Source organism: Rhipicephalus microplus, chromosome 9 (assembly GCF_043290135.1).
Source record: "Rhipicephalus microplus isolate Deutch F79 chromosome 9, USDA_Rmic, whole genome shotgun sequence".
NCBI classification, from domain to species: domain Eukaryota; kingdom Metazoa; phylum Arthropoda; class Arachnida; order Ixodida; family Ixodidae; genus Rhipicephalus; species Rhipicephalus microplus.
The window spans coordinates 69,983,526-70,271,883 of NC_134708.1; the positions used below are offsets into that span (position 1 = coordinate 69,983,526).

Sequence of the window (288,358 nt, forward strand, 5' to 3'; positions counted from 1 at the left end):
TTTGATTAAAAGGACCTTTTACAGTTATCACTTCATGGTTGACATACAACCTTTTAAAAAGTTAGTACCACAAGAAGTGTGTTTTGGAGCTTTCGATATGTACACAGATAAAGGTGCATGCAGCAACATTATTCTTGCACCTATTCATGAAGTATATTATCGAGCTGTATGGTACTTGTTTACGCACAAGAGTACTTTTATTTTACAATTGGGAATTACCTAAACTTGAACTGCATCAGAATCTTTATACACCAAAGCAATCCTGACATCCATTATGTAAAAGACTGGTTCAACATGCATTACACTACCCTAGCTAGTAAGAATTCTTTCTTCTGATATTTTCAATATAATCATCAGTCAAAAGTACATTAAACGACATTCATGATGAAACGAAAATCTGCAGTGCTGCTCCACGGTTAATCATAAATAACCAACTAGCAGGGAATCTGTTCCAGTGTAAAATTTTGACATACAGTGATTGGCCATACACTTGCTAAATCAACCGGCCACATCTATAGGATTTTGCTGGAAAAATAACTTTGTTGCCATTGCTTGGTGATAAAAAGTATGTCTGGAAATTTATTTTCAGGGTCTTATACACGCACGAAACAATACTATTGCATGGTACCTCGTAGTAGTTTCCTTTCGACAAATTTCACCCCCGCACAGCGGTACACTCCCGCAGATGATTTAATTATGTGAATGTGTCTGCATTTCTCGAACATTGAAATGTGGTTGTTAGCTGCAGGCGAGTGGCTCTAGTTCGTTACACATGGAATAAAGTACCACGGGAGAAAGGAAGAGAGCACAATGGATCGGAATACAAATAGGGATTGTCAATATTCTTGTTGATCTCTGGAAAAAATTATAATAAAGCTAGGCAGGTGAAGTAATGCATGGCATAGATCATCTATGGTTAGCGAAAGCAACAGAATAGATATGAGGGGATGGAAAGCTCAGCTGAGGGCACCTGAGTTGGGTAGAGGGAAGACGACGCAAAGTTTGCAGAAATAAAACAGAATTAACTCGCACAAGACCAAGTAAACTGGACAATCTATATATATATATATATATATATATATATATATATATATATATATATAGCGAGAGAGAATCCATGTCTTCAACACAGAAACAAGACACTTTCTAGCAAGACAACAGAAAACAGCAGCAAACACTAATTATAACAATGCACGTTAGGTGTGAATATGTGTGCGAAGGTAGCAAAGTGCTGCTGCTACCAAAACATGGATCGCAACGGGAGAAGAATGTTCAGGCTGATCATTTTACGCTTGTGACATTACAGCTCTTCCTTACACAGTTGTGCTCCTATCACACAGGCAACAACGCTCTTTAGACATCTCTTGAGTCGTGCGAGACAACAAACAACTTTGTCGTCTGCAAACTTTGTACGAAATCAAGCGCTCACCTCAATCGTGTGGTCTTGCCATAATCATATAGGCACACAGACCTTACGCTCAATCTACGTAGCTCCTTCTATGGCGGGGCCCCACTGCTGCTTGTGCTTTCAGTGTGAGCGATTATCGTCTTTATTCATTGTTGCTATGACACTACTGTTTAAACTTATACTAACTTCATGTCAAGATGCTCTGCATGAATATCACTAGGAGCAGCATGTACCGGAACGCACAACCATAAACATGTAAAAAGTTGAATGTATGAAGGAACAAATCCAACATGGCAGTGCTTCGGCTTTTCTCTACTTGCGGTGATGTACTTGCAAGTATAGTAGCTGCACTCAAAAGCGAAAGTAGTTTTTCGAATAGAACATAGCACTCTTGAATAAAATGAGCAACTGAACAATTTGGATGTTGCTTAAAGAAGCACTGACACAAAAATTTCGTATCTTGTTGACATTTTTTTTTTTCAACAAGTAGCTTATGACCCACTTATCATGGCTGAAAACATCGCTTGCATGAATGCGCGAGTGTTATTTATTTAGAGACGTTTTTAGAGTGCCCATTTTCAGCTTCGGTTTCATAGAGCTCGGCAGGATAAGTTTGGGGACACGATAAACACAGCTGGAGACATGACCCCGCAAAACTGTGACGTGGGCGCCGCGCATAAAAGCGTGCGAGAGCGCACGGGGCCTACGTCACGGCAGAGCCAGCATACGCAAAGCCGCTGGCATGGAAAAAGAAATCAAGGGTAGCGCGCACAGCTTGCGCGCACGAGCAACCAGGCCACACGAACTCGTAACATAGGCTTGTTTACATTGCCCCTGCGTTGATGTCGACGTTGCGAGGGGCTTCGAAGCATTTCACTCAGTTGCACGGCGTGCACTTAAGATTTAATTTTAAATATGTTCTAGGCTATATTTGCTCCTTTGTAGATGGTCTGTATGTCTCCGCATAAACCTATCTCGCTCACTAGCTTGCATCCAAACTTTTGCATCGGTGCTCCTTTAAGGTTCTCAAGTTGACGAGAAGAGACCAGTGGGTCAAGGAACAAATGGACGTTAACAATATTATAGTTGAATTTAAGAAGAAGAAATGGACATGGGCTGGGAACGTAGGCAGGATAACCGCTGGTCATAAAGTGTAACTGACTTGACTCCCAGAGAAGGCATATGCACGAGGGGGGAGACAAAGTTAGGTGAGCTGTTGAGGTTAGAAAGTTTGGGGTATAAAGTGGCAGCAGCACGCACAGGACCGAGTCGACTGGCAGAACATGGGAGAGGCCTTTGTCCTGCAGTGGGCGTAGTCAGGCTGATGATGATGATGTTGACTGTAGGGAAAACTTGTCTGCAGTTTTAGTAAACGCCGGCTACTAAAGACGAGAGCGGTCCATTCTGTCGTCGATGAAGATGGTCAAACTCCTTCTCATGAGAAGCTCAAACTTGCTTTGAGGAAAGGCGATTTTGTGACACTGATTGCATGATCATAAATAAACATAAAGGAGCTATGATGTTAAAGGCCACATGAAAATAGAAAGGCGGTCAATGGACCCAAGGGAAGGCACACGAATTGCCCAACGCAACACGAGGTGCCTTCAAATGACACAAGCACCAATCCATGACCTCTGCAGATGAAACGAGCAACCAAAGAGTTGTCCACTTCAAAGGGAACCACAGCAACGAGAGGGAATTCCATGAAAGCTGTGGAGGGTTAAGCTGCCACAAGCAGACAAGAGGGAGCCTTACACCAAGCTGTCTAGTGAACAACCAACCCCACGGCTTCATTCGCAACCAAACACATAGAGAGGAAAGCAGCAGTGCCCACTAACGGCACGGGCACACATTGCAAAAGCAGCCATGTGTGCAGTCCAGGGGTGTTGGATCACCCGTTCCAAGCGTAATGTCACACACCCTTCTTTATGTGCTTTATGTTACCGGTACATTGCACATGTGGATACTGCTTGCACAATCAACACCAAAATGTCAGAGCCTTCTAGACAGTTTTTGGATAATCCGTTCGGCTTGAGCGCGTTAACGTGAATAGCTGAGTTTATTTTGGAGACAATACGATAATCAGTGACAACGCTAGAATGTTTGATCCCGAGTATACAAATGCGGATGCATGTTGTCGTGCATCGGATTATCGATGGCCAGGGCTCTGTTTACAGCTATCATTGTACAGTGTGCTCTGCCGCAATTCAACTTTCGGTTTTCGGCCACAAGTTCGGCCATATTGCCAGACTTAGCGGCATGTTTACGCTTCGCACCATTGAATTTGTTTGGGTGATTGATGGTGTCTAAGCATTTGCGGCCAGTGAACTATTAAGTGCCATTGCCTCTGAACCAACTTCCATTTGTGAACTGTACTTGGGGTATGCGACAAAAACAGGATGGAGACGAGGGGAAGTGTGTTTCTCTCTCCCTAAGCAAGTTTGTCACATGACTCAATTGAACAATGAAAGAATTGACTGGTAATTTGTACAAAGGTGATTCTTTTGTGCAACCTACACAAAGACAATAAAAATCTGTAATGCAGCCGAGAAAACATGTGGACCAAGCATGAGAGGCTGTCGAGAGATGAAGACAACAATTAACAGAGTTATCAACCATGAAAAAAAAAAAGAAAGGGATTCAGATAATCTATTCAAAAGTTCAAGCTGGAAGGCATTCCGAGCTCAATGAAGGATACTGTTGCGCAAGAAAACTGAGGCTTTGACATATTGGTGATGCTCTGAGATAGCAGGAGATACGTCCTGTTTCCCTTCCTATGACCTGTGCCATCAAACTGTTCCTAATCAAGGACATACAAAGAGGCAACATGCTTAGCTTTCTAGTGCAAATACCGAAAATACTGCCTGTTTGTATAATCTATTATGCACTTGCCTAGGTTTCTCTACGTGAATATAAATGGACCTTCATCTGCCGGGAGTACTGCAGTAATGTAGCACTGTGTTGCAATGACTTCATTTTCATTAAATTTTGTGCTCGAAAAAATGACGAAGTCACACCCTTTTTGCACTCCTGTGAGCCCTGGCAGAGACCAGTTTTCAGTTGAGGTACGGAAGGGTGCGCGACATAATCATCCAAATCTACAGCATGCCCTCGGAGTCATCTTCAAGATGGAGGAGTTCACAGGCACCCACGTGACGAGGACATGAAACGACTGAGACTTATCTCCAATGCCGTATTATGCTAAGAGAGGGCGTTTCTGATACACAATAAAGGCAATTTCATATGCAATAACCTGAAACATTTGGATGCTATATTTAATTTAGCACAAAAACTGAGTGCATCACATGCTCTCTTTGATGATGTTGTCAATACCTAACATAACACATTATTGCATCCTAAGATATGAGAGTTCACTCCAAATGTCTTTTTTTTTTGCTTGTTCCAAAGTGTTTTTGTGAAATGTAGTCACATACAGAGAGCCTCTAGGACCAATATGAAGAAAAGTTTTTTTGAATAAACTATTATAAAACTCTTCAGAAATTAAGTCATTGTTGATGTTAACTTCACAGTGAGGCAGGAAGTGTCAAATTCGAATGGTTAAGATGAGCTCCTCTATTTGATTTTCATCACTGTGAACCACTGAATATGAGCAGCAACTTCCACAATGAGCCCCAACACAGCTGGCCGTGCCAGCATAAAAACACAAACGCTTTCCATGGTTCATTAATGGCCACGCCAGAAGGAGAACAAAAAACCACACGCACCTTGCGAGACACAAGGTCCCGCTCGCTCGACAACACGCATCAAGCAGCAGCACAGCAAAAGCCACAAACGCGCGCACAGTGTCACAAGACAGACCTGTGAACACCCGCAGCGGCTGGTAGGAGTCTGTGGACCAGAGGCGGGCCGTCCGGTCGTGGCCGGACGAGGCGAAGTAGTAGCCGTGCGGGCTGAACCGCACGTCCCAGACGGGGAAGCAGTGACCCCGGTAGCAGACCACGTTTGTCCACGTCAACAGGCTCCACAACCGGATGGTGGAGTCCTCCGACGAGGACAGCAGGAACAAATGGTCTGGGCTAAAGCTCACCGCCGTCACGGGGCCGCTGTGGCCCAGCAGGTGGCGCACGTCGACGCCGCTGCGGTCGTCCATCATCCGGTAAAGGACGTCCTCGGCGTCCTTGTCGATGGTCTCGAGCTCGTGCGCAGACTTCATGCCCTTGAGCTTGTGCGGGGTCAGGGTCCACACCCTAATGGAGGAGTCGCCGAAGCCAGCGGCCAGTAAGGTGCTGTCCTCGGAGATTTCGGCCACTGTGACGCCCCGGTACGAGTTGAGGAAGGTGTAGAAGCAGATGGAGGGAAGACTTTCGGGTCCAAGTCTTACCCTCTTCAGGGCCTCCTTCATGGCGCTCACCTTGTCCATCTTGTCGGCGTCGCGAAGCTCGGGCAGCGGGATCCGGCTATTGGGCGGCGCGTTGGGGTCGTTGCGTGCCTTCTTAGAGAGCAGCGTGTCTTTCTTTGGCTTCTTTTTCTTTGGCTTGTCACCTCCCTCGCCGTCCCCGCCTTCGTCGTCCTCGTCCAGCGGTATCGTCAGCTCGGGCTCCTTGAGGAGGCCGTAGTAGACCTTGACCTTGTTCGCCTGACGCGCCGCTTCGCCCAGGAAGGCGCCCGCCGTCGCGTCCAACTGCGCCTTGGCCCGTGCGATCCCTTCGTACACGTCCAGGTAGAGGTGCTCCTGGACGATGTTCTGCAGCACCGAGTTTTTCTTGTCCTGCAGGTATCGCTTGAGAAAGTTGTACGTGTCGCGAGACATGCGCACCGTGAACTGACCCGACCTGAAGTTGTCCATGAATTCGTTGCCCTTCATGTGATCCTTCTTGGTGAGGCAGCCGAGCCGCTTGACGTCCTCCTGGTAGTACTCCTCCTGCTCGGGCCCGAACCGCTCCATGAACTTGAGCGCCTGCCGTTCGTGCTCGTTGTAGACCAGCTCCAGGTACATGTGCACGAAGGCCGGGTACAGGACCATGGCCAGCTCGTGACGGTACGAATCGAGCGATGCCTCCACGAACCGTTTGAAACTGGTGTAGCTGTCCTCGTAGATGTCGGGATCACCCTCGCTCTTGTAAGTCGAGAGGACGCTGGTGACGTCGGAGCCGGTGGCGGGGGCCGCCGCCGAGTCATCCTGCAGGTCGTTGAGGAGCTTGGCCTCCTTGCGCAGGATCAGCTCGGTCTCCTGGAGCTTGTTCTTCTTGAGAAACTTGAGCACGGCGAGCAGCGAGCTCTTGTCGAGCCCGCTGAACGGATCATCGCCGTCCTCATCCTCTTTGTCGTTCGACACGGAGTTGGTCGTGCTCGTAGTCGTCGTCGTAACAGCGGCCGACGGTGCCGAAGCCGGTGCGGCAGCGGCATCGCCGTTGTTGAGCACGACGACCATCGAACCGTCGGCCGATGGCTCCGCCATTTTGAGCGACGCCGACTGGCGCTCGCGGCGGGCGCAGGGATTCCAGACGAACACGCGGGTGCCGAAAACGCATTACACTCAATTAGGTCTTAAAACCTGACTTAAACGTAATTTATCAGTGATAACGCTATAAATAACATTTAGTTACTGCAAGGTGCCTTCTCATTGTCATAAAAAACGCAAAAAAAAAATGCTTTCGCAAACGTCGCAAGTTGCGCAAAGAGAACGCCATCTACTAATCTAGCTTACCACAACTTATTATGCTTATTTTCTCAAGTAGTTTTGTTATGTCGTGTTAAATATAAAGTATTTTAATACTAAAAAAATACGCAAAAATGTTTTTGAACACACTCTGGTGGTAGTTTTGGTTATTTCAACGTGTAGGTAAAGGAAGACGTCGAAATAACACTGGCGGTTGGTTCTTCGCGCCAAATTTGCATGATTGCATCGTTCTGGTCCCGAAGTGTCAGTGGCATTTTGTAAGTAATGACTTCGTTGTCGCTAGTTGCATGCTAAATTAGATTGCTAAAATCTTAAGTTTATGTTGCGTTACACCACCATCATGACTGCAAGCCGGCCTGGCGAGTGTGTCGTTTGTTTTTGCAAAGGAAACTCCAGCAAGTCGTTTCGCTTTACAAGAGTTTTGAACTTGTTGAAAGTACGATTAATCCTTCGCGAACGTGAAGAAGCTTGTGTTCACTGTCAGGTATAAAACTTGTCTTATTCAGGACTACTTATAAACACCTGATAATGGCAAGTCCCGCTTTATAAACGTTGGCTTCAGCAAAACATTTCCGGTGCGTCTACCTCGCATCTTAAGTGTTGTGATTCAACGAAAGGTTAGCTACCGCGACGTACCTTGTTCGGCAACCTTTCATTACTTTAAACCTACATCTTGCGCTAAACTTTTTCCTTATTTATTTATTTTTAAATATAGAGGTCAAACGACGCGAGATGCCGTACTGTAGTGCTCCGGGTATTTCGACCACCCACGGTCTTTAAAGTGCACTTAAATCTGAGCACTCGGGTCTCAAGCATTTTGACCTCCACATAAAATGCTACCGCTGCTGCCGAGATTCGATCCCGCTACCTTTGGGTCAGTAGTCGGGGTACCATAATAGACCATTTTCCGGCAATCCCAGAGCCCCCCGCGGGCGCGCAAAGCACTATGGGTGAAGTGTGTACGTCGATACTGGTCAAGCCACTGGTCAAGTGGTCAAGCGCGCTGGCTGTTTTCTGTCGCCCGCTGCTGGTTGGTGCCGTGGGAGCACCAAACGAAAAAAAAAAATGAAAGGCATCCCCACACGTTGACTATTATTCCGTCCAAAATACTATACATGTCTGAACACACCTGACGCATGAAATACGAAATGAATGATGCAGTCAGTGTCGCTACAACCAAGCGGACGTGCACAGGATGTAGTAGTTAGCGGAATGCGAATAAATGATGAAGTGCCGATACATGCTGTCAAAGCGTGCCATCGTGAGCAATGGAAGCTAGAACATTGAATTCATAATTATTCAGTGATTACTTGTTACTAAGTTGAACAATTAATTAATTGTTCGTGATGGGGTGTAGCCAAACTGCAGAGAGGTTCTACAGTATTCAAGTACAAAGATTATTGTTTTATTTCACAAGTCACATGCTTTACAAAGAAGTGAGAACATTCCAAACACGTTTAAACAAAAGGGAATGGGACTAGAATGCATTTGTGAGGTTCTTTGCTCTGATAATTTGCAGTTTCTTGGTGCATGCTTTAAAGTTTCACTGTGGGTTCACCGAAAGTGGTGTTTTAATCTTGCGTCGGTGCAATATTCAAATATTGTTACATGAGGAATTGTGTTGTCATGCTACGCATGGGATCCGGAAAAAAAAAAAAACTTGCTCACATGGGATGAGTAGTAGTTTTCAGCTGCAGATCGATCGCTTCAAAGAGGCCAGAATCCTGCATTTTGTTGCATCAGTTTGCGAAAATTGGTTCACATGGCAAAGAAAGATAAATATTGACGTACTTCACCCGTGAATAATGAAGGGGGGGGGGGGGGGGGAGGGTTGGGTTGGGTTTGCTACCTCAAATGAGAATTGTCGCATTTGTTCCCTGTGCACAAGAGATCCAAGGGTCGGCAGTGAGGTCTACTGCGGTGCAACAGTGGCAACGATGCTCGGCTGCTGACCCGTAGGTCTCGTGTTCGATCCCTCCCTGCCATGGCAGTCACGTTTCGGTGGAGGCGATATGGTAGAAGCTCGTGTACTGTGCGATGTCGGTGCATGTTACAGAACACCAGATGGTCCGGAGCCCTCAACTATGATTTGAGACATTGGAATGCCAGATGTTATTAGTATTACTACTCTGCTGTAACTCAACGAAAAATCGATCAGACTTATGTCAGTTGTTTCGCCAGTTGTTGTGCAGTAGGCAAGCACAAATTTCTCTCTCTCTTTTTTTTTTTCGCCCACATCGGCTACCCTGGTCGATGTGTTAATACGCGCGCCAGCGAGCATCAGAATTCATTTAATGGAGTCGTCTTATCTCGCCCCGCTATGTCAGACATGCAAATGTGATTCAGTCTTCGAAACCACAGCAGTTTTGTACCATCAACCTCATCGGACAAATTGAGAAATTGCGCAAGCATATCACGTCACAAATAACGACACAATTTGTGCAAGTTGACCTTCGCGGTTGTTACAAGACAAGTAATTCGAATGTATTAATCGAATGTAAACAGGTCGTTGTTTGACTTTTTGTGCCTCTTTATAACACGCACGCTGCACCCCCATTTTTGTCAATTTTTTGTTTCATGCGTCTAACTTTCAGTTGTAAGGGAGCACTAGGTGGTGCGTGTATTCCCGGGCTTTCATTTCCTGCTTTTTTTTTTTCCTTAAGTATTATTTCAAATAGTGTCAATGCAGGTTAGTATACATTTATCGTCATTACATATATGGTGTGAGCAACGTGCACACTGTTGTTTGAATGGGTTTTATTTTATTAAATGCCGACTGTACTTCCTACAGTACTCTTCAAAAATTGGAACCTCAAATTCTACTCGTTGACAACAACAACAAACATTGGTTATCAATGCATCGGCAAATCTAAGACCACTGGTGTGCTTCATTGGCTACCGAGTTGTCTCTTCTTTTTGTTTCATTCTTTGCCGTAGAGCACTGGTATAGAGAAAAACAAAAGGGTGACGTTTATGAGCTGCTCAACAGATCCTACACTGAGTGAAACAACCAACGGAACTAGTCGAGAGGCCCTCACAGCTAAACACTGCTGTTCGTGATTGAATAACGCAGCACTATGTTGCACCTTGCCAAATTCACGGTGTCTAAAAAGTCCTGGAACAGCACAAGCGCAAAGGTAAAGCGTGAGGCCCGAGCACTCGTCGCGGTGGCTGCTCCGGCGTACCAACTTATACCGTGAGCGCTTGCGCGCCCGTTGGTGGTGCTGGTGTGCTTGAAAATGGTCTATTCCTAGACCACCGTGGCATGCCTTCCTTGTATGGATAGCTTCAAAATTAGATTCATTTGCATTAACCTCTCACAGATTTGATGAAATGCATAAGAGTATGATCTTGACTGTGCTGCTTTAGAGAAAAGAGCACCTGTGGTACATTGTTAAAATCATTTTCGTCCTTATTTAGTGCTGTATAAATGTCTTAACTGGTGTCATAAATGTGTTTGGGGTACATAGTGTCGGTAATTTTATGTTTATAACCCACTATATTAATATAAGGCTCATCATAGGGGAGGTCTAAGGATAATTTCGACCAGCTGGTGTTGTTTAACGTGCACTTCAAGCATTTTGCCCCTATCAAAATGTGACCACTGTAGGCAAGATTAAACCCATGACCCCTGGGTCAGCAGCCGAACACCGTAATCGCTGTACACTGCCATCCTTTGTAAAAGGGAACACTTGAGCATGTAGCCTGCGCTCTCCATCCTTTATAAATGGGAACACATGAGCATGTAGCCTGTGCTCTGTGGCTGCCTACTGATCAATCAACAGACAGCTTAAAAAGTCATGTTCGCTTTTGCCGACATCACCTGCTTCGAGACTCAAGCGGCAACGTAATTTAGCAGCGCTGGTCCAACGAACGTGACTCGCTATTTTAACTGTCAATCGATGACACCGACTGCCGATCTGCTTCCTCTAGCCGTGAGGCGATGCTGCTGCAGCCAGCCGCCTCCGAGTGCAGGCCGCATGCTTGCGTGTTCCCTTCCATAAGAGACGACAGTGCACCATTGAGATCTATTGTCACGTTGCTGAGATTCACACGTGAGAGTTCAAAAAACAGCCGCGGCCACGGCTGTAAAGAGCAGGCGAGCAACCAGTTTTCGGTCTGCAGGGCGACACCTTGTGACAGTTTCGGGCTTTGATGTGGTCAGCCTGACTACTAGGCCATGTATGCTCCTGACACACCATGTCAGAGCTCGAAACTGCCTCAAGGGGTCGCACAGCAATAACCGGCTGCTTGCGCGCTCTGCACAAACATGGTCGTGGTGGTACACTTGTTTGCCTGCATCAGCAAGATCTCAGTGAAAATCAGGAGTAGGACTGCTGATTTCTTGGCTGATGATTACTATTCCTCTCTGGAATGATGCATGGCTTCTTTAAGACTGTAATAATGACTGTCATAGATCTTCACTGTTCAAGTAACCTCAACACTTCCTTGAAGTGCTCTGAGCTAGCGACTTATGTCAGTGCGAAATTAGCCCGGTGAATAACCAAATTGAAATGATGGGCTGCTGAGCTGGTTGTTAATCATTCGTTCTGAAAGAAGTTAAAGTAAGCAAATATGAGCAGTTATTTCGTGACAAATTTGTTTGTTGAACCAAAGTGGAGTGTTAGAAACCATTGCATTGGGTCCGTCATGAAGTCTATGCCAGCCTGTGTGCTAGAGATTTCAAAAGAAGTTTAGCACAGTATCTCACTGTATTCAAAAAGATATCGGCTACCCCAATTTATTTGTGTAGGTTTGCTACTAGTTAGTTTTAGCTTTGAAAAACTTTGAAGGACAAAAGGGAACGGCATTTATCAATGATGCCGTCTTGATCTGCTGTATAACAAAACCAATTATTGTGCATACTTAAGGCTTTACATATTGCCTAAGTGCAGTAATCACATGAATGAACATCAGTCAAACAAACAAACTAACTAATATGTTGTACAAACTTTTTAAAATCCCTCACCAGGTGCCATTGGATGCAATACTAACGCATTTCAGTTTAACAAAACTATTGCAAAGCATGTTTCAGTTATACTAACATATTTTTTAACACAATCCAATGGCTTTCTTGTCATATTAATGAGAAATTGTTTGAAAGACTGGTTATAGACAGCACTTTGTGTTTTGGGGACTATGTCACCTGTGACTATCGCAGTGACACATCTGTCACTCTGTCTATAGAAGGAATCGTAGCGAGTGTCCTATACGCCAGGAAGAAGAGGAGAAAGAAGTAACCTTTTTTAGAGGAAGTACCAAGCGTTTCAGCTACAGAAGCACTGATGTGCTTTGAAAAAGTGAAGTCCTTCCCCACAACCAAGCCTGAGCACTCATCAACCGGGCTTAACGCAACCTGTCTTGGGTAGTCTCTCTGGAAAACAACGTGTAGCATATCTTAGCCGAAAGAAGGCACTCGAATTGTTTTACATAGAAAAACTAGTCTGTTAGGCAGAAGTGCAGAATAGCCAAAACCACTTCTGACATCGCTGCCAAAGCAGCATTCTCCTAACGCCTGGGTCAAATATTTGCCTTCTACGTGCTGTTGGGAGCCTAGACTTTCACATTGAAATCTAGCTGTTGTTTTTTTGAACCTTACTGAAACTCTTGCCATATTTTTGTCTTCCTGTTCTGCAAGAGTACATAAGTGCATTAGCTTCTGGGCCTGCTACTGTAAGCTTGCTTGTTTGGACTACACTCAAACCTCATTATAACAAAGTAGCATCTTACAAAAAAAGTAAGTTTGTTGTATCCGAAAACTTGTTATAAAGGTTTATTTGTCATAATGGTTATTCCCTTGTACCTCGTTGTGCTACTGTCAGTATAACTATATTCATTGCAAAGCTACTTTTATTTGTTTATTTGTTAGGTTTATTTGTCATAATGGTTATTCCCTTGTACCTCGTGCTACTGTCAGTATGACTATATTCATTGCAAAGCTATTTTTATTTACTTTTTATAACTGATATTTCATTATATCCGGATTCGTTATATCGAGGTTTGAGTGTATTTGGTTGGGGAATGACCATTTGTGACAAATTCAGTTATCATTACTGACAATGAATGCTTGGCAAGAGAGGGAGTAAAAAGACGTCTTTAATTGCCGTAAGAATTTGTTGAAGAATCAGTATTCTTAATCTGTGTAATGTCTGGTGGAAGAGGGCCTGTCCTGGGGATGACAGTTTAGCATAGCATCCTGGGATGTGAGCTGTCATGAAAAAAGACCCAGGTAGAAATGTGCAACTGGAAGTTCAATTGGTTTCTACAGGGAACATCTGGTATTAGCTGGTCCCAGTTGGGAACTAACTGGTCCCAGTTGATTCCAGTTGCAACTGGTTCCGGTTAGCGGAACATGAGAAGCTAGCAAAGAATAAACTATGTGAACATTTCACTGAGCTGGTTGGTTCAGAACATGTACTTGACCTAGTTTGTCCTTAGTGGCTTTAAAAATGCATGCTAAGCTGAAACAAAAAGAACACAAAACTGACAACATAGAATAAGAGACTGGTTGGCAAGTCGGTTTATCGTGATCATTAAAAAAGAGAAAGCAATATAATGCGAGACACGATGAAAAAGGCCACTGGACATGCACATGTGCTGTGGCTTCTTAGTCTTGCTTTGCGCTAATTTGTGTTCTATTTAATCATTTTGACAACATGAAGAACGTGTTGTTTATGCTGTCATCTGAATGTGGGTTTTGTTCCTGCTTGATTTATGCCTTTCTTTAGTATCGATGATGCCTCGCCAATAGTTGGTTTTGGCACATAAGGAGTGTGCACATGGTTCTAGACCAATAGTTACAGCAGCTTAGTGTGAAAGCTTGGGCATGTTGGTAAAACATCAGGAGAAACACAGTGCAATAAAAGATAGGGACAAAGGAAGGTGACGCACAATGCTATGTGTGTGTTGCCTTTCTTTGCACTGTGTTCCTTGCAGCACTTACAGCATTGGGCTGCTGTGCTGAAAGGTGCAGATTCAGTTTCTCCATCGGTTGCACATTTTTTGTAATTACGTGAGGTCTGAAGTTTAATGAGTTAAAATGTAAGTACACTCACACCTTGATATAACAAACCCAGATATAACAAAATGTTAGTTATAACGAAGTAAATTAAGAATAGCCTTGCAATAGATATAGTGTCAGGAATATACCTCTATGACGAAGTTGGATACAATGAATTTATTTTGCTGCAAGATGCACTTTTGTTATAGCGAGGCTTCAGTGTAGTATATCTCTCTCAAAATGCCTGGAATCAGGGTTGCCAGGTTTGTCTACAATGTACCAAAATGGCTACTTTTTTTTGCCCTGTGGTGGCAGAAAAGTCTTGGCTATTTCCTAGCTACTTTATTCTTTTCTTGAGTGAAACTGAATTATAATTATCTAGTGACATCGCTGTTGTTGACTTTCAAGTATGAAGTGACCAAACGTGGCACCAATGTGTGTTTTGGCGCTTACGTTACACAAAGAAGGACCATTGGATGCGTGGCTGAAACTTGGAGAAAAACTGTTGTATAGGACCTCATTTTGTAGACCACCTGTTCATGACCGTGACATCAAATTGCAAGTGCACTAGACAATTTAAAGTGCTCCATATCCAGCAAGCCTCGCATTCATCCTCTTTGGAAATGAGATATCCGATGAACCGTCTGTACTCATTTTTATTATCATTATGAGGCTTGTACTTTAAGTCATTTTCGGAGAAGGCACGGAGTACGCGTGAAAGTAGTGTTATTTCCGCAGCAGAATGAGAAATTTTGTCATCCTGCACGATATAACTGCTGAGGGCAACATGTGCTTTATTACGTCGAGTTATGATATTGAGACATATCCACCGGAAGGTTATCTATTAAGTCATTCAATTAAACACTTTAATAAAGCATGCTGTAAGTCTTTCATATATGCGTGGCTACTTTAGGTTACTTTTGTTGCGCTTGTCTCAAGTTGGTTAGTTTGTAGCTATTTTTCAAGTTTCTTGGCTATTTTAGGCCTTTTTGACCTGGCAACCTTACCTGGAATGAGACACAGAGAATGCCTACCTGGAAAGCCACTTTCACTATCACCGCCTTTTCTGACTGATAGTGGCAGAGCAGCTGGTAGGTAGGTTGGAAAGAAATCAGACGTGAACTGGCAACTAAAATAAGACTTCTTTTTAATGTACACATTTGGAAAAAAAGAAGGTATATTTACACATGCTGCTGCACAAACACAAAAAGGCATTACATGGACACGCGCATGACGATGAAAAATGTTACGGCAAGGCACAAAGCCAGTGTGAATTTTTTCTGGCTTTCTTGAGCGACGGCGGCAGGTTTCAGGGCTGGCATTATTTTTGTGAGCAGAACGTGCCATGTAAAAGGAATATATGATCACTTTTTCTTTTCCAGTAAACATTCATTTGTCGCCATCAATTAAAGCAGCTATTTTAAAACTTTCAAATCGACTAATATACACAGCTAATAATTAGCAAAATGGACATCTGTGTGCACAAGAGGAACTGAACAGCTTGGAACAATGCAAAAAAAAAAGATAACAGAAATGATTTTTTTTTCTACATTCTTCAAAGGTGCTTCTTCTGTTCTATAGAACACTATAAGGGCCTCAAATGTGAAACGTATTATTGACTCAGCTTTCTGCACGAACACTGTGACACTGTCGATGTAATCGTCTTTGCGACACATTGAATGTATTATTTTTGTAGTGTTTTGTTTTTCATTGCTTATTACACCTTTCATAATCAGCTGAAAGTCTTTTTATAATGCTCTCTCACAACATGCACAAAATGTGAGAAACGTTTCAATAGAATGGTTCTGTTGTAGTTTCCTTCAAGCTTCAAACATTCACAACCTTAGACAAAGATAGGGTCATCGTTGTGGAAAGTGTTAGTAAAAAATAGCGTTGAACGTAGCGCTGTTTCACCAGCACCGTGCAACAAGTCATGGCACATTGTGACACAATTATCAATTGACATCAGACACGCACAACAGAAAATATATATATATACGTAGATATAAAACTCTCTTTTTTTGTCCCAAAGATTTCTCAAACAGCAGCCATTAACTCAAGCGCATATATCGGGATGAGAGTAATTAGATGGTTTGTCTCACTGCCAGTCGAAAGCTGAACGAGCAAGAATGTATGAAAATATGTCTTCAAGGTTGCTCACATAACGCTGCACATTGTGGTAATTAAGTTGAGGGATGTTTGGACGTGAAGATTGAAAAGCCTGACACTCGGCAAACTCCTATGCAAAAAAATCAACAGTACTGGAATGAACTGATGGATTGTCACAGATTAAAAATTTTTTTGTAACTTTTGCTTGAATTTGGTTGTATTTAGGTATACTTGGGCTCAGTGCATCAGTTGCGTATGAGACTGAATGTGTTTCCAACATGAGCAGGCTAATTGAGCTTTGTGCATGTAAGTGAATCGTAGAAGGATAAGGAACCAAAATTCATAGGATGTTCTCATTTTGACTCGTGCATTAGAAATAATCAAACCCAGGTTTTCCCTGCAATCGGAGCGTGGTTCTTCGAAAATATTTTGTAGTTTGCAAACACTTCAATTGCATACAGTTAGCTTCAGGGTCGCCTTAGGGCACACCTTGTTGGCCTTCTTAGTGATGTCACGCAGTATATTCATATGGAACGTGCTTGGGATGGGGATGCTGAAGCCAAACTTCTTTTAGCATTTCTTTTTGTCTCTTTTTGTACTACGCTGTGTCAATTTCACTCCCATTACCCTCATGGCTTTTCAGTTTTTTATTGGTCACCTATCACTATGCATGTACAAGCCAGTTTAACTTGTGCTCATTTTGCGGACCCATGCATCACTGTATTACTCATAAACGAAATCCTCGGCATGATGTGCAGCGCCCTTAATGCGGCTCAAATCACCCTCAACGTTATATGATTCTGTTGGAATTAGATGCATTTACATTTTTTAAATAGGCCATACAGTGGAGTGAAACGACTTCTTTTGTAGCTAGTTCTTTTTTTTTTCAACACAAAAGATACAAGTATAGTATGTCCATTTCAAATATATGTGTATATGTAATGAAGAAATTGTCAGAGAGCTTTGGGAACAGCTAAGGCACATCAGAGCTGTGCGTATGCCCTACAGTAAGAAAGATTGTTGATCGATTCTTTTTACGCACCTTTTGAAATGCCTTAGCAGAGTTATAACTGTGAAAGAGGATGCAGGATGTGCAAGAGCTTGATGGTTAACAAAATAAAATGTGTCATTTGGAAGGAATCTCACATGCACGCTAAATAAATTAATGGAGGACTGCGTTGCTTTCGAAGGCAAATCATGGAATGTCGTCATCTGCGTTTAGTTTTCTACGCTGCCATTTTTATGAAATTTTGACGGCATGGCGATAATGACGAGAAAAGCTGCAGTTGCCCGAGAAACAGTTTAAAAAAATACAATCTATGCGAGAAAAAAAGTAGTCTTGTAAGGATGAGCGGCGCAAACTCTACATGAAGCGTTGAGCGAGGACTAGGTGTTTCGAAAAATATGAACAACGCAACGATGTAAAGGCAGGGGCGGAGCTTTGTGTGCTGCCTTGTACGGTGGAACGAGCAAATGTGTGGTTTGTACAGCACTTGACTTCATTTCACTTCGGACGGTGACCACACAAACGTGATGCAGGCTTTGAACAATGTTACAGTCTGTGTTACTTTGCATTTTGATGAATAGGCACTTTGCTTACGCCTTCTCTGTCTTGCAGACTTCAAACTCTCCTTACTTCACTTTTTATTTGCAGCTAATATACTACAGCTGCCGCGTTATAGAGGAAAAGTAGTTCGTTTTCTTGTTAGCACACATTTTCTCCTTCATTGTACATGTATGTAGAACTTGGATGCTCTCGTAAAAAGTAGTCATCTGCAGTTATTCTAACTTCAGGCATGAATCATTGTTGTATAACAATTGTTACTTTTTGGAAGTATGAGGAACGTAACATGGTGTACTGATCGCCATGCTGGAATTAATATCTCGGAGGCAGTTCCGCTTGGCAACGTTTGCCAATGAATATTTTAACAGTGTGAAAGTGTTTATAGGTGGATTACCCTGTGGCCCAAGAAAGTGATCTCGATTACTTTTGAACTTTTCACTTATTATTTTGCTCTATTTATGTCTTGAAAAGTAGTGTCAAGAGCATCTTATATTATAGAAAAAAAAAAGTTAACAACATTCATAACAAGGAGACAAAACAGCTTTTCCTTACTACAGAGCGCTGCACATTCTGATTTGTATTTGCAAGGCAAATGCGTAAAGTATAACAAGGGGCACAGAGTTTAGTTTTTGGCTTTCTAGATGTTCATCCAAGAACTTAGTTGAAGGCGCAGAACACAGGAATGAAAAATATCTGGCTCTTACCAAGACTGTTTGTGTAAAGCCTGCATCATTAGTCATTAAGTAATATAGCATTTCACTTTGAAGCAGTCGGAAGTAGCGATTTCACGAGCTGCCACACATATAGGAGCTGTCCACAATCGTGTCAACTCTTTAAAAAAAAATGCTAATAGTATTAAAAAACTAAACAAGATTCACTCGGAAGCACAATAAAAATGCACACGTCAGTCATTTTGCATTGTCCAACGGAAGGAAGCGATCATATCCTGGAGTTGTAGTGTCCGTTGGAGAGATGGGATCCCGGACCGTTCCGGTGGAGCGGCTCTTTGCTGGAGTGATGCGAGTAGCGGCTGTTGGGCCTGGAGTGGACGATCGTGTAGTGGTCGCTCCCATTGCTTACTGACCGGGCGGAGTTAAGGGTGGAGCCGCCCGAGGTATAGCCCGGTTTGTTGAGCGATGTCCGCGATCCGTACTGGGAGCTCGGCACCCAGCTTCCCTTGTAGGGGTCGTAGTCCTCCATCTCGGATGGTTCCTTCTCTTCGACCTAGTCATCGAGGAAGGTACAGAGCTGTAGCTTATCACAAAATGTAGGAACATGTTTTCTGACGCATGAGCACTGATTGACACTTTATATTATTCCAAGCACTTCTGGTTTCCCGAATAATCAGAAAAAGCCGCGTAAAAGGTAATGCTGGTGCAAAATGAATGGGTCTGGTTTTAGGTAAGAGTTGCAATGTATACATACAATAATATAGCATAAATTTGCTTAATATGATGGCCATATAGCCATCAGAATAGTTAATGAATATTAGCCTAATGAGTTCAATAAAGGAGCTAAAAGTTACCTCTCAAGCAGCTGGTACACTAGCAGCACCTGACGTAGCAGATGTCATCTGTATTATGGTGAAAATAACAGTGCAAAAGACGACAGACTAATACACGGAGACAAACAAACGCTGATTTTAGTGCTAGTTTGTTGCTGTGTGTTAGTTAGTTCATCGCCTTTTGTGCTGTTATTTTCACGATCACAAATAACCAACTAGCCCGAGTCAGCACCATTGTGGAGTTCATCCGCGTGCTTATTTTCAACATGGCCTCCGAGATTAGAGCTCTAGCAGCGCAACAAAACACCACAAGTTTACTTCAGGAATTCCCCAGGGCACACGAAGACAAACGTGCGAGTGCAACTTCCAGGCTTCTGTGCCTGAGATTACAGTTTCGAATAATATTTTTGTTTTGTAAACAGTATTTCATGACTCGATTGTTATAGCGCGAGCTTGGAACAACAAAAAAAAAGACAAGAACGCGAGTGCTAACTTCTACCTGAGTTTATTGGGCAGAGCGCAAAAACACATATAAGAGACAATTTTGATGAAGTTTCATTTTTAAAATGTATTTAATGTACAGGACAGCTTCTGACAGTGCCTAACCCAGTGTCTGGCTGTGTACTTTACAATACCGCAGTCTATTAGTACTGGTTCACCATACGGTAAGTAAAAAAACACCGTACTGTTGTGGTTTACTTGCAGCTTTCTTAAAAACATGTTCGCTGCCTGTGGTAATGTGATGAACTTATCTAAGTGACATTTAATAGGGATCTTGCTCACTACATGCCAACCACAACCGTACCATATTTATCTATTTACCATCTACTGAAACGGCACTACTAGAAGACCCTATTACCTATGTGTGTGTTTGTGTTATATAAAACTGATGAAGAACTTCTCATGGGTGTTGAAGTTTGAAGGGCGTGGATGTCGTGCACACGGACTATATGATGGTTTGAATGACGTGCGCTTGGTAAAAAAAAATGACGGAAAACACATGTGCTCAAATCGTCAACAAAGGTGTTGATGGCGTGAGCTTCATGGACCATATGATGGTTCGAACAACATGTGCATCTTGTAAAACAAAGAACTTCACATGAGTGTTGGCGGTTTGAACTACGTAGACTAGCTCGCACAATAATCCTGTTGGCAAGCGCAAATGGCCGTCCTTAACCACCTCGACACATACCTCTGTCTTCGTGCATGTGCAGGTTAACGAGGAGCAGAGGAAGATGTTGACGATGAGCATGACGAGCAGCAGGATGGCCAGGCAGATGCAGAGGCCGATGAGCCACGGAAAGCGCCACTCCGTGCACTCCCGCAGGGGTGCTGACACTGCGAAGGCAGAAACAAAAAAGGAGGTATCACATACCTGGCATGCTTTTTAGAAGTTCATCATGGAATGCATGGGCTTTTGGGGGCTCTTTATGGTTAATCCAGTAAGACCAATACACTTTGAGCAATATCTCACGTTGGGTACCTTTTTTTTTTTAAGTGACACTCGGTTTGTTTAGCCTGCTTAGATGTTATATTGAAATACTTGATTTCGTTCTTATGGGAAATAAATGTTGGTCATTCGTGATAAAGTGAAAGAGGAAAAGTTTTAATGTTTTGCCTAGATGCCTTTCGAGTGTGGCTTCTGAATAACTGTCAGTGAATTTGCCAACTTTTCTCATACTAATTTTCACCGATACTCCGTTACAGCAAAAGTGATGTTATAACACATTGGTCTGAGCATTTTCCAGTAATTAATCCTAATTGAACAGCAATACCGTAAAGCGCATTTATCTCGGAGTCAACAATGTTTTGTTTTTACGTAAGTAGAATATCCCAGGCCTAAATTAGAGTGAATTTTAGCTGTTGGTTACATTCGTTTCGAGTAAACGTGAATTACACTTTTGATACGGCTCGCAGAAAGCGGCTATCTGAACTGCTCATTGAACGAGGCAGTGTCTTCGGCGAAGTGGTCATACGAAAGTGGTCATAGTCTTCGCAACACACAAAAAAATATAATGTCTATGTCTTCGCAACACACAAAAAAATATAATGCCCAAATGAAAGCATGTTTATCAAGCAGGAGGTTTTTCAACCGGCGCTGAATGTATCTAGCTCTGTCTTCGCCAATAGTCGGCACAACGTGCAAAAGCAAGTTCTGTGTGCAAATGTGTACAAAGTGCCTTAAAGCACTGACTTTCATGCTCGAACCACGTTTACATGTTGCTAGCACTGATTTTCCTCCATTTAACTAGCAGCCATCGAAATGCTGTTGTTGGAAATGGAAAAAAATCAAAGAGGAGGGCAAGGGTAGGTCACGTGGGAGAACAGTTTGCTTGTTCAAATACGAGATCAATAGCCTCCATGTCCTCCCTGGACTGGTTTTCATGTCGGTCCTATCTGTTAGAGTGGTTACTATAGGCAGGTTTGTATGCAGAAATTTTTTCCAGGGTGGGGGGCACTTTCTTGATCCTAAGTGGGGACAGGGCAGGCAGATGGCCATTTCACACTATGTATGCATGGCGAAAAAAAAAAAATTTGGGAGGGGGGAAGGGGGCAAGGGCCTGGAGTGCCACCCCCTAGCTACACTACGGAGTTTGTTTCATGACCGGATGAAAATTCAGGATTATGGATGAAAATTACAGATGAAAATTCAGGATTAATTTTCTTTGGACTTAAATCGAGCGATTGTGAAAACTCTCCGCCAAGACAATAGCTCAGCGTAATGTATATTTTTTCTATTCATGCTCTCTCGAAACGAAGTACTCTTTCTTTTTTTTTAAATAGCACAATCTTATGCCCGCATGTTGCACGACTGTGCTTTTTCCTGCATGCTTCCTAAGTATTGCTGATTTGTTGTGAGAACACAATGTTACATGATAAGTACTGTCTGTAGCAACAATTTCGGGCTCATGAGCAACAGAAAAGAAAAATTTCAGAACATTTCTGCACACACATTAGTGCAGTTAGAGAAATGAGGAATATCAAAAAATAATAGGTCTGTCAAAAATATTGCTCACTTTGTTCTTATTGAGCAGTATGCCTAGCCACAGGTTGCTCGCATTTTTGGGTGTATCCAGTACTTGCTTCTACAAACATGACCGTTGTAGTCAGAGTATGGCAATTAAGAAAGAATCGGCAAGTTCCTAACAATGTGTTCAGTGAGAGCATCTAGGCAAAGTTTTACGTTATGTGCATACATGGTGGATGTCTGAATGGTTGTGGTTTGTGAACTTTTCCGTAGAGGCAATATCTTAAGTCCATGAGGATTCATCAAATAGCCTAATTAACCATATAGTTTCACGCTTGTCGGCTACTTCATGACAACTGTTATGCAAAAGATGAGTAGCCCACATCACACATAGGCATCAACCTGTCCCTAAATACTTTTGATTGAAAAAAATAATTGTTTACTTTATGACTATTCATTCTCTTCTACACTGTGGATACTCGAAATATTCAGAAGTCCTTGTTGTTTTTATTGCATATACAAATGTAACTGGATTTTTTTCCTGGATATATACTTAAAACTTGTATGTATGCTAATATTGATGTTACTGCTGCCATGCAAGGGCGTTCAGGCGCATTCAAACTGTATGGTGCAGCTTTTCGCCTGACGGAACCCCGACAATTTCATTTGGAAAATAAAAACCTTTCCGATTCTGGTTGCGATTGCTTCCACTGCTCAGGGTAGCAGTGTCGATGCATATGAATATTGACAGAGGAATATGGCCGGCTTTATAAACAGTTGCGAAAAGTATAGGCATGCTCAGAATAATTTGGAACGCTGAACACGCAACCGCTCACTGGCGGAGGGAACCAGCGGATAAATACAGGCAAGGTCTGTGCATGCACTGTCTACCTAGCGAGCAAGTTTATCTCCCTATAGTGCATCTAGATTAGCGTTGCCTTGCTTCGTAAAAGTAGCGCTGGTTGCTCTGCAGGGATACGGCAACAATGACTGCACAGACAGGGTCCTGTAGCATACCACGCACCGTAATTCATGTATACGAAGATTTCACGATTCCTTCCAGCGCGTTCTCGCGTTATCTGCATTAATTCTGGGAGACTACGTGCGAGTACGGCGGCCTGGCTACAATGTCAACACTGCCGTATTGGAACCGCGCTAGTCTGTTTTGCATTTGAGGACACTTTGTATTATTACGTGACCATCCTCCTTACAGGTGTGTCTGCGATAGTGCTAATGAAACATTTTATTTAAAAAAATAAATAAGATGGCATGCTTGTCAAACCAAATTTCATGCAGAGGGACTTATTTCATGCATAATTTAATAAGCTTTGTATGGCTCTGGAGTTTTTTATTTGCGCACCACATTTCGTGGTTTGCACATAACTTGTGCATCAGTCAGTTACAGAATTTAGGGGCTTGGTAATGAGCATTTTTACATTTCGATCACGTGTCATTGTTTGTTTCCACAGGAATTCATTATCTTCTCAACTGAGGTCATATAGAACTGTAGTAAATGGTAGTGTGTCTAAGCTAAATGCAAAATATATAGCATCATATTACATATATATCTTTAACTGGAAAAAGACTCGATTTTTTTTCGTACAAAACAAAGAAATGAGACCTAACTACGTTTCGCCGATACTCTCGTGGTTTTATCACACGAGAACGCCACCCTTGGCCAGTGTTAGTCACTGTCACTGTCCACAAGTAATCTGATGAAACCATGAATACAGCCCAATGTAACAAAGGAAGAAAAAACATAGAAGCTCATGAACATGCATGCACAACGACGTATGCTCCAACGTGATGCATGTGCACGCACACTTTGTCACAGACACCGAATGCCCAGCCCCCCTTTATCAAAGCACTAAGAGGCACCTAGTGCTACTTGTTTTGTCTCAATGGAATGCAAATATAGGTGCACTGGGGAGCAGTGCCTGCTTTCTAGAGAGACCTCACACACGCAGACAGTCTTGCTACTTATCTGCGGGCACGCTTTGACAGCGAGCGGTCGCGTGTTCGGCGTTCCGAATTATTTTAAGAGGGCCTTTACATAAATATATATCTGCTACTGTTCGCATGCCCAGGTATTATACTGCTACATCCAAGTGCTGTTAGTATTAGTAAAATCCATCATAGCAAAACTGTTGTGAAATTTATACATTCGTTAACCCTATCAGCTGTGCCTGAAAAGAATACCATGTGCTTCTTAGGCGATTAAGAGCTTCCTGTAGCAATGGTGTTTTGTCCTGTGGCAGATGGTGTTGCTATCCTTCATGTCGGCATTTCGTTTAGTTGTGCTCTCTGCCGTGTGCAGCGTACTTTCACTTATGTTGAGCACAAACATGCAAACATTGTACGTGAACGTGAAGCAGTCAACTACACATAGTTTCGATGGCAATTCCGATTCTACATAAATGAAATTTGCAGTGCTGAAATGCACAAAAGGAAAACATTTGTATATATCTTCCCAGTGATCGTGTAATAAACAGGCACTTATAGTTTGCACAGCATAAAATTGACAGTGATTATATGTGTTCGGAAGGCTGTAAACTCATAGGCAAAGCTGTTGATTGAAAGGTAGTTTGACTTAGTTGGTGTTGTGGTATTGACGATGGTAACGTCCTGAAAGCGCAGCATGTACTAGGGTAGACTTAGGGACGGAAACGCTTGTCACTTATTCGTCCTATGTCATCCTATAGTGCTTTACCCTTGTTAACAATACTATTAAGGCACTAGTGAACACAATCAGAAGCAGTTTAACTATTATGCTCATTGCTTCAAAACGAGCTGCTTGCAAAATGGGCTGCGCTGCTGTGGTGTTGGCTTCTCCACTAAGCTCTGAAGTTTTCTGTGGCAGCATTCAGGGAATGGCGGTTGGAGTGGTACATGGAAAATGGATGCGCAGCTCAGGTTCTCATTGAGAACCTAAGCGATAGTTGCATTATGGATGAATTTCCACCTTGTCGAGATTCTATGGAGTATACTCAAACCACAATATAATGAATACAGATACAACGAAATATCGGTTATAACGAAGTAAATGAAAAATAGTCATAGCAGATTCAGTGTTAGGAATAAACTAAACTTTATAACGAATTTTCGTATATAAGGAACTCATTTTCTTGTAAGGTACAACTTTGTTGGAATGAGGTTTGAGTGTATTTGTTGTGCATATCGTGTTCCGACTTGGGCAGTGTGTGACGTGCACTGCACAACAAGTCTGAAAGCTGCAAGCTGATTCAGTGAGCAGAAGAAGGCACAGCCATTGTTCTTCTCTCATATGGCTTGCGAGTGTTCGCCGTAGATGCTTTTGGCAATGAGAAACGGTGTGTTTGCACACTGCTATACTCACTTGAGCTCTCCCCAGGCTCCACCACAAAGACAGATGTCGAAGCCATCAACTGCACGGCAGAATCGCTGTCTTTGATTTGAGGAAGCGACTTGATACCTCCACCATCCGGCGACGCCCCGCAACTGGACTGCATTGCATGAGAAAATGTGTGTGTGTTATTTGCTGTGCACATACAGCTGTACACAATCGCACCTTTCTTTTTTACCCACCGGCATATTGGGAAAAAAAATAACAAGGCAAAAACACTAATTATCTTGGAACAGTATAAAGTTGGGCTGGTAAGTATAAAACATGAAATAGGGCTTTACCATACCTAAGCATGGAGAGATAAGCTTTGTGCTTACCATCTTTTGCTTCCCCTGTGCTCTCTTTCATTTAATACGCAGTCAGTGGTGCTTCATTATTCTCTTTTCCTGTATTTGTGTTTGCATGCCCACCCTCTTTGATGATGTACAGTACTCTCAAATTCAAATGCAACATCAAAGTTTCTGAAACAACGATTTGTATGCACAATCGGTTTAGATAACCACGTTGTGCCTTGACGAATTTGGTCTTAAGATAATCTCGGCACTGATCTACGTGTTTGTGTCGAAATTACGCCAATATGACCCAAACTCAAGATGGTGAACATGAAAGTATGCCCGTCACTTGGTCCCAAATTGTTCTGTTTCAATACATGAGCACCGCGTTGAAACATGCCATTTTTTTTTTCTTTTTAGTTTAGGGACTGCTATGAGCAACTGCTGGTGATAACGGCATAATCATGCTGAAAAAGCAGCCGCTCAAGATGATGCTGGCTCTAAATGTAAGTGTTCAGGTCAAAGTCCACCGATATGACGGGAACTGCAGACGCTACGAATAAAAGTATGGGCAAACTTACGGTAGCCCTAACCTTGAGTTTTTATGTTTCAGCTCATGCGTACTGTGTCAGTTTTATTTCCCCACCTAATCAAGTTATGTAATTTATGTGGCATAATAAAGCACCAAATAATACATAGAAAAGCCTTATTGTCAATCATTTCTTTGATGTCTACTACCCAGTCGCGACATATGTGTGACAACTGCACAACCAAGAAATTATTGGTGGACCAAGGTGCGGTTTCTCAGTAGGGAAGATCTATTGACTAACTCGGTGATCCTCAGGTTACCCATCACAAAACTGTCACATGACAGGCGAGAGGGCTGGTCAAACCCTGGAAGGGAGCATGGGAATTTTTTTTTGAATGGAGTGCTAGCGCAGTACACGTTCACTAAATGTGATCACCGCAGCCTTCACTACAAATGAACGAGCTTGCATGGGAGGTGTAAAGACGAGCTTAGGCCCGTTTTCTGGCCCTTTAAGTTGGCAAGCGATCTTACCTTTTTATTGGTCCTTTCAGTTAATCCACCATTTTCTGTGCATGTGCGTTTGTTGTGCGCCGTTTGGTATAGAATTTTCTGATGTGTTTGTGGTTTTGTGAGTTCTAGGTGCCAGTTAGCATTTCAGCTGACTGAGAGTGAGATATCTCGGTCGGGAATTAGCCGAAGTGGTGCAAATCGCTAACATGGGGACTTGAATTCTGCTTTTACATCCATTTGTGTGTTTTGGGGCGTCATTGAGAAGTTCACATATTGTATGTCCAGTAATGGCTTGGTCAAAAGATTTGCGGAAACAGATCTTGAAGGTCATGCTCTCACGTGTGCTGCTGGCGCTGCAAAGTCATGTCACCTGAATCGAGGGCTGCGTGTGGTAGTACAAAGGCTGTTGTCACAGCCTTGGCAGTGGATTTCGGGGAGGAGGGGGGTCACGACAATTCAGCACAGTCCAGAGAGTCTACAGAATACAAGCTGTGGGTGTTTCACACGACTGACTTGTCATCAAAGGAGAATGTATGCAAAACTATGTTGAAACATGTGCACACTAGATTCTAATGTAATCTTTGTGGTTGACTCGCTCGCTGGATTTCATGCCGACCGTTTGTACCCTCGCGATCTCCGACATCAGCGTAGCTCTGGCCGACTGGGCTGGTCCTACGTCATCTCCTGACACCGATCTTCGACGACAGCGTAGCTCTGGCGTACTGGACTTGCCCTACGCCATCTCCTGACGCTGACAAAAGCTCTCATCAGTGGTGCCCCGTCTTCGGACTCCTGCAACCGCGTCCATCTTTCCTGTCTTCTCCTTACTTCCGTCATTCGCTGTCCCTGCGCCTTGCTCTCTCCTTTCTCTCTCTCTATCTCTTTACCTGTTAATCCTATCGTTTTGATTCCTTCTATACACCCACCCCTCATGAGCTACTGTTGAGGCATCCCCCCCCCCCCCGAGAGACAGTTACGGGGCTTACTTCCCTCTTTTTTTCAATTAAAATCACTTCCCCCTAATGTAACCTTTGTCATCACAACTTAAGTCATTGACATACGCCCACATTGGTGGCTAGACTCGACTCCTTTAGAAAGAGTCTAAAAAAACTGCTGAGACAGTGTCCCACTTTTGCAACTAACATTAGATGACTGAAAAAAAACAAACCAACCTGCAACTCTGGCCACCTCCCATAATCTGAGATGCAAGTTGCTCCACATCTCTCCAAAAAAAAAAAAATGGGCACACTGTGTACTACATTATGTGTAGCTATGATACTTTTGCCATTTCAACTAAATGTCGGTTGGGCACTTAGCCTTAAGAATTATTCGCCTGTAAAATTGAGCTAGTGCCTATGCATCTTCAATCAATCAATCCATTGATCAATTAATTAATTAATCAGTTTTATTCCTCTTCACACTTCACGCTGCACTAGTTAAAGCCCTCTATCAGCATCTCGCTGTGGTCAGCTGATGTGGCCCAGGAACAAGGCTAAACTTGTCTACGATTGCTTGCTGGGAAACTTCCCTCTGTTGTGAAAACCACTTTCTTTGGGGACCTGGGTCCTCCATCCAGGCATTCTGGCGGGTGTTCGGTACTTGCTTTGGTGTGAACAGGTGGTTTTCATTAAAAAAACTCTGTGAATCTCTTGACATGCGCACATCACATTGAGAGAAACTATTGCTAGTGTTTGCAAAATGCACTGATTTGTGTACTTATTAAAAGATACTCTAATAATTTGTGCACTTATTAAAGGATTTTGCACTACTTCTGTATGCAGTTCGCAAATCTAAATTTGCACGACTGCAAATGTTTTGTAAGTAATTTTGAATGACGCTTGCAGCAGTTTTTGAAAATCACACTGACAAACCTTAAAATATGGAACAAAGGTCATTTATAACTGAGAATACTATTGGTGCAAATTGAAGGAGGACCCATGCCACAAAAGAACAGGACCAAAACTGTCCTGTCATGAATTGGTACAACCTAGCTCAAACCAGAATTCTGCTAGAAGGTCATTTGTAATTATTTATCAATTGAAAGTTGGATGTGTGTGTGCTCTTGCTTTTGTATTAAGCACCTAGCAGTTCCTGATGGAACTATCGTCAGTTCTCGCAGGAACTATCGGAGCATACAGTACGAACTTTCTTTCACAGTGACTCTAGTTTGCTATAAACATCTCTGTTATCTCATTACGCACCACGGTAGTTTAGCACAAGGGTGTGGGCTGGACTTCATTCACTGGTAGGTTATTATTGGTTATTATTTTTTTAGGGGCAAATTGCCAGAATGCCGATCTACTTAGATTTAGGTGTTTGTTAAAGAATCCCAGGTGGTCTAAGTTAATCGAGAATCCTCCACTGCAGCATACCGCTTGGTGTTACATCTTCGTTTTGCCATGTAAAACACCAGAATTTTAATTTAACTCTAAAATCAATGGCTCCTTCTTTCACTGTGTTCATCTGTTTGTACAAGAACTGAAATAAGTGCATTCCTCACCACTGGACATAGAGATGACTGGCAGAGAACGATGTCGCACTGGATGTTGATTTTGTTGCTTCCTGGAAACCGGAATGTTGACGACACCGTTGCGTCTGCCGTGTCCGACGTCTCATTGTACTTGAATGCCGACAGGAATGTGGTTTTGGGACACCTGAAAGAGAATGGTGTCTGAGATTATTTGACATAGTTGCTGCATGTGTGGTGAAAAAAAAACAACACATTTTTGTTTTGATGCTGAGCATGAGATCACCATTTGTTCTCAACAGACGCCACTTCGATTCTGGTAGACATAAGTGCCTTATAATAAAATGTTGTATGACGCATGTGACTCCACACTGCTCAGATGTGTCGTTTAAGATTTTGCAACAAAGTCACACCTGTCCGACACTGGCTTCATGAGATGCTCTGTATGTTATGAGAGTATATTTTCTACCATTTGATACTGGCACAACACATCTTATATTTGCTTTGTCATGCGTGTATCAAGTAATTCGTTGTGTACATGTTTATTATACTGACCATCAGCTTATTAGTGTAATATAGAAGAACTTGTCATCCTTGATGCATAAACATTTTTCTTTACAACCTTATTTTTTCCATACTACAACTGTAGCTGTAGAAACCACGAAGAGATCAATTATAATGTCACTGATAGATCAAATATACTGTCACTGATAGCTGACTTTTCAATCGAATATAGGTGATATTCTTCTGGCACTTTATGTCCATGAGCAAAAGAAAAAACCCAGTTACTACGTCTCAGCCGAAATGACTCTCCTTGGGAAAATATAGCTGACGTTATCATAGGCACGCAGTCATCTAAGATAAGATGGGGGTTGTGAAAGTTGTGCCCCATATATTGACTGAATAGGGGGGGGGGGCACTGCGATAAACCTTTGCCCCCCACCCTTTAAGGGAAACCTTGCACATTCCTACAGATGTAATCAGTTGGATATAGTCATATACGTACATAAAAAATATTAATTTTTCCTAGGTCTTTGTGGCATACTTAGAGAGAACTGAAGAAAGGTTATTTGCTCTGTGTTCCTTTTATTAAAGGCCCCACATTATCACCTGTTGTGTAAACAGGCCACACAAGCAGAAAGAAAATAGCACTATAAGCAGCCCTTGTAGACATCAGTGATCAAGTGGTTTTGCTTTTCCCAGTTGCCAAACCTGTTTGTTTCATACTGGATTTAACCCAGTACCAACTAATCTGCTTGTCTGTTTTGTTTTACAAGTTAAGATGGCAAATCAGAATCATAACCGCCAGCAAAGGACATGATGTCTAAAATGTGTTGCACATATTTTAAAATGTTTCATGTGAAACTTGTAAACCAAGTTTATCATTCTGTGCAAGTTCACATGACAAAATAAGTCATAACACAGGCACCCGTGTGTTTACCGCTATGCTAATACTGTAGGTCTTTATGATTAATTGTTTTTCGGAGTATATATATTTACTCATTGCTCTCTTGTTTCTTGGTTTATAAATGCACTGCACTTTCGTATCGTTCTATCTTCTCCGCTGTTAAGTTACTGCGTGGTGTCAATGTTTCTACACTCCAAAAAACTTTGTGAATTCTATATGATAAGCTTGGCCAGCTGCTGTACCTTTCATTACTTTTATACTGTGTATATAAAGAACATGTTGAAAGCATATTCTGGCATGCATAACTAATCAAGAAATAATGGGGGAGATGGTACAGTAATTATATTCTATTATGAATACAGCAAAACAGCCTGCATTTTTTGTAAAGGCTGAACTGCTAGTTTGATTAATGTAATGTATAATTTACTAACCCGTTGGCATCGATGAGCTCCTCTTCGCTGGTATTGGATGCAAAACTGAAGCACGACCTGACGACAATTCCACCAGTTTCTGAAAAGTTGATAAAATATAGAGGTATATGAGATTAATTAAGTATTGCTAGTAAGTGGAGCTGCATATATCACGATATGGAATCAATGTCACCATTCCCCTCCATAATACCCGTGGCTCAGAAGCATTTATTGAAGCAGGCAAAGAAGCCTTGCCGCGGTGGTCTAGTGGCTAAGGTACTCGGCTGGTGACCCTTAGAGAGCGGGATCAAATCCCTGTTGCGGCGGCTGCATTTTCGATGAAGGCAAAAATGCTGTAGGCCTGTGTACTCAGAGTTGGGTGCACTTTAAAGAGCCTCAGATGGTCAAAATTTCCGGTGTTCTCCACCACAGCGTCTCTCATAATCATATGGTGGTTTGTAATTATGATGTTTACAGTCATTTATACAATCATAAAATGGTGTGATAAAAATGCAAGGAACAGAATAAGAATTTACCTATTTAGGCAACACTTTTTTTTTAAAAGTACGCAGTGCCAGGACGTAGTATTATTGCGGCAGTGCGAGGATTTATCTTCATATTGGGTTGACATGTTGCACAGACACGTTAATGCTAGTGCGTACTTACCACCTGGGCCGTGCGCACTTGCCCTTAGCGTGTAGTGGTGTCCCATCACAAGCTCGTGCACTCTCTTCTGTTCCTCCAGGAATCCAAGGGAAACCCTGTACAGCTCGTTCCTAAAAAAAATATGGGATGGGCTTTTAATACATGCTGGTGCTGCGCAAGTCTGGTAGCATTGAATAGTAGCATGTACACTGAAACCTCATTATAACAAAGTTGCATATTGCAAGAAAATAAGTTCGTTATATCAGAAAATTCGATATAAAGGTTATTACTGGCACTGTATATATTGCAAGACCCTTTTTTATTACTTCAATATAACTGATATTTCGTTATATTGAGGTTTCAGTGTATATGAAAATATGGTGATTTAAGTGCGTGAACATGAACGTGACATTAACTATCCAAATTTAGTGTTGACTCTTGCATTTTAGTGTGGTTTTCTCATTTATTTGTGAACAATATAATTAGTACTTAGTGTATTTAGGTTGGTGATACTTGCAGCAGCATCAAGCAATCCAATGCACCTGCTTGCTCTCTGTTCAGGTGTACCGTTGGCTTTAGCGATTATGTGCAAAAGATACATTATTTTAAATAAAGTTTTTTAACACTAGCACTGTGTAATATTTTTGGTCGGTTTTTTATGTCTTTGCATGATAATACTTCTTTGACATTGCAGTTAAAAGGTGTGCTTGTGAATGGTCAGTGAAATCAATTTTGCTTTTGTGGCACATGTACAAAAAAGTTTTGTTGCATGACCATGGCATATTCGTCAGGGCTAACAATGACGCGTTGTGGTTAACTTTTAAGGTTACACCTTAAGGTTAACTAAAAAAAATTGGTACAGGATTCATGCCAATAGATATTTCAGTCTCCTGCTGTGTGAGATTGCTAATCAAGTTCTCTATTTAAACTGAAGACATGGAAAAGCCACCTGAGTTATGCATGGCATTATTGTAGCCATCACAGTGTTAGTAGAATGTGTTAGCACCTTTGTTTTACGGTGCGTCATTGCAGAAAATCCTTATTCTAGGCGAATAGTAGTTGCACAACTGTTCAGGGGACAGGCAGCCTTAACATCTCACCTCGTAGCATATACACTCAAAGCTCATTATAACACAGTTGCATGTTACACCAAAATAAGCTTGTTATATCCAAAATTTGTTATAAAGGTTTATTTTTAACGCAAAATCTATTGAAAGACTATTTTTCATTTACTTCATTATAACGAATATTTAATTGTATCGGGGTTCGAGTGTACATATGTTGAGAATGGTATTTGGAATCGAGCTGATTGAGTGCGGGTGGTGACAAAATGAAAGGATATCTGCATGCTTCAGTTAGACTTCGTCTCATTCCTGTAACACTCGCTATTAAAGCTGACATGTAAAATATATGGCATGTAAAAACCTTCCAGCATTTAAAAATTTAACACAGTCATGCTCTGCCACAGGGCCTTACTCAGAAATGTTTTTCGAAGAGTGTTTGTGTGAGGAATGGGAAACTTTGGTGAATGATGGCCGCTGTGAAAGTGTAAATATTTTAGTATCAGGCAAAATGTTAAGGCATGAAAAACAATTTTTTTGGAGGGGGGGTGGAACTTCAACTTGTCCCTAGTTACGGCCCTGCTCTACAAATAATGTCTGTTTTGGTAATGATGCCAAAAGGTGTTTAGCCACACAAGTCTTGACTGAAAGTCACTTAATTATAAAAATATAATTATCACGACTATTGTGATTCAGACGACTAAACTCAGTATCCCTGTTCAGTTATTTTGGAGGGTCTTAGTGTGAAAATTCGATTTGTTAGCATGGATATGCTTTGACGTTACACAAGAGAGCTAAATAAGCATCTAAAACTGGGAAAATCTGCCAATGTTGAGTTTTGTTAGTCACAGTATTGGTATGGTGTTAAAACTGAACATTCTTGTTGCCCAGCTTCAGCCCTTATCTGCTGAATGGCTCAAAGGCTGGTTCTTGTGTAACAAAGGTTACATCAGGTGATTTTATGGATAGCTGGAAACAAATTAATTATCAAAGACTGAAATGCATGTTACGTTGGGACCATCAGACTATATCGTACCTGGCATTTCTGAAGTTGTTCTTGCCGCATGTGATGACGTAAGATTTGTCATCCGAGAGCTCCAGGGCCTTGTGCACACGAATGGAGATGGCAACTGAACGCTCCTCTGTGCCTTGCTGTAATAAAATGAACATTAAACACTTAACTTGGGGCAACTATAGTTGACCACATTTAGCTCAAACATATATATTCTTACAGTGGTTACATTCATTCATGAATAATCATCAGCAGTAGCATGGCCATGTTTTGTAATGGAAAGCATGCTCATTTACTCCTTGTGCGTCTTTGTGCATACATATACATATGCAGCATTAAAAAACTTTTTTTTATGGGTATGGGCAAAGTCGTCCAACCCCTTCTCCTGACAGCACCAGTTGTAGTCTTTTGGGTAAAGGGCGTAAATACAATGACAGGGTTATTGAATGCCATATGTAATGTTGTATGGCCCTCCACGGTCTATCTTGCGTGCTCTCAGGTAGGTAGCACAATTAGGCTGAAATTATTCACGAATATTATGCCCCTCAGCCACCATACCTGTTTCAGCCAACATTATCTGTCATGTAGCCAACTATGGCTGACGTACAAAATTTAGCATGGCCATGTTTTGTAATGGAAAGCATGCTCATTTACTCCTTGTGCATCTTTGTGCATACATATACATATGCAGCATTAAAAAACTTTTTTTTATGGGTATGGGCAAAGTCGTCAAACCCCTTCTCCTGACAGCACCAGTTGTAGTCTTTTGGGTAAAGGGCGTAAATACAATGACAGGGTTATTGAATGCCATATGTAATGTTGTATGGCCCTCCACGGTCTATCTTGCGTGCTCTCAGGTAGGTAGCACAATTAGGCTGAAATTATTCACGAATATTATGCCCCTCAGCCACCATACCTGTTTCAGCCAACATTATCTGTCATGTAGCCAACTATGGCTGACGTACAAAATTTAGCATGGCCATGTTTTGTAATGGAAAGCATGCTCATTTACTCCTTGTGCATCTTTGTGCATACATATACATATGCAGCATTAAAAAACTTTTTTTTATGGGTATGGGCAAAGTCGTCAAACCCCTTCTCCTGACAGCACCAGTTGTAGTCTTTTGGGTAAAGGGCGTAAATACAATGACAGGGTTATTGAATGCCATATGTAATGTTGTATGGCCCTCCACGGTCTATCTTGCGTGCTCTCAGGTAGGTAGCACAATTAGGCTGAAATTATTCACGAATATTATGCCCCTCAGCCACCATACCTGTTTCAGCCAACATTATCTGTCATGTAGCCAACTATGGCTGACGTACAAAATTTAGGCAACACTTGCTTATTACCTTAACTAGGATGGTTCGAGCCACCCTACCCTAACGTGTGCTGTTTTGGACACAGTCAAATTCGCCATCTTGTCAACTCTCATTGGCCCAGAGGGAATGGCCTCCTTGAGTGATTTAAAAATGCCGTCATTGCAAAATTTGACATAAAGGTGGGATTTGCGCCGCTCCTCTGTTATGGTTATATGCTAGTCTATGTGAAAGGAGGATACAATTCAACCGTTCACAGTAGAGAGGCTGGATGCGCTAACGATGTGCTCCCGCCCGTATTATTCTCTAAGCCTAGTTTGATCTGTTACATCCCAAAGCCCGCATTTTCGAGATTAAAAAAAAGCTCGGAACTGCACACCTCTGACTTGTAATGTGCCACTACGGGCAAGCAGCGCTGGCTGGAGCCATCGCATGCAGTCACGCGGGAAAACGCCGAATGCGCGGGAGCCCCGGTGAGTCACGACTCTTCCTTCACCGTGACACTGAAAGCAGCGGCCATGATGCCCTCCGCCTCTGCCCCCCCCCCCCCCCCCCCTACAACCACCACGGCCTGTGCCAAGGACGCGAGCACGGACGGTGTCGTTTCGGATATCGAATACACACACAGTTATTCGTGGTTTGGTTTCGTGAGCGTGTGCCTTCATCCCACCACGTCTTTGCGCGCTAGACGGCAGGTGTTTTGCCGATATGTGTGAGCGTGCCGCTGCATATGCGATATCAGGGGGCCTCGAGCGCTTCTAAGAGTCCCCCATCGTTGACCGATCGGAGCTTCGCGGCATCTAGCTGCGTGCCAAGAAGCGTTCGCAAGGTGTTGAAGTTACCAGGGTCGAAGCCAGTTTGTTCAGGGGCGAAACTCCTCTTAATCTAACCTCGTCATGCGTCACGCGTAACCAAAAGAAGAGACGAGAAAGAAAAGAATGCAGTATCTCCCGAACAGTATAACAGACGGCGCTGCCTCATAGAAGTATACATACAAACTGCAGTTGAGTGAGGATATTCTAGATGGCGCTGTATCGCTACTCTCCGATTGGCTGCTGCGCGGGCTGTGCCGGGTACGCGAAGAACGAGTGCCTCTCTCAGTCTCCTAGATAGTCGCCATACGTGGCGGATCGTTGGTGGGGCATGGACGAAGCAGAGCGGTGGCCGCGTTGAACACGCTTGCCCTCGGTTTTCTTGGCTCGCGTCTCGTCGGTGTTACCCGCACGCCGTCTGCATTTTGGAACGTGATCGGGCGCATGCACGGACGGACGGACGCTTCGCCCCACTCATTATTCACTCTGAATATTCTGTGATTTCAGGGGGGGGGGGGGGGGAGTTCAACCATACTTTATGTTCGTGCGTGCATTTGTATGTGTGCGTGTATGTATACGCAAGCAAAAGTTGTAAAATTCAGGAGGGTGTGCAGCCACCCCCCGATCCCTTGTCAACAAACTGGCAGTTACCCAACACCCTGGGGTTCAAGGTATTGCATAGGGAATTAGAGTAGCGGAAAATGTTTGAGTTTTGCATGTATTTATACATGCAAAACGGAAAAAAATTTACAAAATACAAACGCACGCACGAACTTACAGAAACACACCCACAGGTCGCGGGGTTTAATCCCGGCCGCGTCGGTACCTCCGCTGATTGGCTGGAGCTGGCGAGCAGCGCACCTCTTGTTTTTTGACGGCACACAGCCTTCACAACTCTCGACACAGATGAGAAAGATGATATGTGTTTCTCGACAACGAATATGCTGCTACCAGAGATCCGCTTTTGGACGCACATCTCCGAGGCCGTGCATGGACTCTAGTGACGTTAGCCATTGAATTAGGTTTAATGCGGTGGCCCGCCTGACGCCCCTGAAAGGTCGGTACGATTTCCCTGCATCGGTCTTCAAACATCTCAACACGTTCATACACACGTCCAGAGTCTCCAGACTTGTCAAGTTTGTTTAAGGGTTCTGTACCTCTACATTCAGTCCATTTAGTTTCTTTTTGCGGTTAAGTGCGCCAACGTGGTCAAGGGCACCATGTCTTCGCGACTCACCTTTTTTTTTTTTTTGCCTAAAACGCGCTTCGAGGAGAAAATGCTTTGAGGCTGTGCGCTTAGATTTAGGTGCATGTACGTTAAAGAACTCCAGGTGGTCAAAATTTCCGGAGCTTTCGACTATATATACGGCGTCCCTTATAACCATATCGTTAGTTTGGGAGTGTGGCAGCTTGGGCTAGTTGGCATGGCATGACGATAGTTATAGCGCGAGAACAAAACGACGACACAGAGACAAGAAGGACTCGAAAGACACGAGCGCTAACTTCCAACTGAGTTTATTGCGCAGAGCACGAAAATATATAGAGCAGACAGTAACCATGTGATAAAAACCATATGGCACAAAGAGTAGAACATGAGTAAGGTAAAAAACTAAGACAAAAACAAAAGCACAGAGAAACGGCAAAGGAAAATCTATAAGAAAACGAAGCAGAAAAGTAAAGATAACTACTTGCGCGCACCGAAACCTTCGAGGAACCTGAGTTCCTTCTCGGACAGAGCCACGGAGGGCTTGCTAATACAAGGCACCTGTTCGCGTGCCATCTGCGCGGCCTCGACAATGACTCGGGTGCGCTCATCTCTGTGCTTGTAAAGCATTGCTGTGTCCTTGAAAAGGGGCACACAATTGCACCCAGTGCAGCGCTGAGCAAGAAAACCATCGTTCCCGTTTCCAACATTGTTAGCGCGTTCTCTCAGCCGGTCGTTCTGACATAACAAGCACCACATGAAAGGGGGGTCCTATAAACAACTTCCCGGGAGCAGGCCGCATACCTGTTTCTATGTTGAACTCTGCATTCCGTTGATGACTGCGTTTTACATCTATCTATCTATCTATCTATCTATCTATCTATCTATCTATCTATCTATCTATCTATCTATCTATCTATCTATCTATCTATCTATCTATCTATCTATCTACCTATCTATCTATCTATCTATCTATCTATCTGTCTATCTATCTATCTATCTATCTATCTATCTATCTATCTATCTGCCCCGCCCCGGTGGTCTAGTGGCTAAGGTACTCGGCTGCTGACCCGCAGGTCGCGGGTTCGATTCCCGGCTGCGGCGGCTGCATTTCCGATGGAGGCGGAAATGTTGTAGGCCCGTGTGCTCAGATTTGGGTGCACGTTTAAGAACCCCAGGTGGTCGAAATTTCCGGAGCCCTCCACTACGGCGTCTCTCATAATCATATGGTGGTTTTGGGACGTTAAACCCCACAAATCTATCTATCTATCTATCTATCTATCTATCTATCTATCTATCTATCTATCTATCTATCTATCTACCTATCTACCTACCTATCTATCTATCTATCTATCTATCTATCTATCTATCTATCTATCTATCTATCTATCTATCTATCTATCTATCTATGTATCTATCTATCTATCTATCTATCTATCTATCTATCTATCTATCTATCTATCTATTTAGCCGCCTACGACTTTTAGTTCTCATGGCCGTTTCGTTAATGGTATCAATACCAAATTCGGTATGGCATAACATGACTGTACGACGAGCATAATTGACTTGTCATAACATGAATATCATGATATCTATGTCATAAATGTCACGATTTACATTTCAGGGTCTTGTTTCTCTTGCGGTGGTTTTGTTCACATGATATCTTGCAAAACTTGTATGGTATGACATGACTGCATGGCGAACACAAGTGACATACCCTAACGCGGAAATCATGACATGCATGTAATGCAAGTCATGAGTCATGACTACATGCCACGCTCATGATGCGCTCGCAGCCGTCTCGCTAGCTTCACATATACCAAATTTGGTATTACGGGAAGTGAATGAACGACGAAGGGATGTGACTGGTGCAAACATGATAATCATGTGATGCGTATCATGTAACAACATGACTACATGCTACGCTCATGATGCTCTCCCCGCCGTTTTGCTAGCTTCACATGTACCAAATTCAGTATTACGTGATGCAAACGGACGACATATGTAAATGGCCGCCGCGGTGGTCTAGTGGCTAAGGTACTAGGCTGCTGACCCGCAGGGCGCGGGTTCGATTCCCGGCTGCGGCGGCTGCATTTCCGATGGAGGCGGAAATGTTGTAGGCCCGTGTGCTCAGATTTGGGTGCACGTTAAAGAACCCCAGGTGGTCTAAATTTCCGGAGGCCTCCACTACGGCGTCTCTCATAATCATATAGTGGTTTTGGGACGTTAAACCCCACATATCAAAAACATATGTAAATGACATGCCCAAACATAATAATAATGACATGCGTTTCATGTAACAACATGACTACATGCTGCACTCATGATGCGCTCGGGGCCATTTCGCTAGATTCACATATGCCAAATTGGTATTACGACACGTGAATTGATGACGAAGGTATGTGATTGGTGCAAACATGATAAACATGGGATGCGTGTAATGTAAGAACATGGCTACATGCCACATTCAAGGCGCCAATACACTTAGACGTGACCCGGTGCGCGTGTGCTCCAGCGTTCGTTTCGTCGCGTTATGCCGGTGATGCCACGCCAGGTGCCGATCTGCCTGGCATATACTCGCAGGCACGCGCCGCACTGCGTTGCTTTGACGCATGCGCGTTTGAGCACGCCCGGCGTCCCCCCGTCACTAAGCTAGGTAGACGTGGTGCATTCTGGGTAACGTCGTTGGCGCGAAATGCAGCATGTCGCATTTCGCGCTGTTTGCCGCCGGGCCGCGTAACAGACGCTGGTCGCGTCTGGCGTCAGACTATATAGTGTTCGCGTTTTGCTAACGTAGCGTCGCTGCGCCCAGTGTGCGCGCGTCAACGTTTTGTCGCAGTATATTGGGCCCTTCATGATGCTCTCCCCGCCGTTTCGCTATATAGCTTCACATATACCAAGTTTGGTATTATGGCACGTGAATGGACGACGAATGTATGTGACTGGTGCAAACATGATAATCATGAGATGCGTGTCGTGTAACAACACGACCACATGTCACACTTATGATGCGCTTGCGGTCGTTTCTCTAGCTTCACATATGCCAATTTTGGTATTGCATGACGTCAATAGACTAATTCTACCGGACTTACGTCACAAAAATGCGGTGGCGCTGCCTTGGTAGGCAAAAGACGCTCTGCCTACCGTGGTTTCTGCTGGGTTTTCAATGGTGAATGTGGTGTTATCAGTCAAGCAACGAGACAAAAAAAAAAAAAAAAAACGGTATGCTGACGAACTGCATCGCCGTCGGATGTGAGTAGCGTCTCACAACTTAGTTTTGTTTGTTGGCGCACATCGCAGCTCTCATCGCTTATGGCGGAAGTTACGTGTGGACGCTGCTATAGTTTTACCCATAATGACGACATTGGCCTACCTTCATGTGTTTACAAACATGGAATGGGTCCATAGACGATGAAGTTAAATGACACGTCCGAACTTCCGGTGTTTACAAACATGGAATGGGTCTATAGACGATGAAGTTAAATGACACGTTCGAACTTGATAATCTTGATATGCGTGTCATGTAAAACATGACATGCGTGTCATATAAAACCGCACGACATGGTACGCTCATAGCACGCTCGCGGACGTTTCGCTACCTCCACATGTACCAAGTTTCGTATCATGTGGCGTGAATAAATGATGAAGGTAAATGACACGACCAAACATGATAATCATGAGAAGGAAGTCATGCACGGCATAATTTACCTCCTCTCGTAACGTTGAGCTGATTTTAAACTGACGTATGAACCTTCCTCTTTCGTGCTTCGCATATCATCGATTCCCACTGTACGTGGGATCTGCCAGTTTTTTCGACACGACTCCATGGCCTGCTTGAGCAAGGTCTTCCCGCTTATTGCAACTCGGACAGCTTATTGCTCGCCCATTTAGAGTAAATTGTACTCTAAATCGCCGATTACCTTTTCTTAACTAACGTTCTGTTCAAACGTTACTGACGTCCTCTGTCTGTAAGAGTAAAATTTTCTAAACGCAGATCCGAAGCCTTACGTATCCCATTATTCACGAAAATTTACCGCGCGTGATGTCATCACGACTGATGAAAAAAAAAATGGTCATGTGCAGTGACGTCACATATTGCAAAATTTGCGAAGTCATCACGCGACGTCTCTTGGTGAAAGGTAGGGTGATACCGAAGGCAGTGCTGAACCGGGTGAGGTGCGAAAAGTTTGCAAAAGCCCGCGATCCTGGAGGCGATGCAAAATCACGTTAAAAGTTGGCTGAAAGCTCTTGGAAGGAAAGGGGAGGATTATTACAGTCGTCGACAATCTTAACTCCAACGCTCCGCACCGTGTACCGAAATGGTTTGATTAAGGCCAGCGCCGCGTAACTTCGAGTTATGATGCCGAGAGAGGTGAAGAGGAATACCGGAAGGTTAACCAGATATTAGCATCCGGTTTGCTACCGAACACTGGGGTGGGGAAATAGCGGAAAAAAATGCATGTGCATGCAGAAGAAAACACACACACATACATGATGCCAAAATGTTAACAATGCATGCCGACATACAGTAGAAGCATACCGAAGTTTTCAGTTGTTATGTTCGAAAGAATACCCAGCGCTTCCAGGCTGGCGTCAGTCGAAGCATACCAGTTCACTCTGTGGAGCGTACTAGTTAAGTTTGCTGACGATTGTACATCCACTGAGAGGAAAAGAAAGTTTTGTCTCTCACTTCGTCTTAGGTGAATTCATAAGGAAATCGGCGAGTTTTAAGAAAGATATGCTCAGACGTCCAAGTGAATCCGTTTCAGACTTGGACGTTCGCAGTACATCACTAATTTCGGATGCATCGAATTTCGATTTTAGAGCCCAGTGCGGTCGTTCAAGTTATTATGAATAAGTTTTGCTTAGTAACAAACGTCGTCGTCCGGCAGTTTTCACGCTCGAACCTTGCAGAGATAATGCTCTTTAAAACAATAATAATGTTGACGATGAAGGTACGCTGGTGTACAAATAAGAAGTCCCTATAGTACATACAGTATACCTGGGACAGGCAACTTGACCTTCCATTTAGACACGTATAAAGAATAGGTCATCCATGTTACTTTTTTTTTTTCGCGCCCTTTTGACAGACGTCCGCGAAATGCGTGCAACCTTCGGGTGTCACGAATAGCGCGGGGGCGAGTGCGTGTAAATATGTGTAACGAGCCGCATTTACAAAGCAAGCGGAGCCGCCTCGCTCGTCTGAGAGAACACGGGTTGGCGCGAGCGGGTATAGTACGAGCCGATCTACTGCACGCAACTCGCCGCCGAAGGTCAGACACTCCTGCCGTATTTTCAGGCGTATAGGCACAGGCGCGCGCAGGGTTTCTATTGAGGGCGGGGGTCGGGGAATGCGAAGCCAATATACGAGGCTGATTTTGCGCCCCTCCTCCCGATTTGCAGTGCCCCCTCCTTTTTACTCAATGTACAGCGCTGACTTTGCGCCCCCCTTTAGGTGACCCGGGGGGGGGGGGGGGGGGCAACCCCGTGCACACGCCTATGCTTATGAGTGCGACTTCAGAAAGCTCACAAGGGTTCATCATTCGTTGACCTTAGGTGACTCGAAGGCAATATGCATTGTCCACGAGTGTTGAAGATTGGGCGAGTTGGTTCATCGTACTTGAACTGGTATAGCGCATTACGGGGAAGAAGAAACGGCCGAGCAGACCGACACAAGAGGACAGAGCGCACAAGAGGACAGAGCGCAAGAGATAGCGCTCTGTCCTCTTGTGTCGGTCTGCTCGGCCGTTTCTTCTTCCCCGCAATGCGCTATACCAGTTCAAGTCATATGCATTGTCTTTTTCTTGTCATAGCCATTCGAGTGCACTGATACCTCAGCCACCGAAAGCTTTCTGCACTGCCTCCGGAATCAGAGGCAGTGCAGTTGTAGCATACCGGGCCAGTGCCCCAAACCACCCCTACTGCATTTTATTTATTTTTTCTCACCATGGCATGTTTAGCCAGAAATGACACTCGTCCACAATGTCCGCCAGACCGCGATTCCAAATCAAAGTGCTGCTACCCCACCCCTCCCCCCACCCACAGAAAGAAATAGTCTGCTTGAGCCTCTACCCTGCCCCTTCCACTGGGTGAGTCGCAGTGGCCTCAAAAATGGAGCAGGGACGTGTTTCTAACAAGGACTGCCATTGGTCTCCGGCTCCAACTGTGGCAGGTGGGGGGAGGTAAAAGCGGGAAGTAAATTGTTATTGAAATGCAACATCAGGGAGCTGCTGCTGCTATTAACTTAAAAACCTGCATGACTAAACCTTGCGTGCGCATTGAATAATGACGGAACGGACCCCCGACTGAGTTAACATATAAGGCTAGCTTGGCGCCTCCCTTGATTAAGAAGGGGGAAGGGACGCGGGTCCTGCACACCCATATGATCGTCGCATATTTTTTTGTGCAGTGATGCGTCAGTTTATTTAACTACAGCAAATCTCCCGATTATATCTCCCGCTTCAGCATCATCATTATCATCGGCCTGACTACGCTCACTTAGGGGCAAAGGCGTCTTCCATGCTCCGCCAATCAACCCGGTCCAGCGCTTGCTGCTGCCTCGTTGTACCCGCAAACTTCCTAATCTAATCTGCCTTGCTAACGTCCTGCCTATACCTCTCGCACGTTTGCCTTGTCTTGGATTCCAGGCATATAATGACCGGCGGGTATCCTGCCTACGCGCTACGTTCCCGGTCCATCTTCATTTTCTTCTTGCATCCACTTACGTGCCGGCATATACGGTATACACGCAGCCGAAAGCGCGTAGCTTCTTCTTTTTCTTCACTCCAGTCGATCTCCGGTGACCGTCACAGAGGCGCGACCTCGAGCCGTACAAGAGGTACCTGTCCGTTTCGACGCACGACATCGTGTTCGAATAAAAAGGCCGCATTTATACGCACTTGGCCGTGCGGACACTATAGCGTCCTCCCTCGTCGAGTGACCCTGCAAGGGGGCCTGACTGGCTGACTGACAGCGCAGACCTGGGCCGCCGTTCTTCGAGGTCGAAGCGACGTGCGTGGATGTGCCTCGACCTGTGCGTGCACCGAGGCGCCGTTGCGACACCCTGGTTACAATCAGCGTGGTCACGTTTTGCTGGTTAGCACGTCATCCACCGCTGTAGCTGTCGTCCACTGTAGCCCTTCGCTGCTCAGCGTCGATTAAATCAGCGCGATGGCCGCAGTGCGATGTTCGGAGTCCGACGCCTGTGCGTTGTAGAAAGCTTCTGGAAGTTAGAATTCTGATTACGTTGCTGAATTGGGTCCATGAATTCATTCTATTTCTACAAAGTTCACGTACTCAAGGCTCTTAAATGCGAATAGCATTTATTTATCTGGGACGAAAAGTTTCTGATGTGTGGACCATGACCTCCGCGATCAGTACCTTCAGCAGTACGCCCCGATGCAACTGATCGCAGAGGCCACAGGTGTGTGCTAATTGACCGGCTTGTGTGACGTCACACACACGAGGGACGTGAGCGAAGTACGTAAACATAAGTGAGAATACTGAAAGTAGGGCGAGTTTGTACTGATTGATGGCTACTTTTCGCGCAACATGCACACGGATCACAAGAAACACCACAGGTGCAACGGACAGCACGGGAGGATGGGGTTGAACAGATTCTATAGTTTTGTTTCGTAGGTGTTCAGGACCACCGTCGGGAGGGTTAGTTGGTCTCGAATATGAAAGTGCACTTTGTTGTTTTCAATAAATCACTTGTGAGTTTGCGCCCGCGTTGTATGTTCTCGTACGTACATGTGTATGTCGCGCAAAAAAAAAAAAAGCCATGAAACATAAGTGAACGTGTTCTGACGGTCATATTTTAACCCTGGGCCTCCAGGGCTGAAGCACGATGTTCCAACACGTCTATACGCCAAAAGCACATGGCTCGTCATGTGATGTAGGACGCCCCACGTAGAAGCCCTTGCGTTCGGACGCTTGGCGCATTGTCCTCAACGCTGACGGGACCTGTTAAAAACGCGCGCCCGACGTGATACGATACACGCCCTGCAATATCACGCGTAGTCCTGTAATTTTTCTACAGCCACGTCCGTTCAATGATCTTGGCAACGTTGAAGACTATAACAATGCCCCGCGAGTGCACGACTTTACGAGACAAGTAATTGATTCGAGAGTATACCACTCAAAAACCCACACAAAAGATCACTATAAAATCTTCGGCCGTTTAGATTGAAAAAAGGAAAAAAGAAAGAACACGTTTTATTAGCAAGCAGCGCGTCCGCACTCATTTGGTCTCGCGAATTCTGTGCAGTGCGCGTAAAGCTGACAAGATGTGGGTCCCGTAAACCAAACCGGAACAGCATGCTTATCGGCATGCTTATCGACTTCTGCGTTACAACTGCACGGGGACATTTGAAAAATAGGATGTACGGCGTACAATAACCCCGATTTATAAAACATTATGGCTCTTTTTTTTTCTGATTGGCTGACTGGAGTCGTGAGTATATCGCTCCATGTTGCGCGGAGTTAATCGTCATATCGACTGTTTTACGGAGTGGTATCCGCCACCATATGGGGCTGTGAACCTTTGTGTTTGGCATCTTTAACTATCAAACAACTTGTTTTACGGTAGACGCATACGCATGAAAATCGTTGTGTTAGTGGATACGGTTCTTCATGACCTTATTATTAGAAAGCATCGCTGTGCGCGCGTTTCCGTTTTTTTTTTTGCGCACATGAAGGCTCCCTACGCAATATAATTCATGTCGCTATGTGCTACAACAAGAAAACATCAGCTTAACAGCCGAAGACGACGGCGCGCTGATGTCTTAGGTAAATATTGCCTACGCTGCGGGAACTCCGCGTCCTCCGGATTTTCGCCAGTAGAGCATATAACAAAAAAAAAACTGTGACTGCTTTCCAACCCCTGCAGGATTTTCAGAGTAAGAATGAAACCATTCTTAATAAACTGTCTGTGACTTACAAACCTCTTTACCTTACGTATGTAGATAAGCTTGTAAGAGAGCCTCTCATAACGTAACGAATGCATTCCGAAAAGGTATCTTACACTTCAGCTTCGCGGAAGTGTTACACGCATGCTTGCTTCACAGAGTGCGGTGCGTGACGCTGGCATCGGTCCATGTGCACTTTCAAATAAGGCGCGGCTTCAGTCTCGCTGATCGGATCTCCCGATATACACACTTACATGCTTGCTGACTCAAAGGTCAGCGCTGCTACAGTCACCTCTGTATTTATACATACACTTCTCTTTACATGTGCACATATATATTTGCTTCCTTTTTTTACGCCCGGGACTAAGAAGCTCGCGGCAAGAATTATAATTTAAAATGACAAGTAGACTGATATGTCGTGTTGCTGAATGTGGGGATTGCACCATGTAGATATGTCGTGGTCAGGCGTCAGACACTTACATCTGTCAGAGAATGGGAGTCTAGCGTATGCGAATTAAATTCGAATAAATTTAATTTGAGGACCGTTTATATATATATATATCGTGTCTTTATACTAGTAGTTGCCTAGCAGCGTGCGAGAGATCTCACGGCTCTGCTTCGCAAACAGGCAACTTTGAAAGTAAGGCTCGAATATGTGGTTGCTAGTTATTTTTTATTTTCCTTTTTTTTCTTGACTGGAAGCAGGGGCGAAAATGCAGCTGGATAGTTTATCGCTTGTCGAAATACCGAAGTGGGGGAATGCAGAGTGACAAGTGAACGGGGAAAAAAAAGTCCGGAAATGTCGGCGCATATCTCAGCAGGTTGCACACGTCATACATAGCGAACAACTGTGATCGATTGCTTTATCGCCTACCAGCCTATCTTTACTTTCTGCCGAAAGCAACTCTCGTCATGTACGATAAGTAGATCACCTGGTGTACACAGCTTACACGTTCGGCTTAAGTTCGGCTTATGCCGCGTTGGTGGAAGGAAGTACAAACACTATGCCTCCAGTCGGCAATGATTCTATGAAGTGCAGTAGCTCAACAACCCTATTGCTGCTGCGGTCGACTATTGGGATTACTGCGATACTTCCGGGATTACTACGATATAAGGCTAGCTGGGCTTGGCCGCGCACCTGGCGCGAAGATTAAATCATTTATTTTACGCAACCGCCAACAGGGTGGGCCGCACTCATTGCGCTATGCATCCTCAAAGCGAATCTCCTAACTAGCTTATACCCAACGCAAACCACGTTCTCGTTGGCAGTGGTTACGCAATGCGCCTCACGCGTTTTTACGATCTCGGCATTTTCACGTTACGTACGCGTGCACCCGCGTCGGGTCGGACGTCCTTCGGGCGCACGTTCCACGGCGCACGCGTTGCCGTTTGTCTCGTTTATTGTTATTTTTGTTCCCGCGCAAACTGATGAGTGACGGCCTTTGTTTTTCTTCGCACTCCAGACGGTTTCTCGCTGTTATTTCCCTCCCCCCCCCCCATTTCCCTGTGATTCGCCTTAGCGTATGTCAGCAGTCGTTCCGTCTATCGGAGAAAAGCAAGGAATGACGGGAAAACAGAAAAGGCGGAGAAGTAATCTTACGAAGAAAACAAACAGGTCAATGTGTGCCACGGGGACGCCGAGGGTGCCCAATGTGCGTGCGCGTTAGCTTCGCACACTCGTGACTGGGCTTTCGTTTAGGGGCGTAAGAAAGCAAAGGTCCTAGTGGTGCGGGTAAATGAAAGAGAAAATAGAACAACGACAACAACAGCAACAACAAATCGGCCGAGAAGTATAAGCGAGAGAGCGTGCACCGTCAGAGAAGCCGTCCAGCGTAACGTGTGTCGAAAACAATGAAGAGGGACGCCGCCGGCACAGCGGCGGAGGAAAGAAAATGGCCGCCGGTGGCCACGGGTCTCGCTCCTTTCGTCCTCCTCTCCACTCGGGTCACGCCGCGGAGCCAAAGCCAGAAGCGAGCAACCCGAGTGTATTGAAGGGTACGGACAGTTCTCCCTTCCCTACGCGGCGCGACCGTTTGCGCCTAGGAGGGTCCGCACTTCGTGCAAGGCCGCAGGGCAAGGCTTGGCACTCGCTTTAGCGCGTTCTCCTGCGCCAACGGCAGCGCCACTTTTGTTCCACGGCGCGTTTTCCATCGCCGCGCGTTCACACACGCGCTCGTCTGCGCACTGCGTGGTGCTATTCCTGCCGTTCTTTTGTTCGGCGCACCGTTTTTACGTCTCCGCCGGAGAACAACGCCCATCTCAACGACGATGACTAGCGAGCGACGGGTTTCGTTTCGTAACGGGACCGCTTTGAACTCCCGCTTTTTCGGAGCACCCGGAAAGGCAGCTCGAACGGGTGCTTGATTGTATCTCTTCCTGTAACGGTTCCCACACGTTCTAGCTGCTTAGCCCCCTCTCACTCCGAGACTCTGTGTATGTGCTTGCTCCGCCGCAAACATGCAGGCGCTGCACCGTGCTCAATACCGGGCTGCAGAAATTAGGCGCCTTCTTCCTCTTCTAACCAATACCACCACCAAACGTGATTTTATGCGTTGCACTTGAGAGCTGGATCTTTCAGCGTGAACTTCAGAAGGAAGCATACTTGGACGTGTTGGTGTAGTTACATGTACCGCCGAAACCATAACGCGAGAATAACGAATAAATGAGAAGGTGAATGCAGGACAAGCTACTTAACACTTGTCCCCCTTACGCTGTGATTTCACACCGTGAAACTCTGCATTGATGGATATCTCCCTTGAAACTACTGCTCTCGCGACCGTACAAGCGTTCTGTTTGTGCGAAGCAACCACCCTCGTTTCGCTATCACAATCTATTAAAGGACCATGCTAACACTGTCGCTTTTCCAGTGAACGTATTTAATGTCTTCATGAGCTCGAGCGTTAGAGGTTGTTTTGTTTCAGTTTTTCGGTATGAGGAAAGCCATGCACCTTTCTTTCAGTGTGCATATTGATGCTGTTCATTTTACTCACGGCTACTCAGCTGATGCAAGCTGCGCAACATTTGATTCCTGACCGTTCAAACAGCGAAACCTGATTGCATGTCTACTTTTGACCACAAATAAATGAATAAATAAATAATTTTAACCACCTTGCCTTGAAGCGCACATCTGAGTTTCTTATTAGAAACCAGCCCGAAACCAGTGCCCGTAACAGAGCGAAACCGTTGAACTCGCCGATGTAATCTTGACTGCTACGTTTTTAAACCGTCTATTTCTCAGTGAAAGCGGGAGGCACGGTAACAGGAAAGAAACAAAGCACACGCGAAATTTGTAGTGTAATTAAAATCCAGTTGTTGTCTAAAAATGGCTGTTCGTGTTAACTTTAGTGATGGTACTTTCGATGAGCAGGTGATCCGTCACCACCGCTCGTCCGCTATCCCATCGCTATACACCTGCATCACGGAAAAACAGAGAGAAAGAGTTTACCTGTGATGAGAGGTACACTTATACCTCTGGGCTCGAGTGCGATGGGTCGTGTGTGATTAATGAGCGTGCGCCCGCACCGTCTTGATTGGTTTACGCGTCAGAAAAGATAAAAAAAAAAAAAGAACGAAAATGCTGAACCGCGAGCAGCCCTCGCTCACTAAATTTCATCGCGCCGTGTTGGAACATACGTAAAACCTGCGCCTTGCCACTCCCTCTCTGCTTTGTAGAGGCAGTGTGCAGCTTAATCGCGACGCTTCTCTACGTGATAGCATCTCGGCGATGCATCTCCAGGTTTTAATTATCGTACCGCGGCGGCTCCATTACAGGAATCGCAAAATAATAAAGGCCACACTACGTGAAAAGAAATAAGATAGCAAGGTGCAGTCAGCAGGATGCGGTATATATTACGAGGAAAGTTCGTGATGCGAGAGATGTATACTGTGGCGAGCAAAGTTGAAATTACGTACAATGAGCTGGTGCTAAATGAAAAAAAAAATATTCTGCCTTAAATATCTTTGGTGATATTGTCGCCTCCGTGGATTCTGAGAGGCACCACCAATGCCCGCCAGTTTGTAATGAATGTGTTCGCAGTGATCCTTAGACCTTCCTCCGAATGAAGGACCTGCTGCACAGTAATATTCACTTGTCTATTAAGTTCTCAGAAGCTGCTATTACTACCTTCGGACTTGAAGAATAACTATATGGTCAGTCGAGTGGGCCCGCGACGCAGCAGAGAGACTTGGCCTTCCTGTATACCTAAGTGGGAGTGGCCCGCAACGTGCTAGAGCGCGTTCTGAGGGACCACAATAAAGTTTATTGATTCATTCATCCATCAATTGAGTTCCGCGCTTTTAAAATTTAGTGTACGGTGCTGTATATCCTCATTCACGTGGCTATAGGCCACTACGGACAATGAGCGCACGGAATTTCGTGCAGTATGCGTTTTATGTGGGAACGAGAAGTGTTGAGCGGAATCCCTATTTCAAAGAGACCGAGACTATGACAAACGAGGGAAACTTTTATGCTTCCCCTTCGCTACAGTAGGAAACCGGACGAATTTCTCCCGGTTTAAGTCGCCGTGTTTCAATGACTCTATCTACGCCCACTGTGGGCGAAATCGCTATTCTCAGGGTTGCCCTACATAAGGTCATCCGAGCCACAAACTGTTTTATATCTAGAATAAGCATATGGGCTTTTTTGTTGTATAGGAGCCACGTGTTGCCACAACCATGTGATGTCTGTCATTAAGCTCCTGTGTGCATGCATGCTACCGTTACGGAAAGCTAGAAAGCGGAGTAGACTGTTTTAAATAGAAACTAAAGAGTAACGATGACTTGATCTATATTGACAAACTGCACTCTGAGAACTCTAATGTCATAAGTTTCACTATTATAAGTGCATTAGTAGCGGAGGAAATCAAGGTTTGAAGTTTCATTCTTGAATTTCGCGCCAAAATCTTCGCACGTGACTTAAGAAATTTCAAAATACATTTGTAATGTTTTCGTGCAATTGGCTCGATGAAACTTTCTGAAACTTCAAATGCTAAGTCATCCAGGGATTGCAATGTATTCGTTTTTACCGATTGGAAGCTACGTAGGGCTCAGTGGACGCCTTCTAGACTTTCTCACGTCACGGTGTTTGGTGCGGGAATCTCACGGTGGTGGCGTCGTCACTCGCATTTTCTTTTCGCGCATATTCTCTCCACTAAGCCTATATTGTCGCGGTACGAGTAGTGTTTTCGGGATTGTGGAATTGTACTTTACTAATATGCGAAAAGAAAAACGTTTTACTGTTTAGTGTCTTTCAAATATCCTAATCCTGTAGGATAGTGTACAGCGTATATAGCAACGACAGCAGTACAACTACTGCTGCACTGAAACGCCATGTCGTGTCCTTCCGGGCAATTAGTTCAGTGGACAGGTGTACATACCTTTCTCCTGACTCCGCAGTAGAGTGCGTCATCTTGTGTCGGGAACAGGGAGATCCTTAGCGACGTGTTGCGGCCCCCCGTGCCGTAGGCGATGCAGGGACTCCGGCGCAGCTCCTTGACGATGCCCCGGGGGTCGCTGGTGTCCCTGGTGTGCAGGATGCCGTTGAAGGGCTCCTCGGTCAGCACCGAGATAGTCATGAAGCCCTTGTCGCAGTTTGCGGTCACTGCGCCATGAGAGAGAGAAAAATGAAAGCTTCGCCTGCTCCTAGTGCGTATCCTGCTCCTAGTGCGTACTTTAGACGCCTAATGCATGGAACCTGTTCGAAATCGCTATGCATTCATTACGTGGCAATAGGATGTAAAGGTGGGCTAGTTATTATTTCACAATTGTCCAGTGAACTGGAAGAGCGGGAGGAACACGGAGCAAAGGGGAGGCTGTGTGTCTCCTCTTTGCTTGGTGTGTGTGTTCCTCCAGCGCTCCCTATTGGCCGAACAATTATTCATTACGTGGCCCTAAGGGAGTAGCCGTTGTAGCGTGTGTGCCTTTTGTAGTGGGTTACCGGCTTTAAACCACGAAGTTATTACGATAATCACATGTTCTGACGCCCGATGACAATGGGCGCTTATACCATGTATTATTTCTTCCATATTTCATGCTGTATTGTGAAGCATGTATATACAGGACGCGTGTATTTGCGAAGCATGTGTTACTTTCACTGCATTTCCAGGCAGAAGAAGTCCTTTTCACTGTATTCACGAGGAGGCGCATGGCCGTGCGTAGAACATCCTCTTGCTACGCAAACGACGTGAGTGCAATACCCTTTTTGACCCAGGATAGTTGGTTCACGCATAAGATGATGAGTTTCTCGCTCACTACCAACGACGCCGACCGCGACGCCGGAATTTCTGCCGAACGAGCGCTTTAACGCTATCGCGTTTATGCGCGCCTGGCTGTGCTAGAGATTGGTTTACTTATTAAACCATTCGATGCCTCATAAAACGCGCAAATCGACCACAGGCGTCGGCTTCAGCACGAGTGATGTGATAAATCATGGCACGATGATTTAACGACACCGCCATGATGGCGCACATTGTCGAATCGGTGACGTCGACATAACGTCACATCACACAATAACGTAGTCACGCGACATGGTTGCTCGGTGAAAGGTCGCTCGATCACGAAGGCAGTGCAAAACCAGGTGAAGGTGCACAGAGCTTGCAATGCCTCCGATCTTGGAGGCAATGCTAAACCACTTGAAAGGTGGAAACATTTCGGAAAGGGTAGTGAAGGGGTCAGTACATCGATTCAGAAGGAAAACAAGATAATTGATAATCTCTTCCAGTCGTCTTTGGCGAATCCGTAAGAGACTGTGAGTTATTATTAGTTGATTGATTGATTGAATGATTTGTGAAACATTGGCTCTTACACTCATAAGTTAATTCATCTACCAGGTATGTTAGTGTGGCGTCATTATTGGTAGTGTAGTTGCGTCCATATTACCATTGCGACTTTACATATTATTGTGACTGCAACTCAGTATTATCCTTGCACGTATATTTTTATATTGGATATTTTGTCACAAACTATGCATAAAAGCGTAGACAAATACGTGTGCGTAACTATGGCACTTCTCTCTGGAACGGGAGTGATTTTCTTGGTCACTCAACTTCCTGACCACCTTCGCAGTGCGAAAATATTTTCGCCATGTGATTTGTTATACCACAGTGAACCTACTCTCTTTGTCACTACGGTCACAAAACTATGACGTGCAACGCTGCACAGCTCCCACATGATGGACCAATTCGAACTCTCCTGCACCGAGTAGGAGGGCCAGCTAAGGCCGCCGGACTTATTTAAGGAATGTAAGGATCACCCTCTATAGAACGGAGAAAATTACAACGCCTGCTGTCGTGTCGATAGTTTACTCTCTCCTTCTCTACCACAATGTCTCTCTTTCGGAAGAAACTGGGCTGGGGCAGGTCCTTACACCTTTCGAAACCTCAACCAGCACATCAAGGAAGGCATGGACACAAGTGACGCAGCTTGGCTCACGTTGTTGAAGTCGCGGTGTCATGTGGATTCACAGTACAAATCAGCAAACATTGAACACTCGATATAGGACTGGAATTTGTGAAAAAAGGAGGCAGTATATTGTGCTTCAATCGTTACTAGATACACTTCGCGTATTCGTCGGCTAGCTGTGATCACCTCGCGCTTAGTCTGTACAGCAGACGCTGAAAGTTATACGTCCAGTATATTCAAGCTTTCAACAGAAACCATGACCTCATTATACACGGCGGAACGTGATACGGCTTGAGCTCCTGTGTCCAGTGCTAAGGAACGCAGAAGTGCTGTTTAAGCTCCCACGAATGTTTTGTATGCTCTATTCTTCCTATGTCCTCATCTTTCAATGACTTAATCTCTTTCACCCAGTGCAGGATAGCAAAGCGGACGTGCGTATAGTTGATCTTCGTGCCCTTTTCTTCCTCTTCCCCCTTCTTTCCAGAGTGCACCCGTAGACTTTCTGAAGCTTGGACTTATTGCCTAAAAAGAACGCTCACTATTGGCTATATCTATATATAAATTTCTAACTTATGTCAAAATATCTCATCTCAACGAGCACATTAAATTCTCGTTCATCCTGCGTAATTCTGAGAAGTGTGCACCGATACCTTCGAAACATCGAACAGGAACAAGACCTCGACTGCTGCGTGCGTCACATTCTAAAGGCTGTCAAGACAAGGGCCTTAATTGAATCATGAAACGCGTACAGCGACCGTTGCTGGTCATGTGATCACAGATAGCGTCATGGTGATGTCGTCACATTATATGATTGATTGATATGTGGAGTTTAACGTCCCAAAGCCAGCATATGAATATGAGAGACGCCGTAGTGGAGGGCTCCGGAGGTTTTGATCACCTGGGGTTCTTTAACGTGCACCCAAATCTGAGCACATGTGCCTACAACATTTCCGCCTCCACCGGAAATGCAGCCGCCGCAGCCAGGATTCGAACACGCGACCTGCGGGTCAGCAGCCGAGTACCTTAGCCACTAGATCACCGCGACGGGGTTTTCCTATAGTTTTTATGTGCAGTGTAATAATTTTGACATAAATGGAAATGAAACTGGACAAAATGACATTGGGAAGAAAACTAAACGACCACTGCTGTAGATCAAATCTGATAAGCATTAGATGCGTTGTCCGAATGTTGTTAGTTACCTATCGGCGTCGAAGTTGATTATTCGCCACTTTGATCTGTAATAATTAACAATATACGGGTTTTTACGACCCAGCACCGTGATATGATTGTGAGAGACACTAGTGCAAGGGTCCGGAAATTTCGACCACTGGTCTACTTGAACGTGCTCTGAAATTTATATCAGTTCATCCCATGAATACTACACCGAGTTTAAAACCAAAAAGTGGGGTCACCTATACTGTTTTGCTCTTAGGGTTGTGGCTAACATAGAAAATGAGCCGCTGATTCATTTCTTTTTTTTTTCGTTATTACCGAGGTTCTGTATTTCTTAGTTCTAACGCATGACAGGCGTTTCACTATATGTTAGCTCTTACACGTGCACCAGAGGTTATCTTCTTTCGACTCTTGCGCAAAACATTGCATTTCACGTAGAGCCGGTTGGAATTGTTATATAAATTCAATGCTGCACTCCGTACAGTGTTTTAACGCGATAGCGTTAGAGAGCTCGTGTCGCAGAAGTTTTGCCGTCGGCGTCGGCACCGTTGGTTGTGAGCAAAAAAATTGTCTGTGAACGAAAAACGGAGAAAGAAGCAAATAAAATAAAGAATAAATTTTCGGTCCCATTGAGGATCGTACCCAGGCTGTTCGCCTGGCAAGCAGGTGTCCAACAATAAAGCCACATGTTACTTGCAGTTGCCTAGGAAAAAAGGACACTACATAAATACTATGTAGTGGAAGCAGTCTCCTTAACGCATTTTGTTCGACAGGTGTCACGACGAAAACGAGCCCATACGACGATTTGTAGGCCATTTGGGAGGCAGCACTATCCCGGCCGAAAAAGGCCGGGATAGTGCTGCCACCGCCGCTAAAAACACACAGGAACTTTCAAAAAAAGCTCTAAAAATGAACAACTATGTCCATCAAGTGGAAAACATATCATGCCTTTCCAGAGGCGTTGATCAAGCAAACAGCAAACGCTAGATAATGTGCTGCTATCTGTGAGGCATTATGAGACTCTTTATGGCCTCCGAAATAGTGTCACAGTTCTGTCTTTACTTTTCCTTTTCGCATTCCTTTGTTACCTAAACTGCGAGCGCCTATTCATCGATAAAATATTTCAACAATAAATAAATAAACAAATACATTAATAAAAAGCGAGAAAAAAGCCGATCTACGGGAAAATACGAAAAAACAAATGTCCCCCCCCCCCCCCTTACGTCGCAGCGACATATTTTACGGGCGTAACACAAAATAAGAAAAGTCCGATTTAGTATAAATTCTTCGGCCTGCAAGCCATTCTCAACCATAACGTTTCGATCATATATGCAGGAAGGTATTTTAGGAATGGTCATAATCAATACATATATCTGTATCTCCTGCAGTGTCGATTCCGCAGAATGATCGAGCATGGTTGTCGCATGGAAGTATAGTGATCTAACAGATTTGCGGTCGCTGCAGAATAAGAATCTACACGGGTTTCTAAAACACGTCTATCGATTTCCCCTCGAAACGTGCCTTTCTTGCCGCTGACTATATAACGAGGCCTAGTTTCCGGGAAAGAAATGACCCACTCCTTCACTATGGGGTAGTTAAAGTAAAAAAGAAAGATAGAAAACGAAAGAAATGGATGTAGGAAAGCGTGCCGATGAATCTACAAGCCTCGAGCGCTTTCGTCCAGAGCACACATAATACTCCGCGTTAAACGAGTCGGCGATCCCTATCACCGCTTGATCTATATAGACGTATTAGCAGGGTATCCGCAGCACGCGGTTTCGCCAACAAGTCAAGCGCCACACACGGCGTTTTCTTTTGTTTAGTTTTTTCGGCTTTCGTATCACTTTTCGTACTCACACTGAATACCGTATTAACGCAAATTTAGTCGCTCCACATTTGAGAGAGTAAGACCGGCAGCATGCACGCCTTGAATTGTAATCGCCTTATATTAGTATAGGGAAAATAACTAGTTAATTATTTAGTTAATCTATCTTACACTAGGAAAGAAGATGCAATTTGACTCCCGGATATTAGAATAATTGATAGCGGAAGCGCTTAGTTAATGGCGAAAAACGCTTGCAAATGAATGCAATATGCTCATAATGCATGCCCAGCATGCTTTTTTTGCGTGTATTTGTTTTAATAAAAAAAATAAGAAGAAAACCCTTGACGTTGGTGCTCAAATGCGGCATGTCGAACAATCTTCGAATATGGTAGTGTCTCCTGCAAAATAAACCTCTGCAGCAATGTGCAGTTAAATGACTGCTATTTGTTCACTCGGGAATTATGTAGACACTGCGTTTCAAACCGCTAAAAAACATAAAAAAAATGTGGTGCGCCATGCACCCCCGTATAGTTCATGTGCGCGTTTGTACGCACCATCGCTGACGTGGATTTCGTTCTGAATTCGATTCCTGATAACTAAAGTGATCGTACAGATGTCACGTTGAAACGGGCATTGCATACAACCATACAGAGCGGTGTGGAGATTCTCGAATGCGTCAGTTTCGCAGCTGAACAGAAAGTTATGCTATCTACTAGCCCACAAGTTCACCGTTCAATATAATTGTGGTCAATTTAAACTCTTTAAAATACTTCAACTAGAAGACTTGCAATGAGCAAGTCGTCTAAACACGCACTCTAAACATGATTTTAAGGATAATCGTATGTCCACTATTTTGTTCTCTCTGCCTTTACATCCTAACCACGTGTTGACAGAACTCCACTGGCGCAATATCAAAGAATACGAGAGGTTTTTACAGAGTCATTCATTTTCGTCATCGCAACAGCTGACTACTACTCACATGACGACTTTGTGGTCGCGAGGAGGTCTTTCAGCGCTCTTTGTCCGACTGTCGTCGTACAGAGAGACGATCGTATCGTCACTGTGTTATAGCTCGTCTCGAACTGTTATTGGAGTCGCGTATATATTTGAATGCTGGTCCGAAAAGTCGCCGTGGCAGAAGGTGGGTGACCGTCTTTAAACCAAGAAGTCATTATTATAATCACATGTTATTACGCCCGCTGGGAATGAACGCTTGTACCACGCATTATTACAGCAATATTTCATGTTGCATTGTGAAGCATGTATAAAGCACACGTGTTTCTGTAAAACGAGAAAGCTACTTTGACTGCATTTCCGAGCAGAAGTTCTTTTCGCTCTATTCACAAGCAGTGGGGTGACGATTGTTTTCTCTGCAATAAGCCGGAGACAATCGAACATGTTTTTTTTTTTTGTCTGCTGGGATGCGGTATTTTTTTGGCACGTTATTCAACGGACTTAAAAAAAAAGATCTGCCGCTTGATGTTTACGCCATCAGATTTGTCCCAGTCACAAATAAAGAAGGGGTACCATTCGACCTACTCATGTTACTGGGCCTGCATAGTATATATGACAATCTAGAATGGCGCTACGTCTCGCAGATGTTAATGCACATCCGGTGAGACAGTACTTCTATCAATCTATTTGTTCATTCGTGTAAATGAAGAAGGGGTACCAATCGACTTAGTTATGTTAATGGGCCTGCACGGTATATATGGCAATCTAGAATGGCAGTACGTCACGCAGATGTTAATGCATGTCTGGTTTGACAGTGCTCATATCAATCTATTTCTTCATTCGTGGAAACGCAAAAGGGTCAACAAGTTGTGCCCGAATGGTTTCATCAAGTAGAAAGCCTTCTACACTTCAAGGAATTAAAAAGAAGCTTATGAACTCTGCCATTGGTTCACCTTTTCTCTTTTGTTCATGTTTGTCCTTTGTTTGGTGTATATTTGTTCGTGAATGTTGTATGTACATATGCAATAAAGAAAGAAAGAAGACACGTGGCCTTGTGACAGAATATCCACTTGCCGCGCAAACTACCCGGGTTCCTCTCAGACCCAAACAACCCTGGTTCGGTCCCTTTTCTGTCTCAGGATTTTTTTTTGTCATTTGTTTTATTTGCATCGTTCTCGATTTTTCGGTCCCGCATAAGATGACGTTTTTTTTTTTTTGTGGATAAGCAACGACGCCGACGCTGCAATTCCCGCGAAACGAGCTTTCTAACGCTATCGCGTCAATAAATAAATAAATAAATAAATAAATAAATAAATAAATAAATAAATAAATAAATAAATAAATAAATAAATAAATAAACCCGATCAAGTGGCTATAGTCTGGTTTAAAGTTCGTTGTGGTACACAAGTGATGTTTTACTACGATATAGGCTGCCGTGTTGCTGCTGACCGACCGTAATCTTACGGCTGTGCTGCATGTTTCTCTGTCTGCACATTCTTTCAAGCTGCCCCGTTGCCTAGTTTAGGATAGCGAACTACCGTATTTTCCCGTCTGGTTAAGCTTGCCGCCTTTTATCTTTTTCAACGCTTCATTCTTTCTTCATAAACATAACTAGCGTTGCTTCTCGGTGACCTCTTAAAGTTGCGTTAACACGGTATACCTATTCCCCGTCACTTCCTCTTTCAAGGACGCGTCTCTGAAAATCGCCTACGTAAAACGCGCAGGCAAAAGGTACACACAGTTGCGAGGCGGTGTCGGCTCATACCAAGCCGGGGAGAGAGTGTTAATTTAAAGGCGATCGCAACTACTCCCTCCCCATCTCCTTAAGTTTCCTCTCCCCACGCACTCGCCCAGCCTCCAGACACTCCATACAGATCGGCCCAGTCGGCGCGCCGCCAAATTACACGCCGCGCTTTTCGCCTCCGCTACCCCGGAGGCATTTTCCGCGTATAATGGACGAGAACAGCCGGAATACATCCACGCCTAAATTAGGCACAGTCATCATCTATAGCCGGGCATTCCTTTTCTTTCTAGGCCACCATTACCGCCGTCCTACCCCACCTTTCTTTCTTTCTTTCTTTCTCTCTCTCTTTCTTTCTTTCTTTCTTTCTTTCTTTAATATCAAAGCGCATTTCCTGCTCAACGTACATGCCTTTATAAAATTTGCGGAGGGGCGCTCTTTTGTGTTTTTTTCTTCTTCTTTATTTTGGTCTCCTATACTTCGGCGCGATTCAATGAGAGCGCACACAAGCGTGTCAGCCCATACAGGGTACCTTTCCGTAGCTGGGCCCCCCATTTCAAGGTCGCTGGGTGGTTCGCTTCTGGGAGTTGCCCGTTGCGCCACTGCTTTCATGCGCGCGAGCAGCTCGCAATTCGAGATACACATTCGCCAGAGACGTGGAAAAAGTTCTGTAAACGCGCGATTTTTTTGCATTTTGCATGTAACGGACTCTTTTGTAATCTTTGTCAAATAATGACGTCTTGATTATTTCCCGCTAGGACTCCAGGAATCTTGATTGGCATACCCTCCTTTTTTTGGTTTGGTAATTTCCTAGGCTTCAACGACCTGCCCCTTGTGATCTGTATGCTTGACGAGAACAGATCTGCCTTCAAAGTGAGCCGTGCACTTAATCGACAACTAGCAATTCCGCACGCGCTTGGGAGAACTTATTCTTCTAAAATAAATAAACAAAGAATGAAATAAAAGCGAACTGCTTATCTGCCTCGCAAGCTGAGCCGCTAAAGCACCGGACGCTTATTGTCCCGTGCGACGGAGGTTTGACTCCCGGCGGAATAATTTTTTTCTTGTTTCTCTTTCTCATTTGGTAGTGATAATTTTATCGACGTCACATCCGTGACGGAAGTACGTCATTAGTCTTGGTCGAGCCCGGCATAAAACACTTTCGTGCTAAACAGGGAGAAGTTTGCACAAGCCGTGTACACAGCGATGCTGGTTGGTCTTAAGGGTGTAACGTGGCCTTCTCGGCTCAGTCTTGGAGTAGACAGAGTAGAACCGCACCGCAGCCTGTCGGAGAAGCTGCGAAAATGTCAAGACCCCAGCGCCAGAAACTAACGTGCGAACCTGGTCGTCGCAGCCCGGGCCTTTCGTTGCCGAGAAACTCGGTGTGGCGCTGGCGCGGACTGTCTACGTCGGTTGACGCGGCTGATAAGCAGCGGTGCGGAGGGATTTTTTCGCGAACACCCGCTGTTATACCAAATTCTGTGAGAGCTTCGATCTTAATAAAACATTACAAGAGTTTTGCGGCTCACCTGTTGGCGAGAATTCAGCGACTTCCTCCTGCTTGGTCTGGCTCTGAAAATAAACAGGAAAGAGCTTTTGTTGTAGATGTAGTTTGTATGCACTGTAATCCACTTAGAACGACAACGTTAGTCAGCCACATTGGTGAAATTCAATATGACGTTGGTCTGCTTAAGACAATAGATTTATAAATGACGAGGGAAGTCTGCCTATCGGCGCATTTCACGAATGACTTGATATGTAACAACGTGCCGTGAGTTTGGAAAATATAACTTGAAGATATAACATCGTTTATTTAATTAATAATTATTAATTAACAGTAATTTTGCCCTAAGTGTAAAACTGCTCATTAGAGAGGGGAGGGCCATGCTACCAACCGAAACACAAAGCACGTTTCCTACAAAATAAAAAATGACACTTTAACAATTCCCAGAAATATAATACAAACTATATTACAAAACTACACATCAAATGTCTAAACGAAAATAATGTAGTGATAAGTAGGTAGGTAAGCAACTTTATTGATTCACGAAGTGGTAGGGATTATGCTGATAATTCATGTTCACTAACTAAGGCAAAGAAAAAAAATATTATATATTTATTTACTATAAAACCACGCGATTCAACAGCGCCAAACATATTTTTTTTCTCAAAAAGAAGAATAAAATAAATACTTGAAGTGTGATCTTACAGGGGGATAGCGGTCGCTGATTGTGGTATTAGAATCCACTGGAATGTGGTCCTTGGAGTGAATCATTTGATCTAACTCATAAACCGCAGTTACTATTCCGCCAACTAGAAGTAGGCAGTTTATCCTCAGATAAGCTGCAGTTGTCTCTCGCATTCGCGTTCGGGTGTTACGCAACTGTTTCCAGTGCGTGTGCATACGGCAGGTCTCGAAAATGACTGCACGAGAAGCAGCGAATGAGTTTGTTCTGCTGGGCAGCAATTACAAGACGGCTTGCTTCTTTGTGCAGACGAGCTGACGCTCCCTTCTACACAAGGAGCGTTTTCGACCAAGGAGGCTCTTGGTTTCAACGTACCAGCACAACGGAGTGAGTGTAATTTCACGGTGCACTGATGTAACTTCATAGGGCGAAAGCCTTAGGTCCTCATCAAACGCTGACATTGACAGTCGCTGGTGTCAACACTGGTGATACAAACAAAAAAATGTGACATGATGACATCACCGCAAACGTCATCATCATATATAATAATGATGTGTGGTGTTTGACATCCCATAACCACTATATGATTATAAAGTACGCCGTAGTGGAAGGTTCCGAAAATTTAAAACCACTGGTATTCTTCAACGCGCACTGATATCTCACAGTACACGTGCCTGCAGCGTTTCACCTCCACCGAAATGTGACCACCGCGAAAGTTATCGAACCCACGACCTGCAGCAGGTCAGCAGCTGCGCACCGCAACCGCTACACCAGCGTGGCGGACCATTAACGCCATCATCACGCATGACAAAAGTTTGTGACGTCGTCATGATATCGCTATAAAGGTATAATGATGTCACAGCGAGACGTTACACACCGTCATCATACGACATGTTCGTTTGGGAAAACCTTCGGAGGGGGGTTAGGGGACTTTTTGGGCGTGTCATTTCACTCCGTCAGTATACTGTAACGCGCGGTCGCACACCTCGACAGCGACGCACTCATTGGCTGCGGACGACAACGACTGTAGCGACGATGTGGGCCAGACCCGGTAATTGGGTCGGGCCCGGATGCAACCCGCTCGACGTCGTCTTAGAGCCCGCACTAAAGAGAGTGCAACGAGCACACCCTCCCACCGTCGCACTTTCTCGAGAGTGTGAGTGCTATAGGGCCAAACCTCATAAGCGCGAAAATGCACGCGACAGCGACGAGCGACGAAACAGGGCGCTCGCGCGACGTGTCGCGTGCTCGTTTTCGCGCGATCGCTCGGTTCTCCAGATTTGGAAACCGTCGCTCATCGCCCGGAAGTGCTGGGCTCAAGCAGCCAATAGCGAAAAACCGGAAAAAGACAAAGACTACATAGGTGCACGTGACCCTGCCCGAGTCACGTATGCGCAACAAGAAATAACGCAATGTTTATTACGCGTGCGCATATAAAAAATGCTGCAAGGCAATAATAAACACTTTCCGTTTCATTACACAACAATATATCTTATTTTTAAATTGGAAACCGCTCGCTACGCGGTTTTATTGGTGCGAGTAGACGGCCTCATGCCAGCAACAGTGGAATTCGCTCGCCGAAGCCGTCGCGTGAATGAGGTTTGCCTGCGCTAGCGACTGATCGCGCGAAGACGATCTACGTCGCGTCGCTCGTCGCGTGCATTTTCGCGCTTATGAGGTTTGGCCCTTACTCTCGGCCGGTACGTTGAACTACTCTCTTCGGAGAACATGCTTTCACGACGATCGCTGGCGTCGGACGCCGCGTTTCCCGCGCGCGTAGAAGCAGGAGTCGCTGACAAGCGTGAGCCAGCGCGCGCGCCGGAACGAGCACGGCGGTAATAACCGGCGGAATTTAGTTCGACGCCCGCAGTGCGACCCCGCCAGCGCGCCTTTTGTTTTCCGCGTGCACGACGCGCTGATTAATTGCGTCCGAGAGGCCCAGATTTCTCGTTTGACGAGAGCATGACCGTGCATTCTGGAACAGGAAACAGGAGCACTTTTATGGTTAACGAGAAAGGTGTTATAGAACGTGGGTATAAGTCGGCGTGCTGATCACAAGATGATCCACGGCTATCTCTTTAGAGAACTTGACAGAAATTGTTAAAAGTACTAATTAGGCTGGATAAGCAGCCACTATCACAACCGAAGATCTAACGAACGCGTGACATGATCACCGTAGAATAAACAAAGTACCAGTGGAACAAGGGATTTCAGAAAAAAATTGGCAGCATATCCACGGAGTGAATGATAGAGAGTGTGGCGAAGCATTCGTCTGTCCATTCGTTCTTGCTTCCGTCCGTCCATGCATCCGTATGTGTGACCACCCATGCATCCATCCGCCCATCCGTGCGTGCGCCTGTTCGTGCGTCCATCCATTATTCCGTTATTATTATTATTCCGTTATCCATTATTCCGTTATTATTATTATTATCTGTCTGTGTGTTCGTTCGTCCATCTATTCAAAACTTCAAGTACCACCATCTCGCATCTTTTCATCATATATTCCACATAGAGAAGCACCGCTATCCAGCGGACATTCCAAGGACTAAACGAGAGGTGGCACACGCACGCTTTCTTACGGCTTGCGCTTCGGGTCTACTTCCCACCTTTAACCACCTCGAGTTCATGGTATATACTAGTTCACTGTATTCATGGCACTGTGGCCCAATGCTCGCTAAACCTTTCTAAAACCAAGGAGGTTACGCCCAGCGAGTATAACTAGCAACCTTTTCCTGTCAGATAGTGCTCAATGTACACACCAATGGCTGCTAATGGGAAATGAGAGACACTGAGAATTCGGCTTTTACTTTCTTACGGCTTGCGCTTCATATCTACTTCCCACCTTTAACCACCTCGAGTTCATGGTATATACTAGTTCATTGTATTCATGGCACTGCGGCTCAACGCTCGCTAAACCTTTCTCAAACTAAGGAGGTTACACCCAGCGAGTATAACGTAGCAACCCTTTCTTGTCAAATAGTGTTCAATGTACATACCGATGGCTGCTAATGGGGATCGCAGTGTGCGCGTTAACTAATAGCCGAATGCTCCTGTCTCTCATTCCCCATTGGCAGCCATTGGCATGTACATTGAACACAATTTTTTTATTGTTCAACAACGCACAGAAGAAATCTCTCACCGGCACCACCTTGGAGGTCAAAATGTTATACTTGTTACACAATACAACGGCTACGAGGGACGAACGGGTGCCGTTATAAAAAGCTTCTCCCCTAATAAGGAAAGGAAGGATTAAAAATAATCGCTGGCGGCTAGTGACGTGGTATGCCATGGTGTTAATACATAAGCGAAACTTAATTGCTTTCTTGGTTTGCTCCACCAACGCAGCGCGGGACATTGACATGGTGCAACTCCTCGGGATGTGCTATACAATATACAACTTCGCTACTACAGCTTCCCCGCCGAGTAGTAGCACACCGCGCAATAACACATCGCTGCACATGCGCATCGCCATTTCAGCTATGGCACCGTGTATTAGCACATCGGTACACTCGGACATCGCTATACTATGTAGCGCCACCGCCGTGTATTATCACATCACTGCCGCGCATATTGTTATCACAGCAACACCGCCGCCTATTAGCACATCGGTACACACGCATATCGCTACAGCAGCGCCAACACCGGTGGCGCCTTAGCGCGCGCAACACGGTTGTCGTTACCCGGCCTTCTCCTGTTTTAAAGGGCTCCGTAATAAATGGCTGGCATATTTTGTTGCTCGTACTTCGTCTCCGCCCCGTTTTCATTCCGTACTCGAAAGACCTTCAACCATCAATGAATCTACCTACATCCCGGTCACGCTGTTAACAACGCTATCGCTTTTGTTATTAATTTTTTATTTTGTTGTTTGAGCTCACGCGCTCTTTTTAATCGCTTGTGACACGCTTCGAGACGTTGTTATACATGGCCACTCGGCGGCGGCATGTAGGAACGCGGCCGGCCTGAATGAATTACCGAATCAAAAGAAGGAACAAAAAGGAATAAACGAATATAGATAAGCGACGTAGGTGGTAATAAGTGGCCGCTTTGCTCGTGACGTTGCTAGCGCTTTGTTCCCCTTCGGGGATAATTACGAGAGAGACGGATACAAATGGCGACAATGGCCCGGCTTAGTCTATATTTTTTTTTTCTATACGGCACCATACAGTAGCTTTCGCTCCGTACACTTTGTTCTTTTTTTCCCCCTTTGCGTGGCGTTTTCGTGACGGAACTGTCACAATCACTCATGCCCGGTTACGAGGGTTGTAAGAATACTCCGCCTCCTTAGGCAAGTGCCAAGTGGGCTGTGATTGAGTGACCTCTTCTTAACCGGGACAGTTGTAACGTTCTTTTCTTTCTTTCTTTCTTTCTTTCTTTCTTTCTTTCTTTCTTTCTTTCTTTCTTTCTTTCTTTCTTTCTTTCTTTCTTTCTTTCTTTCTTTCTTTCTTTCTTTCTTTCTTTCTTTCTTTCTTTCTTTCTTTCTTTATTTCCTTCTTCATTCTTTCCTTCCTTCTTTCTTTCTTTCTTTCTTTCTTTCTTTCTTTCTTTCTTTCTTTCTTATAGAATGGTGGAGTTGCGAGTTTCGTAAGGCTGATGCACACGTTTCCTTAAGGAACCAACGTACTTAGCACGAAATATTTAATTAATCTATTTATTAAAAGTGAGACCCATATATGTTTCACCAGAAGCAAAAATTGACCATCGGCGTCAACACGAGTAAGGCGTGAAAGTCATCACGAGGTAACGTCCCCGTGACGTCACACACTACCAAAATTTGCGACCTCGTTGAGCTTGTCCGAGTGTGCTCTTTTCTTTCGTCCTTGCTTTTCTGCGCGCAGAGGCGTGAAATTACGAACTCATTACGAGTAGGCCGAACAGCAGTTTCGCCTCAGGTCTTCATGACGTCATAGCGTGCCGTCATTGCTTGGTCAAAGATGGACCGATCCCGATGGCAACGCATTGATTGATATGTGGGGTTTGACGTCCCAAAACCACCAGATGATTATGAGAGACGCCATAGTGGAGGGCTCCGGGAATTTAGACCACCTGGGGTTGTTTAACGTGTACCAAAATGTGAGCACACGGGCCTACAGCAGTGTCTCCTGCATCGAAAATGCAGCGCCGCAGCTGGGACTCGATCCCGCGACCTGCGGGTCAGCAGCTGAACAACTTAGCCACTATACCACCACGGTGGGGCCTGATGGCAGCGCAAGATCAATTTATGCGCAGAAAGCTTTCGGATTAGGGGTGGAATAATATAGGTTTTCTAAGCCTTAGTTGATTTTTTTTTGACGTCCCTGGGATGCTCCTTATATATAACGCCTCACACAATGGGTGTTCAGGCCGAGTGACATGGCCGCATTATAATTTACAACGCGTATAGTTTACACATTCATGATGTTAATTATGAAATTATAGATGTAACCGAATTCGGGGCAAAGCAATCAGTATTTGTTGATTGATTGATATGTGGTGTTTAACGTCCCAAAACCACCATATGATTACGAGAGACGCCGCAATGGAGGTATCTGGAGATTGCGAGCACCTGGGGTTCTTTAACGTGCACCCTAATCTGAGCACCCGGGCCTACAACATTTCCGCCTCCATCGGAAATGCAGCCGCCGCAGCCGGGATTCGATCCCGCTACCTGCGGGTCAGGAGCCGAGTACCTTAGCCACTAGACCACCGCGGCGGGGCGATCAGTATTTGTTGTTTAAACCTGAGTCTACTGGTTAAGTTAAAAATTCGATTGATAATTACAAGTATAGTAGCAAGAGAAAATAATGAAATAGTGATTAACCTCTATGTAATTAGTTGTGGTCGTCCCAATAGCCTAATTAGTCGATCGTGAAACACTAGCGAAATTTGTCGTCGCTAATGTTAGTGCATATTAAAAGATACAATTATTTTTACTTGCTGCAGTTGTATTTCAAGAAAAATATTTTGAACCGCAACGTATCGATTTTTTTCAACATGCCTATGTATCATTACTCTAGAAAAAAAAAATGGCTTTTATACATGTTTCAAGTTCAGTGATAACTTTACACGTTATTTAGGATCAGATATTGCAAGTCGGAAAATTTCAACACAATTAAATGTTCATTTTTTATAGAAAGAAGGGTACAGTCTCAGAATTCGTGGCAGGTGTTCTCAAACATATCAATCGAGGTTTTAATATTGACAACAGCGTAGTGTTGCGACAGTGCGAAAATATTTAACGTACATACATACGATGTGTACTTTGTACGTTGTAAGCATGTATACTGCATACAATGTCCATCGCTGTCACCCGAAACAGAACTCTTCATAGGAAAACTCTATAACCATGGTGACGTACCTTGTTTAAAAAAAAAAAAACGCGCGTTTGAAGACAATGATACAATACGGCGATGTACTGACAGATGAGTGGGTCCTTCTGGTGTTACGGTACATGATCTTGGGGCGCATATTTCATATCAAGAAGCCTTTGAGATTGCATTTCGGCAACTCCGTATGCACATGATGTGTCTGCCTTCTGGGCCAAGTTATATGAAGTACGATAACGATATGTGGGGTTTAACGTCCCACGACCACCATATGATTATGAGAGACGCCGTAGTGGAGGGCTCCGGAAATTTCGACCACCTGAGGTTCTTTAACGTGCACCCATATTTGAGCACACGGACCTACAACATTTCCGCCTCCATCGGAAATGCAGCCGCCGCTGCCGGGATACCATCCCGCGTCCTGCGGGACAAGTTATGTGAAGTATAAGCATCAGTACAAAGTTTACGACGGGTTGCTACTGCTTGTTCAACTTACGCTGCTACTGTGGTGCTTTTTCCACGCAGGAATGGTAATTTTTTTCCTCTGCACTGTTCAACTCTTTAGGAATAAGGGTAAACTTTGCCGTCAATTACGGCTAAGTATACTGTATTCGCTTGGTATGCCGGGTCATTGCTTGTGGATCTTTCGGGTTTGATTCGATTTGCTACTGCATGCCAGCCTCTCTGCCTTTAACAGATTCAATTATATCTATGAGTATGTACTGCACGTATCTCTATATAGCTGATGTCTGTAAAATCATCGCATAGCTCAGACTCCGACGGCGCACGCTATCTGCATTATTATCCGTTTTCTCGTGTTTTTTTTTTTTGTATTTCGATATCGTCGGTGCTTGGGTGCAATGACCGACTTCCAGTACGTTCCAACAGCCAACGTTGACACACTCGAATGAAGCCGATGACGCATGATGGCGGGTGAAAAATGAGCCGTGTTGGTCCACGTGCATTAGTACTTCGCCAGCTCCGTTATCTCGCTCTGTACGCATTTCTTCTTACCCTTAAAAATAGTTCAACGTGGTTCGTGGTAAGAGCGCATTCAGAAGCGGCACTTAACAAAAAAAAAAAAGAAAAAACCTTTAAAGCAGCAATTCTCATATGTACGCTTATGATGCCTCCATATTTAGATTAAAGGAAAACCGAAGTGCCAGCGTGCGCCTCCACAAATACACAAATATGTACACGCGCGCCGCGTCATTTGCGCCCGATAGAATATGGGGAAAACATTAGGAATGCATTATACCACGAAGACACGATGGCTGTGGCCGCGCTCTTTTTTTCGAAGAGCTGTGCGTACGCGAAAGGAGAAACCGCGATTTTTTTCCCGGTCAGAAATCACGAACGTGCCGGTTACGTTCTTTTACTTTCTCCTCCCGAGGTGCTTTCATTTTTTTTTTCTGTTTTGAAAGCCCGCATGCTGGTGGCGAACGGACGCTCTAAAGTGTTACGCCACGACTTTCTTTCTTTCTTTCTTTCTTTCTTTCTTTCTTTCTTTCTTTCTTTCTTTCTTTCTTTCTTTCTTTCTTTCTTTCTTTCTTCGTTTCTTTCTTTGTTTTCTTTGCTTTCTTTGCATTCATCGCGACAGCGTAGCCTGATACGTATTCAAGGTAACTCCTGCGTAGAGCGATGCAGAGCAATCGTGACGAGGTGCTGTGCGCTATACACAAGGAAGCAGGCATTCTAGAATACAACTTGGCCGTGGAGAGTGTGTGGTGCAGGCACACATTGTTGGAGCTCATTTGCTTGCCTGAGTGAGTGAGTGAGTGAGTGAGAGAATGAGGGCGAGATAGTCAGTCAGTCATTCAAGGGAGCCATGGAGCGTGGAGCAATGGTCCTTCGTCGCAGTAACAGCGCGCAGTGCGGCAAATGCTACCGTATGTGGTCTGGACAGCCGATGAGAACGAGCTGGTTATAGCGGCTAGCGTTTATTGTGCTCTGTTCGTGATAAACTGCTGACCCCGAAGTCGCGTGTTCGATTCCTGCCGTGGTGGTCGCTCACTTCGATGGAGGCGAAACGCTTGTGGTCCGAGTTTACACTGTGAGACGTCAGGGCGTGGTGAAGAACACCAGTTTGTCTCAATTTTCAGAGCCCTCCACTACGGCGTGGTTCATATCATATCGTAGGTTAGGCGCGTAAAACTCCAGATAATATTGCCATAAAAGCTTGCGTTGCGCCGAATGTCACATCTGATGTATACGCTAGACAATGGGAAAGCGTTAGAAAGTGCGGTCAGTATTTTTTTTATATTCGCTGAATCTACTGTCATCTTCTTCATCTTCTTCATCTTCATCTTCTTCATCTTCATTTTTTCATCTTTAACTTCATCATCTTCATCTTCTTCTTCATCTACTGCACCATGCAGTGTTGTGTTCGCACAAGTCGCCAGTTTTAAATCGGATGAGGACTCTTGCTTCGTTGTCGGTCGCCATTATATTCGCCAACTAGCCGCTGTAGCTTACCGAATGATACTGATCTCATAACAGAAAGCTCTTCTCGGTGGACTTGACGCATATAAGACTGGTTGATTGATACCGTTACCCGTTCGCTTAACAGCAACGGAAATAAAACGTTTCTCAAAGTACAATGAATATGTGTTCTTGGTTTCTCCCTACTTAACTAAACAAAATCAGTTGTCTAGACACTCAATGTGATTGTGCACATACGGAAAGCTTGACAGCTTCGTGTAAATTGCACCAAATTATGAGTTTGATGCCCCAAGGCAACATACGACCAGCTGTGAAAGCTCCCTTGGTCTATAGGCTACAGACTATAAAGCGGATATCTTGAATATGTGAAGTGCTCACGGCATGAAGCGCAATATGAAGCTTTCTTCGATTATTTTAACATAAATATACTTTATTATTGCGCAGAACGTTTCAGATCTTTAAATAGTCGGGTAGCACAGAGCGCACTGACTCCTTTCTAAAACGTTTTGCGCCCTGGGAATGTACATTTCTTTAAAAAAGCAATACCAACCAGCCCGAGTAGTTACTCTTCTTTTTCTTCGATTATAACGACTTGTCTGCGCAATTACTAGATATGACCACGTCGTATCCTGGAGAATTCGTCTATGAAGATAACGTCCACCCTAATCTACGTGTGCGAGTTGAAATTACGCCATTATGACCGGTGCTGAAAACGGTGAAAATGAAACTATGCGCGTGATTTAGCCCTAAAGTATCCAATTTAAACACATGTGTATATTGTACATGTAAAGCCATACGTATGTTCTTAATTTGTTTGTCCCTTTTCACCAACGACGCTTTTCTTTCAACCCGCTTGCCACGGCCGCAATCTACAAACCTACGATAAGCTACGATCGTGGCATGATGTTAACATAGCTAAGGCTAACCAAGAAATTTAAAAGCTTAACAAACAACGTTGACGAATCTAACAAAAAGCATGTTTCGAAAATGTTGTTAGTGATTTAGAGTACTTGGTACTCTACTGTGGGAGAGCAAAAATCCGTCCACGGTGGGGCTCACATTTCACCATCACTCTGTGGTTTTGGTCCATTTAAAAAAAAAAGTGGTTATGGATTTGCGTACTTGATACTCGACTATGAGAGAACTTAAAGCCGTCCCAAAGGCCTCACAACGGTAGCCCAATGTCTTGTGTTTTGCTGGAAAAAGTTTTACACTATGCACAGAAAAAGAAGGTTTCATAACATTCCAGTATTAAGGGCACATACACTTCGGCACATCTATGAACCATGACAAGCACCACGACGTGTTTAGGAAAAGGGGTTAACGATTTTGAGTACCTGCTACTCTACTATGAGAGAGCATAGAGCCGTCCCGTGGGCGTCACACCAGATGAGGCCCTGTTCACGAAAATTTGGGCCTGGTCATCGCAAGCCACGAAGAACCTGCTTTAACTTTCACCGAGGAATAGGTCCGTATAGCTTTGGCATCACTGTTTTAAGAGAATTTCATTTCCAGATACGACTGACATAGCTTATGTGTACACAGAAAGGTGGGGGAGGGGGGGGGTTAGAAAAACGAGGTAACGATTTAGAGCACAGGGTACTCTACTATGGGAGAGCTTAAAGCCGTCCCCAGACAAAAGGTTCACAGCATTAGGCTTCTGCAAAACAATAATCAAGAGCCCAGTATGGATATGAAAAGTTACTTTCATTCGAATTGCTGAGGAAATCCGGGGAATTCGGTGTACGCAAGTTGAACAAGTGTTACAAATCTTTGATTTCTACGTGTCTACACTAATTGTTCCTTCACACCGCAACCTTAACACTCTCTGAATCATTCACCAGTAACACCTTCTCGCCTTTTATTAACGGGGCACGAGCGAGACGCACACAACGATACGCGTCAATGTGAAGTCGGATAAAAGGCACAAACCACGTCACAGTTCTCAATCGTTTCAACATGCGTGCGGGGGCCCACAGCTCCTTTAGATGCATCGGCATCCGCTCCACATGCCTAGACGCGAGGCAGGTTGGCGTTCACGTATTGACCTGCCGCGGAATGCGCAGCTAACCGCTCCACTGCACGGAACTGGTCAGACGGGCGCCTGGAATCGCGCATGCTCGTGTGTACGCGTTGCGTGTCAATGAACGGGTGTATTGTGTGCATGCTCTCGTTTCCTTTTCGTGAAAGCGCGAGGAGAGGAGTGCTGTGTGTGTGAGGAGCATGCGGGGATATGTTCTTAAAATTCTGGTAGTCAAGCCGTTGCTGAAAAGAAAGCAGAAAAAAAAGGCAAGAAGAAAGAAGGAAAAAAATTGGCCCTGTATCTGCATGTTACTCTGCAAATGTCGTCGAAAAACGATAGTCTTGCATGTGGAGAGAGTGAACAAAACATTTATTTGATGTTCTGCGCCAGAAAATCGGTGAATGGTATTCCGGAGGCGCTGTGTTACAGTGCCTCGAGCGTGCAGCGGAGGCGAACGAGCGCATCAGGTCACGTCACACGTGAGACATGAGTGCCAACTGGCAGTTTTCTTGGAAAACGTTGCGTGTTCGAGACGGGCATGCGCGCCCGTCTGAGAGGTGATTAGGTGTAGAACGCAAGGCGGTGGGTAGGTGCCACCACCGTGTCGTCTTAGCAAAGCGCTGGAAACACTCGATTTTTCGTGCAAGCGTTGCATGGTCAGCGCAGCGTGACAAATGCTACGGTCCTTAGAATTGCTTATGTATGCCTTTTGTTGTAAAAGACCCACACGCGGATAATATACGTGTTGTGTTGTTGCCTCAGATATGCGCAATAATTGCTTTTTAATCAACAATCGCACAAGTATGGACGCTGAATTTTGAGCAACATTGGTGGGCGCTGCAGATGGGGTCGGCCGTTTGGGGTAATGGCTGGTGCAGTTTAAAGTACCCGGTACCGTTAAGGGTGAACAAACAGACAAATGTACAGACAGGCAGACCAAAAATTTTGCGTCGAAGGTCCCCAAGACAGACTATCGTCTTTAAAAAAATGAAGCTTTAATTCGCTGGGTTTTTTTATGGGGAAAAAATTTAGGGGCGGAGCTCCTTAGGCCGTGGGTTGTACGTCCCGTGTCGTCGTCGTAGTAGTCACCTCCACGGCCGCCTGGATCGGGCGCGTGATGCAGACGGCCGTGCCACCTCTCTTTTAGTCTTTACAATGTCCGCTAGATGGCGAGGCTTGTATATGGTAAATATATGATGAAAATATGCGACACGGCAGTACTTGGAGTGTTCACTAGATGGACGCGTGGATGGACGCGTGGATGGACGTATGCAAGGACGAACGCACAGACGATTTGCCCCACTCCTAATTGACTCCGTGGATATGCTGTGATTTTTTTTGTTTCTGCATCATTTTTGTCTGCCAAGCGTGCATAGTTTAATGGATGACAGCTCGCACCAATTGGCTTGTTTTCCATGGGGAATTGAATTCTTTCTTCGCCGAGGAAGAGGAGAGACGCTCGGAGCAGTAGGACGCACTGTACATCGTCTCCCGAGCCTTTCGGCATTTTCGCTGCGACGCGTGCTTACTGACCAATAATTTATGTATGAGTGGGTGCATGAGGTTATTGGGAACGCGCGGATATCACTCTCTGCACTGGATTTATCAAGATTCTCCCAGGAGCATCTGCTGACCCGACCAACGCCGCTCGCCGCCCTGAGCCTAGCTGGCTCAGCGCGCGTCCGGCTCCTTGCCTAAGCCTGGTGCAGCGTCTCACGCTACTCACATCGTCGTGCCCAGCCGCCCACCGGAATGGAGTGCGTCGTAGAAGGTCATACCATCTCTGAAGAGGAGTGGTCCGACGATTCCTGGCAATCGCCCGGCTATCGTGCCCAGGAACGACGCCGACGGGAACTTCAAAACCAAGGCAAGCCCGTTCTTCAACCGTGTACGTCGGAGAATGCCCGCGCCGCTGTGCCGGAACGCCAACCCCAGGTCAAGTCACGTCCGCCTCGGTTACGTCGGCGGGCACCACTCCCCCGATTGCCGCAAGACTCCATTCATATAGTAGGACGTCCAAGAACGCCCATCGACTTGACGAAAGTGCCGCCGTGGCAATTGCACGACGCCCTGCTCAAGGCAGCTTCACTGCCAGATCAGCCACCAGCAAGTCGGGATCGCCTTCGGACGCACCCCACCAATAATACCTTTACCTTGAGCGTGATCGACTCGCAACGCGCCCAAGCCTACCTTCGAGTGAAGTCGATTACCATCGGCGCTGCTACTATCGAGCTCCATGTCTACGCCCCCCCTCCAGACGACGCCATACGAGGCATCATGTTCCATGCATAAGATGACTTCTCAGACGAAGAGATTTTGGCAGACCTACAAGCCAGCAACCCCACCATTCCTATCGTGAGTGGAAGACGCTTGGGCCAAACTAGGCACGTCGTGGTTGCACTAATGACGCCAAACCTTCCAAAGTGGATATTCTACCACGGAACCGACATCAGGCTGTACCCGTTCTACAACAGGGTGGAATCGTGTTTTAACTGCCGCAAGGTTGGTCACCGCACGGATGTTTGCCCGATGCCACGTAAGCAGCGATGCCGCCGTTGCGGAGAGGAACACCCCACACCAGGACAGGGCGAAACACCCGCATGCACGCCACGCTGCATCGTCTGCAATGGTGCACACAACACCGGCAGCTCAAACTGCAAGTATCGCTTTATCAAGAAGGCGCCACCCACCCCGCAATCGAAGCAAGAAGCGCAAGAACCTTCGTCGAACATCCATCGCAACCCATCTCACAGTGGCTCCTCCAGCAGACGCTCACCATCATCTCGAGACCATTCTGCATCTTTCCCACCACTCGGGAACAGCAGCAACCAGCAGCAGCGCCGAGAGAGCAGGTCCCCATCCCACACCCGGCGCTCAGGGTCTCGTTCAGCTAAACGACGTGGCAGCAGGTGTCGATCCCACAGCAGGCGCCCGAGGTCACGCTCAGCCCAACGACGAGACAGCAGGCCCTCATCTCACTCAAGGTCCAAATCAGCCAGGCGCAGCCCATCGGTGTCTCGTTCATCCAGTCGAGGTCCCGGAGAAGCGTCCAAGTCGGTGGCCTGGCAGCGGGGCGCCCCGGCATCACTACTATTTTCCGATTCACAGGTGAGGGAGTTGGCAAAGGAGAATTCTGCCCTTAAGGCTCAAATCTCGGCCCAGCAGTCCCAGATAGCTAAATTGACTAGCTACATCCAGTCTCTAGAAGCCAAAATAGATAGAGCACTCAGTATCGACAAACAAACTACACCCACATCATCCGAAACACAAGACGCACATCCGAACCCCCTGGCACCAAACCCGGCGTTATCGCCAGTTCCTCAACTTCAGAACGCTAATAAACGCAAGGCAGCTACACCCACAGCTTCACTCCACGCAGACGCCGACATCACTACAAAAGTAACGACGGCATTCACGGCAGCCATCTCAACGCTGAAATCCGATCTGAACGCTGAAATAGAAACGCGCTTTAATGCGATCCACCAAACCATCCGGGAAACAACCACCTCATTCGCCGTGTTAAAGAGCTCGACCGAAGCTGCACTGGCCGACTTCAGTGTGCAGTTGGCCATCCACCGCACACCATCCAATAGCCGGCAAACACCGGCCCCTACGCCAATAACATAGTCATGGCGGCTCTCCACACGCTCACCGTCTGGCAGTGGAACTGCAGGAGCTTCCGCAATAAGAAGGGCCATCTGCAGCAACATATCCAGCATATTCAAAACCATGCACCAAATGGGGAATGTTCGCCGGACATCATAGTTTTACAAGAAACGAACACTGCCGCTCAACTGCCCGGATACGCATCATATAATCAGAAAATAGACATATCCGCGAGCGCACAATGCCACACTGCCATCTTAGTACACAAGAATGTCACAGCCATTCAACATGAAATTGAGGGTACGAGTATTCATCACACACTGGTGGAAATTATACCAAAAAGACGAGGAGACAAGCCACTCTTCATTTTAAATATATACAGCCCTCCAAGAGATACAGCTGCGGATCTACCTTACATCTTTCGGAAAGCAACAAATCTGGCGAAGGATGCAAAGCTGCTCGTACTAGGCGATTTTAACGCAAAACATCCCGAATGGGGATACCCGAAATCCAACCCCAAGGGTCGCCGATTATGGAGCATCATACACGACCTAGGTTTCAGTATCCTCAATGATCCGGAGCAATCGACGCGAATCGGGAACAGCGTATGTCGAGATACTACCCCAGACCTCTCCCTTTGCAAAAACACGGAGGGTGCCCGTTGGCAAAACACAGGTCACACCGTAGGAAGTGACCATTTCATTCTAGCGGTAACCATTGAGTTAACCACAAGCAATGTAAAAAAACGAGCCACAGCTCGCATTACAGACTGGGATAAATTCCGCCAACTGCGCAAAGAAACGGCACCCGATTCGGTATTGGACTTGAACGAATGGATACTTTCTTTGAGTCGAGATGTGGACGCTACAACATACCAAGCAGACGTAACTCCGGAACAGCCATCAACAGATTCACGCCTTCTACATATGTGGGAGGCGCATGAAAGCCTCATGCGTAGGTGGCGGCGCCAACGTCACAACACAAGGCTCCGCCGCCGCATCTCGAGGCTCGAACGTGAATTAGAAGCCCACACCGCTGTGCTAACACGCCAACAGTGGGGCCAACTTTGCGGCAGCCTCAATGGCCAGATGGGCTGCAAGAAAACGTGGCATCTTCTGCGACACCTGCTGGACCCTGGTAGCTCCAAGTCGGCCGCACGCAAACAGCTCGCGCGAATTGTCCATCAATACCCGGGCACCAACGAAGAGCTGCTGGAGGAGCTCATCACCCGCTACATCAACACATCTCAGAAACAGAACAGCACAGAGCAGTTGCCTGAATACACTGGAACAGCCAACGAACAGTTGGACGCCGACATTTCGGAAAGTGAGGTTTGCATAGCGCTACATAAACTGCGTACAACATCGGCACCCGGTCCTGACGGGGTGACAAATAAGACGCTGCGCAACCTCGATCCAAAGTCGGTAGGGGCCATTACTGAATATATGAATGAGTGCTGGAGGTCCGGCCATTTGCCATCAGAATGGAAACACGCAAGGGTCGCGTTTATACCGAAACCGGGCAAGAAACTCGACCTGGAGAATCTTCGTCCAATCTCGTTGACCTCCTGCCTGGGCAAACTAATGGAGCATGTTGTCCTCTGTCGCTTGCAAAATTTCGCGGAAGAGCACCGCCTACTTCCCCCCACAATGCTGGGCTTCAGGGCCCATCTATCCACTCAGGATGCGCTCATCCAGTTGCATCACGATCTCCTACGACCTGAGAGTGGCACTAGTACCAAGGCTTTGCTCGGTCTGGACCTTCACAAAGCATTTGACAACGTGAAGCATAGTGCCATTTTAGGCAGTCTGTCCGAACTACGATCCGGGGAACGCATATTTAACTACGTCCGTGCTTTCTTATCTAATCGAACGGTTGAACTCTCAGTGGGTGACCTTCGTTCTAAGCTCATCACACTCGGTGATCGCGGCACCCCGCAGGGAGCTGTTTTGTCCCCTTTCCTTTTCAACCTCGCTATGAGGTCACTACCTCCCAAACTTGACACGATACCCGGCTTGCGATACACCCTCTACGCAGATGACATCACGCTCTGGACGACGGTGGGATCCGATGGTCAAATCGAGGAGACTCTTCAAAGAGCAACCGACGTAGTCGTTCAGCACGTGTCAGAAGCGGGTTTGGAGTGTTCCCAGAGCAAATCGGAGCTACTATTACTGCGACCTCCAGATCGCCGCAAAATTAAGACTCCACTTCCTAGTATTAACGTGTATGTCAATGACACGCCAATTAAGCAGGTGGCCCACATGAGAGTACTCGGACTCATTGTGCAAACAAACCACCACAACAACATTACGCTAGACCGTCTCACCGTAACCGTGAACCAGACGGCCCATCTTATATCTCGAGTGAGCGCTCGCAATCGAGGCATGAAGGAGAAAGAACTGCTACAGATAATTCAAGCCTTCGTTTTGTCGCGCTTCACGTACGCCCTCCCTTATTTGCACCTCCTTCAATCTGAGCGAGCCCAACTAAATCGGCTCTTACGCAAAGCGTATAAGGTGGCATTGGGTCTCCCCCGAAACACATCGACAGAGCACCTCCTCAGTCTTGGGCTGCATAACACCTTAGAAGAACTTCTTGAAGCGCATCTTACGGCGCAAATTCACCGATTACAGGGAAGCAGGACGGGGCGTTGGATCCTTGCTAACATTGACCATGTGGTATCTCCTACGGGTAACGATCCGGCTGTCATCCCCCCCAACATCAGAAAGAAATTCCTCATAAAACCACTGCCAAAGAACATGTTGGCCAGCCATCACGACGGTAGAAGGAAAGCGAGGGCCAAATTCTTGCAAAAAACGTACGCGTCCAACCCAACCGTTGCGTACGTTGACGCCGCCCAATACCGAGAGTTTACTAAAGCATATGCAATAAGCGTAATCACTCTCCCCGGCAACAACGCCAATTCACCTCAAATTAAAGCGGCTGCTTCTGTCCGTGTGCTTAATACGACAGAAGCTGAGGAAGCGGCGATAGCGCTAGCAGCAGCATCCGGATTCACCACTATACTCAGTGACTCAAAGGCTGCTATATCCAACTTCGCACGTGGCATTGTGGCCCCCACAACTCTGCGTTTACTATTGCCCAGTCTCCTTACAGATGCTGAGGAAGACGCACTATCCTCCATTGCGCTGGTATGGGTGCCGGCTCACGCGGGGAACCCAGGGAACGAGGCGGCCCACCTATATGCTCGAGGATTCGTCAGCCGAGCGGTGGTACCCGCCTCTGATTTGGAAAACCCTGGTGAAGCCTTGACATCCTACCATGACATCACACAATATTACCGTCTTTCGAGGCAGACAAAACCACCCCCGCACCATAAGCTAACTAAGCGCCAGGAGGTTATCTGGCGCCGCTTGCAAACACATTCATTTCCGTGCCCATACATTTATGCACGTATATACCCCGACTCGATTGATCCGCATTGCTCGCATTGTGGCTCAATAGCCACACTTAATCACATTCTCTGGGCCTGCAGGGAAGATCCCCCCTCTCTCGATCTCCTAGCCGCTCCCTCGCCAGAGGGGTGGGAGGCAGTTCTGACCTCCACCAGCCTGGCCGTTCAGCTCCAGGCCGTACAAAGGGCAGAGGAGGTGGCCATCAGGTTCAGCCTGGCGGGTCACCTACCTCCTTAAGTCTGACGACAATAAAGTTGTGTTCTCTCTCTCTCTCTCCATGGGGAATTGTTGCCACAGTGTGTAGGCACGTTATCTGTATAATCTCTCGCTCAAATATGTAAAAGAGCGTTTTAGTAACGCCTGACAGAAGTTAGTACGTTACACACATTGCAGGATATATATATATATATATATATATATATATATATATATATATATATATATATATATATATATATATATATATATATATATATATATATATATATATATATATATATATATATATATTATACCTTGTTCAATTCCAATCGCGTCATTTAGCAGGGCATTCGACTAAGTCATCATCATCATCATCATCAGCCTGACTACGTCCACTGCAGGACAAAGGCCTCTCCCATGTTCCGCCAGTTAACCCGGTCCTGTGCTTGCTGCTTCCAATTTATACCCGCAAACTTCTTAATCTCATCTGCCCACCTAACCTTCTGTCTCCCCCTAACCCGCTTCCCTTCTCTGGGAATCCAGTCAGTTACCCTTAATGACCAGCGGTTATCCTGTCTACGCGCTACATGCCCTGCCCATGTCCATTTCTTCTTCTTGATTTCAGCTATGATATCCTTAACCCCCGTTTGTTCCCTAATCCACTCTGCTCTCTTCTTGTCTCTTAAGGTTACACCTACCATTTTTCTTTCCATTGCTCGCTGCGTCGTCCTCAATTTAAGCTGAACCCTCTTTGTAAGTCTCCAGGTTTCTGCTCCGTAGCTAAGTACCGGCAAGATACAGCTGTTATATACCTTCCTCTTGAGGGATAGTGGCAATCTACCTGTCATAATTTGAGAGTGCTTGCCGAATGTGCTCCACCCCATTCTTATTCTTCTAGTTACTTCAATCTCGTGGTTCGGCTCTGCGGTTATTACCTGCCCTAAGTAGACATAGTCTTTTACAACTTCAAGTGCACTATTACCTATCTCGAAGCACTGCTCTTTGCCGAGGTTGTTGTACATTACTTTCGTTTTCTGCAGATTAATTTTAAGACCCACTTTTCTGCTCTCCTTGTCTAACTCCGTAATCATGAGTTGCAATTCGTCCCCCGAGTTACTCAGCAATGCAATGTCATCGGCGAAGCGCAGGTTACTAAGGTATTCTCCATTGACTCTTATCCCTTACTGTTCCCATTCTAGGCTTCTGAAAACCTCCTGTAAGCACGCGGTAAACAGCATTGGGGAAATTGTGTCCCCCTGCCTTACACCCTTCTTGATTGGTATTCTGTTGCTTTCTCTATGAAGCACTATGGTAGCAGTTGATCCCCTGTAGATTTCTTCCAGAATGTTTATATATACTTCATCTACGCCCTGATTCCGCAGTGTTTGCATGACGGCTGATATTTCTACTGAATCAAACGCCTTCTCGTAATCTATGAAGGCTATGTATAGTGGTTGGTTATACTCTGAGCATTTCTCTATTACCTGATTGATAGTATGAATGTGGTCAATTGTTGAGTAGCCTGTTCGAAATCCTGCTTGTTCCTTTGGTTGATTGAATTCTAATGTTTTCTTTACTCTGTTAGCAATTACCTTTGTAAATAGCTTGTATACTACAGAGAGCAAGCTGATCGGCCTGTAATTCTTCAAGTCCTTGTCATCTCCTTTCTTATGTATTAAGATGATGTTAGCGTTCTTCCAAGACTCTGGTACTCTTCCCGCCAGGAGACACCTCGTAAACAGGGTGGCTAGTTTTTCTAACACAATCTGTCCTCCATCTTTCAGCAGATCTGATGTTACCTGATCCTCACCAGCAGCTTTGCCCCTTTGCATGCTCTCCAAAGCTTTTCTGACTTCTTCTATTATTACTGGTGGGGTGTAATCTGGGTTACTGCTAGTTCTTATAGTATTAAGGTCGTGGTTGTCTTGGCTACTGTACAGATCCCTGTAAAACTCCTCCGCTATCTTAACTATCCTATCCATATTGGTAGTTATTTTGCCTTCTTTGTCCCTTAGTGCATACATCCGACTTTTGCCTATCCCAAGTTTTCTCTTCAATGCTTTGACACTTCCTCCGTTTTTCAGAGCGTGTTCAATTCTCTCCATGTTATACCTTCTTACATCGCATACTTTACGTCTATTAATCAACTTCGAAAGCTCTGCCAGTTCTATTTTGTCTGTTGTACTTGACACTTTCATGATTTGACGCTTCTTAATTAGGTTCTTCGTTTCCTGTGAAGTAGAAATATATCGACTAAGTAGAAATATCTTAAATACTGGATAGGGCTTATTCCACACAGGAACAAGAAAGAAGGAATATTGCAGCACAGGACAAGCGTTTTGGCGTGTTTTTTCTTGGATACGTGTGAATTATGGGCTATTCAATATTTAAGGCTTCATGTACCAACTAGCCCAGCAAGAAACTTTTGCCTATAGGCTCGAGTGCGTTGAGATAGATGAAAATGACAGGTCAGGTTTCGAAAGTGGCATTAAAACCAAGATTTCGGCTGGTGTGCGCTGTTCACCCCTGAGAGGTGGTTACGATAATAACTGTCATTGTTTGACAACCCAAAAACCACGATATGATTATGGGAGATTTCGTAGTGAAGGGTTATGGAAAGTTTGACTTTCGACCGCTCGGGGTTCTTTAACGCGCACCGAAAACTACAAGCACTTGCACGGGAGGGGGGGGGGGGGGGCTCGGGCATTTTTGGTGCTAATCGAAAATGCGGCCGCCCCGGCTGATGTTTAATGTCGCGACCGGCAATCGAGCTCCATAACTGCTATAGACCACCGCGGTGGCTTTACAGGCCAGTGTAGCCTGCGGGCTGTTGACAACGTGGTCCAGCATCGACGACTGGCTGAAGTCTGTTCATTGGGACAGTCATTGTGTAGTAACAATTTGATCGCTATCGAAGGAGCACCCAGTCTACTGAAACGTTCTGTATGTCATTCCAATACCCCCCCCCCCCCCTATGCTCCCGTAAGGTTCTTAATTAAGAAAAGTATATGGATACCATAAGCTATTATATGGAAATATATGCACAGCATACAGAACGTTTCAGTAGGGGAGAGAAGGACGCGGGTTCGATTCTAGGCCTCGACAGGCGTATTTTGATGGGGGCGAAATAGAAAGAACACCTATTTTCTTAGAATTAGGTCAACGCTAAACAACCGTGGTGATAGAAACTATAAGGCGGAGCCCCTCGTATACGACGTGCCTCGTATTCTGATCGTGATTTCGGCTCGTAAAAACCCAGCAATTAATAATCTAATTGGCGATGACTCTAATGACGCAGCAATATCATTGTCATCGTTCCACTGGTACTCAGTGGCTGATCTAGAGGGCAGCGGTAAAGCCAATTGACCCGCAATCAGGCAAGATAAATATAGAGCCACATATCTTATCAGGCTCACGAGTTGGTTGTGCGAGATCAGTCAATCACGTAGCCTTTAGTTCGATTGGGAGAACACGTGTACGCAGATTTACGAGGTTACAGATACGTGTTCTCCTAGTACGCTTGGAATTCTATACGGGACGGGTCAATGTGTCATGACAAACGCTTTGTTTACGACACCTACTACTGCAGCAGCTCCGTAGAGCTCCACGTGTAGCTGCCACAGTTCACCTGTTCTTTCGTGCGACGACCGTCTTTCGTTTTTATGTGCTCACTCACGTACGAGCGTGCGTACGTAAACACGGGAAGAATAGATTGCACAGCTGGCCGACTGACCGGGCATCTCGTTCACCTTGCCGCCGCCGTCGAAGGCTGGCGCGCTCCTCGGTATGACGACCACAACGTTCGGCCTTCAGCCGTCCTTTCCGAGTAACTCTCTCTATTCTCTTCCGACAGCTGCGCACCCTTCGATCGCTGAGTGTCAACAACGTTTCCCGAACGCGGCAACCAACGCTGTAAGACAGCACGAGAGAAGAGACACATACACTGCAGCGCAGTGTCTGCGCGTTCTCATCCGTCTTTAACACCGATTGCCTTCATCGTGAAGCAGCTAGTCAGAGGCTAACTACATCTACATCGTGAAAATCAAAGCAAGAAATAAGGACAAAGAAAGGACCATACGCACACAGTGCAGGCTATCAACTTAGTTTTATTCTTGAAGAAAAACCCTTTCTTTTTTTCGTACTCAGAAAGTTTCAAATAAAAAAAATGAAACAGGACAGTGCGCTCTGTCTTATTTCAGTTTTTTTTTTCCTGAAACGCTTTTTTATATACATCAAAAACAAAAGTTTCTTTGAAAAATGCAGTACCAACTAGCCCGAGTAGCTACCCTGTTGAGTTTTATTGAAAGCACATGCACCCACGGGCTAACAGTTTCACCCTCAGGATCTAAGCTGCAAGAAACAAGTTTCATTTAGTGATTAGAGCTCAGAAAGTGTAATTCAGTAGCATGCAACATGATGGACGACGTCACTGGGCCTGTTTTATCATACCCGTTAATTATTGTGAAAAAAATTTGTTAAATTTCCCGTGCAACTTCTATTTTATTGTTTTGAGCACCATAGCTTCTGATGAGACATGCCAAGCGAGGCTGTCTATTATATTGTATGCCACATAATTAGATATACTGAGCGACAAACGAAACCCATTTCTTGCATTTTTAGAACCTGACCGTGTGACATTTTGCAAAAGAACGTCTTCGCGTGTTGTTCAGTAAGACGTGGTCGATAGTCGGCACTGTGTACATGTTATTCTTTTTACAGTGATGCTGACCGTAGTCGACCAGCAATCCAGTACTCGAACAGCAAACTCATCTGTAACTCGGTCTTCCTGCGAATCTTCCCCGAACGTCGCTGGGCTTAAACTACATGATCAGTCAATAGTTACCATAATCAGCCATCAGCTGTTTCATTCCGCTCTAGTTTACGCCTTATTGTAAACGAAATGCGACGACTACTCACCAATATGCTTCTGACAGGAACATCATCAATAAAGTAAATAAAGAACGGAAATCTGAAGTTCGCTGTCAAGAAGTGAGGACAATTAAACTCCAGGACCTCGTAAACTTTATACGTGTGACGCGGGTATACGCAGTTTTTTTTTTCTTCTCCTTCGACAGTGCAGTTTAGCAACTTTCAAAACGCACCACATGCGCTACATCACATTGGGTCATCACCTCCCCGATCACCAACTGCGCCAAATGATTGCACGTGTAAGCCATGACAGCATCGCGGAATTGGCGTCCGCTGCTCCATAAGCTCGAGAATTCTTCTCAGTCTTTAGCGCATACTTTTCTTCTCCTTTCTTTTTTCGAAACCAGCAAGTTCACCGGGTCACCGCTTGTCGTATACACGCCAACCTTAATCCCCCGCTCTACAAAGTCTAACAGACAAAGGGGCAGGGGGTTGGAGGGATTGGGCCGTTCTCTCAACATATAAGTAAAACGAAACAAGAAGCACGTCGGTTGAACGATCGGCAGAGGGCGTGACATTCTAAACCGCTTTCCCTTTACGCTCGTACGTACAGCAATGCAAGAACAACAAGACGAAAGTATCGGAAGACCTCGGACGATACGTAGACACGAGCAGGCGTAACAAGGAAGTCCACGTCGTCCACCGGCAACAGTCTCTTTAGGGAACCTGTCCCACTTGACACGTGTTGCCGAGCGCCTCGGTACATGTGCTCCGGATTTACTTAGGCTCGCGGAAGCGATTGCGCTAGCGTGTCTCGAGTGACAGTCTAGACGGGCTACCCAGCGCGAAGACGTGTGTCTACGCCGCAGCTTACGGAGCCTCTCGAATTTACCCGGCTCGTATACGGTGTTTCATGACCCGGTCCGGGACGTTTCTCCTGTACTACGTGCCCGCTTAGATCGTCGACTAAACGCCCACCTTATCCATCATAAGATGGATGGAGGGAGGGTGTATATTGGGTGTAGGAAGGGGAGTGATGAAAGAGTAAGCGGCGATGCACTACATGTGTGCATCTGTATATGCCATCTCACGTGGATACATCATCCGTCTTCCCATGCTTCTTATTTATTTTGCGGATAAGCTGTCTTAGACTACCCAGTACTGCCACGTTGTTGTCGTAGTAGTAGTAGTAGTAGTAGTGGCAGTGGTAGTAGTAAAAGTAGTCGTCGTAATAGTAGTAGCATGCAGCATTGTGGTCGTCGTCACGCTAGTCACTAGACCAGAGGGGCGAGTAAGAAGCTGATTATCATGATGATGAGTTATGATGATGACGATTATGCATGTGATCTCTCCGGCCAATCACATGCATTAGTCGTGTGTGTGTGTGTGTGTGTGTGTGTGTGTGTGTGTGTGTGTGTGTTTGGAAGCACCGGGCCTGTATATGGAGCCAGGTGCAGTTATTATGTATATGACTCCATATTCATTAACTCTGTACAGGAGCCATGTATGGTAACTACAGCTGAGAGAAAGAAGAAACTGGACGCACGTCTTCGCACCGGAACCTTTGTCAAACAAATGTAGTCGTGCGTGTACGCGTGTGGGCGCACACTTCTACTTCGCAAAAGTATCAACAAACGCCCCAAAAAGAACCGAGATAACCCAGCAACTGCATCCACCCCACTCCCCCTTCCTTTCGCTCGACGGATACGGCAAAACGAATTTCACGGTTCCGTCGACCGCTTGACCCGGTTCTCGTATGAGAGTTTCACGAGGAGGAGGCCTAGGGACGCGAGGTGCCGTTCCGTCTATCGACTCGCTCGATCAGCTTTCCGGTGTGTTGGCTTCCTTTTTGTCTCTGCACGGCTCTCTCTACTAAGCCGTTCGAGCCGCTCGGCACGCGCGTTTCGACAAGGAAAGAAAGAGAGCAAGAGAGAGAAAGAGGGAGAGAGAGACAACGACGCAGGTGAGACGCGACGAAGGAGCAAGCGTTTGCATGCGAAAGCACAAGAGCCGAGCGTCCCGTTATCTCCCTTTTTTTTTCTTGTCTCTTATTTCTCTCCTGCTCTTTCTTTCCTATACTATGTTTCGTACGGAGCGCACTGCTTGTTAAGGCAAAAGCTAAGACACTCGCGACACCACTCCCTGCGTCAACTCTCCAGTATTGGCTACCGTGATACTGGTGATACCCCGTACATCCTTTGTTTTCTTCAATGGGTTCCGGTCGCCTGTTTGTCCCGGAGATATATGCAAAACTATTCTTTTTTTTTTTCTCATCTCTCGAAGATGGTAAACAGTTCCCGGTGTACGCGCAGCTAGGATTCTGCCGTCCCTTTATCGAACTGATGATGACTCGTGGCGATAGCGCTTTAGTGTAGTCGGAAGTTACCCGGGTCCAAGCGCTTTCTTCTCAATTCTTTCTTTTCTTTTTGAAAAGCGTAGAGCTCGGTCCAAGTCTTCCTCGATTCAATTTTGACCCACTACCCATTATATGGACCGGTTTTCTACGTGGTATTCATTTGTCAGCTCTATGCCCTTCTGGTTAGTGGCACGTGCACGGACAGGTGCGCGATTATCTTTCCGTTCCTATCTTTGCGCTAATACTTACTTCCTGTTCCGCAGAACCGTCGTTTCCTAAGGACAGTTATGCTGTCTTCAGGACTGTATCCGAGACAGGCTCGTGCAATTTGCCTTTTCCCGTCACGACGCGTGTGACTGGAACCTGTTGCGAGGCTCCCGGCTCAGCGCCCCGCGTTTCCAAGCGTGGAAGGATGAACGAGCGAACAGCACCTCTTGATGATAATTAAAGTACTGCGCTACAATTACTGCGAAAAACAAAGTCAGCGAGGGGTCACGAAACCAAGTGGACACTAAACAAGAGCCTCCCTAACTTCGTATGTCGCAGCAACTGTAGCGCAGTATTTCAATCATGCAAAACCATCTAGCCCAATATCTTACTTCGATTGATATGTGAGGTTTAACGTCCAAAAACTACCATAAGATTATTAGAAAACGCCGTAGTAGAGGGCTCCGGAAATTTTGACCACCTGGAGTTTTCTACCGTGCACCCAAATCTGAGCACACGAGCTTACAGCATTTTCGTCTCAATCGAAAATGCAGCCGCCGCAGCCAGGATTCGATCCCGCGACCAATATCTCACTTTGCTAACATTTCGATGAGTTTGGGAACGATGATACAACTACACAGCTAACCATGTGGTTGGCTATGTGGTTGGGTCGATGACACTTCGGATCGCGTGCGCACATGTTTGGAAAGCTCGAAAAACCCCCCAAGTTTACCCTGGATATGTTTGTGATGGTTTGTAGCACGCTTTATTCTCAGTGGACGCCAGGAGCCACTGTAATTCAAGTGATACGATAAAAAAAAGCATGCAACAGACTCGGAAAGACGACGAATAATACGAGGAATGAAATTGGACGACTTCGTTAGAGTGAAAGTGTCATATATCCTCCTTCAGTGTTGATCAACTTGCGGATAAGTTCTACGGGATGCCTAGGTGACGGAAGAGATGACTGAGCACCATTCGATTGCAGCACGAAGCTCCAAGGAAATTCTTCCAGATTTTTCAGGAAGGAAGGCTTCTGGTTGAATAGGAATTCGTCCCAACCCGGGGATTGAATCCAGAACCAATGCCTATCCGAAGGCCGTTGCTCTACCAATTGAGCTAAGTAGAATTCTAACTATCGGCAGTCGCTGGTCAGCTCGTTTCATCGAGATGGAACTGCTGTTTTGCGTTGTGTTGTAAGGGAGAAAAAAGAGAGAGAATAAGGATGAAAGGAAGGCAGGGAAGTTAACCATGGCTGAGCCTGGTAGGTTACCTTGCACTGGGGAGGAGACAAGGGGAATAAAAGTTAGAGAAGGAGAGAAATGCATAAGCGTAACATTCTAATATAGCTTCACTTATGTTCACATACATTCGCTAAGGTGTGGTTATTCTCGGAGGGCTGACTACTCGTAACTCCTTTTTTCCTTCATCTAGGAAGGATAGCCAAGGATATCGGAGTACGCTCTTTCAAGGATATCGGAAGACGCATGCCGGCGGTGGTGGCTCTGCCAAGCGATCTTACGACACCGGTTCTGATTACATAGTCAGAATACTGCGGCTTCGTCTGTTCGAATAACTTGAAAAACTCGTGTCACATTATTTAGGCATGTCTGCGTCAAAGTTACGCCGCGATCGTCGCCCTCCTGCACGCATGAGAGCCCTCGGCATGCTGCGCAGACATGCATGGTTGCAGAACCACATCCATTGCTCGCTTTGCGACGAGCTTTTGGCGCATGCGAGACGTGCACCCACGCGTGTCGGCGTCTGCATGAGTGCGCCACGATCCGAAGCGCGGCAAATTTACAGGTTTGTGGAATGCAGCCGCACGAATGCGATCAAGCCTCCTTATCGTTACCTTGTACGTGCTGGTGTGGCATGGAAACGCAGGTTGCGTACCTCTTAGCTCGCTTATTCGCCGGAGTGACATTAGGATGAGGAATAGAAAGAACCACGAAGTCACGATGCTAAGCTAAAAAGCGAACACCCTTATCTGTAAAAGGCAGCTCCACATTTGCAAACGTTGTGGTCACTGCATTTCTGAGCACGGGTAAATTTTAACAATCATATAGTCGCTGACAAAGGTGAACAAAAACTACATAAAGACTCTAGCTCCCCTTTCCGCTCTCTTATATTAGAAAAAAAAATATAAGGAACTCGACAGTAAAAAAAGTACATTGGCGAGTTCAGTCGCAGTACGGATCACCAAAAGTTTCGCCATCCGGTCTAATGCGATGCTACATTAACTATGAACAGACACTCGATCGTTTCATTGTAGTCCGCTTTATGGGGCATAAAGTGGACGAAAGGGTGACCGCCTCCGTATGTAGCTCAGCGGTATATACGCATCGGGCGATGCTTGTTCGAAGGTCGCAGGTTCGGTGCCTGCCCACAGCGAGTTATGTTTTCGTCCACTTTTCTTTCTTCACATTTGCATTACAACTGTTTCTAAAAACATCCCCTGTACTTTCTTTGGCCTCATTGTCTGTTGGTTTTCACTAATATTATGCACTCGAATGCAACGCAAATCTTTTTCCCAGATTTTTTTTTCTACTGAAAGTCTCGACCCTCGCGTTGCATTCGTGGTCGCATTACAGTCGAGTAAACACGGCAGCCCATCCTGCAGTTATCACGCGCTATTCGCAATTTCGTCGTTTCCATTATGGGTCACTTGAGCTAATCTTTTGTTCAGAGCCATGTGTGCCGTTTACCGCCATTCCTGACGCGCAGCAGCTCTCGATTAAAATTTTTCATTTTTATTGTTGATCCGTGTAAACGCTGCAGCGATTGTCGAACGAAATCCGACGGAACTCGTTCGCCAAATGATGCCATTTTGCCTCGCATTCTCCCGGTGTAGCCGGTATACGGTGCTTGGCGGCTGACCCAAAGGTCATGGGGTCGATCTCGGGGGTGGCGGCCGCATATGGATGTACGCGAAGTGCTAGAAGGCCGTGTCTTGTGCGATGTCCTAATATCACTAAATAGTCCACGTTTCCGAAGCCCTCCATGGCTGATAGTAGAAGTCTTATTATTATTATTATTATTATTATTATTATTATTATTATTATTATTATTATTATTATTATTATTATTATTATTATTTCATCCCGCTCTTCTTTCTTTTCTGTTCACTTCTAACATCACCGAAGCTGTATGTTGCGCAAACGTGACGGTATGCCTAGTTGTCCCGTTTTTTCGCGCGAACGCCCTCGCCATCTCGCACAGCGGACCGCGCCTCCTCTGGGAAAAGAATGGACGAAGGAGACCCGGCTATACCTTCGTACACGACAGCCGAGCCGAACTCTTTCGCGAGCCGCGGTATTTTGCCATTCATGCCGCGCGCGCTCGGCAATTTCGCGCACCGTCGACTCCGTAACGTGGGCCGCGCCATTGGCTCTTTGAGTTGGTCGTATAATCGCGCGCCGATAACTCGCAGTTCTCGCACTGTCTGTAGCCTGCGCCACGAGTATTGTCGAGGCGGAGGGTCACCCGAACACTATGCACCTAGGCAGCGTGGTCGATAGGGGTTTTAGTGCTTCTCGAACGGTTCTTATTTTTTTTTCTTATCGCCTTTCTCGCGTTTCATTCATTTCTGTTGCGTCTCTTTCTATGCGTGTTCTCGATGTATGAATATTTCTATTTATTTTTTCGCTCGGTCGCCTGGCCGAGGTATTATTTGAAGAAATAAAAAAAACAATGCAGAACTTTTACATCAACTCAGGGCTGCCGAGAGGGCCCACTCGTCTACACTCGGCCTACACGTACCGATGTTGGAGCGGCCCGCTGCTCTACCTCCGCGAGGTAGTGTTCCTCAGGACCTCGATAAAGTTCTGTGCCTGTCCGGGGACATCAGAAAAACATAACGTGGCGATTGACTTGGTTTTGCCCCACATATTCACGTTCAGGTGGTACACGGCACGGTGATACAGAAGTTACCGCCACACAGATACTGTGCGGTTATGGATACAGTGATTCTGATACTAAATACACGAGTTTGACGTCACACTCAGTATCACTTCATAAGGTTGATTGATAAATATGTGGGGTTTTAACTTCCCAAAACCACTATATGATTATAAGAGACGCCGTAGTGGAGGGCTCCGGAAATTTCGACCACCTGGGGTTCTTTAACGTGCACCCAAATCTGAGCACACGGGCCTACAACATTTCCGCCTCCATCGGAATCACTTCATAAGGTTAGGCTGAGCAATTGAAAAAAAAAAAAACGAGATACACCATAGGGAAGGGCTTCAGAAATCACCTGCACTAAGATCAGTGATCAGTCACCTGCACTAAGATCACAAAGTATACATGGAGTCTTGGGCATTTCGCCTCGCGAAACGCTACCACTACGACTGAGATCGTACTCGCGACCTTCGGATCTGTAGCGGAGCGCCGTAACAACTGACCTACCGAGACGACCTCCTCTTCAAATAATAATCATACGACGTTGACAGCAAGTGAAATAACATTTTCGAAAAATTATTTCACTGTCCAAATCCATTTAGAATATTACTTTTGTGACCATTTACAAAAAGACCTCTAAATACGCTATTCGTAACTAGTACAGTGCTTGACGAGTTTGATAATTAATTACACCAAGTTAGATGTCACCAAGTTAGATGTCAATTAATTACACCACAAGTCATATGCCATTAACGAAAAAAAGTTCGCATAGCTTGCACTATAGGCGCAGAGACAAAGAGAGAGCGGAGCTGACGGGCAGCTCCGTATCACTGGTGCCGATTCTGAAAGAAGTGCGGTGCTTGGTGGCATTTGTTGTTTCTATTTAGTTTTCCCTCGTGCCATCTTTCTTAATTACTCTCTCTCTCTTTCCTTTCTGTTATAAAGACGACAGTTTTTTAAGATACTTGAAGGCAGAAATTGTAGTCTGTCTGTCTGTGTGTTTGTCACACATAAAGATTCAACCACCCAGCCAAAGTTTAAGAACTTCCTGAACGCTCAGCCATCTTGAACTGGTGGATGCGCTCATACTTGTGAGCATTGTGGATCAAAACACAAATAATAAGCGCATGTGCGGCGCAGCATCACTACAAAAGTATTAGGTTGCGTGTTACTTTACTAGAAAATACATATATACGCAATTCTAAAGATCTAAGTGTTTCTTAGGCTGCGCTTAAAATGCAATGCTACGCACGCAAAGAAGGCCGGTAGAACATTGTCGCATTTCGACGACCTTTGCTGCCAAGCACGCAGACACGCGATCATTTTTTCCTGTTTTTTTATTTTATTTTTATTTTTTTCTCGTTTTTTTCTATTTTTTATCTTTGTTTCCTTTTTTTCTTAGCTCTCCTTTTGATTTTTTCTCATTCTGTATCCCATTCTTCCTATTTTGTCTTTCTCATTCCCTAAATACTATGCTTTACTCTTTCCCATGCTCCTTACCTTAATTCTTCCTCCACATAATTTTCATTTCACCCCCTTTCTAAATTTAATATACAATACTATGCTATGCACTATTAGCAGTCTGAAGACAGCAAGACTGATGTTAAGCTTCCACGATCAACGCAAAACATCTTCAAGGCACAAATAATTGAAGTACGCGGGATACTATATGAACGTTCTAATGACGCTCTACTCTTATTTCCTGTGTTTCATTTATGTGTAAAACATTATGTGTAGAAAAAATATAGTTTTCACAGTTTAAAGAACGCTGTCAAGTTGTTATCAATTTACAATCTTTGACTCTAAATGAAAACGTCACCCTAAACTGACAGTTTGTGCGCAGTTTGGGAGGCCATATTATTGCCCATATTCTCATGCGCTAGCATTGCGTGTCGCGCGTTTGCACTGTCGCATTTCTTTTTTAATTATACTTCATGTACAACTTCAATTTGCAAAAATAACGCATCGGCTAGTCAGTGATCTCATAATACTTTGCTCTGCAAGCAACAGTTCGTTATCTCGCCCGACCACTGTTTTAATGCCAAATGCAAACCTCTTGAATACTCGGTTAGTCTAAAACAAAATTTAATTATGTTTGCATATTCTTTTAAAGAATAGGTACCTGCGAAAAGGTGCATAATCTACAAGAATTGTATTGTTACAAAATTATTTCCTGTTTATTGAGGGTGCAAAAACACTTGCACGCCACTGGAAATTAATTGGCGGTTTGAATGCTTGTGGCAGTTTGTTCAAGGTTGCTTACGTTAACCGTCTTTATCACGGGGAGCGTGGTTGTGCCGATGATCGTTAAGTGAGGCCGATCTTGCTGACACCGTGCAACAACACACGCGCGCCGCGCTAGTCATTGGCGTTGGTGCAATTTTTGAACCCCGTGGAGGGGTGGTCATGTGAAAATAAGAGAATTGCTTCAGGTACACGGAGGTTTATTTAAAGCAGGTAATCAATGTTAAATTGCAATGGCAGATCGCGAGCGCTGGGCCGCATTGCGAATGGAGCGCGCAGATCCGAGCGGGATTGCTCTCGCCAAATCGGCGATTGGAACGCGCGCCTCCCGACGGGAGCTCTTGGTGAACGGAAATCTAGCGAGGGAGCACGAGAGGGTGCGAGGGAGTGCAAAGCGTTTTCCGGACATCCATCGGTGATTGGATCAAAGGCGGGCGCACAAGATACGCCACTTGAACTTCCGGTCGAATCCGCCGATTTCGGCGGAGCAAGGAGTCTTGCTCCACGGAGCAATCCGTGATCTGAGGTGCCTCTCAATCTGCCATTGGGACACACCATTCACGCTCCCAGCCGCCATGGGAATGTGATTGCTCCGCTCAGAGCAGAAAAACCTGATTTGGATCTGCCATTAAAATTCAACATAAAACGTGACTACGACATGTTTTCACATGTTGTGTGTGTAGACCCGCTCACTGTTTACAACCACAGGCCCTTGGCCCCTTGATGACATCTGGTTTAGTCCCACCAATGTGTCTTAATAGCATCGGCTGACAACAAGAGCTTTAGAAAATAGCCCACTCATTTTACAGTTTCCTTCCCTTATTTGGGAAAATATATTCAGATAACTGTTAATTTGAGCTACATAAAAATGATAAAATATTCCCTTGTACTTTACTCACGGTCCTTTTGTGTTAGAAACAAAAGATACACTTTCTTTACCGTTGAAAAGAACTTGGAAACGTGCTGTCAGTTGTGACGTTAGGAGCTGGTAAATGAGGTGACCAAAGTTTTTTTTTTTTTTTTGGTACAACGCTTGCAACTTTTAAACCATCTATACGACTCCATATTCGGTGCAGGTCGTAACACGTGATTACAAATGCTTGACTGCGTTTTCCGCGGCATCATTCTGTGGTTATACACTCTGACCTCTAAGCTTACAGTAGCGCTAAATAAAATGGCTACCATAGAAAATAGCGGTCAATTTTTTTTAAATGAAACGATATCAAAACGACGAAAATGTCCCGCCTAGATACGCGAGATTATCGAAGCGATTATTGACGCGAACTTAAACAAAAAACAAAAACACATTTTGGTTATCAGTTTTGTTTTTCTGATGATACCATTTCCTTCCCGACCAGATGAGTTTTAGTCCTATTCGCCATTTCACGTGATACGGTGACCACAAACCAGGCAATTGTGTAATCTGCACGTGTTAGATATGCACTTCTTACCAGATAGAAGCAGACATGTATATATATATACTCAGCGCAGAGTAAGTCAATGAAAGACCTGGGGTGCGGCTTCACTGGCGACCACAGCGGGTAACGTGATCGCTCACCAGAGCATGATTGGAGTGCAGTACTTGGTCACTACCTGCCACATGAACACAGATCCGCCCAGCACAAAGCTCACCATAGCCCTCTAGCACAGCAGCTGCAAAGCTGCCTCTGAGCACAACGCGTCGTGGAACCGCGGTACAGTCGCAGGGAGGCTCCCCGACGCGCTGAGCTCGGAGGCAGCTTTGTAGCTGCTGTGACAGTTGTCACGTGATCAAAGGGGGCGGCGGCGAGCTTCGGGCTAGGCGAAACCTGCGCTCCGCGACGGCGCTACCAGCGCCTCGGTATGTCGACGGCGCCTACCGCTGTTTACGAAAATGGAATAGTTATGTATATCGGACAAATCGGCGCGCGTGCTTGGGAACGAAGCAGAAGATGAAGAAGAGAATGAACAGGATGAAGACAGCGCGTATCGTTTCAACAAATTCTATTATTTCTCTCCCCCCCCCCTTTTTCTTTTCTTTTTTTTACATTGTGCCAAATTAATTTCACAGTCAAAACACAGTAATCATATTCCCCTAACCTAGAAAATCTATAGGTATTGACTTGCATTAACCACCGGCTTCTTGGCCAATCCCCCTTAGTGGGTGAGAGCCACAAAAGAAAGGAACAAGCAAGCAAGCAAGCAAGTATCGTTTCACGATGATGATGTTTTTATGCTTCCGACAGACAAATCGCGATGAGCTTAAACCGTTTTGCTGCTAAAATAATTGGTGGCTGCTCTGCACAAGTCCGTAGGGTGTCCCTAACACATGTTACTAATGACCACATGCACTACATATATACACTAATCATAATATGGACAATATACACGATGATATATGTACAGAATTTACAAGACTGTGAAGAGAAATTTATTGTCACGAACAGTGAACATCAATTACAATCCAACGGAACATGGCGATAGAACACTACATCCACTGACACACGAAAAATTTTTACAAAATAATAGGTTTACATATGTACCGGAACACAACATACACAGATACACAAGACTTGTTACAAAAGCATATGTTTACATATGTACAATACATGGTAAACGAAGAACACACAAATAAAATGTAAAGATCTATATGTTAGGTATTTACATAGTATCTACAAGGTATTTGTGCGAGTACTAAACAAACATGAACCTGTAGTCAAAACCAGGCAGGCCTGAAAACAAGTTTTACACGTCTCTCGAAGACGAACACAAAAGGGCAGGACCAGTGTCGAAGGAATTCCTCCTCACCCAGAAAGACAGTTTCTCTGACACACACACAAAAAAAGGGGGGGGGGGGCAGATCTCACGTACAGTGAGATATGCGAAGCACGAATAAGAAAGGTTGAGAAGTCACTTTAAAATCAGCACAACGTTACGAGGTGGAGGTAATTAAACAAGCCGTACATGACTTCCGTGTCATGATTATCATGTTTGGAAGGAAGGAAGGAAGGAAAATAGAGAGAAAAGAAAGGCAGGGAGGTTAACCAGCCTATAGGCAACCGGTTTGCTACCCTGCGCATGGGAGAGGGATGGGAGATGAAAGAGAGCAGAGAGGGAAGAGAGAAACAGCACATTCGGCAGCACACGCGCGCACACTAAGTCATAGTCCAGTCTAGTCTTTCGCGGTGTGTGACATTGCTAATCATGTTTGGATGTGTCGTTTACCTTCGCCATCTATTCCCGTCACTTGATACCAAATTTAATATCTGTGGAGCTACTGAAACGGCCGCGAGCACGCTATTAGCGTGATATGTTGTCATGTTCTTACATGACACGCGTGCCAGGATTATCATGTTTACATCAGTCATATATTTCGTCATCCATTGACGTCACGTAACACCAAATTTGGTACATGTGGAGCTAGCAAAACGGCCGTGAGGGCATCATAAAGGGCCCAATATACTCCAACGTGGCGTTGACGCGCTCGCACGCTGGACGCAGCGACGCTACGTTAGTAAAACGCGAGCACTCTATGGTCTGACGCCAGGTGCTACGAGCGTCCGTCGGCCCAGCCTGATGGCAACCGGCGCGAAATTCGCGCCGATGCGTTACCCAGACCACACTGCATCTCCCTCTTTTCGTGACGGAGGGACGCCGGACGCGTTGAGACGCGCATGCGTCAAAGCAACGCAGCGCGGCGCGCGCCTGCGAGTATACGGCAGGAGCGGCGCCTGGCGTCGCAACGCCGGCGTGGCGCGACGATATGAACGCCGGCGAGCACGCGCACCGAAACGTCGAAATATATTGGCGCCTTGACTGTGGCATGTAGTCTTGTTCTCACATGACACGCATTTCATGATAGGCATAGGCGGTATGTCACAGTTTGTCCGCATGGCCGAACATGACATCTCTTCGAAATGCGCCAAAAATTGGGATCGATCACGCGTAGGAAGCGGCTGCGAAGGTGGTGTCTGCGTGGTCGTAAGACAGATTATTGTGACTGGCCAAAACACGATTGCCTTGCAGACTGTTTAGAACAAGTGGTTAACGATTTACAGTACTTGGCACTGTTCTATGGGAGAGCTGAAAGCCATCCCACGTGCTCATCATGTGTTTAGAAAAGAAGTTGTCAACGATTTAGAGTACGAGGTACTCTACTATGGGAGAGCAGAAAGCCGTCCCGTACTGCTGTTAGCCGCAATCGGGGGGGGGGGGGGGATTGGAAAAAGGGGGTAACGACATAGAGAAAGAAGAAGACAAGAGCGGACACTCCGCGAAACCTGGCCTCAGGAAGTGCGTCACGACTACGTAACGAACTAGTGCTCCCACCACACGTCAGAGGGCGCAAGCGCAAAAAAAAACACAGTTATAATCAATGCAACAGAATTGTTTTCACAAATTAATAATTACACGCCCAAATTTGGTATGTTCTTTATACATAAAAACGATTTATTCAACACACCTTACGCGATTATTTTTCTTCAGCCGTACTGTCATAAACACCATCTATCCAGCGACAAGCCCATGCATGACTGACAGCGAGACGCTTTCGTCGCTTTCGTCAACGTCGGCTGCGTCGGCGTTTTCAAGCGTGAGATAACAGGTGAGGCACGTTTTCAAGCGAAGCTTGTTGAATGACATGTTGTTGGTCTTGTTGGGTCATTTTTTCAGAAAACGGTTACGCCTGCGCGAAAAAGACACCATGCAACAAACATAGAAAGATGCACACACACACGTTGCGCTTCGTGTGTGCGAGTTTGTTTCTTACGTGGCGTGTCATTCACGCAGTTGTAACCTTTTTCTGAAGCTTGTAAGGACTGGGAGGTTCGCTAAAAAGAAAGTTTGTGGCTCTATGCGGCGGTTAGACGGGAACATTGTGCAACGTATGCAGTATAGAAAAGGCGGCACGGCGTCAAGCCGAGGCGACGCGTGCTGCGTCTGCCACGGACGCGAGCGTCTGTGCGCTGAGCATAGCTGGGCAGCTAGGTCGTAGGCTCGGTGCAAAATATTGAGAAGCGTTTGTTGGGCCTCGCATGCTTCACGACGCATTTCCCGAAGGCTCGGAACACGAATAATTCTTGGTGTGCCGGAGGCAAATCTGGACTAGCCAAGTGGCCATCATCTTCGTTTCTTCGCTAGCCTTGTGCCACTAGTGCAAGCTGCCCACAAATTTTTTTGACGTTTCCAATATAATTTTACCGCACAAATTTCAACTACGATTTTTCTTCCCAATGTACTGCTGATACTGCGTACGCACGAAGGTGTTCTAATGTTCCCAGGCCGCGATACCATTGCATTACAAGGGATAGCGGCCTGGAAACTTCTGAAGATCTTTGTTCGTGGTCTTGACGTATATCTTTGTAAGTCAGAGTTTTATGGGTCAGAGATGTATCACTGGTTTTGTATTGTGCATCGATTAGCTAATCATTCAAAGGGGTTTGCTGGTACACTTATGACGTGCACATATCTTTTTTGTAATTTGACAGCGAAGCATCCACTTACTAACATTTTCAGACCGCGCTGACGCCATGCCGTCCGGCGGTCCAAGCTACGGCAGCTACTGCTGTGTATCGTGGTGCTTCAACAATGGCAGAACCCACAAGAAGCCTGGGACGAGTTTCTTCCGCGTACCACGGGACGGCAGGTGTGTTAAAGCTTTTGTATGGTTTGCATGTCTGTAGGCTTACTGTTCGTACTTGCTAAGTGAGGGTAACAATAAAAAATCACTATTCAAGCACTTCCCCTTTCAGCTGATAGTTCATTGCCAATGCAGGATGAAAGCATGGATGCAGTATGCTGGACGCGATGATCTCCTGAGTAAGCCGGCCAGCCTATTGTACGCAACGTACAGGGTTTGTAGCGACCATTTTACTGCTCAAAGTTTCATGGACCCTGGGCACACAAGGCTTACAAGAATGGCTGTTCCCAGTGTGCAACCAGCTGCACCATGTAAGTGATTGACTGAAACTCAAATATGTGCAATAGCAGCCACTTGTATTGAATCAGTGGCGACAGTTAACCGTGAAGATCTCTGTAGCCGATAGAGAAACCTCACTACAGAAGTAACACTTGGAAAGTCTTAAGTTCTGTGAATTGTGGGCTATTACCTTCCTAACAGCAGCTTTACATTTCTGTCATTTTTTGATGCTCTGGACCTGCGCAACTTGTTTTGAAAGACTTTAAAGGGCTATTTCACGTTATCTTCAAGCCTGAGTGCACATGTACGTATACCTTTCATCAGTGAAAGCTGCCACTGTTGATAATTCCAAAAATCACAAATTACTTGTTTCCTAGTTGGTGCCGTCTCTTTTCTTCCACGTTCGACCAATTTATGCGTTTGAAAGAGCTGTTTAAGCTTCCCCATGCTACAAGCTTTGTAACTTGTACCAACTGCACATATATGCAGGTTCTCTGAGCGTCGCTTCAAGTAGTGACTGTGACATGGCTGCAGAAGCTGCACTGCAAGGTGCGGATGAGCTTCAGTTTGTGTTATTATAAGCCTCTTACTGACACATTGTCGTAATTTCATCTCTTCAGGACCTGCGGTAGAGGCTTCAGAAAGCGGCTCCCACACATTGAGGTGCCCCGATGAACAGGGTGCGTTCAGTGTCGCGATTTCTTTTTTTTTTTACCCAAATTGACTGTTGACCAAACCTCTGCAGGTGGCAGCTCCCTTGTAGCTGGTGAAAGAATTTCTGATGATTTCGTCTTGCCGGAGAAAACCTTAACCAGTCGTTCAGCTGTCACAAAAGGAACTTGTGTGGCCGGTAAGTTGTATGTTCACTTCAACACCAGAGTGGATTGATATAGAGACTTCCGCAGGCCGCTCGCAAGATTGTTCCGACAGCGTTGTCCGAGGCACTGAACAAGCTTCACAAGACCCTCCAGAAGACGTCTCCGCCAACAGCTCCACGCCTGAGTGCCTTAGAGAAAATGGTGACTATGCTTTTATTGCAGCAGTTTTTAATGTGCTATTTTATGTTTAGGACATTCTGAGGAAACTATCCTCAAAAGGACACTACGTGTGCACTTACAAAATGTAAGGGTGGGCTCTCAGTGATTTTCATTTTTTTTGTGCATTGTCAACATTGTGAATGGTTTGTTTTTAGGTAGTGGAATCGAAAACTTTGTACCACAGAAAGTTTCAGACCTTGGGTCTGAAAGAGCGAGGAAAGTGCTCGTATGGGATTAGTTGTTCTTCGCTTTTACATCAATTTTTTTGTTTATTGCAGTGCGTTCCTGTGTGCCAGCGACAATGTCTCCATCAATGAAGTACAAGCAAACCATTAAACATCTGCAAGCCAAAGTAGCAGCACAGCGGAAAACTATCAAAAGACTGCAGAGACAGCCTCACCAAGCACCGTCATCGACTACGAAGGCCCTTGAAGTTATCCGACCGCACGTCACCGAGGAGGTTTTTAAACTTCTTTCTGCACATGTTCGCTTGAGGCCCAAATGCAAGGGCAAGCGGTTTCCCGTGTGGTTCAAGAAATTCGCTCTTCACTTAAACTTCCGAGGTCCGCGAGCATACCGATTTCTGGCTCCGTATTTTTCTTTGCCCTCCCGGCGTTCATTAAGGAGGTGGCTAGCTAATGTAAAGATGACTCCAGGCATAATTCCAGGAATCCTTTCTTCCATTGCAACAAATACTCAAGCTTGGAATGAACGGGACCGAGTGTGCGCTTTAGTTTTCGACGAAATAGCACTCAAAAAGAATTTGTACTATGATGCTTCAAGAGACGTTGTCCAGGGTTTTACAGATGATGGCACTCATCGCACTTCAACCATCGCTGATCGAGCACTGGTTTTTCTTCTTGTTGGTGTTTCGAGAAAGTGGGTTCAACCGGTTGCTTTTACTATAGGGCACACATCAACACCATCATCTGTTATGCATAACTTGCTGGTGTCACTCATTTTGGAGCTTAGGAGCATTAATATTGCAGTGAAAGCAGTCATTTGTGACCAGGGCAGTTCAAATGTAAGTCTCGCTAACCAACTAAAAGTGACTGTAGCAAAGCCTTTTTTTGAAGTTAATGGTGAGCGGGTATATTACATTTTTGATGTTCCGCATTTAATTAAAACAACGCGCAATAATGTCCAAGCACACAAGTTATACATTGGGGATGACATCGTTAACTGGTCGCACATTGTAAGCCTTTACCAATCCTCACATGAGTTGCGGTTGCGATTGGCTCCAAAGTTGACTGAACGGCACGTTCATCAGAAACCTTTTTCTAATATGAAGGTCAGCAGAGCAACTCAGGTCTTCAGTGCATCAGTTTCGATTGCTATCACGGCAATGGTGTATGCGAAGGTGCTGCCTGCCTCGGCCATCACTACAGCTCAATTTTGTGATCGTATGGACAGGATTTTCGATGCCTTGAACAGCTCAAGTAAAAAAAGAACTTCGCAAAAGCTGCGGCATGCAATCATGAAAAATGATTCAGAGCTGATTGACTTCCTCCGAGGCCAGCTTCCCTGGATTGCATCATGGCAGTTTGTTGGCAGACGTCAACCACAAACCATCGTAGGTTGGCAAATTACAATTCAGGCAATTTGTCAACTATGGGACGACCTCTCCAAAAATTACAATTTTGAATACCTGTTAACACGCAGGCTTCAACAGGATCCTCTGGAGAACATATTTGGCCACATTAGGCAAAAACAGGGTTGCAACACCAACCCCAATGTAGCACAATTTATTTGTGGCCTGAAGCACATCTGCATAAGAAAACTCTTCAAGCTGTCAGAATACGGAAATGTCGAGGATGATGAATGTGACCTCCTCCAGGAACAGCTGTCGCCATTCTCCCTCACCAGTGCGTCTCTTGTGGATAATGAGGAGTGTGCACAGCCACAGCCTGACGACTTTCCCGCTCTAGACGATCTCTCTGAACTTGCGACAAACATTCACTCCCATATTATCGATGACTCCGCTGCATATTATGTAGCTGGTTTTCTCATCAAACACTTCCTTCGGAATGCATGTGACGGTTGCAGTTGCCCACAGTTACTGAAAGACGACAGTGAGACGCTTAAGGGTACCCACCAGTATTTCACAATGCTCAAAGCATACCACGTCCCCAGCAAACTTTTTGGGAATCTCACTGTGCCATCAGAAGCAGCTTTTGCATACGTACAACAACTTGAATCTCGCTTTCTTGCCATAATTGAGGCCACTGCACATCACCTGAAAGTGTGCGATGTTTTGTATCACCATCTGTCAAGTGTTGGCGATTTTCATTTCTGCTCTGCTGGGTGTCGCGCTAAGTTTCTGAAAATGTTTTACCGGGTTCGTTTATGTTGGCATGTGCGTTTTGTGAACCGAAACTTAGACAGGGTTAGGTTCCAGTCTTCAATCTCGGGCATGCAGCTTGACAAGTTCAAAGGTTAGCAATTAGCGGCGGGTTTACACTAAAGTATTGGAGTTGAGCCGAATCCTGCAATAGCTTTGTTATGTTATTACTTCGTTACAGCAGACTTCATTATGGTCTTATATGCTTATATTCAGTTCAACTGGACTAACCACTCCTTCGTTGCATTCATTGTTTTGGTTACCCGCTATGAGGAGTACAAACACTGTGTATTCGCTCGAAGTGATTTGCATAACCTTAAAAAGAATGTTGGGCATCCTGTCTGTATTTTTTGTAGCAAATACGGGCGAACTGTACACTTTACTGTGGGTCGCTTGGTCACTGTGTATGCTTTATCTCTCCAGCTCAAGTAATATATCGATAACAAAACCGCTTGTTGAAATGTCTTCGAGCGGGTAAGGAACACAGTATGAAGTGGGCACGGTTCATGTTATCACGCTTTTCGTATTTTAGCTTCTCATCAACCTCCTCATCTTGCCCATCAAAATTTTCAAAAGAATACCCAAACTTGTAGTGTTTGATGGGGCTGCGGACGCTGCCATTTTATTTTTATATAGCTTGTGAGTGATAACGTACGATGTAGAGCCTTTGTGAAAAATAATGAGCCAAAGTGGTTTCCTTCTGCTATTTATTAGCCCTGTAATACCGCTCTCGTAGCACCAATTAAAGTCCACAATTCTGGATAAAGTGATGACTACAATCTATTTTAGCTCGCAAGCGTCACAGCAACACCCAAACGCAAATCACTTGGGATCTTAAGTTTTTGATGAAGGCGACGCATAACAAAAGCCACAAGACCTGCCAGTGTTGTAGCATAAAGTTTGTCTTTCACGTAGTGAGCAAGCTGCAAAGCCCTACCTTTCTGAGGACAAGCAGGCATCAAGTCTGCTTTTTTTCATTTTGGACTAGCTGTTCTTAAGCACAGCCAGCACACTGCACCTTTGCCTTTCTGTTATATTGTGTCGTGTGGTTTCTGTGCGCTCTTTTTTTCTATGCATTATTTCAGTTAAGCCCAGGCGTGATTCGCGACTTCATTGCTGTGTGTAACCCCTTCAGGCGCAGCGTCCACATTTGTGGACGCCAACTTCACAGCTCAATATCTCGAAATTTACTTTGAATCTCGCGCGCAACCAGTGCTCTCTCTATCACTACATGTTGCTGCAGCGACCCGTGGCGCCATCTGCCGCAGCTGACACAAAATAACTACAAAAACAACTCTCAAAGATGGACGCCTCCACGTTTTACGGCGGCGCACGTAAGTGGCTCTCACTTTTCAAGCCCTTGCTATGTTTCATTCGAGGTGGCATGAAATTATGCACTTGTCAGTAAGAGCTAAGAGATACCTCATGCCAATAAACAAGACTTTTGCAACTAGAAACTATTTATAACGTCAAAAAGGGTGCGTAAAATACCGCGTCCACGATCGTGGACATTGCGCCTTAGTGCTGCCTTTGTTGCAGGGCAGCCATTTCGCACCGTGTGCGCAGATATGATGGTTATGTGTGATTTTTTGTCTCCAGGACTTGAAGATCATGCTTCAAAACGTCAGAAAGTTGATGATGCGACAGCAGAAGAAATCCTCATGAGAATATCAAATGGAGATATCTCAGATGGCGACTTTTCAGATGACGAATTGGAAGCAGAAAATGAAGAAAACATAGTAAGTTTGCTCGAGATTGTGAGACATTATTTTGTGTTCTCGGGAAACATATGGCACCAAACTGTCTAAAGGTACTTTGACCCTAATTTACGCTGTTTGTTTCAGCCTGCCAATGGTCAGGTGACCGCATCCACGACCACAGCTGCACTGCCTGCACGACCAGACGCCACGGTCAGCTCGAACGCACCTGCGGCATCTACGAAGGCTGAGTTCAAATGGGTGAAGAAAGATTTTGCTCCAAGTGATGTTGACTGCCACTACAATCCTGAAGTAGCCTCGACATGCCAGCAGCCACTTGTGTATTTTAGCAAGTATTTCACCGAACAGATATTTGAAGACCTTGCTGAATTCACAAACAGGTATGTCCTGCAAAGAGACGGTGCCGTATTAGCCACTACAAAAGAAGAGATCAAAATATTTTTTGGAATGCTCATGCTGATGGGTGTTCTGAAATACCCACGCGTCAGAATGTATTGGCAAACTGCAACGAGGATTCCCGCAATAGCCGATTCGATGGGCGTGAAGCGATTCTTCAAAATCAGAGGCGCTCTCCACATAAGCGACGCTAATGAAGAACGGGACCCGAACAGCCAAGACAAATTTTGGAAAGTTAGGCCGTTGCTAGAAGCTGTCAGAAGCCGCTGCTTACAGCTTGTTCCCTTGGAACAGAATAGCATCGATGAACAGATGGTGCCGTTCACAGGACGCATTGCTGCAAAGCAATTTGTGAAAGGAAAACCGAACCCAGAAGGCGTGAAGGTTTTTGTACGCTGCAGTTTTGACGGTCTTGCACATGACTTTGAGTTTTACCAAGGGAAGGGAACGGGAGTGAGCAAAGAACATGCACATCTTGGCCTTGGTGGCTCCGTCGTAATGCGCCTTGTTGAAAGCCTCCCGAAGGCACAGAACATCAAGTGCTACATGGACAATTATTTTACGTCCGTGAAGCTCTTTCTTGAGTTAAAAAAGATCGGCATTTTGGCTAGTGGCACAATTAGGGGAAACCGCTTGGCAGGATGCGTCATGAAAACAGACAAGGAAATGAAGAAAGAAGGACGGGGAAGCTATGATGAGCGGGTTTCCCAGAACGACGAAGTTGTCCTTGTTCGTTGGCAAGACAACGGGACCGTCAACATGGCTTCTACCCACCTTGGAGTTGGAAATATTGGCACCGTGAGAAGATGGAGCGAATCCCAAAAGGTCCACGTTGACATTGACTGTCCAGAGGTAGTCCTGGACTACAACAAATACATGGGTGGAGTAGACAAACTAGACTTCATCATGTCCCTCTACCCAATGCGGACGCGAACGAAAAAGTGGCCTGTGAGAGTGATTTCCCATTTTGCATCTTTTGCGCTCTCCAACAGTTGGCTTGAATACTTAAGGGATGCCAATAAAGCAGGGCTACTAAGAAAAGAGACACTGGACATGATGGCGTTCCAAACAGACGTCGCGAATTGCCTGCTGAACAGCAATAAGCCACAAAAGAAGCGTGGACGTCCGAGCAATGACAACTCCCGAACAGTGAAAAAGAAGGTACCCAATGCTTCACCACTACCAGTCAGCACTGTTCGCTATGATGGGATTAATCATTGGCCGCAGCAAGTAAACATGGCTAACGCACAACGCTGCCGGAGAGAGGAATGCACATCCAAAAGCCGTGTCCGCTGCAGGAAATGCAACATTTTCCTTTGTCTGACATCTCAGAACGACTGTTTTTATTTGTTTCATACCAAATAGACTCTTTCTGATTATTTTTGCGGAAAAGACTTCCTAAGCAGTGTTCCTGCAATGATTATTTGCGAGCCTCCGAAATAAAAGCGTTTGTTTTCTTCTTCTCCACCGTTCATGGGTATTGCAACAAGGAAAGCGAGATGTAAAATATGTATTTACTAGAGCCTATACAACAGGCAGTATGGCGAAAAACCCACGCACAAGCCATGGCGCACCTTCGTCGTCTTCCTTTCCCTGCGTCTTCGTGCGCGCGCTTGGGTAACGGTCACGTGACAATATGACTGCTTTGAGGCGCAATGTCCACATATGTGGACGCCATTGAAAAATTGAACCAATGAATTTTTTTCTGAATTTCTTGTGGATTCCTTCTTTAATAGCGTTATGTATTCATAATCTGAACAAAATTTTTTTTTCGCTACGTCAGATTTAATTCGCGCCTGAAGGGGATATGTCACTTCTTCCTTCTTCATCAGCATTGTGCGCTATGTTTTTGCCATAGATCCTTAGTTACCCACTGGCCCGGTGTGTCATACTTCACCAGTTTCTCGGCTTCTGCCAACTCTAGCGATGTGTGCGTTGTCTGTGTTCTCTATGTATTTGTTACAATATTTGTTACAATTTATTTGTAAGGCGAGATGCATTTGTTGTCTACCTTTGTCATATTGTGCTTTTTATATTCTCATACTCTACCTTGCCTTTGAATAAAACATTGCGGATGCTCTGTTTCTTTGACTGATATATACATTGATCACTTGTTCCAAAAGAAAAACACAAGCGCGATGAATAAAACGATAGTGAATTATCATTACCTGCATCTCTTTTTTTTATAACTTAATCAAAATAAAAATTACGTCACGACCGATTCGCACGAACCACTGAACAAAACAAAACAGGGAATCGCTAAATCAAAACGACCTACAAAAACTATCCATTTGGGCGATGAATAGTGGTCTGAAATTATGAACTTACGACATAGCCAAACGTCGGTTATGCAAAGTAATTCAAAAGTTGCGCCAGTGAAACCGAAACCGGAAGCGCAAGCCACTTGCTCTCATCAACCACTAGGTGTGCTAGAGTCGATTGGGCCGCTGGGGTCTACGGGAGTGTCCACTCTTCACCTTTTTTATTTCTCTATGGTAACGATTTAGAGTACAGGGTACTCTACTATGGGAGAGCTTAAAGCCGTCCCGTGGATACAAAGAGCTACATGGCGTAGGTGAGAAACGGTATTTGTAGGATATGCGGCAGTTACGTAAAGCGAACGGATGTCCATATAAAAAAAGCCATCCTTCTTGCGCAAGCTTGCTTGGGTGTTACGTGCAAAGCGAAATGTGTCAATACTTGAACTTTACTTCTCCGAGGTGAAATTCACCACGATTTGCTGCGATACAAATATGTTTTAATTCAATTTCGTTATTCAAAGGAATTGTGTAAAAAAAAATTTTGGCAGATCCCACGTACCTGGGTATCGTCGGTAAGCGAAGCATGCGGACGGAAGGGGACCGTGTTGCAATTTCCTATTGAGCGACACGTCATGAAATGACGCTAAATGTATGTACAAATGTTGCACGCACAGACATATATTGAAGAGTTGCAGATGTTTATATAACCAGTTGTTTGCACTTGCGCAATGATGTCAAGTGGAACATGCGTATTATCAACATCAGAAGCTGATATGAAGCGCTGATGCTCGCCAAGATGCTTGTACTGGACACTGCTACGTAAATCAACTTCAGCGCATGGCAACTAAGCACAATTGGCGTTAGCCTGACGAGACGGCCGTATCGAAGGCGTACGTATGTAATGTTTATAAAATTGGGTAGGCAGCACTGCAACCACTATTGATGTTTCACGAAGGTTAGCGTGTATTTGAAAAGTAGTCCCGAGACCTGGCGTATAGCTCTGTGGTAGAATGCTTGACTGCCACGCACAATGCTTGGGTTCAATTCCTGCTGAGACCCTGAGATATATTATTTGGATTCGTCTGGGGGTCAACACTGCCTATGTGAGGTTTTCTTAACACTCACATTTATTCTGTGCCTTCGCTGGGTCGACGCTACCGATGTTGGGTATTGCTTAACGCTCACGCGTTAAAGTTGCCCCAACGTGTTCTCGTAGTTCCTGCGTAGATACTAAGTGTCAGTCACCTGTGGCACATATCCGCATACCAGTGGCACATACCCACCCATGGGTATGTGCCACTGTCTGGCGGGGAGGGTTTGACGACGTACGCGACGTGATTGTGACATTATTCTGTCTTGACTAGCGCGTGCATATTCGTCAAATCTTCTTACCCTCGCATGCTAATTTTGGTTCACGCCAAGTTAAGGGGGTGACCACGAAAGCACCCCAACGTAAGCGGCTAAATAAATAGATAGATAGATACGCTCAAAGTCATCGATAAGAAATGCGTCGCTTTCAAAAAATGGGAATCGAGTCATCACGCTACAGACGTCGTGTCGATTCCTATGTAACTACAATTTTTTTCATTCGTTATTTCATTACCTCTCGCTATTGTTAAGATTAAGGAGTAAAGACAAACATTGTCTTGGTTGATATTGGTAAAATTCACTCTCAAAGCTCCAATGTCACAAGGTTCAATATCTTAAGTACATTTTTAGCGGAGAAAGTCAAGGTTGAAGTTTCATTTTTAAAAGTGCGTGTCAAAATCTCCTCGCGCGGATTTGAAAATTTAACGATGTAATTTTTTTTCAAATTTTCGTGACGTTGGCTTGATGAAATTTTTGGAACCTTCTTACGCTAGGCGTATGGCACTTACAGACGACATTGTACTTCGTTTATATCAATTAGGAGCTGTGTAGGACCTACTAGACGCCTTCTAAATCTACGACGTCTTGGTGTTGACAACGGAAATCTATGGGTGGTGTCTCCATCCGCGTTTTCTAGCTTACCAAGCATCGTCTCTTAGTAAGAGTGTTCTTTTTTTTTTTTGGGGGGGGGGGGGAGTGGGGATTGTGAAACTGTACTGTACGCGAGAAATTGTTTTGCTCTTTAGTGTTCCCTCTCTCGCAGCTCTCAGTTTGCAGTGCTGTTATAAAGTGGTGTGTTCGGGACAACAGCCGGATACACGTTTAGAATTACGGTCCGCGGCATTCAGTTTCAGAATAAGATTTTTTTATTTCCATAAATTAAAGTTATAGCAATTCAGTATATGGAAGAGGAAGTCCCGAAGTCGGATACTGAATAGGGACCTCCTGTAGATGGTGCACACAGAGAAAGTTGAATTTTGCATCGACAGGAAGGAAGAAAAATTACAACATGCATTTTGAGAGCGGTGGTTATAAAAAATTCATATACAATGTCCTCCTCAAAAGCGGATGCCCAGCACTGGACATGTACGCACTCATAAGCTGGAGTGACTTTTGCCGAGGGGAGAGTCTATTTCCGCCTCAACAGCTCGGGGTCACATGACCCCAAGTTAGAACGTCACATATGACGTCATTGGTAACGTGATCGGCTTCTAGTGGCTACGTATTGTCAAGCGACTTTGAGGTCACGTGACAAAAAAAAAGGCGGGTGGCAGAGGCACGCGGGGGATTCGCGTTTTGTTGCCATCATTAAGCTTCCATGCTGCTTGCCCTGGCGGATTAAAGAGCCCGGCAGTGAAGCCCACGTAATCGAAGTCACTCGTAGGTGAATACCGAGTGCGGTGGAGGGAAGTGCCAAGTGTGTTGTGTGAGGGAGCCTACAGCAAGAGACGGTCATGTGGGCTCCCTGGTAATGTGGCGGCAAGCATACCTATAGAAACATGAATGCTAGCTGGCATTGCTGATACGGCTGTTAGCGTCATATGCTTTATACATCGAAGGAATCTAGTGAAGTCACAGCGCGGAGTACTCCCGATGATCATTTGGCTGAGCCTCGCAGCGTTACACAGATGGCTGCTTCTCATTCTTCTGAACTAGTAAACAGCGGGCTGTCGCCAACCTACAGAGGTCAAGAAACTTGTCTAGAGCGCCGGAATGGCACGCTCCAGAACTCTCTGGCGCCATTTATACCGATATCTAGTTGTTGAGAGCCCACACTTAAGCATTTACCCGAGCAGGTTTGCATGCGAGAATTTGGGCTCTTTGAAAGCAGTAGTCACAAAAAAAAAAAAAAAAACGTCGTCGGTGCAGTCCAGAGCACGCCTTTTCGATGTTTTAGACTTTGTGCTGACCATTGACCTGTACTGTACTGCAATAGTACGGTGCTACGCTACGTACCCGCAGGTCAACACATCTCTGGTCCATGCCTTGGTGACGACTCTGGTCCATGCCTAGGTGATCCGAAGGTCACGGCATTTTCTATGGAGGCGAATATGTTTGAGACTCGTGCGCTGAGATTTATATGCACATCAATATTATTCTTCAGTCGAATTGCGACGCGGTATGAATTGGTGCAACACGGAAGAAAACGGGGTATCTTTGAGCAATGGAGCAAACTATAGTTCAGCCATCAAGTTAACGATACGTAGCGTGAATGACGACCACATGACCAGATCATGACACGCCGAGACGACGTCTTAAATCGAAACTGTTGGCATTAGACCGCAGACCGTTTAGCATCAAGAAACTTCTGGGCCCGTGGCCAACTGTAGTTTTACAGACGCACGCTTTAAGAGCATTAACACGTTCCTTGCAAGACAGCGGAATTGCTGAAACGTACTAAGAAATAACGAGCTTTCATTTGTATAACAGATGTCGTACTTATTATGCGCGGTATCATATGGCACCCATCATAATCATATGTGTGTGCTGAAGTGAATGACGTGTCGACTGTTATGTACACATGAGCGAATACATCTCCATAAGGACCAGACATGTGCTCTGCTGTTTGGTGCTGGTTAGATCGAATATCAACAAGGGACATTATCAGAGACTTCATTCGTTGACTTTCGAACATTTCCTTATCGTTGTGTTGTGATATGTGCGTATGAGTGTGTTTTTGCATATGTGTGCCCGAGTGTTCTATTTTCCGTGCACTGCATTGTATGTTTTACTTTAAGATACGTGTTCAACTTTCACTCAAGGGCTAAGGAGTAGCCGGCGCCATACTTGTGCGCCAACATCTCCTTATATATCATATAAATAAAAAAATGTATAAAATGACCTCTAGACAAGAGGTAGTCAGTTTTACCGATGACGTGATATGTGACGTTTAACTTGGCTTGCGTGACCCAGAGCTGTCGAGCTGCAAATAGACCCTCCCCCTTTGCCAAGTGCACGAGCGGAACCATGCCCTTAGTCGCCGCGGAGGGGATCGGCTGCGGCGCTTCAGCCGTGCGGACGGGGCCTCTGTAGACTTTTTAAATTCCATGAGACTTATTCATTCATTGGATGAATTGCTTTTTCTCTCTCTCTCTCTCTCCATACCCTCGTCCAGACCTTTTGTCTCTCCTTTCATGAATAAAAAAAGTCGGCAGATGCGACGTATACCGCGTGAATTGATGGCATGCGAAACATGCGTATAGGGAAGGTGATTGTTCTGTAATTTTTTGTTGTTAAGATACGAATTGTGGCTAGCATACATGCAGATGTATGTGTTTCCTTCTATACTAATTTTGGTTTACCCCAGGTTAAGGCGTCGATCACGAGAGCACCCAGACCTAGGCGGATAGATAGATAGATAGATAGATAGATAGATAGATAGATAGATAGATAGATAGATAGATAGATAGATAGATAGATAGATAGATAGATAGATAGATAGATAGATAGATAGATAGATAGATTCTCTTCGATTTCGTTTCCTCTTGTGTTCACGTTTTGCAGGGGTACCCAGATACCACTCAGACGATGAGTGACCAAGAAGCCCATCTCCCCATCCGTGGAGTTCAGTAACTGTATGTTAAGCTACAGGTCGTGGGATCTAATCTCGGCCCCGGCGGTCGCATTTCGAAGGAGGCAGCATGCTACAGGCCCGCGACCTCCGATTAAGGTGCCCGTAAAAAAAACTCCAGGTGGTAGAAATTTTCGGAACCCTGCACTACGGCCTTCCTCATAACGTTATCGCGGTTTGGGGACGAAAACACCATCTATCAAGGTGAAATACTCATATGCCTGATTAAATGCGGTAACTTACCATCGGCGTCGGCACGATTGATGCGAAATATCATCCTGACGTGATGATATCGCCATATGACGTCACACATAATGAAACTTGTGATGTAATCGTGATGTCAAATATATGTGATGTCAAACGATGGCGCGATCACGTGACATCCTCGCTTGGTCAAAGGTGTACCGATCATGGAGACAACGTAAAAACCAGGTGAAGTGCAGAAAGTTCGCAAAACTTCCGATACTCGGGGAAAAGCAAATCCAGGTTAAGTAAAGAAAGCTTTCCGAAGGTGAAGTGGGAAGATCCATAGAATCGGTTGGGTTTCGCTTTCGAGTCGTCGTATAGGCGATTGCATACGGCTATCGTTCGCCACTACAACATACGTGTCTCTTAATAACTATTTTCATTTTCTAACACCGATCTTCGCAAAGACTGACACTTCCGTACTCTTTTTTTTTCCTCAGAAGATAGCTGCATGATCGGAATAAACTAATTGAAGCCCATGACTGTACACCCATGACTTGTATGCGATTCTACTACAATATATTGGTCTGTCACGATTTCCTTAGAATTATAATATGATCAAGTTGTTTCATTGTTCCGATTTTTTTTTCACCCTAGCTCTCCACATTAAATCTAAAAAATTTGTGTGAAAAGTGCTTTTCAACATTGTTTCATTGTGTTATTGTGTGTGTCGTGTATACATTGCTAAGCCTTGCTTGAACGTCTTGATGGTATATGGTATTTTATGGCGCAAGAGCCACCTTGCTTGCAGTTGTTGTCATAAAAAATGGGACCCTTCGAGATTTTTCGATCCACAGCTACAGGATTTCTCCACTATCACATCGCAATTCAGCATTCGCGCGCGCACTTACGCACACCAATCCTTTCATTATGGCGGACCACCGGACTGCCGGCGCTGAACTCGGCGAGAAAGGAACGCCGACCCGTTGCACTCGTATACACATACACTCGGGTAGGAGTGCTACGCACGCATGCAGGCCACCTGGACGCGAGGAGGGGGAGGTGAGCGCGCTTTCGCTTGACCAACGCTGCACGACGACGGTGCGCCGCCGGCAACGCGGCGTGGCGTCGACGAGAAAGGGCGGCCCCTTCTTTTGTTTCCGGCATCGCTGTTGTGTTAGGGCCTCAGCGAGCGACCCAATTTCCGCTCCCTCCGCTCTCCCCCTCCGCTCTGTCTCTGCAGCGCCGGCGCGGAATCCCGTTCATCGTTCTCCGACCTCTCCTCCTTCTCCTCTTCCCTCTCAGCTTCTGCCGTACGTTTCATCTAGACGTCGCACGCCTTCGCCCCTTTTGTTCCGACGGGCAGCAGTCGGATAACCCGTGTATTCGGTGCCACCTCGAGAACCGACGTCGGCACTGGAGACGCTGTTGTTCCGACGGGCGTTGCTGCGTCTTCCTCCCCTTTCGACATCCTTCTGTCTGCATATTTCACTTTATTATCTGGGGGTTTCACGTCCAAAAACCATGCACGACTTGATAATGAGCGACGGTGTAATGGGGGGCTCCGGAAATCTCAACCGCCTGGTGTTCTTTAACGTGCACTGACATCGCGCAAATACACAGGATCCTCTATCATTTTGCCCCCGTGGAAACGCGACCCCCATGACCGGGATTCGATCCCGCGACCTTCGGGTCAGCTGCCGAGCACCCTAATCACTACAGACCACAAGGGCGGACCCACGTACTTCACATTTGTCAGAAACGCTGGGAAATGCATTCGTTAATTCCACTGGACCGCCACATCGCTGTGGTCTAGTGGCTAAGGTACTCGGCTGCTGACCCGCAGTTCGCGGGATCGAATCACGGCTGCGGCGGCTGCATTTTCGATGGAGGCGAAAATGCTGTAGGCCCGTGTGCTCAGATTTGGGCACACGTTAAAGAATTCCAGTTGGTCAAAATTTCCGGAGCCCTCAACTACGGCGTCGCTCGTAATCATAAGGTGGTTTTGGGACGTTAAACCCCACATATCAATCAATCACTCAATCAATCAATCAATCAATCAATCAATCAATCAATCCTACAGGACGAAGGGTGTTCGTCGTCGTGGCTGGCCTCGTACACCTATTCATCGCAATCCATTTGTAATCGATAATACAGGGCTCATAGCCATCTTTAGCCACACTTTGTGCTTTATATATATATATATATATATATATATATATATATATATATATATATATATATATATATATATATATATATATATATATATATATATCAACACCTCTCACACTCTTTAACAATTTTTCGCGTATTATCCTTGCAGGCAAGGTATATTCTCGTTCCGCTCATGCGCGGATTTGACCTTCTCCGCCCTGTGCTCTCTCACCTCGTGGGGCCAAGTCTGTCGGATACGAGGCGACGCACGCGAGTAACGGCCCATTGTGCAGCTACGAAGAATGTACCGCAGTTGTTCGCATAAAAGCACCACATACATCTCACCCTAGAGCGGCCCGGTAAAGGTAAATGGAGTTGCACTAACGCATACATTTCAACCGGACCATATTGAGTAGCAGTTTATACCGTCGCTAAATGTGTTAGTCGAGTCGGTATATGGCGTGTGCGTCGTGAAAAGCAACTATTTTTGGGCGTGCGCAATCGTGAGCAACACATCTTGCAGATCAATAACGTCGCATCGGTGACACGCAGCCCGCCAGTAATACTGTTTTGAATACCAACTCTGTGTTCTCTTTTATATTGGGCATGTCAATTTGTTATATATCTCTTCTTTATGACGCGTAAATTATGAGGATGATCATTCTCTAATGACATTTCTGGTAGCGAAGACTAATCTTTTATTCTTTCGTAACACAAAGTCACAAAGAAAATCTATGTAAATTTCTCGCAGAGACAGGTACTTAGTAGACAAAGAATTCTTCCCCACTTGGGAGTCAGACGTTTCTCAAAGGCAGTCGCCCTGCCATCTAACTTAGCTAGTTTTTTTTTTAATTTTCAGGTGGCGAGGCAAAGCACGTTCTTGCTGGCGCGCATATATTTTCCTATAATTACGCTAGAGGGAACTTTGGCACTCGTTTCTATGGAAGCTGCAACGTACGGCGCTTTGGCGAGCGTGGGAATGACGGCAAGGGCACGGATCAGCCTTATCTCCATAATTTCGGCTTCGGTTGGGTTCGCGTCACTTGAAGCTGTTTCGTCACGAAACGAAAATCAGCAAATGTTCAGCCGTTTCGCTTCGCCACGTTAATTTTTTGGGCTTACCACTGTTGCGAACCGGCGGACCGATCCCGCCGAAGCCACCACTGTTGCGAAAGGCGGCGACGCCAACACGGCCCCGATGGCGCCACTGCTTCCAACTCCGCCGGGAAGGTCACCAGCCGTTTGGTAGCGTATGTTTATCAGCTCGCGACTGCTTCTGCGCAGAGCTGATAAGACGAGCGGACGAGACGACGGTGAGTTAAACAAGGTTTATGTACAGCATATATACAGAGGCGTTACAATTTCGGCACTGGGGCCGACAGAGACTCGAAGAGCCGAACTCTCCTCTCTAACACATAGGTCAGCCTTTCGCCTAAGACCGCTGACTCACACACATGTCGGCCCTCCGACATGGGGACTCCTCTCTCTAGGACTGCCGATCGCTACGCGCCGCAGGGCTTCTTTTATTTGCACCGGGTCCAACCAAAGTGTCCAATCAGAAGCGCCGCGGGTCGTCTGAGCAGATTCCGCCAATGGGGGGTCGCCGCGCCATGCGTCAGACCACCAGGCACGAGAACGCCGGCTCGCTGTCACGTGCGCCGATGACTCAATGCACGTGGGCGAGAGAGGCGCCGCGCGTGTTCACGCCGTTGAGATGTTCGCGTCGGGCAGACGGCGGGCTGGCCTTGACCCAGATTGCCTTTTTCAGAGGCACGGTCGTTTGACGAGGACTCGCTGGCATAACAGCACCCCCGCCGCCAGACAATGCACCGGAAAGACGAGCTGCTTCCACGGGGCTCGGATGTCAGGTGCGCTCGTTCGCCTGGTCCCTCCAGGTTCGCCTCCAGGGCCATGGGGAGAATACAGCTCCAGACTGTTCCGGGAACACATCCCATTTTGACGACGGATCCCAGCCCCACTGGCTTGTCGCCACAACTTGCTGACCAGCTTCACTCGTCTCTTCTGACCATCTTCGGTTTCAGCACTTGTCGATGGTTCTGCAACTTGCCAAGAACGGATCGACAACAGACAACACACGACACACGCAAGTGCCTTCGGTCACCCGACAGAACACCAGACAAAGTATAGTACAACATATACCTATCTACGTGTTTATCGGAATTTTGTTCCCTCTACATCAAGAGGCACATGTGGGACACAAGACTCTTAAAATGACAACTCAATTTTTTTTCCCACGTACAACAACGTAACGAATTAGAATACCACAAAGTTGGCCCCTTTGAGATCACTCTGAACGAGAGCGCTCAGCCCAGGTCGTGATGAGGTCAAAATTTTGCCCCGAATCGCCAGCCAGAAACCGAAAGGCTGAGAAGTTACTAGCTGGAACGCTCTGCTCAATGCACCTGCATTAGCGTTTACCTTTCCCCCTTTTTTTTTTTAGCGAACGTCAAAGTTGCGCTGTGGAGCAACATGCTCCACTTCAGTAACCGGCCACTTTTAGGCGACGATACCTATGCGGCACCAAGAGCGGCTCACACTTTCGACGTTGCACAGGGGAACAACGATACGGCTTGCTACTGATTGACTCCTCACCGCTTAGCTCGATATCGTGTTCGATCACCGTCGTGTCTCCGGGACGGTCCGACAACACATACCCAAACTCGGAGACAATCTTTCTCAGGTCCTCTTTCTCAGGTCCTCCTTCACTTAAGCTAGGCTCTAGGTTTATCTGCTCCCGGATTACTTTCGATCCCCCTTCGATCACCTCACTAGAACTCAAATTTTCTGCTTCCTCTTCCTCTGAAGCCTTCAACAGCTGATTTACGACCGCTTGATGTTGAACATTGGGTTTCATCAAGTTGTAAATTTTGTTCTGCCGCCTTCCTACTTGCACTTCATAAGTTGTATCGCAAGGCTTCGATAATACTTTGGCGGGCCCTTCCCAATCAACCTCAAGCTTGTTCCTTTTGGATGGCTGCAGCCGCATTACCTGATTATCAACTTCAAAAGCGCGCTTCTTCCCCGATTTCTCGTAGTGCTCCTTCGACAGCACTTTTGCCGCGTTTTTCTGGCTTTCCACGAGCGCTTCAATCGAGAGATCCTCACTCTGCCCTCGAATGAGCGTCTCTCGATCAACTCTCGGCAGCTCGCTCCAACTTTCCGCTACAGGCGAGAGCGTTGCATCCCTCTCGCTCTGACTCAATGGCGCCACGTCGTCTCCCCCAGCGCATACCGCGCCGGCCGCTCCCGCGACGGGCCGCTCGCGTGACTGCTCACATGACTCATGCGGAAAATTTCCTTTTTGGGGTTCCGTCGACCCGCCGACAAGGTCACTTGAGAGTTCACCGCATGGAACCAAGTCAAGCTTCCGCGAAAGCTTTCGCGCTTGCGATCGCGTGAGAGCCATGCACGCTAAGTTGGGGAAGAACGATTTGCCCTGCTCTTTGAGAAGCTGCTCTGAGTTGTTGGAGAATAGATAAGGAAAACGATCATTTAGCGCGGCAGACACAGCTGCTTCGGTGCGAAGCTTACCGAACGGGCCTTCAATGACAACGGTGGCGATTGGTAAGCGAACACTCTGCTCCTCGGCGACTTGCCTGATCCACGCGCATTCTCCTGTGAAGTCATCGGGAGACACCAATGAAGGATGGACAACGTCCATGGTTGCCGCTGAGTCTCTAAGTGCTCGGCACGTTTTCTCATTGACCCTAATTTCTTGGAGATACGGCTCCAGCAACCGCATGTTTTTTTCTGATTCTCGGATCGTTGCGAAGGCAAACTTTTCCTGACAGTTTCTCGCGATGTGCCCTTCCTTTTTACAGTTGTAGCAGATTAGCTGCTTCCGTTTGTTTTCCGATTCAAATGCCTGTGTGGTAGAAACCTCACTCGATCTCTCCGCTTCTGTTTGCCCTTCCCCTACACTGTCCTTCGTAAGAGACGGGTCCTTTTTGAAATTACGGTGCGGAACGGGTTTCCGTTGATCAGGTTTCCTTGAAAAGCCCTCTTTTCTCTCATCTTTTTCAACGCGCACTGCCCTGCTGTGCAACTTTCGGCGAGTATAATACTCCTCAGCTAACTCTGCTGCCTTGTTTAGCTGTACTTCACTAAGTCTGTCCTGCAGCCAAAGTCTGACATTATCCTCGATGCAGCGGTAGAACTGCTCCAGTGCAACGCATTCCACCACTTTATCGCGATCATCATAAACACCTTCGCCCTTGAGCCATTCAATTAAATCGGCTTTAAGACGAAACGCGAAGTCAACGTGTGACTCATTCCCCTTTTCAGCATACCGGAACCTTTGCCTGAAAGCCTCGGGTGACAACTTATAACGTCTCAAGAGCACTTCCTTAACCTCGTCATAGCTCTCAAACGCTTCCCTAGACAAGCAAGTTAATGCGTCGGACACTTCGCCGGGAAGAAGAGCTAACAGGTTCTGCGCCCAAAGAGACCGCTCCAAAGCGTTTCGCTCACAGACGTGTTCAAACTTGACGAGATACTTCGCCATGTCCTCGCCTACTACGAACGGTGGCAGTTGGTCCCGAATTCTAAAACCGCTGACCTGACTCGTCGGAGAAGCTACGCTAGGCGCCTGCGAACACTGTAGGATTGCCAATTCTAGTCGTTTCAACTCTAGGCGCTCTTGTCTCTCGGCCTCCTCGCGCTCGCGACGTTCGCGCCTTTCAGCTTCTTCACGTTCGCGAGCTTCTCGCCTTTCTTCACGTTCTTGAGCTTCGCGCCTTTCTTCACGTTCGCGAGCTTCGCGCCTTTCAGCCTCCTCACGTTCGCGAGCTTCTACTTCTCGCCTTTCAACCTCCTCACGGCGTGCTTTGATATCCACCCAGGCCTCATCGACTTCCTCAGCCGACACTCCCTCATCCTTCATGATCTCAAGGATCGCTTGCTTTCGTTTCGCACGGCCCAAAGTAATGCCGAGTTCCTCACAAATTTCGATGAGTTCCTTCACTTTAAGGTTCTCCATCGTTCACACTAGCCTCTTGCTGTTTGCCCCTGTTAAGAATCTACTTGCCGTACCCACTATAAGCCTACTAGCAAGACGCGCAAGCAATTTTTCACACTCCCGTGTTTACCCCCTCCGCATTAACTTTGGTTTCAAAGCGCTTCGACTTGGCTTGAAACGATCAAAGCTCACTTCAATGCTTCACACAGCCCTTCTCTAAACTACTACAACCTGAGCTAGAGTAGTCTGGTGAACTGAGGGGAAAACATCAGGCACTCACCGCATCGATGTCGCTGACGCCGGCCGATCCCGCAGCTGCCAACCACTGTTGCGAACCGGCGGACCGATCCCGCCGAAGCCACCACTGTTGCGAAAGGCGGCGACGCCAACACGGCCCCGATGGCGCCACTGCTTCCAACTCCGCCGGGAAGGTCACCAGCCGTTTGGTAGCGTATGTTTATCAGCTCGCGACTGCTTCTGCGCAGAGCTGATAAGACGAGCGGACGAGACGACGGTGAGTTAAACAAGGTTTATGTACAGCATATATACAGAGGCGTTACAATTTCGGCACTGGGGCCGACAGAGACTCGAAGAGCCGAACTCTCCTCTCTAACACATAGGTCAGCCTTTCGCCTAAGACCGCTGACTCACACACATGTCGGCCCTCCGACATGGGGACTCCTCTCTCTAGGACTGCCGATCGCGACGCGCCGCAGGGCTTCTTTTATTTGCACCGGGTCCAACCAAAGTGTCCAATCAGAAGCGCCGCGGGTCGTCTGAGCAGATTCCGCCAATGGGGGGTCGCCGCGCCATGCGTCAGACCACCAGGCACGAGAACGCCGGCTCGCTGTCACGTGCGCCGATGACTCAATGCACGTGGGCGAGAGAGGCGCCGCGCGTGTTCACGCCGTTGAGATGTTCGCGTCGGGCAGACGGCGGGCTGGCCTTGACCCAGATTGCCTTTTTCAGAGGCACGGTCGTTTGACGAGGACTCGCTGGCATAACACCACTTTGAATTGGGTGCCGAAGTTCAAAATGGTTGGTTCTTTTCTTCGAAACAAAACCGAAACACAGCAATAGACCAAGCCACAAGTGCGACTCGAAGCTTGCAAGTACGAAGACTACGCAAGCCCGCGTACTACTCATCATTCCCATGGTCGTCGAGCGATCGCAGCGCCAGAGTGCCCTTTACTTAATTTTAGGAAACTCTACATGGTGGCGCGCTTGGCCTCATTAACTTCCTTTGCACACGCCACTGTGCACCTCGCGATAGAGCGAAAAAACAAGTGTGGGTCCTATACGCAGGCAAATGCGGTATGCGCGACCCATGGCCGGCGGAAGGTTTATGTATCCCTGTCTCGCCCGGTGGTGTTTATTTTACCTTGTTTTTTTTTTCTTTCCTTTAGATTCGTCCTTTGTCACACAACGACGACTACGGACACACGCCCTTGCGGACGCAGCGCCAGTGCAGTGATACTTCGAAGAAACGATAAACGAAGAATGCCCAGATCTATCTAGATCGGTAGAATGACACTTGGGAAATAGGTTGCACTGCTCACACTCGGCAGTCTACCGAATAAAAAGAAAAAAAAAGAAGGTGGGGCACCTTTGTTTGGAAAGACAAAAGAAGCGATTGTATAAATTGTGTTATTTGGCGTTTCCTACCGCATTTGCTCTTGTTTGAAGCTGTAATCTGTTGAAATCAGGCTACGCTATAATAGCAACGGACGCGAAAACCTATTTATTACTGCATTTGGTTTTTGCAGTACTGCACCATGTCACGTACATCGCTATGAGTAAAGAAAGATTAATCGTGGCGCTGCCAAAGTGGACGTCTACCTTAGGTGTTGAAAATCACCCCTACAATAGCATGCCTACACGTACGAAAGCACAGAAAGGCGCGGGGGGGGGGGGGGGGTCAAAAGTTCCATGGCCAGTATTTCATGCATTTCAAGGGAAGCACGGCCTGAGACATTTTGACCAGGACTACGTGCACAAGTCTTCCTCTTCAGCAGCATGCTATACTTGCTTCGATGCTTCCCGATTTGCGCCACTCAAGCCTGTGTCTGGATGCGTTGTTGTTGTTAGACACAACAACAAACTTTTTCGACATATACAGTATATCGTACGCTTCATAAATCAAAAACACAGTGAGGTCAACAACAATGGATTGGTGCTCGGCTTCTGAGCCGAAGGTCGTGGGTTCGTTATCGGCCACGAAGGCCACGACGGTCGCAGTGAACCATGCACCGAATGATGTCAGTGGACGCTAAAAAACGCCAAACGGTCGAAAATTAATTTTCCGGGGCCCTTCGTTATGACATCACTCATTACGATGCCCTTGCTTTGGGGCCTTCTCATAATCATATAGTGGTTTTGGGACGTTAAACCCCACATATCAATCTTGCTTTGGGGCCGCCATTTTATTACACTCATTTTCTCGGATGCAGTTATTTAAAAAAAAACAAATAAAAGGAAGCACGGTAAGGTGTTCCCTTCAACGGTCATTGTTTTGCCCGTCCTTGAACGATGGAGCACCGCCACGTGAAAATAAACCGCACCCCTTTCCCCGCGTAATGGATTTTGAGCTCCGCTGCCTAAACGTCACCCCGGTTTTCTTGCGGTGCTCGTAAAAGCGAAAACGGAATGTCCGTCAAGGTTGCCTCCGCCTAGCGTGCCTGGTCTCTTGTTCCTTCGTCTTTGTTCAATGTTTGTTTTCTCCGGGTCGTAAAAACAGAACGAACCACCCCCTCCCTTAGTCTTGAACACGCTCGTCGTGCTTTCAGGCTCAAGTCCGGGAACTGCAGCGCCGCGCGACATTAAAAGTCCGTATACGTGCCGAGAGTGCCGTGTGCAAAGTTGCTGCTCCGCGTGAAAACTGCAGGGACTGTACTTTCCCAGAAAACCGGGGTGTGGCGTTGCGACCGTACTCGGGTCACTCTCTCATTTAAATACATTCTCATGAGCATAGGCGTGCGAAAAACAAAGGGAAAAGGGCGGTCGCCTGGTCCTTATTTGAAATGCACGGTGATGACCACGCAGCTTCTTAACGATAACAGCATCCGATGAAGCTTGGTGTTGCACTTTAGCAACTGCTCCCTTACTACTTCTACCCCTGAAAGCAGGGGCCAGAAATATGCCGCTGCGGGGAGCCTGTTATTGCTTTGTTTGCATTTTGTCCTCCACGGCAATTAATTAAAGCTTGTTTGCTTTCGGACTCAACCAGCTCAAGGTTGCTGATGAAGGTGAATCTTGACTCCCCCCCCCCTCCCCGACCTAGTGGAGATCTAAGCTGCGCGCGCATATACTAGCGTATCTCTGATGGTTTCGTTTTGTCATTTCGATTTTACGAATGTACTACCAATTTCGCTTTCGGTCTTTAGGCAGAAAACAGAAATTTCGGGCTAGCAAGAATACATAAAAAAAACAGCATTCTCACCGTCATTCTCTTGTAAAACGGCAGAAGAGGAGACGGAGATAACTACATCCGTTGTAAGGACGTCGCGGGCACGGACTATATCACGAGGGGCAAACACACAGTTAACAGAATATTAACCAGAACTAACAGACAATGATGGCAAGGAAAGCGTAGGGTACGTTATTAAAAGTAATCATTACGTAAATGTGAACAAAGAAAAGTGCACAAAAAGATAGCTTTCCGCCGGCAGGATCCGAACCTGCGACCTTCGACTAAGGCGTCCGATGCTCCACCAACTGAGCTACCACGGCGGCAATCCCCACATCCACTTTATGGGGTATATATGTGCATATAACGTGGGAGTGTTAGTCAGCGCCCGCCTGCTGCATTACGGCGAGTGTGGAACTCTTTTTTTTAACCTGTTGCTGTCACGTAGTGCCTGCGAGCTGGCAGCTGACAAATAATCCCTCGCATAGCAGCTGAAGGTATCTAGTCTGCCAGAACGAGGCACTCGCAAGTTATCTAGGTGAGAAGTTGTCGTTTCGTCCACTTTTCTTCCCTCGTATTTAAACTACAATCACTTCTAAAGACATCCGCTATGTCTTCCTTGGTATCCTTGTCCGTTAGTCCTGATTATTACTATGTCTAACGAAGAAAACGAGCTCTCAAGTTTACGCCAACGTTAAGCCAATGAGTACACCAGAGCCCATGAACACCAAAGTCTGATTGTAAACGACCAGACATCTAAGACAAGGATTAGGGTCGCCACCAATTTTTTTTCCTCTTCCATTCCCTTTCGCCAGTGATAACCGTTGCAGCTGTTGTATAGCTAGCTGTTCGTGGCATACCAGTTCGTGGCATACCAGTTCGTGGCATACCAGTAATAAGTTTTCTCCAAGCATGAGCAGGCACACTTTGGAATGCCGCAGACACGCCCACTTTTGGCCTTGCTGAGTCGCTGGCAGAGCATTCGCTCATATCGGCTTTCGTATTCAGCGAGCCACTCTCATATTCGAGACATGCAGAAGCGAACTGAGTGGAAACAAGATACACGCCGTCCTGCAGGATAATCCGCTCGCCGCATTCGTTTTCTGGCGCAGCGGCCATTGTCTTGTAGTCACATGATGTAAACGGCTCGCTGGCCATTATGACGGCTGACTTTGGAACGGTATACGCGAAAGGTGTCACGCGTGAGGTATATAGTTGTTTCTTTCGCATGAATGGCTTTCGTGAATTAGGACTGGCATTGCCTTAGGCACTTCGTATTAACATGTACGCGAAAAGTGAGCCCCTTTGGTGTGCGTAAAGTATGGCTGTATCGATAACGGTTGCTGCGCAAGAGAGTATACACCGTATACTATATATATATATATATATATATATATATATATATATATATATATATATATATATATATGTACAGAATGGAAGTGGATCGCCGTGTTACCGGCAGTGCACGGGATTACCGCGTACTGTGCCGTGTGCTGTACAGGATTACCGGATTGGTGTGACAGGGATTGAAGTACAAGGGAATAGAAAGAGAGTTCTTGAATGATTGCTGGAGAGGTTTCGTTGGCGGTGTGCTTAGCATGGTGTTGTACCTGGGTATGATGAAGAGCGCAGTGATACACATGATACGTCACAGTGTATGACGTGCCATCGGTCGAAACGTGGACTCTAGCGACATACCCCATTCAACGGATTTTTTTTTCCATCGAGAGGGCAGTATTTGGATCACACCGAACGTGTGTCACCAAGAAAGTTCGAAAACGGCGCTTGTTGCATGAAATGCCCAGCCAGCGTTTATCTCTGCTCCTACATAATCTCACAGCTTTAGAGGCAACTGTGTTTGACGATTGTTGAGTCCTCACATTACCGGTCTAGATGGAGATCAGATATATAGGTTGTGCTTTGTGTTCCCGTGCGTTAGCGGGAACTTTATATTAGTCATTCAGCCTTGACACTTAAAGTAGTCGACATTTAGTCGAATCCTGTTCTGGACGTGTACATTCGTACCTATTAAGTCCACGTGTCATGCGGCACTCGAAGTTACGATTTTAAGCGCTCATGCAATCATATTGGCGTTCTGAGTCAGTTCAGACATAATGCGGTTCGTGTCAAATGCCACACAAGGCTCAAAGGATCATCTATCTTTTCTAAGGCATAGATATCCGGGGCAGCTCTGCAGGGCTGTGTGCTGAACCAGTAGCATGCAACTCACAATGCGCAGTTTTTTTTCCTCAGTATGTAGGAACCATAGGGTGGCAAAAAAAACAAACAACAACAATGAAGTGAAACTCACTCAGACTCCGCCAATAAAGATATATTGCGTTTCGGACTCACTCTGACTCAGACTCATGGCTTGATACGAGTTTCATTGAGTCAACTCATGGGTGATTTCTAGGGATAATAAAAAGAAAGAAAGAAAAAAGAAAGGAAAGAAAGAAATAAAGAAAGAAAGAAGGAAAGAAAGAAATAAAGAAAGAAAGAAGGAAAGAAAGAAATAAAGAAAGAAAGGAAGAAAGAAATCAGACAAATGGACAAGCTGCATCGCGAGCTACAGACGCTAACGCCCTCCTATGTTTTCCACGTCGGGTGCGTCCTCCTTACGTCGTCGGAAAGTTGCCGAATGATCTTAATTACAGGTTCCCGCGAGTACATTTCTTTCGTGTACTATAGGTCCATGTACGCCAGTTCTCACACTTGTGGCGAACTCGAGCACAAGTCGGCGAAGGAGTCGGGCTTCAGACACGGGAAATTCGACATGCATGGGAATCGGCCTGAGTGCCTGTGTATGTGTGTGTTCGTGCATGTGTGTTTATATCAGGTGCGCGCGTGTGCATTTGTCTGTACGCATGTAAGCGTGAATGAGTATGTACGCGCGCGCACGTGTGTGTGCACGCATATGTATGTAAAGGCATATATGCGTGCCCATCCCAAGAAGGTTCAAGAAAATAAAATTGCTGGAGTTGAAGCTCCCGCAATGCTCTGCCAGCAGTAGATTGATATGTGCACGTCCCAAAACCACCATATGATTATGAGAGACGCCGTAGTGGAGGGCTCCAGAAATTTCAACCACCTGGGGTTCTTTAACGTGCACCGAAATCTGAGCACACTGGCCTACAACATTTCCGCCTCCATCGGAGATGAAGCCGCCGCAGCCAGGATTCGAACCCGCGACCTGTGGGTCAGCAACCGAGCACCTTAGCCACTAGACCACCGTGGCGGGGCGTGCCAGCAGTAGTGAAGCTAGCTTTTGCTCTCCGAAAATCTCAGAAACATGCTATTTTCCGGTGGTTTTCACTTAGAGATTAGGCGGCTTTGATTTGTCAATTCTAAATTAAAAGCTACGTCAATTCTAAATTAAAAGATTGTTGGTCTCGAAGAAGTAATCCGCCGAGACTGGTATCGGTTACTTAATTTTGAACAAAAATTGCCTTGCATTCGAGGCTTACTAAAGAAAACTAGTAACACTAGGACGCACTTTGAGCACTATATTACCCGAAAAAGTTGCCATGTTAAACATGTAGGCCGTGCGACAAAGAGGCTCCTTCTCAATCGGCGAATGTCAACAGCTTGTCATGCCGCTAGTAAGATGGCTGCCGTAGCCGCCATCGTACGATTAAAATGACTTCCCTCGTGGGCAAGAATCATATAAAGCTCAACACAAAGAGTATTTCGCTTTAAAACACGAGAAAAAAACGAGTGAATGAAAGAAACAAACAGCAGAAGAGAACGAAGTACTGCATAGAGTAACGGTACTGTGTGAAGAAAACTGCAGGAGTATCTGCCTCACCTTTCTTTTATCGTTTTCGTGTTTTAATCCATTTCACAATGTACGAACTAGCCTCGATTCAACGCCTTGCTATACGGACACCACTTTCCATGGCGCCACAATGCGTGAACTAGCGCAAGCGTGCATACAATCCCATTTCGCTCTGTCTATACACTGCTATATGGACTGGTGGTAATGGTTATCGCGCGAGGCTTAACTGGCGCGGATTGTGAGGAAGAAAAGCCCCGCACTGCGCATGACTCCCGCACGACCTTATACGAATCCGAGCAGTCGTGCGAGACAGTGTGTACGCCGTCGTTGATCGTGCGTGCGCGCGTGGCTGCTGCGACGAAAGGCGTTGCGCAATGGATCGTTACCGGCAATGACGACGCAGGCAGCGGCACGGCCAATGGGAGAACGGGGCCGCCGACTCTCGATCCGCATCACTACCACGTTATGAGACGGTGCGGAACTGCGCTGGGTTGTCACAACGGTGCTGACCTTGATAACCCGGTGCGCTCTATGAGTAACTAATTGAGTGTTCACTTCAGTTTTCAACACTCATGTTGTCTGTCGCTGATTGATTTAAGGGGTTTTGAACAGGCAGCATCGTCGAATCATTTTAAGGGGAAAGCCTCGTACCCAATGGTGTGCTAAGGGTTCCGCTTCAATGGGAGAGAGAGAAGGCGAGAGTTCGTCGTAGTCGTCGTAGCGCCCCCTCCCTATATTACGACATTGCCCCCCCCCCCCCCCCCGAGTTTCAGCGCCTCGTCACCCTATTATGTCAAAGTGTGGGGATGGTAATCCCGTCCCTCCCCCTCCTAATTGACAATAGGGGGCAGTCGCCCCCCTATAGCCTCCCCCTCCATGCGCACGCGCATACTTACATATACGCCACACCAAAAGCGAAAACTGAACGTCGCCGGCGTCCGTACGAACATGAATTATGTAAGAAATCTGCGTGCAGGGATGTCACATATAGAGTCATCATTACATCACGGATCGCCTAAATGTGTGGCGTCATTATTGCGTGACGTCACGTTTTGATGTCATCAAATGACGTCGTTTAGTCAAAGGGCCGATCCAGGAGGCATTGCAAGATAGCTGTGAGGTACAGAAAGGTCTGCAGTGTTTGCGATGCTGGGTAAAATACAAAATCAAATGCGGTACAGATAGCTTGGGTGCAGCGCTGCTGTGGTCGGGGGTCATTGCATCGACTTCTGAGAAGCAAAAAAAAAAAAAGAATGCTTTGGCTTTCGAGACATCTAAGGAGAATACATAAGAGACGAAATGAGTTTTTGTAAGTGCTGTTGAAGGAACCGTACTACGTGCCACTAAGAGGCAGAAAGAGTGTTTCACACTCACCAGAATGGCAAAAGGTGGCGCTGACTGATGCTCCAACGTTTAAATGCACATATATCGGGGGAGTGACCGTCACTGTAGCTGAGTGGAAGAGCATCGGACACACTATTCGAAGGTCGCAGGTTTGGATCGTGCCGGTGGCAAGTTATCTTTTCGTCGACACTTCTATCTTCACATTTACGGCTCCACCACGTTGGTCTAGTGACTAAAGTACTCGGCTGTTGAACCGCAGGTCGCGGGATCGAATCTCGGCTGCGGCGGCCGCATTTCCGATGGAGGCAGAAAGACTATAAAGGCCCGTGTGCTCAGATTTGGGTGCACGTTAAAGAACCCCAGGTGGTCGACATTTCTGGAGCCCTCCACTACGGCGTCTCTCATAATCATATCGTAGTTTCGAGACGTTAAACCCCATATATCAATAATAAATTACCTTTACAATTACGTTAAAATTACTTCCAATAATATCCCCCATAGTTGTCCAGGCAGCATTGTCCGTTAGTTCTCCTTAATATTGAAGTAAACTGTCTTTCGAAACAACGTTCGTACAGAAATATGGCGACCCGTTGTGGTGGCTCTGCCAACTCGGGGCTGACTATGAGCAAAGCAGAGTAGCCGGAATCAAAGGGGTCAACACCTCCTTCTTCCAAGCTTTCCCATGTTTACGCCTGTGAAATCAGCAGTTAGCCAAAAAGAACATATAGGAGAAGTTCGACAGTTAGTTAGCTTTGGTATTCTGCAGCCTGCGAGCGAGTACGGCTCAGTGCCAATCCGATTATCTTGAAACGTAATAATTAGCTGCCGTCTTTTAAAACTTGATGAAAGCGGACAACGTTGTCCGTCGGACACATTTGAATGTTTCCCATATAGAACGAACTGCGAAAGGGAGTCCGCACCTGTTTCGGTGTATGGGGCATACGTCTGAACCAAATATGGAGTGCTTAGAGGGGCGTAGCGAATTTGTTCCGCCCTCGCCGAAGCGTGCTGTAGTCATGACTGAGGCTCGTGAACTCTAGGGAGGTCGTGACACGACCTCTGAAGAGTGTTTCCGTTTTTCTAAAGAAACGAGCTAAAAAGGCCGCAAAACTGGAAAGTGAGAAGCACTTTCTTTAAGCACGCCTTACACAGCTCGCTGCACGCGGGCTTTGTTCGCTGGATTGGCGCTTCTAAACTTCAAGCTTATCGCTGCGTCCCCAACCGAAGTAGCCGGTAATATTTTTTTTTCATTTTTTTTTTCAGTTAGTCCAACCTCGCTGATTCTTCCGTCATCCTGGAATGACCGTGCAAAACAAGACTGCTGCATTCAGAGGATAAAATGCTGGGTGCGTTCACTTGTAACATCGCGTGAACACAAGTCGTACACTATCCCTTCCCTCCTTCGCCTTTCTTCAAAGCGCGCGCACACACACACACACACACACACACACACACACACACACACACACACACACACACACACACACACACACACACACACACACACACACACACACACACACACACACACACACTTCTTTCTCTTGTTCAGATTTTATGACTCTCCTCTATTTTGTGTGCACTTTCTTCAGTGACTTTTTTTTTCTTTCCCGAAGACAAAACGCCAGTGTCCGAAGACATTTTTGTTTTTTTGTTTCTTCTCCTTCTGGCCACTATTTACGACGCTGACCACTGGGAAGTCATGTGCCGCCGTTCATCTCGTCGCCTTTTCAAGAAAAGAAAGGAACCGTGACGTATACACACCGTTGCCGGAGCACGTTAACGCGTGCTCTGAGGATGTGTGCGAGATCGGCCCCGGCGTGTGCCTCGTAGGAACCGGAAGTGCGCGTTTGATGCGCCTTTTATACCACCTTAGCCTCTCACAGCGCACGCTCGTGCGGTTCTCGTGGATGTGCCTTTTTTTAGGTATTTAACGTGCACAACGTGATTTCGCGCCACTCGTATTGTTGGCGCCGTCGCTTTCACGGCTGGGTCGAGTCGTCTCGCAGGCCTCTGTTGACAGGGGCACGAGAGTTCGCGCCTTGCGAAACTCGCTAGACAGGTGTGCCCGAGCGTTTCGCCTTTGTGAACGTGCGCTCTTCTCCCGTAGAGGACGCGGCGCTATGCGATCATGTGCGCAAGCTTGCGTTTGAATTCGAGTTAGTTTACAACTTGGAAAACTCGCAGGGTCGATTGTACATCCTCCTAAGACGACACCGAGGAGGAGGAGGAGGAGGAATGAACATTTATCGAAACGGCATACTAAGGTTTCCGTGGGTGGAGCCCTTATTCCAGGGCCCCACTTGCCAGAGCGGCTCGCTCGGCTTGGTCCAAGGTTGCCCTCTGGTTTCCCAGGTCCTGCCGGGTGAATCGCACCTCCCACGACCTTTTAGATTCGTTTCGTGTGATGAGAGGTGAGTTACCCTCTGCTGGTCTTTGTTGGCAAGTCCAAGTGATGTGCTGGAGTGTCGCTGTGTCACCGCACCAAGGGCAGCGGTCAGCAAATTGGGATGGCCGGATTTTGCTAAGTGTGTGAATGTTGGGATATGTGTTCGTCTGTATTCGTCTCCGATCCCTGGATTGCCAGCGGGTCAGTTCACGGCGGGTTGGCACCATCGTCTGCCGGGCCAGTCTTTGGCTCCAAAGGATATCTCGCGGGAGCTTAGGTGTGAAGTAATCCGCCCAGGTCGGCATGTCCGCGGCTGGGAAAGTTAATGCTCGAGCTATGCGGTCTGCGCGTTCGTTTCCTCCTACACTTTCGTGGGCAGGGCACCGTGAGATGCCGTGGTCATCTTAGAGGTTGGATGAGGAGAAAACCATCTTCATTTAGGGTCGCGGCACTGCAATGTCCCTCCGTCCATAAACCACCGCCACGCATCTACTACAGCAGATGTAGCACCGATGCATGTGAACTAACCGAAACATCTGGGAACTACAAAAATGCTTATCAAAAGGAAGTTAACCAGATTGAACAAAAGGCAACAACACCGTAAAAACACCGTCATTTAGCCACCCATTCATAAAAGCATATGACAGAACAAAAGGCTGACAACAATAAAATGAAAGACTTATAAACCAGAACAAAATAGGAGGCCACGATTCATGAGTCATGATTCGCGCCATTATCGGGGTCTGATTGTGAATATGCATTTCCGTCTGCATCTTCTGGTTTAATCATCTCGATGTCACGGATGTCTTGTCTTTGTTGTACAATTATTGCATTGTACGTCACTGCATACGCAATGAGTTCTATTCGCTGTATGTAACAGCTTGCATTGTACATACGCAATGATCTCCATTGTCAATTTTTCTGTGTGCACATAAGCTGTGTAAGACATATCCAGAAATAAAATTCTCTTAAACGTGGCGCCGGTTTTCCTATTTAGTCGGCCATGTATCTTCGTATTTTAGGTATTTTATACAACCACTACGGCATTTGCAAATATGTTTGGTTAAACGCTCTCGAAGATGTAAGACTGAAAATTCAGGATGCAGGGGATTTCGACTTCCCGCTTCTTGAGCGGAGGTACGTTGCGCAGACTGTATTTTGCGGTCGCATTTGGTACCTTTATCACGTCGTGCAACCACCTTTACGTATCGTGCGATCACTGCAGTCTGCTTTGTGTTTTTTTTTTTTTTTTGGTCAGGCGGCACTGAGTTGGTCTCTCGTGCGGCGCTGGGCAGCAGCGTTCTCAGGGAGGCTTTGCTTTCCCTTCGTTGTCCATACGCTGTCGGCTGCTGGCACTGCGCTTCCTTTTGCGCCTAGTGCAATGCGAGGAATCTCCCGCACGAACGCTTGCATATTACTTTCTGGGTACTCACCTTCGGCATTTGATGCCTAATGTGCACCTTAACAGGGGGCCGCAGTCAATAGCACTTCCTGCGTTTTATGCAACAACTGTTGCATTTTTTCGCCATGTCAAGTCGAGCTGTCCTGGCATAGATGTTTTGAACAACCACATGATTGAGACAACTGCTGCTTTGTTGCTTCCGTTGGTCCCCCCAGCCCGCCGTGCACGGCGGGCTGGGGGGACCACTCTAAGCCAAAACGGAGCAACAGGGGTATAGGGGTTGCTCCTTTCAGGGAGCAATTGCATTGCCACTCCCATTACTCTCCTAAAAGGAGTAACTGCAGAGGGAGGAACCGTTGCTCTCCTTTCAGTTCCTCCTTCGGGGGATGAACAGTTACTCCCTCCAGTTCCTCCCTGCAGACCAACAGTTACTCCCACCAGTTGCTCCCTGCCGACCAACCCTTACTCCCACCAGTTGCTCTTCTAAGAGCAACAGTTACTCTTTACCGTTCCTCCCACGTGTTTGCAGTTACTCTCTGAAAACCAACCGCACATGCTTCCAGTTACTCCTTGGGGAAACGAGTATTTATCTCGAGTATGCTTGTCACACGCTTAACACATGGCGAGAGCTCCTTGGAAGAGCACTGCTTGGGTGCTTCTAACACAAAAAGTGGACAATATTGAAAGGAAAATAAATGCTTTATTGTTCTTTTTATGAGGCGACGTGTGACCACACGTAAAAGTAGACTTCGCCACACCACAGCCAGCACTAAACAAACACCATAATACATCAAAGGTTTTCTGCGTCATCCGTGGAAAAACAATCTTGAATTTCTAGCATAGGGCAGTCTGTGTCATCATTGGTGAGAGAAGGGCAACTTCTCCAATTCTGAAGAACTCAAGTTTCGCAGCTGGTGTTTCCATCAGGCTAGCGCAGCAGAACGTCACCGCAGGCATATGTGAAGCATCTCATTGCTGCAAGAAAAAAAATAGAAGTGTGAGGTTAAACATGCCAGGATCAATTCATAACAATGAGTCACACACACTGAAGCAGCGCTTACATTCTAGGATGTCTACTGCAAAACGAAATGTGAAAAAAAGGAAGGTTCGGCCAAACGTTACTTGGCAAGCCATATAAATGCTGATGTGGTAGACGCTCTTCACATGATGTCTCGGAGAGCAATATTCTGGAAGAAAATGTGCAGCACCTCAACAAGGCATATTTGTAGCAGTTAAAGATACCCTTAGGTTCAGTTAACTTGTTTCCTATACACAGCTGAGTTACATTTCTATGAGCCCAGTCACCAATGGGCATTCTAAATGAGGTCATGTGTGTGGCAAATAACACGTACTGTCCGCTCATGTTAAAATACTTATTTAGCTCGTGCACATAGTTGCTCTCGATTCTACTGTTCTATCATACGCTGCTGCGTCTTGAATTGTGCAATACCTGTAGGCACAAGCCAAGCTAGCAAAGCCTGCTTGAAAGCAACCATTTGCAGAGGCTACATGATAATCTTCAGTATATTTCTTTGTACCTGACGCAAACGGCTGGACAAAACTATAGACAAATAAATGTAGACCATGCTACCTTCAAAAAATGCTTTAAATTTAGAAAACTAGGGTGCATTTGTTCACTCGGTTGACGAGTCACAGCCACGAGATATGTAAACGAAGCAATATATCTTACGGCATGCACAGATATTCTGATTCTTTGTTTGACAGTGTCACAGATAGCTTGCCAATACATATATATTTGAGAGCAACAAGATGTGAAGCTTTTATTAGTTCAACGTCTTGTTGGTTCACAGCCAAACAGGTTACTGCTTGTTAGACAAATTGGAATAAGCACACCATGGTTTCCAAAAAAAAAAAAGCATTATTAGAAGTTAGCTCCTGGTGTGAATGTCTGCCTATTTATTTTGTACTGCCTTCTACATGTGCCACAAAGACATTTGTTCAGGATGTGCTACCAGTCAAGCCAAGATCGCATACTTGGTCAATGTGATGGAAATACAAACATTAGAAACACTGCCACCTCTAGTAAGAGCATAACACTTCAGTATCTTGGACTAGCAAAGAGGTGCACAAGAAAGTTAAGCCCACTCTTGCGGAACTTCGCGAATATTTCAGAGTGGGGGAGGTCAACATGCTGTGGCACTTTTAAAACCACGAAACATCTGCAGAAAACAGGGTAAAGGCAAGTCAAGAAACGCTGTTATGAAGGCCTGCGCATGGACAGCTTTGTGAATCTAGGCCCAAGTGTTATGCTTTGTGCAAGCCAAAATCCATGTAAATAGGGAAAGCATACTTTTAGGAGTACCAGCGTAAACAAATCTTGGCAGTTGGCTTTTTAGTACAAACAGCAATCCCTGCAATGAAAACACAAACATTTTATCTTAACGGTAACAGTGTGAGCACACACACGGGCCAGCGGAGCCATGTCGAATTGTCAGTGCCAGTGTAACCATGTGGCATGATGAACTATTCTCTGGCCAACACATGCACAGTTTGCCCCTAAAAAGCGATGCTTTCATATACGTAGTACAAAAAGTCTGCACTTACCAAAATTCACTTGCTTTCTGTACTTTAGCATCGTTGTGAGCATCTTTATCTGCAGTATAACCAAATTTGTGTCATATCCCTGAAAAAAAAGTAAAAGACATGCATCAAATATTGTTTCATTTGGTAGCAGTGAAGTCAGGTTAAGAACAGCCAAGTGGGAATCAGCCGAATTATGTGCATGCGGCAAATCCCAAACGGCGTTATTGAGGTTGTCGAAATTTTCGTCGATTGGTATTAACGTCGATATGCGACTTCAACGGCATGCCAAGTTTTCACAGCGCATAAAGATTTCATGATGCAGAATAATGACAGCGCTAACGAGAACATACAGCATTTATGGTTGTCTTTTACAATATTCAGTTTTGCTAAGGTTTTACATCACTAAAGAAATCTGAAAGATTTGGGTCATTCCTCCTCCAATTGTTCTGTCAATATGTAAACTGCTCGCTTGATGGTGCGCTTATAAAATAGTACGTTCAGCGCAGAGGTGAAGCAAGTGACGCAGTGATGTGGGCAGATTTTTTTTTTTTTTTTTTTAGGCGTGCGGGGAGGGGGGGGGGGGGTCCGCTTATCTGAATAGGCCGGGCAAGCGAATATGGTCGTCAATTTGGGCTCCCTACGCCCGGCCTAAAAAAGTTCTGTGCGCAACCGCCTGGCTATGCCAGTGAAGTGATGCGACAATGATTTGTTCACTTACTGATTTACATACACTTTACATCTCTAAAAAATGCGGCCCAAGGCTCCAACACTCAGCTGTTAACATTACATAAAGGCAATGGTAGAAAAGTGCCAGTATGAATGCAGCTACAACCCCACCCCAATGTTTTTTCAAGCGAGGTAGTGTTGCGGAAATGAACTTTTAACTGCAAAAGTACACTGGCACTGCAGTGGTGACAGGGGAAGCAAGAGGGTATGCAGGCGGTAATAGAGGTAATTTAGTCCGATACGGCTAGCAATGGATACGGTGAATAAGAGCAAATCATTTCTCTTTCAATAGCGCAACCACTCAACAATGTATTGTAAGAGCATTAAATGTTGCTGGAAATGCCACTCACCTGCACGCTGATGCATGCTCGGTCCTTTGTCCGACGAGCGAACAGGCTTGCAGATAGCTGAAGACGTGTTTACGATGTGTTTGTTCCACCCAGCAGCAAAATCCACAACTACTTCGCGCTCCATAAATATAAATATACACTAACCTTCATCACGAATAAGCAGAAACGCAAATCTGCGGCACATACACACGATCAAAACATAGCTCACAAGCTCGCCCGTCCATGTGCTCGCCAACCACAGACCATATGAAAATGAGTAAGTAGTGCGAACGGGAACCTAGTTGCGCCGAAAAAAAAAAAAAACGTCCAGCAGTGACAGGCGTCAGCGCAATAATTTCAGTGTGTTCTCCTAATACAATTATAAAAAAAACTGAGGTACACTAAAACTCATAAATAAATATAAAAAGTTGAGTGTAATTTTTATTTAGTGCTAGTCAACATAAACACTGAATAAAAATTACTTTGTAACTTACATCGTTCGCTACACCAGCGCCACTTTTGTCGTGCGGGCGCAGATGGCGCAGATTTGTCATTCTGCCCTCAAACTACACGGTGAAGCGTGCTACTAAGTGTGTGGCTGATGAGAAGCGCGTCTGGGTCCGCTTTTTTTTTTTTTTCTTCTCCGATATATCTGGGCGGGAGGGGGGGGGGGCTCCTTATGCACGTGTTTCGGTGCTTGATCGACTTTGACGCCCTTACTTCGCGGACGAACGGCGTGTCTAGGCTTTTTTTATCGTTGTTTTGCACGTGTTTCGGCATTCGGTCCGCTTTGACGTGCCAACTCTCCATTCTGCTGCTGCGTGTGTTAGGTATTTGCCGTACTGTATTCTCAGGCCTTCTGTGTTCAGCCAGCGCTGCTATTTTATTATCTACGGATGCTAAAATAAATCACTGTTTTGGCTTGGTGAAGTTTGGCACACAGAACAAACAATAATCTGGCCCATAAATATCAATGTGGGCGGCATGCATATTTGTGTGCGGTGTCCTGCCGGGGAGTAACCGTTGCGCGACGAGAGCATTTACAGCGGTTCCTCCTTCCGTTGCTCCCTTACAAACTTAAGATGAATACAGTTGCTCCCCCATTCTCGAACAAGTCGGCCATCTTGTTCCGCTTGGTCTTTTCGGAGAGTAACAGTCGGTCTGAAGGAGTAAAAACAGCCGTTGCTCCCATTTTGGCCATTTTTGGCTTAGAGTGTGCTTGCTCTAGACGGGTGTCTTGGAGCACGTTAACGGCTTCTTTTCTGCCTGGACATCTTCGGGACTTCATGTGGCGCCTAGGATTGGGTGTCCTTCGCACTCTCGACCGTCTCGAAAGGTGGAGAATCGTCCAGTCAGCAACATGTCCGAACAGCTCCCTTCGGGAAACAAATCAGCATTTTCTGAGGCATTGTGTCATTTCTCGCGTTTTTTGGAAAGCCACACATGCCGGATTTCGCTGCCTCAGAGTAAATCGTTCGTTTTTTCTGGGCGTTGTTCGTGAGGCCGCTTCGCTTGTCTTCTCATTGTTGCCGGCGCTTTCTGCCTCTGGCGCAACCGCTGCGAGGCGGTTGCAGCGGGCCGCCGCCGCCACGCACTCTACCCGATACTAGAGCGATTGTACTCGAGCTGCTCCCTGTTTTATCGGAGGAGCTTTTCTTCCTCGGTGAAGAGGAATTTCTTCGGCACTGGTCTCGCCCTTTTGTGTCGGTCTGTGACGGACGAGTGAAACTTGTCTTTCGGCGGGCCTGGTATTGGTAGGCTGATGGGTCGACGCGCCGGCAAAAATGGCCTGCCAACATGTAACTATGCAAATGTACATATTCATGTTTCATTTGTGTTTGTTGTTTACCTTGAAATATTTTTTGTGGTTGTGTTTGTGTGAACCATCGAATTTACATGCTATTTCAACGTCATCTCATATCCATGTTCATGTAATTGACGTCTGCTTTGTCATCATCATCGAGTATGTCTAAGAAGGAAATGTTCTGTTGAGTGTTATTGAAGTTTCTGACAATAAAATTTTCTAAACACACACACTTGTCGGGACGACTATGTGCTCTCCCATTGTAGGGTGCTATGTACTCTGAATCGTTAAACATTTATTCTAACACATGGTTGCCTGGCCCTTGGCTCGTGATTTTGCTGCTGATGTTAGTTTGCACTTATTCTTGGTTAACCGGCGGTGGCGCACCGTCCTAGAGGAGGTGCCTCTGTGTGGCTCACGCCTTCTTGCAGTGTTGGGATATACATGCGGAGTATATACCTCCGGACAGACGTCCTTTGCCCAGACGGGGGTCCAATTGGCTTGTACTTGCAACTTCCGTAAAGTGGCTGCTTCACTGCGTTGTAGGTCTCGGTGACGTGGTGGGTAGAGGAGTATGCTTGTTGTGTACCACTGCAGAACGTCGGCGTAGGTTGTGATGGAATACTCTTCATCGTCGTCATCGGGTCGTTCCGGCTCCGAGGATTGTGTTGACGAAAACCCGCGGCTAGTTAGAGCGTGCGCCTCCGTATCGGCCTCCTCGTTGTGGTTCGCACCCGCGTCCAGCTCCCCAGCGTGCGGAGGGAGCCACTTGACGGTAACGTTGGTTTTCGGTGTTACTATCGTTGAACATACTCTTGCGGTGCACTCCATGGACGTTGATTGTAGCAGAATTGACTATTGCCGCCTTCGAGTCGCTGAGAACCGCGCGGCAATCCTAGATCTCCAGTGCCAGTGCGATTCCGAATTCCTCGGGTAGCGTGATCGACTTGCACCGTATGCTTTCCGACGTTGTGAGTACTCCGGTGTCTGCTGCGATGACTGCTGCTGCACGTCTTTGGCCACCGCCTGGTAACCAATAAGCAATGCCAACTACCATCAGCAGCAAAATCATGAGCCAAGAGCCAGGCAACCAAAGAGACGTGGTCCAAAACGTGCTCGGCATCCTGGAACGCCAGCGGCCGAAAGCGGTGCTCCGCATGAGTTTGACGCGAGTCGGTTGCTGCTCCGGGACGTCCGAGCTCGCTAGAGTCTCGCTTTAATTCCCCTACCTCTTCCCCCTTTATGCCGAATTGACAATAGAGTACTAAACAAAGATTAACCTACCAATACCAGGCAGGCCTGAAAACAAGCCTTACACGTCTCTCACAGACGAACACAAAACGGCAGGACCAGTGTCGAAGGAATTCCTCCTCACCGAGAAAGAAGAGTTCCTCCGACAACACAGATAGTCTTTCTTTGTACAGTCGCTCCAAAATCGGGAAGAGCGCACGGCGGCGACGACCTGCTGCAACAGCTGCACAACGGTTACGCCAAAGACAGTAGGCACCAGCAACAATAAGAAGGCAAGCAAAGCAGCCTCCGTTATCCGTTATCACTTTGCTGCGGTGAAGTGGTAAAGACTACATCAGCGCTGTACCGTACAGAAACGCGGGTGTGCACAAATGAGTCTTCACCAAGTGCGCTGGTGACACGTGTACTTGTATGAGCCCTTTTGCATGAATTCATGTTACCTCGTTTGTGAACTTGCCGGCGATCAGTGAATTCCGATGTTGCGATCTGTTCTTTTATCGTGGTTATTGGGCGACTCGTCATTTCACGTTGCCGCGTTTCGTTGTTGTCCGTGTATGCATGCATTACCGGGATTGTTGCATGCAACAACTGGTGGGTTCCGCTGCTACCAAACGTTAGCTGCTGCACATGTGGATCGCAGCCAGGTAATGAGTAAAGAAGCAGTTCGCATGGAGCATTGCGCCATGCCATAGAAGATTGATTGATTTGTGGGGTTTAACGTCCCAAAACCACCATATGATTATGAGAGACGCCGTAGTGGAGGGCTCCGGAAATTTTGACCACCTGGGGTTCTTTAACGTGCACCCAAATCTGAGTACACGGGCCTACAACATTTCCGCCTCCATCGGAAATGCAGCCGCCGCAGCCGGGAATCGAACCCGCGACCTGCGGGTCAGCAGCCGAGTACCTTAGCCACTAGACCACCGTGGCGGGGCTAGAAGAATGAAAGAAAGACAGAAAGAAGGAGAAGAAATAAATAAATAAGCATAGATAGATAGATAGATAGATAGATAGATAGATAGATAGATAGATAGATAGATAGATAGATAGATAGATAGATAGATAGATAGATAGATAGATAGATAGATAGATAGATAGATAGATAGACAGACAGATAGATAGATAGATAGATAGATAGATAGATAGATAGATAGATAGATAGATAGATAGATAGATAGATAGATAGATAGATAGAAAAAGCAGTACGTCAGTTACTTGCACTGTAAGAATCGTTTGCCGCCATTTTCCCGATCGGGCAGGGTCCCCTGAATTATTAGAAATTTCACTTCGCTGCATGACTTCCCGTGCAGTTTGCCGCACGTCGGCACGGAAGCTTTGTCAAACCCGGAGACCGCTACAGCAATCTCTGCGCGCATATATAGAGGGAACAATACGTTGTATAGAGGTCACTCCTAAGTGATATGGTTATCGCTTCTGCCTCCTTACAACGAAGGAAAATGGCTTTACAGAGACAGAGGAATCGGAGTGGCCTGTCTGTTAAGAAAGCCCCTTAGACATTCAAACGAAGGCGAGTGGTGATAAGTTACTGCCTTGTGTACTCATTTCTTCCTTTCCCCTTCTTTTCCTAACGAGAATGCTCATTGTTATCCGACCAGAACTGTGTTACGAGACAGTTGAGTTACGGCAATGCCGTTATTACGATGTGTACGCATGAAAACGCAGGAACGAAAACATACCATCACCAAGTAGTTATCGATACAGAGTCACCGCAGATGAAACAGAAAACGCTTTTGCGGTCCTCTACAACAACAAAAAAAGGGAATGACATATGCCTGCTTGAACCTAACAGGTAGTGTCTTCTGTGGAAGCTATTGTCTCAACAATTCGAAAAATTGGTGTCAGCGTGCCTCCTCGGTTCAGTGGAGCATGCTAAGAAGCCCGGGAGATCGCTTATCAGGGAGGCTGCCGGCCCGTGCTTTCATTGTTATGGCAGTCGCAATGTTGCTGAATGAACGAAAAACAGAACAAAAAAGAAAAGAAAACAATACAAACAGAAGCAAGATCGAGAAGATCTCTGAGAAAAGCGGATGGGGCTGTAGTGCTAAGTAGCGTTTTGGCGTTGTTAGCTATTTGAGGGCAAGTGGAGGAGGAGGAGTGGATGGTTACTGGAATGCTTTCAGGTCGAATAAACAAATCACATAGAGGTCCACAATGCCGCGCGAGCTTTAAACAATAATAATAATAATATAATAAAAAACAAAGTGGTAACTTGTCATCTCTAAGAAAGGTTATACAAAAACAAAAATAGAGGACGGCGGTGCGGAGAGCCTTTTGATCCTGGACGCATATCTCTTCTCGCAGAACCAGGACGTTCCTCTCAAGTAGCCCGCGGTTAACCACGCTCACTTGTTTTCTCGTTTCTCGGCGCTTTTGGCTAGCTAAACGAGCTACTTGAGAAGGTTCTTTTGTGAAGCTGTTATAGTATACGGCCGCTGCAAAGACGGGAGGCTCGTTGAGAATGTAGAGCGAAAGCCCCCTCGCGAACAAAGGAGCCGTGCGAGCATATATGCATGCGCCACTGACGCGACGCCGGTCGCGAACGTGGCTTGGGATTGAGAGTATGCGCATAGCAAGGAAGGACTGACGGTGGCCGAAATGCGGAGGGGTCTTGTTTTGATTTTCCGAGCGCTGACCATCTGTGGGCTTTTTACACCCCTTAGACTCGGCAACTCATGTTGTAACTTATAGGCCCTAATTAAGCAGTGGAAATTTTTTTTATTGTTTCTTATTTAGGTATCCTTCTTTTCCGGCGTTGCAGATTAAGAACGAAACGGGATGAGGTATTAAGTTTTCATCCATCAAGAGTATGCGGCCGCAAACCGCGTTGAAGTAGGATAATACGTAACAAAACAGTAACCCAATGAACGAAGTCAATTATAAAATATACGCCCTGTATGATTTCATTGTCTACTTTGTTCACTGGTGCTCGCATGTGGTTTGTTATAGTGAGTGCATGGAATGGGTGTTGCGTAAAATCGGTGGTTGTCGCGTGAAATGCATGCAAAACATTTCACTGGACTTCATTTGTGCCGTTACTTTGACGTTGTGATGCGTAAGCATTTCACGTTTGTGGCATGTACTTTCTCACTTATACTGCCACTTTAGTAATTATTAACCTCACTGACCAATAAAGCACTGGTCACGTCAGTGCATATTTACTTGCCAGGTGGGAGGGCGGGGGGGGGGGGGGATTGTATGCATCAAAGGTATGAAGGGTGTATATGGTATGTATATAGTGCCTCTGATTAGTTTTCTTTTCTTCTTATATTTTTGTGTTTGTGTGTTTATCTTTTAAATTTCTGTCATGAAGCTGGGATAGCTGGCTCTAACGTAGCCCATCTTCCCTTATTTTGCCAATTATAAATAGAAAACTGAAAAAAAGCATCAATATAAAGTTAACTGTGAAGCCGGATTTATTCCAACTAGACGCAGTGAAGAGCAAAGTCCACGCGAACCCCAACGAAGGAGAATGACAAAAACAAATTCTAAAGTAAAGCCATCGAAGACAAGGCGAGAGTATGTACTTTCGCCGAGACATTATTTGTGCGGGTTTTCTGACGCTGTCGATTCGTGCTTTCTTGCATGGATTGCGTTTACGAGCTGCACGTGAAAAAAAAAAAAAAAGCGTTCCACGTAACTCACAGGGTTACGACGGGCATAGCGTGCTTATAACTACGCCCTCTACGTGCACGCAATCACGCTGGGGACAACATTCAAACCCGTTTCTGCCATGCACAAAAAAGAAGTCACGGTTCATTCGCTATGTTTACACACCTCCTGTCCCAAGATCGTGTCCTCGACTCGCCATCCTCGTTCCGAATCGCGTTTGATCTTCCCACGCCCCCCTCTCCATCTTCCACTACTTGCGCATGCGCAACCGACTTCAGCATCCGTTCCGAACACTCGCCCAGCTAGCAAGAAGGGGTGTGTCTCTGGTGTCGACGTCTCCCGAGCACTGCCGGACCATCGCGAGACGACGCCGTAAATCGGTCGAGTCCTAACCGTTAAGGAAACAACCCAACGACCACCGGTCTCCTATAACCGTTCTTTCCATCTTGCCTTCTCTCCTTTTATTTCTTCTCAGACTATTAGTTTCGGTTTGGCGTCATTGCTTCCGTTGTTTCCCTCCCCCTGAAACGAGACAGTTGAACTTGGGACGAGCCCCTTCCCCCTCCTCTTCCAGCATCCTCCCCGTTGTTCAAAGGGGGATGGGCAATCCCAGACGCAGGTTTTAGAAAGAACGACGAGGAGGATGTCGAAACGAGCGCTAGCTCGACGCCGAAGAGAAAGGGGTTTTTTTTTTTCGCCGACCTATTCTTCATCTTCCTCTTCCATACAGCGACGGTTTCGCACGTCCTGCGGCAGCGCCGTGTGACCCCTGTTCTCCATCGGGCCACCTCTTCTCTTAATTTACGACTGTGCCGGAACGCGTCTGGATTCAAGCCGTAGCTGCGTACATGGCGGCAGCGCCGACGTCTGGTGTCATATCGTCGCGGGCGCATGTGCATACGACAGTGAGAAACGGCGCTTTATACCTCGCGTCAAAATCCTCCCTCCCTCCCCCCCCCTCTAGGGGTGGCGCGAGGTCACTGACACCTGCGGTCGACTTGCCAGGAGCCAGACGTCGCGCTGCGGCGAGGAGCGACGCAGGCAGGTGGGAATGAAGGAGGAAGCAGAGTGCACGCTAAAGAAAACAAAGCAAAAAGAATGCAAGAGAGAAAAGAGTTGCATGGCGCGGCTGTGAAAAGGCTCTCTATGAGGCCATTGTGGTCAAGCCACCGGTCTGACTGGACAGCGGCCGCGCAAGGGCGTAAAGAGACCTGCCAAAAAGAAATAATAAAAACGTTCGGTGCAGTACATTTTGCGGCTCTCTCCTCCCGTTTCCTCGACTTTGTGGCCCGCGTTTTTTTTTTTTTTTTTGCGTGCGCGTAGACCAGGTCTTGTGCACGCGTGCAGCGAAGCAGACGCTCAACAGTTGCGTGCAGTTACGTGCGTACTTATACAGTTACGCCCCGCACATTCAGCGAGCGTGCCGCACACGTGAAGAGTCCCACGTGTACACCTGGTCCACTCCTCGTGCGACACGCGCGACAGTTGCGTGCAGTTGTGCGCTTGTAGTTATGCCCACACATTCAACGCGCACGTGAACACTCGTTCCCACGTTGCGTGACAAGCGAACGCGTGTGCTCCGGCGGAAACTGTCGCGGCTAGTTCCGTGTATTTATACGTGTATACTTCATGCTGCGTGCAAATTGTTGTGTTGCAGGAAAAAAAAGAAGAAAATAAATAAATACGCGAAGCGCTTTCATTTCGACAACCCGGAGGTGAGCGCGGAAGTAAATTGGCAGTCAGCAGTGAGACAATTAACGCCGTGGTAGCTGTTGTGATGGTCACCTTCTTTATAACAGTCTCGAACGAAGCCACACTTTCTACCTCGGTGCCGACGGATGTTTTGGCGGAAGAGCGACGCACTTCGCGAACGTCCAACATGTTTTATTCCGTTATCCGTCTTGACTGTTACCTTTCTTTATTTTTGCGAAGGGGATAATGGGCTGTGACGTCATATCTGTGACGGAAATACGTGATTAAAGTCTTGGTAGACTCTGGCATAAAGCACATGCGTGCTAAAAAAAAAAAACATGCTACGAAGACAGTGATGTTCCACCAGGGACGGGGGTGGCGAGCACAGTGTAGCTGGAGTGTTCTTACATGTATTGCAGAATAGCGGCTAGATGGGCGACTTGGTTTGGCTTCCCATTGATGCATTAAGAGCACGCGGTAACGAATGCCCAGGACAATACAGCGACTTGACATTGGCTTTCCTGTCACAGAGCATGTCCTCTATTCATATTGTCCTTTGTGTTCGTCACCACGCTGCCAAAATACATCAGTATTGTCCCATGCAATTTACCCACTCAAATGTTTCCGTAGTCTTGCGTTTGTGAAGGAGGTGTCGCCGAAGGAGATGTCATTGTCAACATCCCGTCTGTCATTCATGCGGCAAGAAAAAAAAAGGTAGCATATCCACGAAGTCAATGATGGAGAGTGGGGCGAAGCATTCGTCCGTCCATTCGTTCTTGCTTCCGTCCGTCCATGCGTCCGTCTGTGTGACCGTCCATGCGTCTGTTCGTGCGTCCGTCCCTGCGTTCGTCCATGTAGCCGCCCCTGCGTCCGTTCATGCATCTGTCTGTGTGTCCGTTCGTCCATCTAGTCAACACTCCAAGTACCACCATCTCGCATCTTTTCATCATATATTCCCCATATAAAAGCACCGCCATTCAGCGGAAATTCCAAAGACCAAACGAGAGGTGGCACATGCACACTTTCTTACGGCTTGCGCTTCGGGTCTACTTCCCACCTTGGACCACCTCGAGTTCATGGTATATACTAGTTCACTGTATTCATGGCACTGCGGCCCAACGCTCGCTAAACCTTTCTCAAACCAAGGAGGTTACGCCCAGTGAGTATAACGTAGCCACCTTTTTCTGTCAGATAGTGCTAAATGTACATGCCAATGGCTGCTAATAGGAAATGAGAGACAGGAGAATTCGACTTTTACTTTCTTACGGCTTGCACTTCGTATCTACTTCCCACCTTTAACCACCTCGAGTTCATTCATTGTATATACTAGTTCATTGTATTCATGCATCGCTGCGGCTCAACGCTCGCTAAACCTTTCTAAAACTAAGGAGGTAACACCCAGCGAGTATAACGTAGCAACCCTTTCTTGTCAGATAGTGCTCAATGTGCATGCCAATGACTGCTAATGGGGATCGCAGCGTGCGCGTTAACCAAAAGCCGAAAGCTCCTGTCTTTCATTCCCCCTTAGCAGCCATTGGCATGTACATTGAGCACTATCTTTTATTGTTCAACAACGCACAGAAGAAATCTCTCACCGGCACCACCTTGGAGATCAAAATGTTATACCAGTTACACACAACAACGACTACGAGGGACGAACGGGTGGCGCTATAAAAAGCTTCGCCCCTAAAAAAAAAGAAAAAAAACATCAGTAGAATGCTCGCCGATTGAAACACAAAATATTTATGGTTAGTCCTTCATCCACGCATATTCTATTTCTGCGTCTAGAGTTCACGTTGTGTTGGTGTGGTTTTGGCTGCATGGGACACATATCAGAACCAACGTTACATTTAGAGGCTACATTTTTAGCGACGTGACAGGGTTCACTCGAGCAATTGTTCATCACGATAAAAAAGATCACGGATGATTACGGTACTGCCTAACGCGAGTTCTGAGCTCAGCTTCGTGTTGCGGCAACGGCGACTGTGTGTTTTGGCTGTCCGCAGTTGTAGCAGTATTACATTCGTTACATATAGCCACAGGAACTGCCAGCGATTGAGTGCCACGTGCACCACTCCGAGCACTGCCGGCGACACGGACCAAGTGAAACGCCGAGAGCCCCGTTACGGCAAGCGAAGCCAGCCGCAGTGTACGTGCCAGCCCTGAAAGCGGGCGAACTCCGACCGGGGTGGCCAGCGCGCGAGACGGAGGAATAAAGCGAGGTTATAGGCCGGTGGCTCCGGATGTCGACAGACTCCGCGTTTGCTCTCTTTCGTCCTCGTTCACACTCTCACGCCCTTGTTCGCTCTACCGGTTGCACCGACGCCAGATTAAAAAAAAAAAAAAAAAAAAAAACTCCAGTACTTCCACGGAGTGGATGATGATGAGGTGAGGCGAAGCTCCGGAAGTTTTTCGGTGATAGCGTGAATCCTCCGAAAACCTCGCCGCTTCCGACTCTCTCATTCCGGGCTCCGCTTCTCGTTGATCCCGTTTCGCAGCAGCTTCCTTGGGAAGAACCGTATCGAGATCCGCATCTCGTTGCGAAAGTTTCGCGGCGGCGTCCTTGGCGCGCACCGTCTCGGAATCCACGCGGCGCTGTGCTCGCGATCCGACACGTACGGCGACGATCCAGGAAAAATGAGAGATAACGGGCGTGCCGGCGCCGCCCTGCGCAGCCCCGCGCAGCAGCCAATCGGAGAGGATGGATGGATGGATGGATATGGCTGTACCCTTTAGATGGGGTGGTGGCTAGCGCCACCAAGCCGTAATACTTAATGAACTAAAAACTATATTTATTTTTTTCCCTTAAAAAGTGAGGTTGAGGATTCGTACTTTGCAGTGAAGGGTTTAATTTTCCCTCGTGCCTTGACTTTTGCCACCAGTCAGATAACCTCCTTCTAGTTAATTCTACCCGCTTAAAGTCTATTTTGCCCTCCCTGTCCCTAAACCCCAGAGCTTTGAAGTACTCTGCGCCATCATCCTGGACTATAGGGTGAATCCCTTTACAGAACATTATCAAGCATTCGACAGTTTCTTCTTCCTCTCCACACGCACTGCATACCGTGTCTACCCCTTCGTATTTGGCCCGATATGTCTTGGTTCGCAGTACTCCCATCCTGGCCTCAAACAGTAGAGAACTACCCTGAGTATTATCATAGATCCTTTCCTTGGCAATTTCCTCTTTAAAAGTTCGATAGATCTCTAGTGTGGACTTCTTAATCATGCCAATTCTCCACATGTGGTCTCAGCTTCCTTCACCTTCTTCTTAACCGATAATTCTTTTTGGTTTGGCCCCCTGCTGTTTTATAAATATTTACTAGTCAATGTTCTGGTTCGCTTCCTCCATTTTGTATCGACATTCTTCATGTACAAGTAGCTGAAAACCTTCCTTGCCCAACGCTCCTCTCCAAATTCTTTCAATCGCTTTTCAAATTTTATCTTGCTGCTAGCTTCCCTGCCTTCAAATGATGTCCATCCCATATCACCTTGTACTACCTGATTTGGTGTATTCCCGTGAGCTCCTAAGGCAAGCCTACCTATTCCCCGTTGTTTATTTCTAATCTTGCTTGAACTTCTGATCTCATGCACAAGACTGCATTGTCGAACGTCAGACCAGGAACCATTACCCCTTTCCATATTCCTCTCACAACATCAGACCTATTGTAATTCCACAGTGCCCTGTTTTTCATTACCGCTGCATTCCTGTTACCTTTAGTCGTAACGTATGTTTCGTGTTCCCTTAGGTATTCGGCCCCTTTGCTTATCCATACGCCCAGATATTTGTATTTATCTGTTATCTCTAGCGTGACCTCCTGTATTTTAAGCTCACTACCTTCATTGTCATTAAAAATCATGACTGCTGATTTTTCCTCACTGAATCTGAAATCTAACCTATCTTCCTCATTACCGCAGATGTCCACCAATCTCTGCAAATCTTTCTTGATGGCACTATATCATCTGCGTACATCAATGATGGTAGTGCCTGTTCAATGAGTTTTCCTTGTTTGACGAAAGAGAGGTTGAAGCCCAGTCCACTTTTCTCTAATTTGGCCTCTAATCCTTGTAGGTACATCATAAATAATAAGGGTGACAGAGGACACCCCTGCCTAAGCCCCCGTTTTACCTCTGCAGACTTGGATACCTGTTTTTCCCACTTTATAATTACCTTGTCACCTTTATAGATATCCTTTAAAAGATTAGTCACTACATCTTCCACGCCTAGTGTGCCCAGTATTCCCCACAATTGCTCTTGAACCACGCTATCGTACGCTCCCTTGATATCTAAAAATGCTAGCCACAGGGGCCTGTGTTCCTTTTCTGCTATTTTGATGCACTGCGTCAGTGAGAACAGATTGTCTTCCAACCTCCTGTATTTCCGAAACCCATTCTGCAGTTCCCCCAGCACCCCCTCATCCTCTGTCCATCACGCAATTCGCATTGTATCACGCAATTCGCATTGTGTGACGCCTGCTTGATCATTTGGTGTTATAAAAGGCTCTATTATTCATATGGACGCGATTCCTTTCCCGACATCAAGCCTGCCTAAGGTCAGTCTTGAAATGAGTTCCAAGCACCAGCGTGGCTGAGCGGTAGAATACTGGGCTGGCAACCAGCGGTCCCGGGATTGAATCCCATTGTGTACATTGGTGTATTCACTGTGAAACATGGACACAATAAGCACATTGGTGTGCATGCAATTGTGTAAGAATGCCAAGCGGGTTCCAGTTATTCATAATCCGTGTGAAAAGGGCCCTTAAGTGAGTCGATAAGTACTTGGGACTCGCTCACTGGATTTCGTGCTGACCGGTTGTGCCCTCGCGATCTCTGACGTCAGCGTAGCTCTGGCCGACTGTGCTCGCCCTACGCCATCTCCTGACACCGACAAGAGCTCTCGTCGAGTGGTGCACCGTCCTAGGACTCCTGCGACCGTGTCCATCTTTCCTATCTTCTCTTTACTTCCGTCGCTCGCTGTCCCTGCGCCTCGCTCTCTCCTTCTTCTCTCTATATATACCTTTTAATACTATGCTTTTAATCCCTCCCTACCCCCATCCCTTGTGAGCTACTGTTTAGGTGTCGCACTCTGATGCAGACAGTTACGGGGCTCACTTTTCTCTTCTTTTTCCTTTAAGAACCACATAAGCAGTTGGACACCTATAAAACATGTACGGCAGGTTCTGTGGGGCGGAAGTGATGTGAGTGAGGTGGATGTGTTTTGTGACCTCCCTCTACAAAACGACCATGTAATGTTGTCATGCTTTTTTATTACTCCAGTGATTAGTTTTGTGAACAGCAAAGCGCGAGCATACGGCAATCAAGAGGTTGTTCGATGAGTCCTAACGATTTTTTTAGCAACGTCATGGCGGTCGCCCAAAATGGCGAAATCCGCAGATTTATTATTACTGATTCAAATTTTCTATTTTTCTGCTATTGTTCGTATTCACTAATGTGGGTAGTAAGTGTACTCCTAGGTTTACCATTGTACGTAGACAATGTTACGCGTATTTGTTTCGGACAACGTTAAAACTTAATATAGGGAGCTTTGTAGTCCTTGAAATTCAGACGTGTAATGTTTTCTGCTGTTGACTTTCTCTCGATGCTATTGCTTTGTGACAGGGTAATGATAATTGTACATTCCATTTGGCTTTATATTCGGTTCGTTGCTTTGTTAATTTTCTATCGCGACTAATACGGTCGCCGAAGTTGTTAATACCCATTCACTGCAATGAACGGTGTGCTCCCAGCGAGAACTTTTGCCGTGAGACTGATCGGTAACAGCGAAACAAATATGACAGTATGCTAGTCACGGTAATTAAAAACATACGAGATGGATAAAAATGATATAAACAACTAATATAGGTAGTAATGTGTATACGTTCGCTCTGTACGTATTGTTACGTGGTCGTGACTGTTAAAGACGCTGAATCCCAAGCGTTGAAAGTCGTTCTGTTTATTGGGCAAAGCTGTGCCTCGCAAGGCAAGCGTGCCTAGCAAGGTTGCGCCAAGTGAAGCAAGTTTAAAGAATTGATTGGATAGATTCACACATAAAATATGCAAAACCTTGTATTGTTGACAGACCCCCAAGTATAGTCGCTCTCCCGCAAGACGTGGACAGTCCATGGCTGCACCGCACCAGCGCATGTGCGATCATCGCAGACGACTTACGAATGAACAAAAAAAAATTGCAGCATATCCACGGAGTGAATGATGATGAGTGGGGCGAAGCATCCGTCAGTCCGTCCGCGCTTCTGTACATCCGTTCGTTCTTGCTTGCGCCCGTCCGACTATCCATCCGTCCGTGCGTCTGTCCGTGCGTCCGTTCGTGCGTCAAGCAGACAGACTGGCGACCAACGGACGCGGCGGAAGATACACGGTTTGCCGATAAAACCTTTCGAAGCTTTGCCCCACTCATCATCATTCACTCCGTGGATACGCTGTGAGGTGGTTACTACATGTATTTATATGTACAGGTGACGACCGACCCACGCCTTCAGGAGCTTTGCCCCTAAAACAGACGAAAGGATAAGTAGTTGGGGGGGGGGGGGGGTTGTATCTCCTTGAGAGAGACGCAATAGTTACGCACCACCACGCACCTCACACAGTCGAGTGCGTCGCCGGTGTGCATTGGAAGGGCGCCACGATGCATGCGGTGGCGGCTGTAGATTTCGTCCCACGCCTTGCTGCCTTTCTGGGTCGCCACTGCAACGCACGCAAGACACCGTATACGCTGTGGAGAAGGGGACGCCTCTTACTGTTCCTTTCCCTCTCGTGCTGAGATCAACAAGTGCGCTGCACAGGGAGTCGGAAGTGGGCAGCCGATGCCGGACGTGGTGTGCACAGTTTTTAGAGTGTAATTTAGCATAGCCTTGGTTTCCTAATACCTATACGGGCTGTCACGATAGCGCGTGCACGGTGCTTACCCCGTAGTCACTGATTATTCGTCGCCAATGAATTTTCGGCAAAGTGCTCGTTGACGTATGAATATATCTCTAATGGTGCAGCTGTAGTAGAAGTGAAAGTGAAAAACAGCTTTCTGACAGAACAACAGAAGGAACGATCGCAACTCTTGGGGGGGGGGGGGGGTTGTGATTAGAGGAAGGAAAAGACGCTTAATTTCTGCAGCCCCTTAGGGAGCAACTCTGACGGGGCGAAAGCGCGCGCTGTGCGAGTGCCTCTCTCTCTTTGTGTGCGTGTGTGTGTGAGTGAGTGAGTGTGTGTGTGTGCACGCGTTACGTGCGCATCCAGTATCCGACATCAGAGAAAAAAGCAAACACAGAACGACGTCGCAAATGCCGTGTGCTAAGTACGCACGTTATAATACGACAACACCTGGAACACAACATGTATACCGGTACGTACAGGTGTAGCTCATGCAGACGCTCACACACAGTGCATTAATCTTGCCACTTGACCATTGTTGTAGAAGCACGATTCGCACTGAACGTAGATTGGCCTGCGTGAAGTGATTTAGCGCAGAGTTTCGCTAGACAGAACAAGAACAAGAATAACACACACAGCCGTGCTTTCATCTTGTCCAGTCTAGCAAAAATCTTCGCTAAATCACTTCAATTGTGTCGAGCCAACAACGCCAGAAGTCATCCCATGTTAAAGTAGATATGCCCTAAGCATAATATCTGGGGTTTCGCGCCTTAAAACCACCATATGATTATGAGAGACGCCGTAGTGGAGGGCTCCGGAAATTTAGACAACCCGGAGGAGGTAGAGAAGAGAAAGGCAGAAGGTCAACCAGGCGAGCGTCCGACTTGCTATCCTACGCCGGGGAAATGGGATTGAGGGATGAGAAGAGAGAGATCGAAAGAAGACAACATAAAACATAGGTAAGCTTAAACTAGACTGCCGCGTTGACGATAGTAATGAACACACAACTTCAGGCGTACCACGTTCCACCGTAGGTCGTTGGTTCATGGTGCCTACTAAAGGTTTGCAAGCACTCTACGTAGAACGTCCGGTATACCTGTTGTACGTCCTCAGTGTGTAGGGATTTCAACCAGCCGACAAATACAGTGAAGTGTGTCGAGCAGTTATTGAAGAACTATTGGGATAGGTTTGTGTTCCGGCGATGTGGAGGTGCGCTGTGAATCAGCATGTCGCTGCGACTTCGTCAACGGGGGCCAAACTGTGTCAGTTGTGTCCATGGTGGTCTTCTTGGTGTCGACCATCACTGATCAATGTGACTGCGGCTTTAGCAATGTAGACTAAGTGGAATCTGCAGAAACCATGCTTAGGTTAGGTTATGTTAGGTTAGGTTATATTAGGTTAGGTTAGGTTATGTCAAGGAGAAAGTGAAGCAGGGCGTTGAATGGGTGCTGCGGATGCAGAAACATTGAATTTCTCCGACGAACTTCGGCGCTTTTTGACAGTTGCGGTGGCCTTGCGATGCGATGTATGGTCTCTGGCCATTTCCCTCAATACAGCTATCTCTTTTTTGATTTCCGGGCAATCTTCTGAGGAAGCTTCGTGGGATCCATTGCAATTGGAACACTTGAGAACAGTGGCTTTACAAGTGGCCGCGGAACGGATTTCAGCATAGCGAGAACATACTATAGCTTGCCTTCGCATACGGTTTTCACGTGAACGCGGTTCATGTATTTGAGACATTGCAGCGGCTTCGGCACAAACGGTCTTGCAGAGTGTTGAAAGTGTCCCACCTTTACGTGTGAAGGTAGAGAGTCAATTGCCTCTAAAATTTATTTTCACGCAGCGTGAGGTACCCAAACGAGCAACCTTGACGATGACACTTGCTTCATTAGCTGGCTTGACCAGGCCATTCAAGTCCGAGTTGGGAACTGCAGCGTCAACGTCGTAGATCACACTGGTGACGAAGTTGGAGCTCATCGGTGTGTAAGAGCAGACGTTGATACCTCCCACCTCTGCGACGTTGCGTAGAACGTTCATTGCGGCACCATGTGAAACATCAATCGCCATGACAATCTTACGCGGGAATTCCTTAACGTTCATTGACATCGATCGCACAGTACACGGGCTTCTACCATTTCGCCTACATCGATATGCGACTGCCGCGGCTGCATGGATCGAACCCCCGACCTTTGGGTTAGCAGCCGAGTAGCCATCGTTCCGCCGAGAAGGACAGCCGTTAGTCTGTGCGCGTTTCAATGTCGTTATCACTTCAATGACGTTACCATCCAGTGACATTATCACTTCGCAACTTCGTCGCAAACTAGATGATTACGGCTTCGCAAACTGTTGACCTTTTGCATTGCAGCAGCAATTGGCCAGTAATAACCATCAACTTGAAGGGAATCAATAAGCAGTGCCAGCGCTTTCTTTAATCATCACTGCTTCTCTCACTAAAGGACCACTCGGAGCGTTGCTCGTGAGGTTGGAAAAGGTGCTGCTTTCCAATTAATGTCCTTCTTGTCTCTTTGTCATCGTTCTGTTCTCACGCTATAACTAGCGTCATATCGTCAAGTGCCATCCACTCCCGAGTGTCCACTCCACTCCGAGATGGTTGTAATGCCGGACAGTTTTTTCATTAGTAAGTAAATCGGACTAGCTCCAAGGGGATTCAAATGTTTATTTTTTTTTTACTTATATGCACTGCTGTGCATGCTGTAGCGTCGTCGGGGTAGATTGGGTGGGATGACCAAGATCAGGCAGGTCATGAAAGCAGGACGTCCATTTAGGAAACTTGAAAAAAAGGATTTATTTGCATTCAAAGAAAAGTTAACTGGTCATCGTTGTTCCCCCTTCTGCGCCCGCCGTCTCCTCCGTCCTTTTTATCCCTCTCGTTGCCGCCCCTCTCCCTCTATCTCGGTCCATCAGTCCACTTCACGAAAGGCAGGGGCGGCCCGCAGTAAGAGGGGGGGATCAAGGGGGTGAATCGTCCACCCGGAACCCGACTTCCCCTCAGCTCTATGCTCAGTTGTTCCGGGTGGACCCATCCCTCCAAGAAGCAGCGACGAATCTTTCGTTCCCCGAAACCGCCGCCGCATTCCGCAGGGCCCAGCCGTGGCGCCAGCGCACCGTCCCGCGACACAATGGTCAGCCTCAACAGTCGCTGCGTTCGCGGAACTGAGTGGCGGCGACATCGCGCTCGCCTCGAAGACGTCACTGGCAGCGGGACGCAACAGACTCCTCCGCCGCCGAAAGACTCGACTCGAGGGTGGCCAACTGTCGGGTCACCTGAAGCGTCGAGACGACATGTGCAAACACTCGGCCTCTCTGGGCCTCAGCACTCGCATCACCAATAACCCTGTTCCAGGGATACACAACACAAGCACACACACTCTGGTCGGCGTGCCCGAGCGACACGCCCACCGGACGCCAAAACTGCCATAATTTTACCCCATGATTGCCCTCTCTTTCTTTCTTTTTTTTTTTTGTGGTGGTCAGCCCTTGGAAAAAAATCTAAATGCCGTGACCTCAGCCGCGATAGAAACACATCAGTAAAAAAAGAAACAGCAACAAGAAAATCAGTGTTCGACTCTAAAATCCACGGCTCAGTCCATCGGCGTTCTTATTCTGGTTCCCCTTTCTATATTTGACCTCGAAGTTATACTCCTGTAGTATGAGGCTCCATCTCAACAGCCTCCCGTTTTTATTGGACATTTGCTTCAGCCATGAAAGCGGGCAGTGGTCAGTCTCGACCGTGAATTTTGTGCCTTGAATATAGCATCCTAGTTTTTGAATGGCCCACACAATGGACAAACATTCTTTCTCCGAGGCACTGAAAGCCTCTTCTCGGGGAGTCAGCTTCCGACTGAGATAGAGCACCGGATGCTCTTCACCTCCCTCGTTAAGTTGGGCCAAGACGACACCTAGACCTCGGTTGCTGGCGTCGCATTGGAGAATGAATTCTCGGCTAAAGTCTGGCGCGACAAGCACGGGCCGAGAAGACAAAGCTTTCTTCAAGTTTTGGAAGGCCTCCTCCCTCTCGGTGCTCCAAGTTACCACTTCCGGTTCAGGTTTTCGCAGGCTGTCGGTTAGCGTGCTGGCGAGCTCCGAATAATTTGGAATGTAGTGCTGGTAATAGCCTGTCATTCCTAGAAATGTTCGCACCTCCCTTTTGTTTACGGGTCTTGGGAAGTTGACTATCGCAGCTACTTTGGCTTTCATTGGTTCCCGTTTTCCCTGCCCTATGTCGTGTCCCAAATACGTGACACGGGCTTGGCCGAACTGACACTTCTCGGCTTTAATAGTCAGGCCCGCCCCTTTGATTCTTTCAAGCACCGTTCGTGTGTGCTGCAAATGAGACTCCCAATCATTAGAAAATACGGCCACGTCGTCTAGATATGGCACCGCAAATTCTTCTAGTCCTTCTAGCACCCGATCCATTAACCTTGAAAAACAGAAGGGTGCGTTTTTCAAACCAAAGGCCATGGTGACGGGCTGATAAACGCCAAAGGGTGTTACAAATGCTGCATACCGACTTGCTCGTTCAGTTAAGGGCACCTGCCAATATCCTCTCACTAAATCTAGGGTTGAAATGAAGGTAGCCCGGCTTACCAGCTCCACCCTTTCCTCTATGTTAGGCAACGGGTACACCTGGTCTTTTGTGATCGCATTCAACCTGCGATAATCGACGCATGGCCGTGGTTCTTTCCCCGGCACCTCGACCACCATCAAAGGGGAGCAATAGTCACTATATGCTTCTTTGATCACGCCAAGGCGAAGCATCCTTTTAACTTCCGCCTTCATTAAGTCCAGCTGTCGCGGAGACACGCGGTACGCCTTCGAGCTAAAAGGGACCTCTGTAGTCAGCTCGATATCATGTTGTACCAAATGAGTCCTTCCGAGCCTTTCCCCAAAACATTCCAGATATTCCTGAATAAGGCTCTTCAGATCCTCGACTTTAGCTGTACCCAACTCGTCTTTGTTAACTGCACACGCGATTATCTCTTCTACACTAGGGCCCGTGTTCCCAGGAAAACAAGGTACCTCTAGAGAAACCTCTTCTGAAACATTCATGGCGATGCTAACAATTGCTGCTCGCTCTAAAAATGGCTTCATTAGGTTTACGTGGTAGACCCTGTCCTCGCGTTTTCTTCCAGGTAATCTCACGGTGTAGTTTACTTCCGAAAGGCGACTGATAACCTCGGCAGGTCCATCCCAGTGGACCTCCAGTTTATTCTGGCGATTAGGCCTCAATATCATCACTTTGTCGCCCGGGTTGAATGATCGCGTCCTGGCATTTCTATCATAGTAGCGCTTTGAAGCGTCTCGCCTCGCCTCTAGGTTGCCCTTCACGATCTCACGACACTTATGTAACCTTTGCATTAGGTTCAACACATACTCGATCACACATTTAGGCCCCCGATCATCCTCCCACAGTTCGCGGACTAGCCTCAGCGGACCTCGAAGATTCCGGCCATACACCAGCTCTGCCGGTGCGAACCCGGTTCCCTCGTGTGGCACTGTGCGCAACGCAAATAGCGTGCCCGGTAAACAACCATCCCAATCACACTTCCTTTCATGGCAAACAGCTCTCAATACTTTTTTTAGGGTAGCATGCCATCTCTCCACACTGTTGCTTTGTGGGTGGTAAACCGAGCTATGCAAAATTTTAACGCCACATTTCTCGAGAAACATGGTCGTGAGAGCACTCGTGAAAACGGTTCCCTGATCCGATTGCATTTCGGCAGGGAAACCGAGGCGCGAAAATATAGAAAGCAACGCATCGACTACCTCGACCGAAGTTGCCTCCTGTAAGGGCACCGCCTCGGGGAACTTCGTTGCAGGACACAATAGTGTGAGAATGTATCTGTTCCCCGCACTTGTTTTCGGCAACGGCCCCACCAAATCTACAACAACTCTGCGGAAGGGCTCAGAAATAATGGGCACTTTTACCATCGGGGCCTTCCATTTGTCGTTAGACCTACCGGCTCTCTGGCAAGCGTCACAAGTCTTCACGAAATTCTGCACGTCCCTGAAACACCCCGGCCAATAAAATTCCTGTAGCAATCTTTTCTTGGTTTTATTTATGCCCAGGTGTCCTGCCCATGAGTGATCGTGACAAAGACTGAGTAAGTCCTTGCGGTATGGTGATGGCACCACCAATTGATCGTAGCACTGCCCTCGCCTATCTCGGTATTTACGATATAGGATACCGTTCCTCACTTCGAAAGAGATGTTTCTTGACGAAACACCTTCACTGTTTCCGTTGTTCATAACCGCTATACTAGGGTCAGTTTTCTGAGACAGCCGTAACGCTTCCCTGTCAACCCCTAGCATGCGCTCGTAGCTGTGCGAGATTGGGGCCAACACGGACCCCTGCAAACTATGATCTTTTCCTTTCGAAGGTTTCTTTCTTTTCTCAATTATCGGCTTCTTAATCTGACCATTTTCCGGATTTTCGGTCGGAGGAATAGGGATAAGTGCCTCGTCGGGCTTAACTTCTGCGGATTCAGTTGTTAACTCTTTCGCTTTGGCACCTTCCCCTTCCCCGTAACGCAGCTGCTGAGCCAATACGCGTGCTTTCGATCTCGTCAAAGCCATGACCTGGGCATCAGCAAAAGTGCACCCCCTGTCGTTGAGTAGTGACTCCGAGCTGTTCGAGAAAAGGTACGGGTAGCCCTCTGGTAGCCCACGGGAGACTGCTGCTACTGTCTCGATCGCTCCAAAAGGACCCCGAATGTGTACCTTTGCCATAGGTAAACACACTGAATCTTCGCTGACGGCCTGTCTTATCCACGCGCATTCGGATAAGTAGTCTTCACTTTTTACGTAGTTCGGATGGACTACGTCCATAGTGGCCGCGGAGTCTCTGAGTACCCTACACCTTTTGTCATTAACCATTAAATCTGTCGTGTAAGGTTTCAAAAGATCTAGGTTACTCGGGTGATCGCTTACGCAAGCAAACACTGGCCTACCTTTTGAGCAGTTTCGGGCAAAGTGACCTGTTTCGTTGCACTTGAAACATAGCGCCTTAGCTCGCGACTCTAACTCTTCTAAATGATTTCTGACCTCCTTTCTGTTCTTTTCCGGCTCTTTCAGCTTGCCTTCAGCACGCGCCGAATTTTGATTAGTTTCCTCTCGCTCTTTTGTTGCGCTTTGCGGTCCTCGAGTGTAAGCTTGGGGCCGTGGTGCAGGCCTTTGATAGTGATGTGCGCTGTTGATCGGGGTCCTGAAGCCTCGACTGGCCACGTACTCGTCGGCAAGCTGTGCTGCACTCCTAACAGACACACCTTCCTGCCTATCCTTGACCCACAGGCGCACGTTATCCGGCAGGGTGTCATAAAACTGCTCCAAACAAATTAGATCCCTCAGTTTACTTAAGTTATCCGCACCTGCTCCTTTCACCCACTCTGAAAAATTATCACTCAGGCTACACGCAAACTCAACAAAGCTTTCACCAGGCTTCTTTCTTTCCCGTCTAAATCTCCTCCGAAATTCCTCTGTGGAGAGCCTGTATTTTGCGAGTAATGTCGACTTCACTGAACTGTATACGCCTGCCTCGGCTGCGCTCAGTCTGGCCACGACCTGCGAGGCCTCACCCGGTAACAACGCAAGCAACCGCTCTGGCCAGGTGTCCTGGTGAAATGAATGTTTCTCACAGATCCGTTCAAAATTAATCAGGTAGAGACCAATGTCCTCGCCTGTTTTGTACGGCTGAAGCAAACTCGTCATCTTCAGGTTCTCAGTATGCGGCGGCGCCGCATCTGCACTGCGTGCTAATCTCGCCTGCTCTAGCTTTATTCTCTCGAGCTCAATTTCGGCCTGTCTTTGTTCTCTCCTTTCCTGCCTTTCCTTCTCTTCCGCTCTTTCCCTCTTTTCTTCCTCCCTTTGTTTCTTCTCCTCACATATCTTTTCCCAGGCCTCGCTGAGCTCGTCCTCCTCGAAACCCCCTTCGATTATCGCACTGCGAATTTCGGGCTTCCTTAACCTGCTATTGATATCCAAGCTGAGCTCTACTGCTAACAGCAACAGCTCTTCTTTCTTTAACACTCCGATATCCATATCTTCACAAGAGCCAACCAATACTTCTGCAATATTCACCGCACACTTGTGGCGGCCCTTCAGAGCCAATTGCCCGATAGAACCCTGTTCTTATCGTCCGGCAAAACGTGATCGCTCAAGCACTCACCTAACCTCGAGCTGCCGAAGGCCGTGTCTCCCGGAGCCACGTTCACAGGTCCGCCGATCCCAGATCGTCGGGTCTGCCTTCTGCTGCTCGTCCTTAGTTTCCGGTAGTCGTTACTGCGACGGTTGTGCCTCCCGGAGCCACGAAGTCTCGCTCTGCCGATCCCGGATCCGCAGAAGTCGATCTTCCGTCCGCAGCTACTTCCAACCTCGAGCTGGCGAAGGACGTGTCTCCCAGAGCCACGTTCACAGGACCGCCGATCCCAGATCGTCTGGTCTGCCTTCTGCTGCTCGTCCTTAGTTTCCTGGAGTCGTCCAAAACTTCATGCCGTTACTGCGACGGTTGTGCCTCCCGGAGCCACGAGGTCTCGTTCTGCTGATCCCGGATCCACAGAAGTCGATCTTCCGTCCGCAGTTTTCTGCATGCCTTTTCTTGATCCCACCGCTGCCATCCAGTTTGTAGCGTCGTCGGGGTAGATTGGGTGGGATGACCAAGATCAGGCAGGTCATGAAAGCAGGACGTCCATTTAGGAAACTTGAAAAAAAGGATTTATTTGCATTCAAAGAAAAGTTAACTGGTCATCGTTGTTCCCCCTTCTGCGCCCGCCGTCTCCTCCGTCCTTTTTATCCCTCTCGTTGCCGCCCCTCTCCCTCTATCTCGGTCCATCAGTCCACTTCACGAAAGGCAGGGGCGGCCCGCAGTAAGAGGGGGGGGATCAAGGGGGTGAATCGTCCACCCGGAACCCGACTTCCCCTCAGCTCTATGCTCAGTTGTTCCGGGTGGACCCATCCCTCCAAGAAGCAGCGACGAATCTTTCGTTCCCCGAAACCGCCGCCGCATTCCGCAGGGCCCAGCCGTGGTGCCAGCGCACCGTCCCGCGACACAATGGTCAGCCTCAACAGTCGCTGCGTTCGCGGAACTGAGTGGCGGCGACATCGCGCTCGCCTCGAAGACGTCACTGGCAGCGGGACGCAACAATGCGTTATAAATTTGTTCTTCAAAGCAAACCTATATCGCTGAATGAAACGATGGCGTTTTGGCATAATTCCCGAGGGGAAATCACTTACTTTTTAGTGACGTACTTACGTGGGTTGTATATTGTATTTGTATAGTCGTTTTGTTATTGGCTTGCTTTTTTTTTCTTTTTTGCTCGAGCATTCACGAATAAACCTGTTTAATAAAATGATATGAAAGTCAGGCCTATCAAATGGTCAATTATACTGCAAATTTTCAGAACATACTAGTTTAAGCGTATTTTTTTACAGTACCCCTAAGAACCGTTGCTATGGTAATATTTAACGGGTACAAATGCACGAGACAATCAAACAATGTCAACTTTGTGTGATACAGAGTGACAGATATCATACAAAATAAAAAAAATCGTCAGATATACAGATTCACAAAAATAGAAAATGCATTAAGCCAGTGATAATTAGAGAAAAATACGAAAGGGATTAAAAAAACAACTGATGAGCCTGTATAGTAGACACCATTTAAGGTAAACTTTCAATTGTTCTACTAGTGCCGTTCTACTTTAGAAAAGAGTTTGTGAAATTTGACAGGTTGAGCCAGTGTTCCCAGATTCAGATTCAGTTCATAACTCCTTTGTTCTTACAAAACTAAGTAGCACCTGCAGGTAGACACACTCGAAATTCCTGACGTCATGCGACGACAAGGCGCCAAAGCTTTAGAAGTGGGTGTTACGGCCATCATTATGTTGTTACGTATTTTTTGGTTCAAAAGTTGAGCAGTCTTCATCGTTAGTGCTGTTTTTAAAGATCATTCACATTCTTTCTTTATAACCGTGAATTCTCAACTTCATAATATTATCTTCACTTGTTCTGATTCATGTATTCTTCGCACTGGCACAGCCGCTCATTTTTTTTTTTTGGTGTCGTTGCATTTATCATTTAGCCAATATTCTTTAGTCATTTCTTATTCTATTTTGTAAAATGTCTTAAGCAGTGTTTTTATTGTACATTGAGTAGTTTAACTTTGACTATTTGTAGCGTGTATTGCTTTTTTTGTATAGCTTCTTCCATGCTGATGACAGTGTTGCATTTTACTTATACATATACTTTATGACAACAGGTTCCCCTTCATCTGCTCCTGTAAACCTATGTAAACATGCATGCTTTATATGAAAGTGATTCTGTATACTTATGTTAACATGTCTGATTTATATGAAAATGATTAAACTGAAACTCATACGAAACTTTTTCTTTCGAGGTCCCAGCGGGTTCTCCACTCCCGGAGGGAGAAATTTCGGCTGCGTTGGTTCTTCGCCCTACCACAGAAACTACAGCTCATAAACGAACACCGGATAAGGTCAAGACAAGACAAGCGCTCTGTCCTTTCACCATTTCGCGAGACTAATTACAAAGTACGGCTTGACTTAGTAGTCACCTTTACGGTCTCCGTAGAAGGCTCTGCTGCGTAGGTGCCTCTGTAATTACACCTCTCGCGCTGACGAAACTAAAGGTATACTCGGATGTCAAGGAAATGCCTCGTCGCGAATCGGTGTCGATCACTTTTATTTGGTTTTACCTTTGTTAAGCGAGCACTTCGAGGGTCTTCGAACGTTTAGGACCGTCAAGGTTGCCTCCGTTTTCCCCCTCTCTCGACGTGCTTACGAAATGTGCGTACACAGGCGAAACGCCAGCGCCACCCACGTACCCTCTGTGCGCGTGAACACCGGTCTCATGCCTTATACGTACACGAGCAAGGCGCGCTAAAGGTAGGTGGCTGACGAACACATTGCGAGAGATGTGTGTGGTTTGTTCTTCCCACAACGATTTCACTAAATCTTGACTCGGCATATCTCGCTCGCTCGGCTGAGTGTCATCTGCGCTCTGTGAACAGTTTGCCGTGGAAAAACTTCTAAAACGAGACAGACCAAAATTTACGAAAAGAAGATCTTCAGAGTGGGTTAATCGATAATAAAGGAATGTGCCAAGAGCACTGGAAAGGCAATAGACGAAGCGAGATAGAAATATAACACAGATGAAAAGTGGAAGGGCCAACTAAAAGTTGACATCTGGTTTGCCACCCGTGGAAACCTACTAAAATAATAAGAATGGGAGAACATAACAAAATGACAAAACAGAGTGACTCATGTTCACAACACAGGATGGCGATAGACGAGGACTGTAGATATATAAATTACGATGAAAGCTATTGATAGGTGACAGGATGACGGTACAGGAGATATACGAAACGATGATGGTAGACGTTCGTAATGAGTGTCACGCAACAGAAAAACTTAAATATAGACTATAGAAACTTAGATGATAACAAACCACTGTCTCAAGTTAGACAAGAAAAACAAGAAGACAGAAAGAGAAAATGTTGTAAATTTCCATGACATATTGTTGAAGCAACTTCGTAAGCGATGTGACATAAGCATCACTCAAGACTTTCCATAAAGTACGAAGATACGAAATGACTATATTGTCGCGCGTGAACAAGAGGGACTTCAGGTAAAGAATACCGCGTAGTCACAGAGGCGCAGGTCAGGGACACCACAACCAAAAACAAAAGCCTCGGCGAGAGCGCGCTAGCCCAACAACCTCTTCCTCGTTTTTCTCCTCGATGCGGGCTCGTGCTCGCCGCAGTTCATGGCCAGGTGGCATTATTCCCCCACTGAAAAAAAAAGCATCGCCCCGATGCTCGCGCGAATGGTAGTGGATAAGCGGAAGTAAAGCAGACATGCACACTGTGGGCACACTTAAGAAAAAAAACAACAACAAAAGAACAAGGCTGAGGCACGGTCCCACTAACGTACGAAGTACGGCTTGAGCCGTACAACGTGAACAATCTCTGGGTAGTGCTTTCGACGCTGGGGTGACATGGTTCCATATGGAACCACCTCATAATTCACGTCACTGATGCGACGCACTACTTTGTAGGGTCCAAAGTAGCGACTCAGGAGCTTTTCGGACAACCCTTGGCGGCGAACCGGAGTCCATACCCAAACTAGATCTCCTGGGTGGTATTCGACCTGTCGATGGCGAAGATTGTAGCGGCGTGCATCTGCAGTTTGTTGTTGCGTAATATGCAGGCGTGCCAACTGTCGAGCTTCTTCGGCAAACTGAGCAAGCTGCTCGGCGTCAGGTGTGAGCGACCCGTCGTAATCGTGTGGCAACATAGCGTCCAACATGGTCTGGACCTCACGCCCATAGACGAGACGGAACGGTGTGAATCGTGTCGTTTCTTGGATGGCAGTGTTGTAGGCGAATGTTACGTATGGAAGGACCTGATCCCACGTCTTGTGTTGAACGTCTACATACATGGACAACATATCGGCGATGGTCTTGTTAAGTCGTTCCGTCAGGCCGTTAGTCTGCGGATGATACGCCGTCGTCTTGCGATGGCTCGTGAAGCTTAGCTTGAATACATCGTCAATGAGCTGAGCCGTGAAAGCTGTTCCGCGATCAGTGATGACGCAAGACGGGGCGCCATGGCGAAGAACGATCTGTTCGACGAAAAACTGGGCAACATCGGAAGCTGTAGCTCGTTGCAGGGCTCTTGTCTCGGCGTATCTCGTTAGATAATCTGTCGCTACAACTATCCATTTGTTACCGGCAGATGACAGAGGAAACGGCCCCAGTAAATCCATGCCTATTTGATCGAACGGCGACCTTGGTGGTGTGATTGGTTGCAGCAGGCCTGCAGGCTTCAGTGGCGGAGATTTGCGGCGTTGACATTCACGGCAGCTTTTCACATATCTCTTGACGTACATAGCAAGTCTCGGCCAGTAGTACGCCTGTTGAACTCTGGCGAGAGTTCGTGAAGAACCTAGATGCCCGGATGTGGGTTCGTCGTGGCAGGCCAGAAGAATGTCGTCTCGCATGTCAGATGGGACCACTAGCAAGTAGGCTTTTCCATTGCCGTTCGAGTTTGATTTATACAAGACACCGTTCCGCAGGCAGAACGAAGAGAGATTGCGAGAGATGTGCCGAGGTACGGGTGTGTTGCGTCCTTCTAGTTGGTCAATGATTGCGCGAATCTCGACGTCATCGTGTTGTCGTGCGATCAAGTCTGTTGCAGTGAGGACTCCGAGAAAGCCGCAGTCATCGTCATTGTCGGGATCACAAACTCCGGTAGGTGCACGTGACAAGGAATCAGCATCTTCGTGCTTGCGGCCTGATTTATAGACAATGGTAAGGTCAAACTCTTGCAAACGAAGGCTCCATCGTGCCAGACGCCCAGACGGGTCTCGTAAATTGGCTAACCAGCACAATGAGTGATGATCAGTAACTACTTTAAAGTGACGGCCGTAGAGGTAAGGCCTGAATTTCATAGTGGCCCACACTACTGCTAGGCACTCTTTCTCCGAGGTGGAATAGTTCATCTCGGCGCGAGACAGGGCACGGCTGGCGTAAGCTATCACGCGCTCAGTGCCTTCTTGATGTTGGACAAGCACGGCGCCGAGACCTACATTGCTCGCGTCGGTATGAACTTCCGTGGCAGCATCCTCGTCGAAGTGAGCAAGAACTGGTGGTGCCTGCATACGCTCACGTAGATCGATAAAAGCCGCGTTCTGTTCTTCATTCCAAACGAATGGTACGTCGTCACGTGTGAGACGAGTCAGAGGCTCGGCAATTCTAGAAAAATTGGCGATGAAGCGACGATAGTAGGCGCACAGACCGAGGAAGCGGCGTACTGCTTTCTTGTCACGGGGAACGGGAAAGGAGGCTACGGCGGTTGTCTTGTCGGGATCAGGTCGAACACCGTCTGCGCTCACAACATGCCCCAGAAATTTAAGTTCTTTATAGCCAAAGTGGCATTTTTCTGGCTTCAGCGTGAGGTTCGCAGAGTGGAGTGCTTCCAGAACAGCCTGCAGACGTTTCAAGTGTTCCTCGAAAGTGACCGAAAATACGACGACATCATCGAGATAAACTAAGCAGGTGTTCCACTTCAGACCGGTAAGAACAGTGTCCATCATTCTTTGGAATGTCGCTGGTGCAGAACACAGGCCGAAGGGAAGCACCTTGAATTCATACAGGCCGTCCGGTGTAACAAAAGCAGTTTTTTCTCGGTCTCTTTCATCAACCTCAATCTGCCAGTATCCGCTTTTCAAGTCTATGGATGAAAAATACCTTGCTCGCCGTAGTCTGTCTAGTGAATCATCGATGCGTGGCAGAGGATACACGTCTTTTTTTGTCACGTCGTTCAGCTTTCTGTAGTCCACGCAGAAACGCAACGTTCCGTCCTTTTTCTTTACAAGAACGACTGGCGATGACCATGGACTATTGGACGGCTGTATAACATCATCCTGAAGCATCTCTTCGACTTGAGCATTGATCGCGTCACGTTCTTTGGCAGAAACTCGGTAGGGTTGTTGCTTTATGGGCGAGACATCGGTGTGTATAATAATCCGGTGTTTCATAAGGGGCGTTTGACGCACCTTTGAGGATGAAGCGAAACACTCTTGAAATTCAAGCAACAGCTCCTGCAGCGCTGTGCGTTCTTTCTGCGTGAGGCTCGAATTGATGTCCACCTTTTCAAGAGCCTTAGAAACGCCGGTCGATGTCGATTGTAGCCCACTATTTATTGATGCGGCAGAAAAACATTCAGCAACGTCTTCGATGGGGTAGGCGAAAGCGATAGCGGTGCGTCGAAACAGGTGCCGCTGCTCATTACTAAAATTTGTCACAAGCAGCGTGGCACGTCTGTCGTGAAGCGTAATGAGGCTGCGGGCTGCGCAGACACCTATGCTAAACAAAAGTGTCAAGTTGCCTTCGGCGACTGCCTCACCGTCACGTATCTCGTCACACACGACTTCAACCAGGATGCTTGAACGTGGAGGCAACGTGATTATGTCGGCCGAAACACGAAGCGAACTGAGATGGCTGTCATCAGGCTTTTCTGCTTTGTCTGTAGAGAACGTCACTGTGCGCTGTCGGAGGTCAATGATAGCGCCGTATTCACGTAAAAAGTCGACGCCTAGGATGAGGTCTCGGGAGCATTCAGGAAGTATAAGGCAGCTGCAGAGAAATGTGCGTTTGCGAATGCCGACTCTAATCGTGCAGATACCGAGAGGGGTGACGACGTGCCCGCCGGCTGTACGGATTCGTGTCCCGTACCACGGCGTACCCACTTTCTTGAGATGCGTCGCCAGTTTTCTGCTCATGATGGAGTAGTCGGCCCCTGTGTCTAATAAAGCTGTAATATCGTGGCGGCCGTCGAGCACTACAGGTATATCTAGGGAAAGTCGGCTTTCTGATTCGGGAGCTGTCGTCGTTGAACCACTGCTGGTACGTACTCGCATGGATTGGGGCCCTTGTTCGTGTCGTTTATCAGCGGCCCCGCCCCCGAAGGTCGCTGTCGTTAGTTTTCCCGCCTAGGGCTGAGCGGCCGTGCTGGCGCCGCCCCTGGGTAGTTCGGGACACTTGACGAAGACCTTCTTGGAGATGGTGATCGTGACTGGCGCCGCGGGAGCAGTGGCATGCGCTGCTCGGACAGGTACTCCTCAATCGCTCTGGGTCTTTCGCCAAATCTTGGCCTGGGTGAGTCGACGGCGAAACCCTGAAGTCCGAGGCGACGGTACTGGCATTCGCGGTACACGTGTCCGGCTTCGCCACAGTGGTAGCACAGCGGCCGTCTGTCCGGTGTGCGCCATACGTCCGATTTCCGCGGGAGGAGCTGCCGATTCTCGAAATGCTGGACTGGTTGAACTGCTGGGAGTGGATCGCGATGTGCAGGGTGTACGAAACGGCGTGGAGGAGCGTAACGACTCGCAGCTTCGGCGTACGATGCAGGAGCGACGTAACAGCTCACAGCCTCGGCATAAGATGCGCGGTGAGGCTCGATCGGTACAGGCGGGGAAGCATCGTTGGACAGCGGGACTTGCAAAGCCTGCTGTACTTCACTCCTGATGAGGCTGGAGATGGATCCCGCAGCAGGTGGAGGCGGCCCGTGAATCTTCTGCAGCTCGTCGCGTACCACCGATCTGATGAGGTCGCAGAGAGCTTCGAGATTGACGTTACTCCCCGCAACTCCAATCTGGTCCACCGGCGAGGCAACATTCACGTGGCGGTCGTACACAGCTGATCGCTGCTGCAGCATGTTTTCCATTGTCGTTGCTTCAGTTAAAAACTCTGCCACAGTATTCGGGGGACTTCGCACGAGACCAGCGAAGAGTTGCTCCTTAACTCCTCGCATTAGGTGGCGCAACTTCTTGTCTTCTCCCATACCTGGGTCAGCGCGACGGAAAAGGCTCGTCATGTCCTCCACGTACGCCATCACGCTCTCGTTCGGCATTTGGATGCGTGATTGGATGGCCCGTTCCGCTCGTTCACGGCGATGGGGGTCAGCGTAACTTGCCAGCAGCTGACGACAAAACATCGTCCACGACGAGAAGGGTTCGCGGTTCTCGTACCAAGTACGAGCTCCGTCCTCAAGGCTGAAATATACATTCCGCAGCTTGTTGGCGTCGGTCCACTCGTTGAAAGCCGCAACGCGTTCAAAGTGAGCCAACCAGTCCACAACATCCTCCAACATGGAGCCACGGAACACCTTCGGCACTCGTGGCTTCTGCAGCGTGTAATTAGCCATCGGAATATTTTCCGTACCGCTCTGGGGTGGTGCAGTTGATGCCATCTCCGGTAGAGGTTCACGCTCGGGGGACAATCCTCGGATTCTCCGGCTGGCCCGGTGGACAGGTGTTGCGACTGCGGGTATAGGGCTCCCAGGAGGCGTTTGGATCATTGACTGGGAATACCCAGCGACTCCACCAGTTGTCGCGCGTGAACAAGAGGGACTTCAGGTAAAGAATACCGCGTAGTCACAGAGGCGCAGGTCAGGGACACCACAACCAAAAACAAAAGCCTCGGCGAGAGCGCGCTAGCCCAACAACCTCTTCCTCGTTTTTCTCCTCGATGCGGGCTCGTGCTCGCCGCAGTTCATGGCCAGGTGGCAATATTACATGTCACACCAGTAGGAAAGCGAAGTGGTATATATACTGCGGTACATAGGCAAGCAACACATAACTCAGCAGCTATGAAGTTTCTGGCACGAGCGTATACTAATAGCGCAATCGTTGCACGCCAAACCATAGAGGAGGCTTGTGAAGGTCCCAGTACACGGTGGACGTGAGACGTATAGGGGCATCAAAATAGGTTAAGACGCGCTATTTTCGCACACTTTCTCCAGCACTTCCCGTATACAATGCTCAAAGACCCTCCAAAATTTTAAAAGCTGCGAGTTAGCGATGAAAATTCACGAAAAAAATATTAAATGTCAAGAGCTCGTTCAGATCGAAGAAATCTCCTGGAACGACCGAACTTCGGCTGTTCATGTTTATTCGCTGTTTTAAGTGCGTGCTCTCGACGCGGTCCCGGCAACTTCGCGTGCTGGCGATTTCGGCATCATGCAGCAATAACTCCGGGCGCAGACAGTGGCGCGTCGGTTGTTAACCTCCGGCCGGACAGGGGGGTCGTCGCTCCCTAAGTGAATGAAGGAGACCCCTCGGGATTTGATGCGTAATGCGAAAGAAAGAGAACGGAAACATTCAGACTTGCGGTGTGCATTCCCGACCTTTCGTGCTTTCTTTCACTTTGAAGACGAAAGGGACACTCTGGTCAAACAAATAAATATGCTTACAATACTCCCTTCTTTTAGTCAGCGCGTAGAAAGTGCTTCGTCAAGAGAGGGAGTTAAAGAGAGAGTACAAAAATGATATATTTTTTGTTATTTTCTGAGTGAAGAAGCCAGTGAAGGTGTGAAATGCATCTTTTTTTCCTTTCACACCTAACCGCGAATGTACTGTACACTTATGTATCGCTCGCGTTGTTAAACAAGCTCAAAATAAGGCTCAGATCAAGTGAGAGCTAGGAAAGTTAACAAGAACGAATTTAACATCTTACGCTTCAATGCCGGTTGAAAGATACGACATCGAGCAGCACTGACGTAGCAAAAGGGGAGGGCGGGGCTTCAGACCCATACAATTTTTTTTTATTTTTCAGGCACACGCACACATACAAACGCACGCACTGAAATAAGCGTTCTGAAACTAATAATAATACAGATATTGACAAGTAAACAATGGTATACGTGTTTCATGATGTGGCTCGTACTAACCCGTGGTTATATTTCGAGACTTAAATGCGGACGTTTTAGTACCAGACAAAAAATGAACTTCATTTTGTGAAGTGCCTGGTTTGTAGTTTCTCATCAAACCAATCAATTACTTTACAAATTTCGCGTATGAATTTACTGCGGCCGAAAAATCTGCCAAATTCCTTGACCGAACCGATCTGTGTACTCTACATTAGGCGTAACGGCATCATCGCCACAATTACCAAAGAACGAAAACGAAACACGCGTATTTTTGTAGAATCATGCGTGACGTGTTGCAGCTTCGCTGGTCAAATATAATATAGTTGTAATATGTGCGTCTTTACGTGCCAAAATGACGATGTCGTAACGAAACGCGCTGAACTTAAGAACGTCGGAAATTTCAGCCATCTGGTGTTTTTCAGCGCGCACTCACATCATACTGTGCACTATAGCATTTGATCTCCCTCGGTTGATAGGTCATTCACCTTCTCAGAGTGGAATGGCTCCTCAAAAAAAAAAGTTATTTTTTCTACCTTGCACTGCATTACCTACACCTGTCGAATTAATACCGTCCAAGGGGAACCTCCATTCGCCTCACTCGACTCGTCTAAGGCGCGCACACGGCTGCATCTCGTGTCTACCTAAGAATGCGTGCTGCGTGCGTCTTCTTCGATTTCAAACCGGAAGAGCAAGAAGAAGAAGCGGCGGAGGAGAGGAGATAAAGACGTATCTTCAAAGAACGTGCTCCGCACTCTGAAAGGTGAATAACTCAATAATTCGGCGAAAGAGGAATACAAACTGAAAACGTCCCTCGGGGGCGCAGCGCTGGCGTCTCAAAAGAAGACGTCAGCGGAGAGGCGGACCACCCCGGATGAAGATGGATCATTTCGACAATTGCGCGTGTTATTTCATCTTTCCATCTCTCTGTCTCTCTTTCACGCTCACACACTCTACGATAGGAAAGAAATGAATTCGAAAACACGCGAATAACAACAGAAGAACATATAAGAAGACGGTGGAGAAGAAAGACCTGAGTGATGAGAGGCAAAGACGACACGATTTCGCTCCGGGTTTGAGTCGTGGATGTGTCGTATATAAATGATCGCCTTGCGCAGATTCATACCTTCGGCGATTTATGAAACAGTTTTGTGGTTTCTGTACAATGAAGGCGACGAGTAAGGGGACACGAAAGAACAACAACGACGACAACAACAATAAATACAACAACAACAACAATGACAGCAACAATAAAAAAAAAGAAGGCGACTCAAAAGAGCAACTACCACGAAAAGAAGAAGTGCAGATACCATCGATAGTATAGTATATTTTCTTGGCCAATCGCCCTGAGTGGGTATGTGCCATGGTATCAATGTTACAAACAAACAAACAAACAAACAAACAAACAAACAAACAAACAAACAAACAAACAAACAAACAGAAGAACAACAAGGCAGGGTCCACTTGCGAGCACTTCTCGCGCGCCACAACGGATCCTCTTCCATCCACTGAGGCGATTGTCCTCTTTTACGCACAGTTCTTCGTTCACGGCATCTGCATGGCCGCCATTGTACGAGTATCTCTCTTGAGGCTTTCGCCAGTCGAATTCGACCGCTATCACTCTCATCCCTATTCCCTCTCCCGCCATAATGGTACGACCTGAACCCGCCTTCCACCCCCCTTCCAGCGACCTTGGCACGCACAAATGTGCGCACATACGGTCGTCGTCAGCATGTACGTAGGCTTCGCGAGCGTGCACACCGCGGCCTTGCTCTTTCACGATGTCGACGACGTACGCGTCTCCATCAACCGTCTGCATATGCGGGTGGACGGAATCGATTCGGCTCCACGCGATCGTGCCGTGCCTCCAAGCGCGGTGTTGTTGATGTCCTAATGTCCTTTTTTACGCAAGCCCGTTCTTCGCATTTTCCCTTTTGTCTTTCGGCAACCTTGAATGATATTATGTAGTCCTCGTGCCTGCGGCGACCGCGAAAAGCTATATGCAACGAAACCGCACCGCCTTCCCCGAACGCCGATGGCTATCGGACTTCGACGTGGAGGTTTTTGCGCACTATTTCCCTCAAATCGTAACGACGAGCAGTTTAGATGGAACGGAGGAACCCTCCTTTCCTGGACCTCCTCCTCGAGAAGGCAACGAGATCCTTTTGTTTCCGTCGTGTCGTCTTATGTTGCGCAGTTGCGCCGGAGAAGCGGAATACCTCGAGGCTGGTTGCATCACTTTGTTGCATTGTTTCTTGAATTTATGTAAGACGTAAAGACGAGATGTTCGCATTCACCATTAAAAAAAATGTGAGCACGCATGAAAAAGACACGCATAAGAAGACGAACAATCGAGCCCGTCGCCTACTATCAAGTGAATGCTTTATTACGTCAGAAAGGACGTATATACGAAACCTAGACACATGCATCCACTGCACATGCACTCCTTTGCTGAATTTTGATTGATTAATATGTGGGGTTTAACGTCCCAAAGCCACCTTATGATTATGAGAGATGCCGTAGCGGAGGGCTCCGGAAATTTCGACCAACTGGGGTTCTTTAATGTGCGCCCAAATCTGCCTTTGCTTAATTCTGCCAAAAAACGTTGTGCTCTGTAAGGCGAAAGAAAATAAAAAACGCAGTGAAAGTACAGTGTGAGCTCCAAGAACAGTCGGTGGTGTATTTGGCGTCACACGAGGATAATTATTGTCCGACTTGCTTGCCTTTCATTTTCTGAAAACTCAGTGTTCCACTTGCCTCCAATGATGCTATATTGCGTCGACAGCGGGCTCGCCGTTCGTGGCCTGAAATGTCGGGCGTGTGGCTTGTGAAGCAATGAAAGGCACGCTAGATGGATGACGATTATTGGTGTGGAATGAAACAACGACCATGAAGGCGCAACTGATTTTATGATGTACGCGCACGGCGGCTGTGGGTGGGGGGAGGGGAGGAATTCTCTATGCTTTCGGTCCTTGTTCGGCTTCTGAACGGTTGGTGTCGGCTCACGTGTTTGACTGCGTACTGGAGCCAGTGGTCATAGTGTGTAACAGCTGGTTTAGGGCTAATCACGTGAGCGGAAACCTATTGAAACTCCGATGTGTTTAAGGTTTTCTCCTAGGAGTAACTAGAAACCAACCACATCCATCTCTCTAACATGAACTGACTCGTCAGTGCGGTCTAATTCTGGTCAGCATCGTTCAAAGTCTATACGCTGTCGCTTGACCCAGTTCTTGGTGCCAAGAAGTTTGACAGCCGACCGAGTCAAGTCAAGTCAAGATGCAATCATTTATCGGTGTCGTTGTTGTTGTTGTTGCCCCTTCGCACTGGCACATACCCACTATGGGGGATTGGCCATGAAATCTAGAAGTATCCTATATGAGATATATTAAAAGGTTTATCCTTAATGAAAAAACTAATGATGTAATAGAAAATAATAATTAACTAAAAAGGAATATTAAACTAAACAAATAATTGAAGATTGAATCAAGAAGAGAAAAGGTGAGGTAATACTACAGTGGAAGACAGAAATTTTGAGTAGACCAGACAATCGAGCTTATCTCACCCGGTCACAATCAAATGAATATGCAAATTTCATTCAAAATTAGACAAGTGTCTTCAGAAATATATTTAAGCAGGCATTATTATGACATGCGCTTTGATTCTCGAATGAAATTGCATACAGCATCGAATACGCTCCTGTGGCAATGTCCCAAGCTAAAGGCACCGAAACTTAGAACATTATCTGCAGTTAAATTTAAACCTACTGCTTGAAACGGAACAATTAAAAGTCTTTTCCTAATTAATGAATAGTTTTTACATGTTATAAAGAAATGCTCTATTGTTTCCGTTTCTTCACAGAATGGACACAGGGGGGATATCGCCAGACCAGCTCTGTGCAAGTAAAAGTTTAATGGAGGGACACGACATCGAAATTTGGTTAAAATAACTTCTAACTTTTTAGATTGACTCCACTGAGGTTTCCAGGGGTATGTTAGGTGCTGATAGTCCGTATATTTAGTAATATTTTCCATAATATCCGTATAAATAGCCCATTTTCTATATCTGATCGACACTATGTGTTCCGATTCTGGTAGTACCGAGATCACAGGGCCATCAAGTGTGGCTCGAGATAGTGAATCGGCTATTTCATTCAACCGTATGCCACAGTGTCCCGGGACCCAGACTAACTTCAGGAACTTCACATGAGGTGGAACTAATGTTTGTAATGTCGCTAGAGCTCTTGATTGTTCTGAAGCTGTGAGAGTAGTACACAGCGAAAGAGAATCAGTAATTATCATTGCACTCTCTTCGTTTGAAGGAAGTTTTCGTAGCGCTAAAATAATAGCCAGGAGCTCAGCTTCGAAAACCGGAGTGAAGTCTGGTAGTCTTACCGAGAATGACCAACCGAGGTAATCTGAGACGATTCCTACTGCTGCCTTTTCTTTATTCACAGAAGCGTCTGTGGCTATTATGTTCTTTATTTCCGCATGAGCTATGTAGTCTTCTAACCTGTCATTTAAGTAACTCGAAGATTGAAACTTAGATAGTGGGGGAAAAATTTCATCACATTCTATCGTAATATTGTGATTTAATGCTTTGGTTCCAATTACCGATCTGATATCCACCTTTATGCTTTCAAGTTTCTTTTGTACAAAAATAATCTGGGGAGTACGAAAGCGTGGCCAGTGAGCGAGGAAGAAGGCGTCGGGGTCACTAATAAAGGCATATGCAGACCGTCTCGCTGATAAGCCGTAAAATTTCAAGTATGTTTGTACTGTTAAGATACGGAATCGGCAAAGAATAGTTGGTATGCGAGCTTCCTGATATAGTACATTAATAGCGACATACCTGGGGAGTCGCAAACACAACCGTAACGCTTCTCGCTCTAATAGAACTAACGGTTTAATTTTGTACGTAGGGCCACCCGAAAATAATATACACCCAAATTCGAGTATTGGGCGCATGTACATTTTATATATCATTAATAAGGTGTGTCTACGTAACCCATATTTTCTGTTGCTCAACCTTCGCAATAAGCCTGAAGCTCGTTGTGCCTTTGCCACGTTATAGTCTATGTGAGGGCTCCAGTTAAGTTTCTCGTTATAAATAATGCCCAAATATTTGATAGACTCTACTTGTGGAATCGGTTCCTGATTATAAAGTACTGAAATTTGAATAGAATCTGCTATAGGGAACACCAGGAGCGCACTTTTACTGATGTTTAGAGACAATGAAATTGAATGCAGCCAAATTTCAAGAGAATACATGTACTTTTGCAATTTTTGATGCAAAGAATAAATGTCACTGTCTGCAACGAAAAATGCAATGTCGTCTGCATAAATGTAGACAGTGATATCTCGTTCAATGGGAATTGAGCTCATCAACACATTGAATAACAGCGGAGATAGGACCGCCCCTTGAGGTACTCCACGTTGCTGTTTGAATTTAGATGAGTGACATCCATCCTTTGCACAATAAAATTCTCTCGATTTTAGAAACTCTGCTACCCAATCAACAATATATCGCGGAAAGTCACATTCGTGTAAAGAATTCAATAAAATTGAGTGCTCAACGCTATCATAAGCTTTAGCTATGTCTAGTGTTACTAGTACCGCGTATTGTCGTCTTTTTCGGGCAAGCTGTATTCGGCTCTCTAAGTCGGCATGAGCACACCAAATTGAGCATTCGCTACGAAAACCTATTTGAAATGGTTTCAATATTAGCTTGTCAGCCATCCAAACTTTTATTCTATTATTGAGAACTCTCTCTATAATTTTGATCAGGTGAGATGTTAGAGAGATTGGTCTGATGTTGTCAATGTTAAAACCTGACCCTTGTTTTTTTAATATGGGAATCACTCTAGCTATTTTCCAGTCATGTGGTATCCAGGCATTGCTTAAGGAATAGTTTATAAGGTTGAGGACGTCGCCGGGTGATATCTGGAATAAAATTTTAATCATAGGAACTGTTATACCGTCAGGACCAGGAGCCGAAGAGGGTAAGTTTCTAATTACGCTTGACATTTCGGACAATGTCACTTTTTCGTAGTCAGTCTTTATAGAGGACTTTTGCCAGTTGATTGTCAAAGTCGACGAAAATCTGTTAGCTAAACCTCTTCCGATTGCCTCTAACGAATTAGTCATTTCTTCCGTCGATAACCTGTCATAATCAGAGTTAGCTAGAGACGGCAGAATTTTGCGCGATCTCATATATCGGAATAACGCTTTCTTATTTCTAGGTTTGGAAAGAAAGTCGAAATGTTTTTTGTCATAGTCTTCTTTAGCTTTAGCCACGGTGCGCTTAAATGTAGCAGCAATAAACTTGTAATCTGCCCAATTTTTGGGGGACTGATTATGAATTAGCTGCTTCCAAGCCGCTTGTCGTCGTCTATGATCACGAGAGCACTCAGAATTCCACCACTGACTACAAGGCTTTCTCGTATCAGACTCAATAGAAAATTCTGCTTTTTTGAACGTTCTTTTAATTACCGCACTTAATTTCATGGCTTTATTTTCATCGTTGTCTTCAGTGGGGGTAGTCAAAGCAACTTCTAGGTCATTTTTAAATTTGGAATAATTGATAAAGGTTCGAGCTTGGGAGTAAGATGGAATAATAGGGCAAGAAATTTCAAACAGTTCTGGTAAGTGGTCACTGTTGGTGGCGCAGTCTAGAGTGGTCCAAGATACGCTAGAAATACCCGAGCTTATAAAACTCAAATCTAAGGCAGAGCGGGATCGGTCTCGGATAAATGTGGGAGTTCTAGCGTTGAGGCATGATAAATTATGGTCTATAGACCAGTCCCACAAGCGTTGTCCACATTGATCAGTCCTAAAACCCCAACTAGTGTGGTGAGAATTAAAATCTCCAACCATAATTTTTTCTGTGCACCACGAACTAACAGCCATGTCTAAACATCGCGTGTCTTGTACACCCAGAGGAAAGTAAAGATTTACCAGAGAGAAGGGAGAGCATCCAGGCAAGGTGATGTCTAAAGCGAAAATTTCACATTCGGGGGATATACTTTTGTACGAAGTTTTGATCTTTGAACTAATTTTATTATTGACAAAGAACGCTAAACCTCCACCTTTGGATGGGCGATCCAGGCGAAAAGACCGGAAATTAGGTAGGTAAAACGAATTATGTGCTGACAGCCACGTTTCTTGCAGTGCAATAATGTCTGGATTGAATTTACAAGATAAATACAATAAATCTGTACTAGCTGAATGAATAGATCGGCAGTTCCAATGAAGAACTTTGATAGAACCTATCATTTTGACAGAATTGTTTCGGCAACTACCTTATCTAAAATGCTGTCTTTAAGAAAATCGGTGTCTATAAGTTAGTTTCGTCTTCTTCCTTTTTCTCCTGACATGTAGATTAGAAGATAGCTTTGAGCCCGAGTCGTCTGACTTACGGAACACGACTAGTCGACGTCTGCGTGATGAGACACCACCTAGCGTCGACAAGAAAAAGCAGAAGGTACGTAAAATCATAATTTCTTATATGATTTTTCAATGTTTATAGCTATGAAAGAAGCTGACGAAGCTTACATACACAAAAAAAAGCTCGAGAGCTTATTCCCGTGAACGAAATACCTTACCGGAGAGTTCCCGGGCTTCCCCAAGAGCCACTATCTTTTTCGGACAGTAGAGTAGCTGGCACAATTTCCTGACTTCCCTGCTGTATTTTACCAAAGCTGTTTGTCTTGCCGATTTCCTTAATAACGGAAACAGGAGCTCAGATGAAATCCGCCGCGTTGATCTCGTTGCCAAGATGCTCGGATGATGATCCGGAAGTTTCTGGATCGAATTCTGGTCGTCGAGACTGCATTTCGATGGAAGAGCAGGACTACGGGCCCATGGACATGGGGCGAATTTTCCGGAGACCTTCACTGAAACGTTCCTCGTAAACACATTGTCACTGTAGCCAGAGACGAGCACAGTACGGATGATGACGACGACGACGATGCTAGGTGATCTCTCGTGCAGACTGGGTTCCGCATTGAATGCGTGCCTCCGAGCCCTGTACATACCTTGTTAATGTATTCTAAAAATATTATCTGAGATTTTAACCACGACATGATTAAGAAAGGTGCCTTAGTTTGGGACTCCAGGAATTTCGACCATCTGGCGTCCTTTAACGTGCACCGACATCATACAGTACCCGGGCCTCAACCATTTCGTACCCACAAAAATGCAATCACCGCGGACAGAGTCGAACCCGCGACCTTTGGGTGAGCAGCCAAGCACCGTATCCACTGATCCATCGTGATAGACTTCTTAATAAATTCTACAACGTTTTTTTTCGTCACGATATCAATGTTTTGGGCCGTAAAACCCCAACAGTTTTTATTAGAGACTTAAGATCATCCTTGTCCGCTTAGCTCTTTATGGCTAGCCAGCAACGTTGAATATTGGAACACGTCCCATGTACAGTACGGTCCACTGTTGAAGGGAACACTCGAATGCACGCCATCAAAATTTCTGGCCCTCTAAGAGCAAGTGGATCAAGAAAGAATCTTCATGCAAGCCAATAGTCTCTCCAGAGGAGTCGAAACTTTTAACCACCAATAGCCTTATACATATCTAAGCCGCTATGCGTCCGAAAGCTTCTGTCTTTCTGAGGCTAATCGAAGGCAATGGCATATCAGATGGTCGATGTCTTCTTTGGTGCAGCAGACGTCGCATTCCGCATTGTCGGTCAATCCGATGAGCGTTCTATATGCTTTTGTGAAGGCAACCCCCAACCAAAGGCGACAAAGGAGCGAAGCTTCACGTCGACGAAGTCCGGATGGAGGTCGAAGTTCCAGTCGAGAGTTTATTTGGTATAGTCTCGTATGTCTTATGCTTGGGGTGTTCCACTCCTGCAGACTCAGACTACGAGCATTGCGACAATTGGACGATCGGCCACTCTCTGTGCAGATGCTACTGGAACACCGCCATCGCCTTTCGTCGGCTCAAAAAGCAGTCAAAGCTGTCTTGTGCTTTTTGAGGACTACAGGCCTACGTAACCACCTTTAACTTTTGTGTAGTGCCACCGCTGCATACGCGCCAGCCGATTGACTGACAATCCTCTTTTTTTCCCTCTCTCTCTTTCTCGTCGCTTTCCTCTCTCTCTCTCATGTTTATGCCCCCTTCCCATTCCCCCAGCGTAGGGTAGCAAACCGGGCATGTGCCTGGCTAACCTCCCTGCCTTCCCTCTTGTTGTTTATCCCCTCCCCCCCTATATAAGCCGCTATGATTTCGTGACATAGCGAAATCTAAACATGCTGCTCACGCAGGTGTTCCCTTTGGCAATGGACCCGTCTGTACAAGCCGATCACGCGTCTTCCGTTCCATTCCATATACGGTGCACTGCAGCCACCGTTATTGCATGGAGAGACGAACTTGGTGGACGATGAACGTGGGTAACGTGCGTGTCTAAAGACGTTAACCTTCAAGGGCCAGTAGCTCACTCTGGGCTATCAAGTTGCTGAACAGCCGATAAATGAGGTGCTAATCGCCATGGTTGATTCTTGATGGCGCGCGAATTTTTGACCCCGCGTACCTGCGGATCATCGTGACGAAGGTTACGAGTAATGCTTGTCCTCCGTGACGTGCGGATGCGTTTACCATTAAGTGCATGGAAGTGGTCTTTATTTCATTCCTATGTTTTCTTCGATGAGCATTAGTCTCAGCTTTCACCAGTGCCGGCCATGCGTTTTTTTTTGTTCCCTTCCCGTACAATAGGATATTGGAAGAGACAGGAAAACCGGTTGCATATGCAGAAATTTGAAGCACCATTATGATGCCAGAGTAGTGCTGAGTGGGAGGTTGTGTAGTCTTGCATTCAGAAAGTAAACAGTCATGGACAAGTTGCTAAGGCCAAAACGAGAAAGGAGGGAATCAACACAGATGAAAAATGTAGCCTCGTTGGGTCCTGTTCTCTTCTGTTTTAACTGTTTTGCTGTGGAGAGGTTGAGGTGCATATTGCTTCGGCTACTCCATATCACGAAGTTCTGCGGCAAAAAAAAAAGAATAATACAAAACGGTACCCAAAAATGAACAATCCAAAAAAAAGCATAGTAGCACACTGAAACCAGTTCAAATATCATGCCAATAAACAGTTTTCTTACCGCAGTTCACTAAGTCATAAACTGTTTACACTCGCACCTTTTCTACTGTCAGTATATGCACAAACACATTTCATATATATCCATCTCTGGCTGTCTATCACAGGCGCTTGTCCGCTCCGGTCTCCACTAAAAAGTCTGCCAGGAAGATGTACGCCTTTTTCTGGAGATGCATCTCAGGCCATGATCCAAGCACTTTCTTTAATGTGTGGGGCCATCTGTCCAAACTTGCTAATTTGTTCTTTAATTTTTCTCTTTCATTCGCGTATTTAACGCACTCCAAATGAATATGGCGAACTATTTCTTTTGCATGACCACAATGGCATTCCGGTGAGTTGGATCGATGTATCTTGTGCAGGAAGCTGTTTGTGTATGCTACTTCCAATCGCAGTCTGTGGATTAATGTCTCTAATTGTCGGGGGAGATCTGTCGCTATGAAAAATTTTCTATGTGGATGAACTTCACAAAGCACTGTTTCTTTGGTTTCCTCCTGCTAGCGTGACTGATTCTTGTGGAAAACAGCTCTTAAGAAAGGAGTTCGTTCGACATGAAAGCACACGACTCTCCATAGGAGTGAAAACTCTAGAACCGGACATTACCAAACTGGGATTCTTCTAAGCGTGGAGTCGTTCCATGTTAGGTGAGCTCGTGGAAAACATAAATTTCCTGGTGTATTCGAACATAGGGAAATAGATGTTCCACGCATAAAATTAAGAGGAAAGTAACGTGAGAGCTACTCTTTGGCTGCTTAATTATTACCTACTTTCGTGACGTAGTGATTACAAACTGTAATGAAGGAGATTTTTTTGTTGAAGTTAACGCACTTGTAGTTCTTTACTGTGTGTCATTAACAGTACAAGAGTTAATACATATGACGAGAGGCCGTGGGTTAGAGTCCCGAACCTAGGTGCCCAGTTTTGACGAGAGGAAAATGCAGGTCAGAACTTTTCAGTACCGTCATCGATTTCCGTGGGCGCTAAATATGCTAGGGTGGTCAACTAGCTGTGCCCTCTCCGGCAACGTGTCGTTTCCAACAGTTCGCAGCAGTGTTAGAGAACTGAGAATCAATAAATAAATAAATAAATAAATAAATAAATAAATAAATAAATAAATAAATAAATCAGTAAATACGTGCTAATTTTCTAGACTTGACACCAGCGACACTCTGGCAATCGCTCTGAGAATCGTTTATACATCAGATGCCTATAGTTTGTGCATTCCTGCGCCTACACTTTTAACATCGCCACCTACTGCATAACCAGTCTTGGCACGCACTTAGAATGAAACAATCGGTTATTATGTAGTCTCATTATTGCACACCGCAAATAGCCCGACAGGGCCGGCAACACCGGTCGAACTTGACCCTTTGTCAGCGGTGTCGACAGACATCTCGTTTCCTACATATCTATTCAAGGCCTACTTGGTGTAGGCGCGTGCGCACTGTTTCGACTCTGGTTTAATACGGCACTGACGGCCATGCCACGCATTGTTGCTGGCCCCTCAAAACCATCCCAACGTTCACGTTCATACCATACAGTTAACCCTCGCCGTTCCTGTTTATACATAGAAAGGCACAGACGGAAAACACGTTCTGCAAAGCGTAACGCCGAGGAAGAACGCAGCAATGTGCCGTATCGTAATAAATTCGTCGTTCGTCGTGGCTCCCGTCTACGAGAAACCCGCCTACATCCTTTCCATCTTTCTACCGCTTCGGTCGTCATTGTTTTGCGCCGCTTGTCCTTCTACACCGCTTTTCCTTTTAACAATTTCTTTGTGTGCAGACGTTTTTCGTTTCGAGATTGATTTCCGTCGTAAGCGGAGAGGAAATTGTTGCAGCCGACTGAGCACTCGTGTAAGGTACGTATGGATAGTCAAGTCTAGACCTGGTATACTTCCTTTGCAGTCAAGGACGCTGTGTGTGTTTCTTTGTGTTCCTACGTCTCGCCGTCTTCCTCTCTCTCGAATGTGTGGGCGCGCGATGGCGGTGGCTGTTTTGAAGCACGTACGGAAGAAAAAAAAAGTTGCTCGGCAACACGCGGGCTACCTTGGAAGCCGTTACCGCCTGACGAGCGCTGATGGAGGACGCAACCCGTCGCGTAATCGTAAAGGGAGCCGCATACCGATCGTTGTTGGTGCGCCAGAGGGCGGCTGAATTGATTACAAGCCTTCACTCCGTTGATATAGGCGCTGTGAAGAAGTTTGATTTTCTTTTGATCAAGCGAAACCTTCTGAGCGACATTCTTGGTCTCGGCGTAGACCCTGCAGTTTCTTGTCTTGATTGCTCCGTCATAGGAATCTTTTATTCTTGCTGGTCTTTTCTGTATGGTTTTGCTCAGATTTATCGCCTGCTTCGTTGAAGAAAAGAAGTCATCTCCAAGCGTGGCGGCGTATATTTTGATGTGCAGTTCTCTCATGAGTAACAAGTAAATGTTTCAGGAGGAGTTCTTGGGTTAGAATAAAAAAAATGGAAATATATCTCTTCAGTGCTAACATTTGGAAAGAAATTATTAGTGATGATAAGCTCGATACAGTGAGTGCCATATAGAACTATAGTGAAGACGAAATATACCGAAGACCATCAGTTAGTATTGTAAGGGATGTGTGAAACTACCGAAGTTGTTCGTATGCAATAGCACCACGGGGTTATGTTGAACACCGTTTGGTGATGCTGACAGCCGTCGGCTATGCGATCGTACAACAGTGTAATAAATCACATGCTGCTACACTTCTACCTATATATAATAAATGATACTCACACTACCTATCGTTTTCTTGGGAAAGTTTGCCATGGAAAATTTTCAAAATAGATCTTTTGAAAAAGTACTGCCTTTTGTCGGATCTTTGATGAAGAGAAAGATAAAACAAAAATAGGCGGCAAAGCTCTCCACATAGGCGTCCGGTTGGTTACCCTGAACGAGGGAAAGAGAAGTGGCAAGATGAGAAAAAGGAAGAGAAGGATGATGGGAGAGAAGGGTATGGTTTACGAGCACGGTAGAGGAGGGACACAGACCATCTGCATACTACTAAGCAGCATATGGTTGGTTGGGCTAATTGGTGATGTAATCTTTTACGAGGGTCTTCCAGTAGTGCTGGCTTACCAAACGGTAATTGCCGATGGAGGCGGAAATGTTGTAGGCCCGTGTGCTCAGATTTGGGTGCACGTTAAAGAACCCCAGGTGGTCTAAATTTCCGGAGCCCTCCACTACGGCGTCTCTCATAATCATATAGTGGTTTTGGGACGTTAAACCCCACATATCAATCAATCAAACGGTGATTGCGGAAATCACGAATGACAGTTTACCGGTATTTCTCGTGAAATAATTACACGACAGTTGCATGTCACCGGACGGTATTTATGTGCGAGACAGAAGCATACAAGCCTACACAAAAAGCGTTCGACTAAAATTAAGGGGGCGGCGCAGCGAGCCATGAGAACAAAAATGGTAGTATGTAAACTCAGGGGACTAGAAGAGAAAAAGGTATGTCAGAAAACAAACGGGTGTTGAGGACATCAAGAAGACATGGTTATATTCAGGACATGCATGTAGCGTGTAGGCCAGGCTATAGAGTTTGTTAAAGTTAACTAGAAGGGACTCTGGCACTGCGATCGTTCAGCGACCATAGGAATGATGGTACAGTGTACTAGAAGAGGGCTGTGGACTTACTCGGCTGCTCCCCTGACGCAGCTGGCGTTGCAATGGTGGCGCCACAGGTAACTCCAATAGAAGCTTCACTTGCCGAAGCTGCTCGCCGCTGGTCGCACGCGAGTTGCTACACGAGATTCTTTGATATTTAAAATAACCTTGCTTGTATTAACTGCCATCTGTCTATACCGAGAGCGTATGTTGCTCTTGGTTTTCTTTTTTCATTTTATTTTCCGACAGAACTTGCTGAAAGTCAGCCTAGTGGCAGCCAACGCTACACATGCCTTTCTTTTTTTTTCTTAGTGCGATGCAGTTAATGTTTTTATTTATCTTGGTGCGCTTGAGTTTATTGCATATTCACTATATCTTTTTAGGCCACATCGCATTTGCCCTTATATAGGACCTCATGGAAAAGGACGATGCAGTACGCTCCAAAACATGTGGTTTCATGCCGTGTAGACCTACCCTTTTGATTCAAGACTATTCCTAAATTTTGACTTCCAGCTGGGAATCAGAAAATAGAGCACACCTGCTTTTTTGCCAAGCTTAAACATGCAGGTGTGCTTGCTGGGTTTGTGCCTTCGCTATACGAGAACGAAATATTGTAGCTTAATTATTATGCTCCACTTCGGTTCTTGAACTAGATATAGTAGTTCTTGGGGGGCTATTGTTAACCATATTTATTAACCACCATTCACTAAGAGAGATGGGAGGGGGGAGAGCTGCAATGAACCTTTGTCTTGCCCCCTTTTTTTTTCTCTGATGGGGAACCCTGCACACGTTTATGATGATTGCCCGTCTGAAGCTTCCGGGCTCTTCATCTTAAGAACGGTTCTCTTTTGCGTCGGCTTTCTACTAAGGTGGACCGGCAGATTGGGAAAAATTGCGGCACAAGACCGCCGCGGATAATGGATCTCCCTCTAAGTATCCACACTTCTTTTCCATCGATAATGTGCACACTATCTCTAAGCACATGGCGCAGCTCGAAGTGGAGATCGTGCTCTGTGCTGGTGTCTTCCAAAGGTTTCTCTGCTCTGACAGGTTCTTTTCGCATTCTTTACGCCTGTTCTCAATTTGCGGGATGACAAATCAACGAGAGTTTCGTCTCGCCGTTCACGTAGGCGCAGTCTGTATGGCACTTAGACGCTTGACACTGGTTTTACTGATGTGTCGGCGTCGGTCAGGCACTACAAGGTGCACTAATTTGATGCACGCTGTACACGGCTAAACGCTGCCAAAAAGAGAGAGAGAGAGAGAAAAACATGGCGTTACAACTCTCTATTTAAATCAGGAAGACTTCTATTAGCCACTTACAGTATATAACCATTTCACTGTACGGCCTAAAGAACTCGATCAGGGAACACGCTTCCTGGTGATGGTGCATATATCTCAAAACGGTACTACCACAGCGTGAACAAAGTGATGAAGCAGTCTCTACCAATGCGCTCAGTTTGCGCTGAACACCAAATACGTATACGCAAGCGTGTTCCCATGTGAGCCAGTTGATTTCGAGAAATACATTAGACATTCCCGGTTTCGCAGATTCGTATGCACGGTTTCTAAATAACGGTTTGAGCAAGATAAGGGTCAAGTGTAATCAAATGAAGACGGCGAGATGTTTAGCGAGGACGGCCCCTTTGCGGGAAACTGGTCCGCGCGGAGGTCCTTTGGAGGCGCGTTTCCGCATTCTGGGACGTGAGTGATGCACACGCACTGCGGCCGACTGTGGATGCTGCAGGGATAAGCGCTCAGTCGCGGAATCTGTCTCTGTTGGAATATACCTTATCCTACTCGCCACCAAGATAATGCATCGGTGTAAAGATGCGAAACCGCGGAAGAACGGGAAAGGCTATGGAGGCACGTCTGGAATTCCTGTGCTTGAACCGCTGCGTCGTAGTATTGCAGGCATGGAATTATTATACGGCAGTCCGCACGATGAAGGCAAGGCCGGAGCAGTGGTGGCTCGCAAAGCTAGACTCAGTCAGATGGTTGAACAATAAGGAAGTATAGACGAACTGCCAAGTAATCCAGTGCGTATGCGCATTTTTGAAGTGTGTGTCCTTCCTTTTCCTTTTTTTTTTTTGAAGTGAAACTTGCCATGAAAGGAGCTATCCTGACCGTCAAACTTAGCCATCTCGTCAAAATCCCCCATTCAACAACCGTGATGGACCCAGAGTGCCACTACGGCCTATACGATTGGCTCAAAATGTCGCCATTATGAAACTTGGCAATATGGCGGAGTTTAGGGTGTTCACAGCCACTGGTAGGCGGCAGCATCGTATCGTCAAAGGGAAGCGTAGAAAACACCATCGTTTTCGTGCATAGCGTCCCATGTTTAGCACAGCCTAAGGTACATGAGGGTCTTTGGAATTACGTTTTTATGTATGTTCTAGTAAAGGAACACACCACCTAATACTCACGTAATGATGTTGCGCCTTAGATTAGCGTAATATTTGCTTTTTGATCGACAATGTTCGCAAGTATGAGTACAGCCACCAATTCAATATGACTGCACGTTGAGCAAGTGCTAAACTTTGGCCGGGTGCCTGAATCATGTGACAGAGTGACAGATGGACCAAAATGTTTGCGTACAAATGTCCCAAGAAATATAATATTGTCTATAAAAAGTAGAAGTACTACATACGGCAGGCCTGCAGACGCTAAGCTTTGCTTGCTCCAATACGCCCCCCCCCCCGAAAGATAAAACAAAAGGCCCAGTACTTTTTTATATGTTTTTTGTCAATTCTTTAGCCAAGGCATGTACTGTAAATTCGCGCGCACGATGTTAAAAGCTCAGCCGCGTACCATCTTCATATTGACCACCCGCTGTATTGAAGCCGAGCGTTCCATTTTGCCGATTACGCCAAAGTGGCATTGTGATGCAGATGCTGCGGGTAGCAGAGCTTGAAAGTACTCTTGCTGGGGCAGTCCTATCATTACATCACGTACAATTCAGCAGGCATTGTTTCACTCGAAGTTGAGCGGCGAAAAAAAATATGCTCGCAAGTGAATTGCAATACAACGATGCAAGATTGCACAGGCTCAGTTACTGCTTACAGATCCATAGTTTATGTTACTCCTGAACCCAGCATAAAGAAATGCAGTACAAAAGCACCAGCGATTGTACGTGGCAACGTACACAAAGAAACGTCTACGCATAAATAGCCGTCGCACTTGACCCCTAGAAGACCGTACGAAATAGGACGACGTTCAGTTCTGTATTGCTTCTACATACCTATAGAACTCCTAGCATGCTTCACTGTTAATTTAGAGCGCAGCTCTAAAGGCCTTACCCCACGTGTCCGTCGCAGCGCGTCAGCGCGAGGCTTTTTGACGCGGCAACCTCTCCCTAGAGAGAGAGAGTAGGTGCGTGGCCACGCGAAGCCGCTCTCTCTCTCCACATGGAGGAGGGCTCGACGCCGCGTCATGAAGACATGCGCCAAGGCGCTGCAACGGTTACGTGGGGTCAGGCCTTTAGACGCCCGCTCCTGCGTTGAGTGGCGTCGCCATAGGCGTTGTCAGTGGAGTGAACAAAAACGTAAGAGAGCGAACGAACACAAAAGAGAGCGAACGCGGAGTCTGTCGGCACTGGCCTCTGACCTCGCCTTCTTCCTCCGTCACGCGCGCTGGCCCCTCTGTCGGAGCTCGCGCGCATGCAGAGCTGGCACGTGTAATGCGCTGACTTCGATTGTCTTAACGAAGATCGGCGTTTTGCTTGGTTTGCGACGCCTTCAATGCGTAAAGGGGTGTGCGCAGCACTCGAGTTCTGGCAGTTTCTGCGCCACTATATGTAACGAATGTGACATTGCGGCAGACTTCAGGCGCTGAGGCGTTGCAGCAATACAAATCTTGCTCAGAATTCGTATTAGGCAGCAACGTAATCGTCGGTGAATATTGAGCACACCCCTTTTCTACTGTTTTCGTTTTCCCCCTTGCTTTGATGTACAATATGGTCCACCGGTAAAGAGAACACTTGCGCGCAGGGCGCACAGATATTTCACCAGTCTTTCAAAGGTATCAGGCCCTAGGTTTCCAGAGGACTAGTACGTAGCTGTCAGTCCTGATTTATTTTGACAGGCCACTGACTTTCACAAACAACGTTCTTACTTTGTTTATATTGACAATGTTTCTAGGAAGAAAGTTTAAACTAATCCACTTGCGGTCAAGGGACCAACTAAGTGAAAACTGGTCATTCGAGTGTTCCTTTCAACAGCAAACCGGGCTGTACATGCGTTTACCTCAACGCACACTAAGACATATTTGCTTCCGCGAATAGTTCGCGGCTGCGATCCGACATTGTTCACACTATTTCACCTGATCACTATTTAAATTAAATATGTTTAAGCAGAGGTTCCTGTGCATGGCTCCGGCTACTCACGTTCCCTAACGTAATGATTTGGGTCACGCACTTATGAATAACAGCAGGGTATCGTAGCACTCACGGAGGAAAATGTCCTTTTAAAAGTAATATTATCACGTTATGAATAATTTCCACGCGCCAACATCAATGTTCACTCACAAGACACACAAGAAACGTGCGCACTTTGCAGAAGAGTTCATTAGTTTAATTATGTGTCAATGCTTTTTTGTTGCTTCCACCAAGCCGCTGTAGGGTGCTTGTGCAGTGCTCATTTGTTTGCTCTAAGCTGGCATGACTTTCATATAGGCACATATCGATAAGTATATGAGCCATAACTGAAATAGCGGGAATCGCACATGTTGCCAAGCTTGTTCCCTACACCAGGGTGTAGAGAAACAAGCAGAAGTGTAATTAGGGTCTTGTAAGAGAGAGAGAAAAAAGAGAGACGGAACGCAAAGAGCCTTGTATACGTAGCACGTACCGTGGAAAGCCGATGGTCATCGCGGACGCGAAATCGGAAGGCACGAGCCAGGGTGCACTCGCGTTGAGGCGTTAGCCAGGGGATGACCGACGCACGATGTAGTGGAGGGAAGCTTCAATGACGCGTCCAATTAATTGTCCTCCTTTCTCGAGTGTGCATAAGCATTCGGGCACGATGCGCGCGGAAAAATAAGAAGTACGTCACGTCCACTGGTCCCGTTCGAATGGCCCGTTCGAGGCAATTCGTTTGAGGCAATTCGTTCGAGGCCCGTTCGAATGGCCCGTTCGAGTTGTACGGCGCACCGTACAACTTGCCATCGCGTCGTCGTATACGTATAGTTCCTTACCCGGCTCTAAGTAGCGGTACGGCGTTTTCCCGCACTATAAGCAACGTGCAGCAATGGTGCGCTCCCTGCGTATACCTCAGAGCTTGTACAAATGGGTCCATTGCTAAAGGGAGCACTTGCGTGCAGGGCATGTCTGGACTTTGCTCTCTTGCAAAAACATAGCGAATTTGATTTGCATAAGAGAAGTTAGGAGTGGTGGACAGTTACGGCTCATTTTGGCAGAGCAGTGCCATGCGTAAACAATTCTTCCACATCCACTTTACGTAAAAGGGCCAGTAATACAAAGGGGGGCTCATTCGAGTGTTCTCTTTAACAGTGAACCGTACTGTGCATGGGGGCAGCCTGAATTAAGGCCACGAACCTTGGCCGATCCAATGACCGGCTACAATCTTATAGTACAGCCGCCTAAACCTTTACCTATAGCGTGCGCAGCGGCGACCTTTCAGCTTGTCAGCGCTATATGATGAAACGAAGTTACAGAAAATTGTTTTGTGGGCGTGTTCTTTGTGGGCCTCAACTTGCCCTCGTCTTTTAGATGCGGAAGCATCTTATACTCGCGCCTTGTAGTGCGCCGTCCGCGCCGTCCGCGCCGTCCGCACCGCTTCTCGAACATTCGACAGCTGACGCGCGCGCATGCGCCGTCGCCCACTCTTCCACCATCTGTGCATCCCTTCCTCCTCTACACACCGCGCGCGCTTCACTCCTCCATCATCTGTGCACCCTTCCTCCTCTACACACCGCGTTCGACATCTACAATTCTCCTGATTCTCCAGTGGACGCGCATGTGGCGTCGCGCTTCGAGAACATTCAACAGCTGACAGTGCATGCGCCGTCGTGCTGTATATATACTCAAGGTCGGCGCTCGCTCGCTCAGTTGCCGCTCGTCGGTTGGTTTGTACGGCGCGTCGACGTCCAAGGTCGCGGTGAAATGAATTCCAACGAATCCACAAACACAATGATCGACGTCCCTTCGACCAGCGCCGCCCTTTCGCATACGTGTGTACGTGTTCACTCATTTAACACCCCCTCCTACAACCACGTTAACCAATTTAGCCATCGACCCAAGTAAGTCGCAATTTAACACCCCATTTCACAACCACGTTAACCAATTTAGCCATCGACCCAAGTAAGTCGCACTTTAACACCCCGTTAACCAATTATATGGTCCGCATCCTCCTCAGTGTTCCCCCGAGGGAAGCTGCGGGCAATTTTTTAGGGAAATAATTTATTCACATGGTGAAGACACAGAAATAAATGCCGTTCGCGCATATTAGTAAAATATTTTGGTAATAGTACATCTCAGGCCATAGCGGTCGCATTTCGGAAAAGGCGAAATTGTAGAAACTACTGGACACTGTGCCGTGTCAGTGCATGTGAACACCAAATGGTCGAAATTTCCGGAGCTCTCCTTTATGGCATCTGTCATAATCTTGCATTGATTTTTGGGACGTTATACCCCAGATATTATTCTACTGTACATCTCTGGAATGATAATTACGTAAAAGTGAACGTGCGAATTTTTATCGCAAGATTTCCTATTTTATTTTGCGTTATACCCTATTCTCGAAGCAGTTTGCTCGCCTCGACATAGCATCTGCCATGGACGACGACACAGAACACACGCTGGTGGCCGAGTAGGGCACTCCCGAAACACATCATCCCGCCCTCTTCGTATCGGTGCCGGTTTCGTACTGCGTTGTACATTTAAGTCCAGGTATGTATACGTTGACAATTAAGTTATTTTTTATCAGGTGTCAGAGTGGAATTTGTGTGCAACAATGACATGATAAGCACCGCGGAAACAAAGCCAGATTTCTATCAGAGTTCAGCGATCGGTCCGTAAGGGAGAAAACCGCGCTGTTCACGATCTTGAACGCAAGCCAACTTCAGGGACAAGCTTACATCTATCGCGCACTGTATCGAGATTGCCGTCCCCGGGCAAGGTAGGCGGCGGTTGTCCGAGGTCCGCGTGGCTGGAACGGAATCAACGTGCGGTATGCGGGCCCGAGCAAGTGAAAGGTTGCACAGCCAGCGACGGTTGGCGGCCAACCGTTGCCTTTGAGGGGCGTGCTTGGCCCTTTCGCAAAGAAAACGCCGACAGCCGCGCTGGCTTGGCGGTCAGTCAGCCTTCGTGAATCGCGTGTCTGTGGGAGACCCGGTGGGCGGAAGTGGGATGACGAAAGGGAAGACTCTTCTTTGCGCATTCGCGTTGGGGCTATAGCCGATGCACCCAGGAAGTTAGAGGGAAGGATGTAGGAAGGAACTCGCGGTGGTCAGCTGCGCGTGTTTCCGCGGTCTCTCGCCCCGCGCCGCAGCCTTGCGTCCATTCGGACAACGGCGTATCCCTCACTCTTTCTCAAAGGCGCACACTCTCTCCCGCCACGCCAAGGCCTGCACTCGCGCCCAAGGCCGTCAGGAAGTGTACACGAAGCGTGGGCCAGCCGGTGGAAAACGTCCACGCACCGGACCATCGACTGGATGGCGGGGCATACTCACTTTATTGACCGCCAGATGCGGGCGGCGTGTAGGCTACTTCATAGAACGATTACACCAGTGGGAGAACTGGAAGTAAAGGTCTGCGAAAATCAGTTTAAGAAGTTGATCGTCCAAATGAGGAGCAGTGGCGAAAGATGGAGAGGTATACGAAGATTCTACAGTGCGTGGACCAGCTGCCTACTGTTTTCTGAGGTTACGGGGTGAATACTTCTTTGTTTGTTGGTATGTTTTATGGGGTGTAATGCATCGAAGAGACTCAGGCTGCATGCTATAGCAATACACACTGAGATTTGCTCGCCATTATTTAAAGGGGCACAATCGGTGCACCTATCGCACAGTTTTCTGAAGCAAGCACCGCTGCATAAACGAGGCAACGACTCTGCACGCCCCGCCACGGTGGTGTAGTGGCTAAGGTACTCGGCTGTTGACCCGCAGGTCGCGGGATCAAATTCCGGCTGTGGCGGCTGCATTTCCGATGGAGGCGGAAACGTTGTAGGCCCGTGTACTCAGATATGGGTGCACATTAAAGAACCCCAGGTGGTCGAGATTTCCGGAGCCCTCTACTACGGCGTCTCTTATAATCATATGGTGGTTTTGGGACGTTAAACCCCACAAATCAATCAATCAATCAACACTACATGCCATAGAATCGCACAGGAGTGGCAGAAATCTTGCGGATGCGAAAATGACGTGGTGAATCGGAAAGGCATTGTCGTTATACCGTAGACAAACTCGGCAAGTGAAAGGCGCAAAAACGTAAGATTGATGGACATGCCGCGACTTGATACCGCCCAAGCTTCACCGAAAGTTGGGAAGTTTCAAGAACTTTTTGGTAAGAGAATGAAGACCTAACGAAGAAAAAACAAACATACAAATAAACAAGCACACGAAGAACCGTAAACAAGTGACGTATCTCTGACTTGCCAGCTCCTGTGTATTAGCACGAAGTTGAACAAACAAAAAGCTTACACTCTCACATATCGCCAGTAAACAACTGTTCTTATTACCGCGAAAATAATTAGAATAAGCGCTTAGAAGAGGGCTTCATCAATGTGGGCCGATGAAATATTTATCGTCCCTACCATGTGGTTTCAAGTAGTAAAGAATCTAGTCTACGCAAACGTAAACTAGTAAGCAAAGACGTAAAAAAAGATGATTCGAGGACCAAAAAAAAAAAAAACACTGCGGCGGGCGGCTTCGACGCGAACGTCGGTTGCGGAACGGAACAGCCTGAACAGCCTCGGAAGCTGTACTCCGAGATTGCGGCTTTAGATTACCGTTCCCCTGTAATATGAAGGGCCTCCGCTAAATGCAGATGCCCACGCTGGGAGCGCCGCTTGCGCACACACGCTTTTGGTCTTTTTTTTTTGCTTTTCGACCAAGGAGATCTCGAGAGTCCCGTTAATCTTCGGCGCACCTCTCCAGGTGTTACTTCCGCGATATTAATGGGGGCATTCCTCCAATCTTACGAAACGATCGGCGCACTCAAAGTGTTCATGTGCAACGCCACATATCGCTTGGCTGTGCACCTATATAAAACATCGTTCGTAGTCGTTTCCTGCATAGCGTACCGAAGAAATGTGGGCACGGTTCGAGAGCGCGTTCGGTCACCCCAGAAAAGCATCCCGCGGCCTTATTGCGGGACATTTTTTTCGCCTCCCCTCTTTAGCTCTCTATGGTCGCGTCTGCTCTTGCGAGTATATGGGTGTGATATGGAGTGATAAACTGGTCGAAAGAAACGAATGGCCCGGAAGACTGCCCAGTTACACTGCGTGCTCTGGGGAATGGGTATAGCGTGCTGAATATCTCGTAAATGTGCGTGTTATGAAACTTGGATAGTGTTTCGTCGTGAGTTTATTTTAAGGTTGGGTCGGCTAATGAGGGAGTTTGAGGAATATCCTCGCCCATGCAGGTGTCACCCACCAGTTCTTGAACTCTGGTGGCTTGCGCGTTCGGTGGAACTGCCCAGAGTTGCTTCTCGAAGGCGGAGCTGAGTCTTCCAGCACGTTAAGTTATTAACACTTAAAGAGACAGCTTAACTGACAATCTGTGTAAAAAAAGAAAGAAACGATGTTCGTAACCAACCAGCTCCACGGGGTTTGTTTATGTGTCCTCTCCTATCAGTAACACGTTGTCTGTGTGTATTGCCGCATTAAGTTCTACTGCAACATGTTGATTTATGCCTTCGTCTCAACATGCTGCTGTCATGTTGTGGTCATAGCGCTTAATTGGTGTCGCGAAGGTCCAGGGTTTGGATCCCGGCCGGGCGGCCGCATTCCTATGGAGGCGAAGTTCTGTAGGCCTGTGTAATTATATTTAGCTCCACGTTTGGTTACGCCCAGGGGGTCTCGATTTCCGGAGCCCAGTACGTCGTCTTTCATTACGTCTTCTTTGAGTGCGTCGTTAACCAAAGGCTCGGACCGTGCGCGCGTACCATGTTTTTCCATGTTCCGTGTTTCACAGCCATGTTTTTTTTATTTATGACTGCGTGAAATAAAGATTCAATTCAATTAAATTAAATTCAAAAAGCTTCGTTAGCCTCGCTACCTTTCCTCTTCATTTTTGTCTCTCTCTCTCGTAATCGTATCACGGTTTTGTGACACAAAACCTCAAATACTCTTGCTACATTAATATTTGTGCCTGTCTTCGTCTTTTGAACCGCCTCCTTCCTTATCTCCTTTATTCATTCTCCTCTCTTTCTCTGTTCGCGCTTTCTCGTTAGAAACGCTTCGTCCTTCCGGGCTTCCTGGAAGCCCAGAATTAGTCTCACCTTTTTCGTCGCGTAGTTTCTCGCGCGGCTGAGATTTTTCCCGGGAAGTAGCCGGCCCCTTAAGTGGCCCAACTGTCGGGGCATACCTTCGTATATAGCAGGACAAAACGCGCTCGCTGCGCTCGTCGCGCGGGAAATCGGTGCGCGACGCTATTCGATTACGGGGTTGCGCGCACTCAGTATGTATCGCCCCTTCTGATCTTGAATCGAGGCGGGCCGGAATGAAAGACGGCGTGGCCGAAGAAAGTCGGACGAGGACGATCGGAGGGGGAACCCAGCCCATGCGTGGAAGGAGTATAGGCACGCCGCTGCACTACGCGGCGAGCAGTTGGAAAGCGACGTATAAGTGCTGTTCTCTTGCACGCGTCTAGCTGTTGTGATAATGATAATGATAATTTACATACGCCTGGTCACGTGGTTCGCATCGTCTTTCGTGTTTGAAGACGACTACGTTTAATAATAACAATTGTTGGGGTCGAAATGTCCCAAAACCACCAAAAGATTATGAAAGACGCCGTAGTGGAAGGCTCCGGAAATTTCGACCAACTGGGGTTCTTTAACGTGCACCTAAATCTAAGAACACGGGCCTCTACTAATTCGCCTTTATCGGAATGTGACCGCCGCGCCTGGGATCGAACCCGCGAGCTCGGTTCAGGAGCCGTGCACCGTAACCATCCGATCCACTCAGGCGGATCCGTCTATAGCTGTTGTATGCGAAAAAAAAAAACAGCAGGCGGTGAGCAAAAGCATGACAGTCACGGTGAGCGGCAGTCACGGTGAGCGACAGTCACGGTGAGCGGCAGTCACGGTGACAGTCACGGTGAGCGAGTCACGGTGAGCGAAAGCGTGAACAGCGGCCTTTCAGAGCCTTTTCTTAGCACTCTTTTGGTAAATGCTAAAGGCACACTTGCTGGCCACCCACTATGCCATAAATATTCATGCTTTCTGCATAATAGGCCAGTATTCATCATGCTATGGCATCCGTCATTATTCGAAAAAGCGTGGTAACCGCCGAACACGGAGAACGAATTTTGTGTTGCATCCAGTGGCTAACGGTGATCAAGAATTATGCCTGAATCGGGTATGTGCCAAAGTGAATAGGTGATGAACAACAGGCTTTTGTAACGTATCGGAGCACTGGACGACCCACTTGTTACGTGATTCACATTGTGTGACGCCTGGTTGTTCCGTTGCTGTTCTAAAACGCTTTATTACTCATAGTAACGCGACTCCTTTGCCGACATCAAGCCTGCGGAAGGCAAGTTTGCGAACGAGTCCCAAGCACCGGCGTACAGTGGACCCCGGTTGAAATATCACTTTGCCCCCACATGTCTTTGGTGTTTTTATAAAAGTTTTTTTTCTTATTTCGTATGATATCGGTTACGGACACCAGTAGCAGCGGACAACTACAGCGCTGCGCGTGACCCGTGTTGTGATCTCATAACAGCATTCGCTCTAATAAAGTGCGCACTCTCATTGAATTGTTTATGGGGTGAACTTCTACAAATTGTTTGCAGGTAATATTTACTCACCGTTTAGGACGCACTCGTGGGGTCGTTGGTTCGTGACAGTAGCGTAGTCAGGGAGCGGCACACCAAACCAAGTTATTTTTTTCGATTGATAAGAATAGGTCGAGTGAGACTGCAATGAATTCTCTTTATGCTTGTTCGGAAGGGGGGGGGGGGGGTATATTGACTATGAGAAAGTGTCGCTGCCCATACAATTGCTCGCACCGAGACAACAGCGAGGATGAAAACAACACAAAAAAAGAACACTATACCTTCATGTATAAGTCCACTCAGCTACTTATTTATTAACTGATTGGGTGTTTCGTTAACCTGTAAGAAAATGGTGATTCGCAGCGTTGTTATTACACTGTGAGGTTAACAAACTTAAGTGGACCCTCGGAACAAGGAGAGATGTTACACGAAATGTCTCTATTATGCGGCCAACATGTACAGAAATGCGCCCGGCAATCACGGTAACGAGCGAGAGTTTGCAAGGGCCACGAAAATTATGTAAAGAAAAAAAAGAAGTGGGAATGTGGTGCATAGATGTCGGCCAGTGTGGCGCCGGTGGAATAGGAGATACTCGTTCAAGTGGTGCATGCGGGTCGCACTTTATACTTGTTTGCTTTCTTTCTTTCTTTCTTTCTTTCTTTCTTTCTTTCTTTCTTTCTTTCTTTCTTTCTTTCTTTCTTTCTTTCTTTCTTTCTTTCTTTCTCGACTTTCCCTTTGTCGGCCGAATGGCTCATTATTTCCACTTGACTTCCAGCTCGTGGATCCACCTCCCGAGGTAAGTGACACCGTCGTGTACCGTGTGTATGTACGTTTTATACGAGGAATTGCGGGGTTGCAACATCTTCCGAAACTACGTCTGCCAGTAGACGCTGTAATCATTCAAAAAAAAAAAAACGAAGACGGAAGAGCAGGCGCGCTGTATGCCACATCAATTTCACTTCTTCTTTTTCCTCTTCTTCTTCATTTACCTATTTCTGCTAAAGAGTCTCCACCCAAATTACTAGGGCAACGCGGAAACAGTACTACCTTGCCCTAACGCGCGTAATACATAATCATCACTTCTCCGGCGTGCTACAGCGATACTTGACCCCTTGAACTCGCGTTCTTACTCCTTCGCAGACGTACCGGAGTGCGTAACAAGTGATACGACTGCGTACGTGTATGTGTATGAGTGTGTCTCTTGCCGTGGCATTTGCATGTGTAAGTGTATGTGTGTGTTTGTAATAACTGTAGCACAGCAACCGCGCGTCGGTGTTCATCTGTATGCGACGCGACTGCAACGAGCTCCTCATTCTGGTTTTTCGCCTACCGTCCGAGCAGTGCCACGCAAGGTGTGAACACACGGCAGAAAGATCAGCACGACTGCAATGTTAAGTACGTTACGTCACATGTGTAGAGATGTCCATTCATATTCCGTGTCCTCTTTTTTTTATGGAAGGGGGGAGGGGGAAATAAGCTCGACGGGAGAGACTGATATCGCGTCACTTAACGCGATATCTGCACGCGCCGCTTTAAGAACGAGTTGAGAAATGAATCGCGTAAAGAAGCGATAACGTCACACGCTCAGCCACCTCGGATCAGATGCTGGCAAACTGCCGTAATCCAATCCATTTCGCGAAGGAGTTTGCGTGTAATCCGAGCGAGAATGTAGGAAATACACTTTTATACGACGACAACAGTTCCGCATTGCTATACTTTTCTTCTTCTTGTTTTGATATTTTCGAACTCGTGAGGTATGAAATACGCCCGTGGTGTCTATGTGTGTTTTTCCCCTCTGTGTGAATGTGAACTTGGGGCGAAGTTTACTATTTATTCCGGACATGCACCAACGAGTCCAACAGCGAGTTCTGCTAGATATCATAGAGGTCTAATACCACGCCGATTTTAAAAATATATTTTGCTTTGTTTTGACCTCCCCTCCAATTAAGAGAAAACGGCATAAATGTGATGCTATTCACTCAGATGTCTAGCGATATCGCCACGCCCGTTGCATAACATTCTTGCGCTATAGGCCAGAATGGTGCGCATGCTGTAGCGTAGAAATATTTACCCAATTGAAGGTCGCAGGTTCGAATCCCGGCCGTTGCGGTCTCATATTGATAGAGGCGAATGCCCGCGTACTGTGCGACATCAGTGCATGTTAAACAGAACACCAGGTTATCGAAACTTCCCAGACCCTCCGCCGCGGTGTGCTTCATAATTATATCGTGACTTTGGAACGTAAGACGCCAGATACTATTCGGTCGCGTCGCAACGAAGACACTGCCTCGTAAAAAAAAAAAAAAGACATTTTTGAACCTTGCGCGTGACGTGATGAACGCACCTTATGAACGTACTCACGCTGATGGTGACTTCGATGACAAACAAGTCGCGGCTAACCTGCCTCAACGTGATAAAGACGTAGCAGGAACGCCGTGGCGATCTGACCTGCATGCGTCGTGCCATAGCGGTAATGTGACGTCGCGAAACATCGTGACCCCGCACGCTGGTTAACAAACATGACGGTTTCAGTGACTTCAACTCAAGCTATGTATACAGCTTAGATCTGCATTCCAGAGTTAACAGATAATACCGAGCTAACAAGCAAATATTCATCGCAAAGAAGTCCCCCCCCCCCCTCCAGAAAAAAAAGCGCTAAATAAACAAGTGTCCCCATTTACTTTTATTTTACCTTCACGACCGAAGTATCAAAGAGGGGAGTGGTTAACAACACATGCAAAAGTAAAACAAAAACTGAGCAGCAAAATATACTAGATAACACAAGAAATATTTGGTCAGTTAAGACCGGGAGTGATGATGGCCGAAATGGCCAAGCGGAACTTTAAGTGGTCCTTGATAGAAACAATAGTGCCGGCAAGGTAGTTTTCATTATTGAGACGTGCTGAGAATAAATGATTCGGGACAGGTTCTGGAACGGCAGTGCATTATGACGACCTTGGGGACATGATCAATGGGAGAAGAAGTTATCCGAGATATTTTTAGTTAAATAAAGAGATAACTCAAATACGAAAGACAGTTGAAAAAAAAAAAACGTTCACCGAAAATATTCGCTACCATGAACGAAAGAATGGCTTCACTTTCTAGTATTGTCAACAGGATAGTCTTTGTTCGGTTGCATGCACGTTTGCCTGTGCACGGTTAACCTTATTGGTTCATTGACCCAACGTATGTTTGACTTCGACACTCCACGACTCCAAGTCATTGACAAACGCGCTACTGGTAAACACAACGATCATAAAAATAACTATATGAACAACCAGCAGTTACAACGCCCTTCCATCTCCGTTATAGGGGCTCCCGCCAGTAACTCTTCAGTATTCATTGAATTGAATTGTCTTTATGTCTGCTTTTACACAAAAAAAATGGAAATAAGCCCCCGAGAAAGGTGACTGTTAAGTACCCGGAAAACTAGTGACCCGGTAAAAAGAGAGAGAGAGAGAAGCCCACGTGCGCTTATTATAAGCCGAACTGACCACTCTGCATGTCATCTCTTTGCGAGAGAGACACATCAACGGCGCTGTAAGGTATGTAAACACCCAAAGTGTCATTGCTCCCTAAGAGCGAATCCGTTAACGACCCTCCTGCGGGCCTTCCACGCCCGTCGTCCCCATGGCTACACGTTGTAGTACCTGCATAACATGCCTTCGAGGCTTTTTTTTTTTTTTTTTTACGCACGAATGAAGGCACCACCGCCGTGCAAGGCGTGAAAGGATCGCTGGCCACGTCGTATTTTTCTCGCCGGTGATTGATATCACCTATCCTATCCCTCTCGCACACTCGCCAGCTGCGTCGCGAAGCGACAGGCTTTACCGCATGCCATCGTGCGACCATTAGAAAACGAAGAATTCGGCAGGTTTTGCGTGCTTTTCTTAACCTTTTGTAGATTCGCTTTTTCGCCCTTTTTCGGCGCCACGTCGGAATGCCGTTTTTTTTTTTTTGAAGATTTTCCTGTTGAGCGGCTTTCGCACAGGTTTTGCGTACGAAGGATATATAGGATCACAATACACACCTGACCTTCATAGCTTTGTAGCGAGTTGAAAAACGGAAAGTTGTGTACACGGGAATCGAAGCAATGGATAACAACATAGACGTACTTGCGCACCAAGAACATAGCGAGAAAGAAGCGAATAAAACAAGCAAGCAAACAAACAGACAAATACAAATTAATCCTGCCTCCTGCCTTGGCCACCAAGAGGTGGCTGGCAGTATGCAATAAATAAAAATATATTGCGGAACCCTATAAGGGGTAGCGTGTGACTAATGGGAGAAAGAAAATAATGAAAAAGTCCTGAAAGAACACGAATCATAAATGTAACATTGCATGCTCATGCTGTGCAATTTAGTGCACATGCCTACCGCGTTCATTCACGTTGTTTTCTTTGTCGCCCTATTTTGTCTACGCATTTTTTCTATTTACAGACTCCTACGCTTTATGTCTATGACTGACACCCATGTACGCATGTCACATAGCTTTCGTAAATGGCAGGTGTGTTCGAAACGACTGAAGACGATCAAACGTTGAAAATATGACCCCGATGGGCACCAATATTTCGCCGAAAGAACGCCATAGTTCATCTAGACACCGTAGTCGCTGGTCTTTCTACATCTCGGAAAATGGGGCGAGTTTTTTTAGCGCAATGTTGCAGTTCCTTTTGACGCAGGAGGCCTTTTGAAGCGTTTGCGTGAAGAGTCGTATATAAATAATGTGGGGTTGTCGGCTTCTATGCGATATGTCGTCCTCCTATAAGGCTTAGTACGTAAGCGCGAAGCGGAGGTAATCTTGTTTAGTGCGAGCGATTTCATTTTTCTAAAGGCTTGGAGGAAGAGACAGCCGTCGCTGCTGGTCCTGAAGACGAACACCTTCTCTACAAAAATTAACGATGTAACTAAAAAAAAAACGCGCTTATCTCGTCTTAGCTGTCAAAACGATCATAAGGCGAGCGAGTACTGATGTCGGAGTCCCAGTTTTTGTCACTTAATCCTGCGAGATCGGGAAGAACGTCTGCGGAAGTGTCGAAAACTGTCAGTTTTTAGAGGCTCAAGAACTTCGCTGCTGACAGTGTCCACCTCGCGTGGCAAGGATCAGAAGCCCGAGCTTAAGGCGTTAAGCGGATTATACCGTGCCCACGTGGTGCTAGCCACCCCGTAATCCAGTTGCACTCGAAAGCTTCTCAGAGAAGCCAACAGAGGTCGACTGCGCATAAAGCTGCTGTCTTTCGGATCTCCAAGTGGCCGGCGCTAAAGATAGCTCTGAATCTTTCGGAAAAGTAAGAAGAATATAAATATTTAAAAAAAAGGAATCTGTATTTCTATCCTGAAAGAGAACGACGTGAAACGTCCTCGTATAAGCAACAGATATATATAAAATGATGTGCCATCTGGCTGCCATAGGGAAGAGCACAGACGTGCACCCGAGAAAGAGAATGGGTGGAGGGGGGCAGTTGAAGGGGGCGTGCCCTTTCCCCAGCTTAATACTTCGCTTTTGGCTGCGTTTTTACCGTCGTAAAGGCTTCAGTGGAGAGGGTGTCAGAATGAGGGTGAGGGGATCATTGCGGTAAAACTCTCTCACCCCTCCCTCCTTCATTGCAGAATCCTGCTCACGCATATGAGGAAGAAAGTATCGCTCTGAAGCAAACCTGTCTAGCCGAGAGATTAAGCGATTTTCTTTTTTTTTATATGGCTCTTTTTTTGGCAGACAGAATGGACGAAGTCACGGAAACGGCTTGTACGCGCGCGCTCACGAGTTTCACTCTTCGGGCTAATCGCGAATAATACAGTCAAACGCGAGGTCATAACATAGCGCAGCCGCCGGTTAATTAACTACGAAACGAAACAAAACAAAGGATATATACGATTCCGGAACTCGCGCTGTGAGACAGGAGTGATAAGAAGTGGCGCGTTTTTAGGGTCACGTGGAGGTTTAGCCGACGTGTAAGTTCGCTCTCCCGTTTGGTTTGTTGCAACCCCCCGCGTTATGAATTAAGCGCTCGGAGGGGTCAGAGGTCAAGGATCGCGCCGCATGTGCTGTACACACAGCCGAGTGAAAGAGGACTGCTCCCTCCTCGCGAGAGCACACGTAACGCCGCGCGCTTTATCGTGACTCGGAGATCGACGCATTTCGAAGCTTCCTCCTCCTCTTCCTCGCGAGTGCCGAATCATTTGTTAATGAGGACTGCCGCCCGTTTAATTAACCCATTTTCCTTTCCATCGTGCGGGACTCGAGAGGTGGATCGGTTTCGTCACGTTCCACCTCCGCGGGATGATCTCATTGTTTGCATTGATCGCGAAAGTTTGGACTGAACGTTGCTTGGAAGGACGCTGACCGCTTAACGACCTTCGTCTACTTTTTCGTTTGTTTGTTTCAACGTGCTAGTGGTCTGAAACCCGGCAAGGTAGCTTAGCACGTAAGTTGACTCTTTAATAGCCCTTTCAGGGCCCAGACACGAATTCAGATGGTCTGCCTGCAAATGCGTCAACATCGGACAACACGAATTGTAAGGCACTCGAAATTGGATTACAAAAAAATGGCATATTGTTTGTGATAATGCCAGTAATTAGACGTAACTAGCAGGTAAATAAATGTTTAAATATTTCTTGGTCAGCCATGTTCTAGACATACATGAGAACAATGAAATCGAAGGCTGAAAACTCATGCGCGACTTGTTTCAGGTTGTATCCGTTTTGAGGAGAGGAAAATAGCACTTTCGACGTGTGTCTCAAAACGCACGTTCGTCGCGATGAATCGGTGATTAAGGTGCTCGGGCTGCTGATCCGCGCGTCACAAACTCGACACGGGCCGCGACGGTCGAATTTTGATCGAGGCGATGTGATAGAGGCCCTGACATACTGCGCGCTGTCGATGCACGTTAACGAACATCGGACGGCCGAAATGTCCGGAGTCCTCCACTATGGCGTCGCTCATGATCGCGTCGTGGTTTCAGCACGTAAGACCCTACATGTTGTAATATTAATTACATTTATTATTATTGTTCCTGCAATTTGATGTCCCCATAGCTCACATCATCTGTCATTGCCATAATTTTACTCTATGTATATTTTATGCACCTACAGCGACTGTTTTTAGGCCCATTTACAGCCACGTCACATCTGTTTAATTTACACTGCGTTACGCACAGTTCATTATCATCGTTCTGACGCTCCTTGGCCACATCTGGCCCTTGAGCCAATAAACTCTGTGAATCATCAACACGCCACGCCCAACAATCCGCCGAACACTGTAGTGTCCTCGCCAAAGTGACCGTTTGCAGTGATGTGAACCACAGTAAGGTGAAGTGAAAACACATTGATGCCTAAGTTCTAAGTCTTCATATGCAATTTACCGTGCTCTTTCTTGGCCTCCAGTTGATAGAATTCTAAAGAAGAAGCTTCTTACATTTTTGAGAGTGCTTGCCAAATGTGCTCCACCCCATTGCACAAACTCGCCAATATTTCCTCTCGTGGAGTCATTCGGAATTAGACTCACTAAACTTCACAACCGGACTCACTCTTACTCAAACTCGTCAGTCTATTACTCGCCCTCAGACACGGCTGATCCGAGTTTGAGTGATCGACCTGTGAGTGAGTTTGTACACCTTGTCGCCCGTATGTCTTCTGCTCCGCAGGAGAAAAAAAAAGATCCAATTAAACCCATGGAGGCTTGCTTTGCCTTTCCACTCCGTCTGCGCAACCTTCAAGCGTGAGAATACTCTTTCCTCCACGCAGACAGGTCCTCAGACTCGAGACTTTTTTGTTTCTGCTACACCGGGATTATGTTAATCTCTGTGGGAGTATCGCCGTCGTTTATCTGCCTTGTGGTGTCTCCAGCCGGTAAGCCGATTATCTTGGGCACGTAGCGCGTGAATGTTTTAGTCGACTTTCATTCTGGTTTTGTTTTTTTTCCGTGGGTGCGGTCCTGCGTTCGTGCGAAACATGTACTTCGATTCCGTTTGTACCCCTCTATCTCTTAAAGTGACGTTTTTTTTACAGCCACGAGGTGAAACGATGTTTGTTTGTGACCCATTTCTCCACTATTTTGATTTATTTACTGCTACTATCAATCCTAAAAAAGCATATATACAGGGACAGAAAATTTAGCGTTAACAAATAAATTATCAAAATATTTTCATTAGCTCAACCGGCACCACCCCGTAAAGGTGTTGGTCCCGAGTTTTATACCCTGACTGGGACGAATTTTTCGGAAACTAAGGTGCTTTCTTTCTGGAAAATTCGTGTGGCTTTCTTTGTAACTTGGCGCTGAGAACGGGTAGTTGTCTTTTTAAAAGAAAGTTTTAACTGTAAGGAAATATTATTTTCAGAAAATGTGTTTTAGCTTTCTTATATAGTAGTGTGTTGATATAAAAACTACGCAAAGCGCTTCAAGTGGTGCAGGAGAAATGGAACGTATCGGCATAGTTTCGCGAATAGTAATAAAGTTGTCGTCAATTGACACACACTTGTGTTTGCACTGCGGTCTTACACTGTTTCGTAAAGCAGACGTTTTCTTCTTTCATGCAAGACGGCGGCAGTGTGTTCGTATTCGCGCCGCATTGCAATCACAAAAGGTACCGAAGTATATGACTGGGCGGAATTTCGCCTGGATAAGCAAATAATATTTGGACACCATAGATGCCGTATTAAGATGTTGATACATCGCTGCTGCGAATTCGTTGGGCATTCGTGTCGTGTAAAACGCGGCCATATTTGGCGAGGCATTTCACAAGTTTACAGGGCTGTGGCCTCGGTGATGAGAATTATAGGTTCACGAGATGCGTTTAGCGTGTCGTGTCGTACTGACTCGATGCTTTGAGGGTGGCCAGAGACCTGTGTCTTGTCCTCTGATGAGTTTAGCTAGACCAGATTGTACTGCGGCGAACTCTGGACTGCGTTATTCCCGCTCAGGGTGCGAAATGCAGTGAGAGGGAAGTGACGGAAGAGAAAATAAACGCAGACGTCAGCCATACACTTAACAAATCGCGTAGCGGGGCTAGTTCGTGACGCATTCTTGACCGATTGATAGTTGATGGTAGCGATCTGTCCTTCTCTGTCCTGCCCTCCGCAAATGTAGCGCTACAAAATTTAGGTAAGCATCAACCAGACACCTTCAACACGTATCGCTACTGCAACTGCGTACTCGTTTCATGCACGTGTAGAGAGTTTCACTGCGATTGATGTGAGCAGGAAAGGTTTGCCGTGCCAGAAAACGGGAACTTTGTTGTAGACAGCCACGAAACGTAGAATGCTACGCCACCGGGACATCTCAAATTTACTTAACATTCCCTAACACGACGCATTCTTGGAGATCAGGAAAAGTAAATCAAACACAAATGGCGCGTCGCGCTTTGAACGGCTCTTAACCGTAAGTTTAACGGTACATCGTAACGACTGAAATGTGACTATATTTGATGAACGCAAAAAAAAAAGAAAGCACGGAAATATATACATCGTGGCGTTTATGAAGAAAAAAAAAGAGACACCCTCGGAAATATTTATCTTCTGATATTTTCAACACTTAAAAAATATAAAAAAATGTGCATTTTCGCTTGGCGCGTCAGGCGAATAACTCTGAAGATCCCGTTATCCGAACGCTCGCTCGTTGGTGCGAAAAAGAACTATAACAAACGACCTATCATAAACTAGGGTAGTTGCGGCTACAGTACTTGTCAGAGAATTAGAGTTAAATAAACATGAAAAAAAAAACATTTCATGTTGATTTTTTTCAGAATCATATAATTTTTCTCACTTACCCGGACCATTACGAAGCACAGGGCGACGAGAAGGACGGAGGTGACAGTCGACGAAGCTCGCTCCATGACTTATGCTCAAATGTGAAGTCGCACAAACTTTTTTTGTCGAGGACACAAATAGTCCTTATTTAGCCAGAGCTGGGGCACATACGGCTGCAAGCACAAACCCACTGCTGGATCAAAACAATGCCTCACAAGCGCGAACTAACGGCGGGCGACACTGAAGCAGGCGACCACACGAAGATGTAGAAACAAGCACAGGTTCCGGTACGAACCAAAAGTGGCAACACAATGGTAATTATACCGCAATCAGCTCAAACGAGGCACACGGGAAAACACACAGGCGTAGCGGAACGACAAGTCGAACCGACGTGTTTCTTCTGTATCATACACACGAGGAAACGAAAGTGCGGCCGCTGAGAAATAGGATGTATACACCGTTTTGGGAGACGGGACGACGTTTTTTTTTTTCAGCGGCACCGGTGCTGCCTATCTGGGTGAAACTGGGGTTGCGCTGTCTGGGAATCGCCGGCGTCGAAGCATGGCTCATTAGCTTTCTGCACTTTCCTCGAGGCACACGGCGCACCCTCGGGTGTCGTGCGGAGAGTATCCTCCCCAAATCTATCTTCGATAGCGGGGGCCTAGCTTTCTTCTAGAAACTCCACGGGTGACTCTTCGGGTTGTCGTCTTCTCGGTCGGAGGCGCGGGGGGGAAAACACACACGCTTCTTTTTTCGACTCGGAAACTTCGTTTATCGCAGTCGGGAATCTCGGTTGCTCGCACGTCTCGCCACGCTGTGGACGACGCGAAGAAACCAGTTCGACAACGGCTCTGTCCCGCACCACCTACTACGACACCACCTGTGGCGGCCGACTTGCGAGGCGCGACTGACGCTCGAGCGGCGGCGGCCCATTGCGCGCGCGTCCGCCGAAACCGAAAGCGACAGCGCCGCCCGCTCTCTCCATTGGTCGAGAGTTGGTCATGACGAAAGCGTGACGTTTGCCTACGTCATGGTATCGCGCTCGCGCGCGCTTTTTTGTGTTGCGCGTTCGTTCGAGTTTCGGTTTTCGCGCGGGTAAAAACGCGCGGGTGGTTGGTGGAGGCGTGCTGCGGGCAGCCTTTTCCAAAAGAGAAAGTGGAGGTGCGCTGGAGTTTTTGCGACGTGCAACGATGGTACGATCGCTCTTTTGGACGTCAGATATGTGTTACATTGCTCTATTTGTAGTCGATATCTTGACTTTCGATCGAAAAGCTCGCAGGGTCCTTAATCCAGTCGCCTGCAACTAAGCGAAGACGAAAAGCTTTCCCCCCTTTGTTTTCCTTCCAAATCGATTGCAGACAGTGCAGCGCCCCGAGCAGCGTTCCACTGCTTTCGGTGCCCGTCCACGTTTGACAACGTGACAATATCATGTGATTACGTCATCGTATGTCGTGATGACGTTGCCGATCTCGCAGATGTGGCCTCATGATTGACGCCACATCTTCACGTCTCGTATTACCCGCCTCGAAAACTTGTGTAACGTAGTCCGACTTTTCGCGCGAATCGTTTCATTGAAAGGCATCGGTGATCACGTTTATTTATTTATTTATTTATAGAATACTGCAGACAAAAAGTCCAAGCAGGGTGAGCATACATGAAACACACTAAATAACAGAATGAAACAAGGTTGCAAAGCATTTTTTACACAATTTCTTTGCTATAAGACAGAGGGGTTATGGCTTTACGTTTACCGTATGATCTGGTGTAAGAGGTTTTCGACCGAATAGGCGAATAAACGATTTCGCATCAATTAACAGCACTTAGGTGTGCAACAGTACATTACGCACAGCCCGGGTACGTGTGCTAGTGTGTCCTTTACACCATCGACGACATTGACAACGACGTGAGACTATAAGCGGTCACCTTTTTTTTTTGTCATAGGCGGATACCGAGTGGGACAGAAAAGGCGAGCAAACGCTCCATGGTGTGCAGACTGCTGTTTATAATGAGGCTGCATTCCATCTACTACTACTGCTACTACTACTACTACTACTACTACTACTACTACTACTACTACTACTACTACTACTACTACTACTACTACTAATAATAATAATAATAATAATAATAATAATAATAATTAAGAGAAAGAAAAGATAGAGAGAGTGAAAGAGTAGTGAATGGCTTTATTAGGACAATGAAATCTTCCATATTTTCGTGAGATATGTAATAATATTCATATCCAAACCACCGTTGATCTAATTATTTTTTGCACCGGTCATGTACCTTCGTCATCCATTCACGTGACGTAATACTGAATTCGGTAAATGTGAAGCTAGCCAAACGACCGCGAGCTCTGCATGAGTGTTGCGTGTAGTCATGACAAGTCATCACATGAAAATAATGACATGCATCCTAAGATTTCCACGTTTGGGTCTGTCAGTTATGTTCCCCATGCAGTCATATCATACCATACCAGTTTTTCTAAAGATCATGTGAATGAAACCACCGCAAGAGCAGTCAGACCATGAAATGTACATCATGACATTACTGACATACATGTTGTGATTTTCATGTTATGACTAGTAAGTTATGTCCGTCATACAGTCATGTTATGCCATACCAATTGTGGTATCGATATTATTATTGAGACAGTCAGGAGAGCTAAAAATCTAGATAGATAGATAGATAGATAGATAGATAGATAGATAGATAGATAGATAGATAGATAGATAAAATAGAAAACAAATAAGATAAGAAAAGATCCGTCCACAGAGGTGTAAAAGAAACTTTAGGACTAATCGTTTTGAGAGTGATTGTAGTCCCAAGAATAATCGTCGTATGAACAGTCGTATGAACAATCGTCGTATAAATCCCCCCCCCCCCCAAAAAAAAAAAGAGAAAGAAACTGTTTACACTTACAGTCAGTGGAAGACTCTCACTGTCGGCAGAAAAGTGTTGCAGCGAATTGAAAGTTATGTCACAAAAATCACTAAAAATCACTTCGCAGAAGACAGACAAAGCATACATAAAAACAAACAGAAAACAGAGAAAGTGGTTCGCCCACTCGGCACGCCAGTATCGACAAAACCGGTCGCTTCGAACGAAAGCGAGCATGTACGCCGATATTGCATCAAGAAACGCATTGTCAAGATTCGTTTCGGCTTTGGGTGGCCAAGCCGTGGTTGCTTAAGACTTCGGATGCGCGCCTCTTCTCACAACTCCTTCTTTTTTTCTTCTTCTTTGAGAGTCCGTCATCCAGCTAACGTCGATTCCCACGAGATGATCGCAAGGTCCTTGCCTTACTGCCGTACGGAACACCCCCTCCCTCGGCCTCGAAAATGGCCGCCTCTCCAATCAAGCTGTCATAGTCGGCAATGGAGACCTCGTCTTATGCGCGGCCGTGGCCGACTCGCTCACTGCCACCATTACTGCTTCCTCCGGCACGGCAGCAGTCGAAGAAGCACCTTCAAGCTTCTCGACGAGCGTCGAAACTGCCACGCTGTCCATCACCTAACTCCGATTGGTCCATTGGCCTGCGGAGGCACCATCTGCCGGTGCAGGCACCTTAAAATAACGGAGAAGTGAGCTTGTTGGTAGGTATTCTTGCATTAGAAAGGGCGTGCGAACACGGACACAAGGGAGAGGTAGAGACACGGACGCAAGACAGGTGTTTGTCGTGTATTGACTGTTTTCTCGTGTCCGTGTTTGCACTCAGAGTCCTGTCTTTTAGCATGCATGTGGTGGTCTTCTTTCCACAAGGCATTTTTTTTTCTTCCTGTCGTAACTTTCACTCACTGATTTACCTTCCCTCCTGTAAGCTTTTTCTGGTGGTACTGACAGACGCTGCTTCTCTGTCCTTATAGTCGCAGGCGTAGTTACGGTAACCTGGGCCAAGAATTGCGCCCATGCGCTAAAACAGGACAGTGTCAGCGGATCCCATGCACGTATTACCGATTATCCGGGCTAAGCAGCAGGTGCCGCTGCATTGCACTGCAGATCTACCACGCACACGTGCGATATCTCATATTCTTTCTCTTGCTTCTTCAAGCATACATATGTGTTCCACTGGGACAACTGAAAAGTGACTCAAATAAAATAGGTGCCGTAAGAGCACATTAAAACGAGCGCATGGATGGATGGATGGATGGATGGATGGATGGATGGATGGATGGATGGATGGATGGATGGATGGATGGATGGATGGATGGATGGATGGATGGATGGATGGATGGATGGACGGACGGACAGATGGACGGACGGATGCATGGATGGACAAATGGATGGACGGATGGACGGACGAACGGATGGATGGTTGGATGGATGGATGGTAGATAGATAGATAGATAGATAGATAGATAGATAGATAGATAGATAGATAGATAGATAGATAGATAGATAGATAGATAGATAGATAGATAGATTGTGCTTCACTGTCAAGCAGGTAAATGGGAGACACTCTGCGTGCAAAACTATGTTGCGCTTAATGACAAGCGGTTTTCTTGCATAAGCGCTACGTCTTTTCCAGGCCCGTTTTTTTTCTTGATTGCGGCTGAGGTGCCCTTAACACCCGGTTCTTCCCGCACCTACTTTGCTCTCCTATTGTATCTTGTGGTTACGTACACCTATATGTTTCTTTCCACGGCTGGCTGCGTCGTCAGACTGGAATATGATCATTATGGAACTACTGTTTACCTGTACGTTCTCTTCTTTATTGTGTAATGTTGGCCTCATATTGTTGTAGGCGAATGCTGAGCTCCCCAGTTCTCTGGATTTCGCATGTTCTTTGAATGGAGTGAGAATATCGACTCTGGAAGGCTTAGTGAATTGAAGATGCAGCCGGCTTCAAGATCGACTGGCCAGTCGCCAGCTTCCGTACATGACGCAGGGCAGCAGTAGGGTGGGGAGGGGGGGAGATAGCTTTTAAGTGCTCTCCCACCAAAAAAAAAAAAAAAAATCCCTAACGAGGACATGATATGAAGGCCACGTGGTGTACAGCAGCCTTCCACTGTCGCCGCCATTTTTCCTCCGTGGCCATCGCCGATTCTGGCGTGCGAGGAAATAAATGCACACAAGTTCCAATTGATTCCGACAGCACATGTATGTCCACGTGACTCAATTAGTTCAAAAGGTGAGCGTCTTGTGCGCAAAGCTTCAGGGTTCAATTCTCACCGGACGAATCTCTTATTTTCTCCCACTTTCATTTTCTAAGCAGCTGCGAATGCGTATAGGAGGTAAGGTATACGATGCTGCGGAGCTCAAGGACGTGGACTCGAATTCCTGACCTCGGCGCTCGCAAGTCCTATTGAAGCGAGATGAAATAACACCTCAGTGTTACGATCTAGATGCGCGTTAAAGAGTGCCAACTGGTTGAAATTAACGAGGATTGCCGTGTGGCGTGCTTCATAATCGCATCGTGCTTTTGTTTTGAGAAACCACCCACGCAGTTGTTACCATTTCTTTTATTTCTAATTTCCTTCCTGTATAGAATAATTCCGCACGTTGTGGCACTCAAGGTTTCTATATTCGTCGAACATGCCATGAAGCTCGTGTTGCATGCTCTGACGAACTTTGTATTCTACCGTTTTCAACGTGCCGTTCTTCTCTGTGTGCATTCAAAGGCCGTTTCTTTGCCGGTTTGTACAAAGAAGTACACTGTTACAGGGAACATGAGTCTGTAGAGCAAGGCCTCTTGCAAAAGCTTTTTGTATTGACATTAGACTACCAGTGGTTGACAGCCTAGTGCCGTGCATAAACAATATTTACTGAAGCAAAACGGACAGGCGAGCGAGTTGGTATTCTTGTGGTACACTTTCTTGTCCATGTCTTTTCAGCGCAATACATTTACGCTGTAATATTTACTGATCGACGTGTGCCTGAAAGGGTCGCGAAACGTACTTCGTGCTTGGTGAAAAACCAGATCCTGCGGAGACAGATTGTTCTCCGACAGGCCGACCAAATCTTGTAGCCGTGCGCGGAAGAGCGTTTACAAGCAGAGTGAAATTGGCCGTTTTCTCAGGCGCCTTATTTTCGCACCGAGGCCCACGCTCACTCCCTTCGGAGCATCCCAAGCTAAGCCTTCTGTTTGACGTCATAGAACTGATGGCGTGCTATTGGCCAATGGCCGACATAAATGAAGAGCGGCGCTTGGATCAGCCGTGTTTCTTGCCCCTTGAGTGCCCCCTCGTGCCGGCATCATGCTCCTTATAGTCCGGAGCACTACATAGTCACCACAATATCGAATATAAGAATAGACACGGGTGAGAGCGATTTCGTTTCATAACGTGTTCTGACGTAACAGCTTTTCTGCGCTAATAATAATAATAATAATAATAATAATAATAATAATAATAATAATAATAATAATAATAATAATAATAATAATAATAATAATAATAATTTATTGCACACATCTGTAAGATATACAAAGAAACGGGCCTGTCTAAGTCCCAATGACTTGTGTGACTAGGCCCGGCAGAGCCGGTCACAGCGATGCGGGTACAAGGTAACAAAAACTATTGTTGCTTCTTTGCCAAGAAACAGACAAATGATTGACACCATTGCTTTTTTATGGACAATAAATAAAGAAGAAAAACAAAAGAGAAAACAATAATAATAATAATAATAATAATAATAATAATAATAATAATAATAATAATAATAATAATAATAATAATAATAATAATAATAATTTATTCCCACTAATAGAGTGTTGGTGTAGGGAACGAGGAAAAAAAAAAAGCGACTAGCCGCTTGACTAAGTTTCGAGAAATATCATTGCGACATCAATTACATGAACACACTCGACGGGCTTTCGTTGCCACCAACGGTGTCACCGTTGCTGTTGCAATCGCCGTAATGTTTTGTATAAAGTTGAAGTTGACGACATCACCCCGAGCGTCGTACATTTTAGTCCCGAGCGCTCGCGACGAACTCAGCTGAAACGGAGATCAAAGGTGCCGGCCGTCTTCGCCGCGCCAAGGTCGGACTCGGTAACATATACTCTTGCGAGAACTGCTGTCGATCGCTCCTCAAGCAGAGAGGAAACGCCCCGTCCGTCTTTCCTAACAAACATGAAGGGACACCAGGGAGGAAAAATCACAGCATATCCACGGACTGAATGATGACGAGTGGGGCAAAGCTGCAGTCAGTCCGTGCGTGTGTCCGTGTGCCCGTCCGTGCGCTTGTACTCATGTCCGTCTGTGCGTACGTCCGTGCGTGCGTTCGTGTATCCTTCCGTGCATCCGCCCATGAGTCCATCCGACCGTCCATGTATCCGTCCATCTATAGCGAACACTCTAAGTACCGCCATCTCGCATCTTTTCATGATATAACCATCATATATAAGTACCGCCACCAGCGGACATTCTAAAGACTAAACGAGAGGTGGCTACCTACTACTATTTCTACTACTACTACTACATCGCGGACACAGGACCCACGACATAGGGAGCTTCGTCCCCTAAAAGACTGCGTTGCTAGATGGGCACGCGCTATCACGGCAGTTGTCAGCGAACGACTCGTAAACGGCATACACGCGTTGCTAGCGGTGTATCTGCCTTGCTAATCAGCGTGTCAGTCAGCAAAATTATGCCGTGTATCACGAATGCCAGTACAGTTTCTGCGTGCAAACAAATAGTCGTGCATGACTGGAAGGATAACATTATTATTCGTGCGAAAACTGCGGTCGATTGCTTCCCAAGCAGAGAGGAAACGCCCCGCTCGTTCTTCGTAACAAACATGAAGGAACATCAGCGAGAGAAAAAAAAAGGGGGGGAGGTCGGAGGGGGGCTGCGTCACTCGATAGCGCCTGCAAGTCGCTGGCGCACGTACGCTAACTCGGCAGTTGTCAGCAGACGACTCGTAAACTTGCGTAAACTTGCTGTGCATGCTGTCAACGCTTACACCAGGCTTAGAGAACTGGGAGCCGAAAAACAAAATACAGTGTATGAAGCGGCCGTATTTCCCGAAATTTCTTTTTTTTTGCCGAATGAGTTTGTGATACAGTATAGGTACGGTATTTAATTCACTCATTATCGTAGCTAATTCCAAGTAATACTGAGTTAATTCAGTATTACTTGGAAATGTTGCTCAAGGCCCCTTTAGGGGCCACCAATGTGACGCGTGCATGCTTATTCGAGTGTTTCCTTTAGGAGTGAACCACGTGCTGTGCGTACCTCTGTTCGCTAATACATGGTATGACGTTTGTTAAGCCTACCTGTCTGCAAATATCGCTTAAACTACCGATAAACTGCCACACTGCAATCACTCGCGCATTGCACCAATCGTGCAGGCTGCATACATAAAGAAGGGTCGGGGAGGTGAATCGGGCAGTCGCGGAATAAACAAGGTAAAACCACATGGTAAGAAAAACAACTGGAGCAATTCGCTCACCGAGGCCACTTGCATCATTCGGCGACCGCAGGTATATTCCTTGGCGCTTTGATTATACGCTTCGACCGGAGCACGAATAGCCGTAACTGGTCGACCACGAATGCATGGTAAACAGCCCTGCGCGGTCATCTATAGAGCAGAATGATCCTGTATCTCGCAATCTGACCCATGTTACAGAACGTCTGTTTAGAGATTCCGTGCTCGCGCGCTCCGTGGCTTGGCTTCAGGCGACGATTAGCGTGTGTACAGACGCAGCCGAGGCGAGCAGTGTTGGCCGGCGAGAACGTTTAATTGGCGTTGCCTGCAATAGCCTTCTTAAATTAGCATACAAAGAACGAGCTTCTTAATGAGTGACTGACCTCGGACTGCCGCATGACCGGAATGCAAGTTGCGTTCTACGACCATGCGCGCACGCAAAGCCGGATTATATGCTACGGGCTGTTTAACTTACACCGCGATAGTTCTATCGCCCTTCTATTCGTGCGCCATTGGCAAAATCATTCGGCGATAACGTATCGAGCCGGCGTCGCTGCTAGCGGTGTATGTGCCTAGCTAATGAGCGTGCAAGTCGGGAAAATTATGCCGGCTATCGCGAATGCTGGTAAAGTCACTGTGTGCAAACAAATAGGCGTACTTGACAGCTATAACACGTCTGCAAACGTTGGTGAGAGAGTTGGATCGCGAGTTCTCGAGAAGGCATGTAACGTGAGCCTGGAGATCTATAGGGGCAGTCGTGCAAGGCGTCACGGGGGGGGGGGGGGCTGCCCGTGGGTGCTCTATTTGTTCGCCTAATTATCCTTGAGGTAGTCGGGGCTGAGCACTTAAGATGTGCTGATGGCAATGTCGCCGTGACTGTGCGTGTGCATTATAGCGTCGCCTGCGCAGTGAAGGACGTTGTTCGCATCGCCAAGAAAGAAATGCAATCCGTGGAATCACTATTCGGACTCGTTTTAGATTTACCGGCCGTCTGTAAGAACATTGCTCTAAGTAATATGCGCTAAGCTCGGCTATTATTGCCCATTTTCGTTCATTGTGTTGATAAATATTGCCGCACGTCCTTATGTATTATAATTTGTTTTAATGCATTGGTGCTTCACCCGAAAAAGATCTTTTAGCTAGCAGCGGTAACTGCAGGCACTGCCACCATGCTTAAGACGATTTGCGATTGTTCGATATCATTCTGTCAACATTACGTGTGGGTCACGAAGCCAAGTTTACCCGGGAGCTTATACACTACGGCACCAGCGACAACGCTCGAAGGTTTCCTCACTGATGCATGAAAGGCTACGCATATCACAGACGAGCAGTCTACTCGTCTACCGGCGACCGCCATCACACCTTTCAGTGTACAGCGCTTGTTGCGTGTGCTGTCACGTTTCATGTCGTAGGTACAAGCTTGCCCAATGAAGAGTTTTTATGAGCACAAGCTCGCGTTGTACGTACGTCACCGCCACGGCTACGGGAAAACATGGGGAGGCAACCGTAGATCTACTATATGCAGGAGAGAGCAATCTTGGTCAGCGGTGGGGCCCATCATGGAGGTGGTACGAAACCAGTCAAGGTGCCTCCGATTCCTGAGGCGATGGAAAGCCACATTGCTGCAGAAGGTTCTCGGAGGGTGGCGGGGCAAGAGCATCACACCGCTTCAGAAGAAAAAGGAGATGGCGTTCACCTTTCCGGTCGTCTTAGGGGAGTCTGCAAGGGACTCTGATGTGAGTTTGTACTTGATCATTATTGGATCTGTGCACAATGACGGATCCAGAGGGGGCCAGTAGGGGCGATTGCCCCCCCCCCCCCCACTAAAGCCTGCGTTATAACACCCCCCCCCCACTCCTTTAGTGCCTGTTGGTCACTTCCCGTCATCGATTAGCAAAATCAGTGGAACCGCTATGAGCGCGAAATAAACAGTATACTGTTAATTCGCGCTTATAGCGGTTCCCCAGCATAAGTATACTTATGCTGTGATGGGGTTCCTTTGATGACAGTAACTATTAAAAACAAATGAGTCAGGACCACCCCACCCTCTTTCTGGTTTTATTTTGAATGAACCCCTCCCCTAAAATGAGTGGCTTGGTCCACCACTGTCTCTTTGTCGTGGTAAATATATAAATTCAGTTCAATTCTAGAATGACCCCGTTTTAGAGTGTCCACTTCAGCATGCAATGTCGTTCGTCATGCTTAATAATAGTCACTCTTGCCTAACAACGAGTGTCTCAGTGCAGAATGTCTCTCAAGTCTATGCATACAAGAATATTTCCCGAGGAAAGAGTGTTAATAATACTAATTGTTGGGGTTTAACGTCTCAAAACTACGATATGATTATGAGGTGTTGGAAGGCTCCAGTAATTTCGACCTCCTGGGGTTCTTTAACGTGTACCTAAATCTAAACACATGGGTCTAAAAAATTTCCGCCTCCATCGAAAATACGGCCGAGATTCCATCCCACGACCTGCGTCAGCAGCATTCGCCACTAGACCACCGTAGGGTAGCATGTGGTCTTTGTTGGTTTAACGTGTTTATGAAGTTAAATGCAACACATAAATGACGGGGGCGGGAAAGAGCTGTCATTTGTTGATGGCACCACGTTTTCGCATGCCTAATTGTCAGCCATTTTCACGCGAGTATTCACTGATCCGGCTTCCAATACATAGTTGTTGAAAGCTAGCACTTGTGTGTGTTCTCGCTGGCCCGTCCTCGTCACTTCAGTTGCGTGCCTAACTTTATGAACTTAATATTTCCCGCATTCACACGGGCAACGACACCAGACGTCTTCCGATCGCCCGCTGTCTGAAAGGCATGGATTATCTCGCGCGTAAGCTGGTGCTTCCGCAATGCTATAACCGTGGGAAATTGCGTGTCCCCTATAGCGCGTACGCGCATCTCCTTGCGTGGTTACGTAAAGCTGACTCCCGCAAATCGACGCGCGCGTCAGCTTTACGTAACCGTGCGCTCGTCGGGAACGTAATCCTCACGCGCCACTTCGTGAGACGTCGTCTTTTGCCGTGACGACTCCCCGCGTTAAAAAAAAAAAAAACGTTCGTTTCTTTGTCTCTTTTTGCGTGTGCGTTGCGGTTCTGACACTCCCGGTATCGCCGGCAACAAAAACCTTCGAGCCACTCGGAGCCTCATAGTGCGGTCCCGGCAACGATGGCGAAATAAGGAATCGCAGCACGCCGGCGTCGAAACTGCCGCTTTCTTCTTTTGCTTCCAAACTCGCTCCGCCACGCAGTGTGTTGCGTAAGACATCGTCTTTCATTGTTTTGCGTCGCGCGTACACGTCTCTGAATCGTGAGTGCATCGCGGGGTCCGCGTTTCCCGGTGGTGTGCGCTGTCTATCGCCTATCCGTTTATAAAGGGAAGCCATCCGCGGTCGGCTTATTGTTGAGGAAACGTCCGACGACGCATTCGCAGTCCCCGTCTAATAACGTTAGGCCTCGGTGCTACTACGTTTCCGAAAGAAGTCTGTGACTCAGTGTTAGACGTGTCGCCGGGTCGGTGCTTGAGACATTCTGGTGGGAGCTGGCAGTCTGCGTCGCATTGTTCGGTTCTGTTATGCAATGGACTCGCGAGGTTAAATGTGGTGCTGAGAATTCTCCCGAAGTAGGCCAGCTCTGGCAACTGAGACCGTTGCGTGCCACATGGCCGCGCGCCAGTGCTGGTTATAGGGCCGGTGGGACAAAGCCATTTTTTTTGGCTGAGACTGTGCATACACATCCGTGCCTCGTGCGCTTCTGTGGCAAAAAAGAAAAAAAACAAAAAGAAGAAAGAAAACCACACCGACAATACTCCAGAGAGCGATGGGTGTGTCGTGCATACTGCAATAGTATGCATTGAAAGTTGCGCTTGTAGGTATGGCAGCAGATTTTTGCCGCTACAGAAGTTTTGTCGAAACATATAGTTCCCAGATGTCTGCGGAAGTGATAGATGCATTCCATAATAAACTAATGCATGGTGCATGCGTCAGTAAGGCATCGATCTATCTCAAGGACAAAGAGTTCGTATATCTTCTCAGCACATGCGCCTTTAGGTGATAAGCGCTGTCATCATCATCATCATCATCATCATCAGCCTGACTACGTCCACAGCAGAGCAAAGTCCTCTCCCATGTTCCGCCAGTCAACTCGGTCCTGTGCTTGCTGCTGCCAATTCATACCCGCAAACTTCTTAATCTCATCTGCCCACCTAACCTTATGTCTCCCCCTAACCCCCTTGCCTTCTCTGGGGATCCAGTTAGTTACCGTTAATGACCAGCGATTGTCCTGTCTCCGTGCTACATTCCCGGCCCATGTCCATTTCCTCTTCTTGATTTCAACTATTATATCCTTAACCCCCGTTTGTTCCCTAATCCACTCTGCTCTCTTCTTGTCTCTTAAAGCTACACCTACCATTTTTCTTTCCATTGCTCACTGCATCGTCCTCAATTTAAGCTAAACCATCTTTGTAAGTATCTATGTTTCTGCTCCGTAGCTAAGTACCGGCAGGATACAGCTGTTGTATACCTTCCTCTTGAAGGATAGTGGCAATCTACCTGTCATAATTTAAGAATGCTTGCCAAATATGCTCCACCCCATTCTTATTTTTCTAGTTACTTCAATCTCGTGGTCTGGCTCCGTGGTTATTATCTCCCCTAAGACGACATAGTCTTTTACAACTTCAAGTGGACTATTATCTATCTCAAAGCGCTGCTCTCTTCTGAGGTTGTTGTACATTACTTTCGTTTTCTGCAGAATAATTTTAAGACCCCCCTTTCTGCTCTCTTTGTCTAACTCCGTAATCATGAGTTGCAATTCGTCCCCTGAGTTACTCAGCAATGCAATGCCATCGGTGAAGCTCAGGTTACTAAGGTACTCTTCACTAACTCTTATCCGTAACTGTTCCCTTTATAGGCCTCTGAAAGCCTCCTGTAAGCACGCGGTAAATAGCATTGGGGAGATTGTATCCCCCTGCCTTACACCCTTCTTGATTAGTATTCCGTTGTTTTCTTTATGAAGCACTGTGGTAGCAGTTGATCCCCTGAAGACTTCTTCCAGGATGTTTATATATGCTTCATCGACGCCCTGATTCCGCAGTGTCTGCATGACTGCTGATATTTCTACTGAATTAAACGCCTTCTCGTAATGTATGATTGATTGATATGTGGGGTTTAACGTCCCAAAACCACCAGTTGATTATGAGAGACGCCGTAGTGGAGGGCTCCGGAAATTTTGACCACCTGGGGTTCTTAAACGTGCACCCAAATCTGAGTACACGAGCCTACAACATTTCGGCCTCCATCGGAAATGCAGCCGCCACAGCCGGGATTCCGTAATCTATGAAGGCTATGTATAGTGGTTGGTTATATTCTGAGCATTTCTCTATTACCTGGTTCATAGTTTGAATGTGGTCGATTGCTGAGTAGTCTGTTCGAAATCCTGCTTGATCTTTTTGTTGATTGAATTCTAATGTTTTCTTAACTCTGTTAGCAATTACTTTTGTAAATAGCTTGTATATTACGGAGAGCAAGCTGATCGGCGTGTAATTCTTCAAGTCCTTGTCATCTCGTTTCTTATGTATTAAGATGATAGCATTCTTCCAAGACTCTGGTACTCTTCCCGTCAGGAGACACCTCGTAAACAGGGTGGCTAGTTTTTCTAACACAATCTGTCCTCCATCTTTCAGCAGATCTGATGTTACCTGATCCTCACCAACAGCCTTGCCTCTTTGCATGCTCTCCAAGGCTTTTCTGACTTTTTCTGTCATTACTGGTGGGGTGTCATCTGGGTTACTGCTAGTTCTTATAGTATTAGGGGCGTGGTTGTCCCGGCTCTCTGTACAGGTCTCTGTGAAACTCGCTATTCAGCTATACTCTCCATATTGGTAGTTACTTTGCTCTCCTTGTCCCTTAGTGCATCAATCTTATTTTTGCCTATCACAAGTTTCCTCTTGACTGCTTTGACGCTTCCTTCGTTTTTCAGAGTGTGTTCGATTCTCTCCATGTTATACATTCTTACATCAGATACCTTACGCTTAATAATCAACTTCGAAAGCTCTCACAGTTCTATTTTGTCTGTTGTACTTGAGACTTCCATGCATTGACGCTTCTTAATGAGATTCATCGTTTCCTGGGAAAGCTTGCCAGTGTCCTGTCTAACTACCCTGCCTCCGACTTCCACTGCACACTCCGTAATGATACTCGTCAGATTATCATTCATTGTATCTACGTTAAGGTTGGTTTCCCCAATAAGAACCGAGTACCTGTTCTGAAGCGAGACTCTGAATTCCCGTACTTTCCTTCTCAGTGCTAGTTCATTGATTGGCTTCTTGCTTATCAGTTTCTGTCGTTCCTTCTTCAAGCCTAGGCGAATTCAAAACCGTACCATTCTATGGTCACTGCATCGTACCTTGCCAACCACTTCCACATCCTGCACGATGCCTGGGTGTGCACTCATTATAAAGCCTAGTTCGTTCTTATTTTTGTCATTAGGGCTCCTCCATGTTCACTTGGGGTTGCCTCATTTTCGGTAGAAGGTATTCAAAATCCGTAAATTATGGCGTTCTGCAAATTCTACTAGTAGCTCTGCCCTGACATTTCTATAGTACCGATGCCATAATCTCCTACTGCCTGGTCTCCAGCCTGCTTTTTCTCTACTTTGCATTAAAGTCTCCCGTCGGTATAGTATACTGTGTTTTTACCGTAATTACTGATTGCCGATTCCACGTCTTCATAGAAGCTTTCAACTGAAGGGTCATCATGGCTGGATGTAGGCGTGTAAGCCTGTATCATCTTCATCGCATCTCTTATTGAGTTTAATTAGGATACCTACCACCCTTTCATTATTGCTATAGTATTCCTCTATGTTGCCAGCTATGTTTCTGTGAATTAGCCCCCCCCCCTCCAGTTCTCTTCTGTCAGCCAAGCCTCGATAGCAGAAGACGTGCCCAAATTCGTAGCACCGTTTATAGGCTTCATTTGTTCTCCTAACCTCACTGAGCCCTAATATATCCCATTTAACACCCTATAGCTCCTTCAATAGTACAGTGTTATGCCAGCGAGTCCTCGTCAAACGTCCGTGCCTCTGAAAAAGGCAATCTGGGTCAAGGCCAGCCCGCAGTCCGCCCGACGCGAACATCTCAACGGCGTGAACACGCGCGGCGCTTCTCTGGCCCACGTGCATTGAGTCAGCTGCGCACGTGACAGCGAGCCGGCGTCCTCGTGCCTGGTGGTCTGACGCATGGCGCGGCGGCCCCATTGGCGGAACCTGCCCTGACGACCAGCGGCGCTTCTGATTGGACTTTTTGGTTGGACCCGGTGCAAATAAAAGAAGCCCTGCGGCGCGTCGCGATCGGCGGTCCTGAGAGAGGAGTCCCCATGTTGGAGAGCCGACATGTGTGTGAGTCAGCGGTCTTAGGCGAAAAGCTGACCTATGTGTTAGAGAGGAGAGCTCGGCTCTTCGAGTCTCTGTCGGCCCCAGTGCCGAAATTGTAACGCCTCTGTATATATGCTGTACATAAACCTTGTTTAACTCACTGTCGTCTCGTCCGCTCGTCTTATCAGCTCTGCGCAGAAGCAGTCGCGGGCTGAGAAACATACGCTACCAAACGGCTGGTGACCTTCCCGGCGGAGTTGAAAGCAGTGGCGCCTTCGGGGCCGTGTTGGCGTCGCCGTCGTTCGCAACAGTGGAAGTCAGCGGTGGGATTTCGGAGGTGCCTTCGCAACAGTGGTTGGCAGCTGCGGGATCGACCGGCGTCAGTGACATCGATGCGGTGAGTGCCTGATGTTTTCCCCTCAGTTCACCAGACTACTCTAGCTCAGGTTGTAGTAGTTTAGAGAAGGGCTGTGTGAAGCATTGAAGGGAGCTTTGATCGTTTCAAGCCAAGTCGAAGCGCTTTGAAACCAAAGTTAATGCGGAGGGGGTAAACACGGGAGTGTGAAAAATTGCTTGCGCGTCTTGCTAGTAGGCTTATAATGGGTACGGCAAGTAGATTCTTAACAGGGGCAAACAGCAAGAGGCTAGTGTGAACGATGGAGAACCTTAAAGTGAAGGAACTCATCGAAATTTGTGAGGAACTCGGCATTACTTTGGGCCGTGCGAAACGAAAACAAGCGATCCTTGAGATCATGAAGGATGAGGGAGTGTCGGCTGAGGAAGTCGATGAGGCCTGGGTGGATATCAAAGCACGCCGCGAGGAGGCTGAAAAGCGAGAAGCTCGCGAACGTGAAGAAGCTGAAAGGCGAGAAGCTCGCGAACGTGAAGAAAGGCGAGAAGCTCGCGAACGTGAGGAGGCTGAAAAGTGAGAAGCTCGCGAACGTGAAGAAGCTGAAAGGCGAGAAGCTCGCGAACGTGAAGAAAGGCGAGGAGCTCGCGAACGTGAAGAAGCTGAAAGGCGAGAAGCTCGCGAACGTGAAGAAGCTGAAAGGCGAGAACGTCGGGAGCGCGAGGAGGCCGAGAGACAGGAGCGCCTCGAGATGAAACGAATAGAATTGGCAATTCTACAGTGTTCGCAGGCGCCTAGCGCAGCTTCTCCGACGATTCAGGTCAGCGGTATTAGAATTCGGGATCAACTGCCACCGTTCGTAGTAGGCGAGGACATGGCGAAGTATCTCATCAAGTTTGAACACGTCTGTGAGCGAAATGCTTTGGAGCAGTCTCTTTGGGCGCGGAACCTGCTAGCTCTTCTTCCCGGCGAAGTGTCCGACGCGATAACTTGCTTGTCGAGGGAAGCGTTTGAGAGCTATGACGAGGTTAAGGAAGTGCTCTTGAGACATTATAAGTTGTCACCCGAGGCTTTCAGGCAAAGGTTCCGGTATGCTAAAAAGGGGAATGAGTCACACGTTGACTTCGCGTTTCGTCTTAAAGCCGATTTGATTGAATGGCTCAAGGACGAAGGTGTTTATGACGACCGCGATAAAGTGGTGGAATGCGTTGCATTGGAGCAATTCTACCGCTGCATCGAGGATAGTGTCAGACTTTGGCTGCAGGACAGACTTGGGGAAGTACAGTTAAATAAGGCAGCTGAGTTAGCTGAGGAGTATTATACTCGCCGAAAGTTGCATAGCAGGGCAGTGCGCGTTGAAAAGGATGAAAGGAAAGAGGGCTTTTCAAGGAAACCTGATCAACGGAAACCCGTTCCGCACCGTAATTTCAAAAAGGACCCGTCTCTTACGAAGGACAGTGTAGGGGAAGGGCAAACAGAAGCGGAGAAATCGAGTGAGGTTTCTACCACACAGGCATTTGAATCGGAAAACAAACGGAAGCCGCTAATCTGCTACAACTGTAAAAAGGAAGGGCACATCGCGAGAAACTGTCAGGAAAAGTTTGCCTTCGCAACGATCCGAGAATCAGAAAAAAACATTCGGTTGTTGGAGCCGTATCTCCAAGAAATTAGGGTCAATGAGAAAACGTGCCGAGCACTTAGAGACTCAGCGGCAACCATGGACGTTGTCCATCCTTCATTGGTGTCTCCGGATGACTTCACAGGAGAATGCGCGTGGATCAGGCAAGTCGCCGAGGAGCAGAGTGTTCGCTTACCAATCGCCACGGTTGTCATTGAAGGCCCGTTCGGTAAGCTTCGCACCGAAGCGGCTGTGTCTGCCACGCTGAACGATCGTTTTCCTTATCTTTTCTCCAACCACTTGGAGCAGCTCCTCAAAGAGCAGGGCAAATCGTTCTTCTCCAACTTTGCGTGCATGGCCCTCACGCGATCGCAAGCGCGAAAGCTTTCGCGGAAGCTGGACCTGGTTCCATGCCGTGAACTCTCAAGTGACCTTGTCGGCGGGTCGACGGAACCCCAGAAAGAAAATTTTCCGCATGAGTCATGTGAGCAGTCACGCGAGCGGCCCGTCGCGGAAGCGGCCGGCGCGGTATGCCTTGGGGGAGACGACATGGCGCCATTGAGTCAGAGCGAGGGGGTTGCAACGCTCTCGCCTGTAGCGGAAAGTTTGAGCGAGCTGCCGAGAGTTGATCGAGAGACGCTCATTCGAGAGCAGCGTGAGGATCTCTCGAGTGAAACGCTAGTGGAAAGCCAAATTGAAGCGCTAGTGGAAAGCCAGAAAAACGCGGCAAAAGTGCTGTCGAAGGAGCACTACGAGGAATCGGTGAAGAAGCGTGCTTTTGAAGTTGATAATCAGGTACTGCTGCTGCAGCCGTCCAAGAGGAACAAGCTTGAGGTTGATTGGGAAGGGCCCGCCACAGTATTATCGAAGCCTTGCGATTCAAATTATGAAGGGAAATTAGGAAGGCGGCCCGACAAAATTTACAACTTGATGGAACCATACGTTCAACGTCAAGCGGTCGTAAATCTGTTGTTGAATGCTTCAGAGGAAGAGGAAGCAGAGATTTTGAGTTCTAGTGAGGTAATTGAAGGGGGATCGAAAGTAATCCGGGAGCAGATAAACCTAGAGCCTAGCTTCCGTGAAGGAGGACCTGAGAAAGAGGACCTGAGAAAGATTGGTTCCGAGTTTGAAGACGTGTTTTCGGACCGCCCCGGAAACACGACGGTGATCGAACACGATATCGAGCTAAGCGGTGAGGAGTCCATCTGTAGCAAGCCGTATCGTTGTTCCCCTGTGCAACGTCGCAAGTGTGAGCCGCTCTTGGTGCCGCATAGGTATCGTCGCCTAAAAGTGGCCGGTTACTGAGGTGGAGCATGTTGCTCCACAGCGCAACTTTGACGTTCGCTAAAGAAAAAAAAAGAAAGGTAAACGTTAATGCAGGTGCATTGAGCAGTGCGTTTAGTTAGTACCTTCTCAACCTTTCGGTGTCTCGCTGGCGATTCGGGGCAAAATTTTGACCTCATCACGACCTGGGCTGAGCGCTCTCGTTCAGAGTGATCTCAAAGGGGCCAACTTTATGTGGTATTCTAATTCGTTGCGTTGTTGTAATTGTGAAAAATTCAAGGTCTTACTTTAAGAGTCTTGTGTCCCACATGTGCCTCTTGATGTAGAGGGAACAAAATTCCGATAAACACGTAGATAGGTATATGTGGTACTATACTTTGTCTGGTGTTCTGTCGGGTGACCGAGGGCACTTGCTTGTGTCGTGTGTTGTCTGTTGTCGAACCGTTCTTAGCAAGTTGCAGAACCATCGACAAGTGCTGAAGCCGAAGGTGGTCAGAAGAGACGAGTGAAGCTGGTCGACAAGTTGTGGCGACAAGCCAGTGGAGCTGGGATCCGTCGTCAAAAATGGGACGTGTTCCCGGAACAGTCTGGAGCTGTATTCTCCCCATGGCACTGGAGGCGAACCTGGAGGGACCTGGCGAACGAGCGCACCTGACATCCGAGCCCCGTGGAAGAAGCTCGTCTTTCCGGTGCATTGTCTGGCGGCGGGGGTGCTGTTATGCCAGCGAGTCCTCGTCAAACGTCCGTGCCTCTGAAAAAGGCAATCTGGGTCAAGGCCAGCCCGCAGTCCGCCCGACGCGAACATCTCAACGGCGTGAACACGCGCGGCGCTTCTCTGGCCCACGTGCATTGAGTCAGCTGCGCACGTGACAGCGAGCCGGCGTCCTCGTGCCTGGTGGTCTGACGCATGGCGCGGCGGCCCCATTGGCGGAACCTGCCCTGACGACCAGCGGCGCTTCTGATTGGACTTTTTGGTTGGACCCGGTGCAAATAAAAGAAGCCCTGCGGCGCGTCGCGATCGGCGGTCCTGAGAGAGGAGTCCCCATGTCGGAGAGCCGACATGTGTGTGAGTCAGCGGTCTTAGGCGAAAAGCTGACCTATGTGTTAGAGAGGAGAGCTCGGCTCTTCGAGTCTCTGTCGGCCCCAGTGCCGAAATTGTAACGCCTCTGTATATATGCTGTACATAAACCTTGTTTAACTCACCGTCGTCTCGTCCGCTCGTCTTATCAGCTCTGCGCAGAAGCAGTCGCGGGCTGAGAAACATACGCTACCAAACGGCTGGTGACCTTCCCGGCGGAGTTGAAAGCAGTGGCGCCTTCGGGGCCGTGTTGGCGTCGCCGTCTTTCGCAACAGTGGTGGCTTCGGCGGGATCGGTCCGTCGTGCGCAACAGTGGTGGCTTCGGCGGGATCGGTCCGCCTTCGCAACAACAGCTAGACTTGCTTCACTAGATAAGGTTCTAGCGTTACACGTCGCCAAGTTCCGGTTCCAATGGCGGCCTGTCCGAATCCAGAGATTCTTAGCACCCTCTCCTGCGTAGCAGATCTGACCGCCGCCGTGGTCAGCTGCTTCGTAGCTGCTGGGGACTGAGCACCGTAAGTTAATTGACGTTTGCATGTGGGAGGTAGTGGCCAGATACTGTACCAGGGTGGCCAATCCTTCTCTGGTGAGAACCCCCCCCCCCCCCCGTTAGCTCGGGTCCGTGGTGTCGCTACACACCAAACGCCTGCTTACGCAGACGCCCTGCACTCTGTAACTTTTTCTAACGCTTCTTCGTAATGTTGATACGTTGTTTTCTTCCTTTTCTTGTTTTTTATTTTTATCAATTTCACCTTCTTGATGTTCTTCAAATACAACTTTGAGTTGCGAGTCAGCGTTCGTCTGTGTCCCTTCCGTCTTTGTTGATGTCGCGCTGTATCCAAAAATGAAGTCTTGCATATGCCACGAAGCGCTTGCCCGCAGCCTTCCGTGCTACATTCTGACGCTACGTTCTTTTTCTATAGTTGTTTCTTTTTAAGGTGAAATTCTTACGTGCCTCGTCGAGCACGAAAATTGACCGTTGGAATCGAGACGGGTCATGCGAGATGACGATCAAGTGGTGACATCACCGTATGGCGACATCCCACGTCGTAGATCGCCATAATTTGTGGGAGTATCATTATGTCGTCCCGTGGTATCGTCGCTTGGTCGAAGGCACGTGGACTGATTACGAAGGCGGTGCAAATCCGGACGGGGTACAGAAAGTTTGCAATGCTTCCGATCTTAGAAGCCATCGGAAGTTACTTCAGGTGCGGGAAAAGGACCAATGCTGGATCATTTGACTAAGAACAGAAGAGTGTTTCTATGAAAATACAAAAGGAATAATGTGGCATGACACATACATACCAACACGACCAGTGTTCATCTGTGTTGTCGAACACTAATGAGTATATATATATATATATATATATATATATATATATATATATATATATATATATATATATAGTGTGTGTGTGTGTGTTTTCCATGGAGGAGATTGTTAAATTTAGGGGTGAGGATCTCACCCGTTTTGATCTGTGCCTATGCTATAATAACGTTTTTCTTAGTAGTTAAATTTATCGCTCTAGTAAGATTGCAAGTTGTTTTTTTCCGTGGTAAAGGCACCAGAAAAAAAAATAGTACAAATGGCGTCGTTAGCCGTTGAGGGACGTACAGAGCATGGCTAAGAAATAACACTAATAGTGAAGTTGGCGATGTGCTCGAAGTGGATTTAGGACGACTCTAGCTATCATCGTTTCGCATCTCTATCTCTCCGGCTCAGAAGGCGTTCAAAAGACAACCATCTTCTGAGAGGTGATCCGCGGCCACGCCCACGGATTAACGCCAAACGAAAGCGACAGCGCGTGCAGCCTCTTTTTTTCTTCAGCGGCCCGCGAGGAAAGACGCTCGGCGAGCCAGATCAGCCAGATCCCATGCGTCGCTCCTCACCCGCTTAGTGGTCGCGACGCCGCAAAAACAAACGTTGAGGAGAATGCAGCAGCGGCGCCGTCGTCTGACCGCCCGAATGCGCCCTAGCGTCTGCCGCCACAACAGCACCGGCAGTGGCACAGCCACCGCCGCCCGTTATAAGGACCTCTCCGTCTCCCCCCAACCAAATCCCCGCATTGTTTTCGAGGTCGCGAGGCTGTAATTTTGCCCCAGCGCTCCGGGGGCCGACCTGCTCCTCTCTTTCCAACCCCCTCACCCTCTTTCATCTTACTAGCACGCAAGACCCAGCGAACCTTGTTTGCCGGCTTCTTACACGGCTGGCTGGCTCCGCTGTCGGTTTCAGCAACTGGCGCGGGCTGCCAGGACTATATGCGAAGGCTCTCGTTCAAGCATGAACCGCGCCGCGTTGCGTGTACACGCATGCGCACCCCCACGACAGCTTTTGTCCGTATTCAGAACTCCGTGCCCGGTAGTTATTATTTGTCGTACCAGGAGGCATCCGCTGGCGGAGGCAGCCGCCTGTGCCGCGAATCGTGCGAGTCTGTTTGGGACGCGTCCCTCCGTTAGCCTTGGAGTTGGCGCGTACCGTTGACGACGGAAGACTGGACGACAGACTGACCCTGGGTTGTCCCCTCGCGAAGATTCGGCGCGCTGCATTGTCCGAGGCGTACACCCACGTCTATTCCTACCTGCAATGGCGGCTGACGAACTCGTCGTCCTGCTCGTCATCTCTCTCTCTCCCTCTCCTCTCTCTCTCTCCTCAAAACACACACACACACACGCTATGTCTCTTCATGATACACTCATACGCTCACACACAATCACACACTCGGACTCTTGAGCGCCATCGCTTTCCTCCAAGGCTGCACCGAGACGACGAGGCAAATATACGTCCATGCCTGCTCGGCAAATAGGGCTGTCGGCAAAAGCCAATCTTCGCTGCCTGTCAGGTGGTGCCGCAGCTATGAAAGTGACGGGACCCCGTTTCGTTCGTGACGAGCTAACTGCTTTTGTCTTCGCTCGGCCTTATATGTAGGCCGGTCCGCGCCTATGTATATTTGGCCGTAGAATAAGACCGACGATCACGGCCGACTGGGTGGGTGCACACGCAGTGTTCCGTCACAGCGGCGATGTGATCGTATGTGGCTGAACGAAAAAGAGACACCTAATCCGCGCCTTTGCGCGTTGTCGCTACAAAGGCAATCCTTTTGCCGGTGGGCGTATGCCATTTTGGCCGTGAGGAGAATACTTCGAGAGCACCATGTGAATCAGTATTTCTTTCTGGGATCCTAAGGCACGCGGTGGAAGGCATTACAATTCTCTAAACCGATACTTACAATATACTTGTACACACGGTAATAACGTGAATAATAATAATGATTTGTTTAGGTGCAGTAAAGCGTGCTCACCTTAATGAAGTTCATTTTTCTCTCCCCTCCTATTTAAGTAGTGCTAGGTTGTCTGTGAGAAGCAAGGACACCACGCACGTAGGCGTGAGCAGTGTTAACCTTTTCAGGGGTGGGAGGTTCCTTGTAGCCTCCCCCTTCTTATTTTCTCCATGTATAGGGCTGACTTTACGCCACCCCCTGCCAACTTGTAGCACCTCCGCTCTTTATTTTTAATATATGAGGCTAACTTTGCCCCCCCCCCCCCCCTTAGACGACTATAGGAGTGCCCCCTCCTGCTCTCTCATCCTCGTGTGCACGCCTATATCTAAACGCACGTGACTTAAGTGGACGGTGCTTCACCCGAAAGCTCAGTTTTCAATGCATTAAAAAGAGCAATAACGATGTAGATAAAAGATATAGATAAGAAATATAGATGACATACAGATTAAGATGTAGATCAAGATTACAGCCATCGATAAACAGAAGGCCTTGTTTGTACGTTCTCACCGTGCCATAGATTTTCAGCGATGAAAACACGTGCTATCACTCGGGTGCAGTTTCACCAGGAGTGGTCCTCAATTTTTTTTTTCGGTTGAACATGGTATCAGAATTCCCTACAAAGGACAGGAGAGCGTCTTTCCAATCGTGTGTTCTCCGTTTCAGCAGTTTATGCACTCGTGCCCTCACAATTTACTGCATCAAGTGGCCTAGCACACCACCGCCTTAAAGCAACTCTGAGTACGGACCTCTGGGTCACATCGAAAAATTTATTAGGCATGGACATTTTGTAGTCAAACAGACAGACAGATGCCCTCCATACCTAGTGACTGTGTGGCTGTTTTTTAAACATATAAATATGCATGCATTCCTGTACTCTCACAGCTTCTTGCGCAATTTCTGTACGGGAAGCTTAAGAATTATGTCGATTCATTCTGCGTTTCCTGTCATTGCTTCAGTCATGCCTGTTCTTTCGAGTAAAGTTTCCACTGCGAAGAAACAGATGATCACGAGCAAGAACCTCTCTTTAAGAACAGCTAGCAATAACAAAAAGTATGTCGCTCTAGGGGAAAGAGGAAGCTAGCGAGAGTAATCATTAAGTCGATGCCGTTTCGGTCGTTCCACCGGTCACGGTTGACGCTGACCACGTGTCGTAACCGCGGCAACCGTTCGCCGTTCCTCGCCAGCCCGTGCGGGGGCGCACGCGTGTTACGCAATGCACGAAGGCGCGGGAAGTAGCTGCAGCCCGACACAAGCACGGAGGCTGCCGGCGACTCGGCTGGCACCCAAGGTCGGGTCAAGCCGCCTCAGGAATGGGTGGCCGTCGACGCTAACACAAAGTGTGTGTGTGAGTGCGCACTTCGTCCTTTGGCTGTTTTGTTTCAGCGGCGGGGGAATGCCATTGTGTGGGCAGGAATCACCGTCCACAATGCGACTACAGCAAGGACTTCCTGCCACTGATGATGAGGCGACCGGCTGTCTTCGCGAGGCACGCGCTAGAGCGCCCGAAAGAGGACGGGTTCTATAGAGCGTTCAGAGCCGTAGGCGGGGTCTATAACGGTTTTTATGGGGTATGCAAAGCGCATAAATTGTTCAAAGCTGTAGAAAGGGTCAATAAAGCATTTTAAAAAGTATGCAAAGCATATGAAGTGTTCGAAGCTGTAGGAAAGGTATATAAAGCGTTTCGAGGGATATGCAAAGTGTATAAAGCGCCCACAGACGTAGAAGGGGTCTATAAAGCGTTTAGAGAGGTATGCAAAGTGTATCCGGCCTTCAGAGCCGCGGAAAAAAACCGTATGGCAGGGGATGTGGGGTTCAACGCGGGAATAAGCACAAATTCATCGGAGATTGAGATAAGCAATCTTCACGGGGAGGCGACCACGTGAATACCATTGATGTACCATCTTTAGCACGCTTATTCCCAAAGATCAGTGTGAGGCTGAGTGTCTGGTATTGCAGAATAACAAATGCCTGGGCAAATTAGTCTGAGCACTTAATGATGTAAAAAGCAGTGCTAGTACGAATACAAAAGGACGTGAAGAAGACAGGACGTGCGCTGTCCAATTTTGATCTTGTTGTTTGTATAGCGCTCCGTCTTAAATCACCATGCGTCTAATATTACCTGACATTTTCAGTGTATTTCATCCACGGCTCAACTTTTGATGCATTGCACGCATCTTACGCCGCGTTCATTGTTTTGTCAGTTATATGTAACGGAAACCAAATGAAAGAGAAACCCAACGTGCTCGTGAATACATTCTAGAAAACGTTGCTTGAACAACCGTTGGCGATCAAAATAATTCCGGAGGTCTCACTGCAGATTCCTTCGCAACGCTCGTGTTTTTACTTTGGGGCACGAAACTCACTAATTCGATGGTTTCGTTCAGCCATACTTCGACACGGTGTTGCATTTTCATGCCCGTACCTGTAGTCACAAGAGCTTTCATTGCCTGTCAAACCTTGCCCGCCCTCTGTCTTGGTCTGTACACGTCATTCCGGGCTTCCATTCCGGCCTCTGAAATTACGCTGTCTCGGGCTTAATGCGTTATTGTCATGAAAACTGACCCGCCGTCGCATTTCGCGTTTTACAAAATGAGTGCACTTCTAACGAAGGAGCCATGCCGCTACAGACAACACTAGCCTGTTTTTTCTTTTTCGCACGGACCACTAATTTATGCATTACAGTGTTATGGAACTGATACAAGGCAATCTCGTGTTCTGTTTTATTGTGCGCGCTGCTCCGTATTTCAGACAGGAATGTGCCGGACACAAGGGCGAACGGCAGGTGTACCTGGCCTGACGGAACTAAGGATACCAGCCGTACAGCATGTTGCGGGACTTTGCCGACTTTTCATGCAGCGTCCAGAGCCCTACATACTTATAACCGTCCATTGTAGCCGTCCGTGCCGTCTCATATAACCCTTCCATATAGCTGTCCCTGTCGGGGAGCTATATGTCCCATATTTGTTCCGGACTGTCCAGTTAAAAATTTTGATAGGATCAAATCCATGGCCAACAACGCGCGTCATGCTATACATAACACGAAGTTCGCAGGAATCTCACGCACCAGGCAACGCTGCTGCTGCTAGCAGTGGCTGCGAGGGGCTTGAACTTCCGTGGGAAGTGCGGCAACTTCTTGCAAGTACCTTGTGCAGCAAAAGAAAGGAATCAAGGAACAGCAGGGAAAGTAAAAGAAGTGTTGCGGGCAACACGTGACCAGCTATAGTACCGCTTCATTGCAAGATGCCGCAACAGCAAAAGAAGCAGTGAACTTAAACTCCAAAAATCATTTTGGTTTCTGAAAAAAAACACGGGGTAACCTCCCTAGTTTTTAGAGTGGTCTGCGAGATCACGGTCAGCTTTGCAAGAAGTCAGCTTTTATTTCGTTTTCGCGGAAATCAATAGTTTATCGCAGCTCATTTTTTTTCCCGTAAATGTCCAATCCTCCGAAAACCGTAGTCTAAGTGTGCAGTATTTTCAATACTCCGATATCTTCGATTAAATAATATGTCAACACGACAACATGAGAACACGCGAGGCGAATATCATCTGTCTGTAAGGTTTGGACCCGTGAACGCAGATTCTCACGAGCACAAATAATTGAATAAAAGCACCTATGTTTATGCTTATTACAACCTCAAAGCTTGCTACAATAGACACATGGATAGTTTTACAAGGCGAGTACACTCGAAATCGTCTGGGCGGCCCAGTGCTTCCAGAACATCGTATATCAAGATGTCATCTCACGCTATCGGGTGGCTCTGCATACATAGTTTCCTAGAGGGCACTCTGGCGCTGCGATCTTTCATCGACCACGGGTATAGTACACATACTTGCCTAGTCTTTTTTCTTGTGTGGCTTTGTTTATTCCTGTGTTTTCGGCTATTGTTTTGGATGAAAGAACAGACGGCTGTGAACATCAGGCATTGATTTGAAATGGTGAACAACTACTGAACATTGGCTGAGTTTTGTTTCGCGACAAAGCAGCCTTGCGAAGCAAACCGAAGACGAAAGTAGGAAGATTAGAAAGAACCATGTACCACTGATCATTCCCATGCTCCCTGAAGCACCCATGAATACGAGCGCTAGAGTTCATTCTAGTGTGTTTATAGGAAAATTTATGCCCTGCATACGTGGACGTTGGTCAGCCGGGCGCGACAAGCACTTTGTTAAATGTGCGATGGGGGCGGTTCACGATCGGGATAACGTTGACTTAAGTCAAGCTTATATCGACCAAACGGGCCGATGCATCTACAACCGCTTAGAACATGCCCTTTTTATGAACAACGCAACAGAGTTGGGTTGGTTATTAAACTATATAACGGTTTATACAATAAATCGGAATCGTCAAAAATTTTACCTTCGAATGTTTATCTGATTATTTCGGATTTATCCGAAAATACAGAGCCCTAGATGTAACTCTTGGTTGTAAGCAACCTTCTGGTTCTCGTTTCAATGTTCTTTTGCTAATAATTTTTAGGCACGAAGCTTCTTAGGGTGGGGGTTGTTCCCTCGTAGTAGTGGTATGTTGTAGTAGTAGCCACTTCTAGCTAGTTTCAAAGGGCCCTCGGCACTTCTTGAGCATTGTCTGAAAACAGTGAGGTTAGGCTTCCGAAAACCAGTGAGCCAAATAACATGGCACAGCACGCGCCCAGGTATTAGCAGTAAGTTATCAAAGTCAGCTAAAAATTGCTTTCTTTTCTCTCGACAAGCGCAGGAAGACGCTCTAAAATCATTTGAAGAAGGCCATCTAACAGCCATTGACTGGTTAGAACATGGCGTGCTCGGTCATTACAGAGATCGCCGCGGGAGGCCGCAACTTGTCCACGCGTGCGCGCGCGATCATACCGCTAAAGTTACGCTTTCGAAGAAAGAAAAAAAAGCACCGATTTGCCGTAAAGGCGAACTAATGAACGCAATAATAACGAATTGGAATTCACCCGCAGAATGGCAAGCAGATCGGAACGTGTCCTGCATTTTTTTACGCACAAATCACGCACGAAATGTACTCACAGGTGCAGATGAACGCGAATAAGCGTCTCAGTTTTTACTTCGCTGCGTCTGAAAAGCGTGCACTCGCTCGCTGGATTCCGTGCCGACTAGTTGTGCCCTCACAATCTCCGACGACAGTGCAGCTCTGGCCGACTGGTTTGGTCCTACACCACCTCCTGACGGCGGTTCCCGACGACGACGACAGCGTAGCTCTGGCCGACTGGATTAGCCCTACACCATCTCCTGTTGCCGACAAGAGCTCTCGCCAGTGGAGCCTCGTCCTCGGAATCCTGCGACCGTGTTTATCTTTCCCATCTTCTCTTTACTTCCGTCGCTCCCTGTCCCGGCGCCTCTCTCTCTCTCTCTCTCTCTCTCTCTCTCTCTCTCTCTCTCTCTCTCTCTCTATATATATATATATATATATATATATATATATATATATATATATATATATATACGTGATATAACAGACAGTAATGCCAAGGAATGTACAGGGGAAGTTATTAGAACCAATGGAATGTAAATAAGAAGAAAGAAGAAAGAAAAGTGGATGAAAAAATTACCAACTGTGAGCAGGAATCGAACCTACGACCTTCGAATTACGCGGTCGTAGGTTCGATTCCTGCTCACAGTTGGTAATTTTTTCATCCACTTTTCTTTCTTCTTTCTTCTTATTTACATTCCATTGGTTCTAATAACTTCCCCTGTACATTCCTTGGCATTACTGTCTGTTATATCTCATTAATATTGTGTTAAAACACGGAAAAACGAGCCCTTAGGTATACACTTCTTTCCCTTATTTTATATATATATATATATATATATATATATATATTCCTATCCTTAGAATGCCTCCTTACCCCCCTCCCTTGTGAGCTACTGTTGAGGTGTCGCACCAGATGCAGGCAGTTAAAGCGCTCACTTTCCTCCTATTTTTCTTTTTTTAATTACATTAGTAAGTAAGGCGCGGTCTTTTCGCAAACGGAGGCTGTGCAGCGATGGCAGTGACATTTGCGCGCCTGGTAACTACATCTGAATCGTTCTGGTCATAGAGTTTCATACAATAATACCTAGAGAGGAATCCGGCACTGCGATTGTGTACCCTCGTAGTAATTATGGGAAGTAAAGGCTTCGGATTGGATTGCGTTAGCGAGTGAACTGTATACGGATCTTTTTATGCAGTTTCAGTTTCGTTCTTCGCGTTGACAGGGTAGGGGAGTGGGCGCAAAGGACTGAAGCTGCGCCTTTGTTGTTCAAAGAAGCTGAAAACTGCTACGCCTCTTAATTTACTGCAACGCTGGAGCTGCATAAGCTGTTTCTACAGTTTAAGCGAAGCGTCGTCCATTCACCGCTGCCCGTAGATGTAGCGTTCCATGCCAGTGCAGGATATTACTTCGAGTTTACGTTGGTTGTTAGTGCGTCTTGCCAAAACTCGTCGAAATCAACTGCAAAACCAAGGTGACGCGAAGTAAACGCACCTCCACGCTCTCCTGACTCAACTTCACAACAAAACGAGAGGTGCGTTAGGGGCAGACCACTTGAACAGACGCACCTGGCATCACAGCAGACAAAAAGTTAAGCGTTTGGCCCTTAATACTGTGTTGTTATTTCCGTAAATATATATTGTGTATTTTCTACGGCAAACCAAGAATGTTTGTTTTTAAATGTTCTAAAAAACACTTCATTGCATCTTGATGCCAAATCTGGACGCTTCACCCCACTCATCATCATCCACTCCGTGGATATATTGTGAATTTTAAATGCCAAGCATTTCTGAGCGTGCTTCGGTGACCGTCTGTCTATCTATCTATCTATCTATCTATCTATCTATCTATCTATCTATCTATCTATCTATCTATCTATCTATCTATCTATCTATCTATCTATCTATCTATCTATCTATCTATCTATCTATCTATCTATCTATCTATCTATCTATCTATCTATCTATCTATCTATCTATCTATCTATCTATCTATCTATCTATCTATCTATCTATCTATCTATCTATCTATCTATCTATCTATCTATCTATCTATCTATCTATCTATCTATCTATCTATCTATCCGCTTACGACTCTCCAGGCCGTTTTGATAATGGTATCGATACCAATCTTGGTTTGGCATAACATGACTGTATGACGAGCATATTTGACTACTCATTACATGAAAATCGTGAGATGCATGTCATGAATGTCATGGTTTACATTTCATGATCATGCTGCTCTTGCGGTGGTTTAGTTCACATAACACGTAACAAAACTTGTATCATATGACGTGATTGCATCGCAAACATAAGCGACAGACCCTAACATGAAAGGCATCACATGCTTGTCATGTAACAACTGACTACATGCCATGTTCATGATGCGCTCGCGGCCGTTTCGCTAATGCCACATGTACCAAATTTGGTATTATGGTACGTGAATGACTGACGTAGGTATGCGACTGGTGCAAACATGGTAATCATGAAATGCGTGTCATGTAGCAACATGACTACATGCCACGCTGATGATGCGCTGGCAGCCGTTTCGCTAGCGCCACATATGCCAAATTTCCTATGTGATTTCGTATGTTATTCCTAAAGAGAACAGAAGAAAAAAGTGAGCCCCGTAACTGTCTGCATAAGAGTGCGACACCTCAACAGTATAGCTCACGAGGGATGGGGGTAAAGAGGAATTAAAAGCATAGGATGAAAGGTATAGAGATAGAGAGGGGGAAGGACAGAGCGTGGCGCAGCGACAGCGACACCCAGAAGCAAGGAGAAGATAGGAAATATTGACACGGTCGCAGGAGTCCGAGGACGGGGCACCACTCGACGAGAGCTCTTGTCCTTGTCTGGAGATGGCGTAGGGCAAGCCAGTTGGCCAGAGCTGCGCTGTCGTCGGAGATCGCGGGGGCACAACTTGTCGGCACGAAATCCAGAGAGTGAGCCCCGCTACGGTACGTGAATGGATGACGAAAGTAAGCGACTGGTGAAAACATGATAATCATGAGGTGCGTGTCATGTGAGAACGTGACTACATGCCACAGTTAGGGCGCCAATACATTGCGACGTGACCCGGCGCGCGTGCGCGCCGGCGTTTGTTTCGTCACGTCACGACGGCGTTGCCACGCCAGGCGCCGGTCCTGTCATATGTTGCTTTGACGCATGCGCGTTTCAGTGCATCCGGCGTCCCTCCGTCATAATAATAGGTAGACGCATTGATGTCTTGGTAACGCATCGGCGCGAAATGCGAAATTCAGCATGTCGCATTTCGCGCCGGTTGCTGTCGGGCCACCCCGACGGACGCTGGTCGCGCCGGTCGCACCTGCCGTCACACTATAGAGTGCTCGCGTATTGCTAAAGTAGCGTCGCTGTGGCCAGCGTTCGTGCGCGTAAACGTTACGTTGTAGTAATTAGGCCCTTTATGATGCGCTCGTGGCCATTTCGTTAGGCTCCACATATACTAAGTATGGCGTTACGTGACGTCAATGGATCACGAAGTAGCTCCACATATACTAAATTTGGTATCACGTGACGTGAATAGACGACGAAGGTGAACGACACATCCGAACATGATAATTATGACACGGAAGTCATGCATGGCATAATTAACCTACATTTCGTAACGTTGTGCTGATTTTAAAGTGACATATCAACGTTCCTCATTCGTGCTTCGCATATCATCGATTCCCACAGCACGTGGGATCTGCCAATTTTTTTTAGGGGCGAAGCTCCTTATAGCGGCACCCGTTCGTCCTTCGTAGCGTAGTGTTACATTTGTTACATTTTGTCCTCCAAGGTCGTGCCGGTGGAAGATTTCTTCTGTGCGTTGTTGAACAATAAAAAAAAATTGTCAGCATATCCTCGGAGTGAATGATGGAGAGTGGGGCGAAGCATTCGCCCGTTCATTCGTTCTTGCTTCCGTCCGTCCAGGCGTCCGTCTGTGTGACCGTCCATGCGTCAATCCGCCCGTCTGTTCGTGCGTCTGTCCCTGCGTTCGTCCATGCATCCGCCCCTGCGTCCGTTCATGCGTCCATCCATGCATCTGTCTGTGTGTCCGTTCGTCCATCTATTCAACACTCCAAGTACCACCATCTCGCATCTTTTCATCATATATACTCCATATAGAAGAACCGCTATCCAGCGGACAATCCAAGGACTAAACGAGAGGTAGCACACGCACACTTTCTTACGGCTTGCGCTTCGGGTCTACTTCCCACCTTTAACCACCTCGAGTTCATGTATATACAAGTTTACTGTATTCATGGCACTGCGGCCCAACGCTCGCTAAACCTTTCTAGAACTAAGGAGGTTACACCCAGCGAGTATAACGTAGCAACTCTTTCTTGACAGGTAGTGCTCAATGTACATGCCAATAGCTGCTAATGGGGATCGCAGCATGCGCGTTAACTAAAAGCCGAATGCTCCTGTCTCTTATTCCCCAATAACAGTCATTGGCATGTACATTGAGCACTATTTTTATTGTTCAACAACACACAAAAGAAATCTCTCACCGGCACCACCTTGGAGGTCAAAATGTTATACTTGTTACACACTACGACGCCTACAAGGGATGAACAGGTGCCGTTACAAAGAGCTTCGCCCCTAAAAAAATTCGCAGCGTGCGCGTTAACTAAAAGCTGAATGTTCCTGTCTGTCATTCCCCATTAGCAGCCATTGGCATGTACATTGAGCCCTATCTGACAGGAAAAGGTTGCTACGTTATACTCGCTGGGTGTAACCTCCTTAATTCTAGAAAGGTTTAGCGAGCGTTGGGCCGCAGTGCCATGAATACAGTAAACTTGTATGTACATGAACTCGAGGTGGTTAAAGGTGGGAAGTAGACCCGAAGCGCAAGCCGTAAGAAAGTGTGCGTGTGCCACCTCTCGTTTAGTCCTTGGATTGTCCGCTGGATGGCGGTGCTTCTATATGGAGTATATATGATGAAAAGATGCGAGATGGTGGTACTTGGAGTGTTGAATAGATGGACGAACGGACACACAGACAGATGCATGAATGAACGCATGAACGGACGCAGAGGCGGATGTATGGACGAACGCAGGGACGGACGCACGAACAGATGCACGCACGGACGGGCGGATGGACGTATGGACGGTCACACAGACGGACGTATGGACGGACGGAAGCAAGAACGAATGGACGGACGAATGCCTCGCCCCACTCTCCATCATTCACTCCATGGATATGCTGCCATTTTTTTTTATCCAGAAAGCGAATGCGGCTCGTATCAAGAGTATGGTGGACCTCAAATTTTGAATGCCTTGCCCATGGCAGACTATAGTGCTTTAAAATAAAAAAAAGATTGCGTTACTGGGGGCTACAAACGGGATACCACATTTTTCAGAACACAATTTTTTGTTGCTTTGGTGTTATTTTCGATACCACCTCAACTGTTCCCTGCTCAAATAGGTAGCATCGAGTATTGTAAAGCACCACAGATTTAAACTTCGGACGGATGGGTTTTATGAAGTGAAGAAAGCTTTACCCTGTGCTCGTGTTCCCTCGTTGTCGTCGTTAGCGCCTCAGGGCTTCCCTGGGCTGGCGCACGCCCGTAATGGCAAGCCAGCCCCCGAAGAAGGCGCTAGCCTTCGACGTAGTCGTCCCCGAGGGGACTAGTCCCGAAGACGTCGTTGACGCGACGCCTTCAATAGTAGGAATCGAAGAGGTCTACTGTCTACAGCACTTTGGAGGCCAAAATTACCAAGTAACTGTTAACAGTGAGGCCGCTCTGGCTCAAATCGTCGACGCGTCCCACCTCATCATCAAAGGAGAGCGCGTTGCTGTCGTACCCTTGGGACCCCAAGTCACTCAAGTCACCGTTCTGTTCCTGCCGTGCCGCGTCCCCAGCGAGGTCCTCGCGCAAGCATTGTCTCCCTATGGGAAGGTGCTGCATATCAGCAGAGGACTCATGGGGTCGCGCCCAACCGTGACCACTGGGACGCGATTTGTCCGGATGGAAATGAAGACATCGTCGCTGGTGCTTAACTACCTCAAGGTCGCTGGCCATCGAGTGACCTGTGACTATAAAGGGATCCAGCGAGTGTGCCGTCGATGTGGAGACAGTGGGCATTTCGCACAGCTCCGTTTTGTGGAAGGTGCGGCGTTTATGGCCACGACGGGAAGGGCTGCTCGCTGCCGTGTTGCCGTTGTGGTGACCCGCGTGCCACCGTTGCCTGCACCATCAGGCCGTCGTATTCCGAGGCGGCCTCCAAGAATTACCCGCCACTTCAATCAGGCAAAAATAAGGACGTCGTATCATTGACACCAGGTCCGGATATTTGCCAGGGCGAAGTTGGGTGCATCACAACGCCACACCAGACGCCACACCAAACGCACACAGCGTCTGCAGCCAGCCCCGACCATTCAGCCCCTCAAGGTGCGGATGATCCATCTAGCGGCCCGCAACCAGTGGTGGTTCCCACAGAACCACAGGTCGAGCCCTCACCAGAGGAGGCGCCACTCGGCGAATGTGTCGCAGATGCTGACGTGATATCTGTTGCTCACCCCATGGTTGCTCAGTCCTCTGTTAGTCATCCTATCATTGAAGAGACTTTGTCCCAAGGTGACGAGGTTTCCATCAACGAGGACTCGAGCAGTACTTGGAGTGACACGGCCCTGCAGATAGACACCGACAGCACTCCAAGCGAGATCAGCCGGGACAGTTTTGACGAATTCGTGCCATCTTCACTCAAGAGCCTCGGCACCAAGCGCCACCGAATATCCAGCAGCGACTCGGAGGCCCCTAGCAGAGACAGAAGTCCCCTGCGGACTTCGATGCGGCCCCGGAAGCCCCGCGCTTCCGGTGGGTCACCTGGTCGTAAGAAGTGATTGAGCTGCTTGCGGGGCACCCGCTCCCGCGTCTGTCAGAACTGTGAGTCTAGTATCCAAATTTGTCTTTATTGTTTACGATGGCTACCGCATTGAATATTATTTCCTTCAACGTAAAAGGTTTTCGCAATCCGGTAAAGCAGGCCGAGGTGATTAGTGTAGCCCGTGCTGCAAATCGTGATGTTTAATGCCTGCAGGAAACTAATTTCTGTTCACTGTCCGATGTTAGGGCTTTTAAACAAAAGTTTAACTTAGATTGCTATTTTTCTTTCGCTACAACTCGTTTCACGGGAGTAGGCGTCATTATACTTAATCGGGCTTTATTGAGAGGTCACCACGATGTTTATGACGGCGTCGGTAGAATTGTTGCTCTAGATTGTACCTACTTTTCTTTTCGAATGAGGATACTATGTGTGTATGCGCCTGCACAAACTGGATAGTCTAATGACTTTTTTCGAAATTTGGATGTTTTTTTCCTAGACGGTCGTCATGTAAGTCTGATTGGAGACTTTAATTGTGTGATAAATACGCGATGCGATGTACAAGGTCCTGGCTGGGGTCGATCTGCTTAGAATTCACGTGAGCTGCGACGCCTTGTCCAGCATTTTTCATTGCTGGATGCTCATAATGTCATACACGGGAATACTTTTGTTTGGACATGGCGCCGCGGACACTCCTCCAGCAGACTCGACCGGGCTTATATTCCACTTGCTTTAGAGACGTTTGTTGCCGAGTTACGTGTTCCTCCCATCCCACCTTCGCCTGTGTACATCTCTGACCACCATCCGATTTTTTTAGAACTAAAAATTCTATTTTCTTTTTCGGAGAAACCATGGCGTCTTGATGTTCGCGTCCTCCAGGATGCGTGCTCGGTCAAATTTGTCCCGTGCAATACGCGTGTCACTCGCTGCGTCTGATTCATTTGACTGGGATGCGCTTAAAACGCAGTGGCGCCTGCACTGCTCAGTTGAAGGGCGTTCCCTTCGTCGTCGCGTTTCTGAGGAGCTGGCCGATACTGCAGCGAAGTTACGCATCGCATTGCGCGCTGAAACGCCGTCTCCCCTGATGCGAGCTTGGCAACATGAATTACGTGAACGCTTCCAGCGTTTAATTGCCGCCTCGTCTCTAACAGCGGCTGCATGGCGTTGTAGGCACAACCCTTGTGCCCACCCCGAGGTGCTACGCTATGCGAGGCAATCGTGTTTTGGGCAGTCACAATCACCTGTTTTTACGACCACGCAGACACCACCTACACAGCCGCTTCCTACGCGTGATCGATCTCTCTTTCTGGCGCATTTTGAAGAGATGTCATGCTCGGCCATGCAGACAAACTGTGATATAATACCGCCTATGCTTAGAGGTTCGCCTCGCGTTTCTCGACAAGCTGCTGATTCTCTGCACGTCCCTCCATCAGTTGAAGAGGTAAAGGCAGCACTACAATCTATGAAACGGGGGACAGCCCCTGGGCCAGACGGTTTTCCAGTTGAATTTTACTTGTCATTTTGGAATGAGCTTGGTACTGCATTAACCGCGGTTATCCGGCGATGTTTCGAGGATGGTGTCTTTCCATCAAGTTTTCGAGATGAACGCATTGTGCTTATTCCAAAAGGTGACGCTTCTTCTGTTAATCCTGAAGATTGGAGACCTATCACGCTTCTTAACGTTGACTATAAGATATTCGCGACGGTGATCGTTCAACGTTTGAAGGCTCTGTTGAACACCCTGGTGGGTCATCACCAGGCTTCATCTATGCCTGGACGGAAAATACACAGTTTGTCCTTTACCACCCGGGATATCATAGCCTATACTCTGTCGCGATCTGCGCGTGGTCTCCTTGTGTCTTTAGACCAAGAGAAAGCATTTGACCGACTAGAGCACACGTATATCTTTAAAGTGCTCACAGCCCTTGATTTTCCTGGTACTTTTGTTGAATTAATTAGACATACCTACTCTGGTATAAAAAGCACACTAGTTCTAGATGGTTAGGAGAGTGCTGCCTTTTCTATTACCCGTGGGGTCCGTCAAGGATGTCCCTTGTCTCCTGTTCTATTTGTCCTCAGCCTTGAGCCATTTTTGTGTGCTCTAGAAGCAGATTCGCATGTCCGGGGTCTTGCGCTTCCCGGCAGCAGTACCGTTAAAGTCACAGCTTTTGCTGACGACATAACCCTGTACCTTTCAGATGGAGATAGTCTTTCTCATAGCCTGCGTTTATTCTTCCAGTATGGGGACATTTCAGGTGCCGCGCTAAACCTCTCTAAATCCTAGTATTTGTTCATCGACTATCCCAACTCGACACTTAGGTCCACATCTCTTCTTCAGCCGGCTGCGTCTCTTTGCATTTTAGGAATTCTATACAACCACTACAGCATTAGTAACTCCGTTTGGTCAAACGCCCTCGATGAAGTAAAACAAGAAATTGAGAACGCCCGGGAATTTGACTTCCCGCTTCTTGAGCGGAGGTACCTTGCGCAGACTGTGTTCTGCGGTCGCATTTGGTACCTTTCTCACGTGGAACAGCCGCCTTTACGCATCGTGAGGTCATTGCAGTCTGCCTTGTGTTCCTTCTTTTGGTCTGGAGGCACTAAGTTGGTTTCTCGTGCGGCGTTAGGACAGCAGCGGTCCCAGGGAGGTTTTGCTTTCCCTTCGGTATCAATACGCTGCCGGCTATTGGCCCTGCGCTTCCTTTTGCGCCTCGTAGAAGGAGAGGAATCCCCCGCCCGAACTCTGGCATATTATTTTCTAAGCACTCACCTTCGGTATTTGTTGTCTAATATACGCCTTAATCGGGGCCCACAATCAGTACTACTTCCTTCGTTTTATGCAACAGCTGTCGCGTTTTTTCGTCATATCCAGTCGACTTGCCCTGAGTTAGATGTGTTAGACAATCCTATCGTTGACACAACAGCCACTTTGTTGCTCCCGTTAGTTCCTCCGGCACGGCGCACCCGCTCTAGTCGTGTGTCTTGGAGCACGCTGACGGCATCATTTCTACCTGGCCACCTCCGGGACTTCATGTGGCGTCTTGGGTGGGGCGTTCTTCCTACCCTTGACCGCCTAGAAAGGTGGAGAATGGTCCAGTCATCAACATGTCCGAACTGCTCCCTACGGGAAACAAATCAGCATATTTTAAGACAATGCGTCGTTGCTCGTGTCTTCTGGAGGGCTGTGCATGCAGGATTTCGTGGCCTCGGAGTAAACCGCTTTGTTTCTTCTGGACGTTGTTCTCGAGGCCGCTTTGCCTGCCTTCTCATTGTTGCTGGTGCCTACTGTCTTTGGCGTAACCGTTGTGAAGCTGTTGCAGCAGATCGTCGCCACCGGGCTCTCTTCTCGATTTTGGAGTGACTTTACAAAGAAATACTATCTGTTTTGTCGGCGGAACTCTTCTTTCTGGGTGAGGAGGAATTCCTTCGACACTGGTCTTGCCGTTTTGCGTTCGTCTGTGAGAGACGTCTAAGGCTTGTTTTCAGGCCTGCCTGATATTCGTAGGTTAATTTTTGATCAGTACTCGTAAAAATACCTTGTAAATAATCTGTAAATATCTGACACATATACTTCTACATTTTATTTGTGTGTTCTTCGTTTACCAAGTATTGTGCATATGTAGACATTGTTTTTGTAACAATTCCTGTGTAGTTGTGTATGTTGTGTTCCGTTTACTTATGTAAACATATCTTTTTGTAACAACTTTTGGTGTGTCTGTGGTTGTTGTGTTCTGTCGCAATGTTCTGTTGGATTGTAATTGATGTTCACTGTCTGTGAGAATAAATTTCTCTAAACACAGTATTTTACGTGTATGTGCCCTGTTAATGGAATGGTATGAAGCCTTTGTGTTCTCTACATGCTGTAAATAAATTTCTTCTAAACAGTATTGTACGTCACTGCATACGCTATAAGTTCTTTCGCTGTATATAACAGCTTGTATTGTACATGCGCATTTATCACCATTGTCCATTTTTCTTTGTGCACATAAGCTGTGTAAGATATATCCGAAAAAAAATTCTCTTAAACTAGAGCACCACTACGCATTGATCACAATTGTCCATTTTTTCTGTGTGCACATAAGCTGTGTAAGATATATCCGGAAATAAAATTCTCTTAAACTAGAGCACCACTACGCATTGATCACCATTGTCCATTTTTCTGTGTGCACATAAGCTGTGTAAGATATATCCGGAAATAAAGTTCTCTTAAACCAGAGTACCACGGGCTCTAAATAGTTAAACACTTCTCTAAACACAATTGGTACGTACTACGTCAAAATTGATTTCGACTAAACATGGGCATCAGTGATATCATTCAGTCTATCAATGGATCAGTGTTTATTCAATCAAATAAATAAAAAGATGGTTTCTGAAGTATTTGATCATTAGCCTGTGGAGCTAGTTAATGGTCAAATCTATGAGATTAGCACCCTATACATTTCGAGGCCAGAGGTCTGAATAATAAAATTATGAACATATATACAACTGGAATAGCAGGATAGCGTCAGTGGTATACCTTTTATCTGAGTAAGTACACATAACAAAGAGGGCAACATGAATGCATTGCCCCGCCGTTGTGGTGTAGTGGACAAGGTACTCGGCTGCTAACCCGCAGGTCGTGGGATCGAATCCCGGCTGGGCGGCTCCGTTTCCGATGGAGGCGGAAATGTTGTAGGCCCGTGTGCTCAGATTTGGGTCTACATTAAAGAACCTCAGCTGGTCAAAATATTCGGAGCCCTCCACTATGGCGTCTCTTATAATTATATGGTGGTTTTGGGACGTAGAACCCCACATATCAATCAATCAATCAATCAATCAATCAATCAATCAATCAATCAATCAATCAATCAGCCAACCAACCAATCAATCAATCAATCAATCAATGAACACGAATGCAATAGTGCAAGTTCAAAAGCAGTACAAGTACAACTAAAGACATGCGTTGTAAAAAGCACTAAAGGTAGGGCCACAAGGAAATAATTAGCAGGGTCTGCGCACATAATTAACTGCGTTGATGACTCCGAACAATGTAATTCAGATCAGAACTAAAAAAAGAAAACAAATATACCAGGTGAACTGTAAAAAAGTATAACCTTGAATTTGACTTTGGCTGACAGCATGAATGCTTTACAAAGTATACGGTAAAGGTCAAATTAAAGTGAGCGCAAGCTTTATGGACATAAATTGCAGATTTCAGCATCAGATTTTAGCGCCAGATTTGATGTCTTATGCGTCCCGGAAAAGCACAGTGCTTTGCCATCTTCCAGTGCGCATGGCACTCCAAGTTGTGGAGATTTTCTTCTAAAGGCTAAAGGAATTCTTAATACGAATGGTACAACCATTAACTTATTTCTCCGTTTGAAGACATAAATAGAAAAAAGTCTCACTAAAGCCTCAACATCGTTGTACCAGATGTATGAAACGGAGTGCACATGCCCATGTTTGCAGAGTAGACCAAAACTGCATGAATGCATCGGGCTGACGATACAATGAAGTATAGGACAACTGTATAGTGCACACTCTAAAAACTGCGGAGGGTATTGCAGAAGTAAAAAGGCCAAGTTACTCTTCAGAGTGGTGTTCTACTGCCGCAAAATATCAGATAGAGTGAAATTCATTTTCACTCTGTATGAAACGAGAGAGTGAAACAGCTTTCTACTCTTCCGCTCTTTGAGGGAGTGAAATGCCAATATACTCTTCAGGCGCGAGAGAGTAAAACACGATTATGCTACTGCCCTTGATTACTTTTAGATGCGTCGGCACACCGCGAGTGATTATAAATACCTAATAAACACACATATATATGCAGTAAAGCGTACTGCATGCGTTTGTTCAAGCGTAAGAGACGATTAACAAAAGAACAGCGTTTCCAGCGCGCGCCAATAAATTTCACCGCACTTGAAATCACTTGGAACTCCTAATATCTGTGTTTTAACTATAAATCTGTCTAGAAAAAGAAGCGAATACTATATCTCATTCAATCGGTCACGATCGAAACTCAAATAAAACGGCTTTAACATACTCCTAATATTAATATTCATGTTTTTCGCTGCGACCATCGCACACGGGCGATGGTGCCGTAAGCCTAACGTACGGTACGTCTATAGCGAAGTATCACGGCTTTATATTCGTAGAAGGTGAACAAGAATGACAGAAAATATGTCCAAGGGCGTGAACAAAAAACTAAATTGTTTAGTGTACACTTCAGAAGCACGATGTTTCGTATGCAGAAGTGACTAACCACTTAGCGAGTCAGTGCAAATGACGTTGAGTGCAAATTGGTTGCGCTAATATTCCTTTTTCTACTGTAAAGAACATGTCGGATAGACTTTCTAATCTCACGAAGCACCAAACAAACACAGTGAGCACATCATCTGTAGTCCGGCTGGCATTGAGCAGCGCAGAAACACTTGAATTTATGCGTCTGGATAAGAAAATGCTGACATGTCACCGACATTCCTTCTGACATAACAAAATAAACGCCTATTAGCCCTCTGGCAAGTGGTGTAGTGGCTAGCGTAGCGAGCTTAAAATCTATAATGCGTCCAATCTTTAATAGTCATGTTTTTTTTACATTTACTTCTTTTTTGTCGTAGTGTTCGTATTTGGCGATCCTTACAATCAGCGCGCGCGGAGATCCGTCAAAAACAATTAAAAAGCCAAATTTTGGCTCAAGTTCTACTATTTTTTTTCGTAAGGTGTACTGTTACTCTCTTCGGTGGGGTCATGCTACTCTTCTTCGAGCAGCGTGACGTTACTCTGTTGAAGGGGAGTGCGTTGACCCGTCCGGGGGAATCACTGTACTCTGCCTCAACAAGAGGTGATTTACTCTGGAAAATAGAGTTAAATATGAGACAAGAAAGCACTCTCCCGAAAAGAGTGCCCAGCACTCTCTTAGTTTTTTGAGTGCACCATCATCATCCTCTTGACCACCGCGCCGCGCCTCTCACGCAGCTGATGCCTAGCCCGAACTTCGCGTGAACAGAACGGGTTCAGGCGCCTGGCGTGTCGGACACAGGCAGCCGCCGCCGCTGAGCTTCGACCCGAGAGTAATAAAGTGGCAAGGTTTGGCACGGCCCGGTCGGCCGCCTACACGACGTCGTCTCACATCTCTCCTTTTCTCGCCGCTACAACTGGTGACCCGGACGTCGAACTTATTAGGAAATTTCCTACTTTGGAAAAGTTCAATGCTAAACATGCATTTCGATTACTGCGCGATGGGCTCTTCGTCGAGCCGTTAGAGACGCCAACGAATGCTAGAAAGTACCTGAAGGATGCCGCGACGACTCCACCGGAACGCAGAGTTCCAGATAATGCCGGAACTATACACTTTTGTAGGGTAAATGTTTACAATTGAGCATCGCATATATATAATATACAACTTCAGAAGGAGAGATTCCGCATGGATATTTTTAACACACGTATGCTGCGTCTAAGAAGGTTTAAAGTAACAAGGTTGCTAGTTGGGCAAGTTGGAACATGTCATTCATTATATCACCTCGCTTGTCATTTGTTGACTGTTTGCGCTCAGTATCATCATGAATGAGGTTTAAAAAATCACACCATATCCATGGAGCGAAGTATGATGAGTGGGACGAAGCTTGAAAGGGTTTTATCGGCAAACCATGAATCATCCGCTGGCCGCGTTCGTCCGTCCATTCATGCGTCCATCTGTAGTATGTATGTATGTATGTATGTATGTACGTATGTATGTATGTATGTATGTATGTATGTATGTATGTATGTATGTATGTATGTATGTATGTATGTATGTATGTATGTATGTATGTATGTATGTATGTATGTATGTATGTATGTATGTATGTATGTATGTATGTATGTATGTATGTATGTATGTATGTATGTATGTATGTATGTATGTATGTATGTATGTATGTATGTATGTATGTATGTATGTCCGTTGTCTGTCTGTCTGCATGTCCATCCCATCCATCCGTCAATCTAGTGAACACTCCAAGTACACCGCCATCTCGAATCGTTTCATCATATTGTCACGGGTATAGAAAGGTACCTCAGGCACGGGTACAGAAATGACGCAGAAGGAATGAAGACGACAATGTTGTTGTGGGGCTGTGTCTGAACTGCCCTGTTGTCCTGCATCATTACATACTGTGTGCAGTGTTAGCCCACCCGACGTTCACTTGTTAAATGCTCCCCGTTACAAATTTTTGGTGGAAGTGCTGGGTAACATTCCGACTCTGGATCTCCGTAGCGGACGTCAGCTTCGTCCACGATGCCTGAAGGCAGTGCACCGTCTGTTCAGTCTACGCCTGCTCCGTCACCTGTGATCCCTTCCCATCTTCTCGATACAGGTACATTTTGCTGCACCGACACAACTGACGTTGACGAGTGGCTCGCTTTATACGAGCGCGTCAGCACGCAATACAGGTGGGATGAGACGCTTATGCTGGCCAACATTATCTTTTACCTGCGAGGTACTGCACGCGCCTGGTACGAGACGCACGAGGAAGACCTGACGAGTCGGGACGTGTGCAAGCAGAAGCTCCGCGACTTGTTCGGCCGGTAAGTTGCTCGACAAATGGCAGCCAGGTAGGAACTCGCGTCACGAGTTCAATCTTTCACTGAGTCGTACGTCACCTAAATCCAAGACGTGCTGGCCTTGTGTCGGAAGGCCGACAAAGACATGACAGAACTCTAGACAAGGTCAGCAATGTGTTGAAAGGCATAGCAGACGATGCTTTCAACATTATGATTTGCAAGAACTGTACCACCGTTGACTCAATTGTCAGTGAATGTCGGCTGTTCAAACAAGCCAAAAGCAGGAGAATCACTCAGCGTTTTTCCCGACTTCCGAACACCACTGCGACTTCTTTCTGCGAGAATCCTGTGGCGCCACGTCCATTTGTGACTCCTCCAAACATCACAAGAATTGTCCGCCAGGAGCTGGAAGCCATGGCTCCTTCCGCTTATCAACCCCCTGTGCCAGACAACGCGGCCCCAATATCTCTTATTCAGGCTGTTGTGTGACAAGAGTATGCCAACATGGGCGTATTAGTTCCCCAAATCTCCAGCCACACACCGCAGCTCATAAATCCTAACGCTCACTACCACGCCACCCCACTTGTTGCTGCTGCCGCGTCGGTCCCGTGGTTGTCATCGCGCTACCGAAATCCATCTGAGTGGCGCACACAAGATGATCGACCGATATGCTTCTGTTGCCATCGCGTTGGCCACATTTCCCGCCACTGCCGCAACAGGTGGCCTTTCCGGCAACGTTTTCTAGACTACCACCGACAGGATCGTGGGCAGTATTCGCCACCTCGTTTTGGCGATGACCACCTTCAGGACCTGCCACCTAGCTGTTCTACGCCACGATCCGAACCATCCTACGCCGATGTCGTCGCCCAGGGAACCCGGTCCAGCCACTCGCCGTCGCCTCAGGGTCGCCAGCCCCGCTACTACCAACGCCGTCGCTCCCCGTCACCAGCGTATTCTGTGCTGTTCTCGGGAAACTAACAGATGCAGCTCCTGGAGGTGGCGGTGCATTGACAACTTGGACCGAAAAATCTCTACCGACCACTAATTCCACACGAAATTTACTTGGTGTTATTATCGATGGCCTGACCGTTACAGCGCTAATATACACTGGTGCCCACATATTCGTTATGAGTTCACGTCTTCGATCCCGCCTGAAAAAAGTTTTTACCCCTGCCATGTCTTCGACTGTGCGAGTAGCCGACGGCAGCCGAACATCAGTTCTTGGTATGTGCACTGCCCGCGTCACTGTTGCCGGCCTTCACACTTCAGTTCTCTTCGCTGTTCTAGACGCTTGCCCACATGACGTGATTCACGGCATTGACTTCTTGACCGCGCATTCAGCCCTCATCGACTGTTGAACCGGCACTCTACAGCTAGAGTTTCCTTTGTACTCTGATGTCCCTCCTGCAGCTCTCACACGGCTGTGGTCCGTGGAGTGTCTACGATTACCACCTCAGGCCGCTGTGTACCTTTCTATGTCACCGTTTCCACCTGTTCCTGATGGCGACTACTTGGCAGCTCCACTCATTGACCTGACCCTTTCCCAGAACATCATACATCCTCATAGTATAGTGAGGATTAGCGACAACAAGACGCTTCTCATGTCCTCAACTTCTCCGTGTCGACTCAGGTCATTCCTCAAGGTTATTGCCTTAGCAGATCTCTCCACTCTGGAACAATGTACAATTTCATTTCTAACTCCTGACATCAAGACCGTAGCCGAACCTATCACAGCCGCACAGAATAGAGCTTTTCTAGACAAAATGATATCAAACGACCTGTCGCCATCTCAAGTTGAAGCGCTCCGTGGTTTTCTATATTCTTACCTCGACATTTCTGATATCGACGACCGTTCCTTGGGCCGCACAAGCGTCACAGCCCACCGTATTGACACTGGCGACGCCAGTTCCCTTCATAAGCCTGCTTACCGTGTGTCTCATTCAGAGCGCCAAATAATCCAGAATGAGGCAGAGAAAATGCTCGACAAAGACGTCATAGAGCCTTCAACCTGTCCTTGGGCATCACCTGTTGTGCTTGTTAAAAAGGACAACACCTGGCGGCTCTGCGTCGACTATCACCATCTCAATCGAATAATCAAGAAGGATGTCTATCCTCTACCTCGAATTGATGATGCGCTTGACTGCCTTCATGGTGCCAAGTATTTTCCTTCCCTGGACCTACTATCTGGATATTGGCAAATTTCAGTCGATGACCGCGACCGCGAGAAGATGGCATGCATAACACCCGACGGGCTTTATCAATTTAAAGTCATGCCTTTTGGGTTGTGCAAAGCGCCAGCAACTTTTGAACGCATGATGGACTCCCTCCTTCGCGGTTTTAAATCGTCGACGTGCCTGTGCTATCTAGACGATGTCATCGTTTTCTCGCCAACCTTCGAAAGCCATCTTCCACGTCTGTCGGCCATCCTTGACGTTTTTCGCTGTGCTGGCCTCCAGCTTAACGCGTCTAAGTGCACGTTTGGGCACCGTGAGATAAAGCTATTTGTCCACCTTGTTGACGCTGCTGGTGTACGACCCGACCCTGATAAAGTCCGCGTGGTGCACGAGTTTCCGGTCCCACGTTCCACGCAAATACAATATATTCATCATGTAAAAGTACCGTCATCCAGCGGACATTCCAAAGTCTAAAAGGAGAAGCGACGACTACATACAGGAGACGCACTACCCACGCCTTGAGGAGCTTCGCCCATAAAAGCTGGCTGAGTCGTCATTTGGATAACTTTTAAATAGAAGTCCGCGGTTACAACCAAAGAATAAATACGCGCTCCACCCCCAGTACTGCCGCGCGCCTGTCATTCACCTGTGCAACAGAGGAATGATTGGCGATTTCCGTTCGAAGCATAAGCACTTTTTCGCTGATAATGGAAATGCTACGCGTAACAAGCATTAAAAGTTCGTCGTTTTTGGTGAAAATGTTACGCTTAGCTTAGCAGTAAAGTCGGAATTTTTTAAATGAAATTTGCCGAGAAGTAAATTATTTCGACCGGCAACTGACAGAATGAACATGTGCCTGTACTTCCAAGTCGTATACCTGAAATTCGTGAAATTGATTGCAGTTAAGAACACCATATATCCTCTGCAGCCGTCCTTCTCCGTGTGCAGGCGAAAGTTTGCGCTTGTTCAAAGGTAGAAAAATCCTTGCAGAAGAGGCAGGGACGGCACACAGCTCTCCCATAGTAGAGTACCTAGCACTATAAATTGTTAACCACTTTTTCTAAACACATATATTTGCTAACGTATTCAAGTCTTGTATATTCTGTACATATATCGTCATGCACATTGTCCATATTGAGGTTAGTGTATATATGTAGTGTATGTAGTCATTAATAAGATGTGTTAGGGACACCCTACGGACTTGGAAACTTTTGTTTAAGTGTGTCATGTGTGTTGTGCTTTGTCATTTGTTTGTTATTGTGCTTGTTGTATAGACACTCGTTTCCACATGTTTGTTGCGTCCCACGGTAGAACAAATTTTTTCTTAACACACCTGTGGGGCTTACCTGTTGGGTGTATAGGGACGGCACTCTGCTCTTCCTTGTAGAGTACCAAATACTCTCAATCGCTTAACATTTTTCTAAAGCAACTCTAAATCGTAAACAACGCTTTTTTCAAAACACACATGTGATCGGCACTTTGATGTTCTGTTAGCTGCTAAGATCCAGAATTTTTATCGATGCGGCCTCTTCAAGTGTGAGGCCCACAAAACGGTTTTCAGCTCTTCTATATTAGAGAACCAAGTACTCTAAGTCGTTAAGCAATTTTCGCTAAACACACATTTGTGCAAATTCTGCCTGGGTGGGGTGGTTACCGGTGTGGGCGGAGCTTGCATTTATTCTCAAGCTGTAACCGACTATAGAGACCAAACACAAGCATGCACCGCTTCGTCCCCAACATAACATTTTAGAACAGTAGAGGTTTGGGCCAGCTGGTGGTGCATACTCGATGAAATGAAGCCCGTTGTAGGAGACAACAAAAACGAATAGAATCACAGCACGATTACATTTTAAACATAGCATCATATCGTAAAAGGTAGGCTTGCTATTAAAGAGACAGATGTGTGGCTTATGCACTCCTTTCTGTGCTCGGTGAGATGAGCTTCCGGCCGATGATGAGCTCTCTGTTGGTGCTTAGCGCAAACCCTGTACATGGACTCTTTGTTTTTCCTATGAATTCTCTCTTCATTCTTCTAGCTAAAAATGCGCAATACCGGGGTCGCATTGCGACGAAGGCCAAGTGGTGGAGGACGTGTATTGTGCGTTGTGAATGCACGTTAACGAACACTAGATGGTCCAAACTTTCGGAGCCTTTCACAACGGCGTCTCTAATAATCATATAGTGATTCTTGCGCGTACGACGCCGATGTATTATTACTAAAAAAAACTCGTTTTGTGAATCGCAACCTGCTCAACCAACAGCAAGTCCTGTCGAAACAGTCTTTCTTTTGGTTTTTCTTGCCGGCATTGCGTTTTTTTAATTAAGTGAATAAAGCACCCATTACTAAGGCCTAAAACAGCCTGTTCAATAATGTTCTCCCAGAAATGATCGAAGGAGTGACCATCTGTGCTTTTTTGAAGAGCCCGTGAACTGAAATACACACATGGTTTTCTGCACGTTGGCTTCACAGCCAGATAGCCGCCGGTGATGGTTGTGAAGAGCGTTTATTAACCAAATAGAGTGGTGGCATCTTTTCAGAAACTCGTTGGGCGTGCGAGGAAAACGCTCTTTCTCAATCTTCAATCGTCTGCGGGAAGGCTTCATGCTCTCCCATAGTAGAGTACATAGTACTCTAAATTGTTAACCACTTTTTCTAAACACACAGTCCAAACAAACTAGGCGGAGTCTGTACTCTGGGTTCAACAGGTTGAAGCCACCGCGCTTGCCCTATTTACCAAGGGCTGCTGGACCCTAATGTCTCAGCAACCGATTAGGGCCACCTCCCTGTCCTCTTGGACAGTACATGAGTGAAGGGTGAGGGCTGTATTGATTTCACAGGCCTGCACCACGTTGCAGGTGTATGCCAAGTCTCCACAGAGCTGGGGTCACTGTGGAGAGTTGACTGGGTCACTGCCTTGTGACCATCGGGTCGAAAGGCTTCATTATTACAAGACATAGTAGCATCGTATTGCTCCGAAGTCCTAATCAGGCGGCATAAAAACTCGGACCACAATGGATTACTTACGTAAGCACGTCTAGTCGTATCTCTTTAATTAATTCGACGCCGCAGCCTTGGGTATATTATGCCTGCTACAGAATGGCTCGCTTTAGCCCCTTTCATTGTGTAATTTGCTTTAACAAAGTATAACTTGGTAACGCCTTCATCCTCATCATATCGCTTTTCAGTCACAGCACTGCGCTTCTCGCGCCGCTTCTGCTCAGAGCTCGAGGTGCGTGCTAGATTAGAACGAATCCTCGGGCCTGGCGGCTAGGACGCGTGCAGCCGCCGTTACTCCACTTTGGCTCTGAAGAATGGCTAGAACTTTAACGCTTGCTCTTTTATATTCATTTCACTACCCAAACCTAGAGTAAAATTAGAAGAAAAATAAATAAATATGTGTGTTCAGTCGTGAAAAATTTCAGCTGGACCCTGACTTTGCCTTTTAAACGTCATAGCGGCTAAACACAGTAGGCAAGCGCAAAAGTGTTCATGGCAATACATTCTCAAGCGGAAATGTATCCACGGTAGTTTAGTACGTCACACTTATGTGAGTACACTGGAATCAATTCTTGAATAGACGTCATATTGGTGCTCGAACTCATATTGCTCACGTTAACGCGTAAACTAAAAAAAAGAAAGAGAAAAACCAGCAGTAGTTGTTTTTCACAAATATAGACACGTTTCCTTGCCAAAGCACGTGGTCCACTTTTGACCCGTTTAATATCACAATGCCTCCCCTCGACATCACAACTTGTCACCTTCAGTCACAGTGAATGGGACCACAGTGATTAGCTGGGTGCAACCACATTCTGTTCTCACGCTCCAGAAGAACAACGCGAACAGCGTGAAAGGCCAAACAAAACAAACACTGAACCTTGGTTTGTGCAGCAAGAAGTTTCTTGCACCTGCAATTGTGTCGCATTTCTCAACACCTGCAGGTCTTTTTTCCTTTTGTCCTGTAATCTTATTCGGAACAGACGAGCACGCTCCTCACTTAGTTACGTATTCCAGTAAGCAAGCCCACGGTCATAACGCTGTACTCATTGCGTAAAGGTGTCTGGTGGAAAGGGTGCTTATGGAATACAATTTCCTCGCCTTACGTGTCAAGGGCGGAAGCCGAGACATGACGGGCGTGTTGTCGGCGCAACCAATTGTCTCCCATTTGACATCATGGAATCTCACCGCTCTCGCTGCTAGAAAGCCATGGCCGCTTTCGAGAAGTCGTACGATTACGCGCGGCTTGCATAACAAAACGCCTTGCATGACGTTTCTCTCCGCGCTCGAGTTTATTTCACCACAAATGTTTACGTTGCTCGTAGTTGAAATACTCATACAAAAAAAAGGGGGGGGGGTGGTTGGGAGCAGCTTCGCATTGGTAGTATGAAGACTGAGGAAATATGCGAGCTGGTGGCGCACCCTTCTTTCTCACCCTTATTTGTTTGTTTACGCATCATACTATAGCATACGTGTATATTGTACGTGTCAACCTTCCTCTCCTCCTTTGCCTTGTTCTCACCTTTGCACCACTCCTCCGAACCCCCGGTTTTCTTTGCCACTACTTGATGTACTTTAAACGTCACAATGATGTGCATATCCTCCTCTCTTCGTGCTTTCCATTTTTACTTCTTTCTCTGTCTGCAGGAAAAATTGCGCTTAAGTAGAAAAGGACACCGCAATGTTGTTTTCCCTTTTTCTTCATTTCCTCTCTCTTTTCTCCTCTTTATGTGGCACTCGCCGTTATTGCTCTTTCTCGTTCTCTTATTTCTTTCTCTGTGTACTTGTTCTCTCGCCCATCCGAGTTATTGCATGCCATGCCGGACAAATCGGCGAACTTGGGCTGTAAGCGAGGCGGATTATGAAGAAGAAGGCGAAGAGAGCGCGGGAAAGTTCACGATGGTTCTGTTCGCAGTACACGATGACTTTCATAGCATATAAAGCTTCGCTTAAAAAATGCAATGATAATTTGTGAGGTTTTGCGTCCCGAAACCACGACGTGATTATGAGAGAGGAGAGGGAAAAATTTTTATCCCTGTTCTTTAATGTGCAATGGAATCGCACAGTACTCGTACCTTATGGCCTCCATCAAAATTCTGCCGCCACGGCTGGGATAAAAACCGCGACTTTTGGGTCAGCAGCCGAGCATCCTAGCCGATGATCGACCCAGGTGGACTACAAGCTTTAATGGGAGGAGGCCATAGGAAGCACAGAGATCCGCAAACAAACCCAGGATACCCAGAGGTCCCAGGAACGGGCGTTGACATTCCTGGGACCTCTGAATAGCCCTGGCTATCCAGAGGTCATGGCGTTCTGTCTTCTACGTTGACGCGGTCAGCGGTTACGACTTCCACCCGTTAGGGGGTCCTGTCAGGAACTCCTCAAAATCCACTGAAGTTCATTGTCTGTCTGTCTGTCTGTCTGTCTGTCTGTCTGTCTGTCTGTCTGTCTGTCTGTCTGTCTGTCTGTCTGTCTGTCTGTCTGTCTGTCTGTCTGTCTGTCTGTCTGTCTGTCTGTCTGTCTTTTATGTGATGTGATGTGATGTGGAGCGACGACCTTTCGCGTGGTCAGTATTTTCCTTACGAAATTAAAGGTAAGTGTTCAAGTTCTTGTAGCGGAAGTGACGTCTTTGAACGTTCTCGGTTTTCTTGTTCAATTGAAGCGTGCGCATGCGCACCAGCCGCTTTGGATGTGACGTAAGAGACTCATTTCTTTGAGGCATCTACGTACGGCTGGCGTGCACTACTATAGAGCAGGGAAGTGCTCGAAACGAGTTTCCAAAAGCAAAGCCCGAACATGGGCAAGCTGTGTGGGGCGCGGTGTTTGGTTGGGTCGCTCAGGCGCAAGTTCAAAGCATCAAAGTCACGCTGAAGATTGACACAGGATCACAGGCGAATTTACTGCCCTTCGGAGTGTTCCGCAGGATGCATCTGAGGCCAGCACTGAAGCCCAGCTGTGGCGTGCTTCGCTCATACGGCGGCGGTGTAATCAAACATGCAGGGATGACGCCACTGGAAGTGACGCTGGATTACCACACCGCTGCACTCGACTTCTTCGTGGTACACAAGGGTCAGGCCATCTTAGGCTTGAGGGCGAGTGAGCAACTTGGATTAATCCCGCACGTACATGCCGTGTCTCGTACAAGCTCTGAAGAAATCGTCGATGAATTTCGCCACTTGTTTACCGTTACGGGCTGTGTCAAACGCGTCTACAAGATGGTCCTCAACAAGAAACGGTGCCGGTGGTCCAACCAACTAGGCGCGTACCCCTGACTCTCCAGAAGCCCCTCAAAGAAGAACTCGAGCGCATGGAACGGGGCCACATCATCACAAAAGTCGACGAACCAACGGACTGGGTGAGTCCACTTGTAATTGCCCAAAAAAAAAGACGGGAAGCTGCGCGTATGCATAGATCCTAGAAAAATAAATCAATGCCTGAAACGAGAACACTACGAGATGCCCAGACGAGAGGATATAGAAGCCGAGTTGTCTGGCGTGACGCTGTTCTCTCGACTCGATACAAATTCAGGGTTCCATCAAATACCGCTCGATGAAGAAACTTCTAAAATTTGCACGTTCTCCACGCCCTTCGGCCGGTACCGTTTTTTGCGATTACCGTTTGGTATATCATCGGCATCTGAGGTTTTTCAGAAAACCCTAACAGAAATTTTGGATGGCCTTCCCGGTGTCAGGGTGTACGCTGATGATGTCCTTATCTGAGGCACAACTCGGCAAGAGCATGACGTGCGCCTGAGGTCGGCACTAGAAGCAGCCCAACAAGCTGGCTTAACGTTTAACCCGGCCAAACGCACAATCGGCGTACAGGAGATAGAGTATCTCGGTGACGTCATCAGCAAGGATGGCATCAGGCCGAGCCCCTCCTTGATAAATTGTATGCTCCAGACGCCTGCGCCGGAGGACAAAGCGGCCGTCCAAAGAATGCTAGGAGTCGCCAATTATTTCAACAAATACCTCCCATCACTAGCCGAAAGGACTAGCCTCTTGCGAAGCCTGCTGAAGCGAGATACAATGTTTGAATGGAGTGCCAACCACGCGCTCGAGTGGGAGCAACTTTGCGCTGACCTCAGCAGGCAGCCCGTGCTTTCAGTGTTCGACGCCACGAAAGCCACGAAAGTATCATGCGATGCATCCCAGAACGGTATCGGAGCGGCACTACTTCAGTGCAACAATGACGTTTGGAAGCCGGTCGCCTATGCCTCCCGCGTGCTAACTCAAGCAGAGCAGCGTTATTCGCAAATTGAGAAGGAAGCGATGGCTTGTGTTTACGGCTGCGAACGCTTTCACCACTTCGTGTATGGCCGAAACGTTATCTTAGAGACCAACCATCACCCTTTGCTCGCTATCGCCCAAAAACCTATTGGTGATATGCCGCCCCGCCTGCAACGATTCTTCCTGCGATTGATGCGCTATGACACAGAAATGCGATTCGTTCCAGGAAAGCAGCTTCTACTGGCCGACATGCTGTCGCGGGCGCCCACCTCAAGTTATGCCAGTGATGTCGGGAGCGATGATGTGGAAGTGCACGCCGTAAGTGTCGTTTCATCTCTTGTCAGTGATGACACGTGGAAACAACTAGCAGCAGAAACGAGTCGGGACTCGTATCTTAAAGCTGTGCTGCACAGTTTAGAACACGGGTTACGCATAGAGGGACAGCTGAAGCCATTCTCTACAGAGCTGACGCAGGTGAAAGGTGTCCTCTTGAAAGGATGTAAAGTGGTGATTCCGAACAGTTTGAGGAAAGACACTTTAGAAAGAATTCACCAAGGACACATGGGCATCAACAAATGCAAGGAAAGGGCAAGGCGACTTGTATTTTGGCCCGGCATTAACGCCGACATTAGTGCAATCGTGCAGAAATGTGCAGTGTGCAATAAATACGCGTATACTCAGCCGCAAGAACCTTTAGTGATGTGCCCGGTGCCCGAGGTGCCGTGGCAGAAAGTTGGCATTGATATCTTTGAGTACGGTGGACTGTCGTACCTCAGCGTATACGACGCGCTGTCAAATTTTCCGGAAGTGGAGCAGTTGCGTGACACATCGGCGAGCTCTGTCATTCAGACAACTAGCGCCATATTTTCTAGGTACGGCATTCCACTGGAAGTTCTGACAGATAATGGCCCGCAATTTTCGTGTCACGAGTTCAGGTCCTTTTTGAGGGCATACGACTTCAGACACATCACATCCAGTCCAGGATATCCACAATCGAATGGTTTGGCTGATAAAGGCGTCCAGGTCATCCAGAGAATCCTGAAAAAAACGCATGAAGCAAAGCAAGATTTTTGGCTGGGTCTTCTTGCTTACAGGACAACGCCACTGGAGTGCGGCATGGCCCCAGCGGAGATATTGCAAGGTAGAAGACTGCGCAACACCCTGCCGGACATGGAGACCGGACCTGAACACTCCATCGTGAAGCGCTCCCACACCAACCGCTCTGGAAGACTGCTGGCGCCGCTCGAAACAGGGGCCACGGTTCGTCTGCGTTCCAAAGAGCATGGGCGAAGAGAGCTAAAGTCCTAAGGCCTTCCGGGCATCCAAGGTCCTACGACGTCACGACAGAAAAAGGGCGGCAGCTGCGACGGAATCGTCGACATTTGCTGTTAACCAGCGAGGACTTCAGCCCAGACCTTCCCGACAGCGGTGAAGACGTAGCGCCATTTGCTACGGCGCATGAGGTTCCAGTCGCGTTGCCGGGGTACATGCCCGCGGCCCCGATCCCGGGCACAACAGCTACACAAGCTCCAAGAATATCACAGCGACAACGCAAAGCGCCCAGACGGCTGGCTTACAACGAGAACTTTGTTCAAATGCCGTGAATGAGTGCTTAACATTTTGTGAGCGTTCCAGTCGTGTTCACCTGTCAATTGTTTTATACACCAAGGAGGATGTATCATATCTTGCGCAGCATGTGCCTCGTGTCAAACCCGCCCCATTCGATACGATAGTGCGGTAAGGGTACGCACCCTTTCTTGTGTCGCTCGGTATATAAGCACTGCTGCAATAAAGATAGGGGCTTTTCTTCCCATCGCGCCCCTCCGTCATGCCTTGCTCAATCGCGCTAACGATACAGTCTTTTATGTGATGTGATGTGATGTGATGTGACGTGATGTGATGTGGAGCGACGACCTTTCGCGTGGTCAGTATTTTTCTTACGAAATCAAAGGTAAGTGTTCAAGTTCTTGTAGCGGAAGTGACGTCTTTGAACGTTCTCGGTTTTCTTGTTCAATTGAAGCGTGCGCATGCGCACCAGCCGCTTTGGATGTGACGTAAGAGACTCATTTCTTTGGGGCATCTACATACGGCTGACGTGCACTACTATAGAGCAGGGAAGTGCTCGAAACGAGTTTCCAAAAGCAAAGCCCGAACATGGGCAAGCTGTGTGTGGCGCGGTGTTTGGTAGCCTGCAATGTGCCCTTTTAATAGTCCCGCACATCTCCACCAATGCGGTACTGTTCATAGAGTATCCTATAGTTAACTAGAGGGAACTCTGGCGCTGCGATCATTCAGCAACCATGGCAATGATGGGTAGTAGACGGATTTGCCTAGTCTTCGTACTTGCGGGCGGCAAATCGCATGTGTGGCTTGGTTTATTGCTGTGTTTCGGTTTTGTTTCGAAAAAAAGAACGAACCCTTTTGAACTTCGTGACCTGATTTGAAATGATAAGCCTAAAATGGTAAGGTGGTAAAGCGCGACCGCTGGACATTTACCGATTTTTTTGTTTCGCGAGAAAACAGCTTCAAGCCACACGAACACACACGAAGGCAGAAGTACGAAGATTAGACAAATCCGTGTGCTATCCATCATTATCATGGTTGGTGAAGCGCCGTGCGTTACAGATCCCTTAGACACTAGCGCCAGAGTTCCCTATAGTGTATACTTAGGAAACTCTGAGGTGTAGTTATAGAATGACCGCCTTCCAATAAGTGAAATATATTATCCCGCTTTTAACGGGTGTCGTACGAAAATGGTACGAATTGCGTACCGTAGGACACGAATATGACGCATGGCGCACATGGAAGGAGAGCTTCACCCCATCATTCCGTAGGAGCCTGGTTGAGCGATGTGATCAAGCCGCTTTCTACCGCTACACGTCTGGGCCAATTATCGAGTATTTCTTTTAAAAGTGTCGATTGCTCCTACTTGCAGAGCCGGACTTTCCACTTACTGGTAATAAAGCTCGTCATACACGGACAACCTAGGGAATTGCAACGACAGGTTCAGGCTAGAACGCCAAAAAACTCTGGAGACATACTGTAGTCACTTCGAAACATGGCCTGCCAATGGGCGGAGAGGACAGCAACGTCGCAACGAGATCTTCAAGGGACAGGGTTATTAGGGAACTGGGAGTTCTGGGCACAGCCACTAAAGTCTTCACAAGCAGCAAGTCACCAGGAGTCGTTGGAGACCACCGAAATGGAGTCTATGATTGTGGAACGCATGTCACAAATATTAGAAAAAAGAACTCATGAATGACGGTTCTCAGTCGGATGCTAAGACACAGAGCGAGACTGTTTGACTTCGGCGAGCTTAGTGCATGTAGACCTGGAAGTCAATGGACATCGCGTGTGAGCACTGATAGACAATGGTAAGTCTTCAATAAAATTAATGTTGATGCTGAAGATCTATCCGGGGAAGGTCAGTTCTTGTGCGTGGGCGCGACGGAAGCGAGAAAGAGTACTGTGAGTGGGAACGCCTGAAAATGACGTACCAGTCTAAAACTGCATACGTTGTTGCACTGGTTTTAGACAATATGGCTTACAACTTCCTCATTTCTCGTCCAACTATGAAGCTGTTGAGACGCAATATTTATTGGGACGATGCAGTTTCTGTTGACACAGAAGCTGAAAAAGCATAACCAGAACACAAAGGAGACCATCTGCGTATACCAAACGAAAGCAGTGTCATTCTTTAACTGTACCATGCGAACTGGTTTGCTGGGCAGCATATCCGCCGGTAACTGCAAAGTTCAAGATTTCATTTGAGCTTCATCAGAAAACAGTTAGCAGGAGGAAACAAAAAAAAAACGTATAAGTTGACGCGAGAGAACAAAACACGGCTCACGTAACATGGGAACATAATAAGATGTTAGATGCCAGAGTAATTCGAACGTCGGTGTCTTAATTCGCATCTTCTATCACCATTGCTCCAGAGGAAGATGGTAGCTGGTGTCTATGCACGAATTGCAGAGCAGTATATATGACCAGACATGGCCGATTGGTTTTCCCATGTCGAGGATAGACGCAAACATCGATGAAACATGAGGCTGTACCTGCTTTTCTCGCATAGAAATGTGCAGGGACCTATGGCAGGTGCCCTTACAAGAATAAACCAAGCAGTACACCGCATTTACACCATTCGGCATGTATGAATATAACCGCCTAGCATACGAATTTCGATGTACTCCAAGTTAAGGAGGCGATCACGAGAACGCCCACACGTAGGTGGCTAAAGATAGATAGATAGATAGATAGATAGATAGATAGATAGATAGATAGATAGATAGATAGATAGATAGATAGATAGATAGATAGATATTCTCGAAGTGCCTGTAGTCCGCTAACCATGCTAAGCATATAAAGCAGGGAATAACGATTTACTGCATTATGTGCAGCACTGGTAAAAGGGGAAGCTTCATTGTACACATAACTGTGTTTAGAATGAAATGTGAACGCTTTAGAGCCCTATACGCCCTCTACTGTGGGAGAGGCCTGAGCTGTCTCGAAGCGCTGATCATTGGTTTACTCTTGAAAGAAATGATTAACGACTTTGGTCAGTCTATTTATTACATACCAGACTATGGGACAGCACGGAATGATGTCTAGAAAGAGTTGTTGACGATTTAGAGTACTTGGTGGTCTACTATGGGTGAGTATAAAGCCGTCACGGGTGGGGCCGCACTCGATGGGGTCGCGTCGACAACTGTGCTTAGAAAAATTGTTTAACGATTTCGAGCACTTGGTACTCAACTATGGGAGAGCAGTAATGCGCGCTGTTCAAATGAGCATATAGAGGAGGCACGAGAAAAAGTGTGTTTAGAATGAATGTTTAACTATTTCGAGTACTTCGTACTCAACTATGGGAGAGCACTGAGCCGTCCCGCTAAAAGCGACATCGCATGCTGCACGAGAAAAAGTAGTGTCGGTAATGCCGTTTTAATGTGTCGTCTTATACGTTCTACCGCCTACAAATAGTTAATTTCACTATACTTGTGCACGCTGTCGTCAGTAGTTTTAGACGGGCAAGTTGAATGCCTGCAGCAATTTTAATCAGGCATTCTCATATGTTTACTCAGCCGAATAAGATTTTTTGAAAGGAAATGACGAGGCTTTTTTTGCCATATATATGGTGCTTGCACAGGTAGAAAAAGAGGGGAAAAAAGGCGCTTCGAAAAGAAGCCACTTGGTTCTATTGTTACAAAAGTTGAAGTAAGCGTACCACGATATTATCGGTGGTGAAGAGCAACAAGAAGAAGAAAGCATATATTTAAATATTGGCCAATCACCTCGAGTGCCTGTGAGCCATATTTGAGGCCTCATCGTTATCATCATGGTCATCATCATGGCTGATCCCGCTGTCTTGATCCCGCTGTAAGAATTGGTATAACACAAAAAATGAACCGCGTATTCCCAGCAGTATTTGTTGCTTGCATTTCAATAATAAATGAGAGCCAATACAAGGTCTGTTGGTTCCGACACATGTAGAACCGCCTAAAGAGAACCCACAATTCTTGACGTCTAGTGGCGCATCTCCATTCCGATGATTAACAGCGATGATCATAATTTAACTTTCGCGGTAGCCGAAGCTGTTACCATATACATGGACAGCACATATGATGAACCACGCGCAGAAATGGCAACAACAAGCAGATATAAATACGGGCACCCGGTATGCGCTCTTTCGAAGCGCCGTGAAACGCGAAGAGAAGCGCAACCAATTGGCGCAACGCGCATCGTGTGTTCCCTCTGGACAAGCCGTGATTCCTCACCAGGCGAGCGTTGAACGCAGTGCGATGGCCAGGTGAGCTTCGCAGAGCTATATCTTAAAGCCGTGGCTCGGGCATAGAAAAAGAAAAAAAAATTGGCAGCATATCCACGGAATGAATGATGGAGAGTGGGGCGAAGCATTCGTCCGTCCATTCGTTCTTGCTTACGTTCGTCCATGCGTCAGTCTGTGTGACCGTCCATGCGTCCATCCGCCCGTCCGTGCGTGCGTCCATTCGTGCGGCCGTCCCTGCGTTCGTCCATGCATCCGCCCCTGCGTCCGTTCATGCGTCCATCCATGCATCTGTCTGTGTGTCAGTTCGGCCATCTATTCAACACTGCAAGTACCACCATCTCGTATCTTTTCATCATATATTCTCCATATAGAAGCACCGCCATCCAACGGACATTCCAAGGACTAACTGTGAGGTGGCACACGCACACTTTCTTACGGCTTGCGCTTCGGGTCTACTTTTCACCTTTAACCACTTCGAGTTCATGGTATATACTAGTTCACTGTATTCATGGCACTGCGGCCCAACGCTCGCTAAACCTTTCTAAAACCAAGGAGGTTACGCCCAGCGAGTATAACGTAGCAACCCTTTCTTGTCAGATAGTGCTCAATGTACATGCCAATGGCTGCTGAGGGGGAATGAGAGACAGGAGAATTCGGCTTTTAGTTAATGCGCACGCTGCGAATTTTTTATTGTTCAACAACGCTCAGACCGGCACCACCTTGGAGGTCAAAATGTAAGACTAATTACACACTACGACTACTACTACGACTATGAGGGACGAACGGGTGCCGCTATAAGGAGCTTCGCCCCTAAAAGCATGGATCCTACACCAGCGATAACAAAAACGCGTTTGAAAACTACTTCAAGAAAGCCGCGGATGAACTTTAGAAATAAACGCAAAAATAAATATGCGGCCCTTAAAAGGACGAACGATGTTAGCGAAATGCGGTGAGACGCTCGTGTACCTTACAGAACCCACACAGTTTGAATCCATCTCAGCAGATTCTAAGAAGCCCCATCTTCGTCGTTGGCGCGTCTCGCTTCTCAGACGGAATACAAAAAGTATAGCTTGCCGTCAGTTTAACGCATGCTGCAACCATAAGTGCACAAAAGAGGAACCGTAAACGCAAACCAGCTGAAACCTAGAAGCAGAAGTCCGAAAACGATGCGTGAAAGCTAGTCGTGTTGGGCACCGCTGTGGAGCTCGAGCATAAAATAAACAAAAAACAAGCAAGAGAAAACGTGCGTGATGGGCACGTGATGGCGTTCGGCCAATGCGAGCACCAAGCGTCGGGGGAACGTGCAGGAGAGGAGGACAGAAGAAAATAACAATAGATGCCTTTACTTTTATTTTATTCAGGGGCATTAACAGATAGTGAGTTAGATTACTGGCTTGACGTTTTTTTTTTTTTTTTAGGTCGAAGCTCTTAAGGCGTGGGCTGTGCGTCCCGTGTATGTAGCCACCTCTCGTTCATTTCTTGCAGTGTTCACTAGATGGCGGTACTTGTAGATGATGATGAAAAGATGCAAGACGTTATAAACTAGACGGCAGTACTTGTAGTTGATGATGAAAGATGCGAGATGTTATAAAATAGGAATAATGTCACATATGGCGCGCGTCATTAGTGGAAGGCAAGTCTTCACTAGATTGAGGTACTGTCCTCTGTATGTAGCCACGTCTCGCTCACAACACATGCCAACAAACACAACACATCGGTCTGCACTTTAGTTGACAACACCTGCACTGTGGTCACGGTAGATCTTGACCCACTTGATCCGCAGGTTGAGTACGTCTTCATACTCCTTTTGCCTATCAAGCGCTCTCAGCAGCCTGTGTACGTGCTTAACATGTACAGTCGACCCAAGTCTCATAAGAAAACCTTCCTCGAGGTCTTCCGTAAAGCCAGGAAAGAAGCTCTAAATGCTCCACTGCTTATAGTAGGCGGCTTTAACGCCCGACACCCCTCCTGGGGTTATCCGCATGAGGACACCAAAGAACGAAAATTGTACGACATCATAGCTCTTGAGCGTATCACTCTCCTCACCGAACCCGCCTATCTGACTCGCACGGGTAACGATGTTTCGAGGGATACATGCCCTGATCTAACGATGGGTATCAACCTTCCTCAGTCACGCTGGTGGAACTCACAACAGGACCTCAGGAACAACCATTTCATCATTCACACGTCCTTCTCGTATGTCAGACACAACAAACATCAAAAGACCATCAAGCTAATAGATTTGGCAGCTTTTCGCAAAACAGAAAACTTTCCCTTTCATCAAACTCCCACATCTTACTCGGAATAGGCCGGTACCTTACTGGAACTTAAGAACGAGCTTACCTAAACTGTAGCACCTACACTTGAAGCTCCAGCAGTCGATAGCCATCTCTTGCATTTATGGGATGCCAGGCGTCAACACTGCGCGGGACCACGCATCCATACCCCTTTATGTCGGCCTCGATAATCCAGAACTTTCAAAAGCGTTTACGGTCGTCGAAATTGAAGCGGCAATACAAAGCATGAGGAAAGGTACTGCCTTAGGACCCGATCAGGTATCGACAGGGCTGCTCTCTAACTTAAGCGATGACATGACCCAGTTGCTAGTAGATAAAATGAAGCAGTACTGGGACGCCGGAACGCTACCCCTAGAGTGGAAATCGGCCGAGCTCACTTTCATTCCGAAAGACGGCAAAGCGATCTATTGATAACCTCCGTCCCATATCTCTCACGTCATGCGCTCGTACGGTGATGGAGAAGGCCTTAAAAATAAGGCTAAACAAATATCTAGAAAAACAGAACCTCTTTCCTGACACTATGTACGGCTTTCGTCCGCATTTGTCAGCGCAGGACATCCTTCTCCAACTAAAACACGAGATTGTCAACCTACCCAGCGGTACCACTCAAGCGGAAAGGGCCATTCTTGCAATTGATTTCAAGGGTACCTTTGACAATGTTCGGCACTTCACTATCTCGGAAAACACACGGGAACTCAGGTGCGGTCCAAAATTATATGCTTATGTGCGGGACTTCCTTACAGACAGACAAGTCACTATCCGCATAGGGGACCTTAAATCTCAACCCATCACCACGGGTGATTTCGGTACTCCCCAGGGGCTGTCCTTTCTCCGCTCCTCTTAAATATCGCTCTCATGCGCCTCCCGGAGGCCCTAAATGAAATTTCGCAAGTAAGCCACGCCATATATGCTGATGACGTCCTAATCTGGAGCCGGTCTGGTAACCTGGGTCAGATAGAAGAAGCCTTCCAACAGGCCGCCTAGATCGTAGAAAAGATAGGACGCAAGAGTGGTCTGGAGTGCTCCCTCACCAAATAAGAAATCCTAGTATATAGAAATAAGGCATCTGACAATACATCTCTCAACGTACAACTGAATGGAACGCAAACTAAAGACGTTGAAACCATCCGAATTCTGGGGGCACACTTCAATAATCGGGGCAACAACTCATTTGCTTTACATAAGCTAAAAACGTCCTGCCTACAAATCTCTCGCATGATTAGTTCGGTGGCTAACCGATGACGAGGGATGAAAGAACACGACACAATGCGACTCATTCAGACATTTTTTATCAGCCACATAACCTATAGCTTTCCTTGCCTGAGGGTCTTAAAAGCAGACAAGCACAAAATAGACAGAGTCATACGTGTGACTCTCAAGAAGGCTCTGAACCTTTTCCCGTGGACCCTCACGGAACGTCTGCTTCTAATGAGGCTCCACAGTACCGTATGAGAACTATTCCATGCACACCACACAAATCAAGTCATGCGCCTCGCCATCACTAAAACGGGATGGAAAACACTATCAGAACTTGGCATCGAAGCCCCCATTGAGAGAAGGGGAAAACAACGTATCCCACATGAATGGAGGTAGGCCTTCATTATCAAACCATTTCCACGCAACATGCATCCTCAGTTCCACGAACATCGACGTCGGGCACGGGCAAAAGTTCACAACTACTCAGATACTGAGGGCACCTTCTTTGTCGATGCAGCTAGACCAGTGAACGGCGAATATACAGCAAGGGTCATTCATTGTGAAAAACAGGTTGATTGTATATCAGCCCAGGGCACAGACACACCTAGTATGGAAGAAGCAGGAATCGCCGTCGCCCTACGAAAGCGAAGGTCCCCTTTCGTTCTAACAGATTCAAAAGCAGCCTACCAAAATTTTTGTAAAGGCCCCATTGCGCATTTTCTTCTTACACAGCTCTCGTCCTCACGCTCAGAGGGCGAGTGGAAATAGATATGGATACCCGGCCACTGCGGAGTTAGAGGCAATAAGCTCGCCCATGCCTCGGGCCGAGAATTACTGTTCCGGACCTCCGACCCCGGTATATCGCACCCACCCTCGGCTATGCATATGGACCCGTTCCTAACATACGCAGACATTCTAGAACATCAAAGACTCGAAAACGAAAACTTCCGCCTCCGGGGCCAAAGCTCAGTAAAGAATCTCAGGCAGCGTGGCGTCGCCTGCAGACCTTGTCTTACCCCAATCCATACACATATAACTGTCCAAGATAGATCCCGACACATACACACCACAGGGCAGGTTCTGCGTCACTAAAACAGCCACCCTTTACCACATGGTATGGGAATGCCCACACAATTCATCTCTACAACCAAGAGCACATCACAACACTAGGCTGGGAGGCAGCTCTGTCCAGCTCGGATCCGAAGACCCAAGAGGCCCTCGTGAGACGAGCGAGGACAGCGGCCCGTGCCAATGGGATCCCGGACTAAGGAGCCTACTCACCGACACTCCTTCCTCGGTCGCAAATAAATGTTTTATTCTCTCTCTTTCTCCACCTCTCATTTAGTTCGTGCAGTTTTCACTAGATGGTGGTACTTGTAGCTGATGATGAAAAAATGCAAGGTGTTATAAAATTGGAATGATGTCACATATGGCACGTGTCATTGGTGGAAGGCAATCGTTCGATTTAGCGCGGCGACGCACGCTCGGGGGAGCATTGTAATAAAATTGAGTCGTCAAAATGTACGGACAATGCATGGTTTACCAGGTTTACCTCCGAAGCTTCGCCCAATCATCATCATTCACTTTGTGTATATTTATTTTTTTATTTATTTATTTATTTATTAGAATACCCTCAGGGCCCGTAGGGCATTACAGAGGGGGTGGGTACAACATTTATAACACACAAGAAAAAAAAGACAAAATAAAGAAACAAGTGTCAGATGTGCAAATCAGGAAGGCAACATAAGTCAACTAAAAATGTATAAGAATTCAAGCACATACAAGACAAAGATAGATAATGGAAACTGCGTATAGTTACAAGCATTGCTGAGAAATTGCAGTCTTGAATAACAAAGGGTCTGTTATTGTTACAAAGGAAGAGGGAAGGTGGTTCCAATCGGCGGCTGTTTTCGGTAAGAAGGCTGCTGAAAAGAATTTGGTGCGGCAAAACGGAATGGCAACCTTATGCTGATGATCAATGCGCGATGAGTGGTATGACGGTTGTGAAATGAGGTCTCGCTTCATTGATGGATTGTGAAAAAATATCTTATGAAAAAAATGCAGTCGCGCCAGTTTCCTCCGGACAGTTAAATTGGGTAGGTCAAGGTTAGATTTCATTTCTGATATGCTAGCAGTACGGGAATAATTAGAACAAATGAACCGAACTGAGCGGTTCTGAACAGATTCTAACGCGTTAATTAAATTTTGCTGCACGGGATCCCATATAAAAAACGCTTCACGATTTTGCGTGTCATCCTTGCGCAGGGGCCATGCTATATGGCGGCACTTTTGTCCCTTTACCGTCTGATCAGTTTGCTGACATGTATCCGTGACGGAAATAAGTCCCCAAAGTCTTGGTGGACCCCCGGCATAAAACAATTTCGTGTTAAAAACTACTCTGCACCAACTAAGCAAACAGCAAGTTTCATATAAAAGCTTTACTGCGGTCTTCAGAAGCGCTGCCAGAAGAAAACTATCATCATCATCATCATCATCAATTCAACTACTCTTTTTAGCCGCTGGCTAGTCCCATGGCAGAGCGAAAGGGTTGTGCCTTTCCACTTGCCGAGGGCCCCTCTGGAAAGCCAGTAGCTGGACGTCATATCTTAAGTCTGTGGTTGCCATCTTTTAGTTGAAATCCCGTAATGCAGAGCACTGCCAGAGCTATAGATTGAGCCTATGTATCTTCAAACGCTCAAGCATTCATGTGCAGACTTGACGAGAAAATTTGCACGCCCCGCTGCCGCTTAAGACAACTCTGTGAGAAAAAGATGGGAGGTTTTTTTCATGGTTCCCTCTTTGAACCTAGGAGCTCACATTGAAAAGCCATCTGTCCTACCCACATGGCCAAGCGGCGCTTTTTAGGGGCGAAGCTTCTTAAAGCGGCACCCGTTCGTCCCTCGTCGTAGTACGTAACATCTCTTACGCTTTTGACCTGCAAGTTGGCGCCGGTGGGAGATTTCCCCTGTGCGTTGTTGAACAATAAAAAATTCGCAGCGTGTGCGTTAACTAAAAGCCGAATTTTTCATCTCTTATTCCCCATTAGCAGTTATCGGCATGTACATTGAGCGCTATCTGACAAGAAATGGTTGCTACGTCATACTAGCCGGGCGTAACCTCCTTGGTTATAGAGAGGCTTAGCGATCGTTGGGCCGCAGTGCCATTATATATACTGACCCAGTATATACCAGGCATACCAGTATATACCATGAACTCGATGTGGTTAAAGGTGGGGAGTAGACACGATGCGCAAGCCGTAAGAAAGAGTGCGTGTGCCACCTCTCGTCTAGTCCTTGGAATGTCCGCTGGATGGCGGTGCTTCTATATGGGGAATATATGATGAAAAGATGCGAGATGGTGGTACTTGCAGTGTTGAATAGTTGGTCGAACGGACACACAGACAGATGCAAGGATGGACGCATGAACGGACGCAGGGGCGGATGCATGGACGAACGCAGGCTCGGACGCATGAACAGACGCACGCGCGGATGGGTGGATGGACGCATGGACAGTCACACAGACGGACGCATGGACGGACGGAAGCAAGAACAAATGGACGGACGAATGCTTCGCCCCACTCTCCATCATTCACTTCGTGGATATGCTGCCATTTTTTTCTCTCCTGTTTTTTCCACGTAATTGGAGTGGCAGGCAAAAAAGAATATTGTAAAAGCGAGTGAGCGCGCATTTTGCTGACTCGGCGATACTAAGATCGTCTAAGGTTCATAAAGATGGGGCGTACAGGCAACACCTTCTTACTGCAACTCGGTACACTTCACTCACATAAGAAATATTGTTACTTAAGTTTAACAACTCACACATTAACCTTAGCAATAAATAACAACCTCTGATATACAATTCACTACGGAGGCTCAGCAAGATTATTAAATCGTGCATCACACCGTTATCGTACAATTATAAACCAAAAATAAACTCCATGACACAAGATTATGCACCCAGTCATAATTTTTTGCTCACAACCACCGACACCGACGCCTAAATCTCTCTGAAACTAGCTTTTAACGTTGTGGCGTTAGAATCTATCCCTCGGCGTACTTTCCTCACTGCCCATTGTGCTGAGCTAAAGCTACCATATTCCACGTCACTAGGGAATATCAGACCATTACAACCTTACCAACAATGCTCAATCTCACAGTGAAGCGATGGGAAGAGCTGCTGGCCAACAAGAACCTGCTGAGTCTGGCCAACCAGGCCCACAGAGCTGCTGCCGAAAGCGTAGACCTTAATGAGCCTCCGCCCCCCCCCCACACCCCCGCATGTACACAACGCATGCCAAGAACTTTCTATTACCCGGATGTTCTCCGCATAAAATGTCCGTCGAATTAATAGGTTAACACGTCCACTACTGCAAGTACTGTTCGAACAAACTAAAAAAAATTGCCCGCAGCTTCCCTCGGGGGAACACTGAGGAGGATGCGGAGCATATAATTGGTTAACGGGGTGTTAAAGTGCGACTTACTTGGGTCGATGGCTGAATTGGTTAACGTGGTTGTGAAATGGGGTGTTAAATTGCGACTTACTTGGGTCGATGGCTAAATTGGTTAACGTGGTTGTAGGAGGGGGTGTTAAATGAGTGAACACGTACACACGTATGCGAAAGGACGGCGCTGGTCGAAGGGACGTCGATCATTGTGTTTGTGGATTCGTTGGAATTCATTTCACCGCGACCTTGGACGTCGACGCGCCGTACAAACCAACCGACGAGCGGCAACTGAGCGAGCGAGCGCCGACCTTGAGTATATATACAGCGCTACGGCGCATGCACTGTCAGCTGTTGAATGTTCTCGAAGGAGAAGCGCGCGCGCGGCACAGATGGCGACGGCGCGACGGCGCATGCGCTGTCAGCTGTCGAATGTTCTCGAAGGAGAAGCGCGCGCGGCACAGATGGTGGGCGACGGCGCGACGGCGCATGCGCGCGCGTCAGCTGTCGAATGTTCGAGAAGCGGTGCGGACGGCGCGGACGGCGCGGACGGCGCACTACAAGGCGAGTGTATAAGATGCTTCCGCATCTAAAAGTTTAAATATCATTTCACCGCCAACAGTATAAGATCTTGCAGGTGTTCTTTTCTTAGGTTTTTAATCGACGGTAGTTATAATTCTCCAGCTCCGAATCCCCTGCAAGGTTGAGTTAATCGATGTGTAAAAACCCGTTCGTGTTCAGACAGTGGTCGCGAAGTTATTCACCGCGTAATCAGGCCTAACTACGTGTACTCAACCACACATTGGCGACACTTCGAATCCGCCCATCCAGACCGTAGACTCGTCTAACGAGCCTGAGCACATCGCGAACTTAATACGCCGAAACGACCCCTCCAGAGGCGAAGTTCTTCGTGTGCGATTGATGAAGCATAACAAGGGTTACGATGCGGCAACGAAGCTCACGTGGTGGAAAGAAACATACTAACGAGCACTTGTGGGTGCCCGCATGGGTGTCATTTCTTTTCCGACTCTTACTGAGGGTGTAACGACCTAATGAATGGCTTCGGCGATGGGACTGCGAGTCGCTGCTTTCAGCAACTGTGTTATGGCACCCCTGTGTGGAAACCGGGAAATGGAGGAACGCCTTTAATGGAAATCAGAGACTCGGAACCAGCTTGATAGTCATTCTGGTGCGTTTGTGATCTCGCCTGTGTTTTTTGTTTTTTTTTGGCCGCCACGGCGACTGATCGAATCGGAAGTACAGAGCGGCACCCCGAAAATCTACGACTCAGATAAACGGCGCCGCTGGCTCCGTACCGTTGCCATTGCGAATGCGGGCAAGACCATCAATTTACGGGGGTGGGTCGCAGCACGGCAATCTGTTTTCTCTCTTTTTCTTCCCTTCTGCAGCTAAGTCGGCGTTTACCCTTCATCAAGGCGTCATCAAGGGAAACGAAAAACGACGCGTTTCGCTCGGAAGTGCTCCCTTCGACCGCCGTTTGGCGGTGTCCAAGAATTTTGGCACCTGTTTGACTCGAGAACCGTTAGAAGAGGAATGATTCTTCATGTCTGCAATTATTGAGTTTCTCTCCTATACACAGTAATATATATATTACTGTGTAAAAGCACCCAAGAACCTAGCCTCACCTGGGTGCTTGTGTGTTTTCATGTTGCAGTATAACGGCCTCCGTGAAGGAAGTTGAGACAAAAATGGAGAAGAAAATTCCGTGTCCCCCTAGTAATCTTGTCGTCGCAGAGTTACCGACTCTCATCACAATCGTCTGTTCCTGAGCGGTGAAGCCTCATCTGCGTAGGACGTCAGTGTCTCCCCTGTAGGCACCCAAAGCAATTCTTTCGTCTTTTCTTTCCTATCGGAAGAAAGGAGTATTTCCGGTGATATAGGCACTGCTGCGTAGTTTTGACCGTCAATGGTTTGCTTACCGTAACGTTGGAATTTTTGTTTCTTTTTTTTTTGCATCCTGTTGGCTCGCATGCTGAAGTGTAAACAATGTTTGTAATGCCAGGTTTATCCTCGATCTTCGCCACCAAGCCATCGTAATCGGCTTACATCATCTGAAGGAGAAAAAAGAAGAACACGCCGTGTTTGGATAATACGTGTAATTCGCGTGTTTTGTGATGCAGTGTGCTCGCCGGACGTGTTTAAGCAGACAGAAATGCACAGAAGCCGGCTTTTAGGGAGTAAATGATGGTAACTGGAAGAAAATAAGGAAATGGCGGGGAACAATGTAATCGCGTTGACTTACCCGCAATTTGGAAGTGGTGGTGACCACAACAAAAAAACAAAACAATGTCGTAATCAGCAACCGCGAGGAAAGCAATAACGCTTTCGACTTTGCATCTCACATTACTATTTTGTTCTTGTTTTTGTTTTATTCAAATCGTGGAAGTGTTCGCGGTGACCGCGCGGGACAGAAGTGCCATAGGCCGAAATCCGTGCCGCGAATGACTCTCTGCTGCTTTTAATACAAAATATTAGTGACTTGCATAAAAACTCCGCTTAAACTTTTGATATTTGTTTTTTTTTCTGAGTCTTCACTGTTTATATTTTTAACAGTGAACCCGTGAAAGCTGGCACTGAGACATCTGTTAGCGAAAAATTTCCTTGCTGCAGCGTTGCTATAGCAACCGTCACAGCTATGCGCCACCAGTGCTAAAGATAACCAAGCCACTGCCGCCGAGCTGTCGTCATAGCAACTGCCACAAATTCTTATACCGTATACCTCAGAAACAATGATTTCAACACATTCAGGCTCGCAAGTTTTGCGCCTTTCTTTTCAATGTTCCGTTCGTTTCATTGGCAGAAAATCTTACGACTTTATGACCCCTTAATAGAAGAATGCATGTAAGAAAGTGAGACTCATTTCGCAAAAAATTTTAGACATTTCCACTAGTGCAACAGGAAAGACAACGCGAGGAGGATGAATGAACTTTATTGTTAGAAACCAACAGCTTTATGTGGGACGTCAAGTGGTATTGCCTCGACACCACCTCAAAAATTTTATTTTCGTATAGTAAAAGTCGGGTGCCAATTAACGGAAGGATTAGTGTCTGAAATACAAAAATCACACCGTTCTCAGCGAATGCGAATTCCGGCTTCCTTCCAAAGTGATTCCCGGAGATCAACTGTATAAAGTTTATTCGCTTTACCTTGTATGAATATTAACTGCAAATTTTTAAGTAGCTGAGACGAAGCAGCTGCGCGAGCTTTTCGCCGATGTTTACTTTTGTTTGCTCCGAAGCTTATAAAATCGACTTTCGCTGCTCACTCTTGCAGCATGCCTTGAAAGTCATGGGCAATTAAGGCACCAGTTTCGAACGAAACTGAACAGTTTGCCCTTGTGTAATTTTCTTAAGGATTAATGTCAACGAATGGGTGCAGGTAACAAAGAAGCCAAAGAAGCATAGGCATCCTTGCGAAATTGTAAATTATCTTTCGGAAATCTATATGTTCGTGAAACATATCAAAACGAAGGAATAAGGTCACACTCGTTAGTTGTCCAATTAGCGAGTTATGAAATGCGTCAACTTGACTGCCCGTTATTGCAACGTCGACAAATAGGCATTAATACATGGCTGCTGCTGCTGCTGCTGCCGCTGCCGCTGCCGCTGCCGCCGCCGCCGCCGCCGCTGCTGCTGCTGCTGCTGCTGCCGCTGCCGCTGCCGCTGCCGCCGCCGCTGCTGCTGCTGCTGCCGCTGCTGCTGCTGCTGCCGCTGCCGCTGCTGCTGCCGCTGCTGCTGCTGCTGCCGCTGCTGCTGCCGCTGCTGCTGCTGCTGCTGCTGCTGCTGCTGATCTATTCCACAGCATTCATATTGCCACGTTCCATTTCCTAAGTTTTTGTTATCGTCCCAAAACACCACACGATTCTCAGCGCAAACCGCGCCTGCAGTTTTCGAGAAGGTTCCAGACTGTAGTAGATCATTTTGATAAGATCACGCCCACTGTGCGAACGGTACAGATTGTTCTGGAACCTACGCCACCGCCAGTGATAGCGCTAGAACATTCGACGGCAAGAGTATAAAATGCCGACGCGCTTCGCCGCTTGTCAGTTGTTGATCGAAGGCCGACGCTCCGTTCGCCGCTATCACTCCGAGACTGCTATCTGTGCGAGACTGCTGCTGTAATTGGACTTTCCGTTTACCGGGCACAGGTTCGCCCAAATAAACAGTTAAATCCCAACACGAAGTCTCCTGTCTTCGGCCACGTCACGACCCCGTGACATCTGGTGGAGGTGCTGCTTCGTTCATCTACCGGACGCCCCCGTCAAGCCGTGAACCCAGCCCACGTCGCCGAGAAGACACCGACGCCAACTGTTGAGACTCCGGGTCCTGCCGGTCTCGTTTTCGGTAGCTGGCCCCGTCGCAGGATCCATCGTCCAACAATTCAGCGAGAAGAAGCGCCCGAACGAACAACAGAGATTTATTTACATGTGGAGAAGTGGTCAACTGACCCAAAGAGAGAAGAGTGCGCGCGATACAAAACGTCTTCGGCATTTTATAGCGCCGCGCCGTTGACACTGGGCGCCCCGTCCGCATCGTCAGCCAATACGGTGTCTCCGGCCCCTCGGCCACGAGAGAGGGGGAAACACCTCACAACACATGGAGTGGCACATCCCAACACGAGGTCCATATATGGTCACGGCGCAATAAAATGTTACCAAACATGGTCACGAACGCACCGCAGACCCCGGAGCTCTCCCGGCGAGGAGGAACCCGAATGGGGAGGTGGGGGTGGACGACACCGTCAGGTCAAGAACCGGTTCTCCCCAAACTCTTCCTTCTTGGCTCCCCAGGGCCGGTCGTAACAGTCTCTCGCGCGGGGGGGTGAAGATCTCGATGGGCTGAGGTTTGCAGCCACTGTCCGGAGAGATCAGCGCCGGCAGTCGGTTTGGTGACGACCGTCTTTGATGAAGTAGAGGGCAACACCTGCTTCATTGAGGGCTCAACAGACATCACATACGCACATGAAAACACAACTACTCCGCCGGTGAGCGCCGGACAATTCCGCAAAACTCCACCAGGCAATTTTCCCCTTTAACTGATTTTAAAGGAAATACACAATTTATTCAAAATGTTACTCACACTTTAAGGTTACACAAAACAACAACACTGGAAGCACACCGAACCCGAAACCCTGGATAGCCGTGTCTTCAACGTTTTCAAAAAAGTACACCTAAAAGAGTAATAAAACAATCACTAGCTCTTGTCTAGGTCAGGAAAAAAATGCCAGAGTTCTCGAGACATCCTCTCGCGTCAGCGGCATCGACTTAAGCCATCAGCGTTGCCATGGAGTGCACTCTTTTTGTAGCGTATTTCAAACGTATATTGTTGCAAAACGAGGCTCCAACGCAGCAGGCGGCCGTTCTTAGAGGACATGGTCTGTAGCCAGGTGAGAGGACAGTGGTCCACTTCCACAATGAACTTGCTTCCGGCAATATAACAAGCCAGTTTCTGGACTGCCCAAACCAAGCACGCACATTCTTTTTCGCTAACGCTGTAAACCTGCTCGCGAAGGGTGAGTTTCCGGCTAACATAGAGGACGGGATGCTCTTGATCCCCCTCATCCCATTGACTAAGAACTGCCCCCATGCCTCTATCACTAGCGTCGCATTGGACTATGAAAGGCCTCGAGTAGTCCTGTGAACTAAGCACAGGTTGGCTCTTAACACTCGCTTCATCACGGAGTGAAGCTTTTCTATCGAGTTCGACTGCGGATGGTAGACTGAACTATGCAATAATTTCACGCCACACCGCTCTAGAAAGGTTGTCGTCAAGGCACTCGTGAAAATGGTGCCCTGGTCTGATTGTATCTCGGCAGGAAAGCCTACCCGGGCAAACACCGACAGAAGTGCGTTCACTACTTCGACGGAACTTAGCTCTTTTAGCGGGACCGCCTCTGGAAATTTAGTAGCTGGGCAGATTAAGGTCAGGATGTGACGGTAGCCTGAAGTTGTCTTGGGAAAAGGACCTACTGTGTCAATTACCAACAGACGAAAAGGCTCAGTGATTACGGGTACCAGCTTCATTGGAAATTTCGCCTTATCTCCCGGTTTACCCACTCGCTGACACACATCGCAAGATTTTACAAACCTCTCTACATCTTTAAAGCATCCAGGCCAGTAGTATTCCTGTAAAAGACGATTTTTCGTCTTCTTTACGCCTAAGTGGCCTGACCCTGATTCTCCATGCACCAAGCTAAGCAAATCCTGACGATACGCCTGAGGTACGACTACCTGGTCAAACTCTACTCCTCGCCTATCTAGATATTTTCGATAGAGTATGCCGCTCCTCTCTTGGAATCTCACATTTCGTTTGGCGATTCCCTCTTTCGAACTGTCCTGGAATTTCTTAAGCGTCGGGTCCCCCTTTTGTTCGGTTATTAATGAAGTGGGACTCACCTGCAGCAGCCGACTGAAATTATCCGAAGTTGGCATGACACACAACTCTTTTGTATTTCCTAGTACCTGGAATGTGTCACCCTCTGTGCTATCCTCTGTACTACCAGGAATCGGCTTGGGAGCAACGGCATTTTCTATTTGCTCGGTCAACGAGGCGTAATTGACCCCTTCCAATTCGGGAGGAGGTTCATCGTCGCCTTTAGGAATGGTTGCTTCCGCGACTACGGCTTCTGCAGCCTGTTCTCGCACAAGTCGATTTGTTACCGTGGTGTCCAACTCGCAACCAGGCCCGTTGTTGATCTGAGGCTTGTTTGCCTCAGTGAATGTTGCTCTTGCAGCCAGCGCACGTGCCTTCGAACTAGTCAGTGCCTGCACTATGCCTTCTCCCAACGTTAGACCTTTCTCCTTCATTATTTGATCTGACTTATTTGAAAATAAGTAAGGATACTGAGGGGGTAGATATGGCGATACCACGGCTTCCGTTTCCAATGTACCAAATGCGCCTTTAAGGACAACTTTAGCTACGGGGAGGCACTGACTGTTTGCTTCTACGGCTTGTCTAATCCAGGCACAGTCTCCTGAATACTGTCCGGACTGAACAAAAGACGGATGAACTATGTCTATAGTGGCTGCGGAGTCTCTAAGAACCCGACACTGCTTGCCGTTCACGGTAAGGTCGTACATATAGGGCTCTAACAACTTCATGTTCTCGTCGGCTTCATTTATAGATAAAAAGGCCACCTTTTCTTTCGGGCAGTGTTTCGCGAAGTGCCCTGTTTCGTGACAACTGAAACAAGCAGCCGGTTTTCTCGCCTCAAATTTCTTTTTGCTTGCCTCTGCCGACGCCCCATGGTTAGATGAATTGTTTTCCTCACCCTTTTGTGCGAGACTTGTCGGTTGTTTTCTAAACGGCGCCTTATTCGGTCGTAGGAATTTTCCCCTTTTTGGCTCGCTGTTTGCCTCGAGGGCGCGGCGCGTAACGAATTCTTCAGCGAGCTCTGCGGCTTTCGTTACTGTGTTCACGTCCGGTCTATCCTGCACCCAGAACCTCACCTTTTCTGGTAACCTTTGATAGAATTGTTCCAGACCGATACACTCGAGCACCTTGTCATGATTCCCATACGCCTTTGCCTCTTTGAGCCACTCCCCCATGTTGGCCATTAACTTGTAAGCAAACTCCGGGTATGAATCATTGTTCTCTTTTACGGCGTTGCGAAATTTTTGTCTGAAACCTTCCGCTGACAACCTGTATTTCTTGAGAAGGCTCGACTTTACCTCACTGTACTCGTCAGCCTCCTCTTTCGTGAGGCGCGCGATTACTTCTGAGGCCTCCCCCGGAAGTAGGGACAACAAGCGTTGAGGCCACGTATCCTGGCTGAAACCTTGCCTTTCACAAGTTCTCTCAAAGTTGACGAGAAACAGCCCAATGTCCTCCCCTAGCTTGTACGATCTCATTAGGTCCGTCATTTTGAACCTGACCCGCTCTGCGGTACCGGATGCCTCGCTGCCTCCTGCTCTACTATTATGGCTAATCTCTAGCTCGAGGCGCTTCATTTCAAGCTCGTGCTTTCGTATTTTATCTGCTTCGGCTTCTGCCGCTTTCCTTTCGGCCTCCGCCGCCTTTCTTTCGGCCTCTGCCGCTTGCCTCTCCTGAATCTCCTCGACACATTCTGACAGCTCGTCATCCTCCGCCCCCAATGCGAGAATCGCCTCTATCAGCTCTGGCTTTCTTTGAGAGTCCGACACCTCCAGATTCAACTCCCTTGCAAGTAGCAACAACATGGACTTTCGCAGGGATTTCAGATTCATGGCTGCTTCCAGTACCGCTGTCTCTGTTTCTCAAAGATTCCTGTTCTGCAACTAATTAACCTTGACGGCAACGACAGCTCTAGATACCTGCCTTGCCTCAAGTTTTCCGTTAACTTAGTCTACAAATAAAGCTTCAAAAGCTCTTACACGGAATCCTGCCCTGTCACTGTTAACCTTGACGCCACTGACAGAAAGAGCTTAACCAAGCTATCACACAATTTCTGCCTGACGCAAGTTACCTGTTAACCCAATGACCAAGACAGCCTCTCTCTACCAGCTTTTACTTAACACATAGAGTAAATGCCTGGTAAAACTTAACAGAGAAAGCCGGCACTCACCCAGTTCGCAGTCATGTCTCCAGCGTCGTGCTTCTCTCAGAAGTGCCGTTCGATTCCCTCTGGAAGTCGATGAGCTCTTGTAATCCTTCTCCTGTCGTCCCGTTGTTGAACTTCGGGCTCACTCCGTCCAGTGGTCGCTTTCGGGGTTATCGGCATCCCGCCGCTGCCATCCAGTTGTTGGGACTCCGGGTCCTGCCGGTCTCGTTTTCGGTAGCTGGCCCCGTCGCAGGATCCATCGTCCAACAATTCAGCGAGAAGAAGCGCCCGAACGAACAACAGAGATTTATTTACATGTAGAGAAGTGGTCAACTGACCCAAAGAGAGAAGAGTGCGCGCGATACAAAACGTCTTCGGCATTTTATAGCGCCGCGCCGTTGACACTGGGCGCCCCGTCCGCACCGTCAGCCAATACGGTGTCTCCGGCCCCTCGGCCACGAGAGAGGGGGAAACACCTCACAACACATGGAGTGGCACATCCCAACACGAGGTCCATATATGGTCACGGCGCAATAAAATGTTACCAAACATGGTCACGAACGCACCGCAGACCCCGGAGCTCTCCCGGCGAGGAGGAACCCGAATGGGGAGGTGGGGGTGGACGACACCGTCAGGTCAAGAACCGGTTCTCCCCCAAACTCTTCCTTCTTGGCTCCCCAGGGCCGGTCGTAACACAACCAAGAGCAGCGAACAAGCCGCCGACAGCAAGGGCTAACACCGGAGTACGGGCTTCTACAAGACAAGGCGCGGAAGACCAAGGCCATGACAGCGACTGCAGCGACAATGACAACCGCAGCGTCCCAGCCCACGATGGTCATGCATCAACCCAGGGAACCACCAATTTTCCATGGGTCATCGTTCGAAGACCCGGAGTCCTGGCTAGAAATATACGACCGTGTGGCCGCCCTCAACCATTGGGACCATGACGAAAAGCTGCGTCGTGTGTTCTTCTATTTGGAAGACACCGCAAGGACCTGGCTCGAAAATCGAGAGTCCACGCTCCGAACGTGGGATGTTTTCTGCGGCGCATTCCTGCAAATGTTCGCGAGCGTCGCTCGCAAAGAGAGGGCCGCTGCTTTATTAGAGACCCGGGTTCAGCTACCAAATGAGAAGGTTGGAATTTTCACAGAGGAGATGACCCGCCTATTTCGTCACGCTGACCCAGACATGCCTGAGGAGAAGAAAGTTCGTTTCCTCATGCGAGGGGTCAAACAGGAGCTCTTCGCGGGACTAATGAGGAATCCACCGAACACCGCCCAAGAATTTGTATCCGAGGCGACCACCATCGAAAAAACCCTTGACATGCGCACCAGACAGTATAATGGTCGCCTGACTGCAGAATGCGCTGCTGCTCAAACTAGTGACTCCGAAAACCTGCGTGAAACGATCCGAGCGATCGTGCGGGAAGAGCTGCGCAAACTGTTGCCTTCGGCGTACCCTCAAGTGGATTCGATCGCCGACATTGTGCGAGAAGGAGTTCGGCAATCACTTCGAATTCCCCAAACACCGCTGCCCGAGCCAGAAACTATGAGCTACGCTGCTGCAGTGCGCCACAACGCTCCTCCCCGTCCACGCCAAAACGCCGCCCCGTCGCACTTCCGTCGCCAAACACCACCGCCACCACCACCCCCACCGACGACCTACCGTTCACCAGCGGGCCAGCGCAGTGCGCCGAGGAAAACCGACGTTTGGCGCACCCCTGACCACCGCCCACTGTGCTACCACTGCGGCGAGGCCGGGCACACTTACCGCCGTTGCCAGTACCGACAGATGGGACTGCGTGGCTTCGCCGTCGATGCACCACGTCCGCAGCCAAGGGAACGGCCACGTGACATCGCCGACTACCTGACAGGAACTCAATGGACACCCCGAAGTCCTTCCCGTTCGCCGTCGCCCAGCCGCCGCATGTCACCGCACCCCCGGCAGTACTACGGCCCAACGCGGGGCCGGTCTCCTAGCCCGTATCCGGGAAACTAAGGGCAGCAACCGGTGGAGGTGCGGTTGCTGTGCGACAAACTACCGAAGATCCTTCGACGATGACGACGCCGCGACGGAGCTTTCCGAACACAATGCCAACCAGGCAAAGCCCTGACGGCAAAAGCTCACTTACCGAAGGTGGCCTGACGACGCAACACGGAAGCAGCGGAACAAGCCGACGCAGCCGTGACCCGACGCCACGCCCTAGCTGTAATGCGAGACGGCGAACTAGCGACATCGACGTTCTTATCGACGGCCACAGTGTGACCGCTCTCGTCGATACTGGAGCCGACTATTCTGTCATCAGTGGGTCGTTCGCCGCGAAGCTAAAGAAAGTTAGGACAGCTTGGAAAGGCCCTGAAATCCGCACAGCCGGAGGTCATCTCGTAACGCCTGCAGGAATCTGCACAGCGAGAGTCACCATTAACGGCCGTATTTATCCTACAGACTTCGTAGTCCTACAGCGTTGCTCGAGAGATGTCATCCTTGGCATGGATTTCTTATGCCTCCATGGTGCTGTCATCAACCTAAAAACAAAGTCGATAACGTTATCCACAGAAGAAGCACTACCGCCGCGCACGCCGTCAGGACACCATGTCTTGAATGTGCTGGAAGAACAAGTCACCATTCCGCCTCACTCAAGCATCATTATTTCAGTCGGCGCTCCTAAATCACCTGACTTGGAAGGCGTCATTGAAGGCAGTCAGCATCTGTTGGTCACCCGAAATATTTGCGTCGCAAGAGGAATTGCAGAGCTGCGGGGAGGCAAAGCAATGGTTATGCTCACAAACTTCAGCAATGAGTACAAACATGTGAACAAAGGAACAACGGTTGCATATATCGAAGAAATTGTCGAAGCCACCAGTGCTTTCGCCCTTGCCAATTCTGCGGAACCTGCTCAAAGGAACCAAGTTCTTCCCATAGCTTTCGACGTCAATCCCAGACTTCCGAACGATAAGCAAGAACAGCTCAAGGCCCTGCTCCTGCAATACGAAGATTGCTTTTCGTCGTCATCGAAAATTCAGCAGTCCCCAATCACGAAACATCGCATCATAACCGAAGAAAATGCCAGACCACTCCGTCAGAGTCCGTACAGGGTTTCGACGCGAGAACGTGAGGCCATGAAGAGACAAGTTGATGAAATGCTGCATGATGACATTATCCAGCCGTCCAAGAGTCCGTGGGCATCCCCCGTGGTGTTAGTGAAGAAACAGGATGGGACCCTACGTTTCTGCGTCGATTATCGCCGCCTGAACAAAATCACAAGAAAGGACGTGTATCCTCTCCCACGAATAGACGACGCACTTGATCGGCTCCATAAAGCCAAGTACTTTTCGTCAAGGGACCTCAAGACTGGCTATTGGCAAATTGAAGTCGACGAAAGAGACTGAGAGAAGACAGCGTTTATAACACTGGACGGCCTCTTCGAGTTTAAGGTGATGCCCTTCGGCCTTTGCTAAGCACCTGCAACTTTTCAGCGCGTTATGGATACAGTACTGGCAGGATTGAAGTGGGAGACTTGCCTTGTGTACTTGGACGACGTCGTCGTGTTTTCCTCGAGTTTTGACGAGCATCTTCGGCGCCTTGAAGCTGTACTTCAAGCCATCAAGACTTCCGGACTCACACTGAAGCCAGAAAAGGGCAGATTTGCGTATGAGGAGCTCTTGTTTCTGGGTCACGTTATCAGCAAGTCTGGAGTTCATCCCGATCCACGGAAAACAGCCGCCATCGCCGACTTCCCGCCGACCACTGACAAGAAAGCCGTGCGCCGATTTCTGGGCCTGTGTGCCTATTATAGGCGGTTCGTGAAAAACTTCGCCCGCATCGCCGATCCTCTCACTAACCTTACCAAGGCCGACGTGGAGTTTAAGTGGGAAACGCCGCAGGAACACGCTTACCAGGAGCTTAAACATCGCCTGCAGACGCCTCCGTTACTTGCCCATTTCGACGAATTCGCTGAGACAGAAATACATACTGACGCAAGCATCGTAGGTCTTGGCGCCGTTCTCGCGCAGAGGGCTGACGGACTTGAAAGGGTTATTAGTTACGCCAGCCGATCGCTATCCAAAGCAGAAGCAAATTATTCCACAACAGAAAAGGAGTGCCTCGCCATCATCTGGGCTACGTCGAAATTTCGCCCCTACCTCTACGGCAGGCCCTTCAAAGTTGTGAGCGACCACCACGCATTGTGTTGGCCAGCCACCTTGAAGGACCCTTCAGGTCGCCTCGCACGGTGCAGCCTGAGACTTCAAGAATATAACATTACTGTCATTTACAAGTCCGGCAAAAAACACTCCGACGCCGACTGTCTCTCTCGTGCGCCTGTCGACCAACCGCTACCCGACGACCCGGATGACGACTTTTTCTTAGGAACGATAACTACCGACGACTTCGCTGAACGACAGAGGGCCGACCCGGAACTTAAGGCCCCAATAGAATACCTCGAAGGCAGGACCGCCGAAGTCCCGAAGGTATTCAAGCGCGCACTTGCGTTGTTCTTTCTACGAAACGGTCTTCTACAAAAGAAAAACTTTTCACCGCTTCGAGCTAAGTACCTCCTTGTGGTGCCTTCAGCTCTGCGACCAGAACTGCTGCAGGCCCTGCACGACGATCCGACGGCAGGGCACCTCGGTGTGTCTCGCACGCTCGCGAGGATACAAGAAAGGTACTACTGGCCACGCCTTACCACCGACGTCACTCGTTATGTGAGAACATGCCGGGACTGTCAGTGACGCAAGACACCGCCGACAAGGCCAGCGGGACTTCTGCAGCCAATTGATCCACCTTGCCGACCTTTCCAGCAGATTGGCATGGACCTACTGGGGCCGTTCCCGACGTCGGCTTTCGGAAACAAGTGGATCGTGGTAGCTACCGTCTACCTCACCCGCTACGCCGAGACAAAAGCCCTGCCAAAAGGCAGTGCATCCGAGGTAGCTAAGTTCTTCGTCGAAAATATCGTCCTACGTCACGGTGCCCCGGAGGTCCTTATCACCGACAGAGGAACGGCATTCACTGCCGACTTAACTCAAGCGATCTTGGCATACAGCCAAACAAACCACCGCCGGACGACAGCGTACCACCCACAGACCAACGGCCTCACCGAGCGGCTTAATAAGACGATCGCCGACATGCTCTCAATGTACGTCGATGTCGAACACAAGACGTGGGACACCATTCTTCCGTATGTGACCTTCGCATACAACACAGCGGTGCAGGAGACGACGCAGATATCTCCATACAAATTGGTCTACGGTAGGAGCCCGGCAACGACGCTCGATGCCATGTTACCCAACGTCACCGACAAAGAAAACCTCGATGTGAGCGAGTACCTTCAACGCGCCGAAGAAGCCCGACAACTTGCGCGTCTCCGTATCAAGAATCAACAGACGACCGACAGCCACCGTTACAACCTTCGACGACGCTTCGCTGAATACCAGCCCGGTGAACGTGTTTGGGTGTGGACGCCGATACGCCGACGTGGACTAAGTGAAAAGCTTCTGCGACGGTACTTCGGACCATACAGGGTGGTTCGACGTCTCGGCCCACTTGATTACGAGGTTGTCCCCGACGGCATCACGAACTCTCAACGACGCCGATCACGACCTGAAGTCGTCCATGTCGCGCGCCTCAAGCCGTTTCATGCGCGTTAACAAACTGAACCAGTGTTTTTTTTGTATTATTGTTGTATCGTAATTTATTCATTGTACTTTTTTGCATTATTATTGTACTTTCAACTTTAGTTAAAGCATCGGGACGATGCCTTTTTTCAGAGGGGGGCAATGCCACGTTCCATTTCCTAAGTTTTTGTTATCGTCCCAAAACACCACACGATTCTCAGCGCAAACCGCGCCTGCAGTTTTCGAGAAGGTTCCAGACTGTAGTAGATCATTTCGATAAGATCACGCCCACTGTGCGAAGGGTACAGATTGTTCTGGAACCTACGCCACCGCCAGTGATAACGCTAGAACATTCGACGGCAAGAGTATGCCACTTGTCAGTTGTTGATCGAAGGCCGACGCTCCGTTCGCCGCTATCAGTCCGAGACTGCTATCTGTGCAAGACTGCTGCTGTAATTGGACTTTTTGTTTACCGGGCACAGGTTCGCCCAAATAAATAGTTAAATCCCAACACGAAGTCTCCTGTCTTCGGCCACGTCACGACCCCGTGACAATATGTACATGCTTCAATTATGCACGAAGCTACGCCTAGCCAAGCATTCATATCTCATTTATGTATATTGCTTGATATGAACGATCAATGCAGACGTGGTTATGAATCGTCATTGTCGTAGATGATGATTCCCTCACGAAAGAACAATTGAACGATGCAACTATTGTGGCTTGTCTTAGTTGGACTCGTACCAGCTTGTATCTAGCCCGCCGAAAATGGATGGTTTAAACGTTTATGTATGCTTTGGCATAGGCGGCTATAGGGTCACGGATAGTGTCCTGTACGTGAGCAATTAGTAAGCAACAACGACTAAAGCTGGTTGACCTCCCGATAAACTACCATATTATTTGCCCCGCATCAGGTACGTCTCCCTCTTCTGCGCAATGATTTCGTGGTTAATTAGGCGGAGACCTGGCCGCTTTATGAAATGACAAATGACTTACCGTAATCGCGCAGCTTAGTGGAGCGAATACTTAGCACATGTACGTGACCTTGGAGTTGGTTGCACGTACGCATGCACTACGAGATATTGGTGAAAAGCCGGTTGGTTAAAGAACCACCGGCATTAACGACTTCAAACGACTTCGAACTCAAGTAGTGCCAGTTAGGAACGTTTATTTTTTTTCATCATATATTATTGTGGTTTTTAAGCAAGTGGTGGAGACCGTTGAGCTGGAGGCACTCGCGACATCACCACGATAACTGCGACGTGTTTGTTGGTTCCTTGTGCTCCCTGTGATGTTTTACCAGCTCTGCTTGTATTGCTGATGTTTTAGATTCAGAATAATGTTGCGGTGCATTACCTGAGAGTAAGAGTCCTTGCTTGGCGCGGTGTAGGGTTCCTTCCGCACAAATTTTAAAGCAAGAGACTTATATGCCTCATAGAGAGAAAAATGTACAGTTGGCGTCAACTCGTATGATGAAAAAAAAACACAAAACCTGATGACCTCGCCCTACGACGTCATCATGACATTACTGAAAGCCAGAAATCCTGATGTTAGTATCACGTCGCTTATCGTATCTTAGTTTTGAGGCATGAAAACAGAATATTTATTATTTAAAACCAGGGCATGATGAGTGAACATGATGAGTGAAAGTGAACATGATGAGTGGACGAAGCAGTGGGATAATTCGGTGTTACCGTAAAACGCCCGTGACATGGACCACTCACGCATTTAAGTGAGTGCCAAGTGGTGCACAAATATACACAATGTTTATTGGTCACAACTTTTATGTTGCGTCCAGTTGTGAATTTCATTTTGCCTTCATTGCTACCGCTTTGTGGTATCCGATATAGTCTGAAGTTTGGCGAATTCAAGGTCTGGGCACGCTCCCCTTGTGGTTGTTAGTTTTTTCCAGTCATACGAAAGACATCGTGTCTTGAGACGTCGTATACTGCACAAGTCAGGCGTTGTCCGTGATAACCATCATCATCAGTATCGTCATTGCGTATAGTGGGTACCTTGCATGTGTTGTGCAGTGATGGCAGAAAGAGAATGTGTTGTCAGGAAAGCGCTTGTTTTTTTATCGCCATGGACGTCATCGTCTTGGGCCGTGTACTGGGTATGCCTTGCGTGCACCGTGTCGCGATGGCTAAGAGAGCATGTGTAGTTTGAAACACGCTTGTTCTTCATTGTTGCCGTCATCATCGTCATTCTCATTGTCAGCGGTGTCCACGGCGCATGACGCCAACTGACGAGCCTCGACTTTAAGGAGATTCGGTCCCAAATACACGGCCTTCTTAATAATTTTGTTATTTAACTATAGCATCGGCCCATGCTCCATAGATTGCAACTTCGCGTAAAGAAAAGCGTAAACTAATTGGAGGGTGAACAAATTGGTTTTCCGGGCCTTAATTATGATGTTTTTTGGATAGGAACTCGTGACATCAAGCCACCTCTTAAGAAGAGGCCGGCTTTCCGGTGAGTGCAGGCTGCATCGGGTCGTCGTACTAAGCGATTGCAGTGCCACACCCGCGCTCAGCCTGAGCGGTGCTCCTGACTCATTTCTGCGTTACTCACGACCGAGCCGAAGCGGAGAAAGCTGGTTCCAAAGCGGGCCGTAATCGGCACCACCTGTTCCCTTCGAGTCATGCCATCGAACAGGTAAATAACGGGCTCGCAAACGTGGCGCACGGTCTCTTCGCATGGGCTCCGGTGGCGCTGCCCTCGACGGACTGTAGTCTTGTTCCGGGATTCTTCGTCGAATCACTCGACGTGTGGTGTTTCGTGCATGCAGGTTCACTGTAGACCAGTTTTCATCCTTAAGGGTGCTTTGCTGTGTCTGTAACTAACTCCCTACAATAAGGGTGTTTTGACAAACGAGACACCCATGCCATGATTCTTTTGGTGTAACTAACGGGGTGTTTTGAGACACCGAAACACCCTTAACGTAGGGTGTTGGTTATAAACATGGCGAGAACGCTAAACGTGCAAACTTGTTTAGAGAGATAAGCATATTGCGCAAGCAGTGAAATACTAAGGGAAAAGCATTACACGCTTCATCAAATGCGAAAATTGACAGTCGGTGGCGTTGGCGCCAACAACGATGTACAAAATTATCATCGTGTGCTGACGTCATCATATGACGGCGCGATGACTTCACGAAACAGAAATTCGGGATGTCGCCATGGCGTCACTGCGACATCGCATGAGGTGACGTGGCGCGATGATGTCGCGTAACATTGATGTCGGGGGAATGGTCGATCCTAGAGTCACGAACAACCACGTGAGGTATGCTATTTGAAATGTCTGCGATCGCTGGGGCAGCGAAAAATAACCGTTGGAGTAGAAACCCGTCGGGTTAGGAGTGCGGGAGAAGGTGGTTGGTTGTTTGACACTTATAAAAACTGGTGCCACGCACCAGGGGGGATCGGACACGAAACGGGCGGTGCCTTTATATATAAGTGAACTTTTTTTGTAGCATAAATGGCCTTTGACTCGGTGAGTTTTTGTTGGAGGATTAGACAATGCATTCTGCATATGTAGACATTGTTTTTGTAATAATTCCTGTGTAGTTGGGTAAGTTGTGTATGTTGTGTTCCGTTTACATATGTACACATATCTTTTTGTAACAACTTTTGGCGTGTCTGTGGATGTTGTGTTCTGTC

The 288,358-nt window shown here is 46.9% G+C and overlaps 3 protein-coding genes and 1 non-coding gene across 6 annotated transcripts in view; 2 read left to right on the forward strand and 2 right to left on the reverse strand.

Annotated features, from left to right (window-relative positions):
• Positions 1-6,864, reverse strand: part of Taf5 (TATA-box binding protein associated factor 5) — a 9,255-nt gene extending 2,391 nt beyond the window's left edge. The window contains exon 1 of one of the 2 annotated variants that reach the window (XM_037415235.2): positions 5,228-6,860. In XM_037415235.2, the coding sequence (XP_037271132.2) occupies positions 5,228-6,827 (1,600 nt within the window). In that variant the 5' untranslated portion in view covers positions 6,828-6,860. Of the gene's footprint in view, positions 1-5,133 lie in introns of both variants that reach the window. The other variant, XM_075873777.1, reaches the window with a different exon arrangement.
• An 11,420-nt stretch (positions 6,865-18,284) lies between these two features.
• Positions 18,285-204,096, reverse strand: LOC119163274 (uncharacterized). The gene is made up of 10 exons (XM_037415233.2): positions 203,774-204,096; positions 60,753-60,795; positions 51,508-51,731; positions 33,915-34,030; positions 31,839-31,948; positions 31,194-31,272; positions 29,388-29,541; positions 25,550-25,676; positions 20,419-20,564; positions 18,285-18,946 (listed from the first exon to the last, which is right to left on the reverse strand). Exons 1-10 carry the CDS (start codon positions 203,837-203,839, stop codon positions 18,662-18,664), a joined length of 1,350 nt encoding a protein of 449 aa, XP_037271130.2. The 5' UTR covers positions 203,840-204,096; the 3' UTR covers positions 18,285-18,661.
• LOC119165967 (U4atac minor spliceosomal RNA) lies at positions 93,005-93,128 on the forward strand. Its single transcript, XR_005109104.2, has one exon. It is a non-coding gene; the product is annotated as a U4atac minor spliceosomal RNA (small nuclear RNA).
• On the forward strand, positions 97,211-103,169 carry LOC142771860 (uncharacterized). Of its 2 annotated transcripts, XM_075873778.1 has the most exons (8): positions 97,211-97,563; positions 98,475-98,604; positions 98,734-98,909; positions 99,367-99,426; positions 99,498-99,557; positions 99,623-99,727; positions 99,783-99,896; positions 100,193-103,169. In XM_075873778.1, exons 2-8 carry the CDS (start codon positions 98,489-98,491, stop codon positions 102,352-102,354), a joined length of 2,793 nt encoding a protein of 930 aa, XP_075729893.1. In that variant the 5' UTR covers positions 97,211-97,563; positions 98,475-98,488; the 3' UTR covers positions 102,355-103,169. The 2 variants fall into 2 exon arrangements, with proteins under 2 accessions (XP_075729893.1, XP_075729894.1); XM_075873779.1 differs by lacking the exon at positions 100,193-103,169 and having other exon boundaries at positions 99,623-99,811.
• Positions 204,097-288,358: the final 84,262 nt, after the last annotated feature.

Bases quoted from the DNA above. Each gene is read 5' to 3' on its own strand.
- LOC142771860 (XM_075873778.1), top strand. From the start codon at position 98,489: ATGCCGTCCGGCGGTCCAAGCTACGGCAGCTACTGCTGTGTATCGTGG. The intron at 98,605-98,733 runs GTGTGTTAAAGC...TTGCCAATGCAG, and splicing joins CGCGTACCACGGGACGGCAG to GATGAAAGCATGGATGCAGT. The intron at 99,897-100,192 runs GTGACTATGCTT...TGTTTATTGCAG, and splicing joins TGAGTGCCTTAGAGAAAATG to TGCGTTCCTGTGTGCCAGCG.
- LOC119163274 (XM_037415233.2), bottom strand. From the start codon at position 203,839: ATGGAGCGAGCTTCGTCGACTGTCACCTCCGTCCTTCTCGTCGCCCTG. The intron at 51,732-60,752 runs GTGAGCCGCAAA...CTCATGGCGCAG, and splicing joins CGCTGAATTCTCGCCAACAG to TGACCGCAAACTGCGACAAG. The intron at 34,031-51,507 runs GTATGTACACCT...ATTTTATTACAG, and splicing joins ACTGCGGAGTCAGGAGAAAG to CAAGGCACAGAGGAGCGTTC.